We start from the raw sequence: 265,895 nt of genomic DNA, 5'->3' as shown, positions 1-265,895 counted from the left end.
TGCGCCACTGGGCCAGCCCAAGGCTTTATTTAAAAAACTATTTTACTAAGGTCATATTGGCTTATGACATTGTATACATTTCAGGTGTACATTATTATATATCAGTTTCTGTATAGACTGCCTTGTGTTCATCACCAATAGTCTGGTCTTTCTCTGTCACCATACATGTGTGCCCCTTTACCCCTTTTGCCCTCCCCTCACTCCCTTCCCCTCCGGTAACCACTAACCTGTTCTTGTCCATGCATTTGTTTATCTTCCACATATGAGTGAAATCATGCGGTATTTGTCTTTGTCTGACTTATTTCACTTAGCATAATACCTTCAAGGTGCTTCCATGTTGTTGCAAATGGCACGCTTTTGTCTTTTTTTATGGATGAGTAGTGTTCCATTGTGTATATATACCACATCTTCTTTGTCCGTTCATCTGTTGATGGGCATTTGGGCCGCTTCCACATCTTGGCTATTGTGAATAATGCTGCGATGAACATAGGGGTGCATAAATCTCTTTGAATGTTGATTTCATCTTCTTTGGATGAATACCCAGAAGTGGTCTAGCTGGATCATATGGTAGTTCCATTTTTAATTTTTTGAGACATCTCAATACTGTTTTCCCTCGTGGCTGCACCAGTTTGCATTCCCACCAGCAGTGTAATTTTCTTCCCAAAACCTAGCAGGTCGGTGATGGGGAGAATCCGACCCAAGAGCACCGTCTCCACAGGGAATAGTGATTTGACTGTTGTTCAGGGAGGCACATAACATCTTACAACTGGAAAGGGCTCTGAATGTTGTTTTATCATTTTGGGCAGAGATAAAAATTACAAGAGAATTTGCAAAGGTTTTATGTTGCAGTCTCAGGTTCCTTGGATCTATTTAGTAAACACATTTTGAGCACACCGCCATATGTAAAACATTACATCTCAGTGATGGTTTTAAAAATATATCCACAAATGATTTGGCACTTCCTTCAAAAGCTGGAACCTAATTCACCTCTTTTTGAATTTGGGCTGGACTTAGTGACCCACTTCTGGTGAAAAAAATAAAGTGAAAGAGATGACATGCAACTTCCAAGCTTAGGTTAAAGAAAAATATTGTGGCTTCTGCCTTAATTCTCACCCTCTTGGCTCTGGGAGAAGCCAGCTGCCATGTCCTGAGCAGCCCTGTGGAAAGACGGTGAGGACCTGAGGCCTCTTCTTGCCACCAGCCATGTGAATGAGCCACCGTCGACGTGGAACCTCCAGCCCCAGCCACATTTCAGATTGTACTTCAGCCCCAGCTGACATCTTGACCTAAGCCCAACCATCTAGTTTAGCCGCTCCTGAATTCTTAACAGATAATAACTATTGTTTTAAGCCAACTGTGTATTGGGGTAATTTGCTATGCCTCTATAGATAACTAATATAGTCCTTGAACCTATTCATATTTGAGGAACTTTGAGAGCCTGACAACAACAAATGTATTTACTTAGTGTCTCTTATATCCATAGTACTGTGCTAGGCATGTGGTGGCAGTAGCAGGTGTCAGTTAACTGAAAAGGCATTGCCCTTTCCTCTGGATCTTAATTGGCAAGATCGGGAGACAGAAAGATACAAAGACAGCTTGAATGGTAACTACTGACTGTTGACACTCTATTGAGCCAAGTGCTTTAGCAACATCATCTCTGACAACAATACTGTAAGGTTATGTAACCCAGATGCCAACTGGGGTCTCCTTACGTTTCAGCCCTGGATAAGATGGCCAGAACCCCGATTCCACTTCCTCCTGAACACAGTGTCCTCCCCAAGATTTCTGTGAATTGTGGGAAGTTAAGGGCAAGATTCACATTTTTATGGTCACCTCTCTCACTGATCTCCTTCTACTGTCACAGTTCAGTTCATAGGTGGTCTTACTCTTGCATTTCTCACATTTGGGTTATGCTACAATGCAAGGTAAATACAAGGAGAGAATGCATTTAATGCACCTAGCCAGTGCCTGGCACTCGGGAGGTGCTTAGTATTTCCCAAAGTTCTGGGAGGCAGATCCACACGCAGACAGCAAGTGCAGCCTCTACTGTGCCCAGCAAACGTAGAATCAGTTCTTTCCTTGACTTCCTCAAAACAAAGAAGAACAAAACACTCTCACCGTGTGTTTTAGTGGGTAGCGTATTTTACTGAACGTTTGGGAAGACAGAGAGGGGGTTTACATTACGAAAACTCAAAACGTCTTCGAACACAATAAGCTGATATTCCCTTGATTTACAAATCTTTTATCTCCTCCACATCGTGTAGTTTAGGCATCTCCCTCCTCTCTGGTTTTCCATACCTCCTCCAAATTTCTATTAATTTCTAATGCAAATCAGATTAACTATCTTTCTCTTGTCTTTTCTTTTAAGGGTTGATACTTCCCTCACTGAAAACATTTTCCGTTACTATTAACCAGCTCCGGGAGGTGAGCGTGTGGGGAAGAGAGCAGTGTCCCACGTTGACTTCGCTTGTAACCAGTGGGATGACTTAGCCAAAAGCAGTCTGCTCTTAAATATCTTGACTGCCCTCTAAGCTGTTGAAAGAAAGGTCAGCATTTGGAGGGGAATAACAACATTAGTAATAACAGTAACAATAATGTGTGAAAATCAGGTAGTGATAGAGTAATAATAATAATATCAATAATCACAAGATGAATAACAAGAGAATGAAACTGTTAACAACGATAATAATACCTTGCATTTAAGAAGTTATTATGACGTTAAAACGCTTCCAAATATGTCATCTGTTTTCACAGATAACCCTCACAACAGCCTTGTGTGGGAGGTAGGTATTATTATCCTCATTTTACTGATGAGGAAACTAAGGCACACCAAGGTCAAATGACTTGCCCAAGGTTGTACAAGTAGTTGAGTCAAGAAGGAAACCCTGAGGGCCGGCCCTGTGGCTGAGTAGTTAAGTTCTCATGCTCCACTTCAGCAGCCCCGGGTTTCGCCGGTTCGAATCCTGGGCGCGGACATGGCACTGCTCATCAGGCCATGCTGAGGCGGCGTCCCACATGCCACAACTAGAAGGACCCACAACTAAAAATTCACAATTATGTACTGGGGGGGTATTGGGGAGAAAAAGGAAAAATAAAATCTTTAAAAAGAAAAAAAGAAAAGAAAAAGCCCTGGTCCCCTGACTCTCAGACCTGTGCTTTTTCCATACAAACACCATTCTGCCTCTATATCTAAACCAAAGCCAAGAAGTGCTGTACGATGAGTCATTGTACAAAAGGGGTTTCCATAAGAGGGACTGGACGTGCCCTACATTCTTTCATTTGGAGGGACAAGTTGTATTGGGCCATCCAATCTCTGCTTAAGTCTATTGGGTCACAAAGGCTCCATATTTGGGGTAAAGTTTGTGGCCATGAGTAAAGCTGCCCTCTGTGTGAAGTAAGCTGAAATCAGTTCACAGTTCACTGTGACCATGGTTTATTACCAAGATTTTTTTTTTTTTTTTTTTTTGAGGAAGATCAGCCCTGAGCTAACTACTGCCAATCCTCCTCTTTTTGCTGAGGAAGACTGGCCCTGAGCTAACATCCATGCCCATCTTCCTCCACTTTATATGTGGGGCGCCTACCACAGCGTGGCGTGCCAAGCGGTGCCATGTCTGCACCCAGGATCCGAACCCGAGAACCCTGGGCTGCTGAAGCAGAATGTGCGAACTTAACAGCTGTGCCACCAGGCCAGCCCCCAAGGTTGTTTTTTAATTGCCCTTCAGAAGTTTTATATCAATTTTTACTAGTAAATACTGTTTAAGAAACTGCCTCTGAGTTAAAAATTACCCCTTAGAGAATATATTAGGCCTATCAAAATTTAATTACAGAAAACAAAGTTAGACAATAGGTATTAGTATTAATTAATTATATAATTAATGATTAACATTAATCATGCTAATGGTATTATGAGATATTGTATTTTTTGAATACTGTTTTATTTGTTACATAAAGCATTATTACAATTAAGTCTCACCGTGGATCACAATTTTTATCAATAAAAAATAACTTTGCTCTCCTAAGTGCTTTTTTTCTTGAATTCTACATTTATAGTAACATTTCTCCCTTCATTTCTTTTCGTTTGAGTGTATTTGCTATATTTTCTCATCACTTCCCTTTATTAAAACTTTCTCTTTTTTTTGTTTTTTAAGGAAGATTAGCCCTGAGCTAACATCTGCCACCAATCCTCCTCTTTTTGCTGAGGAAGACTGGTCCTGAGCTAACATCTGTGCCCACCTTCCTCTACTTTCTATGTGGGACACCTGCCACAGCATGGCTTGACAAGCAATGCATAGGTCCGTACCCAGGTTCCAAACCAGCGAACCCTGGGCCGTTGAAGCAGAACATACGAACTTTGCTGCGCCACCGGACTGGCCCCCAACCTTGTACTAGTTCTAACAGAAAGTACATGGAGGATGGGTATTATGTAATCCCCTTTAACCTGATGGGGATTATTCCAATGCAAGCATAGTAACTCAGAGTGCCTCTAGCCCTTTCAACCTGGCACATGCTTGCCGTTGTTGAGTCCAGAAGTAAAATAAAGATTCTGCTGTTTTGGGTGGGGTGGGGGTGTGGCTGACCACAGTTTCTCCGATTGCTCAGCCCTTCTGAGAAGACCCTTGGCCTGCCTTGGAGTAGGAGGCTAAGGCTGGTGGGAAATTGGTGGGAGGGCAGGTTGCCATCCTGAGAAGTCAAGGGGACGGCTTTGGAGACTTGGATGATGTGGTTGAACTTGAAACGATTGGTAAACGAGTATAATCTGTCCATCAAGCAAAATACAGCATGCTCTTAACTCTCCCCACTTTTAAGGTCTCTGAGGAAATCGGTAGATTAGAAATGAAACCGATTCTGTGGAAGTTTACAGTTCTTGTTAGTGATAACACCAGAGTCCATATTCTATAATTGGATCCAGGAGGATTTGATTCCTCTTCAGTTCCAGTTTACTTTGTAGGGAAGGAAAGTGTCCAGATGCCTTGTGTTTGCAATGCTTCCTAGTAGAGTAAACACCGTATAAACATTTCTCTGGGCTTTTTTTCTTTTTCTTTTTTGGCACAACAGAAATGTTCTAACCATATCTCTGTAAACATTTTTTATCATTTCGGGCAGTTTTCCACTTAGATTTTTTTTTTTTCCTTTAAAAAATTTAGCTAGCTAGCAAGATGTTGAATATGGTTTTTGTTTTCTTTTTTTCTAGATTCTCTTTAAATTTAAGATGAGAATTCACCTGTTTCTTGAGTATGTCCTTAGGGGGACAGGCATTATGGACTGAATGTTTCTGTCCCCCCCCAAATTCATATTTTGAAATCCTAACCCCTAATGTAGTGGTATTAGGTGGTGGAGACTTTGAGAGGTAATTAAGTCATGAGACTGGAGCTGTCATGGGTGGGATTAGTGGCCTTATAAGATGAGACATGAGAGCTTTCCCTCTCTGCTCTCCGCCATATGAGGATACAAGGAGAAGATGGCCACCTGCCAATCAGGAAGGGGGCCCTCATCAGATACCGGATCTGCCGGCACCTTCATCTTGTACTTCCTGGTCTCAGGAACTGCGAGAAATATTTACTGTTTAAGCCACTCGGTCTGTGGTAGTTTGTTACAGCAGCCCAAGTGACTAGGAGAACAGGTCTGATAACACAGTGACTCCCAGCCTGGGGTGGGAGTGGTCTGTAGAGTGAGGAAGGCATTCCTCCAGGGGAAAACGAAAACTTGGAAATCTCTCCCCCTACTTTGCAGTGGACATACTCTTCATAGTTGATGTCTCCTCCACTCTGGAGACCAAGGTCTTTTCTTCCCTAGCTGCTCGTCAGCCAATTTTCCACTTAGTGCAATCTGGCAGTTCAAGAGTTGTGTCCTCTTGGCTCCCATTTCCTGTTTGCTTTTTGAATTCCAGTACACTTTTTAGATGATCAGATAGATTCCAGGGACCATGGAAGAGACAAGACAAAAAGGAAAAGTGCTTATCTGCTGTATTGTGGACTGGTGAATTTATCCTATTTTATACAGTTGGGTCAGTAGCTATTTTCATTCCCATGTATTTGGGAAGCCTCTGATTATTTTAGCTATAGCTTCCTCTGAGCTAATAACCCAGTCTCTCTCTTTTCTCTCTCTCATAGTTAGATTACCTTAATCTGTACCAAGGAGTTCTAGAAGAGTTAATGCCTTGAGCTGCCTTCATTATGTGAGCAGCTAATAGGAACAGTAATCTAGTTAAGTAATTTCAGAGTAAAGACATTAAAGAAGACTCTAGAATGAGAACCACTTAGTCAAACATTGATTGATAACACAAATAAGTAGACACCCTTCATAAACTATAATTTTTCCCTGCACTCAATTTTTAGGCATAAGAGGCAAATCATAAGAGAGTATGACCATTTCGGAATCCTGGAATTCATAATCACAGGGCGGGAATGGAACCTAGAGATTATGTCAGTTAGCTCTCTCGTTCTGCACGTGAGAAAACTGAATTCAGAGGCACTAGGTGACTTACACAAGGACACAGCTAAATAATAGAGAAGCTGGAACGAGAATAGTTTTCTTGACTCCCTGTTCCAGCATGCTACCTTCCATATGATATTGCCTCTTATAAAATTTGGTGGGGAAAGCATTTCCAGGGTCTATCATGAGGATCTGATAGGTAGTCCAAATCTCTACACCATGGAAACCGGTGTTCCAAATTGAGTTGTCTATCTGTCTTAACGTGTCTCAGATACACAGACATTGCCCCAGCCCTGAACTCACCACCCTACTGGGACCTTCCATCTGCATCCGTTTCTCCCCACCCTGAACCCCCACTAGTGCAGTGTCCGTATCTCCAGTGGAGATGCCTTTCCCACCCACTTCTTTGACCTCATTTCTCCCCTTCACTTTATTAGTCCTAGTGTCAGCATCTCTGTGGAAATTCTACCTCCCCACACCTTGTGAGGTCCCCTGACCGGAGGAGCCCAAGCCCACTCGCTGGCTAACTTTGTCACTGAGAGTTTCCCTGGCTGGCCGGTTGGCTATTAGAATTCTCCCCGCTCCCTCACTCTCCCTCCCTCTTCCACCCCTCCAATGTCATTCCCTTCTTGAGGATCTCGCCTCTGCTGGAGGCTAGACTGACAGAGACTCAAGCTCCTTCTCATGTCTAAGGACGTTTAGCTCGCTCTACCCACAGCTGGGCTCCTTCTTTGAGGTCAGGGTCTACTTCTGCCCTTGCCTTGGTTCCAGTGACTTATTTGAAGGATTAGGTCAATGTTCTCCAAACGTTTTGATGTGTGCAGCCCTATCAAAAAAAAAAAAAAATTGGAACATGCACTCTCAATATATTTACTTATAACTTATACACATGTACTACTATAAATCCATAAATCAAATGTACATAAAGCTTTGTTTCTCTCCCATATTTTTAGATAAAAAGAAATATAAATAGAAGTTGTAATAGGTTCTCCTTGTATGTCCTCTCTTGTCCTGCCACTCCCCTAAATTGCTGAATTGGGCAGTGGATCATCTGGGAGCCACACATGAGATAAGTCTGTGTTCAGCAATAGTAATAATAATTGCTGCCACTTTTTGAGCACTTACTGTATGCCGGTGGCGGTCTAGGGGTTAAGATTTGGCACTCTCACCCCCATGGCCCAGGTTCATTTTCCAGTCAGGGAACCACACCACCTGTCTGTGGGTTGTCATACTGTGGCTGAGTGTTGCTGTGATGCTGAAAGCTATGCCACTGGTATTTCAAGTACCAGCAGGGTCACTTATGGTGGACAGGTTTCAGCAGAGCTTCCAGACTAAGACAGACTAGGAATAAGGACCTGGCCACCCACTTCCAAAAACGTTGGCCATGAAAACCTTATGAATAATAGTGGAGCATTTTTTGGTATAGCCTGGAAAGTGCGACAATAGCACAAAAAGACCAGGCAGGGTTCCTCTCTGCTGTACACAAGGCCAATGGGAATTGGAATCGATGGGACAGAACTAACAACAACGAACTGTGTGCCAGGTATGGTACCGAGACTTTACAGAAAATGTTGCATTGAGTTTTTGTAGGAGCGCCATGTGGTAGGCACTACTGAGTCTCATTTTATTGTTGAACAAACTGAGGCTTAGAGATGCTGAGCTTTGCCCACTGTTGTCGCTAGAGCAGGTTGTTGCAAGAGCAGGGCAGAATCAAAGCTAGTTCTCTCTGACTTGAAGCCCGTCTTAGTCTCTGTGCCCTGCTGCTTCAGGGACCCACAGCAAACATTTGTTGAGTGCTAGGCACTGTGCTGAGGCCCAGACATACACAGGGCTCAGGGATGCAGACCCTGTCCTCTTCAAGCTGCCACCTTCATGGGCTCTGACATCCTCAGGGCTCCCTAGATCTGACGAAAAGGGTTGGATAGTGTTGAGTATATTTTATGAGGCTTTAAGAAAAAGAATCTGTGAATGGAATTGGTTATGGGAATTGTTTTTAAACCTTAAAATGTATAACTATGGAGTATTCTAGCACATTTGGAATTCTATTGGCTTTGTGTCTTGGAATCTTATTATTGTTTACAGCATTATCTCAATGGGAAAATGCATTTTAAGTTTCAAATACTCAACTTTAAATTAACTTTTCATGATCTTTTCAAGAATTTGGATTTCCTGAATGACTTACTAAGGCAAGAAAGTTACTACAGCGTTTTGGAAAGATTTTCAACAGGAAGCATTGAGGAAATTTTCAAATAATTAGAGTACCATGTTCTTTGAATATCCTGGTTAATTGAGATTATTATTTCAAAATGCTCTGAGGTGAATATGTTCACAGGAAAACAAATCATTGTTCCAAATTCCTTAACGAAATGAATAACTTAAAGCCCAATGGTGTATTCTTTCCTCAGCTGGAGTTTGCATTAGGATCCCTTACTCACAAAGCTCTGGCTCTCATCAAAGTAAAGAACTAGAAGTTGAATGTATTTCTTTTCTTGTCTACCACTGTCACAGATGGCGACTGACTTAGCATCCCCAAACGGAAATTACAAATGTCACAAAAATTAATTGTAAACACCTGTGTTCAGAGACTATGTTTTTGCATAATATTGACAAAATATGTTGCTTTTGTAGTTTACAAGTCCTTTTCTATCTACAGTTTCTTTTTGATCGTCATAGTCATCTTTTTTATCTAATGTTCTGATTATCTATTACTGTATAATAAACTATGTCTCATGATTTTGTGGGTCAGAAATTTGGGCAGAACCTGGCTGGGCAATCCTTCTGTTCCATGACTTTGGCACTGACGGGGGTCATTGCTGGCATGTGGATGGTAGCTGTGCTGGACCAGAGGGTACAAGCTGGCTTTACTTACATGGCAGTGCCCAATGAGGATGGCTGGAAGGATGGATTCAGCTGAGCACCTTAGCTATTTTCTCCATGTTGTTGGGTTGTTGGACTTTATATATGGCAGCTCAGAGCTCCCAAAATGAATATTCCAGGAGGGAGAAAACGGAAGCTTCCAGAAGAGTAAGGCCTAGGCTCATAAATTGGAATAATGTCACTTCTACTATATCCTATTCACCAAAGGAGTTGCTCAATCCAAGGATAGGGAACCATGACCCCACCTCTCAATAGGAGAGGTGTCAGAAAGTGTGTGGCCATTTTTAATCTGCCACAGCTAGATTTCAGGAGGTGTTATTTGCATTTTCCAGATGAGGAAACTAATACTCAGACTAATTGAGTTGACTTGTCCAGAATGGCACATCTAGTAAGTAGGGGAAGGTGGGACATACCCCAGGACTGCTGGTTCCAAGGCCAGCATATAGATCTTGTTGGACTCAAAGAAATATCTTTTGAACAACATAATATGCTAACACTGCTTCTTGTTGCTCCTCCTCTTTTAAAAGTTATTGGGAGAGTGGGGCTGGCCCGGTGGTATAGTGGTTAAGTTCACGTGCTCTGCTTCGGTAGCCCAGGTTTGTGGGTTTGGACCTATACATCGCTCATCAAGCCATGCTATGGCAGTGACCCACATACAAAATAGAGGAAGATGGGCACAGACGTTAGCTCAACGACAATCTTCCTCAAGCAAAAAGAGGAAGACTGGCAACAGATGTTAGCTCAGGGTCAACCTTCCCTACACACACACACACACACACACACACACACACAAGTTATTGGGGGCATCCAAGGCATCTGAGGTCCCAGAAGGGCCCTTAAGTGTTTGTGTTTCTGATGGTACGTGTTCCCAGTGTCTCTATTTTCCAATTTGACCTATTTCCTTTCTGAGGCAGGAATGAGATGAGGTGCAAGATAGAAAGGGTGGAAGACTTTCCATAAGATTTAGATAGATAATTGCAGTAGCTTCAGATGCTGCCCTTAGTGTATGCTGCTGGATTAATATTAGCTTGAGTTCTGAGCAAGCAAGGGGCTTAACCTGTGGAAGAAGCACCATTTATATGAAATTGATGGGGATGGAAAACTAGTCAGGAAATATATACCTATGGGGCAAAGAAATAAGTACGAGCCATTTTGTTGACCAATATAAATCAGTCCTTTGGAATCTGGCTTTAAATGGAGACATTATCCAACAAAAGCCGAGCGTGTTTCACAGCAGTTTTCCTGTACACTATAAATGGCTTTTTGAAAAGCACCTCCCAGTACATGACATTTGCTCTATCGCTCAGATTTGGTCACAGGAAATCCTGAGGTTATCTCTGGTAGAAGGCGCTTTGTCTTGACTAATAAGCTGTGCTTCCACTTTCCTTTATCAGCATTTCAAAAGATGCTTCTTTTCTCTTCCAGTGAAGCAATGGCCGTATTAACCCTCTCCTTTTCTCTTATTACAGTTGAGCCTTTTGCTACATTATATAATATTATTTTATATTATAATATTATTAATTATATGTTATTTTACTTATATATATTTATACTGCTGTAATAGCCTATTGCTATTGCTACTATAGCCTATTTCTATAGTGTCCTTTAGATTTAAATTTATGCGCTGAGTCTTTCAAACACTGCGTCTCTCCTCTTTCAAAGTGCTGGGATATGTTTCATTGACTGCATATAAACCTGCTCCATTTTTCACCAAACAGTAAAAGCACTGAAGAAATCTACAAAAGGACCTGGAAATCTACATCATATGTGAGCAGGGAAAAATTCCCTTCTAAGTGCTTCTGAATGTAATCATGCTGAACAGCATGTCGCTTACGCAGAGCCAGGACTTCAAAGTAACAGCAAAATTAAAGTTCAATCAAAGCATCGTTCACTCGGAACATTTTTGCTTTGTGGATATCAAGTACCACGTCTACTTGCAGTGGCTAGAATTTCCATAAAAGGAACAACAGGAGTGCTAGATTGCATTTCCTAAAAGTGATGGTAGCTGTTAACACAAAGGGAAAGGAATTAAAGCAGAGGAGAGATGATAGGAGTAGAGCCAGAGGAAAATGAAAGGCAGAGTGCACTTGAGCACTATGGGGGAACATTAGTGGGACTGTGAGCTGCGCTCATCTGATGTGTCCCTTTATTATCTCCTTTATACCCAATTTCTGCTGTTTGGGAGATTTCTGTGATTGATGAAGTGCCACCTAGCTTTCCTCTCTGGAAATGAAAGCCAGCGTGGCTCAGCGTAGTGCCGTGGTTTCCAAAATGGGGTTTTTTTTTTAATCGTGGGGCTGTATGAGACAATTATTTGGGGTGCAGGAAAAGTATGAATTAGAATGACTATTTAGTTCCATAGTATTTTAGTGTTTTAAATTTCTATTGTGGGGTTATGCTTATTGCAATGCTATTGAGGGTGAGGTCCATCACAGACAGCATCCGTGTCACCTGGGAACCGGTTAGAAATGCAAATTCTTGAGTCCTGTCTCAAACATACTGAATCTCTGAGCTCTAGCGGTGGGGCCCGATGATCTGTGCTTGAACAACTCTCCAAGTGATTCTGATTCCCCCTAAAGTTTGAAGAGCTGACTGGTTTCTAACGTATATAACATATTTATAAATAAATATACACATATGGAGATGCACTCAGAAGTTTTTACTGATGGGGTGCTCAAATCAAAAAGTTTGAAGATGATGCTGTGGTAGAAATGTGCTGCCTCAAAAACCACAGATTCTCTTCTCCCCTTTTGTTTCTATTTTGCTAATTAACCTTGGGGTGGGGAGGGTCATTCAGATTCTTTTACTTCCTGGGCGAGCTTAAGCAAGTTACCTAATCACTCTGGAAAATGAGAATAAAATGTGATGTCACTCTCTCGCGGGACTGTTCTGAGAGTTCAATGAGCTCATGTACCTGGAAGCACGTAGTTAGCCTTGAGCACAACATGGATGCTCGGTTCCTCTTTTTCCCTATGGGCTGTGGACCCTAGAGCACAGCAGTTTAAGTTCTTCTGCCTATTAAGGGTAGATCTATTAGTCTCCAGACAATCAGTATGTTATATGTATGGAAGCCAAAAAAATCTCTTACAATCTACAGACTATAACCTGATGTATTACACTTTGTGAAGCCTTGACATATGAAAGGTAAAGGGGGCAGCAAATGAGTTTATTCAAAATATTTACCCTTTCCAAGAGTTGCATGTAATTTTCCATCAAAATCCAAGCTGCAGAGAATAGCAGCGTCGGTGATGCTGTAGACTGTAGCAGCTCAGCATCACACTGCTGTGAGGAACAGCTAGGAAAACCACGTTACTGATTATCCTGACAGAGCCAGTAGCCTCTGCCTTAAGCTGTGCATGCTTCAGCCTGGCAAGTGGACACAGTTGAGTTAGTTCATGGGAGATGATGAAAAGTGTTGGCCAAAGCTTTCCCTAAGAGACCTGGGAAGTGCTCCTAACCTTTAGTGTTTGTAAGAATCACCTGGACAGCTTATGAAATCGGCACATTTCTGGGCCTCACCCCCAGAGAGTTTTGTTCTATTGGTATGAAGGGGGCCTAGGAATCTGCTTTGTTAACAAGTTTCCCAGGTGATTCTTCTGCGAGTGGTTCACGCAGAAGAGAATTTATATGCCCTGAATCGCAGATGTTTTTGAGCTGATAATCACTTTAGAGCTCATTTGGTGTACAATTTCTTAACCTTTTTCCCTTCGTAAGAGCCAAGACAATTACCATTAAGATAAATGCATGACGCTTTCTCATTAATCTATTCACATTTGACAAAACCACAAGTGTTGGGAAGGACTAAAAAATGCCACAACTATTAGCAGCAGTAATTCACGACAGACTAAGCATCAATAAGATTACGTTTTACTCATTTCCCTACTGTTGAACTTAACACCACCTCTCAAGAAAACTTCTCAGAATACAAGGCAGAGACAGTAAGTGTTAACACAGGGATGACCTGGAATTCATTCACGTTTTTAAAATAATTCATTAGTAATCTTGAGTACTTTATTAGTAATAGATTTCCTGGTGATACAAATCACAATGAGACATACCATTATGGCAGAGCCTGCTAGCTGTCACCTAGAATTTATTTTTCTCTGATCTCTGTAAGAATCTCCAAATGTTAGTGGGGCACATGGACACCCAGAAAAAAAGATTACGTTTTCCAGCCTCTCTTGCAGCTTGGAGTGATCATGTTCTTGACAACAGCATATAAGAAGAAGTAGTGTGTAAGACTGCCAGGCAGTGTCCTTAAAGGGAGGGCCATGCCTTTTCTCCTTTCTGTGGCTGGAATGTGGGGGTGAAAGCTAGAGCAGCCATCTTGGACCATGATGGAGAAAGCATGTGTGGAGGGTGGCAGAGGAAAGAACCAAATAGAAGAAGCCTGGATCCCTGCAGATGCTGGAGTTGTCATGGGAGTCTTGGGCTGCCTATGTTATGTGTGAGAGAATTGTGTTTCTATCTTGTTTAAGCTATTGTTATTTCTGGCCTTTTGTCACACATTGCAGCCCCAAGTTTGAGAGCCCCTAATCTGGCCAACTCGCTTATTTTTTACATGAGAGCACGAAACCCAGGGGAGGTGAGTGGCTTGATGGAAATTGCATAGCTAGTGAGGCACAGACCTGGAAGTAGAACCTAGGTCTCTTGGTTTCTGGATCAGTTCCCTTTTCACCACCCTAGGCTTTCTCAAGTACACTGTTAGAAGCCATGCCTAGAATTGAGATCATAGTTCTGCAGTTGAATCAAGATGATAGACTAAACCCACGTGCCTACCCGCCTCCCGTCCAAAGTCTCATTGAAAAGGCACAGAAAACATTTCTTAAAAGAATAAATCCATAATAGTACGGGAATACAAGAAATGGTATTATTAGCAGATCAGAGATTTTTAGCTTTCCTGGGAATATTACTGAGAAGTTTATGAAAGGTAGAAAATAGATGGGATTGGAACAATGGATGTAGCAGCTTGCTACCTGCGTCCACATCCCCTTGCCTATCTCTGATTTCAGTACCACTCAAGTACGCTCTGCATGTCTCTCCACTTTTCTGCCTCAAGGTTTTCCCAGAAGCAGTGAGAGCTTGAGCAATTCTCCTGGAGGAGTAGGAATGATGGCACTCTTGGAGACCCTTTTCCAACTGAGGCAGGAGCCAATGGATAAGTCCCCAGCCTTATGTCTTTTGGTTCCAGCAGAGTTGAGCCCCTGATGCCCACGGTAGCCTTGATATTGCACTCTTTATTGGCTTTTCCTCTCTGCTTGTGTCATTTTTCACTACTCTCTTCTCCTTCTTCCTCAGATTGCCTCCTGAATAAACTACCTGCCACAAATCCTTGTCTCCTGCTCTGCTTTTGTGGGAACTCAAAGTATGACAATGAAGAATCAAGGCCAGAGAAACCACAGCCTGAAACACACGTAGGAGAAAATTACTAAAGAGGTAAGCAGCTTTCCAGGGGTCAAGAGGCACAAAGAACAAAAGGGGGCCTTGAGAACTTATCGGGGTAATTAATTAAAGTTCTTTATTCAGAATACGTGGCTCCATTCAGACTCCCCCTTATATTGAACTTCTAAGTGACTTTTCTCCAGACGAAAGTCTCCCAAAGTACTTTCTAATCAAAGTGAATGTCTATCTGATGTGAGCTCCTAGTATGGGGGCTGGGGAGAGAGAGCAGGGCAGGAAAAGCAAAGCCAGTGCATCACAAACCAGGGCAACAGAGGAACAAATGGAAGGGGAGCAGCTGACTTGGTCATTTAGGTCCAAGATTGCTCAGTTTTCAATAATCCCACAGTGGCTTTTGTTCCACCAGGTGCAGCTCCACCTACCCCCTCAAGCTCAGATGCTTGGTACCCTCAGGCAAGTGAGCGTAGCATCTGAGCCACAGGAGCAGGCAGGGGCCACAAGTCCCACAGGCGACAGGAGAAGGATGGGGCAGAAGGTGGCACTGGTGTCCTGAGAGTCCACCATGCGGATAAACATATGCTGGACAGGGGTCCTTGAAGTTGAAGGCTCTTTGGCCACCAGGCTGCAGAGGGGTAGAATTAAAATCCAAGGAGAGTGACAGGTCCTGACATACATATGACAAGGCTGAGATGGGCAAGGGGTTAGAGCAGAAAGCTGTAGGGTAAAGAAAGGAAGGTAAGTTCTCTATGTCTATTGCTTGCAATGCTAAGAAATCCAGGCACTGGCCTTGCGTGCCACCTCCCAGTGTGGTGTTGAAGGAGGGGCTGGGTCCAGGTGAAGCTATGACTGCAGCCTGCAATGATGCACTGAGGCTGATTCAGGACAGAATGCAGCGAGGAGCCTTTACCCCCTATCTCGGTCTACTCAGGCTGCCAAGACAAAATACCACAGACTGGCTCAAGCAACAGACATTTATTTCTCACAGTTCTGGAGGTTAGAAGTCCAAGATCAGGGTGCTGGCAGATTTGGTTCCTGGTGAGAGCCCTCTTCCTGGCTTGCAGACGGCTGCCTTCTCGCTGTGTCCTTGCATGATGGAGAGAGAGGAGGCTCTTCCTCTTCTTATAAGGACACCAATTGCATCATGGCGGCTCCACCTTCATGATGTCATCTAAACCTAATTATCTTCCCAAGGCTCCACCTCCAACTACCATATCACCAGGGGTTAGAGCTTCAACAAATGAATTTTAGGGGGACATAAACGTTACATCCATAGTGACTCCCCATGCCAGAATCTGACTCAGGGAAATTTGAGAAGATATTATATCCATAAAACAAGGGGAGAAAACCCTTCACCAATGAGTTATTAAATAGCACACAGCTGAAGATTAAATTAGTGAGCTGGAAGATCAAGCCCAGAGATTTGCCCAGAACTCAATAGAAATGATTAAAGAGAGCGAACGAGGGGAGAAAAACTTAAGACACATGGTGGATAGATCCAGAAGTTTATGCATTCGTGTAGAAGTAAATAATGAAGAGAATGGAGGGGAGGAAATAATGAAAGGAATAACAGAAGAAAGATTTCCAGGTCTGAAAACAGAGGAACTTTCTGATTGAACATATCCTCCAAATCCTGAATAGGATGAAGGAGACTAAACCCACATCAAGAGACACCTTGGCAACATTTCAGAAATCACAGCCCTTGTTGCCACAGGATCCAGAGAGATTTCAAATTGCTTCAGACTGTGGGGTTGGTATTGCTTCAGTGCCTTGACTCCTGAAATAACTCTCCTGTACTCTGTTCTTAAGGCATAGAACAAGCAGCCAATGAATGTGTCTTGATGGGTGTGCCTCAAGAGCAATATGCCCAGAAACATTATAAATTTAGATTCTAGCAATAGCGTCACATATAACAACGCAAAACAACAGTAAAGGAGATAAACAGTAATTCATAGAAGAAAATAACTATTTTATATCTATGCCTGCTGTTGAAGCCCCACACACATCTCATCAGGGAAACATGCAGCTTATGCAAGTTGAGTTTATTGAAATTGCTGAGCGAGAAAAAACATGACCTTGACAGAGTCTCGAAGGGCCTCCAAAGAGGGAAATCAGGGAAGGATGTTTATAGAGTTGGGAGGACTGGAGTTAGTCAGAGGGTGGTGGTTTAGGTCAAGGATTGATAGAATTTGTAAATCTGGCAGCTTGCTAGAACTGTCCGTGATCTTTGGAACACGTAAATCCATGTGGAGGTATCGTTACTATGGTCTTATCGTGGAATGCATGGGTCTGAACAAGCTGGTGTTAAAATAATTTGAGTTGAGACAGTTTATGTTGCACGTTATGGTTTGGTATAGTTAATCTATTTTGCAAATCACAATACAGTTTTTTTTTTTTTTTTGCAAACTGTGGTTTCCACTTCTTTTCTCAGTGTGGTATCTAGCATAGTGCCTGGATAGGCACTCAATAAGCGTTTGGTTGAACAAATTAGTAAATTAGTTATTAAAGAGGAATCAAAGACAAAAGGAATGGCCTCAAATGTCTATACACTAAAGTATATGGCAATGGTGCTTAATAAAAATGCAGATTCCTAGGGTCACCCCCCAGATAGTTTGAATCAGTGGGTCTGGATTTGGGACTGGTGATTTTGAGGCAAGAGGTCCACAGATTTCACTTTTGAGAAACACTAGCATAGTGGCATGGTGCCAAACAAAGTGGGCTTGAGATGCTAACATGTGGAAGGAAATAAGACCTTATAGGTATCTTTGAGACCCGGTAAAATAGGATTGATAATTGAACTAAAGAAATAAAAAAAAAAGTCCGCTTCAAAATAAGCCAGCTGATAGAAAAGGAAGCAGAATGAATTGTTTATCTACAAGTACAGACCTACCTGACAATCTATGCATCCTAATGTGATACACAGTGCAAGTGTGACCACTTCGTTGAGAATTAAAGAAAAATAGAAGCAATATCGTTATGATAAAGAACTTTAGATTACAGTGTCTTAACAGTTTGAGATGTGTTAATTGGTGATTTCTTATTAACAATAAAATGCCCTACATTTAAATACTTTGTTTTTTTAGTGAGATGAAATTAACATGGCATCAGATAAACCGTTTTAGAGTGAACAATTCGGTGGCATTTAGAACATTCACAATGTTGTGCAACCACTACCTCTATCTAATTCCAAAATGTTTTCATCACCCTACACTAAAACCCTGTACCCATTAAGCAGTTACTCCTCACTTCCTCCTCCCCTCAGCTCTTGGCCACCACAGATCTACACTGTCTCTATAGATTTATCCATTCTGGATGTTTCATGTAAATGGAATCATGCAATATGCGACCTTTAGTAAAAGTGTACCTTTTTCGTGTAGCAAAATGTTTCCAAGGTTCATCCATATTTTAGCATGTATCAGTACTTCATTCCCTTTTATGGCTAATAAAATTCCATTGTATGCACGTACCACAATTTGTTTATTCATTCATACATCCATGGACATTTGGGTTGTTTCCACCTTTTGGCTACTGTAAATAGTGCTGCTGTTTGTGTACAAGTATATACCTAGGAGTGTGTACTTTTATATGTATACCTAGGAGTGCAATTGCTGGATCCTATGATAATTGCATGTTTCGCTTCTTAAGGAACTGCCAAACTATTTTCTGCAATGACTGAACCATTTAACATCCCTACCAGAAATGGATGAGGGTTCCAATTTCTCTACATCCTCACCCATGCTTGTTATTTATTTGTTTTTATGTACTTATATTTTATATCTATTTACATATATAATATATATGTTATAAATATTTTATATAAATATTTTATATATTTTATGTATTATATATAATATATAAATATGCTATAGCTATAAATAGATATATTTAAAATATTTAAATATTTGCATTTCCTTATGATTAATGATGTTGTGCATCTTTTCATTTGCTTGTTGGTCATTTGTAAAACTTATTTGGAAAAATATCTATTCAAGTCCTTTGCCTGTTTTAAAATTTGGTTGTTTGTCTTTTTGTTGTTGAGTTATAAGAGTTCTTTATATATTCTGGATACCAGGCCCTCATCAGATATATGGTTAGAAAATATTTTCCCTAATTCTGTAGATTGTATTGCGTTTTTTAAAAAAATTAATTGAATAAATTCAAAATTATCTTTATACTGACATCCGTTTCATTCCCTTGCATTCTAATATGCTTTCTTAAGTGGAAGACCTAGTTAGGGCCATGAATACATACAAACCCATGGTATACATTGCCTCACTCCTAATCTTAATAAGTTTGTGGGAACAAGTTGTTCATGGGAATATATTTTTCAGGTGTATCACGGCAAGAAAAAAGACTGAGAATCACTTTTCTGGACCAAGTGTCCAGATTCAAGAACAGGATGACGTATTCCTGATTCTTGCATGTCAAAAACTGGTACAAAGGTATGAAATAATAGCAGGAGGAACACCAACTAACCTGACGTATAGGAAGTCTCCTCGGCCACATAGACTTTGCTGGTCCTCAACCCTTGGCTCTCGAGATACAATGAAGAAAAGCGACCTAATTCTGTAATTCTTTATCCCAAATGTTGGCTTATTCAGCAGCCTCCATTGGACAGTCTACATCTCAAGCCAATAGAGTTTGGCTTATTAAAAGGGGACATGAGTCTCACAAAGCCTCAAATACCAGGTTTTTAAACAAAACTAACAGCAGCCGCATGAGATGTAGCATGAAGCCAAAATTCTTCAGGCTCTGGAGTTGGAGAAGAAGGATGTGCCTGGGAGAGTGATTGCCCTTAATCTGGGAAAAATACAAAGATCAATGGGAAAGCAGACTTCCTGGCTGACAAAACCTCAGAGGCTTTCAAGTGTCCTGACAGCCCTAGACAGAGCCCTAAGTAGATATTGAGCACAGAGTGAAAACCGTCTGTAACATTCAGCTATAGGCTTTCAGATCTGGAAAGTGCTTCATCTTAAAGCTGGCCCACTGGCATGCAGCTCACAGAGACAGAATAAAAGCTGCAAACTCTTCCTTATGAAATCAATCCCACTAGCTATTCTCAACCAAACTCTAGACAAATTAAAGTCATCTATTTGTATAAGTATAAGCTGGAGACTGCATACCCTCAGAACCAGTGGAACCATGGATGAACGTGTGGATGCTGAGAGAAGGACAGAAAAGCCACTCTGTCCTCTAATACTTCACCACTTCTTCCGGACATGGTAGACAAAAAGACCACCAGCAGAGAGTTAATCAACTCTTGATTCATGAAATGTTTACTGAGTTTCTGTTACATGCTGGAGACAGTGCCAGATCATCAAAGACAGCTCCTGCTCTGAAGGTGAGGTGGCCATACAGAGGAGCGGTCTCTAACGTGGGGCCTGGTAGAATGGGGTGGCCCCCTGAATTTGGAAGGAAGGAGAGCTGAACCAGCTTCACTCTATGAGCCAGGACTTTCCTGGTTGCAAGTGACAGAAAACTAATTTGAAGTACAAAGAGGGAATGTATTGTCATGAAACCAATCCTCTGGAAGGATCAGCTAGTCTTCAGAACTGACTGGAACCAGAGACTAGATTGCCATCAAGACAAGGCCACTGCATGGGCTGTTTCATGTCCAGGAAGCTCTTCTCTCCACTTAGTTTATCTGCTACTCATTATTCATGTTTCTCCAGTCACCTCCTCGGGGGAGACTCCCTCTTCCCCCACTCATCTCCCTAACTGGATCACACCCAGAGTCCTGGCTGGTCTAGCCAAGCCTTAGGGGCAAATTACAAAAAGGCGACTCTTTAGGGTGGACAGTGCCAGTGTGTGAAGAACAAGGTGCCCCTTCTTCTGGGCAAATACAGCTTCACGCCAGACCTCATGGATTGGTGAACAGATTGTAAGTGGGATTTCAGCCCACTTACCCCCTCAGCTGTGCTTCTTTGTGCAGTGCACAAATTGTACAACTGTACAGAGTAGGTGAGCCAGATTCCCCATTACACGTACTCAGAAGACTGTGTACCTTTTCTCCTCACTACTTGTCAAAATAGTAGTTTTACTTTACTTGCATGATTATTTAAAAAATCTCTCCCTGCAAGCTCATAAGCCTCACAAGGGCAGCAATTGGGTCTCAACATGTTATTCCTGGAGCCCAGCAGTGTCTGGCACATGGAAGGCCCTTGAAAAATAATGGTTGTTTCATGAATAAATGAATGAGCAAGCAAATGAATGTTCATTTCTTTATTTCTCTTGGACTGGCTTTTTCTATGAGGTGGCAGCCATGCTTGCTGGCAGCTTCTGAGCCCACAGACAGAGAAGGCTGAGTCTCCTTAATTCTGATTTTTAAAATTCCAGAGAAGGATGCTAATTGGTCCAGCTGAGATCACATGCTCACTGGGAGTGGAAGGCATGCCGATTGGCAACCCCTCTCAAAGCTCTGTTTGATGAATGATGGGGTGAGCAGTTCCCCAAAAGAAGGGGGGCTCTTCCTAGTGGAAGAGGGGAAGCCTGGGCAGAGACAACTCCAGACGGTCCCTATCCTGCCATTGACTTGCCAATGGGTCAGGTGTTCAGGTCACTTCTGTGTCTTTGTTTCCTCACCTGGGAAAAGGGGGAATATGCTGAGTTCATCTCTGAGATGGTCCAGCTCAACATTCTATTCCCTTTGTTCTGGTTCTGGTTCTGATTCTGGTTCTCCCTGCTAAGTTCTGTTCTAGTGCTCCAGGTGCTCAGTGGAAAAAGACATGACCGAGAGCAGCCTGAGTCAAGGAAGGCTTAATGGAGGTGAGCTTTAATCTGAGTCGAAAGCTGAGGAGAAGTTGTAATGGAGAAAGGAAGGAGGAGAGAAGACCTCCCACGTCTAAGGGTAGGGGGTTGGCTGGGGGAAGTGTGTTAGGTATTGGTGTTGAGCCATCTGTTTGTCAAGAGTCTTTTTTTTCTTAATGTAAATATCTTTGTAAGGAGTACTATGTTAACTCGTCTACATTTTCCCCTGACTTAGTTTATCCAAGAACAGCAAGCCGGTCATCCACAACGATCTGAGGGAATGAGACATTGGACAGGTAAGTTTTGATAATCCAAATAGGTCCTGAGTACAAGCCTCTCTAGGGTGCATGAATTAGGCTGGTCACCTCGGGGTCTACACTTTGCGTGTGTGCTGCAGGGGAGCGGGGGTAGTTTTGCTCCAATAGTGGGAGAGTGACTCAGGGAGGCAGAGCAGGAAGTAAGTGTCTCCATTCCACGATGTTAAAATGTCATGAGGCTCTTACACCCACCATTGTCCCTGAACCCTTCCCAGGGTCAAGCACAATAACCTCTTGGTGCCTGTCTGTTCCCCTTCCAATCCTCAGCCCAGCCCTCTGTAGCTTTCCTCAGGGATGTTCTTTAAGCTCACTTCAATCTTCTTCCTATGGGGAGCAGTGAAGTTTGCCTTCACTAGCTAAGGATGGGCCTCATCCTGAAAATGGGGGCGGTCTGTCCAGGAGATCGTCCACCAGGCACCACCATGGGAGCCCTGGGCACCTGGAAGGGGAGCTGGAAAAGGGAGAGAAACTTCACCAAAGGGAAGTGGGAGGAGGGGACAAGTGGTGCAGTTTTGACCCAGGTACACTGGCAATCCTTTAAAGCCGCATTGCCTGTAACAACACTGCTCCTTTGGGCCCTACTCTTACTTACCCCAACATGGAGTCCTGTTGCCAGATCCCCGAATCTGTTTAACAAGGAAGAGAATGAAGTTCCATGCTCTGGAAATGGGGAAACAGTATTTCATGTTACCACTAATGATGGACAGAAAGAACACAGGACATTTACCCTGGCCCCCTAGAGCTGTGCGAGGTGTGCCTGCCTACTGGTGCTAGAAAAATAGGTACAGCTTCCACATTAAAGGACTTGGAGTGTGTGTCAGGGGAGAGGGAAGGGTGGGCAAGCAGCCCTGTGTAAAATGCTACCCAAAGAAGCAATATAGCCTAGCGAATAAAAATACAGATCTGGGGGCTGGCCCTGCGGCCAAGTGGTTGGGTTCGCGCACTCCGCTGCAGGCAGCCCAGTGTTTCATTTGTTTGGGTCCTGGGCGCAGACATGGCACTGCTCATCAAGCCATGCTGAGGCAGCATCCTACATGCCACAGCTGGAAGGGCCCACAATGAAGAATGTACAACTATGTACCAGGGGGACTTTGGGGAGAAAAAGGAAAAAAATAAAATCTTAAAAAAAAAAAAATACAAATCTGAAGCCAGTCTGCTTGAGTTTAATTCTCCCAGTTCTGCCTCTTACTAGCTGTATGACTTTGGCTAAGTTACTTCACCTATATGTGCCTTAGTCTCACCTGTAAAATGGGTTTAACAAAAGCTTCTACCTCTTGGGATCGTTGGGAGGATTAAATGAGTTAACACCAGCACTAGAACAGTACCTGGTGCCAAGTGAGTGGTACTTTACTGTTGGCTAATATTGATATTCCCCAGTCTATTGGCTGTGAATTTGAAATGTTTCCCAAAGCTAAAGTTACATAAAATTTGAATGGCGACTTAAACAGACTAAGGTTGTGGGGATGGAGCTTCAAAGCCAGAAAAAGTGATTGAGAGATAGAAGGCTGAAGAATAAAACAGAAGCAGGTGTAGAGGCTCAAGGTGGGACCCTCAGGATAAACTGACCAGACTTGGGGGGGGTGCAGGCAGGATGGCTGGGAGGCCTAGAGCGCAGTGGGAGCTGATCAGGGCCTTGGGTGGGGGGATGAGAGGGTGAAGCAATTAGATAAGAGAGAAGGCAAAGGGCAACTGTGGGCAGAGTAGAACTCAGAGTCTAGGTGTGGGTGGTTGCAGAAAAAGCAATTTTGACTACAACCCAGTTTGGAATTGGAGGTGAGCAAAATTTGGAAGGAGATGAAGTTTATTTTTGGCATCTCCTCTCCAAAGAGCGCTGCTCCTGTCTTGCTCTTTGTCCAATGCCTCTATCCTGCCTTGGAAATTCTGCACCACCCCCCCCCCCTCCCCCGCAAGCTGAGCCTCCCCTCCTCTCCCACTGCTCCACAGCCTGGAACTGCTCACCTCACCCACCAGTTCCCTAACAAAATTCCCCTTATGAGCATAGGCTCAGATGTCAGAGGAAAGCTAACAGAGTAGAACTCATCTCTCACTAACAAAATTACTGACAGGCACTGGCTAGTCCCTAGTGCACCTGGATTTTGAAAAGGAAATCTTTGTAAACTCAAATGAATGCCTAATCTAAGAATTCTTAATTTAGGGGTGATGGGGTGGGTATAGGTGCATTTCAGGCGGTTGACAGTCATCATTTTCAATGATTCTTAAAGGGGCTTGTGACTCCCAAAATGTTCAGGGCATTTGCTTTAACTTATTTTGGCTAAGACAGTGTAACAAAGAAAAAGGTAAGCATTCAGGTGAGTTGGAAGAAAATATTTTTCAATTGTGTAAATTAGTGATGTGTGTGTCTCTCCAAATTCTTTTCTCTTTCTATTTTGGAACTATAGTTTGTTTTTTAATAGTTGGATTCATAGCTTTCCTCCCACCAACGTGGCTCCTGTAGTAGCTTCAATTGGGGGTTCAAGTGTGAGTGTCGGGAGTCGTAGGGTAGCTGAGGTAGGTGTAACCAGGTTACAGGAGCTGAAATCTGCTTAGTCATAGGTTTTTCACAGCCTACATCCTCTTCCTTTCTAGAACAGGAAGTTCTTACTTCCATAACATGTTCTCATCACCAAGGAAGTGAGCATATATTTTCCACAGCTCCCGTCCTCCTCTTCCCTCCCCCACTTCCTATTGCTGTCTGCTGTCTCCATCCACTCTCCCAGAATGCTTCACTTTGCCATAATGAGATGCTCGGCTGCTGTGCAGCCACCGACGTCTGGAGATGGATGGGGCCTCCTGTACTGCCCTGAGAGGGATGTTAAAAAGACATTGTATTCATGGAAGCAGGCTAGAAAAGGCGAGGAGAAATGAAGAGCCTGACAACACACAGAAGCCACTGTCCAAGTAAAATGGTTATTCTTTCTGTCCATCCCCTGCTAGCTGGAATAACTGAAGCAATGCTATATTTATGAAAGTCACTATAAAGGTCACGCATTGTTTACATTCAATTGGAAAATTATACCTTCTGAGATCGAATTTAATGGCAACATCATTAAGACTTGATTAGCTCAATGCGAATAAGGTGAAAATACCCAATTCAGAGAAGCACATATGGTAATGAATGAATACATTTTTATTCAAATACTGTTAAATCCCTAGGCAGGTGTGATTTTGTAAAACAAAAGACCCTGAGTGAAAAAGAAAAGCGTCAGTTTAAACATCCTATAGTTGTGCTGGAGAAAAAGATCAGCAAAAAAAGGCTTCTTAATGCTGCCCTCTTAGTCATGTGTCAAGAAATCTTGGAAATTAGAAATAGTTTTAAAAATAAATGAAATTTCCTCTGCATCTAGGAGAGGCAAAAAAAATTCATTGCTAAATGAAATTTAAATTGAAACACTGATGTCAAATCTCAGTATAATTGGAAAATTCTTAGCTTTTCTGAGAGATCTCTAATATGGCTGCTTCATAAAGAGAAAGAGCAGGATTTTTAGAAATTTAGAAATACAGACTCCTTTTTTCTTGAAAGCATGAAAGTTAGCCAACTTACCTCACAAGATTGCAGTAGGTTCATAAGGAAATATGTGGCAGCATCACATTGGTGCTCACGCGTTCATTCCTGCTTCCCTTTCCTGCGTCTATAATGGTTTTACATATTTTATTTAGCCCTTATTTATCCCTTGAAGGTATTGATGCGGGGTCGGTGAGCCGAGGAGTCAAAAGAAAGATTTGGCAGTAGTGCTCTTTTATTTAGAGAATAGTGTGGAATAGCATGGGGACAGGACCCATGGGCAGTCAGAGCTTCTGCTGCCCTGAGTTGAGGGTTAGGGCTAATTTTATAAGGCATGGGTACGTGACTTATTTTTACTGGAAAAAAAGAAAAGATGATGTAAAAAGTCATTAAATGATTTCAGTGCAGATGGGGTCTGGTTATTGTGCGGTCATATAACTTTAGATACGAATCTGGCCATATAGATCGGCATGCAGGTGAGGATGCCCCGGGCTTCTCTCCCTGGGGCAGTCCTAATTCATACCATAAAAAAAGTCCACTGGGTCACATAGTTTGGCATGTAGGCCAGGTCACCTTGGGCTTCTCTGGCTGGGGCAGCCTTAATCCACATCAGTATTACTCCTATTTTTATAGATAAAGGAACTGAAGCCCAGATAATTTTAATGCCCGTTCAAGGGTTTAAATAGTGGGATTTGAGTCTTAATCTAGGCTGGCCCAAGGGCAATATTTAAAGACATTTTTGCCTTTGCCTCTGGTATACCAGATTAAAAATCTTTTATATCAGTGGCTGTGGCTCTCAGGGAAAAGTAATATTACTTCAAAGTACAAAGAAGAGAAATTATTCATTATGGGAACACAATATATGTCCGTATTCCTGTAGAATCCCCCGTAATTTTTTACAATCTTTTACAGTCAAGTTTACTTGTTTAGGATGCCTTCTTTCTACATTCACAGGAATTTCCTATGTCCATGTGAACGTCCAGTCTCAATCAACTTTCATTGAACTAGTTTTAAGCTAGCACAAACTCCCACTGGAGTTTGAACATCGAGGTATTGCTATTGGGTGCTCATTTTTTTCTTTATTGTGTAAAGTCTCACATTTAGTTCCAAACTAGGCTGATCTCACACTGGTGGCACGTCCTGCAGAAGGAGGCTTTTGTATCCTAACTCAATGTTCACCAGAGAACTCTAGAAGGGAGGGAGGAAGCCAGGTTCATAAAACACAGTGACTGTGGAGTCAGGGACTGGTTTAGCGGAAAAGACAGATTTGGGATGACCAGCCGGATGTGAGGGGAAGAGTTTATTGAAGAATGTGATGACTACTGGAGAGCGTCATGACAACACCAGTAGCTAACGTTTATTGAGCCTCACTGTGTGCCAGGTACTTTTAAGTCCTTTACTTGTATTTATTCATTCATTTATTCCTCACAACATAGCTATGAGGAAGGTGCTCTTATTTTCACTATTTTGCAGATGAGGAAACCAAGACACAGAGGCATGAAGTAATTCATCTTCTTAAGTGGTGGAGCCAATGGGATTTTAATCCGGGCCATCTGGCTCCAGAAAGCCTAAATTCTGCTTCAGAAAAATTGGCGAAAGTGCTCCCAAGGCTAAAATACCCAGTGTAGAGTTGGTTCCAGAAAATTCCATCTGTTAAGGTTTTTTATATTGGGTTACACATTATAGACCCAATGGAGGCTGATGAAAAAATAGAAGTCTCTTGAATATGCATTATAAGCCCATGGGACAGGAGCATATCAATTCTGTGAAGTAACCTGTAGTGATTATAAAGAGGTTACTTGCTCATGTTTAACAGTGCTCTGACCTCTAGCATAGGACCGGCAGGGGAAAAGGAAGCTGAAATGTCTACTTCTATGCTTTTTCCATTAACCTGATAACTGGGACCTGACTGTATGCAGGTATTGCAAAACGAAACCAACATTTTTATTACCCTAGTAGCATCTGGCAAGTGACTATTTGCAAAACTGTTCTGTGTATGTATGTGAAAAGCAACACATGTTACAGTGACATTCTTATGTAAATAAAAGCTTAAGCGCGGAAACTGCTTCCCAATAACACAGGCCTCAATGGTTAAAAGGTTAATTCCAGCAGGCTGAAGAGGCTGCCCGCTCTCACTGACAGATCAGAGCGGAGAACTTACTGGATTCAGCAGAGCCTCATTAGATACTCTGGATAAACAGTGTCATTAATAATATACCATAAAGCGAATAGTTGCTGTTGAAATAGGACCAAAAGGATAAAATAAATAAGAAAGCTGCGGTAACCTGGAAATAATCTTTCATATTTTTCATAATATATATCTACAAAGACAGACTGAGTTATTCAACCTGAGCCTAGATATTCAAGTCTAGAAAGAGGTCAGTTTTCAGTTTCTATCTTTTAAAAGCACATTCACATCCAAATTATTGTATCCTTATAAATAAATCTCTCGGGTATGTGGGGCATATATTAACCTGATTAAAAAGAGAGGGAACTGAAGCCCGGCATGGGAACGTTATAACAGGGAGTTTAGCTACTTCAGGGCACTATTACTTACTCGCTGAGTGGCAAATTACTGGAGCGCTATAAGCCTGAGCTAATTTATCTGTAAAGTGGGAATAACAGTAGCGCCCCTTTGGAGTGGTATGATGTTAGGTGGAATAATTTGCAGGCAAAGCACTGTAAGAGTAGTGCCTATCACAATAGAAGCACTGGAAAAAGTTGTCATCATTTGGGTCAGCAAACTGTCAGCTGGTTATGAGTTTGAAGAAAGAAACTATCCTGACCTCTATGGATATATTTACTTTTTGTTTGTTTGTTTGTTTCCATATCTTGGAAACCCACTTAGCTTGACTTTTTGTAACCAGTGGAGTTCTACATACTCTCTCACTGTAATCTGAGGCTGAATTAACTCCTCCCTGCTATGTGTTCTTTCTCGTTCTCTTCAGATCTTACCAGGAGCACATTTCTCTATTTGTCCGAGCAGGCTCCACTTTATTTCTTGAGGACTACGCCGTTCTCCATTCTGTATTCCCAACCCCAACACACGTAGTAAAAGCGTGCTATAGGGGGGTCTGTGGAATTTGGGGAAAAGTTTTAAAATCTGATTAAAGAGCTCTGCTGTTCTTTCTCTCACTAGATTTTTCCACATCAAATTTTAATCTAGGCTTAGGGTATTTAACAATATGTGTGATTAAAATTAATATTGTACAACTAATGAAACAGAAATATTCCAATTCAATTAAGTATCAGTGGACACAAGGTAACTTGCTTTAATATTACTTTAATACAGTAACCAGGTGAAGCAAAATGACATAGAGACTGCATTCCCAAATATCTCTAGCCATCACAGTCCCAAGACAATTATCAACTTGTTTCTCCAATGATTCGAATATAAATGCACAGAGCGTAATATTATTATGGCAGCAAACATCCCCATAGGGATGAAGTTATTTGGGAATGCTACCAATGAGAAAAAATAGAAATGTATTATATATTGAAAAAACTCTTTACTGAATTTCATAAAAAAGAAGGCAAGATTCCAGCTATGAAGTATAGAATTTGTATTAGATTGATATAGTGACGTTCAAATGGGAAGAGAGAGTGGTTCACCCATCTTCGGAATTTGAATCTTTGATATTGGACAGTGTGGTTCAGGGGAAAAGACCTGGTCTAGGAGTTGGGAAACTTGAGATTAATTAATGCTTTGTTATTAACTAGCTGAGTGACTTGGACTAGACATTTAACCCTTTTGGACCTCAAGTCTCATACTCTTAAAATGAAGAGGTTGGATTTGATCATCTCCAAGGATCTTTCTCGACCTAAAATTTCACCCTACAGTCAACATTCGGTTCACTTTAAGGAACAGTAGACTAGTATGTACTATTTGAAAGCACGGTACTAGGTGTGAGGAACATAAAGATGAATATAACAACTTTCCTGCCCTCAAAGGTTTATAATCTTGTGGATTATTAAAATGACCTGTTAATATTTGCAGAAGATTATATAGTCATTTAATTATACCTGTTTTGTTATTCATAAAACATGTGGGACAGTGAGGCTTAGCAGACCAAGAATGGGCTTTGCCTCTCAATCTCCAGCCTGTAGCTGATCCACTACAAGGATCTCTGTAAATTACTCTCCATTTTTCATTTGAAAATAATCATACTAACCCAACTGAAACTGATGCTGAGAAATAACAAAGGTTGTACATTCTATAAATTTTTATGGACAGCATGTGCCAGCAGAGTCCTGGGTGCTAAAGGCAGAGCAGCTAGCAGGTCCCTCATGTAGCTTAACCATGACATACATTATTACAAAGTTTGCCGCAAATCAACATAGCAAATGGCTACCTAAAACAAATTAATTGTGGGCTTATTTTAATTTAGAGGTGTCAAGAAGCAAGCCCATTTCTGTGCAAAATAACGTGTCTCAGCCCTTGAAGTACCATGATAAGCAAAACACAAGTACAAACATTATATATATGAAATGTTATGAACTTGTATCAACTATATAAAATTTATTATTTCCTAAAGGTAGAATAGGTTGAAAACATAAATGGGATAAAGAATGTAGGAGCAGCTTTTCTGCTCAGAGTAAGGACTGACATTCTCACAGATCTGTCCATCAAGGAATGGCCTATCTCAGAGTCCAGAGGTACCTACCCATCTCCGTGGGGGCCTAGCTGATGCTCGGTGAGGTGACAGGTCACCAATATGGATGAGATTCTTCTCTTCAGAAGGAACCTTAAGTGGAAAAATTCAGGTTCAATTCTGAGATTCTGTGATTAGGTGAAGTGATTCATAAATGTTTGAATGACAGAAATACAATAGATATAAAATTATAAAGATGCAATTTATTAATGAGACATTAGGGATTAACAGGCTTGGAGCATATTACAACTGGAGTGGTGTGGGACAGAGGAACTGGTTTAATCCCATTCTTTCAAATATCTTATTTTTGACATAACATTTACGCCCAGGTTTGAAACCTAAATTTCAGAACCCTGAAACAAAAGTCTTGGTTGCAGAAATCTAAAACCAAAACGACTGATGTTTTGTTACCAGTTGTTTGTGGTGTCATCCATTCTCTGAGGCAGGATCTGTATAATGCTCTTGCTGACGGCTGGGGCAGGGCCTTGGGATACAGGGAAGCGGTATTACATGTGCTGTGGTTGGGGTAGGAGGAGGCAATCCTCTATTAAATAATCTCAAAATAGTACTCTGCTGCAATAATCTGGAGAGTGTGATAAGTTGGTTTGAAACCACTGAAAAAACTGGTCGGAACTCATGAAAATGGTTCGAATTCTTGATTTAGAAAATTCAGTGGTCAGAATTCACCTAAATTAACGCCTTCCTCTGCCAAATAACAATGTTGTTTTCTGGACGGCCTCTCAGCATCAATGACTTAGGTTCTCTTAGCTTACGCTTCGTTGTCGACAACTTCTAGGGCTGGTGACCCGACCCCTAGGCTTGCCGACGTGTCAGTCTGAGCCCCAATCTCAGAGCATGGCACTGGGTTTCCTGTATGCAGTCTGAGGCGTACAGATGTTTGTATGACGGACAATGCCTGCAGCATTCGAAGCCTTTAGAACAGCCCATTTCTGATGAAGGGACAAGAAGTGTGTTGATTCTGAAAAAGTGCATTTCGAAATCAGGGAGAGGATGGACTGTTGTACAAAAAACGGGAATTTGTTCTTCACCAGAGGATTTGCTGGAAATGAAGACGCAGCAATTCTTTATCCAGTTTCCAGCTGGAGGAAACAGCTAGCAAGAGAAGTCCCAGTCCAAGTTCGGCGCCGACTGGGCTCCTGCAGAAAGCCGCTGTGAGCGGGCGAGACAAGTGGGAAACCCGGACGCGCCGCCACGGGCTGACTCCCCTACTCCGTGCAGCGGGATCCAAGCTGCCCCAACGGCGCTTCCTCTTCTCGGTTCTTCAGGGAACACTTCGCGTGCTTTGTTTCAGACGCCGACCCATCTTTCTCGGTTGGTTTGCAGCTCCACCAATCCTGCCCGCGACGGGGCGGGGCTTGAGGGTCAAGGTGGGCCAATTCCCCAGCCTCGCCTCTACACGCGCTTTCGGACCCCCGAGGATGAGTGACAGCAGCCGGGTCCAACCAGCTACTCGAGAGCGTGGCCTCCGCCAGGGGCGTTACGGGGACGAGGGGCCGGGACCAATCGCATTAGACCTCAGGGGGCGGGGCCCCTTTGCCAGCTCCAGACCGGCGCTCTCCGCACTCCTTTAGTCAAATGAGAGTCGCGGAGGGGCGGTCCCTCAACCGAGGTTCAGCCAATGGAGGAGGCGAGGTGGGCGGGCCGGGGGTGCCTGGCGGCGAGTCCTCAGCTCCCAGCCGAGGTGCGGCGAGCCGGTGGGGGGACCGCGAGGCGAGCGCGGGAGCCTGGGCGGCGAGCGGGGTGTGAGCTGCCCGAAAATGCACTCGGATGCCGCCGCTGTCAGTGAGTAACAGAGAGCGAGCGGGCCGGGGCCGGGCGGCTGCCAACACTCTCCACTGGGCTCCCGCAGTCCCCGCCCCGCGCCTCCTGTCCCAAAACGCGCCGGGAGCCCCTGCCCGGGAGCCACCCCTTCCCCTCCCGGGGCCGGGGCGGGCGGTGACGCTGCGGGCGGCGCGGGGCGGGGGCGGGCCGTGGGGGAGGGGGCCGGCCTGCCGGGGGAGGGCGGAGGTGAGGGGGGTGGGGACTGGCTCCATTTCAGTGTTGGGGGCAGGGGAGGCGGGACGTGCGATGAAGGGCCGGGACCGGAGTGTCTGGGGTGAATGGAGGTGGAGGCGGCGGCGGGCGGCTGGCTAGCGGGCAGGGCCGGGGGGGGCGGTGGCACCGGCACGGAGGAGAGAAGCAGGGAGCGAGCGAGCGGGGCGCAGGGGTGAGGATTTCCTAGGGGCTGAGTGGTGCGGGCGGCTCGGTGAGAAAGGCGGGTGAGTGCGAGGGGAGCGCGGGGGCGGGGACAATGGGAAGAAGGGCTGGATGGCGGGGGTGGGGGGAACAATGAGGTGGGGGAATGGGGGCAGCGGCCGAGCGGGGCAGGAGGGCAGGCAAGGAGATGAGGGCTGATGTAACGGGAGAGCGAGATGGTGGGAGGGATTGGGGTGTGATGGGATAGTTGGGGAGTCCGGCGGGCGGGAGGGGCTTGGGCAGGGTGGTGGGGTAACTGGGAGCGGTGAGAGGGGGCAGACGTCGGGGTAATAGGATGGAGCAGGTGTTGGGAAGATAGGGTAATTGGGAGTAAGAGGAGAGGGAGGAGGGGAGGGTTTGGGGTGACAGGATGGGGGCAGGGGTAGAGGAGGTGCGGTGCGGGTGAAGAGCTAGTTGGAGGAAGGGGAGGTTGGGAGGGGCTGGGGCAGAGGGAGAACTGTCATGTCCAGATTCGGTCAGCGCGGGGCTGGCGGGGAAGGTGTCAGACTATGTGTTTCTGGGAGGTGTGGCCCCCTCCCCGATCAAGGCAGGGTCCCTGGAGCGGGGAGCCCTGAGCTTCGGGATGCGGGGAGAGGAGTGGGCGGGGCTGAGCTGGAGAGGGGGAGGTGCCCCGAGGTTGGCGCTGGCCGCGGTTCCCCCCGAGCGGCGGGAAGCGAGGTTAGCACTGGCGCGGGCTCTGGCTGCGGGGCTGGGAGGCGGGGCAGGAGCGCGGGTTGCCGCGGCGGGAGCCGGAGGGGTCGGGCCCTGGAGGCCAGGTCGGGGGCTTTGCGCAGGGGAGGTGTCGGGGTCCCTGGCGGTCCGTGGGTTTGGCAGTCTGTGACGCAGTTGTCTAATTTCTGGTCGTCAGGTGTGGAGGCTGGTGCCTCGGGACCCGCTTCCCTGCAGGGAACACCGGGCGGGAGCCCCAGCGCAGCGCCTGGTGGGGCACGACTTCTCCCAGGCGTGCAGGAAGGGTGCTTTAGGGGTATCCTTTAGGGTCTGGCTCCAGTCGCCGGGTGTGAAGGGGAAAGGTAGTCCCGCGGATTTCTGGGACTTGTAGTCCGGGCCGCGGTTGGGTTGGGTGCACGTGGGTAACTGTGGAAACGAGTCCCAGAATGCAGCGCGGCGCTCGGAGCCTCCCTGCTCTGCTGCCTCGTGCTTTATTCCCGGCAGACTGGAGCGCGCTCTCGGGAGGCGCTCCTGTACCTTGGGATCGGAGAGGTTTAGTAGACCACCTTGTGTCAACGGGAGGGGGAGAACCAAGCCAAGTGCAGTCCTTTCACACTAGAGTTCTTGAACCCCTAATTGATTATTTCCCCCTGCATTTGGTGGCCTTATTTGTAGGGTAAATGCTTAGTCTTGAACCATCTAGCACATAGTTTGTGGGAAAAACATTCAAGATGTCCACAATCTAAAGCAGCATTTAGAATAGTGTATTTATTGTGGCATCTAGTGTATGTAAACCCTAGGTTAAAAGGTTCGGTTTTATAGAAATCAGGGAACGCAGTGGAGACACATGTAACCCTTGTGAAGGTAATATAAATTATGTTTGTATTTCTTGGACTGTTTGGATTGCCCAAGAGTAAGGGGACTTTTTGAAGAAAGATGGTCTTGAAATGAATTGAGTGATGGAGACAGCTTAATGACTTTTAGGTGGAAATGGTTTCATTCACCAAGCCAGTATGAAGATGTGAAGATGAGTAAAGGTGATATATGATGTCCCGTTTTCAAAGAAGCATGCAAAGCAAATGAGACTAGAGGAGCGTAAACTCAGTGGAGGACCTTTAGAGGTTTTCGTGTGTTTTTGTATTTTGTTTTTAGCTGCGGCCTATAGTTTTTTCTCTCTGCCTCTTTAATGTTAGAGACGGTCCTCTCGGTCTGTAGAGTCCCCAGTGTGACATCCTTTGCTGGTTCCCTTTACCATTTGTATGTGATGACTCCCAAATCTGTAAGGTAGAGGGCCATAAGACTAGCTCAGAGATGACAGATTATTTTTCTGTGATGTGTAAGGGATTATGAAACTATAGATAGCATAGTCATTAGAAGAATATTATAATGATCCTAATGGTAAAAATTTTACCAGAAAGCCCTAAGATTTGGAAACCTTGTGGTATGGTTACAAGTATACTGAATTTGCTTACCTGATTGAATGATGATTCTCTTCTTAATAGCTGAGAAATTGAGCAATGTGTGTTTTTTTCGGGAAATGATCAGTCTTCTATTTTACTTAAGCTTGTGGTGAAATATCCAGGAAACCCTTTGTGATATGTAAATATGTGCTATGAACATGTTTTTTTAAAATGTGCCTTTAATCCTGGAATTTGCTCTTGTGAAGGGTAGTGTATGAGGTTGAAAAAAAGAGTTGTAATCATCTTTAGGCTGCTGTTTTTAAGGAAAGTATTAGGCTAGTCATTTCTTTCCCTTTTTCTTTTTTCTGTTACATCCCCAAAGGACTCTTTACACATACACAGCCCCCACCCCCAGCTTCCCAAACCCTAGTTTTCTATATATCATCACCTTACACTTTCTGCTCTGGTATTTAGGTTCCTCTTTGATTTTTGGCCTCTGGGGAAGTCCTTTATTTTCTTGTGAACTTAGCTATGCATTGAAACAGATGTTTCTTACACTTTACCTAGAATTTTTTGACTCTTATATTGGGAAGGATTTTTAGGTTATCTTGGCTATAACATTGTCAGAAAAGAAAGTCTCCCTCATTTTCTCCACCTTAGAGGACTTCTGTACATTTGCTCTTTTCTTCTATTCATGCCTCCAAGAGTGACTCTTCTAACACTTGATCACATTTTTGCAAATGTTATTTATTATATCCTTTCCTGTTGTCATCATTACCTGCTCCCAGCAGCTCTTATTAGCTTATTGCTTTCTTCCTGACTACTAATACATGTTTGCATTATTTTCATCTCAGTAATAATAGTCTTGTTAACTCAGCACTGTAAAAATCAACCTGTCAGAAGCTGACCTCATGATGACCTCTGTTGTATCAGGATGCCTCTGAAAAGTAAAAATACTCAACAAATGGCTTAAGTAATAGAGCTTATGATTGTCTAGTAATAAGAAATCTAGAGATAGATGGTTCCAAGGTTGATTCAGTGTCTTAATGATGTCTTTTAAGAATCCAGACTCTTTGCATCCCTTTCTTTCTCTATTCTTAGTATTTTGGCTCATCAAAAGCCTCAGGCTCATTGCCTCCTGTTTGCAATATGGTTGCTGCAGCACCAGACATCATGCCTGTGTAAGAAGGGCAGGGAAGAATGTTTCCTTACAACTCCCCCTTAACAGAGAGGAGTCTTTTCCACAAGGTCACCTTGGACACTTCCCCTTCTCTCTCATTGGGTAGAACTGATCTCATGCTAGTACTAGTTGTGAGGGAGGCTGAGAAAGTGAAAGTCTGACATTTTTTAGCTTCTCTTGTGGAATGTGGCCTTTACTAGGGTGGAAGAAGGGTAAGGAGAATGAATGCTCTGGGCTGGCAGCCTACAGGTTATCTCTCTGAAGCAGCTACTTTGTTCAGCTGTCTCTGGCCTGGTCTCAATCTTTTTATCTGTTGATTTATTTTCTGCTTCATTCTAAAATAATTGGAGGTGACTACATATAGATAAAATCCTTTCAAGAGAAGCAAAATAAACTATGGATTTATAGGCTGCACATAAGTGCTTGCCATATGTTAGAAATAGGCCATATATTTGGTTCTGAGCTTCCTAGGAGCCAAAACAAAGAGGAAAACAAGACCAATTAATTTTATTCATTTGGTTAATGAAACTGCAGTTCATTTAGTAACCCAAGCTGGAAGCCTAGACATTTCTCATGCTCTCCTTCTCTGGTGGGGAGTGAGAGTCCATCTCTTCCCAGGCCTATCCTCTCTTTCCCATACCTGTTGCCATTGCCCTAGGTCTGATCCATTCTTTCTTACATTCTAATCACCAGTAATCCTTTTACCAGGCTCAGCCTCCTGTAACTTGATCTTCTCTGTCACCAGTTGAATTATCTTTGTCCTTATGATTTCCCTACCCAGAAACCTCCAGGACTCCCAGTTGCTTACTGAAATGCAGACTCCTCAGAACCAGGGGTTGAACCACCTTCTGTAATGTGAGCTCAGTCTCCTTCCTGTGGACTGCGCCTCCTCGCCCATCGCCTTCACTGCAGCTTCCGTGGAACTTTTCTTTATTGAGTTCCCATTCCCTCTCGAGTGGACCCTCTCTCCCACCATTGAATCTCCAAAGCACTGTTCACTTCTCGTCTCAGTTTTATCTTACGTAGCGATACGTGCTTGTTTACTTATTTATCCCCTCCCCAATTTTGGATTGTTACCCCCTTGACATCTGGCACTGTGCCTTACTTAGTATCCACTTCATGGTCTGGCATGATGCCTTGCTTAGGTCCTCAAGTATATATTGAATTGGACTTAAATGGTCAACTCTTGAATATTTAGTGAATTATCTGGAAAATTTCAATTCTTCCTCCTTCTATCCAGCATGCTTTTCTGAGTTGTCTTTCATTATTTTGTCTAGATTTTTCTTCAGCAAATGCAAACTTTCCCTTATTCATTTTCTGCTTTTTTTGACAAAGTCAGCTATATGCAAACCAATCTAAATAATATTTCTTTTTAAATACATGCAGATACCAGTTTTGAAAAATGTGTATGGCATGGAGAAATTCTCAAGGAGAGAGTAAAATGCTGGCGATGTGCTGTGGGACCAGGAGTCTGTGTGAAAGTGCATGTGTCCGTTTCAGATCTGGAGTGTAACAGTCCTATGTGGAGAAGGCTTGACAGCTCTGACCTTGAGGGGCCTGGAGTATTTCTGTTTCTCTCCTCTTTTTGTTTTATGACTAGATTCTGGTCCTAAGGGTTTATTTCTTAATATTAACAATACATTGAGATCGCTGAAAAGCGTTCTTTATTTAGAAAGTAAGCTCTGTTAGTTGGAGGTGAATTTTCTGAGAATCTGACATTAACGCTGATGTCTTTTTGTAGTTGGTCAGCATGAATTAGTGTTGCTAGCTTTTCACAGCTTGTTCTTTCTTATTCTGATATTCGGTTTAAAAGAAGTACCTCTTGAGAATTCTTGTAAGCAGAACATACATTTAAAAATATGTTTTAAGTACAAAAGGTCTTGGAGTATGTTTTAAATAGAATCATGTACTTTAACAATCATCGCAGGACTGTTTCAGATGTAAGCATCTTTTTTCCATAGTGTCCAGTATTCTAGCAGACCGGGTATCTGCTGCTTCAGATTTGAATTCTTTTTCTTTTAAATGGAAAATGCTGTTGAGTTATTTTCAATCTAGGAAGGTAGGCTTGTAGTTTTTGAAATTAATTAATATACTGAGTAAAACACTAAGTTAGATGAAAAAGACCTGCACCCTCGCCAAACAGCATTACCTCTGGGTATGATTCTTTTTAGTTCCATCTTTGAGGATTTTTTCCTGTGAATATTTTTTTGGGAAAACCTTTTGTTCCTTGCTGGCCTGTATCAGTGGTATTCACAGAGGTGTGTCATCCATTCATGTCTGCGGTTGGTGCCATCAGTCTTCAGGGCCCTGGCTCTTCCTCTCGTTGGGGAATTGCTGCCTTAGTGGGCAGAGCTGCGCAGACACACCCACCTCAGAGTGTGAATCTGAAGCTGGGGGCCAGTGATGGGAAGAAGCCGAAAGTGCCTAGAGGCCGTTTGGAGGGGATGAACAGTAGTGGCAGCTGTTTCTAGAGGCTGTGGAGGCTGCCACACTCCCAAGGGCCAGGCTGGTTCTGGCTGTGTCTGTGCATTGTACCCTGCTGTGTGCCCTTAGGCATTGTTTTGGTGATGTAGCCAATACATTTGTTTCTCTGGATTTCTTAAGAGATTCTATGCATTTTCCAATAGCCCTTTTAAAAAAAATCGCTATTCTGGGCCAGCCCTGGTAGCCTAGTAAATAAGTTGGGCATGTTCCGCTTTGGCAGCCCAGGTTTGGTTCCTGGGCGCAGACTACACCACTTGTCTCTCTGTGGCCATGCTGTGGCAGTGGCTCACATACAAAAAGAGGAAGATTGGCAACAGATGTTAGCTCGGGGCAAATCTTCCTCAGCAAAAAGCAAAAAAAAAAAAAAAAGTCACTATTCTGTTTAAATTAGCTAGTTGGTCTCTGATGCTTGCAGTTAAGAATTCTGACAGATTCGATATCCAGACCCATCACTGGTCAATGGGTGGCAGAGGCCCTTGTGGAGAAGAGCAGTGATCTGCCGTTGCACCCTGGCTGGACTCTGTTCAGAGTCCAAGTGTCCTGTGTCCTGGCCAGAGATGGACCAAAGAGCTGAAGGAGCGCACAGGTCATGTCAGTTGTGGGAGCTCCCTTTGCTGGTGGTCAGGCAGGACTCTGAGCCACCCCGCTGGATCTCACATGGGGCTCTTTACTGCTGTCTTTTCCTAATTACCTGTTTGTCCCCAAAAGAAAAAAAATCGAGAGCCGTGACGTTCAGGAGCTAGTGCTTGACTTCTTGTGTATCTTTTTGGATCTTACTTGAGGATATTAGCTATGGAAATAATATTTGTAGCTTTTTTTTGGTGGAATATTTGTTCAGCCAAAGTTCGTATCTGATAGTCCTAATTGCTTTTTAGTCAATTTTATTGAATATAATTTACATACTATAAAATTGTTCCTATTTTAAGCGTACAGTTTGATGAATTTTGATAAATATCAAACTGGTGTAACCACTACTAAAATTAAGATATAGAACATTTTTGTTACTCCAAAAAGTTCCCCTGTGCCCCCTCACTGTGCTTCTCTACCTCCCACCGTAGTTTTTGGCTTTTAATGTGTATCTTCTTTGGTTTCCTCCATGTTAGTTGATGATTTGTTGGTTTGCTGTTCATGGAGATAGTACAGTGTAAAAGGTATGATCAATCTCTCTCTCTCTCACCGAACTATTAAATCCAAAGAAAAGCTATCAGTGCTGTATAAATTATAAATCTGATAATTAGTACTTTACCACGGGGAACTGTCTAGAGTTAGATTTGTTCTCTTGAAAGGTTTTCCCCTGGATGGCTTTTCTTGCTTCTCTGTGGTCCAAAGACATACAATGCTGGGATTTGCTCCGTGGATGTGGTGATGTCTCTTATTTGTTATCTGGGACAGGTCGGGAGGCAGGAAACCATAGCAGTGAAGTGTGGTCAAAATATCTAGAGTCAAAATATCTGGGTTCAGATCCTTGCTCTGCCGTCTGTTAGCTGTGTGACCATGGATAAGTTACTCCACTTCTGTGTGTGCTTCAGAGTCCTCATGTAGAAGAACCTCCTGCAGGGTGTGAGTTGTTCAGGCAACAGTATTTATTAAGCACCTGCTGTATACCAGTCCCTGTTCCTCATCTTTTGTGAAGTTTTCATTCTAGTATGGGGGAGGAAGCAAATAGTAAACAGGTGAATCATGTGGAATGTCAGGTGCTGATAAGTTCTGTAGAGAAAAATAAAGCAGGGAAGGGGGAGAGGGAGTGGGAGCAGAGGATGTTGTAATTTTATGGCCTGATGAGCGGTGCCACGTCCGTGCCCAGGATCCGAACCAGCAAAACCCTGGCCCCGAAAGGGAGCGTGGGGACTTAACCACTGGGCCCCGGGCCAGCCTCGGGTGTTGTAATTTTAAACAGCATAGTCAGGGAAGGCCTCACTAAGAAGGTTTTACGCTAAGACCTGAGGGAGGTGAGGAGGCAGTCAATGCAGAGGGAACACAAATGCAGAGGCTCCGAGGGGGAGCAGGCCTGTATGTGAGGAACAGCAAAGACGCTGGTGTGCCTGGAGTGGAGGTGGGGGTTGCGCAGAGAGAAAGAAGTAGGCAAGAGCAGAAGTGATCCTGAGGATTAAATGAGATAGAACACATAAAGTGTTTAGGGAAGTGTTTGCCACTTTTCTGTTTTGTTGCTAATGATTACTGTGTAATGACAGTCTCCTCATTAGGCTTTAAAAGGAGACCCTCGAGTGGAAAAGAGGTTATAAGAAAGAAAACAACCAAGTGAGGCTTTCCCTCACTCAGCCATTCAGCAAACATTTGAGGTTTTTCTTGTTGCCAGGCACTGCTGTAACAAACATGACTCAGTGGGGGGCCTTGTGTTTAAGGACTTCCTTCCAGCAGCTTTAGTGGTGGAGGCCCACAAGTAACGGATGTCCAGGCGTGCTTTGGGAACAAATGGGGAGTCATCAAAATTAGACTTCAGGGAGGGGTTAGCAATTCCCATGTGGGTTCAGCTTTTGAAATTTTATTATGTGAAGAAGAGGGTCTGAGTGTGCTTGAGGGGTGCTTTCCAGGCAGAGGGACCAGCCTGGGTGAGAAGACAGGGCTGTGGCCGTAGAATGGCAGTTTGGGAGGCCAGAGGGGAGGGGGAGGGGCAGCCACATGGGGAAGGGCTGAAGAGAGGCACCAGGGAGAGGCACCGTGAGTGGGAAGAAATGAGAAGGAAAGAGAGAAGTCTGAGAAAGTGGGGTGCAGGGAGAGAGGAGGGGCTGACACACAAACAGTGATTATTCTGGGACTGCTCCAACTGCTTTGCCTGCAGTAACTCATTTACTCCTCACAATCGCCCTCTGAAGTAGGTTATAGCTACTGTTATCATCCCCATTTTACAGATAAGGAAGCTGAGGTGCAGAAAGGTTAACTAACCTTCTCAAGGTCACACAGCTTGTGAGTGATGAATTGAGATTCTAAGTCCAGGGTCTAAGTGCCCCGCCATTGCCCGTGAAATAATCTTCAGCATTTTATTTATGCTTTTCATTTAATCCTTTTGGTAACCCTGCAGGTATATTGGAATTGCATATGTTGTCACTGGCCTATGAATGATGATGCGAGTGCCAGTTGATAGGATTATCTGCATTTTGCTTTTGGTTCCTTTCTTCTTGGAATTGGTCCCAGGGGATCGGGATCTAGGATGACTCTCTCCTTTCCCACCCCTCTTCTTACCCTCATTTCTGCCATCTTACAATGACAGTGGGCATTTAGAGACAGATTCCAACTGGGCAACTGATGGTGGCAAAGAAAAGTATTTCCATACTTTTTCTTAACTCACTAGTGACATAGTCATTTTTAGTCTTCTTAGATTTATTTTAAATAGACATGTATATTAAATGCTTTTTTTTTTCTCCCTAAAGCCCAAGTACATAGTGGTATATCCTACATGTACGTCATTCTAGCTCTTCTATGTGGGTTGCCACCACAGCATGGCCTGATGAGCTGTGTGTAGGTCTGCACCCAGGATCTGAACCAGGGAACCCTGGCCGCTGAAGCAGAGCACGTGAACTTAACCACTCGGCCATGAGGTGGCCCCTTAAATGCTTTTTAAACACACATTTTTAATATTATTTTTTAAGTATAGGAGAGCTCAAACAACTTTGCAGAAAAACCAGAAAACATAAAACTTGCCTTTTAGTTGAGCTCCTAATGTAGTTTTTATGTAACATCTTTGAAATTGTTTTCTTGTCTTTTTCTGTAGTTGAGGGTGAGTCTTTTTCCCCTTTCTGCAGATGCCATTCCCACGGACCAAAATTAGATCAAGGATTATTTGTTCTTAATTAAACAGGAAGCTGAGGATAGTTGTACGTTCAAGTCCAGGCAACTGGCTACTGGAGTCAGTTTTAAAGACCTGACACCTTGTCATCCCTTCTGCTGTCTTTACTTTTTGATCTTCCCGGTTCAGTCTGTCCTAGTGTCTTCTTCGTTCTGATGATAATAGGCATTAGAATAATGATCCCTTATTGGTGCATCGTTGGGGCCAACTCTGTGCTCGGCGCTTAGCATCCCCATTTTACTTAATCCTCACAGTAGCCTTGTGAAAAGGGGCCTGCTACTTGGCTGTGCAGATGAGGACACTGAGGCTGGGTGAGGGTGGGTAACGGGCAGGGCCACTCAGCTGGGACGCCACAGAGCTGGGACTCTGACCCAGGGCTTTCTGATGCCAGAGCTGCACTCTTTAACCCAAATCTGGGCTCTTGTAACATTAGTGAGATTAAAGGATGATTTTACTCTGAACTGCCGAGTGGATCTGTGTTCTTCAGTGGGTAGGGTGGGGTGAAGGGAATGAATCTAGGGCCCTTTGTACCTTGTCACAGTTGGAGTGCAGCCTGCCCCGGTGTCCTGAAGTGGCTGACTCCTTTGAGATGGCACCCGCAGCCCCAGCAGTGCGGTGGATGATGGGTGCTAGGTGGCACGCCGGCTCTCTTGGGTTTCTCCTCCCAGCCTCTTTTATGCGTCCTGTGCGAGTTAGGAGGAAAAAGCCAGCAGCCATATGCTTGGATGGCTTTAACTTTGGATCTCGTGCTCGGTGAACGGTGAAAACGCTGAGTCACCTGCAGTGACCTGCTTCCCACCCCTTATCAGTTTTCCCTTTTCTGCCTCACCTTTTTGGCTTTTGTGCCTTGTAAATAGCAAGTATTTACAGATGGGGAGAATGATGTTAACACCTTCCTTCCTCCCTGCTACTTTGTTTCTTTTCATTTTTGCCTGGCTTCTCTGCCTTGAAAAGCCTGGCTCTGGGTCTTTTTCTCACGTGCTGATGGAGTACTGGTGAGTGCGTCGGATTCCTGTCTGCTCTGTGCTGAGGTTCTTCCAGGAGAGGCTTGGGGGCACAGGATGGGCATTGAGTCAGGGTGGGAATGGGACTCCCCTGTCTGGTTGCACATTAGGAGCATCTGGGCTGCTTGAGAAAAGCTCGACTACCCCCATTTTCATTTGATTGATCTGGATTGGTGCCCTGGCACTGGCATTTTTTCAGGCTCCTCAGGTGACTCTGATGTGCAGCCACTGGATTAGTTTTAAATAGGTTAATTTGTGAGCTGGGTTCAGTTAGGCTGTTGGGGAAGAGGGCTCAAAAGACGCAGCAGCTCTTCTATGGGCCCTGCGCTCAGCGAATAGCACAGACTGTTCCTGCTCACCGCGTCACGTCCTAGCCAGCGCTCAGGTTGTGCTTACTCGGGCGAGGCACTGTTCTAAGCACGTTGCAGCATCAACTCATTTAATCCTCACAGTATCCTTATGAGACAAGCACTGTTGTTACTCATTTTATAGAGAAAGAGATTCCTGCTTCTGACAGTGAGGGGCATGTAGTATGTATGAAGCTGACCTACAATCCTAGCTTTTGGTTTCTCCTAGTTTTGTGGTGTAGAAAACTCATTTCAAACATTTGTGTTTTAATAATTTGGCCTTAAATGTGAATATATTTGTTTTTACAGATGAGAAATATACCTGTGCTATCTCATAAGTAAATGACTGTCAACTGGTATGCATAGGTGTAAACTGGTATTGTAGATCATTTAAAGCACTGCTGCTTTTTTTTGGTGAGGAAGATTGGCTCTGAGCTAACACCTGTAGCCAGTCTTTTTGCTTGAGGAAGGTTGTTGCTGAGCTAGTATCTGTGCCAATCTTCCTCTGTTTTGTATGTGTGATGCCACCACAGCATGGCTTGACGAGCGGTATGTAGGTCCATGCCCGGGATCTGTCCTGGTGAACCCCGGGCTGCCAAAGTGGAGTGCGTGAATTTAATGACTACACCACTGGGCCAGCCCGTAAAACACTACTTTTTATGATGTCAAAAAAAGTTCACTTCACTTTATGGTAGATTTTATATTTCAAGTCATTTTGAGATAGAATTCATTTTTAATCACTTTTTTATTTAAAATTGCATTTCCTACTTTTCTTTTAAAATCACATGTACTGTGTATGTTTGAGCTCATATGTAGATCTATACTGACTTGTGGTCCGACCTGCTCTTTACACTCTGGCTACTGTAACCTTCCAGGATACTCAGCACATCTAGTATCAGCATTTTACACGTGCTCAAGTCTCATCATCATGAACCCTAAACTGGACATTCCCTCAACCCCAGGTGCACTTCTAGTCCCCCCATTCCAGTCAGACTTCTCGGACAAGTTGCTTTAGCTTGACTCAGCCTGTTCCCTCATCTCCTGCTGTATCCTTAGCTCGCTTCATTCTGACCTCAGTCCTGGCATCTCAGTCTTCGCCAAGGTTACGGAGTAACCTCCAGGATGCTAAATCTAGTGAGGACTTTTGAAGCATTCTGTCCCACGTTCGCCGGTCCCTGTCGTGTGTTAGGCTTGTGCTCTTCTAGGTGTTAGGATACGGTGGTGAACAAAGCAAAAGACGGTCCCTGTCCTCCTGGAGCTTGGGCTCTAGGAAGAGTGACAAAGGACAAAGATGTAAATATATAAAATACAATGTCAGCATCACAAAAGACCTCATGTTGTATGATTCCGTTGCTATAAAATGCCTAGAATAGGCAAATCTGTAGAGACAGAAAGTGGGTTAGTGGTTGCCTAGTGCTAAAGAGGCGAGGGGAGAAGTGGGGAGGTACACCTAATGGGGTGATAAAAATACTTTAAGATTAGGCTCTGGTGATGGTTGCACAGCTCTGTGACTTTACTAAAAACCGTTGAATTGTGCACTTTAAATGGGTGTATTGTATGGTATGTGAATTATATCTCAAGAAAGCTGTTAAAGAATGTCAGAAAGTGACGAGTACTATGCAAAAGTCTAAACTGTGTGGGGATGGAGGTGCTGCTTTGGATAGGGAAGTCGGAAGAGACCTCTGACGAGGTGACATTTGAGTAGATATTTCAGTGGAGTCAACTGTCAGGCCTTGGGAACATCAGAGGTCATCAAGGCAGAAGGTATATTAAATGCAGAAGCCCTGAGGTAGGAATTCACTTGAGTATTCAAGGAAGAGTGTGGCTGGAATGGAGTGAGCAAGGATAATGGAATGAGATGACTTAGGTCAGATCATGTAGGGCCTTGTAAGGACTTGCTGAAGACTCAGATGTTTTTCTTTTATGCTGCAGTAACAAATCCAGAATCTGAGTGATTTGAAATCAAAAGTTGTGACATGCCCTCTGCAGGTTGGCAAGGGTCTCTGCTTGACGTCATTGACACGCTCACCCTCAGTCTATCTGAAACCCGTAGGAAAGAGGCCTCCTGTTTCTAGAAGGAAGGAGACAAGGCAAACCTAAAAAATGGCTCTCAACTACAGTACACTGTTGGCTTTAACAACAACACGTTTTTCTTTTTCCGTGTCACTGAATAAAGTTGGTGTTTCAGGATGGGCCGTGTAAGCCGTGGCTTAGAGAACCCCAAGTGTTCCATGCTGAATCCCACTGGAGAGGCCAGCCCTGCTCCACTGGATCCTGTTCTTGTTCTCTCCCAGAAGCATTTACGATGAACGCTGATATTGATAACCTTTAGTTTTGTCCAATTTTCTTTCACCCTTTTGGCACTAACGTGGTCATTATTCTGTACCACCCTGCCAAGAGCCTTCACTGGTTTAGTTTATCATTCTCATTGTCATCAAAAAGTGTTTATGAAGTGCATGTCTGTGCATAGTGCTGCATTAAAACTTTTGTACCTGAGAGCATTGTTCACTGACTGGCCAACTGGGGTTCAGCTAATAATGAAATACTTTTATGACTCTTTAGTGAACAGAAGAAAGAAGTGTGCTTGCAATAGACATTGTGTTATTGATGGTATCTGTTCTGCACATCTTTTTTCTTTAAAAAAATTGGTAAATTGTTTTAGATTTAGCTAGTTTTATTAACTTAAAAAAATATTACTCTTAAGTTTGTGTGCTTGATTATTAACAGCTTTGGGTGGGAAATGCTGTTTTTTCCCTTTATGGAACAGGAAGATAGATCAGTTTTTGCTCTGATCAGAAATAAGCTACAATGGAGGATGGACTTTGGATTGGGAACGAGAAGATGTGACTTGTTCCCAGCTTGGCCCCAGCTAGCTGTCTGGTCCTGCTTGAGCTAATAAAACGAGGAGAATTGGACGAAAGGACCTGAAATGTTGAACTCCACTCTCTCATCTCCGGAAGGCAATCTTCGTGGTTTTTCCTTATAGCATAAGCACATATATTTTATATAGAAGTTAGTTCTAAAGTCCATATGTAAGGTGAAAATCACCTATATTAAAAATAGCACTGGAGGGGCCGGCCCGGTGGGGCAGTGGTTAGTTCACACGTTCTGCTTCTTGGCGGCCTGGGATTTGCCGGTTTGGATCCTGGGTGTGGACTTGGCACTGCTTGGCAAAAGCCATGCTGTGGTAGGCATCCCAGGTATAAAGTAGGGGAAGATGGGCATGGATGTTAGCTCAGGGCCAGTCTTCCTCAGCAAAAAGAGGAGGATTGGCAGTAGTTAGCTCAGGGCTAATCTTCCTCAAAAAAAGCACTGGAAATACGTTCAGGAGGTGCCCGTTGGAGATGGTCTTGCATAAAACCAGCACAGGCAACTCTTCCTCCCATAGTTGGAACCGATCTCTGGCTCTGGAGCTGAGCACCAGTTGAAGCAGCTGGTATGCATTTGGGGACCCTGTTTTATGAAAAATACGTCTTTAAATACTAGACTTACACAGTGTTGTGTGAGATACACAAAATGTGATTGGCACATGGAAGCTGAGACGGACCGAGTGACTGTGGGATTCATGTTGCCCGCCTCCTGCTCATTGAGTAGAAGGGAAGGCAGTCCAGGACGTTTGAAATTTCTTTTCTTCTCTCTCTCTCTCTTTTTTTTTTTTGCCGAGTGAGTGAAGTTGAATTTGTGTGAGTTAAAAGTGAGTATTCTACGATCCTGCTGTACTAGGATTTCTCCTCTCTGCTTTTATTGCCACAGTCTAACTTAAGGCCCTAATCACTTCCCAGTTGAGTCACTTCCAGTAATCTTCATGAAGGGCCCCTCTAAATCCAGGCCACCCATTGTCTACGCCACACATTTGCCATAGAGGGATCTTTCTAAAAAACTGATGTACACACTTCCGTGGCCCCCAGAGTCACAGCAGTGCTTCTTGAACCTCTCCCAGCACTCTGCTGTGGCCGAGGGTGAGTGTGTTAGCTACTCTCAGGGTCCTGGAGCATAGTTGGGTGTGGTGAGCTTTCTTTAAAGTCTTGTACTATAACCATGTTTTTGTTTTTATGTAAAATTGTTGTAGGTGAATTACCATTGAGTAAAATTGGTGCTGCCTGAATTTGCCCTGTCTGTTTGTTGCATTTGCATGCCCTTGGGTGGCTCAACTGGAAATACAAGTCCTTAGGAGATTAAATCTCAACTCTTAAACAGGGTTCACAGATCCTTCATTTTCTGACCTTTGCCTTCTGTTTGCGTCTCCTCTTTTATCATGCTGCTTCTCACATTTGAAGATCTAATGGTGTGGATGCACTTGAAAAGCCTGAGTATGTCAAATTTAAGACTTGTGTCTTTGTACTTGCATTCATTCATTCATTGTGGTGTTTACTGAGCACCTAATATGTGCCAGGCGTTGTTCCAGGTACTAGGGATATAGCAGTGGACAAGACCAAGTCCTGGCCTTCGTGAAACTTACATTCTAATGGGAGAGGAAGATGACAAACAAATAAATAAAGAAAGGTAAAAGAAAAAGAAAGGTAAAGCAGGTGATAAAAAGTGAAGAGGAAGTTTTTGTTTGTTAGCGAGGTTCTATAAGAAGGTGATATTGTCATGACAACCTGATGAAGTGTGAGAACAAGCCATGTTACCATGTTATTATTGGAAGGAAGAGGGCTCAACACAAAGACAACAGCATGTGCAAAGGCCCTGAGGTAGGAGTGTGCTTGGAGTGTTCACAGAACAGCAGGAAGTTCAGTGTGACTTACAAGAGTGAGTGAGGGGAAAATGAGTTGGAGATAAGATTGGATAGATGGGTAGAGGCAGAAGAGTGCAGGACCCTGAGTCTATAAGGACTTTTCTTTTGCCTTGAATGCCTTCCCCTTTCATCACTTTTGGGTGAGGTTGGAATTAATTTTAATTTGTTCACGTGCTTTCTAGTTTGCTTCTCTGTTTACTAAATAATTCTCTTCCTCATTGATTTGAAAGGTCATTTTATCATATATTAGTTGTATGTGTGTTTAGACGTACATATATTCATGCATGCATACATATGTTTATCAGCTCTCTTCTATTGATTTGTCTTCTTGTACACATACCATACTGTTAAAATTCCTGTACCTTTATCTCAGGCATTGGTGGACTATAGCCCAGGGACCAAATCTGTCCCACCACCTAGTTTTCATAAATAAAGTTTTATTGGAACAAAGCTATGCTCAGTTGTTTCCGTATTACTATGGCTGCTTTTGAGTTACAATGGCAAAGTAGTTAGAACAGAGATGGGATGGCCCACAAAGCCTAAAATATTTACGATCTGGCCCTGTGCAGAGTTTACCAACCTCTGCTTGATGCTGTGTATTGATATCTGATAGGGCACGTTCTTCCTCATTCTTCTTTTTCAACAATTTCTTGGCAAGTCTGGCATGTTTGTTCTTTCGCATGAACTTTAGAATCAATCTGCCAAGCTTGCTCGACTCCCTTCCTTTTCCCCACCTCTTTTTTTGGAGGGTGGGGGATCTTGGAGGCAGAGAGAATAGGAATTTGATTGCATTTAATTTGTAGTTCGTAAAGGGAGAAGCCATCTCTTTACGATACTAGGTGTTTCCGTTCCAGGAATATACTGTCTCTACATTTCTGTCTTTCAGTAAACTTTTATTGTTTCTTCATTGTGTGTTGTGTGTTTGAGTTTATTCCTGTAAGTATTATTGCTTTTTGTTGCTATTGTAATTGAGATCACCTCCCAGCTGTGTTTAACAAGTGACTATTTATGGTATAAAGGAAAGGTTTGATTTTTATGTATTTCAATAGTTCTGACCCTTTTACACAGGAAACTGTTTAGGACGGTTGATTTTTTAAGTTTGATTCTTTTGGTTGACAGACATTGTCTGAACTTACGATAATTTGTTCCTTTCCTAATGTGTGTGTCTCCGTCTATACGGTGGGATTCTGTGCCCAGGGTAATTTAGGGGAGTGGACGTGGACCCTCTCGGTGGCATTCCTTTTCTTTCTTTTATGTTATGTAGGTCACTGCAAATGGTAGTTACAAGAAAAAAACCCCAAATCAGAAAAATTTATGCCCAGTCCACATTTGTTGCTAGTTTTAAGAATACTTGGAAGATAATTTAGGCGAGCTGTTTATCGAGCAGGCTGTGCCTTTTTGCAGAGCCATTCGTGGCCTTTAATACAGGATATAGGGTTTGCATGTCATACTGAACACGCACACCCTTGTGACATGCACGGGTTTATTGCTTTTCTGTGGAGAGCCATTTGATCATAGAATGAAGTTGACTTAACCTAGCATTTATCCACTGGAATTGAAACGTGAGCAGAAGGAGACTTCTATGAATAACTTAGTGCTTTCCTAAATACATTCTCTGTAAAGCATTGGATCTTTACCCTTAATATCCATTCCTTAAGGATGTGAAATCTGTTGTAGATTTCAAGGTCTGTTACTTGCCCTGAGCACTGAACAGATGAACCATAAATTCAATAGATGTTAACCTTTGTGGATTTATCTTTTAAGGCCATTTTTGTCTTTTCTCCCTGAATTTGTGTCTCTGCCTTAGATTCTTATTGAAACTAAAGATAAATTACTCGTGTTGCTTGTTCCTTTTGTTTTTCCTTTTTTCTTTTTGGTGAAGTGATGATGGGGTGGTGATGGTAGTAGACATTGGGTATGGAAACGGAGAACTGCTGATGTATGTGATTTGTGAAATGTACTGTGTTACTCTCATTGCCTGTAAAGTGAAGCTTCATATTTAGAACCTGGTCCTAAATGCTCCTGTGTATTGTCTCCACCGTGTTGTGATCCGTTTCAACCATCATTATGAACATCACCTGGTGGTGTATGAATGTGCAGTCTGTAGAGATGTATCAGGTGGCATGCCTCCATCAGAGAGGGAGCTCCAACTTGGGGATTTTTGATGTGGGGCTTGACTTGGACTTCCAGAAGTTAGAGACCATTTAGATAGCTGTGGGGTATGGAAAATACTATAAGTGAATATAGTGGTAATTGATTTCTTTTATTGAGCGCTTATTATGGTCCAGGCATTGTAATGGATGTCTGCCACATCTAGGCATTGTAGTCTCCCTTTACAGATGAGGACATGAAGATTTAGGTGAAGTAACCGTTAGACCTGAGATTCAAACCAGCTGTCAGACTCCGGAGTCGGGTTGTAAAGCACAGCGGTATTTTGGCAGGAACTGTGTATGTGTGGAAGGATTTTGCGGTTTTAATTCATTTAGATTTTCTTATGTGAATTTTGACGATTGAGTTGACATCGAGGTGGTGAAAAAAGCATAGCATGTCGGGGTTTAGAGACCTCATTGCTTGAATGATCTTTGGCAAGCCACTTTCTTCTCTCCCATGTGGCCTCGGTGAAAAGAGAATCTAGATCCTTAAGTTTTCTCAGTTTTGTTTTTGTTTTTGGCGGGGCTCAGGAGTTTAATTTTTATTTCGAGATCATAATGGATTTCAATTGAGAGTGCAAAGACAGGGGTTATGGCTTGGTAGGAGACGCATGGAAGGGCCGATGTCTGTGGGAGCTCCCCGTTGCCTCTTGCAGGTCAGGAGAGGATGGCGCTTCTGGCTTTAGAGACCTCATCCATGTTTATTAAATACAAACATGAGTAAATAAATACACACATACATACAGTCACACACCCCAAATGCTTTTTAAGCCTTTTCCATGCAGTTGCACTAATTAAGATGAAAAATAGGGTTTTGTGCCACATTCTCATCATTTACCTTAAATGTGGCTAAACCATTCAGATGCCAAACAGTTAACACTTATCTGTATTCAAGGCCCATTTGGAGCCTGAGACCCTGCTCTGGTTGTCTCTCAGCCAAAAACTCTTGTTCTTTGGACCATTCTTGTCTGTGACGGTGGTGTCAGGCTGCTGGCTGCCGCTGGGTGGGCCAGAGCAGTGCATGTGTACTTGGACATGTATGGCCTGCTGCTCCTGACAGTGTCGGGGCTCTGCTGCCTGTCTGCCCTTTTGCCCTGCAGATCAGCCCAGAACTGGATTGCTGCGCGATTTAGAAAAGAAAGTACATAGTGCTTTCTAAATACTGGCAGGGAAGTCACCCTGCTTTCCAGATTCGGAACAGTAGCCCAGAGCACAGCCCCTGCACAGACAACTTGTACTGTAGCGGCTGCTCTTTGCATCTGATACATGTCCCAAATAAAATATTCCAGTGCAGGGCCGATTTTTTTTTTCTTTTTTATCAGAATGGCATAACTTGGAGAGTTACAGTGTCTTTTCAAGGTTACATTCAGACTAACCTTTATGATAGTAAAGAAAAGGAACTAATGTAAATCCTGATATTTTATTAAAATACTTCTGTTGATGCTTGTTCAAATATGAAATTATTCATAGACTTTTAACTTGTATTTGCATAGCCTAATATGTATGTAAGCATACTTAACTTTCCAAAAAAACATTTGAAATTGGAGATTCGAAAGCCTAACAGTTTAAAGTTTTATGTTGTGCAGGATTCTAAGGTGGAGCAACTTAATTCATGTGGTGTGTGTGATTTAGTGTGTAAGGCTGAAATCATCAGAGGTGATGCGTGGTGCATTCTTGGATCTGGACATGTTTCTCCGGGAGTGTGACTTCTGCTCTGTGTGTCTGTTCTGTGGAACATTTTAATGTTGTAGTGCAGATGACTGTGGGCTCCATCACAGGGCTCTGGCCTTAGGCACGGAGCTTGCAGCCTAAATAGTTCTTTGATTTGTCTGTATTTGTGTAACAGGAGAGGGAGGGGCTTAGATTCCATTTTTTGCTCTCTCTGTTGTAGAAGAGCCAACAAAATAAATACATTGTAAGAAATGCCGAATGGTTGCCATGCTTTCCTATTATTTTCTTGCCAGAAGCTTGATATTGTACTAGTAATTCTGGGGAAGAGAAAGGGAAAGAGAAAGCGAACATGTTTCATTTGAGATCTGTCTTCTATTTGTGTGACTTCTTTAATTTGTTAACATTATTGATATTTTTCTCTTAAGTTCAAGTTCATTACTGGTAGGATTTTACAACTACGGAAGTATTTTTGTTTTACCTTAACAATTCAAATGGAAATTTCATCAACTTTAACATGTGGTTGGGAATTTAACTTTATTGTTAGACTCTACTTCTAGGGGATAGGTCATTAGTTGCATCTTGTATTTTATTTAATAAATATCAAATTAATGGACATCATATTCAGTTGTATCAAAACATTTGTTTGTCTTCACTTCTGAGCCTTCTTTTTTTACATTCTTTTTGCAGTGTGGGAAATAAATAACACTGAATTTTCCCCTTTTTCTTTTAAAGACTTTCAGCTGAACTCTCATCTCTCAACACTGGCAAATATTCATAAGATCTACCACACCCTTAATAAGCTAGTAAGTCAATCTTTTAAAGACAGAAGTACCAACTATTTAAAGTAATTGTTCTAAGTGTATTTGATAAAAATTTAGATAATGGATGTTAAGATAGCTATTTATGAAACTATTGAATTTTAAAACTTGCTGTATGGTTTGTGATTCCTTGGTAATAATGAACATATTTCTTGCAGAATCTAACAGAAGACGTTGGCCAAGACGATCACCAAACAGGTATCTGTAAATGCTTACACCCTTAATTTTAAACAAGCTTTGTAATTGAAAGTTAGGAAGGAGAGATTCTAGCTGAGAATGGTCTACATTGTTGTCATCCCCTCCAATAACAAGATGTTACTTTGTCGAGGATGTTTTTCAGAGTGTTCGAGGCTGCCATGGTACAGCTGCTTCCCGGGAGGTGATCTGTTCCGGGCCTCTGGTTGACGACAGAGCACTTCAGTCCCTTTAAAGGGGCTGGGGATTCTCCCCAGTAGTTTCAAGATATTGTTTCTCTACTGAACTGTTTTAGTTTATACTAAAAAGTTACTGCGGTAATGCAGTTTGAAAGGTATTCCATAAATGTTTGTTGAATTGAGATAAAAATGACTTGATAGCTAGGTAGGGATGTGTGTGTGTTATATAGGTCCTGAGGATTTATGAATGGGAAAATTGAAAATTAGTGTAAATGATTCTCTAGCCCTGTGGTTCTCAAACTTTAGCTAGCATTATAATCACCTGGGGAGAGCTTGTTACAACAGATTACCAGGCTCCACCCCCAGGGTTTCCAATTCTGTAGGTTTGGGGTGGGGCCCCAGAGTTTGCATTTCTAACAAGCTCCCAGATGATGCTGATGAGGCTGTTCTGGAGACCACACTTTGAGAACCACTTCTCTAAACTGCTGATTCAATTATAAAGTTCAGAAACTTGGATTTGATCTATAGTTATTAAAACTTTCAAGAAAAATTATTAAAATATATTTTAAATTATTTTGAAAGTCACCATAGTGATATATGAATATATGCTTGTTGGAGAATTTTGAATAGCGCAAAAGTAAGTGTCCTCTGTCTCTCAGTCTAGCCGTTCTGTCTCCTCCAATACGCTGTTTAATTTTATTCTTTCAGCCATTTTTTTTTAAACTTTTTTTTTTTTAAAGATTTTATTTTTTCCTTTTTCTCCCCAAAGCCCCCCGGTACATAGGTACATAGTTGTATATTCTTCGTTGTGGGTCCTTCTAGTTGTGGCATGTGGGATGCTGCCTCAGGGTGGCTTGACAAGCAGTGCCATGTCCACGCCCAGGATTCGAACCAACGAAATACTGGGCTGCCCGCAGTGGAGCGCGTGAACCCAACCACTTGGCCACGGGCCCAGCCCTCTTTCAGCCATTTTTATTCATGCATATGTTTTTATAGTACTGTCTTTTTATTTAGCATCAATGAGATCACACTGTACATACTATACAGCATCTTTCTTTTTTCATTTAATGGTATGTCTTGGAGGGTTTTGGGATTTAGAACCCTCCCCAGCCTCCCCTCCAAATGGGTTCAGAATGAATTGAAAATTAGGCAGAATATGGAGGTTGAAGTAACAGTTTTGTTGGAAAACACAGTTTAGATGTGCAGCAAGAATGCAGAGGCTTTTCAGTGTTTCACCTGAATTAGAAGCCTCACACCCAATCACTGTCACACCTGCATAAGCACAGGCCAGCACACCCGCTGTCCCCCCTCTCACCCGCGACTAAGACAGTGGCACGGTCTGAGCTTCTGCTGACAGGTGGTTCTGAAAGGGAGTTTGGAATGGGCTGGGCCCCTCTGCTTGGTTCTTTCTCCCTGGGTCATGAGTTAAATCAGACACTCCTGCCGGAGGAAGGAGTGAGAGAAGTGGGCAGGGACTCTGCCAGAGTGTTCTAGAAGACGAGGCCACAGCGGCTCCCTTCACCTGACCTTTCTGTGTCAGTAAATATAGATCAACTCAAGGGCAGTCAAAAACAGATTCCTTAATGATTTTAAAAGCAATGTGTGCACATGGTTTTAAAAGAAGTGTTGAAAAGGTATGAAACAAAAAGTGGAGGTTTCTATTTCATTTTATTACCTCTAGGTCCCTCCTATCGCCCACTAGTACTCCGCATTTGACTCTCCAGAAGTAACTTTTATATTCTTTTGTTTCCCAAATGATGATGGTGGTGGTGATGATGAAGATATTTTTTTCCCCCAATACAGTATGTATACATTTGTATGTGCTTCTTGTTTTTGTCACTCAGTGTTTCTTGGAGATCTTTTCATAGTAGAACATTTATAAAGCATCTGCTTTATATTTTAACGTCTGCACAATTTTCTAATTCCTGGATATATCATAGTATGTTTCTCCAGCCTTCTATTGATATACATTTAAGTGTGTTTAACTTTTAGCTACTACCAACAATGCTGAAATAAAATTTTCAGGGCCAGTTTTGATAGGTAAGAAATAAACTACAGTTCTCTCCTATTCTGGAACAATATCTTGGCGAGCTTTGAGCATTCTTTAAACTTAAGAGTTAATGTAGTTTTGATTTTTAAAGCTGAATTTTGTATTTGTAAAGCCTTTTTAGGTCGTCTTTCCCTTAGCTGAGGTGACAAAACCTCTAAGTTCTGAATCTTGTACATTATGTGGTTAACTTTAAACTTCGGATTTAAATCAATATTGTTACTATAGTAATTTCACATCTAAATATTTAACCTGAATGTGGCAATTTAATAACTGTAAGCTATAATTAAGGAAAACGAAAGTGGAAAGTGTATTTGGCCTTATGCCTCCTCTTTCGCCCTTGGGGACAGCGGCTGTGTCTGATGTTTGGAGTGTAACATGCTGGTGCCGGGTGCCTTGTAAGTGCTAGTCAGTGTCAATTAGCATTAGTAATTTCGTAGAGTAGTCCATTTCATTACCATTTTCCAATTTGATTATAGCATCACTTGTGATTACCATACCTGACAGAGTGTACTTTAAAAATTAAACAACGTAAAGTCTATAATGTTTGGAGATCTGAGAAAGTTAATCACTGTAGTGCTGCTTCGAATCTTTTAGCCCACAGTAGTCTGAGCAGTATCTGTGACAAACTGTCTACGGAAGAGCCACAACTAAGTGCAAGGGAGGTCAGTGTCTTCTTGCTCTGTCTCCTCCAACACTTTTCTTTGATGCTCTCAATCTTCCTCCCACCAGAAAAAAAGAGAGAGACAGAGTTAACTTTGGAGAAATAGCCCAAAATACACCATACATGTAGGGAGTGAATAAAAATTGCCAAACAGAGAGGACAAAAAAATGAGCAAAGAAGAAGATGGTAGATGTTGGAAGTCAGTATTATTTGGAGGGAAAGGAAAGGAATTTTTTTTTTCTTAAATAGTAGGATAAAAATTGTACATTTAGACTCTAATAGTTTCAAGGAAGTAGTTCAATGATCTGTTCAAGAAAATGAAATAAAATATTAGTTACTGGTAAGATGTCTTAAAATGGAATCTATCAAATTACTCTATGTTGTGACATGGTTCAGTGTAAAGTGAGGTGAAATAGCTGTATAAAAAGTATTGAAGTGGCAGAATGAACTGTGTAAAATGTTATTAAGTGAAACAAGGTTATGATACAGCGAACTCAATAAAATGAAAAATTAGTGAGATTTTTGTATTGGAACATGCATTTATACTAAGTTTGGAAAAGTCAGAAAATTTCTCTAATTTTATAAACCTCTTGTTTGGGGGTGACTAGAAATTGGGCACACAATTTAATGTCTTACAGAAAATGAACCCTGAACAGGATTTTTCTAACTTGAGGCCCACAAGCGAAAAGATTTACCAAAAAAAAGAGGCAGTGGAGCGCCTACTTAGATACTATTTATTAAGAATAACATGCTTAGTTAAATTATTATGAAAACAAGCTGGATAGACGTCAAAGGACCTTTGGTCTGATCCAGGTGAACTCAAGTTGCTCTTTAAAATTGATTTTCTGAGGCCAAATATTAGAATAAACTTGTTGAAAAATGTTGGCAGTATTTCTCGTTGTTTAATATGGGAAGAATGGCTATATTCATTGACTACCCAATTTATTTGAAAATGCGGTCGGTCAGTTAGTAGAATATTTCATTTGTTCTCTTTAAACACTGAACCAAGAAGAAATGAACCTGAACTCAAATCTTAACCCTTGCGTAAAAAATATATAGACAATTTTGGGGGCTGGCCCCGTGGCCCAGTGGTTAAGTTCCCGCGCTCCACTGCAGGCGGCCCAGTGTTTCGTTGGTTCGAATCCTGGGCGCGGACGGGGCACCGCTCATCAAACCACGGTGAGGCATCGTCCCACATACCACAACTAGAAGGACCCACAACTAAGAATATACAACTATGTACTGGGGGGCTTTGGGGAGAAAAAGGAAAAAATAAAATCTTAAAAAAATATATATATAGACAATTTTTATTGCCTTCCTAATGATCGTGTTAAACACCCCAGCATCAAAGAAGAGCTTGTAGTGATGGGAGAGTTGGGAGGGTTGATTTCAGACTCACTGTCCATCTGTGTAGACAGACCGAACACCAGATTGTCAATCATGGTAATGTTACGGAGCACGGATTATAGTTTAGGATTACTAGTTGAGATTTTTCTCCTCCTCTTCTTCCCTGTTTGTTATTATTATAAAAAGGCTTTTCTTCTTTCATATGTACTTGCCAAATATTTCTAACAAGATTTAAGATGGATCCCTAAAATCTTTTTCATCCCTGCTTTTTCTTGGATGATTGGCAAAGAATGCAAACTTGCAGCTCTGATCATTTCAAATAAATTACTGGATTTCTTACAGTTCATTAGGAAGTCAGTTTTATTTGTTAAGTATTTTTTGATCTAGGAACTTTTAGGGGCTCAACTTTATGGGTCAGTTTCTTATCCGAAGAATTGGGATGGTAATCACAACCCCTTAAATTTGCGAAGATAACTTTGAAAGTGCTCTGTAGTTATTATTTAAAACATCAACCTTAATCTTTTGCATCTACCTGTAATGTCAGATAGCTCATTCTTTGAAGGAGATAAACATTTTGTAACATTCTTGTTAATATTATTTACCCCCTAAATTTTTTTTGAGTTTAAAGATAAAGTGTTTAATTGAAGTAGATTAAGTGATACAAGGTCTGAGTCAAGTCTAAATTTAACAATATGAATAAATACAAGTTTGTAAAACATATTCATTCAGTTTAAGTATTTTTATTATAAAACCACTTATCACAGTTATTTTAAGAAGCAAACATTCTCAAATATTTGTGTGTAAACACATTTCTACCTGCCGGGAAACAGAGTCGGGTGCTTGTTTTCCTGAGAACTGGGGGAAATTCGGTGGCGTATTATCTATTCATGGAAGTTTTAAGTCTCTGGAAAGGTACTGAGTTTTCAGCAAACTTTGGTTTACACATGTGCTAGGAACACATTTATTCAACAAATACTTATGGAGAGTCCACTGTAGGACTCACAATAATGTCTATACCTTATCATTAGTGTACTATGATACTGTGCATGCACAGGCGGACCCAGCAGGCCCTGCAAACCAAGGTGTCCCTTTGCACGTGCACTTAAAAACCCTGGTTGTTTCTCTTGCTCAGGTCTGTCCCCGGAGCCGTGATGGGTACGGGGGAGCAGGTTTGGGGCAAACAAGCCTTGAGTTGTGTGTTCTCTGTATTTTGTTGATTTGGTTCATATTGTCAAATTATCTTAAGTAAACTTGTTTTCCTCAGCATTAAAAAGTTGCTTGTTACGTAGGCCGAAACTTTTCACTGTCACCATGGGTTCTAGGGTTCTATCTGTGGAGCTGCGACGTGTAGTCGTTGGTAACCTCACTGGGTGAGTTTGACTCGTCCTTCCTGTGAGGCGGGAGTGAGAGGGCGGTGAGCTGGTGAAGGCCCGAGCTGTACTGGACAGCAGGGAGCTGAACAGATGTCGCTTCTTTGTGAAAGATGGCCCCATAGCATCGCTTATGCCGGTGATTGGATGGAGAGAGCTACACAAAGCCATGGTTCTTAGCTAGAAGTTAGAAGTTTTGAATAAATGAAAGAATAAAATGCCAATTTTGGGGTGATTTGGGGCCCAAAGATGAATGTTTTACACAAACATGAGAAAAAGTGGTTTGTGAAACTTTTTAACAAAGCATTCATCAGTAAGGAAAAAAATAAAAAGTTGGAAAAGTTGGTTAACTTATGTTAGTATGTTTACCAAAAACGTGATACTTTTAACAAGTAGAATTCAGTGAAAGCCAGGCATTATATGTTTCTATGAAGAAGCAGATAATGGAAGAGCTGGCAGATTAACCTTTATTGGTGAATATTGGTGAGGACACTATTTTAAATAGTGTTCATCATCCCACAAACTGCAGAGATAAGTGCATTTTCCTCTGTGTTCTGCAAAAACTGGTGGAAGGGAGAGGTTACTGCCAGACCAGATGCTTGGAACCAAACCATGAGCCGTACTGGAAGAAAATGTCTTCTCTTCACACATACACATCCAAGAAGGGAGAAGCAAGCCCCAGGTTTAAGACATTGTTATTTTTGAGCAGTGTGGCAGGCTTTCTACCTAGGAGGGTGTACTTTTTCATTCTGCAGGCCTCACCCCAAGGCATTAATGGACATGAATTAATCTTTTTCTTGTATGTTGGCCGTCTGCAAAAGCTTGGGTCACTCTGCAACTCTTTGGAACTTTTTGTATGCTTTAGTGTTGTTTGTAAACAGGATCACCATTTTATATGGAAGATGAATGGGGTGTCTGTGTGCTGGGCAGCGCCTTCTCTGGCTCTTTCTCTTCCAGTTCTTGCTGCTGTTGTGGGGAGTGAGATATGGATGTGTGTGGTGTCTCTGAAGAACTCTCCTTCCACTCTGGGGAGGACAGGGCCTGTTTGGGCCCCTTGGAAAGGTGGCTGACGGTCGTCCGGTTAGTCCTGTGGGGTCTGCTTCTGTGCTAAAGGAATAGGCAGGATCCTTAGGCTCATGCAGTGTGCGGTACCTGGCACCGAGCAGACGCCTCATTTGGGCTGTAGTCCTGGTTTATAACAGAAAAGGTGCTTTCGTCTGGTATGGTCCTGAAGTGTATCACCCTGGAAACTTAGTAAAATGCTGGAAGCCTAACTGGGAGCCAGGATTTAGGTTCCAGTCCTGATCATTGCTCTTACCAGGGTTGTGACTATTAGCTACTGACAACTGTCTCCCTGCCTTCAGAGCAGGTTTCTTGAAAGAGTTGTCCATGATCATGTGTTCACTCCCTCACCCCACGTCCTTCCCACCCCGTTGCAGTCTAGCTTCCACCCTCACCAGCCCATTGCTGCCGTACTTCATTGCTCAATCCATCGTGTGCCTTCGCTCCTTCCTGAGCCGTCCTCTGTGTGCACACTCTCCACCTCTGGCTTCTAGAACATTACAGTCTCTTAGATTTTTCTCACAACCCAGGTTTTTACCTTCTTTTCCTAGTCCCTTAAATATCCACACTCCCCAGGGCTCTGTCCTTACTTCTCTGCTTCTCAGTCTCTGCTTTGATGACCTAGTAGAGGCAGCAGGAAATAGTCGCTGAGAGCTTGGGCTTTGTTGCTGGGCTGCTTGGATTCGATCATCGATTTCACTTATGCTTTCCAGCTGTTACTTAATCTCTCTGCTTCAGTTTCTTCATTTGTAAAAATGGAGCTGCTGACAATACCTACATCCAAGGGTTGTTGTAAGGATTCACTTGCGAGGTCCAGCCTGAGCACTGCCTGCAAACCTCTGTTAGGGCCCTCGGAAAGTGTATATCCCTATCATCTACCTACACACAATGCTTGGCACCTAAAAACTTACTCAGTGGATGTTTTTTCCTCATAAAAATCCTGAGAGGTAGATATCACAGTTCTCATTCTTCAAATGATGAACCAGAATAGGTCAGTGATTGACCAAGCCATGTGGTTAGGTGAGGAGCTGGAACTCAGTGGATGCAGATCACTGGAACCCCAGCACCCCTGTGCTTGCTCCTGTCGTGGTGACTCATTGAGAGCCCAGGGCCTACCAAAGGACCAGTGGAAGAAGAGACGTGGAGTCCAGAATGCACCGCTTAACACTTCTGAGATCTTGGAAAGAAACTCGAATGCCTGAGCCTTAGCTTTTCTCATCTGTCAACTAGAGATAATTATCTCTGCCCTGCCTGTCATTCAGGGTTATTGTGGGAACCAAGCGACATAATATATATGATAGCACTTGTGCCAAGATGGGGTATTTTAATTATATTATAATTGTTTTGTAATTTATAATAGTTTAAGACGGTCTGAAGCAAGACCGTCTGGATTTAAAGCCCAACTCTGCCTCTGTTTTCTCATCTGCATTGGCAGTAATGATGGTTCTCTGTTCATAAGCTTGTTGTGAGGTTGACTCAATACTGGTAAGTGTTGAGAACAGGGCCTGGCTCACAGTAAGGTCTCAGTAAGTGTTCCACGTTGTTATTGTCTGTTGTTATTACATTTTACTATCTTTTACCAAATGAAAGTTTACTTCTGAAAACTGTGACTGAAAGTGGCAGAAACAAACTAAAAATTATTAGGAAATTTTGCTCGAGATTATGTTAGGCTTCTGCCCCAAAAGTCCCAATTCTGGTTTTTTAAAATCAGATATCCCTTGAAGCTTAAGAGTATTGGGACTGATGTGCTTGTGTTATTTTAGATGGAAGGTTACCGGTTGAGCTGGCCTTGCCTAATGAAGGACGTAAATGAGGTGGCGGTGCAGTTCCTTCTGAGGGAACACGGCCGTGTAAAAGGAGCTGAAAGCTCGGGGGTTTATATTAGTATTTGGGGGGAGTAAATTGAAGTGGTGATAACTTCCATTTCTGGTGTGGTTTTAGGGGGAAAGTGTTAACTTATTTGTGTCATTGAGAAGTTTATTTCTTGACTATAACGTTTTCTCAAAAGAGGAGGTAAAAGCTATTTTTTCACTTATAGCATTTACAATAGCATCTAAACCCTTTACAGTGCAAAGCAGGGAAGTTTTAATTTGCTGGTGATATTCTTCGGACGTGTCATGACGTGGCATTCCTTAACGTGGCACTCTTGCCTCTGTGTTTTGTAGGAAGTCTGCGGTCTTGCAGTTCTTCGGACTGCTTTAGCAAAGTGATGCCGCCAAGGAAAAAGAGAAGACCTGCCTCTGGAGATGATTTATCTGCCAAGAAAAGTAGACACGATAGGTATGTTGCAGAGACAGGAGATCAAAATGGATGACACACGTGTCGAACAGGCACATTTCTACCTAATCCAGTGTGGGTCTTCTAAGTGTGCAGATGGCAACTGGAAAATTGCTTTGGGTTCTGTCAGGAGAACTTTCAAAGTGTAGTTATTTAGTGATACTTTACATGTGGGTTTATAAAACAAAAACAAATTAGGTAATTTGAGTTCTTAGAAATTAAAGTTTTATCTTAGTCCATTGGTCCACCAAAACTGGTGTAGAGTTTCTTTCTTTCCTTTTAAGGGCTTGCCATCTGTGCCTGTTGGGGACCACAGGATTGGTATGTATCTGTTCCCTAAGAGGGTCTCACTCACTAAATACATCACAGTAGTCCCGTCCTTGTCTTTGCAAGGGCCTTGGGCTGGGCGGTCAGAGAGGGCTGCCTGTACTGAACACTCGGAGGCTGCCTGGAGTACTAGCTGAGCTGAGGTTTATTCTCAGAAGAGTGAGAATTTGTTAGAAACTGTGAAAAACAAGAAGACTATTTAAACCACTTCTCTTTTACACAAGTGAACTGTTAAATGTGGTAACTCCAGAGCTCTTTTAGACTTGTTTATTTCGGGCATCTTTATTGTTTCCCTCTGATTTTAGTAAGTCATTTTTCCTTCTTGTTCTTTTTTTTAAACAATGAACAACAAGCATCATAGTTTTAATTTTTTCTACCTTTGTCCTTCTTCCTCCATTCTAGCTCTGCAGGTCACTTCACTGATAGGCCTGAGTTCCACGTCTATAAATCCGGGGGATTAGATGAGATTGTTCTGTTTCTTTCTTGCTGTCATACTTCATATGCTACAAGTCAGTTGGAGGGTTAGAGATGGACTCTGAAAATGTGAAAATAATATCACTATTCATATCCCAGATGAGTAGAAGATATCATCTAAAAGAAGATAGCAGTGATTTAGAAGATAATCACTGAAGATGATGTTTAGACTGATGGTTTTCAGCTTTGGGAAGCCATGTTATTTGATACTTCTTTGGTGGTATTATCAGGGAATTGTTAAATTCTAATAATCACATACCATTTTGTGACTATATATAACACTGATTTTCCCACCATACTCTAATACAATTTAGTACAATAAAGCCAGTTTAAAAACTGGTCGTTGAGTTGCAAAAGGCTGTGAGGTACCTTAGTGATAGCATTTCAATGTCACCAGAGGCAAAGGGATCTCTAGCATTATCTGAGTTTCATTCTTGGTCTTTTTTGTTTTAAACAGCTGTATTTACCTACTGTAACGTTCATCCATTTTAAGTGTACAATTCAGTGATTTCTTACTAAGTTATTAGAGTTGTGCAACTACCACTACACATCAGTTTTAGGAAATTTCCATCACTCCGATTAGATCCTGATGCCCATTCACAGTCACTTCTTCTTCCCACCCCAGTCCTAGGCAACCTTGAATCTACTTTCTGTCTCTACAGATTTGCCTTTTCTGGATATTTCATATAAATGGTCTTTTTGTATCTTGCTTCTTTCACTTAGCATAATGTTTTTGAGGCTCATCCATGTAATAACATGTATCAGTATTTTGTTTCTTTTATTTGCTGAATAGTATTCCATTGTCCTTTTTTATGTAGAGTGTTTTTAGTAATTCAAATATTACAGTGTCTTATATAGGCCTTCAGGTTATTGACCATTACAGACTTTGAGCTGAGATAGGCATATCCAAGCCCAGGACTGGAGCATATCTGTTCGAACCCTTAGCCAGTATCTGCCTCTATTTCCAGGAAGTATGAATACCTTTTATAGAAGAAATACAGAAGTGGTGGTTTGCAGTTTCAGGATCTTAACACCCTGTAACTCTATTCTTTTTTGGTATTAAAACCCACAGTCTCTAATCAGAGGTATATACAGATAGTCTGGTGAATGTCTAGGCATGAATAAATGCTCATCAAAAAAGAATTATATATGATTTTTACATTATATACAATGCAAATAAAAATCTATTCATGGGGGCTGGCCCTGTGGCTGAGTGGTTAAGTTCGCATGCTCCGCTTCCTGGGCTCGGGGTTCATGGGTTAGGATCCTGGGCGTGGGCCTACAGACCACTCATCAAGCCGTGCTGTGATGGCATCCCACAAAGAAGAACTAGAATGACTTAGAACTAGGATATACGACTATGTACTGGGGCTTTGGGGAGGAAAAAAAAAGAGGAGGATTGGCAACAGATGTTAGCTCAGGGCCAATCTTCCTCACCAAAAAGCATGCCTTAAAAAGGAAAATAAAGGGCCAGCCCCGGGACACAGGAGTTAAGTTCACATGTTCTGCTTCAGCAGCCAGGGGTTCGCTGGTTCAGAACCCAGGTGTGGACCTGCGCACCATTTGTCAAGCTGTGCTGTGGCAGGTGTCCCACATATAAAGTGGAGGAAGATGGGCACGGATGTTAGCTCAGGGCCAGTCTTCCTCAGTAAAAAGAGGAGGATTGGCAGCAGATGTTAGCTCAGGGCTGATCGTCCTTAAAAAAAAAAAAAAAGGAAAAAAAAGCCTGTTCTTGAAAAAAAGAAAAACTATATTCATAAGTGTTTATAACTATTTAGGCAATTTTTACATAAAGAATGGATAAAAAAAGTATATACGCATTTTTTCTAGTGAAATCACTATTTTAAAGGTAGTGCCGGAGCTGGCCCTGTGGCCCAGTGGTTAAGTTCACATGCTGCACTTTGGCGGCCCAGGGTTTTGCTGGTTTGGATCCTGGGTGCGGACATGGCACCACTCGTCAGGCCACGCTGAGGTGGTGTCCCACATACCACAACTAGAAGGACCCACAACTGAAATATACAACTGTGTCCTGGGGGGATTTGAGGAGAGAAAAAAAAAAAGTAGTGCCTCCTCCCCTCCCTGTGTAAGGAATGTCTTGGTTCTGAGCCCCAGGTCAACATGAAATAAGGAATTCCTGCAGGAGGTTGCAGTGTTGCAGGAGGAGGATGTGTATTTTCTGGTTCAGTTCTCCAGTTTATGCTGGCTATTTCCACAGTACTTGGAGATTATACAAGAATGGCAGAAGCCTGGGTTTCTCTGTGCTTTTCTCTCCTGAGGTTTTTTTTCCTGGAGGCTTGAACATAATTTGATGTTTCTTTTTATTTGCTTAATGTTCCCTTGAGGTGTCTGATATTGACAGGTTCTTCCTTAGACTGTGCTCTGTGCCCAGCCTGGCTTGTAAGACACAGAGGTCAGGAGAACTTAATGTGGAGACATGAGTGAGTTCTGGGGTCAGCAATTGAAGAAAACACTTTAGACGTTTCTTGCTGTATCTCACTACCAGTTTGTAGTTAGCTCTGGCTGGTGAGGTAGAAGGGAGAATATCAAATACCCATCCTATTCAGTTCTTACTGATTATTTGTTGATCAGAGAAAAACCTGTATTAAATGCTTATCATTTAATTCTATCTTGGGTGTGACTGTGTTTAAAACTATAGTTATAAAAGCTGAAGGTTCTGAGTGCAGGAAGTAAAATGTTTAAAGTATACTTGAAATACTGATTGAATAGATGTCTGGTTTGAGTAAAATAATAAAAACTATCTGCTACTTAAAAAGAACTCCGTATGTTTACTTTAAATAACTTGAAACTGCTTTCTCAATTTCTAGCATGTATAGAAAATATGATTCAACTAGAATAAAGACTGAAGAAGAAGCGTTTTCAAGTAAGAGGTGCTTAGAGTGGTTCTATGAATATGCAGGTAGGTAATCAGATCATCTAAGACTGGTCCTCATGAAAATGAGGGGTACCATAGAGGAGATTAAAGAATTAAAAATGTGTCCTTTTTGAATTTGGTGTGTATGTGTCTCCCTGTTTGAGGAAGGGAGCATAGTTGAAACAAATCACCAATGTCCTATTTATAGCCAGCAGCTAAGCCAAAGAATTCAGAACACTGGAAGGGAGCTGAAAAGATGAAATGCACTTGGGAGGAATACTTCAGATTGCTAGGAAACCTATTTTGAATGCTGGTAATGGGTGATTATTTGGTTTACGCATGAAAGTTAAAATAAGCTTTGCTGCTTTGAACCTTTATGTAGTGCAGTGGAATTTCTTCTATTAAGTGTCTCTATTCTGCAAGATTTTTTTGGCAGAAAATGTTTGTTTTGTCTTAAATGTCTTAAATTCAGTCCCATTTTTGCAACTTATTATAATTGGTTAGGTAATGTAATATTGAAACCTAGGGGTTTTTGTTACTGTGGCTGTGTATGGTGTAAAAAGAGAAAAAGAAAATTCTTCAGACCAGTTTGAGGGGAAGGCTCTTGACCTTTCCTCTCCTCCATCTTCATTTCCGGCCCTCTCATAACCTATCAGCTTGATTATTCCAGCAACCTTCACACCAGTTTTCCTGTCGTCAGTCTCTGTTCCCAACCAGGTTCCATGTGCCTCCTGTTGTCATATTTAAAAAAAAATAAACAATAAATCATACATGTCATTTCCTAGCAATCCACTCTACCCTCGGCCCCCGCTTAAAAACCCCTGCCACCACAGGGTAAAAGACAACCATCTTGGTGCCGTCCCCTTGCCTGGCGTGTTTTTCTCCATTTTTCCATCTGACAAGCTGCTATCCATCTTTTAAGGCCCCTGAATAGCCTTCTTTGTACTTGCACAGGACATTTTTCATAAGTAGTTTTAATACCCTTTTATAAAGTGACGATTCCTCCTGTGGCCTGATCTTGCTGTTTTTCTCTCTACCAATACCTTTTTTCTGATCAGAGCCTTGCTCTTTTGGCCACAGAGGTTGTTCCAGGGGGCTGGCAGGTAACCCAGGCAGGGCCAGTCAGATGAAGTTTCCTGGGATTTTCACATTGAAGCCAGGAGAAGAGCGTCCTTCTTTCCTAGTGCGCACTTGAAAGGAGGCGCTCCTGATTCCACTAGTTCTGTGTACTTTGTGAGCTACCCCAATATCTTTCTAGTGAATTCTCCTTTGCTGCTTGAACTAGTTTGAGCTGGATTTGTTTGCAGGGCATGAACCCTAATATAGACACTTACATAATATTAGAATTATCTGTTTTCATGTGTAGATCATGAGAACATGAGTCTCTTGGAGACGTTTTTTATTAGTAAAGTGGTGGCACCTTCTAGGTTTTCATTACAAGATGATGAATGAATGAAGAGTCTTCTCGTAATGGTATCACTTTGATTATGAAGATTTTTTTGCTTGCCTATGTTGGGTCACATTTATTTTTATGAAAGTATATTATAAAAAGGAAGTTTTAAACAGAAAAAGTACACTTAATCCCACCATCGTAGCACAGCTATTTTGATTTTTTTGTGTGTCTTCCTTTACAAGCAAATAGAAATTTTTCCATAGTATAAGCCACACTTCTCTTTTCTTTGAAGAGAGAGCGGGCTATAATTTTCCTTCTTGTTTGCTTTTCTCTGGCTGCAGAAAGGTGGCATTTGGGATAAAGATTAAGCCACATTCTTTGGGTTCCTTGAGATCCCTGCTGGGTAGTTCCTTGGTTTCAGCCAGGCAAGAAGCTTCTGTGGGAGTGGCTATCCCTATTTTTACACCCCTCTCTGTTTTTTTTGGCCTCTTTTCCTATATCTTATCAGTAGGGAAAATGGCTTGAAATGGGAATAATTAAAAGCCCCAACTGGCACCTGCTTTCACTTAATATCCCACCTGCATGAATAAAAGCTATAGGTCAGTATTATTCAAGAAAAACTAGTGAGCAGAGCCAGGCTGACTGACAGGTTGTGCTGTAGGATGAGTTTGGGAGCAGGCTGTGAGGCCACAGGCCCCCCGAGATGCTGGAAGGAGGAAGGCGTTACCCCCCGGGTGTGTTCCTTTTCCCTAGGAGAGAGCCAGCTGGCTTTGCCGACTCCCCGCACTTTAATGCAGAGTGGAGTGGAGGGGCCGGAGGGGCCTCTGGGGGTGCAGTTGTTCCCTAAGGGTGGACCTTTAGTTCTTCCATGTTTAATTCTACAGGTCAATCGATAAATTTAGTGTAAATACAACCATAAGCCCAATGAATAATGTGATTACAACTAGATCTAAATGTGGATGTGGGAAACAAGAAAAAAGGAAAAGTTGTTTTAGGTAGCTGGATTATGGGTAGCTTGTAAATAATGTTGATTGACTAACTGTATTTTAATATTTTTAGAATAAAATATTATTTTTGGTAGAGTCATGCCATTGCAAATAGTACTGTTGAAAACTTGCTCTTTTAAAACACACAGAGGCAAGTGTGTACAAGTAATACAATAATGGCATTGCATAAAATGTGGAAAAAAGAAAAAAGCGTGGATAACTTAACATTACCATTGCACAGTATACCTCAGCAAACCTTTAAGGGCTTGCTACATGCCAGGCCCAGGGGTGCGGTCAGCAGAAACACTGCCCAGAGCTCATTTTGTAGTGTGACAAACAGACAGACAAATTGAGAAGCATCGCCTTTGTAATGAGTATTGACAGAGGAGGTGGTAGCCGGGTTGGAGGGTATGAGAGTGGGAGAGCAAGCTGGGAGACACCAGGCCTGTGCATAGGCACGGGAAATGCAGGTGGCTTGCTGGGCTCAAGAAGAGATTGCAGCAAAGGAGCTTTTTAGATCAAGAAGAATAGAAACCAATGGGGCTGACCCAGTGGCGCAGAGGTTAAGTTCGCATGTTCAACTTCAGCGGCCCAGGGTTCCCTGGTTCAGATCCTGGGTGTGGACCCATGCACCACTTGGCAAGCCAGGCTGTGGCAAGTGTCCCACATAAAATACAGGAAGATGGGGACGAATGTTAACTCAAGGCCAGTCTTCTTCAGCAGAAAGAGGAGGATTGGTGGCCCATGTTAGCTCAGGGCTAATCTTCCTCAAAAAAAAAAAAGAATAGAAACCAAAGACAGAGGAATTTTAAAAGATTATAAAGCAACTTCTTTTTTCTCAGCTCTGTGCAACCACCTCCCAAAGAGTCTTATCAGTAGATACCAAAAAAGCATCTGTTCCTAAAAACAAACCTCCTAGCAAAATCGGAATAGATGGATATTTCCATATGAGAATAATTCTTTAATCTCACAGCCTGAGTACTTTACAGTAATGGAATGATGAAAAGAACTATGAATCATGGAGAGACACACACGTATTCACATACTATGGAGTAACAGAAAATGTGACCGCTAACAAGGATAAAGTAGATGTATAGGGACTCTCACAGGAACATTATCAGGCACATTCAGTGAAAAAAGCAAGGTGTAGAATTTATAGGTACAGCATGTGCCTATGTGTGTAAATAAATTTACCACTATGTTTCACTGTATTTTTGCCCATATAAATACATAGCAGAAAGGTCTGGGAGGATAGGAAAGGGAGAAGGCAGCCTTTCTCTTTGCCTCTATTTTACTGGGACTTTGTCTAGTTGAACATTTTACGTGTGAATGTAATAATATGTCGTTTGTGTAATAAATACATGAGTGTGCCCATGTGGGTAAGTGTTCTCTCAGACCCAAAGCTAGTAACTAATCACATGATAAAGTGCTAAATGCATTCCCGTGTGAGTCAGCAGTGAAATAAGGATGCCCACTCTCTTATTCTTATTCGCTGTTGTTTGGGAAGTTGTTAGCCAGTGTTGGTAGATAAGAGAAAGAAAGAAGGGGCATAAATATAGGAAAAGAGGAGGCAAAAATGATCATTCACTGAAGATGAAATGATTAAATTATTGTATACCTGGAAAGCCAAGGAGAATTGCCTGGACAAAGTTAGAAACACTAAGTAAATATGTATATTTTCCTTGCATATAGAATTATATAAAATGGCTTCCCCTTAGGGGAAGATTCTTAAAGAAGCTCTTTAGTAAATGATTGTCTTTGCGGAGTAGGGAAACTTAGAGGGGAAACTTTCGCTTTTTAAACATTCTTTCACTTTCACTTTTTTTTTTGGTGAGGAAGATTGGCCCTGAGCTAACATCTGTTGCCAATCTTCCTCTGTTTTTGCTTGAGGAAGATTAGCCCTGAGCTAACATCTGTGCCAGTCTTCCTCTATTTTGTATGTGAGTCACCGCCACAGCATGGCTGATGAGTGGTGTGGGTCCTCGCCCAGGATCCAAACCCACAAACCCTGGGCCACCGAAGCAGAGTGCACAAACTTAACAACTAAGCTATGGGGCCGGCCTCTTCACTTTCACTTTTAAGTGAAATTTTTGTATCATATTCATGTATTAATATAGCCCGAAAAACCTAAATTAAAAATTAACTTTTATTTGATTTTTTGCTAATAATCAAGATTAAAAAATTTAAGAATACATAGAAAAACATGTAAAATAAAAGGAGAAAAAAAGGAAATCTCAGAAAAAGGTAACAGATTTGAATATATGAAACAAACCGTTTTGTAACAAAATAGCACATTTATGATTAAAAGGGAAATAACAGGGCACAGAAAAAGTATTTGCTCTGGCCAGATGATGAGGAAGAGCCTGAGTCTGGACTTTAGGAGGAGCCAAGGATTTGAAGCAGAGAAGTGTTCGTCCTTTGTTGAGAACAACCACCTTATACTTTTACTGTAGTCTAGTTGTTACTTTGTATTGAAATTTCTCTCCCACTTTGTCTCTCTTCCTGGAGGACAGGGACCATGATTTATTCATCTTTGGCAGCTTCTACAGTGCATAGTTCCAGGACATGTCCGGAAAATGCTATCTGAATGAAACTGAGACATGTTAAGATAGTAGATTCTGCTGGACTTGGAAACTTGCTAGTTCTAGAGGCTGTGAGAAGATTGTAGAGTGATTCCTGTGTTCCGGTATTCATTCAGTAAACTTTATTGAGCAACTGTTCCATGCTGGGTGGTATGCTGAGGTTATAAAAAGAATAAAATAGCTCTTACTCTCAAGGAACTTAGAGAGAAAGACAGATGAGCTGGGACATAAGGCACATGTGCTAAATGTGGAAAAGTGTTCTTAGCAGTGCATGGGGTCGCAGAGGACTGCCTGACCCGGCCTCTGCTGGGAATGGGCGATTCGTAGGACTGCCCGCCTGGGTTGGTCTTAAAGACTGAGTAAGTTAGCCAGGTAGGGTGGGGAGGGGAGGGGAAGATGGGTTGCAGCCGCAAAGAGCAGTGTGGTGTTGGGTGTGCGTCAGGATGTGTGTGCAGAGCGAGCCACAGGTAAGAGTTTCTGGATCTTAATTTTTATTCATTCAGCAATATTTATTGATTCATTTATTTCCAAGAAACTTGATTTGAAGGTGGAAAGTGTTGAGGCTGAAGAGGAAGGGAGGCCCTAGATCATAGGGAACCTTATTTAATACGCCAGAGACATGGGACTTCAGGTAGTTGGGAGCCATTGAAGGATTTTAAGCCAGCATGGGGTTTATGTATGAGGTGGACCCTTTAGATAACCATGTGCAGGGGTCAGCAGGGGACGAGGCTCTGGAATTGGGGAGATCCTGAGGAGACTCCTGGGGTAATGTCAGTGAGAAGAAAGCCTGGACAGGTTAGTGCAGAACAGGTGCAGTGAAGAAATATTTGGAAGGTAAAATTGGCAGAACATGTGATAGTTGATTGGATGTGGAGAGTGTAGGAGAAGGGAGGAATCCAGGAGACTCCCAGGCTTCTGTTTCCAATGGCGCCACCAGTTGAGAGAGAATACAGGAGGGTAAGCAGGCTTGCCCTCCTGTGAGGATAAGGGAGAGATGATTGGCTCACTGAGGTGGTGGCTGAAAATCTGAAAGGCAGGAGGAAGAGATTTGAGGCAGAATGTAAGTTTAGTTGTGGCAGTTAAACAGGAGGTGGGGTAGCTGGACGGTGGTGTGGTAGACAGTTCAAAGTAAGGGCAAAGCCTGGGCTGGAGAGAGATCTGGGTAGTACCTGAAGCCTTGAGCATGGCTGACATTTCCTAGGGAGACTGGATAGAATGGACTAGAAGAGGTTTGAGCACGGAGCTCTGCACATCAAATGTAACAAGTTGAGAGAAGCAGAGGAGCCCGTAAAGAAGCCAAAAGAGAGCCAGGAGGAAAACCAGATGAGAGGGGTGCTTCCAGAAGCTGTGGGGGGAGACAACGGTTTTGTGAAGAAAGAACTGCTTCAGACTTTCAGATATCACAGAAAGGTCAAATAAAATAACGGTTGACTGCGTCTGTTAGATTTGGTGATTGGGGGGTTATTGGTGACCTTGGGAAGAAGAGGGTCAGTGGAGAGAGAGGAGCAGAAACCAAATTGCAGAGGTTGAAGAATGAATGGGAGATGAAGTAGAGGTGGGACATGTGGACAGTTCTTTAAGGAAAAACGACTAAAGCTAGACTGGGAAGGAGGAGGCTCTATTGCCTTATCCAGAACAAAACGACTACTTGGTTTTTTTCTGTGTAGAAGAAACAATTATGTTATTTCCCAATTAATTTTATAAAGAATATTATGTAGTTCTTTTGTGTCTCCAAAAATTATTGTATGTATTGAAATTACTACCAAAATAAGAATAGAGGTTTAAGCCACTTTAAAGAGCAGGAATTGAACTCATGTTAGCCTTGTCTTTCAACACACGATATCTGTACATATGTCCATCGGTTGAAGGACATGGTGATAAATTAACTTAAATGATTGTGCAGGCCAGAATACTTTAAAGACATAACTGAAATTCCAGAATACTTTTCGCTTTATACTTTGATGATTTCTTTCTTTGGAAAGGAGTTATGGCTTTTAAATGTTACTTGATTTTAGTTTACTTTAATAATGAATATTTTGACAGTATAATACTATTACAGTGGTAGTAGTGTACATGGTTAGATTTAACTTATATAAAATTGCATTTCACCACAGGTACTGATGATGTTGTAGGTCCTGAAGGCATGGAGAAATTTTGTGAAGACATTGGTGTTGAACCAGAAAATGTAAGTCTAACTTACTAAGTTGGGTCAATCACTTGATTATTTTTCTTAAATCTTGTGTCCCTTAACAAATAAAGCAACGATAAGGAATGGCATGTTAGTATTTACGAGGCAATATAAAAAATTAGTTCCAATTCTAATTTTATTTGTAAGCAAAATTTTTTGTTGTAATTGCTATGGTGTAACTACAGTCAGTTATTTTTTTTCTCTCATTACATTTCTTAGATCTAAAAGGTACAGTAACAAAAAGTAATTAAACTAGATGTTTAGCAAGTGGTGTGGGCATGTGTATGGCAGATCAACTAGGGGACCAAATCACCGTGCATTGTGTACCTTAGTCCCCCTCCGTAGTTGTTCCAGACTAATGTAGTTTTTCCAGGACTTGGAATAATTAATTATTCATGAGGATTTTGGGTAGGTTGTAATTTTCAAGAATTTTTCACAGGTCTTGTACTTCCTATTAAATTTAGCTCAGAAAGTGATAGCTTTTTAATGTAAAGGCCTTAAGTATTTCCTTTAAAAAATTTAATTAGAAGTTATAGTGTATGCTTAATATTTTTCTCTAATTCTTATCATCATGTTATTGTTGAATATTTTTTCCTGTTTCCATATCTTCTCTCTTACATTAAAATGAAAAATTTTGCTCATACAAGTGTTCTGGCTCATTAACTGTGCAGTTTAACATTACATTAGCCTCCAGTTTAATGAAAATGTCTTAGATGCTAAGTGAATTTATGATCTGGAAGAGATCTCAAGAGATCATCCCCTTCATTCAGACTGTTTGCAGGATTTCTGGTGCCCATGCATGTATGTCATGCTCCTAAAGAAAACTAGGAGTTGAAAGTTCACACTTTTTTACCCTTAGAATTTCTATGCCTCCACCCCCGGGCCCTCCACCTCCCCGCAATAATACTTCAAATTTTCTAGAGAGCCTTTGGAATCTCTTTAACTCATTGTTACATGGGTTTTTTCCTTGTATATTTTTATTTTAATGTGATGTAGTTCAGGTATCTTGATAAATTATTCAACTTGGGGACAATGGGTCAGTTGAATTTTGCCTGGTCTAGCCTGTGGACTAGTCGTAGACATAGAAAAGACCATTTCACTGACTTTCAGAAGGGAGTTTTCTGCTGGGAGCTGAGCCAGCTTGGCAGAGTGCCTTCTGAACAGTATCATAAGAGGCCAGAGTGAGTTGAGCCTGAGAGGGGATGCAGAGTTTCCCCCTAGAGGACAGTGATGAGCACGTGATCAGAGGAGTGGGCAGCAGGGCCCCACAGTGAGGAGACTGGGCAGCAAACGTCAGGCAGCAGGTGTTCGAGGATTAGGTGAGCATTGTACTCGGAGGCACAAAGGTCTGTCAGGGGAGGGAATGCTGATGTTGATTCTATCTGAAAAAAAAGGGAGGCACAGCCCTTCCAAGTTCCTCACCCCCAAATACCAGTACTCAGTAAAAGGGAGATGGTATTCCTCTCCTTTAGTTCTCTATTTCTGTAGGAATAGAAATAGTCTTGAAATGTTGAACTCTGTTGAAGACTAAAAGACCAAAGTCAGAATATTACTCCAAAATATTTATTACTGTACTTCAATTCTGAGACACCACCAGTAGAAGTTGTATTATTCTATATCATCACTAAAAAGGAAAAAATGTTGCTATAATAAACTCTGATATGTCATGATTGTGGATTCATCCCAATTTCAGAGACATTTGAAAAACAGCATTAGAAAAACAAGTGGTAAAATAGTGTTTTAAAGCCCTATCTGCGTTGATGAGTAAGCACTTTGAAGTATTTAAAACTCACACCTTGCCCAATATTTATAGCTTATGAAATTTAAGCAGGCTTGTAAAATTCAAGTCTGCTTTCATTTACTAAAGTAATAGCAAATTCTTTATTTAAGTAGCTATCTTAATGAAAGGTCCATTTTGTGTAAGGAAATACCCATTGTGAATATCTGCTTTGTCTGTTTAGCCATATTTCATGCATATTTGTATGTGTGTTCCTGTGCCCTAACCATTTTTTTTAACTTAAATGGTTATGTGGAATTTTAAATCTTTCTAATGAGGACTGAGTATAGATATAGTTTGAGAATATACCAAGCTTGAATTAAAAAATGTGGGTTAGTTCACCCAGGTAAATTGAGATACAGGAGTCAGAATTCCAAGAAAAGCTGAAGGATGAGGAGAAAATCCACTAACGTGTGAATAGTTTGAAGAACATGGAACCTCTTCTTTTTGGGAGATTCTTCTGAATAGCCCATTGGTCTCTTTTAAGTTCCCATTTTTTAACTTATTTAACAATTGTATTTTGTGACAATGCACATAATATGTGGAAACATTGGTTTACTAATCAGTCCTAGTAATCTACCTAATAATCTAGATTTTTAAAATCTAAAAAACCTAGTAACTTTTAAAAAGTTGATATGTACTGATTTAATTAATATTTGATGAAAGATCCTAGAGATTTAGTGGGTTCTCACTGATATTTTTTTCCAAAATGGAAAACCATAAAGTCAGCATTAAGAGGGAGCTTTTCATCTTGTGGTTATAAATTAGACAGAGCTGGAGGTTTTTGGTGCACAAACTAGCTTTTTGGCAAACAAATAAAAGGACAGACCTTCTGAACCTCCTAAATACCATTGTTCTGGGGCTCTTAATGTACATGTTGGCTCTTGGAGGCTAATTAAATCCTCTAAAGGGATTTCTAACTGACTACCTACCTCGTTATTTCATGTTAGATCATCCTGACTCCTCATCACCACCCCATCTGACCCAGTTGGGCACATGGACGATGAGTCTGATGGTTTGGGACAGTTCTAGTTGGAATGAAGCCTTAGGTCCCGTGTAAAGAAACCAAATTAACTGCCAAATGTGGAGTAGGCTAATCCCTGGCCAACTTATTACAGAAGCATCTGTTTTCTTCCCATTGCCTTTTTTTGTTAGAACAAATGGAGATAGCCTATCATCAGTGTATATGCGATCCCCACTTTAGGGCTTGGGTGTCCCTTATGTATGAATGACTGTGCAGAGATCGCCAGCCCTGCAGAGTGGCAGGATGCTCCTAAGAAGGCCCTGTCCCTCTTCTTTACCTCTCTAGGACTGACATACTTTCTTCTTTAGTTACTTCTCATCTTATCTTGGGTCTTGGAGGTAGATCAGACGGGAAGGCTTCCTCCTCTTCCGCAATCACAGATGGCCTCAGCTCTGTCCCTGTGAAGAGCCCTGGATAGCTTGACGGTGGATGCACTTTTGAAATGTAATTTTGTCTTTACACCTCCAGGTGTTTATTAAACTCACCATCAGAATCTCTGGGCCGTCTTTTCTTTAAAGCAGCCAATTAAACGAGTGTAAGCAGTGCCATAAACTAGAGTTGTGGCAGCTCCTGACACCTGCAGAATGTCAGAAGATTCCCTAAAGCAGGCGTGGTGCCCAGAGAAGTGATTGGGCCGCACCCCTCGTCCTGTGCTCAGTCCAGGCACGGTACTATTTAAGTGGAATGTTGGCCTACTTTAAAGTAATTTCCCCTAGTGTATATAGATGAGTTCACAAACATTAATGTAATTGTCATACAACTTCACTGCATATGTCCCATCATCTACCTTTTTATTTTATTTTTATTCTTATTTTTATTAGCCACATAGGTATTTTTATTGAAGAAAGATGAATATGCCTCACCCCTTTTGGCACAAAAATAATTTTGAGTAAAAGGTTAAAACCTTCATGTTGTATCAGTGAGAACCGTTCCATTATTCCAAGAATGATTGATGGGAAAATACTTCACTTACAGGAAAATCACAGTGATACAACACAATACAATATAAGTACAATCCACTTTTTTCCCCCCACCTTTTTATTTTTTAACACTGTTCTGCACCTTGTTCTTTTCACTTAAATCTTTGAGGCTGTTCCCTCAGTACCTATAGCTCTGCTTCATTTGTCTTAATGGTGGCATAGTATTCCTGGTACGGGATGTATTCAGCAAAGAAGTATTTAACTAATTCCTCCTAAATAGATGTTTGGTTGTTTCTAATCTTTTACTACTACAAATAGTCCTGCAGTAAATCTTGTTAAATACACATCTTCGTGTGCATGTGCAGGTATGTCTACAAGATAACTTGCCATAGGTGGAATTGTGGAGTCAAGAACTCGTTCTGATTTTGATAGATATTGCAAAATTGCCTTCTGTAGAGGTTCATCACTTTATACTTCCTCCATCGTGCGTCATAAGAATTCTTGTTTCTCCAGACCTTTGTCAACGGACTGAATTATCAAACTTTTAGATGTTTACCAAACTAGAACTCATTTTTGAGGTAACCCTGTTCATACTTCAGTGACCAAACCACCGTGAACAGAAAGCATTTGGCCAGATGTTAATGTTTCAATCCTGAGATCTGTGATTCTGATTTGACTGTCTTTCTGGTTTTTTTTTTAATTATTTTATAAACAGGTAGTTATGCTTGTCCTAGCTTGGAAATTGGATGCACAGAACATGGGTTATTTTACTCTACAGGAATGGTTAAAAGGAATGACTTCTCTACAGTAAGTCCTGAGGCTGCACTGGGCGGTCGAGGGTGGGGGGGCGCGGTCCCTGCTCTCCCCAGCTGGCTGCCTCCTCCCTGAATCTCAGCAAGCCTGCAGTGGATGGCTGGAGGAAAGCCAGCTGATGGGCAGGCTTCACCTGTGGTGGCCATAGGTATAAAGACCAGGCCTTGTTTTTATATGATGAGGAGGGCTATTGTGGATGAATTTTAGCAATTAAAGTTTTTATGTAATGTATGTTGTTTTATTTTACTGTTCTAGAGCACCTCTGCTCAATAGAAATAGACCAACCATTTCTCATATATGTGGGCCACATATGTAATGTGAAATTTTCTAATAGCCACATTAAAAACAGTAAAAAGAAACAGCTAAAATTAATTTTATTATATTTAACCAAAAATTCTATCATTCCAACATGTAATCAGTATTTTTAAAATCAGTGAACTATTTCACATTCTTTTTTCATATTAAATCTTCAAAATCTGGTGTATATTTTACATTTATGGTGCATCTCAATTTGCATTAGCTGCATTTCAAGTGCTCAGTAGCCACGTGTATCTAGTGGCTACTGTATTGGAAAGCACAGGATTAGAGCTTAAAAAGCAAAGGCTTATTAGCATCTGGTATATAGTTAGTGAGAAAAAATTGAATAAAGTATAACTTGTAAGTGAAAATATTTGATATCTTCTATTTTATATATTCTGATTTTAGCTTTGTACAAAATTGAAACTTCATTACTCTAGTGTTCAAAAAAAAAAAATAATAATAATGAGGGGCCAGCCTGGCAGTATAGTGGTTGGGTTCGTGTGCTCTACTTCGGCAGCCTGGGGTTTGTGGGTTCAGATCCTGGGTGCAGACCTACACATCACTCATCAAGCCATGCTGTGGTGGCATCCCACATATAAAATAGAGGAGGATTGGCACAGATGTTAGCTCGGGGCAGTCTTCCTCACCAAAAAAAAAAATAATAATAATGATGATGATAATAATAAAAATTCTGTTCGTATTACCTGGCCCAGAATAAGAAAAAAAAAGTGGTTTTATGTGTTCACTTTGTGCTTGCATACGTGTGTGTGTGTGTATGTGTGTGTTTGCTAAGAGTTTCATGCAAGAAAACATACGCTGTTATTCTATGTTATGCATTGAAGGACACAGTTGAGGTGGACGACCGAACATTTCAAATGCTACTGGAAGACGAAGTGCTGATTCTTAACTTTGATCTTAAGTACTTGGAGTGACTTCTCTTTTTCTTTTCATTTTAACTAGGAATAATAAACTTTGATTTTTACTGGATTAAAATTAGAGTTGACAAGGTTTTATGGTTTTGTTTAAGTAATTTTGGAATTTGTCAGCTCTTAGTACCATTGTCTGTTTTTGTTATTGGCAATAATGCTTTATTTGCATTTTGCTTTGGTAGTGTGTACAGCCTGTTCACTGTTCTCCCATTTGAGCCTTGCGGCTACCTTGTAAGGAGGACAGATCGGGCTTTATCCTGCACGTTTTACAAATGAGGAAACTGAGGCTCAGAGGGGATGTGTGGTTTGTGAAAGTAACTGGCAGAGATGGGAAGAAAACTCGAGGCTTCTGGTTCTTAAGTCACATTCTTCCTCTAACAACTATTGTCTGATGGCAAATGTTTTGGGGAAAAGCCAAGTCACCCTTTTACAAATGCACTTTCCTTGCAGCGTGCTCTAGAATTTTAGGGTTGAGTCTCTGAAATCTCTTTAAGATTGTGTTTCTCATGTTGGGGAACATCTTATGATTTTAAGCGTCTTAATTCTTTCATTGTTTTCCTCTCTACCTTTCTTTGTTGCTTTCCAAATAAAGCACATGATGGCTGCTCTTTTTAAGCGTCCTTTTAATGATGAATGCGATATCAAAATTTTATTTCAAGGCTTTGGAAGAGGCACCGTTAATATTTTTTCAGGCGTATTTTTATTTGCCTTAACAGAGTATAATGTCCAGTTTTGTATACTTCTAGACTCTTTTTACATTTGTCTTTACAAAAGAATGTCGCATGATGCCAGGCCTTGCCCATGTGTTTTGAGGGCCATATCTCTTGGGAAGTGAAATATGTGGTTTCCTGGGAGAGGTCCACGTCTCATTCTGGGCGGGGGGAGGGTGACACACTCTGCAGGCTCTGTGTTGAGAACTCTGCTTGCCACTTTGTGTGACACAGGTGGTGGCAGGTGAGTTCCAATAGAATGCTGCCACTTGGTCCTTGGTCCTTGATTCAGGCTGTAGTGACAAGCCGGATCCACTGGAAAGGCGTTGAGGAATCTGCTTTCTTTTTGTAATATAAAGTTCTAAGATTGGTTCCCTCCTCCATGAGGTGGAGATAATTACTCAGAATAACCTTCAAGGTTCTTTGTAGTTTAAAAATAGTCCAACTTCAAATTTTAAGAACCTCTGGCCCCCTCTCCTTTCAGCCTCCCTCGATTCGTCATTTGTTCAGCAAATATTTGAATGGCAATGATGTATTCTAGGTCCTGGGAAACAAAACCCACAAATAAGATAAAGTCTTGTTTGGGTCAGGGGCTTGGAAGCAATGTTCAGGCAAAAGATCCCAAAGTAATAAGGTCAGTTCTCTTTAGCTCCTTGAATTGACTAAATAGGTACTGTATTTGTAAGGTACATGCACCCAATAAATAAGAATACTCAAGAGGCTGATTATTTATATGCTCTAAAGATGGAAAGTAGTCCATCTTCTGAATTATCTGTTTTGTCTTCTATTTTGTTTTTGCTCATTTTTGGTTTTATTAAACCTGCCCAGTGAAATGGACCCAAATTACAGATAAAATGTATGTGACAAAACCTGTACTTGTATATTTTAGTACATTTGATTAAAATGTTAAGTTTTGGGACTGGCACCATGGCATAGTGGTTAAGTTTGGCATGCCCCACTTCAGTGGCCCAGGTTTGGTTCCCGGGCATGGACCTACACCACTTGTTGGTAACCATGCTATGGCAGTGACCCACATACAAAATAGAGGTGGACTGGTGACAGATGTTAACTCAGGGTGAACCTTCCTCAGCAAAAGAAAAAGTTAAAAAAAAAAAAAGTTACAATCCAATGGGAGTGTGCTAGAAATGGAGAGCCCATGGGTTTTGGAACCAGACTTTTGAATCAGTTCTGCCACTTCCTGGGTGTCTTTGGTAGTGTCTCTAAAACCAGGAAGGTGAAGTGGTGAAATGTGGCTTACACCTGGGCACTCAGAGCTCACTCTCCTTGACACTGTCTATAGGAGCTGTGTGCATGGCCTGTCCAAGGCTGGTGTTTGTGAGCATGTTGGAGAAGTGACAGCAGCTGGTAGGGAACGTCCATCCCCAAGCTCCCTAGACCATTCTCAGTCAGAGAAGGCACAGCTCGTTTTTGTTGTTGTTGTTTATTTTGTTTGCTGAGGAAGATTAGCCCTGAGCTAACATCTGTGCCAGTCTTGCTCTACTTTATATGAGGGTTGCTGCCACAGCACAGCTGACAAGTGGTGTAGGTCCATGCCTGGGATCCAAACCCACACACCCAGGCTGCTGAAGTGGAGCGCGCCAAACTTAACCACTAGACCACGGGGCCACCCCAAACCCAGCTCTTGTTTTCATTGACTATTTGGTTTATTGCCTCATTCCAGCATGTGAATTTAAGTTTATGTCTGATGAATTAAGCTTATAAGGAAGTTTAAGCTAAAGAAAGCAAAACAAGTGTCTTTAGAGTTATAGCTAACTGCATACAACCGATGATGGGCTGGAAAAATATGTTTGGGCTGATTAAGTGAGGAAAGGAGGGTCCCCTGGGTAATGGGGGAGAACTGCCTCTCATCTGACTTGATCTGGTTTGAGGACTATTGCCCTGATTTCTCTTGCATCTAAATCTGTTAGAGCAGCAGAACTCTAATAAGAAATGATCCCACACTATGAGCTCATTTTGTTTTGGGAAGTGATGCTCCTTAGCGGTGTGGCACTGTCACTGTACGACTTCTGTGAGTTTCCTCATATATGGTACACAGAAAAGCAGGGGGAAGCAGGGGAAGATGTGGCTGCTTTCTGAAAAGTCAGGCTGCTCACCTAAACTTCTCCAGCCTGTTTCTTCCCGGGCGCTTTGTTAGAACCGAGTCCCTCTGCAGATGTTCTTGTGGAGTGGCCACTAGATGGCAGCATATGGTTCAGACTGGGTGACTCAGAGGCCTGTTTCCCTAATGGGGGTTAGTCCAGGGCCCCTTTTAAAGCAGATCAAACTCTTTATTGACAATATTAGCTCTAACCCATGTAACCATCCTTAGTAGATACAGGAAGTGAACTGTTACTTTGTGCATTTTATGCTTAAAACATTGAGAACTGTTAGTTTCCTACACTCCAGATGAGATCTCTGAGCGTCTTTCAAACACAGGCACATCTTTTGCCAGGATGGCTGGACTCACTCCCAGGCGTGCTGTAGAACTTCACATTTTCCCTTGCAGCTCTACCCAAAGACTTGCAGCTACTTTATTTTCTTTTAGCTCTGTAGTGGTTATCTAAATGAGTGGTTCCTGCTCTTGAGTCTGCTGAAACGAACAGCTGCTCTTCTTCCTCTCATTGGGCAGGGCTAAACTGGACCGCTGGCCAAAATCTGGCCAATTCCTGTCACTTTGGCCCTTGACCTTCCTTTCCAGTGAAGATCAGGGACCTGGGCCTTATATGGTTTTGAGTTAGCTGATTTCCCTCCTCTTTGACCCTCCCCCATATTATTTTTAATAAATTATTATTAGTTTTATACATGGTAAAAAAAAAAAATCAAACCATACAGCAGAGTGCCCAATGCAAAGTAAGCGGGGCTCTCACTCCTGTGCCCCGACTCCCACTTACTGTCTTCCTGTGTATTTTTCTACCCTCCATCACCCTTCATTTGGATTTAAGCCCTAGATTTCTAACTAGGCTTCAGTATCTCTTTTTTTCCTTCCCCAAACCCCTCTCCAGGGAGATCCAAAACGAGCTTTTCAAGATGCAAGCCTGATTGTGGTCTCTTCCCTGGTAAAAGGTGGCTTTCATTGTTTCTAAGATTCAGTGAAAAAGCAAAACACTGTGGGCCACAAAAACCCTTTATGGTCTGGCCCCACCTCCATTTCAGCCTCATCTTGTACCACTTCCCCTCTTATTCTACCCAGTCTAGTCTTAGGGGTTTTGTTTTAGTGTTTGGACTTGCCATGCTCCCTTCTGCCACTGGGCCTTTGCCCATGCTGTTCCTTTTATCTGGAAAGCCCTCCCCTCCAAAAACATGTAGTTTCTGCTTATCTTTCAGCTCTCAGCTTACATGTCAGTCCCTTAAAGAAGGCTTTTCTGACTTCTAAAATAGTCTAATTTTAATCTTTTTTTTTTTTCTTTTTCACTGAGGAATATTAGCCCTGAGCTAACATCTGTTGCCAATCTTCCCCTTTTTAACTTTGCTTGAAAAGATTATCTCTGAGCAAACATCTGTGCCAGTCTTCCTGCACTTTAGATGTGGGTCACCGCCACAGCACGGCTGACAAGTGATGTAGGTCCACCCCTGAGATCCAGGTCCTCCAACCCGGGCTGCCGAACTGGAGTGTGCTGAACTTGACCACTACACCACGGGGCCGGCCCCTAATTTTAATCTGTTTTAGTTTTCAAACATCAGGAAGAAATAAAGGACATTCTAAATTGTTATAGACTCATAGAAATGAATCATTTACTCTAATTTTGGCTTTTAGATATTTTATCATCTCACTAGATCATGGGGACTATTTTGTAGTTAGCTACAAAAAAGAAGCTTTTGCAAATTTATTGCTAAAAATAGATCAATGTGCTCTATTTTGAATCATATTTTAGTTTATAAAGTATGTAAAATATTTATGTTGATAATACTTGTAATATATATTATTTATACTTAGTAGTAGGTAAAAGCTCTCCAGAGAAATATAAGGAAACACATCCAACATTGAGAAGCTTTAATATTGCTGGCAAAAATGGTAACTCTTGGTTCTCATTTTTAAGGACTAGATATTAAGAATGAAAAATCAGTTTGTAAAAATAACCAATTAGTGGGCCAGCCAAGGTGGCCTAGTGGTTAAGTTCGGCATGCTCTGCTTCGGTGGCCCAGGTTCGGTTCCCAGGTGCAGACCTACACCACTCATCTGTCAGTGGTCATGCTGTGGTGGTGGCTCACATACAAAAAGAGGAAGATTGGCAACAGATGTTAGCTCAGGGCAAATCTTCTTCAGCAAAGGAAAAAAAAAACCCAGTTAGTCTACTTTCTTAGGAAAAATAAACAGTGTGTCACTTACTTCTAAAAATAGGTTATCATCAGAGACCGGCCTGGTGGTGTAGCGTTTAAGTTCGTGTGCTCTCCTTCAGTGGCCTGGGGGTTCACTGGTTCAGATCCTGGGCATGGACTTATACCCTGCTTATCAAGCCATGCTGAGGCAGGCATCCCACATATAAAGTAGAGGAAGATGGACATAGGTGTTAGCTCAGGGCCAATCTTCCTCAGTGAAAAAGAGGAGGATTGGCAGTGGATGTTAGCTCAGGGCTAATCTTCCTCAAAAAAAAAAAAAAAAAAAGTAGGTTATCATCAGCAGGACTCCCTGGAGAAATAGCTGATTTCAAGTCTAGGGTAGGGTGAGTACAAGGTGAGCTGGAGTATCTTGTGCCAGAAGCAAGGACATGCTCAAAGACCGATGGGGACATGTCACAAGGACACTGGAGTCAGCCTGAAGGATCCACTGCCCAAATGAGGACAATTTTTACATCAAAAAGAATAAATACAGTAGCATTATAACATGGAATAAAAAGCAAAACTCCTTCAGTCCAGAAAATAATAAAGATAGTTAGTACAGCTCTTGTTTATAGAAGAATTCAGCCAATAAATTTAAAAGGCATGATAGAGTTAGAAAAACCACCGTTGTGCATCTTCAAATGTAAAGTCGGTTCAGGCAGGTATCATCAATGGATGCTAAAACCACTGGCTGAAGGTTATTGAGGAACAGGATAGTTGCAGTCTCAAGATTATGTACTGTTTCAAAGGGGGAAAAGTACCTTTAGCTGGAGAATCTGGTGGACACTGCCTTAATCAAGTGAATCAACTTAATATCACCAATAATGGGACGGACTGATGTTATGAGCCTCCTCGTCGGGGCCACTGAGAAAGCACATCACGTGTAGCATTCCTGTCAAAAATATTTAACCTAAATAGAATTATAGGGAAATTATCTGACAAATTGAGATTCAAAATTGACATTGTCAAGAGAGACAGAAAAAAGATGGGACACCCTTCTTGAGACTAAGGAGACATCTCAACTAAGAGCAATGCATGAGTCTTGGTTGGATCCTGGATTGAAAAAAAACAGCAGCCATAAGGAAAATTGGGGAAACAATTGAGATATTTGCATGTAAGTTGTATATTAGCTAAGAAAGTTAACGTTGATACAGTATTAAGAATGATAATGGTATTAAGTGTTTTGGGGTGAAGGGTCACTGTATTTGCAACTTACTTTGAAATGGTACACGGAAAAAGCACACCTACGTGAAAGAGCACAATGTGGGAAGGTTCCTTATGAATGGAGGGGTGGGTATTTGGATGCTTATTTACTATTCTTTCAACTTTTGTGTACATTGGCAATTTTTTAAAATAAAAAGTGTAGGAAAAAATAGGTCATTGTGGCCTCAGGGTTTTATTCTGTCTTTTGGTGTTGTGTGTCCAATTAAGGAAAAAACTCAGGTTATAATTTACCTTTATTCTGTTTTTCTAGATGTGATACAACAGAAAAACTCAGAAATACTTTGGATTACTTAAGATCATTATTAAATGATTCTACAAACTTTAAACTTATTTACAGATATGCGTTTGACTTTGCACGGGTGAGTTCTCTGGAGCCTATCCAGATGTGTCCCTGCCCCCCCTCCCCTTCTTTACTGCCATTTGAGGTTGGTTTTTACATGGTACAGCCAAAGAAGTTGAATAAGTTACTCCCAGGATGCTAGTTAGAATTTCTTTGTATACATGTACGCTTTCTCAGCTAACTCTGATTCTGGGCAAAAATGTAGTATGTTAAGCAAAAAAGTGTAGTGGCAGACCTTTAATAGCTCTTGGGATTGGCTCAGAAGTAATTTGTAAATAGGCATGTCGTAGGCAGTGTTCTAAATGTCTCTTAGATAAGCCTGGGAAAGCTTTTCCTTCTCACAAAACAACAGACCTTCACCCGTTGAGTTTATTGGAATAAGCTAATCAGATCTAATCCGGTTTCACTTTGGGTGCTATACCGCATTTGGAAATCATTTTCAAACCTAAGCTAATTTCAGTGAACATTATTCAAACAGGTTCTAATCATCATTTTGAAAGGTGATCATCTTGTTTGTCACGTAGTGAGCAGGGTCCAAATATGTGACAGTGGTTCTCTTGGAGTGAAATACAGTCTTTTCAGCCTGGTCACCATAGGTAGTGAATTGGAAGGCACCCGTTGGCATTGCTTCCTTCCCACACAGTCCACAGCCCCGCAGCTGCACTTTATTCAGGAATGGGCTTCTCATGTTTGTGTGTTTGGTGGACTCAGGTGACTAGGTTTTCTTGATTGATTGCATTTTTTAGTGATTTTTTTTTTTTTAAGCAGAGACCTCAGTGACAAATGATTTTTTTTGTCTACCACCATGCTGATGTTTTTCACTTTTTACCTGCTTTGGCTCTGCTAGTTCAGCAAAGGTTTATTCGGTGGTGAATTCTGCTGCATCTCCAACAACATTAGTAGTTCTCTGTGCTGTCCTCATTCGTGACTTTTTGCCTTGTCACAACCTTCAGATAAAATCACAACTTGCATGAGAATTTATAGATGTTAGAAATGATATGGTGAAATTCAGATACAGTGTTTTACTAAATGGCATTTGTGTAATTGTATATAGAAGTTATTTGCCAGATGCTTTTAGAATAGATCTGTAGTCTCTAGGATAAATACTTTATTACATGAGATTTTTTCCTCTCACAGTCAGCTATTTCTTATTGTATGGGTGAAAGTTAGTTTAGAAGCATTATACCTTTTCACCAAAAAGAGCCCTATTTTCTAACTTCCCTGTTTGGAGGTCAAATTTCCCCTGTAACTGCTGCGTTGGAGCCAGGTTCCATTTTCCTTGCCCATGGCTTTCCATCCCCTTGTTGGTCAGCCACCATCTTGCAAGGGCTCCTTTGGTCCTTTCTTTCTTGGTGCTTTCACCACAGCCGTGCCTTCTCAAGGCCCTTTTTGCCTCCTGAGTCCCCTGCTATGGTAGCCTTCTTTCCACATCCATTCGCTTCTCATCCAGCGTTCCCATTGGTGGGGCATCGTTCACCTGCCTTCAGCCCCAGGATCACTCGGCCACCTTCAAGCTCACGAAGCCTCCAGTCCCACTTCCTTCATATTAACATAGTGCTCTATCATGTGGACGGTACGACTGTTCCCACCACAACTGTGAGTGACAGACAGGGACCGTTTCAGTCTGCTTCACAGAGCAGGAAAGTGAGCCTCTGAGAAGTGGAGAAATTGGACCATGGTCACATTGTTAATTAACAGGAGATCCAGGACTCAAACCCAGGTTCTGGCGCCGCGTCCAGTCTGCAGGTCACTCCAGACCCTCGCGTCGAGTCCCAAGCTTCCTCTCCCACCCGATGCCTGTACGGTGGTGAAGTCAGATTAGCTGTTGACTGAGCCTGCCGCCTGCCTTTTGTCGTGCTGGACCTCTCCCTGGAGCCCTGTTTGTACTCCCACAGCTCTCTCCAGCGTCAGGCTTCTGGGCCCAAGCCACATGCTCCCACTTTTCACACAGTCTCCCGGTTCCTCCTGTCCCAGAGGACACTCTTACATAGCCCTCACGTCCCCTCTAGCTTGCCTTTGGAGTTTGGCACAGGCCTTAATTTTTTGTAACAGATTAAGGGACTACGTGTTTTCTTTCTTCATATCCCTAGTAGCAGCCAGCAGAGTTCTTTGCTTTTAAGGAGAGTATCAACAAGTACCAGTGAATTAAGCCCTTTTATGTAAGGATGAATAACCACCCACAGTTAATCACTGCCGCATAGATTCAGTTCAGCTGAGATATGCTCTAAGGTGAATTTATGACTGAATCCTTTGTTTTGTTTAGCTGTATCCCACAAGTTTTGAGATGTTGTGTTCATTTGGATTCAGTTCAAAATATCTTCCAGTTTCCCTCGTGATTTCTTTTTTGACCGATTTGTCATTTAGAAATGTGTTGTTTGTGTTATTTTCCAAGTATTTAGGATTTTCCAAGTAATCTTCTATTATTGATACCTAGTATAATTCCATTGTGGTCAGAGAACGTACCGTGTATAATTTCAGTCCCCTTAAATGTGTAGAGTCTTGATTCATGGTCCAGGCTATGGCCTGCTGTGATGGACATTTTATGCGTACCTGCGAAGAGTGAGTGTTCTGCTGCTGTTCAGTGGAGTGTTTTATAATGTCAGTCACATCAGGTTGGTTGTTCTCCTCTGTCCTTACTGATTTCTGCCCACTGTTCTCCCAGTTACTGAGAGAGGAATGTGGAACTCTCCAACTATAATTGTTTCTCCTGTCACTTCTGTCATTTTTTTTGTTTCATGTATTTTTGAAGCATGGATATTTGGATTTAGATACACTTACCATTGTTATGTCCTCTTGAAGAATTGACCCTTTAGCGTTATGAAACGTCTTTATCTCTGGTAGTGTTCCTTGTTTTGAAGTCTACTTTGTCTGATACAAATATAGCCATTCCTACTTTCTTTTGATTGAGTCTGCATATGTCTTTTTCCATCCTTTTATTTTAAAACTACTTGTGTCTTTATATTTGAAGTGGGTTTCTTATAGAGAGCATATAGTTGGGTCTCACAGTATCTATCTTAATTGGGCTGCTTAAACTGTTTACTTTTAATGTAACTATTGGTATTGTTAAGTTTAATCTCCTATTTTGCTATTTTTTCCCGTTTGTCCCATCTGTTTTTGTTCCTCTTTTCTTCTTTTTATGACTTCTTTTGGATTGAGTTTTTTTAAATGATTCCATTTTAATCATTCCATTCCTCTGTTGCCTTATTAGCAGTTTAATTTTCTTGTGGTTCTCTAGGCTTTCCAGTATACATCTTTAAATATCACAGTCTGTCTGCAAATAATCTTATACTGCTTCACGTACAATGCAAGAACCTTTACAACAGTGTACTTTCATTTTGCCCTCCCATACTTTTTGCTTGTTGTCGTATATTTTACTTACATATTTGCTATAAATTTCACAATATATTGTCTTAGTCTATTCAGGCTGCTGTAACAAAATACCAGAGTCTATGTAGCTCATAATTAACAGAAATTTATTTCTCACGGTTCTGGAGGCTGGGAAGTCCAAGATCCAGGTGCCAGCAGATTAGGTGTGTGGTGAGGGCTCCCTTCCCAGCTGGCTGTCTTTTCGGTGTGGCCTCACATGGCAGAGGGAGGAGAGCTCTTTATAAGGGCGCTAATCCATAATCATGAGGGCTCTGCCCTCATGGCCTGATCACCTTCTAAAGGCCCCACCTCCTAATGCCGTCACCTTGCGGGGTAGGATTTCTACATCTGAATTTTAGGCGGACACAAACATTCAGACTGTAGCATATATTATCATTTTTGCTTTAAATAGGCAAAAATATCTTTTATATTTACCCAAATATATACCATTTCTTTTTCTTTATTCCTTTTGTGCCGATCCGGATTTCTGTCTGTATCCTTTGCCTTCTGGCTAAAAAATTTCCTTTAATTTTTCTCGTAGTACAGAGAACTGTATTGGTGATGAATTCTCTAAGCTTTTATTTTGCCTTCAATTTAGAAGATACTTCTCTGGATAAAAGATTCTAGAATGACCATTTATTCTTTCAGTACTTAAATGGTAGCTGTTGTCTTCTGTCGTGTGTGGTTTCTGACAATAAGTCTGGTGTTCATTATTCCTCTGGATAGTGTCTTGTTTTGTTTTGTAACTGCTTTTATTCTCTTTTCACTGCTTTTCAGCAAGTCGATTATGATATACCTTGACAGAATTTTCCTTATCTTTATTCTGGTGGGGGTTTGTTGAGTTTTTTAGATCTGTGGACTTATAGTTTGTATTAAGTTGGGAAGATTTTCAGCTGTTATTTCTTCTAATATTTTTTTCTACTCTCCCTCTGCCCTCCTTCTGACACTACAGACGTACTTATGTTAGGTGCTTGATGTTGTCCTACAGGCCACTGATGATGCCATGTTCAATTTTTTGTATTTTTTCCTCCTTTCTGTTTCCCTTTGGATAATATTTATTACTATGTCTTCTAATACTAATATTTTCTTCTGCAGTGTCAAATCTGCTGTTAATCTTAGTGTATTTTTCATTTCAAATACTGTATTTTTCATCTCTAGAAGTTTCATTTGAGTCTTTTTAATATCCGTTTCTCTCCTCATCATGATACTATTTTCTTTTACCTTCATGAACATCTAGAACATTTGTATAACAGGTTTTTTAACAATTTTGTCTTCTGGTTCCATCATCTCTGTCATTTCTGGGTCTAGTCTATTGATTAATTTGGTTTTTGTTTTTTGTGAAGAAGATTGGCCCTGACCTAGCATCTGTGCCAATCTTCCTCTATTTTATGTGGTATGCTGCCACAGCGTGGCTTGATGAGTTGTACTAGGTCTGTGCAATAGAAGTGGTTGTGTGGAGGCAGCAGACACGGGTCTGGCGGGGTGGGGGTGGGTGGGTGAGGCCTCGTGCTGAGAGGCGGTCATGTGAGGGTGAGTCTGTTACGAGCCAGTCCTCCCCACCTGTGCCTTGATTGGCTCACTCTTCCAGCAGTAGGTGCCACTGCTTTTACTTGCCACCTCTGAGGAGGTGTTTCAGGAAGACGTAGGAGGTCACACAGGTGAACGCTGAGGCATCGTCTTCCCTCTGAGTAAAGCAGCAGCTGAGTCATGTCCATTTAAAGTGGAAGTGTTAGGGATGTCACTCACAGAACTCGCTGAGGAGGGTTTTGCTGGGTCTTGTGTTCAACAGCCCCTGTTAACAGAGGATTCTGCCCGATTCCAGCCTACATCTGTCATGACCGTCTGAGTCCCTTCCTCTTCTGGCTTGACTCGGTTTCTCACTTCGTAACCAATGTATCTGTCTAGTTTCCCTCTCCACACCGCCCCCCAACACACACCCCTCTCTACTTTTTCTCATATTTTCACTGTAAATTATGAAGAAAACAGAAGGTGGGCCTGGGTGAGGACAAAAGTAGGAAGAATATATAGTCGTCTAATCACAAGTCCATTATCCTGAAAATCTTGTCAGTTTTGTCCGTAAGATTACTCTTCAGTTACTGCGGAGTCACACGGATTTGCTCAGCAGTTATTTATAACGCTAATTGGACGATATGTCTCTTAATATTTAAATCTTGCTTCCTCATTACTTCTCAGGGAAGTGATGTATGGTCCACACTCAGGCTTGGGGTCTGACTTCCTTGTTCAAGTCCCAGCTCTGCCACTTGTTGACTGTCATTTCACTCCCTATGCCTCAGTTTCCTTATTTATAAATTGGGGATTCTAATAATGGTTATCCTAACAGAGTTGTTGTATTAAATGAGTTTAAGGATAAGGCACTTAGAACAATTTCTGGCTCTGATTAGGTTGTCGATAAAAGTTACCCATAGAATTAGCAATAGTTTTTCAAATATCCTTCACTGTTATTACTTAGGTGTCTACAAATGTCAACTTTCAAATAATGCCTTTTTTTCCCCGTTAAGTAGTACTTAACAGTAATAGAATCTGTGCCAAATAAAATGACAGGGAAAGGCTGTGCCTGTTGGCAGATTTTTTTCTTTTGTTTTAAAGGAAATGTCAGTAGTTGAGCTTAATTGCCTTGTAAACATTGTCGTCTGTAAACTAATGCTGGGTAAGTTCTAAGAGCACACTTACTTAGTTTCGTTTTTCCCAATGGGAGGACAATCTTGAGTTTTATGACTTTTTGCTTGTTTTTAATGTGTATTAAAAAAAAAAAAACAGCTCCTGTTCAAAAACCTGATTGTCTATGCATATTTTCAGTTTTGTAAACTGAACCACATTAGGATTCGAGTCCCTGGGTGCTATTTTTACTTATGTTTGCTTACCTAGGTAGCTGTGTTAAGGAGGACTGCATTTTCTTTATTTTTTGTGATCCCTATGGTCTCAAATGAGAATTCTGTGATGTGTATTGTAGGTCTTCAGTTCGGGCCTTTTGGTTTCACCTACCAATTTCTGACTCAATTGTCACCATTTATGTTTGTGAATCATGGTCACTTATGTACTATTTCTTGAGTTCAACTAGTTGCTCTCAAAAATCTTAGGGATTTTTTTCCTGCTGTTGGAGGTCTTTTTCCTTTATACTTTTAATAATTCAATGTTTCCCTTTTCACGTACAAGTCTTAAGCTATTAAAACTTGGTGAAAATTGGAAATAGATCATCTGAAATCATTGGGGGCCTCTGATAGAGCATCTGGGAACCTAGATGTTTAAAGATTCATTTTTGTAGTTATGTTTACAATTAACTCTTTAACTGCTCTGTTTCAGTTACTGTTTCTGAAGTCACTTGTGACATTTAAGGAAAAAAGGGCTTGATTTTCACATCTTACAGGAAGACCTATACTGGAACAGTCTTAGGGACTGGGTTTTTTTTTCATATTAGAACTTCAAATCATACCTTAATAAAACTTCATTATTCTCTGCTCTACATTAGCTGTTATTAGTCTTTAGCTTGAGAAGGGCATTTATTCCATATGCGGACATAACTTGTTGGAATATTTGGGGTAGGACCCTTTGGTTTTACAGCTGTACCACTAAGAGGCCTGGTCTCATCTGTGACTGCTTTTAAAATCTGTGTTTAAGAAAGATAACCAGGCAGAATCTAGTTGTGTTTTGTAGGAGGTTAGTACATCTTTGGTGTATAGAACCTATTTAGCTTCTATTATTATTTGAAAAATAAAATTGTTTTTAATTTCTTATTTTAGAAAATGAAAGTTTATGAAATGCATATCTATGCATCTTGGGGCAAGAGGTGGGCAGGGAGAAAAGTCTCATTTCTTCTCCTTTAACCTGATGGGCCTTCTGGGGACGCTGAGTGACTCTTGACTGTCTCAAGGTACTTTCTGCTTAGATTCTAACCTTGGGATGCAGAAACCTGCCCCTTGCTCCTTGGTGCTTCATGAGCAGAGGATCACAGGGTCAGTGTTGACAGTGTACTATTTTAATTTCTTGCGAGGAGCTTCTGGATGTCTTTGCTGTACTCCTTGAATTTGTTAAGGTAATTTTTTTTTTATGCCCATTATGATGATGGCTGCTTCATAGCATCCTGGGAGATTCATTTCACTTTTAATTGAGAACCTTTTGCAGAGAATGCCATTAGGATCATTGTCAGACAACCCCCTGGACGTGTCTCCATTTTGCTGTTTAGTAGATGTTTGCTGTGGGATCTCTCAACTGTGCTGTTCCCAGGAATTTTGAGTGTTTGTAGTTATGGTCATTTGCACTTGGCCTCAAATCCACCCACAGGCAATGTTGGTTATCAGTGAGATGCCACTGTTAAGATCGTGAGTGCATCCATAATATCTTTCTCTTATTTGCTAGGCAGAAGATGGTGTTAGTGATTGCGAGCTGCTGGCTGGCACCCTTGCAGAGCAGGAGTAAGTGAGTGCTGTTCAGCTTTCCGGTCCTGTGAGTCTGATGCCTTTCCTCCATGTTTTGGCATCACTGCCAAACACATGCATTGAAATCCTTCATGATCATCAGTTTGTCAGATGATTATATTGTTGCAAAGAGTCTGTCCAGGTCCTTGTATCTTTTTTTTTTGTCACTTTAGTGTATGTCCATTGTGATGGGGACAGAGGCATTGATGATGTTGAAAGAAGGCATAATATGTATCAAGGCAAGACTAGCGATTTTAGGTTTAGTGAAGCATTATAAACTCCTCAAAGGGAAAGCTTTTCCAGAGTGCCCATGCCATCAGCCCAGTGCTGCATGAGCTGTTGTTCCACAGATGAACTTGGGCCCAGTCCTGTGGTGCCACATGTGTTTTCAACAGTTTACTCATTTTTCTTGTGGATTTCTTCATAGTGTGGTTTGCTGTTGCCGTCTGCCACACCTATGTTACAGGGTAAAAGGAAGTTTTCCATTTGCTTGCACAGTGCATCCCAGAAGTATGAGCCCATGAAATGCAACAAACCAATGAGGCTTGGTTGGCAAAGAGTGGGCAATCTCTAGAGCACCTTTTCTGCTGTCCTTCTCTCCATGGGAGTGAGTACTGCAGCCCTGGGCAGGACGGTCTGCATGGCCAAGGGACAGGCAGAGAACCCTGTGGAAATTCGGAAGCCCCACCTGTTTGCCTTGACCTGTGGAACTGGGATACTTCCGCCATCATCAGACTTAAGTTGTGTGGCCTGCAACAGAGAAGGGTGACTCGGAGCCATCTGACCTGGTCTATTCATGAATAGTCGTTAAGCTTTACGACTGTGACCAAAAGACAGACCTTTCGCACATCTTCCTGTATCTTCATCTACCTTGTTTGCTGTTGTTGAGTGAGGCCCTTACATTTGCTGTATTGTTTAAGTCCTTCACTTTTAAAATCAGTGTCATGGCCAGAAATGCTCTGTGTACTAAAGAACACTTCACTGTTAGAGTCCTCGAGGTCATAATTTATTTTGTCGGGAGGTACGTGTGGGCTACGTATGTGGCTGACAGTGGTGGTCAAAACATCATCCCTTAATTTGGTGAACATTTAGATTCCACCCCACAGGGCATAGCCGGGCACTTTCTCCCTTCATAGGAAAGTACTTTTGTAAATTTCCACTGTAGTTGATACCACGAGGAGGCTAGCTTTGCATATGTGATTTCTTTTCTGGTTTCCTTGTGAAATGTTGTCTTTCACTTGGCTACTAGTTAGGGGTAGTCTGCTAGGAGATTTCACATCTAACAAATCCAAGGTAAGAAGGACTGTAATAGGTGGACAGACTACTTTCCCCCAGAGTGGGTGGATGAATTCTTACTGGGAGAGAATCTCCAAAGCCCCAACAGTTTATTGTGAGCTGAATTTAATTCCAACATTTGTAGGCACAAGAAAAACATTTACCAGTGAAATAAAATTGTTGGGAAAATGATTTTTATTAAGAAAACCTGATTCCTAAGCATGGAAATCAAAACCTTTAACTTTAGTTAGTTAAGTTATGGGCTTTGGGGTCAACCATTATGATTTTGATAATTATCATAAATGTCAAACAGCAAATGATTGAGTTATAGATTTTTATTTATCCCGTGAAATAATAATAGATATTTTTACTACGTCATTAATTGATTTTGCATTAGAGTGATCATTCGATTGACATGAATCTTTCTCACAGTAAATTTATACAATACTGAAACCATTAAGCCTTCCGTGGTGTTTGACTACTCGCCCTCTCCCACCTTAGTGTTGATTCAGGGTTTTTATGGTGTATGATAAATGAGCTGTTTACTAATTTCTTGTTGAAGTGAAATAGAAATTTGGATTATTGGAATTTATTATTTGGGGGCATCTGGCTCATCCTTGTTTTTGTTTGTTAAACAGGAAAAGGACCAGCGCAGCCTAGACATAAACACTGCCAAATGCATGTTGGGACTGTTATTAGGAAAAATCTGGCCCCTTTTTCCAGTTTTTCACCAATTCTTAGAGGTACCAAATTGTTATTTTATGGAATGTATGTTTGCTTGCTTAGAACTACCAAGTATACTGTAACAATTTTATGTAAATTTCTGTTTGTTGTGCTTTTCTGCCCATAGGAATAATGGTGACGTCATTGCTGTTTTCCCCGTGTTTGCATTTACTGTTTTGCTGCATAACCCCTGTACGAACATGTCAGACACAGCTGCAGCTCTGTCCCTTCCTTTCTCGTCCCCACTTTAAAAGCTTGACTTTGGTTTAGACTTCCTACTCTCTCTAACAGTAGTAAAACAGAATTTACTTTGTTTTGTGGCTGTAGGTGAATTTCCACTTTTATTAAGCAAAAGTTAAAAAACAGCCATCTGCCTTCTTACTAAACTTAGTTTCTAATGTATCCTTATGTACTCTTATCTCCAAGTGACTTGGGGACCTAGATCAATCTAAGTGTTAGGCACCTGACGGTATCTCCTTCAGTTTAAACTTTCTTTGTATTTGTATTAGGAATAATCCAGCACTTTACGCCATCATTGTTGTTTGTTTGCTTTAAGTATTAATGATCAAACATTTGAGCCGCTGGTTATGAGGAGCTGGTTCTGATGCGCTGTGACGCTGGGGGCCTGAAGCGTGTGAGCTCTAAGTTTGACTTACTTGGGTTGTCATATCTGGCATCCTTCTTGCCCTCCAGCCCCAAAGCCCTTAAAAAATGCCCTTTGCTTGAAGGGATAAGGGTGTCGGGTCTTTGAGAAAATCCTGGGCCTTAGCCCGACTCCAGCTTCACTCTTGAAATAGTCTTTCTTCCAACTTACTTTATGTAATGGTCCAGAAAAACTTCCAACTGATATGTGAATCTTTGAGGACTGCTATTAAAAATTACTTGTAACATTCCTAACTGGAACTCCTGAAGAGAGATATAAAAACTAGTTTTCATGAAAGAAATATTTGTTTACATGACAATCCATATCTACACGTGATCTGTTGTGATTTCTCTGACAACCCCATGAAATGTTAGCTTTATTTGGAAAATAAGTAGAAATAAGTTCTTGTTCTCAGAGAGTTTAGCAGAATTTGAGCCCGAGTGTCATGGATTCTTGAGCTGAAAGACCTTGCCAAAAGCAAATTTTACTACACAATTCCAGAAGCATCATCAACTGTTTCAATGACTGGTTTTTGCTTTTAGTTGCTTAGAAAGTTAAACGTGTAGTTTGTGCTTTGTTCTCTCTTTATATCGGTTTGCATTTTTCTTTTAAAAGGGCACAGTAATCCTTTCATTTGGGCTTTTCTTATGTTTGCATCCTTAAAACCGCTGGCTCAACTCTTTGCTTTTTAGGTACTTGTATTATTTTCCAATGTTCCTGATTTTAGTGGTTAGGATTTAAAATTGGTGGATCTAGGTTTTATTTTTAAATCTTTATACAGGAATACTGTATTTTAAAATATACACCTGGCATATTTCTTGTCTAAGAGAAATACAAAAAATACCTCATGGCACTTCTGATTTCTTTTATGTTCCAATTCAAATTCTGAATTATTAGAACAGTGCTTTTCGTCAGTGGCCAGAACAGCTGGTTCAGAGAGTGCTTACGGCACTTAGGAGGTTCTCGTCGTGTCACCCACTGCTGCACGTACCCTCAGCTGACGACGGACAGTGAGCGTGCTGATCGTTTCAGGGACGGTTAATGGGAGCTGCTCTTCATTAGCACTTACTTTGAGCCAAGCACTGAATGAAGTGCTTTGGATAAATTATGTGAATTCTCTCTTTGAATCCTTGCAGCATCTCTATGAAGAAGGTATTCTCCCCATTTTATATAAAAGGGCTTTTGCAGTCTAGAAATTTCACTTCCAGGGATATAAAATTGTTTTTCTTTTATGTGCGTGTCATTTTGTGTTGAGCCCCTATAATATTTTTGTAATGAAAATTGTCATCGTAAGTTCTACTCTTGCTCTCCCTCACCCTTCTCCTAGATTGGTGCTTAACACCCCTCAAATGGAAAGAGTCAACCTTCATGAACTTTCTCAAGTTGATTCATGCAGCAGTTGAAACCATACCGTTTGTTGATCATGTCAGTAATTCATATTACTTTTCCCTCCATCAGCAATCAAAATATAAAGTTATTAACAAAGACCAGTGGTGCAATGTGCTAGAATTTAGCAGAACAATTAATCTTGACCTCAGCAACTATGATGAAGACGGAGCATGTAAGTACTGGTCCTGGGTGTTCGCTCACTCTTCCCCTCGCTGTACATTTTGCACAGCTTCCTCCTGTGAGAAGCCTCACAGCCCTGTTGTTCTCTCTCTCTCTCTCTTTCTCTCCAGGGCCGGTTTTGTTGGATGAGTTTGTGGAGTGGTATAAAGACAAACAGATGTCCTAGGACTTTATGCATAGCAGCGAGAGAGTCACTGTTACCACAGTTATGTCAACCATTAGCCATAAATTGCTGTTTGTATCCAAGCGCATGCTGCTTTTCTTGCACTGTCTCCCTTTTGCAGGGACGTTTTGGTGTTTGCGATTGAATGGGCCGGCTCTGCCTCCTGTGTAGCATTGTTCTCTTGGAAGGCTGCTTTGCAGTTTGTATTTACACTACAGATTGGTGAATTTGCCAACGTCCTCACTGTGATTATGTGTATATTGCTGTTTAAATTTTGTATATGTGTATAAAAAGAAAAAGCTTCACCTAGAGATTATTTCTGCAAAAATGTATTGTAAAAATAATTTTTGTGGCATATTTCTAGTCCCTTTTTTCAAATGAACCAATTATGCTTTATTTGGTCTCAAATGTAGCATTTCAGAAAACAAGACAACTGTTACCATAAGCAAATGTTGCCAGAATTTACCTTATTGTTTAAGAGGCCAACTTGTGGAAGGGGGTGGGGTCTTAACTTTTCAGAGGCATATGCCAAATATAATTTGGTCTACTTAAATGTTAGCATTTTTAAATGAGGAAAGTTATAATTACTTGAACTTATAGACATGTACCATGCCACAAATCATTTCCACCATGCAGGGTATAGGTTTTTATTTTCTAATGTTAACGCTGTAGTAGTTTGAATATAGGTACAAATGAACAAAGTAAAATTGCACCTTTTTTAAAATGAGTTTTAAACTCTTATAAACTTTCTTTAGTGTTTTTTTTTCTTTTGCATTCTTCTAGTCAGTGTTTGGTCTGCTGATGCTTTCTCCGCCATTCTAAGTAAAATTTATTTTGCCTCCTCTCTGAAAACCTAATGGTTTGCTGGCAATTTATAACTGCAGAGCACTTTTAGTTGTGGCTTGAATTTTGAGTTAAGCTTTCATGGTGTCTAGTTTTCTAGTTTTTTGGAAAAAGAACTATACTATAAATGAGAGGTGTTTTGTTTTGTTTTGTTTTCCTTTTTTGTTTCTTTCACGCTAGGCTTTTCCTGGCAGCATGTCCACTGCAGGCAGTGGACACGAAACCACCAGCAGCGAGCTAACTCTGTTACATGCTAGGACCTTTCCTGGAGGGCCGCTCGTCATCACCTGAGTAATTTGTACAGAAAGGTGATAGCCATTATTTATGTGGATGAGGAAGCGAGAGTAAGCAAGATGGTATTTTTAGGTTTGTATTTTATGTCTTTTTTTTTTTTTTCCTTGCCTTACCCTTCTTGAGGAAATGTATAGATAACATGTTTTCCCCTCAACTATCTGGTGCTATTGAATGACTAATTTAGTCCCTAAAGTTTTGTGAAAACACAAAAGTCTAATGATTTAAACCAAGTAAAAAAGTTAATGGTGCATTTGAACAAGTGAATGCTATAGTTGTCAGCAAGATTCATGATTGAACATAGAATGATTGGAAGAGGTTTGGATTATTTCAAAATATGGCCAAAAAAAACTTTTGGATTAAATGTGAACCTTTAAAAGGCATGAGATGAGTAAAGCACACAGACAATGCTACTCGTGACCACTATTTCACAGTTTCTTTGCTAACAGTGTTCAGATTTTCTTTATTTTTTCCCCTAACTGAACCACCAAAGACAGAAATTTCCTATGTATATACAGTGTGTGTGCATATACAAAATCATGATATGGTAGAATGAAATTACTTCCTTTTTCTACTAAATAGAAAAGTTTGGTTTGCTGTGAAATAAATCAGAAGTTTGAAAAACTCTGTAGTAATTAAGCATACTTAATCATTCCTTCTTTAGGAATTGTAGGCTCACTTCCACCTTACACATTCATACCAGTTTGCACAAATCAATATCTGAAAAGAATAGAAGATGTTGATGGCAAGCACAGCACTTGAGACCGATGTGTTGAAAGGGGTTCCGTTCCGACAGATGCCTGTGGCTTCCAAGGGCGATTGGCCATAGGCAGGTTCAAATCTGTGGAGAACTTGATTCGTTTTCAGAAGTATCCCATAAAGTTAAAGAATCACACTTTAAAGGCAACAGTTCCTAAATTTGATCTATAGTTTTGTTGAAAGCAAATATAAATCATAGTGAAATTATTTTAAAAGTTATTGTTAGAAACTGGAGAATTTTTTAACCACTAAGCACAGTGCATCCTAAAATAAAAGGATTGTTACGGGGGTACTGCTGCGTTTCATCTGCAGTGACCGTTTCTATCATGGGAGGACAATCCGAGTAAAACTAGTTTATGATGCACAATATGAAAGTAAGGGTTCCAAAGGGATAAATGTGCATGTTTGGAAAACTCCAAATAATCTTTCAACTCTCTTGAAAAATAAACCTCTGTGGCTGCAGAGTGCTTGCCCTTGGTTTTCTTGATTTTATGCATTTATTTTTAAGAGGAGAAAAAAGGGGTCAGACAGAGTAATAAGATACTTTTTCTTAAAAAATTCCTAAGTTACCTACAGCTGAGTGATCATTAAGCACTGGTTTACTGGCTACTGTTAAAGAAATTAGGGTGCCTTCCTCTGGTTTTTATTACCTGAGTCTACACCCCCTCTCTCTTTCCCTTGTGTTTTGAACTCACATTGCAATACTCTGTCATATTGGAATACAACTTTTGATGTTTACTGCTTTGGTAGGTCAGAAATTTCATTATTTGATTTGCCATAAACACCCACTGTAATGTTACGTGCAGCTTTTTTGAAGCATGAACTCTGAATTAAGTTTTTATAAATCTGACTAGATAAACCCCTAGATTCTGGTTTAACAACAGATTTCTGTTGCCTCTCAGTATCCGTTTTAACAGTGCTTTTGAAGTTTATACAGAAAGCTTTAAAAGTTAGTTTGTGCCCTTGGTTTTTATTCTTACAACTGCTAAAATACCTCTGTAAGCCTTATCTTTTACTCTTTCATATGTTGTATAATAAATGTATAGAATTCATTGACCAACTAAAATGTTGGGTGTCTGTAAATGAGATCAAAACGTGGGTTGCTTTTTTTCATAAAATAATTTCTCTTGGAGGTTACTGTTAAATGAACAGCAGCTAACCTGTAACTGTGAATGCTTCGTGTCGTCAGTATTTGCATTACATTCATAAACGTGTGCAAGTCCTGTGACTCCCAGCTTAACTAAAATACTGTTATGCCACCTAACTTGAGTACAGCAAACTGGTTTTAGGTTTTAATGGAATTGATGTAAAATGATATCCCATAAATAAAAAGTATTTGTGTTTGGTTTCAGAACTGATTTGTGAATTCATTCTTCTCTTCTCTGGCTTTTTCTTTGACAACCACTTAAAGTGGCTCCAAAGCTACAGAGCAACATGCAGGAACAGTGTAAGGAACACCCATATGCCTGTCACCTAGGTTCTCCAGTTGTTAATGTTTTGCCATGTTTTCTGTGCCCCTCAGAGTGTGTGTGTGTGTGTACTTTTCTCTGTAGATAGGTAGACTTTTTTCTGAACCATCTGAGAGTAAATTACATTATGATACTTCGCACCTAATCTTTTGAAACAAGGACATTCTTAAAACCACAATACTGTGTGATCACACTCAAGAGGTTTAAAATTGATCTAATACTATTACCTAATATGGGGCCAGATTAAAATCTCCCCATTTGTACCAATAATGTCCTTGATAGCTATTTTATTTTTAATCCAGGGACAAGCATAGCATTTAGTCATCGTGCTACTTTTGTCTCTTTTAATCCAGAACATTTCCAGATACAGTATTTTAATGATTAAAGACAGTACAAACACTCCTCAACAAAAAAAAGAAAATTAAAAATTTACTATCCTATGTTAATATATTTCTAAACATTGAGCTAATAATTGAGTACTTACTGTGTACCTGGATCCAGGCAGAAATGACCATTTTTACTACCTCCAGGGCTGCCCCCAGTTAGTCCGTAGGTGTGTGTGAGCCCTGGTTACCACGGTCTGAAATGGTCCTTCATAGATGTCAGCTCCCTGATGGCAGGACCGCTGGTGGACAAGTGGATGCCCAGGTAGCATACATGGACGGAAGCAAGAGACAGAGTTCCCGTTTGGCAAAGAATTGTCAAGACCTGAGAAACCTCATGTAAAGATCAGAGAATCCAGGAAAGACTGATACCAACTTAAAGATTTTTAGAAGCTTGAAAGCAGGAAAGGAGGTAAAAAAAAACAGAATCCAGGTGCACATTGTTTAAATTGGTGATATAGGTGGTTCTTTCAACTATAATTTGGGCCAAAAGCTGAGGATCAAACCCAGAGAATCTCTGGTCTTCCAGACACCCACAAAGATTGGGAATGGATGGTGGGTGGAGATAAAGGAAAAAGCTGGGGCCAGCCCGTGGCTAAGTGGTTAAGTTTGCGTGCTCTGCTTCGGCACCCAGGGTTTTGCTGATTCAGATCCTGGGCATGGACATGGCACCACTCATCAGGCCACGCTGAGGTGGCATCCCACATGCCACAACTAGAAGGACCCACAACTAAAAATATAAAACTATGTACTGGAGGGATTTGGGGAGAAGAAGAAGAAGGAAAAAAGAGATTGGCAATAGATGTTAGCTCAGGTGCCAATCTTTAAAAAAGGAAAAAGCTTAATCCTAAATTGACAGAAAGGAGTGGGAGGTGACAAACCTTAGGACAGGGAATTCTTAACCCGGGCTATGACAAACAGAAAGTCATGAGGCACATTATCCAGTAGAAGAAAACAGGAATGTGAGATGTATTCTCCAGGCAGGACTTGTAGTCCACATAAAAATTCACAGGAATTAAAAGTTCTCCAGCAATGTAATTGGAACAAGATAGACTGGAGAGAGGTCAAGTCACTAACACCTGCTCTGGACAATGCAGCTGACATCCCCAAGGGGACAACAAGAAAGATTGCTCCAAAGGAAAGGCATTTTTTTTTTTTTTTTATTAATGTTATGATGGATTACAAGCTTGTGAAATTTCAGTTGTACATTTTTGTTAGTCATGTTGTGGGTACACCACTTCCCCCTCCGTACCCTCCCCCCACCCCCCCTTTTCCCTGGTAACCACCGATCAGATCTCCTTCTCAATATACTAATTTCCACCTATGAGTGGGGTCATATAGAGTTCGTCCAAAGGAAAGGCATTTTTAAAGATAGCTTTTTGAAATAATGGGATGAAGAGGAAAGTGAACTAAAAAGTGAAAAACATTACCCGCAGAGAAAAATGGAAGATCATTGGGTCAGCCCCAGGGCTAAAGAAATGAGGAGGGAGGGGCCTGCCCTGTGGCCTAGTGGTTAAGTTCAGCGTTCTCTGCTTTGGCAGTCTGGGTTCAGTTCCCAGGAGTGGACCTACACCACTCGTCAGCAGCCCTGCTATGGCAGTGACTCACAAACAAAATAGAAGAAGACTGGCACAGATGTTAACTCAGCAAATCTTCCTCAGCAAGCAAAAAAAGTGAGGAGGAAAATTAGCTACTTCTGGAGAGCAACTTTTCTGGATTTGTTTGAACCTACAGGAAGGCAGGGCATTTTTTCCGTGGTGCTATAACGTGTGTGACATCATACTGAAATGAGTCATTTGAACGTTGTCCTCAAATCCTGGTGTGATGAACAACTTTTAGGCAGAAGGTGAGAGAAAAGCTTTTATGATTCCTTTAGAAAAGAATTGCCTTTGGAGCTTCGTTATAGCTAGAAAAGAAAAAAACTATCACGTGAGGAAATAATACATCGAACTTTGTGACCCTGTCTGCTTAGCTAAGCTTGTAGGGCAGAAGACATTCCCGGATAGGGCCCGCTCACCACTTCTTTTGGCACATTCAGCAGAAAATCATTTGGCGTTTCTCTCTCTGGAATTTGTTCTTAACATTTATGTTCAGTTGCCTGAACAAAATAAAATCATCCCGTGTACAGAAGTACCTGCTTAGAAATCATGGTGAGTAAGTAGGTTATGCTGAGAATAATAATTGGAAACTGAAAAACAAAAATCGACCATAGTAATTAAATGGAAATTTTTAAAAACATCATTTGAAATGTAAATCTCTTCTGAAGAAATGTATTCAGTCCTTTGAAAGAGATTCCTTTGCAATCACTCTCTGAAGAGTGTGGATTGTGAAGAACCCTGGCAAGGAGAAAGTAAGCTGAAGAGGGTTTGTTTCTTCCTCTGACACTTTCCAGTAGCAACGTCTCAGAAATGCCTAAATTTGAATATCTGAAATTCAAACTAGTGTTCTCTAGAAATCTTAGGATAAATGTGTGATGATAAAGGGAGCTGCAGCTGTACTCATTACCAGTGAACTAAGTCACCAAAAAGTTTTGAGCCAACTTTGAATAGTCTGCTGAAAGCCACTGCATTTTGTCTCAACTTGCTGCTTATTTATTTTGGCTTCATCGCTTGTAGTAGCTCCTACATACTCCATCTTGAGGACTGGACTTGGACAAAAGTTGTGATCCTGTCACAGATATTCCCAAAATCGTTGAATAAAATCATAGGTGCCTTTTAGCGACTACTTTGCATGTCGCAAAGTGCTCATAAATCCTTCAAGTCTTTATTCCTCGTACATCTAGGTTGATTTTCAGATTCTCAGTATAATCATTGTGTCAACAAACTTTAATTGTATGTTAGGCAGAATTCCTGTGTGAAATTGGAAACACAAGCATTAAAATTTATAAGTGTGTGGAGAGAGGGGACTGGGGTAAATAGAAAATCAACAGACTGAAGAATTAGCAAGGACCTCTGGATGGAAGGTCTTATGCCCATTGGGTATAAGTGGCATCAACTGCTTATAAATAGTAGACCAGAAAGACACCGACTCAGTTGGAGCTGGGAGTTCCTTTTGGAGAGTGCAACATTATAGGGGGAAGGGGGGTTTCAGCACAGGACTCTCCTTAGGGCGGTCTGCAGTGTACACAAACATGGCAATAGAGGCAGCAGAGGAGTTAGGCTTCTCAGGACAGAAGAGTTGGTGGTTGTCAGCAAGAAATAGCAACATAATTGATGAAAAGATGCCAACAGAAGAAATATTCTTGATGATGAAGGATATGGAATGTACTGAGGCAGCTACGTAGAGCAGGAGATGGTAATGCATGTTCCCTGGTGGAGGAGATGCTTTTCAGATCCCTTAAGTTCACTATGAGGATGTCCAACCATAGTTGAAAACCCCCACACAGTGTGAGGATTCTACCAGGCCTGAAATACACCATTTACCTCCTCACAAGGGATTTAACTCTGCCGTCCTCTGGAGACTGGCCATAAGCCTGCCCGCTCACCACACGGAAGTAACTGGTGCAGAACACCCCAGCACGTTCCCCGAAGGATGGGGGATCGGAAGGTCAGTTTTCCAGGAGCATCCCTCCCCAGGCCCAGCCTCCCCTCCTTTTCTAGAGGGGAGGAGATACCCATGGGAAGAAGATGCCAAGATTCTGGGAGGGACCTGGGAAGCCCCATGCTGGGAGGTGAGAATGGTCAGAGAGTATGGACCAGAGATTTGGTGGAGGGGAACCTCAGGGGGAAGACAGGGAGCAAGCTGGGCTTGAGGTGTGGATGAGACTGGGAAGACAGGGCTGGGAGAGCAGGAAGCTCACCTGTAACAAATTGCAGAGACCCCAAGCTCATACTATGTTTGGATTGACGACAAATAAGAGGCATAAACTGCAAGAGAAGCAAAAAATTCATCTGGGGTCTCAGAATTGCAATTCACGGAGCAAAGATTTCAGGTAGAAACTCAAAACGTGTCCTGCCAGGGAGTAAAGTCAGAGGCTTTTAAAGGTAAAGAAAGGAGGTTGTATTGCAAAGAATTTTAGTCAGAGTTGGAGGCAGAGAGCTGGTCTTGGCTAAACGTTGACTGACTATTGATTCTATCTTCAGAAAGTCCTCAGTCTTTGTGACCAGGATGTCCATTCTCCTGCTGACTTGTCAAACAATTGCTTGTAAAACAATTGCCATTTTGGCCCAGTCCAAAGGGTTGGCCCAGCTCAAGGTTCAAGACAGGAAAGCAGTTTCTCTGGGAAGGCAGCTCTGACTCCACTTAAAATGGCTCCACTATTGTTAGTTTTGATGGGCTCAAATCTCCCGGGGAGGCATTGGCTGCCAGCCTTCAGTTCAGTCACGGGGAGAGTGCAGGCTAGCGGAGACCCCGTGCACTCTCCTCTTCATCAGAATTGACGCAGTTTTCCCACAGCCTCTGTTTTTCTGGGCAGTTGGATTGTCAAAATGTTTGCTACTAAGCAGTTGCATTGCTTAGGTCTCCCCCTGTCCCTACCCCATCCCCTGCCCCAACCCCAAAATAGCAGGGTTATGTTTTTAATCCTGCTAAAAGAATAGGTTGCTAAAAGGCACCTGCAACCATCTGCCTCTTGCGCCAGCATGGAAATTTGAAGATAAGAGAGCAGACTTTTGTGGGTCTTTTAGGCGGAGTACTTTTTGAATTCTGACCGTTATGAGATGACAGACTCAGGATACTGAACAAGAAAAAAATTAGACTTTTTATCTTTCTGGTTCAACACGGTCATATTCATGACTTTAGCACTGATGTCACGTGCGCATGCACACATGTTGTTTTGAGAGTTGGTTGCCAGCAAAACGTAATGGGTTTGAGGGATGTAGTCAGAAAGGCCAGCTGGCGGCTTACTGACACCATTTAGCTCCTTTCAGAAGAGAAGGCGGCCAGCCAGGCAATGTGCTTACCCTGGTCTTGAACACCTTTTGACAATCTTGGGAAGTGTGTGGAGGAAACTGAGCTTCAGAGCATTCAAATAACCTCGTAAGTCACATAGCTGGAAGGGGGGACTGAGGTTCACACTCGGCTCGATGTCTCCACCCCAGCAATTTGCTGAGGAGGCCACATGGTGTAGAGAAAAGTTTGCCAAGAGTAGGAGAGTGAGGCAAGTCAGCTGTCTGTGTGCTGCTTGGTTCTCTGATGGACTTACTGCCCGTCTCCTGCTAATTCATAGAGAGTTTGTGAGAAACACAGCTCAGGGATTGGCCAGTTTTTCAGAAGTGGGAATGTTTAGAGATTGCTTGAGCTTCAGCCCAGGAACTGAGCTCACTGGAGAGAGGCGATGGCTGATTGGCCACCTCTCTCAAGTGTGGGGCTCCCGCAGGTTAAGGGCTCAGTCCACAGACTACCCCCCCCATGCCAATCACAAGTCCAGGTTGTCACCTGTGCTTCTCACCAACTGGCTGTAAGTTAGAGGTTCTCACATTCCTTCCTCAAGTTTGATTAATTTGCTGGAATGGCTCATAGAACTCATAGAAACATTTACTTACGTTTATCAGTTTGTTATAAAAGGATATGACTCAGGAACAGCCAGATGAAAGAGATGCACAGGGCAAGGTATGTGGGAAGGGGCACGGAGCTTCCATGCTCCCTGAGGGTGCCACTCTCCCCAAATCTCCATGTGTTCACCTACCTGGAAGCTCTCTGAACCCCATCCGTTGGGGTTTTTATGGCGGCTTCATTACATAGGCATGCTTGATGACATCATTGGCCATTGGCGATTGAGCTCAATCTCTAGCCCCTCTATGGGGGTGGAGGGTGGGGTGTGGAATGGAATGTTCCAACCTTCTAATCACATGGTTGGTTCTCCTGGCAATCAGCCCCCATCCTTGAGTGACCTAGGGGTTTTCCAAAAGTCACCTCATTAATATAAGAAAAGACACCTTAATCACTCTCATCAGTTAGGATATTCCAAGAGTTTTAGGAGCTCTGTGCCGGGAACAGGATGAAAAATCACAACATCGCACATAAGTACTTGATACATAGCTGTCATTGATCAACTGGGACAAGTTTAAAACCAGTTCTAGTGGTTACCTGTTACCATGGCCAGTGAATAGTCAGATTTACCCCTCCCCCCCTTTTCTTGAATTTGGAGTATAAGAACTTTTCATTCTCAAAGGGGAGAGAGGAGATGATGGATGGAATGAAGGACTGAAGGAAACAGGAGGAAGGACTCCAAAGCACAGCTGGAGGGGCCAGTTTTCCTCTGTGATAAGCAGAAGGCAGGAGATGTTTGTCAACGGATAGGAGGTAGTTGAGAGTCCTCACCCCACGGCCTTGATTTTCTCAGGGACTGATTCGAAGATTTCTGCTGAGAGGGAGAAAGGAGAAGTAGGAGGTTCAAGGAGAGAGATGGAAGTTTGGAAGAGCCCCTGAAGGGAGTGAGAAAAGATGACTAAGGAATAGGTCTTGGGGCCGGCCCAGTGGCGCAGCAGTTAAGTTTGCACATTCTGCTTAGGTGGCCTGGGGTTCGCCAGTTCGGATCCCGGGTACGGACGTGGCACCGCTTGGCAAACCATGCTGTGGCAGGCGTCCCATGTATTAAGTAGAGGAAGATGGGCATGGATGTTAGCTCAGGACCAATCTTCCTCAGCAAAAAGAAGACGATTGGCAGCAGATGTTAGCTCAGGGCTAATCTTCCTCAAAAAAAAAAAAAAAAAAAGAATAGGTCTCATTGCCCTAAGATAAATAAAAGGTAAAAATAAGACTAGGCTGTGTAACTGTGGCACAGCAAGAAGTTATGGATTGCAGACGTCGCCATTAGATCCAGGTGATATGGCTGACAGCCGACAGCCTAAATGGGTGTAAAAGATAGCAGGATTTGGGCTCTGGGCTCCTCTGACCTGGGAGAGTCCTCTCTCTTTGCAGACTGCTGAGACCACCCACCTCTGGGTGTATCTTCTGAAAAATAAAGGAGATTCAGTGAAGCCATGTCCGCTGGCTTTAACGATCATGTATCCTTGAATGCTTGCATATACTTTGCATTGTTTTCTAGATAAAAGGATGGTAAAACAAAGTGGAGTTGCCATTCTTATCAGTCTTCAAATGTAGACCAGCCCTGTGGTCAGCCTGTCCTGTGGAATGGTCAACAGAATTGGGCAGAATGACCTCGTGTAAGAAGGTATCAAGGAAAGACAGGCAAGCATGAGAACACTCCTAAATTACTGGAGTGGTATAATCCATCCAGAGGCTTTCTGTGGCTTTTAAGCTGCAAGCATAATGAAAGATGGGCGTCTGTGGCATTATTCTGGGGTGTTAGAGGGTATCACCTGCTGGGTTAAAAAGAAAAAGTGGGACAGGACAAGGGGCAAGCTGTGTCTCAGAATTACAATACCAGGAATACCAGACTACTCCTTACTAATTTGGAACAAACATAGAAGAGGTGAAAATCTTCCAAGGTTATAGTTAAGCCCTTAGCAGGGAGAAGGATGCTAAGGTGGAAGGACAGTTTATGACCACTTAGGTTAAGAGTACTCACCCAGTGGTGCTCCAGTTTCCTCCTGTGGGCCATCCTTAGGCCTGGATCCCTGCCTGGCATATAGGAGATCCTGAAGGATGTTCTGGAGGGTGGAAGTGTAGGAGACTGAGAGTCTAACTAGGTAGGAGACAAGCCGTCCTTCGGGGAGCAATCTAGAAATACAACTGATGGTGAGTGAAACTGAAGAGCGGGTCTGGTGGCCTTACCCCAGGACTATAACATCATCATAGGCATTGCCACACATTTAAGACGGAGAGAGGAGCTGGCCCCGTGGCCGAGTTGTTGGGTTCGTGCACTCCGCTTCGGTGGCCCAGGGTTTCACTGGTTCGGATCCTGGGCGTGGACATGGCACTGCTCATCAAACCACGCTGGGGCAGCATCCCACATGCCACACTAGAAGGACCCACAACTAAGAATATACAACTGTGTACCGGGGGGCTTTGGGGAGAAAAAGGAAAAAAATAAAATCTTAAAAAAAAAAAGTAAAATAAAATAAAATAAAGAAGTTAACAACAGCAAAACCTTCCTACAAAACAAAATAAAGCAAAACTTCAAGCCTAGGTGGCTCCACCCATGAATTCTTCCAGATATTTAAGGAAGAGATAACACTAACATATTGAATTTTGTTTTATCATGTCAGTGTAACCTAAGAACTTTAGGAGAAAGAATGTTGTAGGCCACTTTCTTTTATGACATAGGTGCAAAAATCTTAAACAAAATATCAAATTGAAATGAGTAAAAACTTAAAGATCATCAAATCGGGTTTATTCCAGGAATAAAAGTTTATTTTAACTTTTGGAAATCAATCAGTGCAATCTACTGTATTTGTAAAATAAAGAAAAAAATAATCTCAATAGAGACCAAAAAAAAATTTCATGCAATTGGGCAGCTGAGATTCATTAATTAAGCATCTGGTGATTCATACAGTTAATCATCTGAGAAATGCAAATCAGAATCCCATTCTGGCTAAAATTAAAAGTAAAATGACTGACAATACCTGGTTTTGGTGAGGATGTGGAGCAACTGAAACTCTTATACGTGGCCAGCATGAGTATACCTTGGTACAAATACTGTGGAAAAGTGTTTGGCGTTATCTACAAAAGTTGAACATACACACACCCTGGGATTCATCATTTCCCCTCTAGGTATGTGGTCATTGGAAATGCTTACGTAAGTGTACCAAATGACCTAGAAATGAATGTTCACAGCTAACCACCCCTCCATGCGACAGCATAGGTGATTATTACAGTTCTAATATCAAATGAAAGAAGGAAGATGCAATTCTTTCTTTGTAATTCCATTTATATAAGGTTCAAAAATGGGAAAACTAATTCATAGGGTAGAAGTCAGGGCAGTGGTTCCCTCTGAGGAAGAGGGAAAGTCATCCTTTGGAGAGACAGTGGATGGTGGGGTGAAGTTCTAAGGTTCTGGGAGTGACTTTGTCTTAGGATGACGGTTGCATAGGTGTCTTCACTTTGTGATAACTCATGGAGCTGTACACTTAAAATCTGTGCTGGGAATACGTATTCTACTTCAATAAAATAATGTATATTATTAACATGATAGCATAGGAAATTGTCCATTTCACTGAAATTCTAAATCTTTGAATTGCTATACAAATACTGTCCAATAGTTCTTGTTCTGAAAGGCAGCAACAGTTCATCCTATGAATCCATGCAAGAGTCAGGCCAACGAGCACAGTGCAGAGCTTTAGATGTGGTATGTGGAGCAGCCGGATCCCTGGGCTGTCACACTGGAACTACGGAGGTGCCGGGGACCTCGAAGACCAGAGGATATTTAGGAAAATCTTTTGTGAAGCAGGGGCTTCAAAGAAGGCTCCGTTAACACATCCCTTGTGGGAACTCAGATGCTCGTCCTCCACTGACTGGTAGAGGACTCCTCATGGATCACGAGCAACTGGGACATGAATAGTTTGCCACCAAAATCATCAGAGGTAACATCTGCCGAGTGTTTTTTATGACCCAGGTCCTGTTCTCAGCTCTTTGCTGGCAATAACTTACTTAGTCCTCACTATAACCTTATTATTCTCACCACACAGGTGAAAATATCAGAGGCAGGTATAGCAGTTTCCTTAAGGTCATAGATAAGAAGTGAAGAGGCAAGATTTGAACCTGGGCCATCTGGCCACAGAGCACATGCTCAACTTCTATTCACACCGCTCCTCCTGGCTAATTAGCAGCTTTACAAACTGCTCGTGCATACATGCTCAGTAATGGTATGGAAGGAAGACAATTTTCTATGCACTGGAGGAATGTTCTTCCCTCCCAAAGAAAATATTATTTTTATCTCCGCTAGCTGTGGTTAAAACTCATCTGTGTGAAAAGCTTTTGCTTTTCCACATGGCAGCTTTTCAACAGAAAACTTGTTGTGCTGTCTAGTCAAAGGGGAAAGTTGGAATTAGGGGAGGCTGCTGACCAACAAGAAGATTCCATGACAACTAGACATCTTGAGTTTGGCTGTGGCAGTGAGTAACTCTACTCATTTCTGGAAGCAGTAGGAGCACTCTCTTTACAAAGTCCTGTTCTGTTCAAGACCTTGTCCTGTTCAAACCCTAATTCCTTAGGAAGAAGGGAGATTATAGACTGCGTGTCATTTTGCAACATCAGACTTTTCTCAGTGGGAGTTGCTGATGAGCAACTGGGCCAACGTGGGAGCCAGCGACCCAGATTTTGGCACTTCTCCCCTCCTTTAAGCTATTAAGAACATGCTGCATTTCCAAAGTTTCAAATTTCTGCTTGGTCTGATCTCATCTTATCGCAAATGAAAGCTAGTTATTTCTTCAAATTAAGTTCTAAGCAACCGAATGGGAAATGTCCAAGGAATTCACTAACAGCTAAAATGTTACACATATCACTGTGACTCATTTCTTTCTGTAAATGTGTTTCTGGAAATGCTTGATTAAAGAAAGTGATTCAAGGGAAGACAAGTAGAACCCTGATGTGGCTCAGATGGTTCAGGGGTGCCGGGCTGTCTGGGAACTCTATGATTCCAACCCAGGTAACTGTTGGGTGTCAGCAGATGGCAAAGTGTTTGTTTGCTGGAATGAAATGCGACTGAGGCCAACATGAATTGTTGTAACTGATGCGATGTTTCTGCTTGTCCAGGCAGTGATCTCAACACGTGAGATCTGCTACGCATTGCTGATCTCACACACTTTAATTATATGAATCCTAATTTTAAGGATACTCTTAGACGCCAACTTGGTGCCACAAGCGACTCAAATGTTTTTAGTCATCGAATAGATAAAAAAGAGACACAGAAACGCCAAGTTCATAATGAGCCAGCACTTCCTGGCCTTCTAATTTCTGTTTCTTGGAGAGGAACCGATTTAAATTCTCTCAATGGGACAGATTTGGTTCTGTTGTTTTCATGTTATGTCCTCAAACTGCAGAGCAACCAACAACGCATGGGTTGGATTCTTTGCCTATTGCTCTGACTTAGTGATCAGTAAGAATTTTTGTCCTTTCATAATTTTAAAAGATTTTAATCAAAGGAGTGTATGAACATGGTTATGAATTATATAATTCAGAAAGGATTCTAATGAAAACCAAGTCATCTGTCCACTCATTCCCAGCTCAGTTCACTCCTTATCATGTTTTTATATCCAAGAGGTTTCTCTTGTTGGTTGATAGTTTGTTCTTCAGTTTATCTGTTTACTATGGAATCATTTTGTTCAGTTGGTTTATCACGGACTTTCTCTTTAATGTTTTAGGCCTTAACTAAATAAGTGATGATCTGCCAAAAAAAATCCACAAATTCACAACTTTTCTTGAACCTATCAGAGAGCTGAGGTTGCAGGTCAACCAACTAACTTGAAATCTAAGGACAGACAGGCACCTCCAAAGAGGAATGGGCTGGGAGCACTCGCTTGGTCAGGGCACACGCTGCTAGATGCGTACAAGCTGGTAAGAAGAATCCAGCTAAGATTTTTAATGAATTGCTGAAGGCAGAGTGTGGCTCGGGTAAGAATACAGAACCCCTTGGAGCTACAGGATGTGCACAGAGTGTGTACAGAATTGGCAGGTTCTTCACTGGGCCTGACCAGGGGCTCACAGGACACGCTGGGCAAAGGGCGAGAATGGTTTGTGTCATGGCCAAAGAACACTGAGCTGAGGGAGTCACCTCTTTCATAGCAAGCCTGCTCTTTGTCTGGGAGATGTTACCTCATCCCTCAGGCTGCTCCCTGTCAACAAAACCCTGAGAAGTGGCCAGGGGAAGGGGTGAGAGCCTTGCATTCTTGGCACACCCAGTAAGAACCTGCAGGGACCCACACAGCAGATCGCCTCTCCTAACAAGGTCAAGAACCAGTCTCAGAGGACCTGCCCAGGGATTTCTTCCATTGAATGGGGAAGATCCCTTTTCTGCCCAGCATGCTAGGCCAGAGCTTGCTGTTGAGGACAGGGGATAGGAAATAGTAGAAGTGAAAAGTTGCCCTTTCTGGTCTTGAGGGATTGTAGGAGGTGATAAGGGAGGAAGTAGGAGAAGAGGAGTGAGAAGAGCTTCTTCAGTATGCAGGGAGGGACTTGGACTGGATGAGACCAGGAAAATGCTGAGGGCATCAGTTGGGACTCTGGGAGGGAGGTCATCTCAGGTACCCATACACCCCAACCTGGGGCCATCAGAGCCAAGCAGACTCAGCTGTGCATCAGGTTAGGAGATGGGGGGCGGGAAGTTAGCTTTCCAGCTGCTCTTTGCACCCTTGTGGGGCGGCTCAGACCCAAACAATCCCACCATGACCCAGGGGGTGTGCTGGACCTAATTTCTGTGCCTCCCCAGATTCCTTTGGTCAAGTGCTCCTAGGCCCAGTCATGGGGCTGCTGCCAGCCACACTGGACCCTTTCCGTCCTCTGCCACTTTTTTCTTATTGTAGGCAGCTTGGGCCAGGTACGGTGGCCATTTGTCCAGCTCAGCCTGCAGTGACATGGCCTGAGCATGCACCCGGCCCTGGGCTGTGCTATTGACCTCACTCTCTAACTGTCCGAAATGTGGGCCCTATGGGAGCCATTGCAGCTAAAGCCAGAGCTCCTCCATTTTCAAGTTCAGTTGCAGCACAATTTGACAAGGATTTGGTTTCTCTCAGTGCTGCATGGAGGGCCCGGGAACACAGCCCAGAAGTGCAGTATAGTTCTGACTTGTGGGATGAAGTTTGAACAGGGAGAGACAGGAACTGGGAAGGAGCCAGTGGACACATTCCTGGCCCTTCCTCCTCTCCCCTTTACCCCATATCCCCCTCCCATGGCCTATGCCAAGACTCATGCAGCCTTTCCAGAGACGTCCATGTACTGAGAACCCAGTTGTGGGTCCCTGTGCATGTTCTGGTGCAGTAGTCTCCTCTTACCGGCAGGGGATACATTCCAAGACCTCCAGTGGATGCCTGAAATGTTCTGGATGGACATAGTGCTGAACCCCATGTATACTATGTTTTTTCCTATACATTCTTACCTTTGATAAAGTTTAATTTATAAATTAGGCACAGTAAGAAACTGACAGCAATAACTTCTCTTTGGCATATCTGAATTGCCAGCATCACCACTCTTGCGCTTTGGGGCCATTATTAAGTAAAATAAGGGTTACTTGAACACAAGCACTGTGATACGGTGACAGTCAATCTGATAACAGAGACAGCTACTAAGTGACTAGCGGACAGGTAGTACACAGTATGGATACGCTGGACAAAGGGATGCTTCACATCCTGGGCAGGACAAAGTGGACAGTGTGAGATTCAGAACAGTGTGCGATTTAAAACTTATGAATTATTTCTGGAATTTTCCATTTAATATTTTCAGACTGCAGTTGACCAGTAACTGAAACCATGGAAAGCAAAACCGCCGATAAGAGAGGACCACTGTATTTGCAGTCCCTTGTCCCCTGTTTTAGTTATCTTTTCCTCTCACTCTGGCTTCCCTGGGATTGCTCCCTGTCCCATCCCTCCCTGCCAATAATGCACTGGGTTTTAGGTTTTACTGCAGACTCTTTTCCTGGGGACCCGAGGCTCAGGCAGCATGTCTGGAGGTGAGTTAAGGGTTTGCCTGGGGACCTTGCGGAAGAAGATCAGAGACGGGGCGGGGTGGCCCTCAGTGTAGGGCTTTAGAGATGGATGTGCAGGGGAGTTAGTCAGACCTCAGTGTCTGTGAAGGCCTGGGGGGGGGGGACAGTGAGGGACAGACCTGGACAAAGCCAAGACAAGTGAGAGCCAGAGAATGACAACAAGATGAGCAGCCATTGGGCAGTCCAGGGGCCCCTCCCGCGAAGCCTAATTTGAGAACCCTTTCTCTCCAACGCCTCAGAGACAGAGTGTGGCCCTCATGTACCCAGACACTAACCTGAGGAAAAGAATGGAGAGGAGACGAAAACCAGAGAGATGAAATCGTGCCGACGAGACTGCTTAAACCAGTCCTGAGACGAAGTTCAATTACTTTTCACCAAACTGAAGTTCCTAACAGAGAGAAGACAATTTAGATTGGAAGAGAGAGAAATACTTTTCACCGGCAAGTCTAAGTTGTTTCTGCTCTCCGAGAAGGATATCAGTTCTGGGTGAAAGGAAGAAATTCCATTTGCTCTGCGAGTCTGCGTGCCCTGTGAGTGATTTTGTGGCCCTGGACGGGCAGCCAGCCAGCGAGCTGTTAACTGACTTTGTGATTGGGAAGTAATTCTTTATCTTGAAATGTGGCTGTCTGGCCGGATCTGTGATTCTAAGGCAGGGGTCGCAGACTGCAAATGCCCACTGGGGCCAGGCAGGTAATGTAAGTGGGTGAAGAGGACTTGACGGGAACCGTGTCAAATTGGGGCGTTTCCTCCATATAAACCGGCCAGCTACTGCTCGACTCCTGCAGTGTTCCCAGATAATAGCTTACCTTTATTGAGGCAAATAGATGATCTCATTTTAAGCTCACAATTACCTTATGCGGGAGGCTCTATTATCATCCCTATTTTTCAGATGAAGAAAATAACTTGAGTTACTTTGAGTCCTGAGGCACGGAGGTTAAATAACTTTAAGGTCAAACAAGTAGAAAGTGGCAGAGCTGGGATTCAGACTCAGGCAGTACAAGAATAGCATAATTCTGCTGATTTTTCATGATTAGTCAGGAATTGAGGGTTTTTTTCTTAGTTTAAATCGCTGGATTTAAATATTCAGGGTATTTGAAAAAAAACTCTGCAGGGGCTGGCCCCGTGGCTGAGTGGTTAAGTTCGCGTACTCTGCTTTGGCGGCCCGGTGTTTCGCTCGTTGGGATCCTGGGTGTGGACATGGCATCACTCATCAGGCCATGCTGAGGTGGCATCCCACATGCCACAACTAGAAGGACCCACAACTAAAAATATACAACTATGTACCGGGGCACTTTGGGGAGAAAAAGGAAAAATAAAATCTTAAAAAAAAACTACTCTGCAAACCAAAGAAAACCAAAGTGTGGGCCAAGTTCTGGCCTGTGGGTTGCCAGCCTGTGTTTGGCGCTCCAAGAGAGTAAGTCACGAGGCATCCTTGGAAAGCCTGTTTTTGTTTTTGGGTTTTTTCCCCCAAATATTCATAGCAGAGTTTGAACTTGTAGATTTTCCTTCAGAGTAGTCAAGTTGGGCACCTACACACTTTTACCGATAATGCTCTGGTTGCTCAAAATATTTCCACAATTCCTCTTTTGGAATTGCCTTCAGAAAAGTTTACAAATCAGCTATATTATTTTGTAGCTATATCTCCTTTTTTTGATGAAACTAGCATTTCCTTGAGTGATTCCAATCATCTTCACCAGATGTGGCTCGGAATCACTGTTAGTTATTTCCAGAATCATGTCCATTCTGAGTGCATGGCGGTTTACTGCCCGGGGAGTCATTCAAAAGAATGTGTTCCCAAAATCATTAAAATACGCTTATAGCCTTTAAGATAACGAGGTTTAAAAGGACACATCAGTTCACCTCTTTACGTTCTTATTGGTTAAAAAACCAGGGACTTATGTTAGATTTCATCTCATTTATATTACCTGGGTTGGATATTCTGAGCGATGCTGTGATATTAACCCTTGTAAATTCTGTCTTGTGATATCAATTGTCTCTCTCTCTCTCTTTGGTGCTAAGAATTATGAACAAGGGACAGAAACTTGAATGGTTTTAGGTCTATGATAGGATATCATCTAGAATCTTGAAAAGCTAACAGTGTGCATTACATTATTTTTTCTAGAATTCTGCCATGTATGAGGCAGCTCTGCGTAGCATAGCCTTTCTAAATACACCTGTTCTGTGCAGTTTTCCCTTAGTTCCTGTGTTCTGAGACAAATTCCAGTGTAGCTGTTAGCTACATTGGCTATAAGTTACTTAAACGGGAAAAATTCTGAAGAGGAATATGAAATAAAAAAATATAAAATATGACCAGTTGAATAGATGATTCTGTGTCTGTTGCCTCCATTCTCAACTCGCAGCCTCACTGGAAGTGGGGTGGGTAAGACAGGGTGCTACTCTGTGCCCTCTGATATCCATCCATCTGCTCTCCCTCCTAGATTAGAGTTAGTGGGACTGGCTTTGAGCTAGCCGATCTATTATTCTGTGTCTATTACACCTATGATAGAATCAATTTCTTTTTTTTTTAAACACATTCTGTTCTTACCCCTAAGCAAGTGTTAGTGTACTTACTGCTCTTTCCTGTCCAGTAGATTTCTAGTCTTGGATTTCATGACCTGAAATTTTTCTTTTAACTGCAGAGACTGACATAGCAATGTCAACTTTTAATTTTTCCATGTCAGGATATTTTTAAAAAAATATCGTCTACGATTGCCATCATTTGGTGAACGAAAGGAGATTTTAACCTTCAAAAAAGTAAGAAAAGACAAATCCTAGAATAAAGGATGATGGAATAAATTTATCTTTTCACACCCTACATGATCACACCCATTAGAATGGCTACTATCAAAAAAAGAGAAAATAACAAGTGTTGGCGATGATATGGAGATCCTAGAACTTTTGTGCGCTGTTGGTGGGAATGTAAAATGGTGCAGCTGCTATGAAAAACAATACAGTGGTTCCTCAAAAAATTGAAAATAGAATTACCATATGATCCAGCTGTTCTGCTTCTGGGTATTTACCCCAAAGAATTGAAAGCAAGGTCTTGAAGAGATGGCTATACACCCACATTCATAGCGGTATTATTTATTTATTTATTTATTTATTTATTTATTTATTTATTTGGTGAGGAAGATTGGTTCTGAGCTGACATCTGTGCCAATCTTCCTCTATTTTTTTTTTTTGTATGCAGTGTGCCACCACAGCATGACTTGATGAGTCGTATGTAGGTCTGCACCCGGGATCCAAACCCATGAACCCCAGGCTGCCGAAGTAGAGCATGTGACCTTAACCACTATGCACTGGGCCGGCCCCCACAGCAGCATTATTCACAATGGCCAAAAGATGGAAGCAACCTAAATGTCCATTGACAGATAAATGGATAAAAAAATGTGGTATATACATACCACATCATATACATATAAAAAGGAATGAAATTCTGACACATGCTACAATGTAAGTAACCTTGAGGACCTTATTCTAACTGAAATAAGCCAGTCACAAAAAGGACAAGTACTGTGTGATTCCACTTATATGAGGTCCCTAGAGTAGTCAAACTCAGAGACAGGTGTAGAATGGTGGCTGCCAAAGGCTGGGGGTGGGGGTTACGGGGAGTTGTTGTTTAACGGGTACAGAGTTTCAGTTTCACACAATGAAAAAGTTCTGGAGATGTGTTGCACAGCAATGTGTATATACTTAACACTGCACTGTACACTTAATAGTGGTTAAGATGGAAAGTTTTATGTTATATGTATTTCACTACAATAAAATATAAAATAAAATAAAATAAATGAAGCCATCATTCTCCTCTTCCAAACAAAACCAAACCAAACCCACCCTACATGAGTGTGTCTCTTGCATCACTCACATCTCAGCAGGCTGGTAAACCTCCATCACAGATGGCCCTGATCCTCAGTGACTGTTTGGGAATCCCTGGGCCAGGAGGCCTCATGCTTCTAGGAGGGAGCCCAGGTTCTAGGCTACAAACAGCGAAGGAGAAGTGAAGTGTCCTTGGCCTCAACCAAGGGAGTTAGTTTCCCTGGGACAGGGCAGCTCCGTAGGAGGATCCTGCCGGTCTCTGGCCACTCTTAACTTCAGATGAGGAATGTGAGCCACAGAATGTATAATCTTATTTATTCCCCTTAGCGTGGGGTAATATTCAACTGTTATGACAAGCACTAATCAGTTGAGTGGATGCTTGCTGAGCGTTAGGCAGGGATCTAGAGCTCCCCATGCTGCTAGCAGGTGCTCTGCCTTTGGTGGGGGGCCTTCACAGGGCTTGGGGAAGCTGGTACAGAAGTGTTTCAATCTTTTCCCCCAGCTTTATTGAGGTGTCATTGACAAATAAAAATTATATATATTTACAGTGTACAATGCAATGTTTTGGTATATGTATTTATTGGAAAATGATAACCAAATCGACTCAATTAACATATCCATCCTCTCACATAGTTATCATTTGTGTGTATATGTGTGGTGAGAACATTTAAGATTTACTCTCTTAGCAAAATTCAAGTACACAATACAGTATTATTACCTATAGTCACCAGACTGTACGTTAGATCTCTAGAATTTGTTCATCCTTAAGTGAAACTTTGCACCCTTTGACCAACATCACCTCATTTCTCCCCCACCCAACCCCTGACAACCACCATTCTACTTTCTGCTTCTGAGGTTGACTTTTTTAGATTTCACATATAAGTGAGATCATGCAGTTTCTGTCTTTCTGTGCCTTGCTTATTTCACTTAGCATAGTGTCCTCAAGGTTCATTCAGTTGTTGCACATGACAGGATTTCTTTCTTTTTAAGGCTGAATAATATTCCAGTGTGTGTGTGTGTGTGTGTATACACACTACATTTTCTTTATCCATTCATGCATTGGTGGACATTTAGGTTGATTGCATATCTTGGCTATTGTGAATAATACTGCAATGAACATGGGAGTGCAGATATCTCTCCAAGATCCTGATTTCATTTCCTTTGGATATATACCCAGAAGTGGGATTTGAGGATCATATGGTAGCTCTATTTTTAATTTTTTGGAGGACTCTCCATACTGTTTTCCATAGTGGCTGCACCAATTTACATTCCCACCAACAGTGCACAAGGGTTCCCTTTTCTCCATATCCAACACTTACCTTTTGTCTTTTTGATAATAGCCATTCTACAGGTGTGAGGTGACGTCTCATTGTGGTTTTGGTTTGTGTTTCCCTAATGATTAATGATGTTGAGTATTTTCCATATATGTCTTCCCTTGAGAAATGTGTATTTAGCTCTTTTGCCTGCTTTTTAATAGAATTATTTGTCTTCTTGCTATTGAGTTGTTTGAGTTCCTTATGTACGTTGAATATTAACCCCTTATCAGATGTATAGTTTGCAAATATTTTCTCCTGTTACAAGGATTGTCTCTTCACTCTGTTGATTATTTCCTTTGCTATGCAGAAGCTTTTTAGTTTGATGCAATTCCATTTGTCTATTTTTGGTTTGTTGCCTGTGATTTTGGGGTCATATTCAAAAAATCATTGCCCAGACCAATGTCAAGAAGCTTTTCCCCCATGTTTTCTTCCAGTAGTTTTACAGTCTCAGGTCTTATGTTTAAGTGTGTAATCTATTTTGAGGTGATTTTTGTATATGGCGTGAGATAAGGATCTAATTTCATTCTTTTGCATGTGGACATCCAGCTTTCCCAACACATTATTGAAGAGACTGTCCTTTTCTTATTGTGTGTTCTGGGACCTTCATCAAAGATCAGTTGACTGTAAATGCATGGATTTATTTCTAGACTCTCTATTCTATTCCATACATCTGTTTTTATGCCAGTATCATACCGTTTTGATAACTTTGTCTATATTTTGAAATCAGGAAGTGTGATAACCTCCATCTTTGTTCCTTTTGTTCAAGATTGATTTGACTATTTGGGCTTTTTGTGGTTCCATGTGAATTTTAGGATTTTTTTTTTCCTATTTCTGTGAAAAATGCCACTGGGATTTTGATAGTGATTGCATTGAACCTGTAGATTGCTTTGGATAGTATAGATATTTTAATCATATTAGTTCTTCTAATCTGTCAACACGGGGTATTTTTCCATTTATTTGTGTCTTTCTCAATTCCTTTCATCAATGTTTTATAGTTTCAAGTGTACATATATTTCACCTCCTTGGTTAAATTGATTCCTAAGTATTTTATCCTTTTTGATGCTATCATAAATGGGATTGTTTTCTTAATTTCTTTTTCGGATAGTTTGTTGTTAGTGTATAGAAATGCTACTGATTTTTGTATGTTGATTTTGCATCCTTCAACTTTACTGAATTTATTTGTTATTTCGAACAGTTTTTTGGTGGAATCTTCAGGGTTTTCTACATACAAAATCACATCATTTGCAAAATTTCAATATCTTTATAACCAGTAGGATTATACTGGTGAATACTAGCTCCATACTAGCTTGCCCTTTAGGATCTACAAACTCTGCTGCCCTGGACTGAGGGAGGAGATTTGTCTGTACCTGGAGCAAGTTAGCTGGGGAGGACAGAGTGGCCTAGATCAGGTTGATGGGTTTAGGGGAATCAGGAGGAGGGTTTGTGAGCAGTTGACCCGCTGGAACATCAGGAATAGCCAGCTAAGCTGTGGTAAGGATGTGGGCAGAAAGGAGAAGGTGGAAAGAGTAAGTGGAGAAGGCCTCCCCCCGCCTCCCTCAAGGGAGTGTGCAGAACCCTCGCAGAAATAATGAACCTTGCGAACTTTAGAAGTAAGGACAGTTCATAGTTTCATCTTCCTCCCACCGCTCTGTAGGAGCTCATAGCAAATCACAAAGCAGATTTCCTGAAGCCAGCAAGCCAAATAAATAGCTGGTTCATTCAGCAAGAGTTCGCTTTTGTACACATGCCGGCTCATAGCCTTTTGACATCTCGTGGGCACAATCTCAGTATAACCTCCTTTCCCTTCTTCCATCACGAGATGATGATATTGACAGACAAGAACAGCTGAAAGCCAAACAGGAAGTAGACGAGGCAGCAAAGGGCCTGGAGGGCATCCAGGAAGAACTGAGTGGTGGACAGCACCTTCCGTGGGACAAGCTTTGACCATCACAGTTTAAACCTGAGAATCCTCCCCACACTGCTGGTGGCGTGTGTGTGTGAGTGCACTTGTGTTCATACACACACACAGGTGCAGCTGCTCCTGTTTTGCTGATGCATAAACAGAGGCATGTAGAGAATGTCACATTTCCAGGACAACAAAGAATCAGTGGAGGAGCCAGGAATAAAGTCCAGTCCATGAGGTGGTGAAGCAGTTCTTCACAGCCCCATTTGCTCGATATTTCCCTTCCTCTCCTTCACATCCCCTTTCCTCCTCTCCCCTCATTCACAGAATCTATGATCCCGAATAGGTCCACAGTAGAGTTGGGTTTGGGAAAATTATTATAGACAGTAGGAAAGTATGGGAAAATTGATGTAGGGAGATCTACCTGGAGCATGGCAGGGCTGAATATAATGTTTGATGAATGAATGAATGATAGGTTAGAATGGAAATAGCTTGGAGGTACTGGACTAGTTAGGAGGGACGAAATAATAGCAATGACATTGAGCACTCTATGCCAGGTGCTTCCTGGGTACCTTACGTACATTATCTTTTAACTTGCACAGCAACCCTACGGGGTAAATACTGTTATCATCCCCATTACCTGGAAGAAGAAACTAAGGCTTACAGGCAGAAGTGTGCTGGTAGGTGTTTAATAGCTTGGCGAGGGAGGGGGATGCTAACTTGTAGTGTTTGCCAATGTCCATGATGTAAAACATCAGCATGACCAATTTCAGTCTGCCATCAGGAAGCCATTGAACACAGAGTTAGGAAAAGATGCACAAAATTTGCTCCCGTTTGCCGGCTCGAGCCTGCTCTAGCACGTCTCTGCTTAGAGGAGTCAAGCAACTTCCCCCAAAGCATTTCTCTGCACACTGATGTCAGAGTGAGGTTCAAAACCAGGCCTCACCCTTTTAACCAATGCTCTATAGCGCCTCTGTGTTAAATCAGCCCGGATGTAAAAAGGGTCCACCTTGGGGAGGAGGCAGTGGCAAGCGCAGGAAAGGATGGATGAGAGACTTTTTGGAGAAAGCACTCTAAAAGACATGCTTTTCGTTCCTCTCAGTGCAGCAGTCTGAAAAAGCAGAGTTCAAAGGCCAATGACTAATTAATATCCTGCTGCCTAGAGAGAACAGTGCTTTGACCTTAGCAGAAAGTTACATAGTCTCTCCCTAGGCAAGAGTCTTCTCAGGGAGAATTAAGAGGTGACACAGAGTTCGTTTGGGATGAACTAGAGAAACTTTCTATTTAATCTCTAGAATTCCATTCGAAGCTGTGGTGGGTGGAGCACAGAGGCAGACCTCGGTGACAGCTCCTGACCTTCTGGAATCAAAGACTCTAATACGTGTTCTTTCATATCTTCTGTAGCTGTTCCAAAGCCAAAGACAGTGGGATGGTGGTGGTGGTGGAGGTACTTTCCAGATCTTCCATTAAGCTTCTGTGTTGCCTTCTGGACCCAAGCTCCATTGTTGCAGTAAAGACGCAGGCCTGATCAGGGCCACTGGCACGTGGTGCTTTATTTGATAAGCACGGAGCACACTGCGGCATGTCAGAAAGAGCTCTGGGCTGGATTCTAGTCCCAGCCCTGCCATGATGGGCTGGCTGACCTTGGCAATGCTACTCTGAGCCTGTTTTTGTCATTTAGATCACAAAAGGATTGGACTAGCTTAATTTTAAAAAATTCTTTCCTGGGGCCAGCCCTGTGGCCAAGTGGTTAAGTTCGCATGCTCCGCTTTGCTGGCCAGGGTTTTGCCAGTTCAGATCCTGGGCGCGGATATGGCACTGCTCGTCAAGCCATGCTGAGGCGGCGTCCCACATGCCACAACTAGAAGGACCCACAACTAAAATATACAATTATGTCCTGGGGGGATTTGGGGGGAAAAAGAAAAATAAAATCTTTAAAAAAAAATTCATTCCAGCTCTAAAAGGCTATGATTCCGTGACATTTAAATATTTTCATTTCTTAAGGGCTGTGCTTCACAAAGAAACTTTGATGAAAGGAATCTAACTTGGAAAGAGAATAACAATAAACATTTACACAGTGCTTATTATTGCCAGGCACTGTTTTAAGTGCTTTACATATGTTAAATCATTTAATCCTTACAGCATTCATTTGAAATATGTAATATTATGTGAGATGATGGATGTTAACTAAACTTATTGTGGTAATCATTTCCCAATATATGTAAGTCAAAACGGTATACTGTATACTTTAAATTTATACAGTGCTGTATGTTAATTATATCTCATTAAACTGGAAAAAAAGAAATAGGTACTATTATTTTCTTCCTTTTGCAGATGAGGAAACTGAGGCACAAAGTGGTTACGTCAGCCTATGGGAAGGGTGCTATTCTTATCCCTATTACAGGGATGAAGAAACTAAGGCTTACAGGCAGTGATGTGCTGCTAGCTTGTGGCAGAGAAGGGAAAGCGTCCAGCGTGGCTGGTAGCAGCCCCGTGACTGGGCCCGGAAGTACAAGGCCAAAGGAATCTGGGAAGGCACGGAAATTAGGTCCAGTACACGCCCTGGGTCATGGTGGGATTGTTTGGGTCTGAGCCACCCCACAAGGGTACAAAGAGCAGCTCTGGAAAGCTAATTTCCTGTCCCCCATGGTCCTAACCTGCTGCACAGTTGAGTCGGCTTGGCTCTCATGGCCCTGGGTCACTGGGGTGGGGGGTGTGGGTGTCTGAGATGACCCTCTCCCAGACTCTTTTTTTTTTTTTGGAGAAAGATTAGCCCTGAGCTAACTACTGCCAATCCTTCCTCTTTTTGCTGAGGAAGACTGGCCCTGAGCTAACATCCATGCCCATCTTCCTCTACTTTATATGTGGGATGCCTACCATAGCATGGCTTCTGCCCAGCGGTGCCATGTCCGCACCTGGGATCCGAACCGGCAAACCTCGGGCCAGCAAGAACTTAACCGCTGTGCCACCAGGCTGGGCCCCCTCCCAGAGTCTTAACTGACGCCCTCAGCATTTTCCTGGTCTCATCCAACCCAAGTCCCTCCCCCCATATTGAGGATGCGCATCTCACTCCTGCTCTCCTACTTCCTCTCTTATTACCTCCTACAATCCCTCAAGACCAGAAGGGGCACCTTCCAACCTTTCACTTCTACCATTTCATGTCCTCCTGTCCTCAGTCGCAAGCTCTAGCCTAGCGTGCTGGGCAGAAAAGGGATCTTCCCCATTCAGTGGAAGGACTCCCCGGGCAGGTCCTCTGAGACTGGTTCTTGACCTTGTTGGGAGAGTCTGTCCGCCATGTGGGTCCCAGCAGGTTCTTACTGGGTGTCCCAAGAATGCAAGGCTCTCACCTCTTCCCCTAGCCACTTCTCAGGGTTTTGTTGACAGGGAGCAGCCTGAGGGATGAGGTAACATCTTCCCCTAGACAAAAGGCAGGTTTGCTATGAAAGAGATGACTCCCTCAACTTGTTACTGGACCAAACACGAGTCCCCTTCTTGGTGAGTTAATCAAACTGCAGCAGAAGTAGTTGTTTCCCAAAGCAGAAATTTTATTTGCGGCATGCAGCAAAGAAAATGGAGACCATAAGGGATAATTTCACAAAGCTAGGGCTCCCTGAGCACGGAGAGGTGGGTACCTTTATTTGGGGTAGGGAATGAGTATTCGAGTGGGAAGTTTTCTCATTGCATGTAGAGGTGGGCATAAGCTTGCACACGTGTGATTTGAAATCACGCTTTACATACATTACATGATGTAAAAATGGCTGCTTCGCCCCTCCCAGAGGAGGAGAATTTACGATGTTTATGAGGGCAGGTTGCTTTGGTCTAACTCTGCCTGTCTGCGCAGGGGTCATTTTTGTGGTTGCCGTCTGGGCTGGTCTGGCCGGGTTCAGAGTGGTTGGGTCCAGAATGGTTGTCCTTAGAGCTTCTTCGTGGAACAGCTGAAACTGCATAAACTTAAGCCCCCAAAGTTGTTAGAGAAAGGAACATCTGAACCTTTTGACAAGACAAGAGAATTAGGTCAAACAAGACGAGAGAAAAAAAGATAGAGTTTAGGCAAGACAAGAGAAGCAAGTTAGAGTCCATGCTGATGAGAAACTCCGTGTTCCCTGGCTGTGACACAAACCATTCCCGCCCTTTCCCTGGTGTTTCTTGTGAGCACCTGGTCAGGTCCAGTGAAGAATTTGGAGGTGAGGGGGCTTATTTGTAGCAGTTGCCTCTTTTCTCACCATGGCAGCTTGAATCAGCGGCTGCCATGGAACCTGAACATGTACAAAGCCAGGTGGTTAACTGTTTCCAGAAAACAACCAGCTATTTGTTGGCTTCCTGGCTCCAGATAACCGGATCTGTGATTTGACATAAGCTCCAACAGAGCAGGGAGGAAAATGAAATTATTAGCATGTCCTTATTTTTAAAGTTTTCAAGATTATTTATTTATGACAGGGTTGTGCACACTCCCTTTAAAAGACTTTTCAAGATAGCAAGAGAGATGGAAGATCACACAATTAGACCAGGGAGGGAGGCCCTCGGGGGGCTGGCGGTCCCCACCAGCCCAGTTTTGTAGACTGAGCTGTTGTACTAAGAGGATTATATGAAAGTGCTCCTTGCCCTTGAGGAGTGCTAAAACTCAAGCCATGCTCGCTGGTGAGACCAAGGGAAGATTATAATAAAAGGCTTCCACTGACTGAATCAAAGCCTTCCATTGATGACTGTGCACTTAGGCACATGAGTCATATGGAAATCAAGGTCGTGTCCTGCTATGGGTGAAAAGCCAGGGCGAGTACAGGACTTTGGTTAAAGCGCTGAAAGAGACCGAGGAAGGTATGTCAGACTCAAGAGACGAAAGGCGAGGGTGGATACCACTGGCGGCCTAGAAATCCCGGGAATCCTTACCCAACCGCTTGAAAAATACACTTACAGGTGTGTTTCCTTTCACCAAAGCGTATAAAAATTGGGTCAAAGCAGCTGTCTTCCAAGGGTGAAAATTGTCAGAGAGCTAGTACTTGGTAGCCCTATCTATTGGAATTTTATGAAAATGTTTTCAGTGAAGAAAAGTTAGACTGAAAGTCAGGAATAGTAAGCATCCTTCTCCTAATTTTTAAGTTTTCTAGAACATGGGGATTCTTCCCAATAAATCAAATACAGTTATTATTAGAGGAGATTGAATGATTTTTCTTTAGTTGTTTCTGAAAGTGAACAGTCTGGGACCTGGTTCCTGTCATTGATATGTGTGCCCTTTCTAATATAAGTATATTGAAAAGCACTGTTTCTGGTTTATCTGGAGTTGAAATTTATTTATTCAATCAAAAAGTGTTTGCTGAGCATCTACCCTGTGCCAGGCACTGTCCTTCGCTCTAGTGATGCCATAGTGACCAAGATAATAAGATTTTTGCCCTTATTGGGAAGACAGACAATAAGACAAAGAAACACTTAAACAAACAAGATTTTTACAGATAATTTTAGGAAGTATGAAGACAGCACCAAAATGTGATAAAGAATGCTTTGCGTGGGGTGTGCTACTTTAGATGGAATAAGATGGAAAGGCCTGTCTGTGCAGGTGAGAGTTGAGCTGAGATCTTTATTACAGTAAGAAACCATGGTGCGAACTACAAGCAACACATTCCATGCAGAGGAAACAGTAAACCAAAAAGGCCCTGTAGTGGCACCAAGCTTGGCGTAGTCCGGGAGCAGAGAGGAGCCACTGTGGCCAAAGTGGTGAAACAGGGAGAAGAGCAGGTGGTGACGTTGGTGAGGAGGTGGGCGTGCGGGTGACCCGGGGGTGCTGTGGGCCAAGGATCGAACCGAGCTGGAAGATTTTCTACCGGACAGTGGCATGGTCTGGCTGCTGAGTGGAAACTGTGTTCCAGCTGTGTTTTCACAGAGAATTCCAAAAGAGCAATCTGTACATTCACTTCCGGGTCAGGATTCACATGTTTTTAAAAGAAACGTTTTATGTTTTGTTTAGTGAGAATCTTATTCACACAAATAGTTCTTTTGAATTCAATTTAACATCTATTCTTTCGATATGTGGTCTAAATAATGCACTGACACTCTTTGTGCACATATCCTTAAATTACTCTACAATATGGACAAAAGTCTAGCGTGCATATGTCCCCTCTCCCTAGCTTCCCATTCGCACCGCCCCCCCGCCTCCACCCCTCCCTTCCCAGACATGGGATTGATTTCTCTGGACAGCCGTGTTGGCACTTCTGGTGCGGGAAGATTATCTTTGTGAGTCTTTCCCTCTGGATGCTCAGCGCACCGAGGGTAGGACTGCGTTGGTCCAGCCCCGCTCTCATCCTCCCTCACACCTCATACTCCGTCCTCACTGGGGGACTTGCACAGCACTTTGCACATTAGAGGCATTCAATTGAATTGTGTGGTAAATACAAGTGTCTCTGTGCATATGTGTGTACAATTTAGCAAGCCAAAGTAGTGCTTACGGTATTTTTAAATGCGCCACCGAGTTAACTGAAAGTCATTCATTCCAGGCTGCTGAGTCAGCCAAAGGAAAGGCCAGTGCCTTTTGAAGCCATGAAGTGGGGCGAAGATGGAATATGTGTGTGAGTGGTGTGACCACTAGTGGCAGAATTCACAGAATGGCAGGACCTCAGGAAGGCTGTCCTTTTGGAATATCAAGCTTTTGCGTAATCCACTCTCCCTACAAGTAACTCTTTGCTTCTGTGAAAGGAAACACTTTTGCAACTGTTTGGTTTTGCCACTGGTTTATTTTGTTTTTTGCTTGGCAACTGCAGGCAAGACACGGTGTTCTGGGTTTTCCCTCCCCTGGATTTGGGTGTGAGTGAATTTCCATTTTTACTGCTTTGTAAATCATTGCCCAGGCTCTGAGGAGGAAGTGTCTGCGGCCTGCATGTGCTGCATGCCTCATGAAGAACATACCAGACAGCGAATCACTTCTTTGCTGCAGCAGACATAACTCCCGATGTTCGCTTTCCTCCACCCCTGCTGCAACTGCAGGCTCTTTCCTACCTTGCCTGGAAGATTTTTCAGTTCATTTTATTTGAGTATTAAAATAGTGTTGCCAGGTAAAATACAGGTCACTCAGTTGAATCTGAATTTTAGATAAGCATCGAATAAATTTTAGTCTAAACAGGTCCCAAATATTGCACGGGACATACTAGGAAAGTATGTGGTGTTTACCTGAAAGGCAAACTCAGCGGGGTGTCCTGTGTTTTTATTTGCTCAATCTGGCAGCCCTAATTGCAATCACACTGGCAGCCAGCGCTGCTGGCTCGTGTGCTCCCTCAGTAAACGGGGAGACGTGGACTGGGCCCTTTCTCTTTTTTCCAGGTCTTCGGTGGCGCCCGGTGTTTCCTGTCCCAGTGAGGGGGAGCCAGGCCCGGGGTGCAGCCGCCAGCCGGTGCTGGGACGAGGCAGGGAGGCTGATGCCAGAGCGAACGGGGGCTGCTGCCGGCTGGGTCGGGCTGTCTTCTGTAGCAGCAGCGACTCCACAGCAAACACACTCCAGCTGCTGAAATTTTTGAGAAGGTTGGGTGGGGAGCAATTGGGTGGTGTAGACGTCACCGCTCTTGCGAGCATAGAGGTTTCCTGCTGACCTGGGACTGTGTGCGCCCGGCCACGGAGGGGAAGGAACTGGAGGGGAAGGCATTGCGGGCTCGGGCTCGGGAGAGCCGCAGGGCTCCCTGGGATCCCGAGGGAGCGATGGAGAGCGAGAAATCCTGACCGTCGGAGCCCATCTTCCATGGCACGACGGTGAAGTTCAGACCGGAACTGTGAAAAGCACAGCGCCACATCAAACCGCTGGGTACCACCCCTGTCCCGGTGAGTGAGGCGTTTGCTGCAGCAGGCGGCGGGGTTTCTTGGGAAGGAGCGGCTGGAAGATGCTGTGACATCCTGGAAAGAATGTTTTCTAAATCTCCCGGGCGGCAGGGCCTCGCTATCAAGCAAACCAGCCAAGCCAGGAGGCAAGCAGCAGAGTGGTGGAGGAAAGAAGAATTGTCCTCACCGTGGGGGAATTCTGGTTGGAAACAAGCACTAGCTGGGTGACCTTGGCACATAAATTGACTACCCTGTGCTTCTGTTTCCTCATCTACGGAATGAGGTTGGAATAACTGGTGGCCTCTTCCAGATTTGATCTCATTATTGACCTGGAAACTGCTCCAAATTCCACGGTTTAGTAGCCTACACCATCTATAGGAAAGAACAGAATGACAAATTTAGGAAAGAAAAAGGAAGGGAAGGGAATTGCTATTTCCTGCATAATTGTCAACATTATTTCCATCGTCCAGCATAAAAAATTCATTCCCCTTGCTGAAGGGTGTGTGGATGGCATTCAGGGAATGTGAAGCATTAATAAATTAATCCTGAGGCAACAATGTTTCTATAGTGATTTTGGTATCTACAACGTGTCACAGAATCTGAAAACATAGATAATACTGTTTGCTTTTTGTCAGATTGAAGGTATTTGTGACAATATTATGTATATTTACCTGTGTTTCTGGATTTTATGTACTCTGAATATATATATCTCATATGTATTATATATATATAATCTCAGAGAGAAAGCAAATATGGCAAAAATTTTAGTTAGTGAATCTGAAAATAGTCAAGGAAGATGTATGTAACTCTAGGTTTTTCACAGGTATATTGGTGTAACTGCTATTTAAACAAAGCATTGCATTTGATGGAAGGTGAGCTTTTAAATCAATGAGATATAAGAATTAGCCCCAATATTTACACTAGTTATTAAGGGCATTAAGTACAGAGAAAGAATTGACTTAACATGAATGCAAAGAATTTATGGGAAATATCCAGTATTGATAAAATGTTCTGTTTTCCAAAAATAGACAGTGAGGGATTATTTTTTATTTTTGTTCACTTTGGAACTTTACATTTGATTTGAATAGCATTTCTAACTTCTACAGCAGGTCCTAGGCAAAAATTGCAGGAACCCATGGTTCACCCCTTCCAGTTACATCGGCTATTGAATGGGTTACAATAGTTGACCCAGAATTGCTAATTCTTTTTGTTTATTACTATACCTAACTACTTTTCATTAAAACTGAAGAGTCAATTCTTTATTTACTTTATTTTGATGAAATAATTCACCAAATAAGGATTATTTGGAATTTGACTTTTCCTTAAGTTCTGTTCACTATTTGATCCTGGAATGTAGGGCAGTGGGTGTTATGTATAAACATGATCCTTGCTCTCAACGGGCTTACAGTCCAGATGCTACAGGACACAGACTGTGTTAGGACTGACTTTCCAGTTCTGGGCATGGAATTGGAGGCACGTTCTTTTTTCTCTAAAGGAGTGGATCTTTATGCAGCCCCACGAGGTATGGGTAAAAACCCCAGGAAGCTTCAAGGCCATCTGCAGCCTTCTTGGGTAGAACCTAGAGTGTTGTTAGAGAAGAGAAGGAAGAAGGAGTTGTTCTGACAGCCTGGAGTCCCCAAGAGGTACCCGGTGCATCACCCAGTGCACATCCTTGTGCTTTGGGCTACCCTGCAGAGAAAGTCAGAGGGCGCTCTCTTTTTATGGGGTCAATGGTGTAGTCCTGACCCATATCAAGAGAGGCCAGCTTTAAGGGCCTGGGCTGCGCTGGCATGATAACCCACCAATCCCATAAAAATATATGGCAAAAAGTCACACACTTACATTTAAAACATAACATTGGGGCCTAAATCTAAGCTGTCATTTAGCAATCAAATTTCCTGAGTGAGCTTTTTATCTCACTAAATTTGGGGGACAGCTGATGACTAAAGGAAGCAAGTCTAAGGTCCTGTTGTCACATGATGTTTTGAGGGAAGCTCCCAAAGGGGATTATCCAGGGACCTCTTCCAAGACACAGCTGTGTCAGAAAAATAATGGCGTGTAAGGCAGGATGGAATAAAGTCTATCTGGAATGATAAGGTATGCATTTGGAGAGGAATGAAGAAGACTGATTCTGGAACAACGCGGAGAGGCTCCATAAAGAGGGGAGCAGCCTCTTCGAGCTGGGTCCTGAAGGGTGGGTGGGATAGTCACAGGTAGGTAATGGAGAAACATGATTCTTGGGCGCAGGCGCAGCAAGAATTCCAAATACTCGGTGGGATAAAATACTAGGAGGAAGCAAATGGCCAAATACAGAATGTGGGTCACCCTGCGGGACAATTTATCCTGTTTTTCTAAGCAAGTCAATGGCGTGGAAAGAGGTGGTGGTGGAACGAGAATTAGTCTAGATTTAGAAAGACCTGCTGCACCTCATTGTAGCAGAATTGCCTTCCCGCTTCATTTCTTCGTTTATGTGGCTGATGCATGTCTATCCTGCACTCACTATGTGACAAGCCCTGGGTTAGTTCGTTGACACTGTGGATCCTGCGTGTAGACCGTCTCTCCAGGTGGCCCTTTCATTTCTGCCTCTCCTCCCCTCTTCGTTAACTAAGGCCCAGATCCTGTCAGCAGTCTCCATGGTGATCCCACTCCCTCCACTCTCGTAGCTTTTCCACAATCTGTAAAGCTAATGGAAGAGTTGTTCTGGAATCAACAAATCCCACAGAGCCTGGACAGAAGCCACCCAGAAGGGTCCTGTGTAGGAGGCCTGCACAGTTGAAGGCCTGTATGGGACTCCACGGAAGGGGTTCCGTGGAAGACAGGTCACAGACGAGAACTATGAGATATGTGGTGAAGTCACATGGCAAGAAGACAAATACAAGATTACACACTCCAGAGAAATATAAGCCACTTTTTGAGAAAAATAAGAAACAGAAAAAAATTTCAGTCTCTTTAAGAAAGGAATATGTCTTGGGGCTGGCCCCGTGGCTGAGTGGTTGAGTTCACACACTCCGCTGCAGGCGGCCCAGTGTTTCGTTGGTTCGAATCCTGGGTGCGGACATGGCACTGCTCATCAAACTATGCTGAGGCAGCGTCCCACATACCACAACTAGAAGGACCAACAATGAAGAATATACAACTATGTACTGGGGGGCTTTGGGGAGAAAAAGGAAAAAAATAAAATCTTAAAATAATAAAAAAAAAAAAAGAAAGGAATATGTCTTAATTAAAAGGCACTATAAATGGGGGCCAGCCCGGTGGTGTAGTGGTTAAGTTCACACCTATTGCTTTGGCAGTCCGGGGTTTGGGGGTTTGGATCCCGGGTGCAGACCTGTGCACCACTCATCAAGCCGTGCTTTGGCAGCATCCCACAGAAAAATAAGAGGAAGATTGGCACAGATGTTAGCTCAGCAATGATCTTCCTCAAGCAAAAAGAGGAAGATTGGCAACAGATGTTAGCTCAGGGCCAATCTTCCTCACCAAAAAAAAAAAGAAAGGAACTATAAGCAAACTCTCTTGCACTTCACTGTACATTTGTTTAATTGGGCATTTTATGTACATAATATCTCTTTGAGGAAGAGAGAAGGTGCTGTAACTAAGTGCATATTTGCTAAGTAATAGGGTTGAGATAAAGTCTCAGGTTGGGGAGACTGCCCTGTCCCTGGTGACAATTCTCTCTAGCTGTTTCCCGGCCTTTCAGTGTAAAGTCGTCAGAATGCTCTTGTTAGCAAATTGGTTTATGATCAAAGTTTCCTTCTACTCACGTGAAATGTTTGTTTGTTTGTCAATAATCATGAAACATTCTAGAGAAGTTTAAAAAGTCACAAAACACAGCTAAGGTAAGAGATATAGATGATAAATGTAAATAAACTTGAAACAAGTTATGTTTTCTCTTTTCTCTACTAAAAGGTATTTCTGGTTTTACCAATACCTTAGAAAGCACGTTATAATTTCTGGTATTTGAAATAGCAGCAGTGGTAAAAATAAGTCTTTCAAGCAATCTCAACCTCAACACAACAGGAAGCTGTGTTTATGTTTGTACTCCAGTAAATCAAAACACAGGACTTTGAGTAGCGATCAGTGATAGCATATTTCCAAATGTGGCACCAAACACTGCAACGCTAAATCTTATTGTTCATCCAGTCGCTTTAATGTCTGTGTTAATATTAACACTTTTTACTTTGGACTTATTTTGTGTAGAAGGACAAAACGAATACTTACATTATTTTATTTTAAGTTATAAATAATTCTATGGCTTGGTAAATTATGAAAGAAAAGAAGTTAAAATTAAAGTTTGGAATAGGAACTAAAATTGTTAGTAGTTATGTCCTAGAGCAAAACCAAAACTAACCTAAAAGTATTAGTGTGAACTCATGTACACAAAGATCTTTTCTTGCTCTGCCCCTAAATAGCCCAGCAACAGTTACCCAACACTCCACTCCACGCAAATCACCTGTTCTGCATTCTCGTGCCTAATTTTTATACGCTGGTACAGTATATTCCTCTATGTCCTGGTTAACTATGTATAAACAAACCACCCTGAAATTTAGTGGCTTAAAACAATTTACTGTTATTTCTCACAGTTCTGGAGGTTGACAGTGTCGACCTTAAAAATAGAACAGCCAGTTATTTTACCAACAAAATGGGTGTAGCTGTAAATGGCAGAAGAATTGCAATTTGGGACATGCAGTCTATGGCTAAACCATAGACAAGTCTGACAAACAAAGGAGAGAAATTTTGCTTTATGGAGAAAAAAGGAGGAAGTTGGGAGGGGCTGTGCTGAATGAACATCCATTGGAGGACAGTGAGAGTTCAGGGTGGGGACTCTTTGTCATTGGCTGAGTTGTGATATTTTCTCATTGGCTGAGCTTGTTGCTGGGCAAGGAGAAAGTCTTCCTTTTTCCTGCTGGAATAGCAAAGTAAGCTCCTTCCTGTTGAAGATGCAAGGTACAATCTCTTCCTGTTTGGGGTCTGCAGACAGAAACAAGTGGTAGTGGGTGAGAACGCCCCCTACAGGGCTTCCTGACTCCTTTTTTTTTTTTTTTTTTTTGGTGAGGAAGATTGGCCCTGTGCTAACATCTTTCTCTTTTTTTTTCTCCCCAAAGACTCAGTACATAGTGGTATAGCCTAGTTGTAAGTCCTTCTAATTCTTCTGCCACAGCATGGCTTGATGAGTAGTGTGTAGGTCCGCACCTAAGATCCGAACCTGTGAATCCTGGGCTGCTGAAGTGTAGCATGTGAACTTAACCATTATGCCACTGGACCGGCCCCACTCACTGCATTTTTGATGAGTCTTCCTTTATTAATTTTCACACCAGTTCAGCTGAGTTGTTCTTGCTTTGAGTCTTACAGGGTCGTAGTCAGGGGGTGACTGTGGTAGAAGTCATCATCTTTATTTCAGTGTCTGGCATTTGGGCTGGGATATCTAAACACTTGGGAGCTGGTTGCGCATCTCTCTCTCCGTACGGGCTTCCTTACAGTATAGCGGTCGTAGGTGATTAGACTTCTTACATGGTGGCTCCCTTTGTCCAGAGCAAGCCTTCCAAGACACCCTGGCAGAATCTGCAAAACTCGTGACAATCTTAGAAGTCCTGCAGTGTCACTCCCGCTGCTGTCTGTTGGTTAAAGCAGTCTCAAGTCAGCTCAGATTCCAGGCGGTGGCAGAGAGCCCTCACCTCCCAATGTGCCCCGCGTGTGCAAAGAGGGATGAAATCGATGGTTTCACAAAGCATGCTTCTGCAATGTGAATTAGTTCACATGTGATTAGAGAATCATGTCAGTCTCACCTAGAAGTCAAGTTCAATCATATCGGAGTTTTTCTAGGCAAGGGGAGCCAGAAGAGCAAGAATAGAATTAGAACCTTCAGCAGGAAAGAAAAAAAAAAATCCCGCAACTCAGTGGCTGTACCCAGAGCAGAATTCCTTTAGCTGTGTTTTAAGAAAATTGAAAATGAGCTGCTGCGCCAGGTTCTCTGGGGAGGCCCAGGATGGTACGTCCAGGCTTGTGCCACTCTTGGCTGCTGTGGCCGGGAAGCTCCTGGCTCTGAGCCCTTCAGTCTGCGTTGTCCCAGTGCCCCCAGCTCTGCTCTAAGTACACTGTGGCCAATGTCTCTACTCAAGGGTCCTTGTGAATTTTCAGTATCTACTGTTGTAGCTTCTAGCCGTGCCGACCTGCCTGCCTGGGCCGTCCAAGGTGATTTCCAAGGCACCGATGATTGTTTTCCTTGGTGCTCTGGTTCAAGGTTGCCTATCTTTTGAGTGGTCTCCCCAGCTTTATTTATCCCATGAGCCCATGGCTTTTATGTGTGATTTTACAGAATGTGAGCTTTTTCAGTAATGCAAATTTCACATTATACTGGAAAAACCTGAACAATTTATTCTCCGCTAAAAGAAAGCAAGCTTCTTGGAGAGAAGCTTATTCCATTCTTGAGGTAATGTGCTAGACTGGCTTGGAACATTTATTGCCAGAAAGCAATGATGCTTTAGAAATTTTGGAGAAGGACACAGAAACCAGCTTAAAGAGGAATCTATTGGCCAAGTTGCAGCAATTTGAGTATCAAAAAATAAAACAAAAAATTATGGTTACGTAAAATATTTTGATTAATGAAAAGCCAGAATCAATAATGATATTCAAGGAAAACGAATGAGAATTTTCTTTTCAAATAACAAGTATTATATTTGGGTTGTATTTATTCAAATGAGCAAAGATATTATTCATGTTTAATCATACTTCAGGATTGCTTCAGGATTGTAGATACGTAGACACACCAAGGGGGACGAAATACGTGTCAACAAAAGACTGAAAAAATTTCACGCCCAGGTTTGAGACATCCTTGTCCTTTACAGTGACAAAGGGACATTTGTCATATGCTAAATTATAGAGATTCCAAAGCTTTAAAATTTAGTAACACTTTCATTGCCCATATCACCTAGAATTTTCAGATAGTAGTAAAATGTTAAAGCGGGAATTTGAAAAACATAAGCTGGCTAAAGTGTGTGCAGAAACTAGATTCAGACGGCCAGAGTCTTGTCCTCAAGCTCCCATGAACACAGGATTTTCAGGCAGCAGAAACACAGCACTCTCGCCCCTTACTTCTTAGTGGACGAGCTTGTGAGTCCTCCTGCTGTAAGTCCACAGCTGCCACCGACAGTTATTTGATCACTTATTAATCTGGTATAAACGATGAATGAAATTCATCAAAGCTGTTCGTTCAATAGCTAAAGAACCCCTTCTCCCTCTCCCACCTCCATCTCCCTTGGGTCTGAAGACACTTCAAAGAAAACGTGTAGCCTTGAGTGGAGTAGATTTGTCTTTTGAATAGACTAGAAATGTGGAGACATCTGCTTGCTTGTGTTCATTTGCTGTTTGGTGGTTCTAACAGCTGCTCCTCATTGCTCGCTTGATTTTCCCCCTGCCCTGCATGGCCACTGAAAAGAACTGGAGGAGAGAGAGGGAGGCCAAAGACCCCACATTTTGGAATGTTCTAGAGGGTAAGAGGAGAAGTTTTGTCAATCTGATCAAAAATGAGTTTATTGAAGCTGAAGGTTTGTAGGAGGTAACATTAAAAAGACAGTTCAGAGCCTGCCCTGTGGCCTTGTGGTTAAAATTTGGTGCTGTCACCACTTCGGCAGCCCAAGTTCATTTCCAGGTTGTGGAACCACACCACCTGTCTGTCAGTTGCCGTGTTGTGGGGGCAGCTCACATAGACAAACTAGAAGGACTTACAACTAGGATGTGTGGCACTGGGGCTTTGGGAGGAGGAACAAAGAGACAGAGGGAAAGATTGGCGATAGATGTTAGCTTAGGGCCAATCTTTCCCTGGAAAAAAAACAAACAAAAACCAAAAACTACTTTTAGTAGTAGGAAAAAAAAAAAGAATTCATTTATGGTACTAGTTCCTCTTCAAAAAGAATAAGATTTTTTTCCAGTTTTATTGAGGCTTAATTGACATGCAACACTGTGTAAGTTTAAGGTATACGGCATAATGACTTGTCTTAAAGAAGAAGTTTTTAATGTTTCATATATTGGGTTTGCCACCTTGGTCCAAGATGTACCTAATAGTTTTAGAAACATGTAAAGGTAAATTATACCAGGGATTTTTCAAATGTTTCTTAGATAAAAATGTGCTATTATGGAATTGTTAGGCTGATAAAAATTTGAGTCACTCTGCTAAAGAAATGCAAAAAGACTTATCTTAATGAAAAGTAAGATAAGTTTTAAAGATCATTTATGTAATAATAAAACTAGAGAAATAATCAAAATAAGTGAAACTAAGAGGGAAGAACTGGGGTGAGGGGCGCTATGGAGCTCAGCTGGTTTAACGGGAGGCAGTTTGCGGGCAGACCCCAAAGCCCAGATGCTTGGGCCCCTGGAAGTGCAGGCTCAGATCTCGCTCCCCGCCAGGCACCGTTAGCCAAGCTGACAGCCGGCATGTTGAGAGGGGTTTTAAATTTTGCTTTTACAAGCGCTTGCTGGGAAAGGGAGCTACTTAACTGCAATGCCCATGAGGTTTATGCCCCATTACCAGAAGCTTTTTTTCCCAGAAGTGTGAATAAAAACAAACAAAGTAGTCAAAATTGTATATACTTTTTTCTTGGTGCTGCTGGAATAGAAAGCGATTTTTCACTTTATATAATAGCTGCCACCTCTGAGATGATTTTCATCTTCAGGGACTCTATGTCAGAACTGGATTTCACCCAACGGTTGGAAGTTGGCCGACAGAAGAGTCTCTGGTAGAACTCAGCCAAGCCGTGTGAAGCCTTGTTTCTGCCACAACACACAACGGTGCAGTGGGAGCCAAGGGACAAAGGGAGTGGTCCGTTCTCCTTGGGTGGAATGAGGCGAGAAAGGCTCCTGGAGGAGGTGACCCTTCAATAGTGTCTTGAAAGAAGAGTAGACATGTACCAGGCAGGTGAGGCAGGGCTTGGTGGGGAGGCCAGACGTGCACCCCAGAAAGCGGGAGCACGTGGGCTATGGCGTGTGGGGTGCCGTAGTCCAGTATGGTCGTAACTTTGAGGTCAGGAATGAGGTAGGGCACAATGAAACACATACTAGATGCAAAGCAGGGCCAGATCATGGACATCCTTGCATATTGTACTGAAGAGTTTGTTTTCATTCATTTATTTGATAAATCCATGTATTGAGAACCTACTAAATGCCAGGCCTTGGGGAGACAAGACACATTTTTTTGTTCTCATGGAGGTTATAGTATAAAAGGGGCAGGCAGACATTAAATCAATAATCACACAAATAATGATTTAATTTTACTTGTAATAAGCTCTCCTCTGTGAAGGACAATGTAATGGAAGAGTTTCTAGTAGGGAAGTCTGCCTTTGTCTGGGGGTCCACGAAGGCCTCTCTGAGGAAGTGGCAACTCACCTGAGAACCAAGTAGGAGCTCCTGAGCTTAAGGAGGGCTTGTTTGGGTGAGGTTGTTGGGGGCGGTGTTGGGGAGGTTGGAAAGACCATTTCAGGCAGATGCCACACACGCAAAGGCCTGGAGATGGGGAGTTATGTGGAGCTTTAGAGAAATAGGAGAGCCTGTAGCCTATGGATGGACTCTAATCAGGGGAGCCACATGGTCATATTTACATTTTAGAAACCACCTCTGGCTGTAGTGTGGGAATAATAAAGGCACGTAGGACGGGAGATAAAGAAACTAGTTTGTGTGCTGTTATCATAGATCCGGTGTCGGAGTGTCAGCCAAGGTGAGAGCTGGAGCTGCGACACTGTGGACAGAGAAGAGGGAATGGATTTGACAGATATTTAGGGGCTAGAATTGGCTGTACTTAATGACCAATGAATTTGATGTGGGGAGTGAGGAGAGGGAAGTCAAATGAGTGACTCCGGGTTTCTGAATGGAGCACTGGTGCAGTTTTTGTTTATTTGGGATTTTTTTTGAGGAAGATTAGCCCTTAGCTAACCTCTGCTGCCAACCCTCCTCTTTTTGCTGAGGAAGACTGGCCCTGAGCTAACATCTGTGCCCATCTTCCTCCACTTTATATGTGGGACACCTGCCACAGCATGGCTTGCCAAGCTGTGCCATGTCTGCACCCGGGATCTGAACCAGTGAACCCCGGGGTGCCGAAGTGGAATGTGTGAACCTAACCACTCCGCCACCGGGCTGCCCCCCGCCCCCTGCCCCCTGCCCCGTGCACTTTTTTAGGGAGCTGCCGGTGGTGTCTTCTTCCTTGGATTTTGGTGTGGAAGGGACTGGAGCGTGCTTATAGCCTGCGGGAAGCAGCCATTAGGTGGAGAAGGCTGAGAAGCGCCAGAACGGGAAACGTGAACGGGTCCATGCCGGGACTGCAGCAAGAGCAGCGGCAGGGGGGAACAGTGCCCGCGGAATGCTGGTTTCTTCTTAGATTGGAGGAAAGTAGTGAGTGTAGATTTAAATGTAAAAGTGCTTACTGCTGTGGGGCAGGGGAGTGAGGGAGGTATTTCCTAATAGCTGAAATTTTCTCAGTGAAAGTTTAAGGACAAGGAATTTCAAAATAGCCCTTGTGCACAAGGAGGGAGAAACTGATCAGGGACTAGGGAAGGCCTCAGGTCTGCTGAAATAAATGATGGCTGTAAACGCTGTAAAGCAGAATATAGAATGTGTGGTGCAGTGCCAACGTCATGAGATGAAGTTGGAAAGGGAGGATGTGTTTAGATTATGGAACTTGGTCTTTATCTAGGCAATGGGGAGTTATTAAAGGTTTTTGCATAGTAGAGAGATGCACAGGATATAAGATCATTTGGGAGTGAGCAGGGTCAAGGAAAAGTACTACAGGTCACAAAGAGGCCTTAAAATAATCTAGGTGCTAGCCAAGGACGTGCCTTCTTTGGGGGTTGAGAGCAGAGAGTACAAAGTCAAGAGTTGCTGAGGAGCTAGATCCCTCACAGGACTAGTGCTAATGCCAACAGTTGGATCCTTCGGGTCCTTCCCAAAACTCACAATCACCTTCCGTCTTAGTCTACCCTCAATAAATGTACCCTCTAAGTAAAAACAGGGTGCTGTCTACGCAAACACTGGTTTCCCACAAATTGCCTAGCCCCCATCCAGACTGTCATACTTAAACATCTCACTGTATAGATCGACACACAGACACTTCCACTGCCTAGAGCTTAGAGGCCACTCAGATTTAGGAAATGAAAGAGAAGGAGTCAGAGATAACTCAGAAGTTTTAACCGGCTTTACTGGGTGGATATCATGACACTATTGACCAAGAAAGAGAACGTGGGAGATCACATTGGTGAGGAAAAGGAGGAATTTTAGGTCCCAGAAGGCTCTATGTGGATTTGGACAACTGGGTTGGAGAAGGTGAGTCTGGAGCTTGGGAAGGACATTGGTCTTGTCATGCAGACCTGGGCCTCATGTACAGAGCTGCTCATGAGGCAGTGGGGTCCAAGGAGAGAGGTAAAGGGATGCAAAGGAAGACTGGGAATAGACCTTTGAGGAATGCTCTTTAAGAGGGCAAGCAGGAGGCGCTGGCCTGGTGGTACAGTGGTTAGTTTGCACGCTCTGCTTCGGTAGTCTGGAGTTTGCTTGTTTGGATCCCGGCCATGGACCTACACACTGCTCATCAATCAATGCTGTGGAGGTGTCCCATATATGAAATAGAGGAAGATCGGCATGGATGTTAGCTCAGAGACAATCTTCCTCACCAAGGAAAAAAAAAAAGGCAAGCAGAGGAGGAGTGTCAGGAAGGAAAAGGAGAAAATGTTAGAGAAGCAGGAGGATAAACAGGAGAACACAGCTCATGAGAGCCCAAATTGGAGAGTCACACCGAGGAAAGGTTAGTCAAGGATAATGGTAGAGTACCTTTTTCTTTGACAAAAAACTTCACTTCTCTTCTTGAAAATTGATTTTTAATTTACATTTAGTTCTAGAAAATGGTCCCTCTTTTAACATAACTTATTAAAAAATATTTAGGATTGTTCTGAATCCTTCCAATTTTGCAGTTTCACAATAAACCTCCAAAAAGTTGTGCTGTTCTTTGTGCAGACTTTGTAAAAATCTGTCCAGCAGTTCCATCTAAGTGCTTCAATCTGTACTAAAAATGTTATTTGAATTCCCTTTGACTTTCAAGTTGAACATCCTTGTCTTCGTCATAGTAACATTGGTCCTCAAGTAGATCGTCAACTCCCATCGAGTTGCTCTGGGTCTGCATATGAGTATAAAGATTAGAATCATCTTTTTCTGACTGCAACAGATTCTCCTGTGAGTATTTACCCCAGTCTCTATCACTGAAGGGCTCCTGTGATCTTAGTGAACTGGCGTCATTTGCAAGCTCTGGTAATAATGGTATCTGGCTCTTGGAACCATCTTCAAAATATTCGCCCCCTCCTCTTTCACCCTGAACAGCAGATTCATCACCACAGAATTGGAACAATTGTGTTTGGCTTATAACTCTTCTGGAATCATGGTCCTCGGGAGGACATACAAACCTCTCATTTGCATCAGTTTCCATTAGGTTGGAATTCACGTTGGCCTCTTCAAAATCTTGTTGTGAAGGTCTTAAGTTTTCCCCAGTAGTGATCTTGAAGGGACTATGGTTTCGAGCTGTGTCTGTTTCCTGAATGAAAGTTTCATCCTTACAAGTGTTTGAGTCTCTTTCACGACAGGCACTCTTACTAGGATCTGAGGGAACTTCGTCAGAACGAGGTGGTGTTTGTGGTAAAATATCCACATATGAAAATTCTAAGTCTTTAAGTGAGTAAAGCCACTCTCCCACCTCAGGTTGAAGAGCTGTGACCCAATCATGACTGAACTCCTCTGGGGTCTCATCAGTGAAAGGACTATTGCCCAGTGACTCGGGCAAGGTCAATGGATCCTCAAATTTATTGGTGTTAGAGGCACTTTCCAGATGAGTTTCACACCAACCAGAGTCTGGACCAGAAGTTAGAGGTTTCTCAAAATGATCTTCTTGATTCTCACATTTCCCCAGAACCTTCTGGAAGGTGATGTCATTGTCAAGACTCTCTAATGACATAACATTGTCCTTGCTCATTCCTGAGTCCTGGTCCTCTGGGGCCTCACTGGCTCTACGGCTCTCCTCACCATGTGCCTCTTCTTCAGTCATATTTCTTGCATCCTCTGAACTTATTGAACTTAGAGTAAATAAAGACCCCTCATCAGAATCGTAGTCGGTGTCCAACTCGTACTGAGTGTCAGGAGGGTGTTCCTGCCCTGGTTCCTTGTTAGCAGGAGTGACATGCAGGTCCCTCCCCCATCCTGGAGGGAAGACGGGTGGGGATGGGTCTGTATCTTCTGGGTCACTGAGTGTGACTGCACTGTAGTAGGTGGAAAGCTCTTCCTCAGCACTGGACCCCTTGAGCCTTTGCTGCTGTGCGCTCAGCAAATTAACGTAAGTGCTTGCTTGCATTTCTTTAGAGAACTCTGAGGGTAATTGTTCAGTGCCCCCTCTTCCCTCATGCTCTCCAGTCCTCTGTGCTTTCGGATGTGTTAGCATTTGTGAGAGAGAAGCCGTTGTTTCTCTCAACAGTGGTGGGTCTAATTCACTGGAATCATTATGGATTGAGCTAGAGACAGTTTGCGACCTGCCCACTACTGCAGGGACGCCCACTGACAGCTCACTGAGAGGATCTTCCTGGGCTACAGTTTCATAATTTATTTCTCCAAGAATAGCATTGCTGTAGATGTGGTCCTGTGCAGCTGAAGATCGTGCATTCTGATCAGCATTTGGCTGTCCGCGGAGAAGGGCCCCGGCTGCACTGTCACTTGGAAGCATGTAATCCTTGCTACTTCCTGCCCCGTTGTTGTCGTCGAGTTGTTCCCTGCTCTGCCGACTGTCAGGCTCCTTTCTGCTCGTGTTCAGGGTTCTATCAGGAATGATGGCGGCATGTGGGCTGGCTCCTGTCACCAAGAAAGAGTCTTGGTTCTCATAGAGCTTTAGATCACAGCAAGGTTGGTGCTGACCTACCCTTGGGTGCTGCGTGTTCTCTGCAGCTTCCACGTCATCGCAGAAGCCCTCGTTTGAATACGCAGTATCGGAACCAGGGCCTTTCTTCCGGCATCTCTGTTGCCACAGCCTGTCAACATAAGGCCTTGCAAAAGCCCCCAGGCAGAAAGCCACAAAGAATGTGATGAAAACCGCCAGACAGACGGCCAGGGCAAGGTCCTGGGAAGCGTCTTGCTTTCTATCAGGAGTTTGCACATCATCCCCGTCTCTCCTGACCCGTCTTGGCAGCTGTCTCTGCATGGCATCGTCCTTCCTCCCCAGTGGGGAAAAGTGCGTGTACTGCCCTTCCCGGGGCCTCTCGGCTTTGCTCAGCACGAGACTTCTCATAGGATTCAATTCAGTGTGAGGAAGGTGAGTCTCCCTGGAAATTCTCCTTTTGGGAGTCCACCAATATACCTTCTCAGTCCCTGAAAATAGGGGATAAAAAACACATACTGAGTGGGCATTGAAATAAGATTCCAGTGGTTTTAAAAGCTTCCATGGGTCCTGCTCAGTCCTGATCTGGCTGTATTTAAGCTCTTTATTACATGATGATAAGCAGCTTTACTGATGGATTGGCTAATGCCAATAATATGTACATGCTCGGTGTGTGTTTACACACGGCCATCAGGCTCGGGTCTGCTGCTCATGGGCCTAGGAGGCCGTATGTTCCTTAGGCTTCTTGCCTCACTGCTGCCCATGGAAGGAGAAACCCAGAATGGAGGGGCAGCCACACCACTTCTCCTTCCTCCACAACCTCACCTACTGCACGTTTGCAACAACATTCCATCAACCCTCTGCAAAGTCTGCCTCAGCCCTACTCATGTTTGCAATATCATTTCCTCACCATTCTCCAGTGTCGGTAAGCAGCAAACATATTCAGGTTTCTCTACTGGTTCCTGACCTTCTGTCCTCCACACTCAGAAGGCTAGTTATGGCTTTTAGAGAGGATGAAATAAGTGTGGCTGACAATATTCTCTATGATCTTCACGGATTTCTACTAAACCTGGTAAGCAGGGCTGTGTTTCTCCTTTGAGGCCAGTCCTGAATAGAACAGAGGCCAGGACTCATTTAAAAAAAAAAACAATCTGACTGTCTCCCCCACAGTTAGTTCTGAGATTTAGCCGAGAGAGTTAACAGTGAAAAAAGCTTCCAGAATGTTCAACTCCATAACATATTCTAGCTCTCCGGGAGAGTGGCAGAGAACAAATCAAAGAAAAATATGCTTTTGAAATATGTGTGTTTTGTGTATGTACACGATTACACTTTCAGAGGGTTCGCAAGCATTTTAAATAACCGTGGCTCAAGTTTTAAAAGTTCTCTCTTTGATTGATTATTTGTTAAGAATTAGGATAAAAACATGACCTTTTGAGGCTTTAGGGAAAAATTCTCTCCTTGTGAGATTTCTGTTTTTGACCGAATCCAGTGGTTTCGGAGCTATCTGAACTAGGTTTCTTGGACCACGTGAGGAAAGTCATCCATGAACAGAGGACAACAGGTAGGTACCAGTGACTGCTCTGCGATGCAGCCCAGGGCTGGCTAAGGAACGCCAGGGATCAGCACCCTTGCTTTCAGGGGCCCTGTCATTGTTTCAAATGAGACTAAATTTTTCATGTGCTTGTTTCAGTTTAAATGGAACCATTTCAGAGAGAAGAGGCACCACTGACTGACCTATAGACTGGTTGCAAATTTCATTCCACTTTTTCCTCCAGGATTCAGAAATGAAATTTTGGAAGACTGCCACGTTATAGTCACACTCCCACTGGTTATCAGCCAAGTCAACCTCCAGATGGGGAAATTCTAGAGCAATGATCATCATCGGAAGGATGGTGGTCAGAGCATTGTTGCTGAGGTCCACAACCTGTTTGAGAAGAAACAAATTTAGGACAGTCTGTGAATAAGGACATTTAGAGACAAAATAAATGGGTTACAGATATTGCTTACACCTCAGTGGATGCAATATGAAGTTGGCATGCATTTGAGTGTCGGAGAATATTGGGTTTAAATCTCTGCTCTGCCCCTAATAACTCTGTGAGCCTCAGCAAACTGTTTATTTTCTCTGAGCCTGCCTCCCAGGGTTTTTGTAAGAATTAAATATATGTGAAAGCTTTAAGAGTGGTGCCTATCTTACATACCCAATCATTTCCCCTTCCTTCTCTCCTATGAGTTATAATTTGTACTGTGAGATAAAACCTAGGCTCCCTGTTGTTATCAAGGTCTAGATTAAATACCAGCGCTGGAATGTCTAGAAACTCTGTGATCTTGGAATTGACAGAAGATACTGGATGATGAGGACAAAGAACACCAAAGAACTGTGGTTGACCAGAAGTAGGAAAGGGAAATCTTTGCATCAAGTATTATCTCAAGGGTAGCAGTACATTTATCTCCCTCCATGTCTACTCAGTATATACAACATGACTAATTTTTCTAGTCTAATCAGAAATGAAGGGGAAACCAGGGAACAAAAAGGATTCAGTGGCTCTGGAAACGCAGAGCAGGACCTGTTGAAGGTGGGTATAGCAGTTGCCTGACACGACAGGGAAAGCATAGTTAGGTGTAGCTCCAGTTACCTTTTGCAGAGCACTGCTGTGGACCAGGCATTCTACTGGGTATCTTACATACGTTATGGCTAATCCTCCCGACAATGTCCTCATTTTCCCATTTACAGGAGGAAACTGGGCTGGGTCTCACAGTATATCCCACACAGCCCCTATGACTAGGGCCTGGGACAGAGCAGGTGCTCAGTAAATAATGGAGAAAGGAATGAATTAATGAAATTGCAGAGTTGAGATCTGACCAGGCTTCACAGCTGTGTGCCCTCCACTCCGGAATATACCCTCCGGAGCCTGGGCTCCCGCTGCACTGGAGCGAGGAGCTGGGGGGAAGAGGCCGGAGCAGGAGGCACCAGGGTCAGGTAATGGGGTTTGGAGAGGGGCAGGTGGTTAGTAGAAGAAGAGAAAATCATAAAACAGAGCACACAAACCTTCTTGGGGGAAAAAAAGGAAAAGAGAGCCATGGATGAAAACCAAAAGGCCGTATGTTATCAAGGCCAGGTGTTTTAGAAACATCTGTGAGAAAGCAGCATTGACATCTTAGATTACATAAATTCCTAAGAAGAGCTGATTCAAACAAGCAATCAAACAGCACCGTAACCCAGACCATTACATGTAGCGGCAGAATTCTCCCTGAATTTAGGTCGGGAGAGTGACCTTTCCAGTGTTGAGTAACCAAGCAGTCTCGACTCTTCTGATTCTAGTACCAATTCCGACATGTAGACTTTGTCCCCACACATTAGGCAATTCCTAGACACCGGCTGAGTGTCCTACAATTCAACCCGCTTCTGGCGCTATCTCCCTGGAAATAGCGTTACATCTCACAAATTAAGGGCTCAGTCCCACAAAACTGCCCCTTTACCCCGATACTTTAGATGCCAATCACAAGTTCAGGTTATCACCTCTGCTTCTGACCTACCGACTATAGATCCGAGGTCCCAACGATATCCTCCTTGGGTTCAAGCAATTTGCTAGAGTGGTTCACAGAACTCAGAGAAAGATTTTACTCACTAGATTAGCAGTTTATTATAAAAAAGATATAACTCAGGAACAGCTGGGTGGGTGAGATGCACAAGGCAAGATACAGGGAAAGGGTGTGGAGCTTCCATGCCCTCTCTGAGCCTGCCACTTTCCCCACATTTCCACGTGTTCACCAACCTGGAAGGTCTCCAACCCATTCTTTTGGGTTTTTATGGAGGCTTCATTACATAGGCAAGATTGATTACTTCATTAGCCATTGGTGGTTGACTCAACTTCCAGCGCCTTTCCCCTCCCTGGAGGTCAGGGGGGCGGGACAGAAAGGCTTTCTAATCCAGGGCTAGCCCCGCTGGCAATCAGCCCCCCTACTTAAGTGCTTTTCCAAAGTCACTTTCTTAACATAACAAAAGACACTTTTATGGCTCTCATCATTTGGGAAATGTCAAGGGTTTTAGGAGCTCTGTGCCTGAAAAGGTGACAGAGACCAAATATATATTTCTTATTGTAAATCACAATATCACAACTCCCAAAGGAAAGGTGCCAAAAATAGGAACTAGGTGACTGGGATTGGGAAGGAAAAAACCTTTGTTTTGGCCTGGTTTGGCCTAGGATCAATAGCTTTCTTATTTACCCTTCCTCAACAAGAAAGTAAAATATTGTAACGTTTTTCAGGTAGTTGAAACCTGCAGAGAGTTAGCCATTGGTGATTAAGCAGCTAGGAACTAAAGGTTTTTTCCTTTTTGCAATTACTGATTATGGCCTTTAGCTGTTTACCTGCCCATTGTTAACTGTGCTGCTTAGGAAATATGCTCTCTGACTCCCACTAGGCTCCTATAGATAACATCTCCCTGGAGCCTGGGTCACCATGGTAATGGGTGTGTGAGCTGTGCTTCAGGAATTAGAACCCCTTTGTCCACTCCAGGCCAGCTGAGACTGATGAGGATTACTTTGGGCTGGTTACTTTTAAAAACTGAAGACAGGAGGGAAACTGAAAAGTAGAATTTGCTTGCCCTTTGTTAAGAGACATTTACATTTGTAAAGAAAATCTCCATCTGTGAGGGTGTCTCCCTCTCTGCACCAGGAGGAAGGGGGGATGACCTTATCTCTAGAAACTCTTAATGGGGAGGCAAGGACTGAAATCTGCATAATAATCTTGCTCTTGTTTGCTGTACTTGTCTGGTAACCTCATGTAACTGACTCCCCCCCCCCCAACATCCTCCTTTGTCTTTAGCTGAAGATGATATTTAAGGTGGTGGCTTTAACCATTTACTTAATCCGATCTGATTCTTATCTAAAGTTATAGGACCACCCAATAACCAGACCCCACCTGCACTGATACCATTTTAATGACTTTTTTCTTTAACATATTCTTTCCTTTGTCTTGTAAGGAGATAACTCACATACCTATGCCTTAAATTAGCCCGACCCTCAACCCATGTTTTTGCAGCTCTTCCTGCCCATGGGTCCTGTCCCCATGCTACTCCATGCTATTCTCTGAATAAAAGAGCACTACTGCCAGGCCTTGAGAGTCCAAGAAATCTTTCTTTCAACTCCTCGACTCACTGAGCCAGCACTAGAGACCACTAACTCATCAACTGGGCCCAAGCAGATGTTGGATTGGGGACCTTTTGATGTCAAGAGGCTAAAAATTCTACCCTCTGATCATGCTAATACTGCCATTTTGTGAACACGCATCCTATGAAGAGGCATGAAGTCTGACTATGCTTGTGCAGATCATCAATTACCTCACCTCTCCTCACCTCCAATAACTTCTCTCCACATTTCAGACCATCTTGCCCCCATCCCATTAATATCTCTTGAGTCCCTATTTTTGGAGAAGCAGATTTGAGACTCATGCTCTTGCTTCCACACATGGCTATGGAGTATTAAAGTGTGGCTAGTCCAAATGGGATGTGTGGTAAGTGTAAAATACACACCAGGTTTGAAGGCTTAGTAGGAAAAAGTGAAGGTAAACTATCTCAGTAATAATTTTTATATTAATTACATGTGTACAAGATGATATTTGGGTATTTTGGGTTAAAAATATATTACTGAGTGAAATTCACCTGCTTAATTTTACTTTCTGAATCTACTTACTAGAATATCTAAAATAGCATATGTGGCTCACATCATGTTTTTATTGAAAGATACCAGCCTACATAAAGAATGGAGTTCAGGGGGTCAACTTGGTGGTGTAGTGGTTAAGTTTGTGTGGTCCGCTTTGGTGGCCCAGGGTTTGTGGGTTCGGATTGTAGGGGAGGGAGACATTTCCTCTACCCTCTCTGGGTTCATCTGGCCAGAGAATGAATTAAATTCACACGAGACAGAATAGCAGGAGAAAATTAAACAAAGCTTTATAACATGTATACATGGGAGAGGCTCAGGCAAGCTGAGCAACTTGCCAAAATGGCTGAAGCCCTCACCTTAAATATCATATCCAGCTAAAGACAAAGGAGGATATTGGGGGTGGGGGGAATCAGTTACAGGAGGTTACCAGAAACAGGAATAAGATTATTATGCAGATTTAAGTCCTTGCCTTTGGTATTGATTAAGAGTTTCTAGAGATAAAGTCATCCCCCTCTTCTTCCTGGTACAGAGAGGGAGGGACGTTTACAGATGGATATTTCCTTTACAATGTAAATGTCTCTTAACAAAAGGCAAGCAAGTTCCACTCCTCAGAGCCTCCTTCCCTGTCCCAGTTTATCAAAAGCAACCAGCCCCAAATAATCCTCATGCCAAAGAGACATATCTTGGCATGGCCAAGACCAGACCCCCACAGGATCTTGGGTATGGACCTACACACCGCTCAACTCATCATCATGTTGTGATGGTGTCCCACATACAAAATAGAGGAAGATTGGCACAGATGTTAGCTCAGGGCCAATCTTTATCACCAAAAAACCCCCAAAATAAACAAAAGAATGGAGTTCAATTTCATTTTTCTGCATGTATTTCTCCAGTTTTCCCAGCACCATTTGTTGAAGAGACTATCCTTTCCCCCTTGGGTGCTCTTGGCTCTCTTGTAGAATATTAATTGACTATAAATGCTAGGATTTAATTCTGGGCTCTCTATTCTGTTCCAGTGGTCTACATGTCTATTTTTGTACCAGTACCATACTGTTTTTACTACTGTGGCTTGTGGTATAATTTGAACTTGGGAAGTGTGATACCTCCAGCTTTATTCTTTTTTCTCAGTATTGCTTTGGCTATTCGGGGTCTTTTGTGGTTCTACACAAATTTTAGGATTGTTTCCTCTATTTCTGTGAATAATGTTTTTGGTATTTTGATGGAGGCTGCTTTGAATCTGTGGATGAGACAGCATTGGGTAATAGGGTCATTTTAATAATATTTATTCTTCCGATCCATGAACACAGAATGTCTTTTATTTGTTTGTGTCTGCTTTGATTTCTTTCAGCAAAGTCTTATTGTTTTTCATTGTACAGATCTTTCACTTCCTTGGTTAAATTTATTCCTAAGTACTTTATTGTCTTTTATGCTACTGTGAATTGGATAGTTTTCTTTCTTTCTTTTTCTGATGTTTCATCGTTGGTGTAAAGGAATGCCAGTGATTTCTGTAAGTTGATTTTGTAACTTGTCACTTTACTGAAATCACTGATTCATTTCAACTGTTTTTTGATTGACTCTGGGATTTTCTGTATATAAGATCAGCACATTATGCTAAGCGAGATAAGTCAGACAGAGAAAGATAAGTACTGTATGATATCACTTATATGTGGAATCTTAAAAAAAAAAAAAGTCAAACCTATAAAATGACAGAGAGTAAAATGGTGGTTCCCAGGGGATGGGGGTTGGGAGGATGAGACTGATAGTGTTTAAGGGTGCAAACTTGTAATAAGTAGTAAGCCATAAGATCTAATAAGCCACAGAGATCTAAAGCACATGAATATAGTCAATAATACTGTACTATAATGATGTTATGTGATATTGTTTCAATGGCAATCATATTACAATATATAAATGTATCAAAGTAATGCTGTACACCTTAAATTTACAAATTGTAATGTGTCCAATTGATTAAATGAAAAAATAAATTAATTTAGTTCACCAAGCCAAAAAAAAAAAAAAGAATCGGGGTGTGTGATGGAGGTTAGGGGGAGGGGACTAAATCTTCTCCTCAGCTGTCTCTAGGTGCCACACTGGAGGCCACCTGGGTGTTTCTGAGGGAGCCCTGAGGGGAGATTTTACAGTATCCCCTCAAAGAGGAGGTGGGTGGAGAAAATAGCTTGGAGAAGGGGCGGCAGCTGCCAAGACTGGAGCCGGGCTGTGGGGGTTCCCCATCCTCACAGCTGTCAAGACTGCAGTGAGATTAACTGCAAGGTGCCTGGGAGACGGGCCCTACGGCTCCAAAGGGTGACCTGGGTGCCCCCAACATGGGTCTGACATTTACAACAGTGGGTGGTATGGGGTGAGTGCTCTACAAGAATGAGCTCTTAGCGTTGTCATTTGTGTTCTGTACCCAATTGTGGTATGGAAGCAACAGGTCATTGGCCTTCAGAGGCCCATACAGTCCTGGGTTGTTGACATCTCAGCATCAACCATGTGTTCCAGATTGCGTAAGACCCCAGGAACCTCTGACTGACCTTGCGGCTCTGTGATGGGGCCTCACTAATAACTAAGATTTAATTTCTTCATAACTGGTAAGTGGAAACTTGGAGTTAGGTTTAATTTGATTGAGAAGAATAATGTGCCAATTCTTGCTGTGGAGTATTATATTCGAGTAAAATTCATGTCCATTACAGAGGCTTTTGATTTTTGAGGCAAGTGAGAGACTTCAGCGATTTTAGGGGAATCTTAAAATAGACTTCTGTTTTTTGATTAATAGCCAGTACTGCTGGGTGTGAAGAAATTCTTTCATGGAAATATTCATCTAACGTAATTGCCCATATATCTGCATATTTGAAATATTATTAAAATTATTTTATAACCTGTAATTTTCTGAGGTCCTTGAAGGCTTCTGGATGAATTCTGAATATCCTGTTGCTCTGTAAGTTGAGGTTCTCCAGTCGCAGGCAGTTATGAAAATCAGATGAACCAATTTGCAATATCTTATTGAATGACAGATCCAAACTCTGTAATGACTTCAGCTTCCACAGTCCTGTTTAAATTAAAAAGCAAACTAAAATATAAACTGATGATATTTACTGCAGCATTGTTTGTAATGGTGAAAAATTGGAGACAACCTAAGTGGTTCTCAACAGAGAAATGGTTAAACAAAGCATGGTATATTAATACTACAAAATACTATACAGTTTTAAAAGAGAATGAGGCTGATTGACATGAACTGATGGAACAGGAAGGAAAATGTTAAGTTGCAGAATAGTATTGAGTATGATTCCAATGTATTTTGAAAAACAGACCCATATGCAAACATACGCATATATTTTGAGTGAGCAGAGAAGAGGGCGTGGCAGGAGATGAACTAAGTAGGCTATCAGTAACAGTTACAATTAGGAGTAGGATGGTGGGGGGAGGTGGGGTGGGATAAAGAGGGAAATTTTGTTCTTATTTTATACACTTTTGAATTCTTTCAATGAGCATGTGCTAATTTCTTTCTTTCTTTCTTTGGTGAGGAAGATTGGCCCTGAGATAACACCTGTTGCCAATCCTCCTCTTTTTGCTTGGGGAAGATTGTCTTGAGCTAACATCTGTGCCAGTCTTCCACTGTTTTGTATGTGGGATGCCGCCACAGCATGCCTTGATGAGTGGTGTGTACGTCCGTGCCAGGGTTTCAAAACCTGCAAACCCCAGGCTACTGAAGCAAAGTGCTCTGAACTTAACCACTGTGTCACTGGGCCAGACCAAGCATATGCTAATTTTATAATGAAAGCATCAATTAAAAAAATCTAAATTTTATTGAAGGAGGTGATGAGTAAACATTTGTTTATTTGATTGAGCTATGGGTAAAACTGAATACCGTTTTGATGATTTATTTATATGGATGAGCTCTTTGAGTTTTAAAATGTTCTTATTCTATTTTATAGATATATTCTTTCTTATTGTTGATATTATAACTATTTCCTGGGCATTCTTGTATTTTTCAAAGGTAATAAGTTGTAGCTAGGTTTGTTTTCCAGCAAAATAATCTAATTGAGTTTTGGTCTCTGCCTTTGTGTTTCGCTCAGTTCCAGAGAGAAACCATTTGGCACTGAAAATAAAGATTGAGAAAGAGGTGCCAGTCATAGCAGTCTTCCAAATTTGATTTCCCATGTGAGTCTTGCAAGGAAGCTCTGCATTTTTACATTTCCTTCTGCTCTGTTCTCACATGTAGCCTGTGTCTTTGACCAACCACTACATAACAGATCAGGTTGGTTCATTTCCAGAAGGGTTTATTCCTTGCCTACTGTCTGCAAAGTATTTATCGTAAGACTGATTATGCAGAGATCATGACTTAATTGAAATGGCTGTACGTCTATGTCTCATGTTCATTTCAGTTGCACAGACTAAGCAAGAGATCTTTGGGACAACAGGTCAATTAAAACATTGTGAGCAGGCACTTGGTGCTGAGGACAAATAAGCATAGACTCCTTGTGTCTGATTGAGCAGTAAGACATACACATAAGAAAAATTACTGGTTATACAAAGCAGTTATACCCCACCATCCGACTATAAAATTAACTGTTGTTTGTCTGTCAGATTCTCCATCAGATGGTTAGTCCCTTCAGGGCAGAATTCACATCTTTGTGAACTCCTGCAATGCCCAGAGTATAAAATGCATTCAATAAGCCAGAGGTCACGGTGTTTGGCCTGTACAGATTTAAAAATTATTGAGCCAACAATAGAGATTCAATACAAAAGTTTGTATTTCCAGCTTCTCTTGAAAAATTGGAAGTTCCAGCTGGCGCAAGACGTTTGGCTGGAGCTGAATGAGGGCTGCCTGCTTTAGACAACACACGTGAAATATGATTTCTTTGTGCTCATATCTCTATCAAAAATAGGAAAACAAAGGATAGGCCAAGAAACCTGCATGTTTAAACAAGTGGGAGAGAACCAAGGCTGATATTCAGCTAGCATAAGCTAGTAAGAAATTCTTCCATATTGATTTGGGAATAGCCATTGCCGAGCCCCGTGTGCTGCCCCACTGCCTGAGGCATCTCAGTGTATCCCCCGTCCACTTCCCGCCCCCAGCAAGATTCTGTTCTATCACTACAGCCAGGAAGCATCCAACTGTGGCGTCCAGGCGACAGGCCAATTGTTAAATACTTTGAACATAACCCCTGGAGAAAATGTATTTCTTTGTGGAGCAAAGAATATTCCTACAGGGGCTGGCTCCGTGGCCGAATGCTTAAGTTCGTGCACTCTGCTGCGGCGGCCCAGGGTTTGGATCCTGGGCGTGGACATGGCACCGCTCGTCAGGCCATGTTGAGGTGGCATCCCACATCCCACAACTAGAAGGACCTGCAACTAAGATATACAGCTATATACGGGGAGGTTGGGTAGATAAAGCAGAAAAAAAAAAAAGAAGAATATTCGTACATGTTTTAATATGTAAACATATAGGTTTGTGAGAAAAAGATGCAAGACAAGACATCAATATGAAAGAAGCCATAGGTTCCTTAACGTTTTCCTGATGTCTGCCTGGTGGCCTACATAAGAATGTGAACTTATGGTTCCTGCAATTTCTTAGTGCTTAATTGAATACATACTCTACGAGTTCAGAGGAGGGGGAGATCATGCCTAGCTTTTGAGTGAAGGGAAGAAAATAGTTTAAAACTCCTAGTTAATTGTGTACTCTTTTATGCTCTAAACATTTCACAGGCATCTCCTTTTAATCCTCACAAATCCCTGGGCGTTATTACCAGTTTGCAAATGACAAAACCTTGGTGCAGTGAAGTTAATTAAGAACTTGCCCAATGTCGTGAGGGGTAGAGCTGTGGAGCTGGGACTGAAACTTAGATCTCTTAACCATTATCCTTTATCCATGCACATTTTGTACAGAAGAAGAAGGAAAAGATGAGGAAGGAGAAGGAGGAGAAGGAGAAGGAGAAGAAGGGGAGGAAGAAGAAGGGGAGGAGGAGAAGAGGGGGAGGAGAAGAGGGGGAAGGAGGGGGAGGGTGGGGAGGAGGAGGGGGAGGAGGAGGAGAAGAATAAGAAGAAGAAATACATGAGCAAGGCCGTGAAAGATTACTTGAATTTAGAAAGAGGAAAAGGAGGCTGAGGGGCAGGGCTCTAGGCATAAGAATGGTATGGACCGTAGAATACATGAAATTGCCAAATATATATTGGGAGTTGTTTAGTGATTCTACTTGTCATGTAGTTAATAGGGTCCCAGAGAGGGACTTAAGATAGTGAGTTTGTTCCAGCTCTATTTGTGACTTTTGACGGGAATCAGGGAGTATCGCTTGAGGTCTCCATGCCTCATTGTTTCTTGCAGGTGGAATTGGGATCTGTCTTTGTCTATGATCTTCAAGTATTCTGAGCTCAGTGAAGCCCAGGTGTAGTAGTTTAGATTATTGCTCGGCAAATATTCACTCTCCTGTGGGCACAGTATACTTCCTCATCCCATTGAGTTGAGTTTGGCCGTGTGACTTGCTTTGGCCAATGAAATGTTAGCAGACATGATGTGAACAAAGATTTAAAATGTGCTAATGTGGTGGGGCTTGCTCTCTTGGCTTCTTGCAGGAATGCTGTGATGCAAAGAACATGCCCTGACTAGCCTGCTGATCCAAAGACAATGAGATATATGTGGAGCAGACTTGGACCCAACACGTGGCTCTGGAGAAATAGGTACAATTCCTTGAGGAATAAAAACTAACTGTATAAGAGTAAGGTTGGAGCTGCTCTTGGCTGCTGAAATATTTGTCTTATTTATAGAATCAAAGCCCTTGAGTGAGAACTGGCACATGAGTGCTACCAGCCTCAGATGACTGTGTGTGGATTATGCTGGACTAAATTTTGTAAATGCGGACATACTGTCTTGTGATACTGAGATGAAGATGAGACAGAAGCTGTTGATGGGCTAGCATCAAATATAGCTTACCAATTCTGGTCTGTGGAAAACCCAGGACATGATATCCAGCTGGTCCTGACTGAGTGGGTCTGGGGTGCTCTGAGGACAAGGTTTCAGGAGAAGAGCTCCTGATAAAGTAGTCTGATCTGGATGAATTCCAGAGATCAACTGCAGATGACATTCTGATCCCCACACAACAAAATAAATTCCAGCTGGATTAAAAGTATAGTCTGCTTGAAAAATTTTCTCAGACAATATTGCTGTCCGTGGGGTGTGAAGCACATGTAAATAAGAACATGGTGGAGTTGAACTTGAGGGGAAGCTGTTTTTGAGAATAAAAGCAAAGGAAGAAATTATAAAGAAAAATATTAATAAATTTGACTGCAAAAAATTAAATTGAATGTAGGTCAAGAATATCATAAAAGGAACACAGATAAGGATGACAGTAGATTTCTTACTGGAAACAATGCAAATTGAAGACAATGGAGCAAAATTTAAAAAAATACTAAAACAATTTTTCCAAACTAGAACTCTTTACTGAGTGACAAAATATTTTTAAAATAAAGGCAAATAAAGAATTTTCAGATATACAAGATCTGAAAGAATTCATCACCAGCAAACCCACACTAGAAGAAATGTTAAAGGATGTCTTTCAACTAGAAGAAAAACGAAATCAGATGGAAGTCTGGATCTCCACAAAAGAACAAAGAGCTCTAGAAATGGTAATTATGTGGGTTAATATAAATATTTTTTTCTCATCTATATCTCTTTAAAAGGTAACAAACTCTTTAAAGCAAAAATAGTATAAAAATGTACTGTGGGATTTATAACATATGTAGGAGTAAAATGTATGACAGTACTAGTACAAAGCCTAGGAGAGGAGACTAATGTGCTAAGTTTCTTGTGTTATAGGCAAGCAGTTTAATACTACATAAAAATAATCCGTGAGGGGCTGGCCCCATGGCCAAGTGGTTAAGTTCACATGCTCCACTTTGGTGGTTTGGGGTTCGCTGGTTCAGATCCTAGGCATGGACCTACACACCGCTCATCAAGCCATGCTGTGGCGGCATCCCACATAGAAGGAGTAGAATGACCTACAGCTAGGATACACAACTACGTACTGGGGCTTTGGGGAGGAACAAAACAAAACAAAAAGGAGGAAGATTAGCAACAGATGTTAGCTCAGGGCCAATCTACCTCACCCCACTCCAAAAAATAAGAAAATAAAAAGATGAATAGGATACATGTAAACGGATGGAAAAAACAGCCTTTTCAACAAATGGTGCTGGAACAATTGGATATCCATATACAACAAAAAAAGGGCGGGGGGGGGGGAACTTGGATCCATACCTCACATTACATCCTCACAAAAATTAACTCAGAATGAATCATAGATGTAAATGCAATACCTAAAACTATGATACTTCTAGAAGAAAACATAAAATATTTGTGACCTTGAGTTAGGCAAAAAAAATTTGAGATATGACACCAAAACACAACCCATCAAAGAACAAATGGACAAATTTAACTCCATCAAAATTGAAAACTTCTGCTCTTCAAAAGACACTATTAACAGAATAAAAAGACAAGCCACAGACTGGGAGAAAAATTTTTGCCAAGGATGTATCTTGCATCCAGGATACATTTTTTAAAACTCTCAAAACTCAATAAGAAAGCAAACAATCCAATTTTTTTTTTCTTTCAAGGAAGATCAGCCCTGAGCTGACATCTGCTGCCAATCCTCCTCTTTTTGCTGAGGAAGACTGGCCCTGAGCTAACATCTGTGCCCATCTTCCTCTACTTTCTGTGTGGGACACCTACCACAGCATGGCTTTTGCCAAGCGATGCCATGTCCTCATCTGGGATCCGAACCAGCGAACCCCAGGCCGCCCAAAGCAAAACGTGTGCACTTAACTGCTGAGCCACCGGGCCAGCCTGAGACCATATTTTTAAAAGAGTTCAAGACACGTAAAATATGTTCTTGGGCCAGGATGGCATTAAATTAGAAATCAATAACAGAAAGATCTCTGGGAAACCCTAGTTATTGGAAACTAATAACACTTCTAAATAACCCACAGAGAAGAAATCCAAAGGGAAATAAAGTATCTAACTACTCTTTTTTATTTTTTTATTTACTTTTGTTGTGAAAGACACAAACTACCACTACACTCACTCAAGAAGAAATAGATAATCTGAATACTCCTATATTATTAAAGAAAAAACTACACTTGTAGTTAAATACTTTCCCACAAAGAAAACTCCAGGTTCTGATGGCTCCACTGAAGAACTATACCAAACGTTTATGGAAGATATAAAACCAATTCTAAACAAATTTTTTCAGAAAATTGAAGAGGAAGTATTTCTCAACTCCTTTTATGAGATCCGCATTGCTGTGAGAGCAAAACTAGACACTGACATTACAAGGAAGAAAACTACAATCCAATATCCCTCATGAACATAGACGCAAAAATTCTTAAAATTTTAGCAAACTGAATCCAACAATATGTAAAAAAAAAAATATAATACGTCATGACTTAGTGGAATTCAGCCCAGGAAGGCCAGTTTGATTTAACATTAGAAAATTTATATAATTCTCCATATTAACAGACTAAAAGTCATCTTGATTGATCCAGAAAAAACATTTGACAAAATCTAACATCTGTTCCTGATAAAAACTCTCAGCAAACTAGGAATAGAAAGAATTTCTTCATCCCAACACAGAGCATCCATAAAAAACCTATAGCCAACATCATACTTAACAGTGAAAGACTGAATGTTTTCCCCCATATATCAGGAAGAAGACAGGGGTATACACTGTAACTGCTTCCATTCAGCATTGTAGTGGAGGTTCTAGTCAGTACAATAGGCAAGAAAAAAAGCCATCCTGAATGCAAAGAAGTACACCGTCTTTATTTACAGATGTCCTGATTGTCTTTGTAGAAAATCCTGTGGAATCTACCAAAAAAAAAAAAAAAAAAAAGAAAAAAAGACAGAAAAACAACAAGAACTGAAAAGTGAGTTTGGTAAGGTTGCAAGATAAAAGATAAATATATAGAAGGCAACTGTATTTCTACATACTAGGAATAAATAATCTGAAATTGAAATTTTAAAAATAATTTCATTTGAAACAGCATAAGAAATCTGAAATACATAGGGATAAATCTGACTAAATATGTGCAAGACATGTCTAGTGAAAACTACAGGACATTGTTGAAACTGGAGACCTCAATAAAAGGAGAGATGTACTATGTTCATGTATCAGAAGACCAACTATTGTTAAAATGTCAGTTTTCCCCAAATTGATCTATAGATTCAACACAGACCCAATAGAAATTCCAGCAGGATTTTCAGTAGAAATTGACAAGCTGACTCTAAAATTCATATGTAAATGAAAACAACCTAGTATAGTCAAAATAACTTTGAAAAAGAAGAAGGTTGGAGGACTTACATTGTCTGACTTTATTACAAAGCTACAGAAATCAAGATACTGTTGTATTGGTGTCAAACTAGACAAAGAGATCATTGGAAGAGAATAGGTTCAGAAATAGTCCCACTCATATTGATCTTTGACACGAGTGAAAAGCAATTCAGCGGAGAAAGAATCTTTTCAACAAATGGTCCTGGGACAATTGCATATCTTTAAAACTTCTATATGTTACTCACAACACACACAAAAATGAAGTCAATGGATAATAAACCTAAATGTAAAACCTAAGTTTAAAACTAAATGTATTTAGATCATAAACCTAAAATGTAAAATGTAAAAAAAGTAAAGTTATAAAACTTCCAGAAGAAATTAGAGGAGAAAAATCTTGGTGATTTTCAGTTAGGCAAAGACTTTTTAGATATGACAATAAAACATGATCTGTACACTAACAAATTGGTGAATTGCACTTCATAAAAATTAAAAACTTCTGCTCTTTGAAAGATGTCATTAAGGTAAGGAATACCAAAGCCACAGATTGGGAGAAAATATCTGCAAATCACATATCGGTTAAAGGACTTGTATGCAGGATATATAAAGAAGTCTCAAAACTCAATAATTTTTTAAAAATTTAAAAATTGGCCAAAGATTTGTACATATCACCAAAGATATAGAGATGGCAAATAAGCACATAGAAAGATATTCAATATCATTAGTTATTAGGGAAATTCAAATTAAAACCACAATGATATACCACTATACATCCGTTGTATGCCTAAAATTAAAAAGATTGACCATACTTGGTGTGGGTAAGGATGTAGGACAACTGAACTTCTTCTACAGTGCTGATGGGAATTTCAAATGTTACAATGACTTCGCAAAGCATTTTGGCGATTTCTTCAAAAGTTAAACATATACTTAACATCCAACTCAGCCATTCTATTCCTACATTATTTACCCAAGAGAAATGAAAGCATATGTTGCCACAAAGACTTTGTTTCATCATTCTTTTAACGTCAATGGGAACAGTAGTGAAGATCCCTCTTTCATCTCTGTATTGGCAATTTGTGTCTTCTCTTTTCTTGGTTAGTTTGGCTGAGGAATTATCAATTTTATCTTTTCAAAGAACCAGATTTTGGGTTTGTGGAGTTTCTCTATGTTTTCCTGTTTTAAATTTCAAGGATTCTACTGTAATTTTTATTATTTCTTTTCTTCTACTTCCTTTAGGCTTCCAAGCTCATCTTCTTAAATTTCCTACGGTTGAAGCTTATGTTATTGATTTTAGATTTTTCTTCTTTCCTACTGTATTCTTTTAATGCTATAAATTTTCCTCTAACCGTTGCTTTTGCTGCATCCCACAAATTTTAATAAGTTGCATTTTCATTTTAATTTAGCTCAAAATATTTTAAAATTCCTCTTGAGACTTCTTCTTTGATACATGCGTTATTTAGTTTCTAAAGATTTGAGGAGTTTGCAGCTTTCTGTTATCGATTTCTACTTTAATTCTGTTGTAATCTGAGAACATACTTTGTATGATTTCTATTCTTTCAAGTTTGTTAAGATGTATTTTATGGCCCAGAATGTGGCCTATCTTGGTAAATGTTTCATGTAAGCTTGAGAAAAATGTGTATTCTTCTGTTGTTGGAGGGAGTATTCTATACCTGTCAATTAGATCAAGTTGATTGATAGTGCTATTCAGCTACATCCTTATTGATTACCCGCCTGCTTGATCTGTCAATTGACAGGGGGATGTTGGTGTCTCCAACTATAATAGTGGATTTGTTTATTTCTCTTTTCAGGTCTGTCAGCTTCTCCCTCACATATTTTAATGCTCTGTTGTTAGGTGCATTCACGTTTAGAATTATTATGTCTTCTTCAAAAATTGACCCTTTTATCATTATGTAGTACCCTTCCTTATCCCACATAATTTTTCTTATTCTGAAGTCTGCTTTGTCTGAAATTAATACAGCTACTACACCTTTCTCTCGGCTAGTGTTTATCTAGTGGTTTATCTTTCTCCACCCTTTTAACTAGCAGCTTTATTCGTAACAGCCAAAAAAGATAGTCTACGTGTCCATTGACAGGTAAATGCCAAGTAGAAATCCACACAATGGAATTCTACTTGGCAATAAAAAGGAATGAACTATTAATACATACAACAACATGGAAGAATCTCAAAATGATTATGCTGAATAAAAGAAGCTACACCAAAAATAAAAGGAGGTATTGTATAATTGCATTTATGTAAAATGATAGAAAATGCAAACAAATCTATAGTGACAGAAAGGAGATCAGTGGTTACTTGGGCAGGGGCGTGGGGATGGGTGGGAAAGACAGATTACAAAGGGGGATGAGGGAACTTTTGGGGGTAATGGATAGTTCATAATCTTGCCAATGGTGATGGTCTCATGGGTCAGTGTGGTTCAGAGAGTCAGAGGACAGATCAGAGTGTGCTCAGAACATGGAGGAGCAGGGGACTCCAACATTGTACACACCTATAGAAGTATGAACAGCGGTAACAAGATTGTTGATGAAAATTCTGAACTTCATAGAAACTCTGAACATTTGCAGAAAGAGAATGAAAATCACCTTCAGTTTACCCATTGTACTTGAAATCAAGGAAATGACCATTATGTCAAAGACTGGGATGGGAAACAGAATTAGAGACTCAGGATGATCCAAAGGCTAACGGGATACTAACCTTTTTTGAGCACCTGTTACATACCAGGAACTGTGAGAGATGTTTTGCATATATCATCACTCTGTGCGTTCCAGTTTTACAAACACTATCTCTAATCCTCACATCAACCCTGAATATATCATGATCTCTAGTTAAACATAAGGACCAGGAGGCTTTTATAGGTTAAGTGACTTCCTTGAGGTCAATAAACAAGTGAATAGAGTAACATAAAAGTTCTAAGAGTATAGAAGGAGAAGTATAAAAGTAAATAAGAGGACTGGGACCAGAACATGCCCAAGCATGGGGGAGGTTTTGAATGCACAGAGTTACAAGGGTATCCTATTATTCAACTCCCTTCATAATATCAAGCTAAGACCCTCAAGAACAAGGTAGACTTCTTCTGCAGATGGGAAGTAAGACTGTTACGTTCAGTTACTCTGCCCACATGAAGATTTTCCCTCTACCTCCAGTTTTAGAGAGTTGATTTTATTAAGAGAACTGGTGGAGTGCTACGAGACTTTGTTTGTTTAGGGTCTCTCAGGATAAGTTGGGAAATTTGAGTAAACTCTTCCATGAGACTTGGCTGCATTTCTCAATGGGGGAAAATGTGTTCTTCTAAAAATTTTGCATGGTAAATCATTGTTGAGGGGGTACTCAGGTGAGTGAAAGAGGTCAGGAGGTGCATTAACAGCTGGGGTTTGGACATCAGAGGGTAGATTCCATGTCTCCAGAGAGGAGAGTTGAATGTTGGGAGGAAAATATGGAGGCATTTTTGTGGAGACGGAATTAGTTATTGAACTGCTTTCTGATGATCACATAGGCCACGGGAGGCAGGAATTTGATTAGCTTTTGCATTTAAGCGGCCAGAGGCAGTTTTATTATTTCCAAGAAATTATCTCAGTGTCTATTAGAATAAACCCACAGAGGGTATGCCCAGACATTACACGACCTTAGAAATATTCCTTTGGACTATGAACTTCTTAAATGCTCTCCTAAGTGTGATGACCTGATAACATAAGTGATATTCAAGGGTTATGGCTTTAAGTTCAAAGAGTATTAAGAATTGGTTGGGGCTGGCCTGGTGGCACAGTGGTTAAGTTTGCATGTTCCGCTTCAGTGGCCCGGGGTTTGCCCATTTGGATCCCGGGTGCAGACATGGCACTGGTTGGCAAGCCATGCTGTGGTAGGTGTCCCACACAGAAAGTAGAGGAAGATGGGCATGGATGTTAGCTCAGGGCCAGTCTTCCTCAGCAAAAAGAGGAGGATTGGCAGCAGATGTTAACTCAGGGCTAATCTTCCTCAAAAAAAAAAAAAAGCTAACTAAAAAAAAAAGAATTGGAATAGAGTCTGGAATGGTCCTAGATAAGATATTTGATTCATAAGGTCAGCCCTTAATGTTGTCAAATTTATACAGGTGAGCCAAAGACCTTGCCCTCTTAGCTTAGTGACAGACATTCACTTTGTTATTTTAGAAGCTGAATTGGCTTTGAGAACACTGGTTATTGGTATTTCCATAATCCAGTAGCAATCAGGATGAAATGTTTAATTCCCTACAAGTGAAAAGAATACATTTGTTTTTACAATATATCGATTATGTTCTCCTTACTTCACCAGTTTCAAAAGTCAGGTATTATTTCATCTTGTTTCTAACAAATTTATCTCTTGGGTTCTGGAATTTAGTGTGTTAATGTCAGGCTGTCACATCTGGTCTGTCACCCTAACTGGAATCCCAACAAAATGTTGGTCCTGAGATATTTCCAGGTACTCTGTGAGCACTCCGAAAATACTGCTTGATGAGGGTGGGATAGTCTAACTGGAGACCCATCCCATTGCTTTACATTTTTTAAAACTGATTTTTCTGTTATTAACGTTGCACTACAAAAGCATGGGAGGAAAGAGGAATGATTGTTAAGGTTAAATTCATGGCTAGCTTCTGTTTTGTAAATTGAATTGGCCGGCACCTCCTCTGGGTGTTTCCCCAATATGGAGCGCATTGGTGACGTCACAGCTGATTCTGAAGACAGGGGATCAGCTGTCTTTGGGTTAGTCAATGTGATATTTCACCCTTACCAAAAGTGGGCTTTCCTGAGTGAACGCAACTGTTTGTTGGCTCTGTAAACTGTCACCATTTTAAGACATGTGGGATGTGATTTATAAAGGCACACTTGTGCTACAAGGCCAGTTGCTTGGTGGCTGCTTTCTGAAATATCTCTAATTTATTACTATTTTAGATGAGAATAAACACCTGTATAAACAGTTAGACACAACTGATTCTCTGCTCGTGAATTATAGTGGGCTCGGAGTCTCATCTACTGTAACAGTTATTTAACATTTTAAAAGATAACTTGAGATTCAGACAAAAGCAAATTTATTTGTTTCTAACTAGACTGCTATTCTCAATTTGTGCCAAGAGAATAATAATAATGAATATTTGCAAACTACTTTACAAGCTTACGAAGTACTTTTCATATATTTTAATAGCTACCATTTATTATGCCAAATACTGTGTTAAGAAGTGAGGCTCCTGAGGTACATTTTTCCTTTAATCCTCACAACAATTCTATGAGTCAATATTACATTACCCAGATGTTACCTTTAAAGAGGCTTAGAATAAAGGAAGCAAAAGAACAAAGGAAAGGTCAGAGATAGCCTGACACTCCAGGCAGCACCCTTCTCTTCCCAGCTTCCTCCCTCCAAAGTGGGATTTCAAAGTCAGAGTTACCCAGTCACAGAGTCATAAAAGGGGAAGGCATGTTAAAAGGAGACTCAGCTTAGTAAAAATGGAAATGTATGATGATTACAGGAGAATAATTCAAATCACAAAATGCTATGGATAAAAGAACTCGGAGTTATATCCAATTCCATTGGACTTCCATCACCTATCTGTTTCATCCATCTCTCTATGGTTTCATTTGCTAGAATTCGAATAGAATTTCAGATACAAGATTTGCTCATTTCACTTCCTTTTTTTTTTTTTTTTCTCCTTTGCAAGTTTAACATTTCTCCTGATATTCTGGGAGGCAGAAGTTTAACTTGGAAAAGGAAAGTGGGGCTATATCTACATTTTATAGGGATATTTGGTCCTCAAATGGAATTGCAGTTGCCCTAATCTCCAATTAGCTCTGGGGAATTCATCTGTCTTAAGGAGATATGCTCAGCATTTCTCTATTTGCTCTTGTGGTGGGATAGTATTTTGACATTGAATATTTTACTTCTATTTTCCTCGTTCCCTTTTTCTCAATTCAAGCTGAAAGTAGGCTCTGTGTTGATTGTCCCGGGGGAGGCATATTGCAAGGCAGAAAGCAGAGGAGTCTACTAGTCTTTCTGGCTTTTGTTTCCAAAGGCCTAAATCTTTAGAGGAAAGGAATTTCTAGAACTAGACACAGGGTTTTGAAGAAACAAAAAGGGGCAAGAATTTTCTCCAAACTGAAAAGACTGAAAAGAAATATTCTCTGGCTAGCAGGGGTAAGGGATACAAACACACACACACACACACACACACACACACACACACAGACTTTGATGCTTTGTCAGGGTATATGATTCTAGCGCTGTGGTACTAATCTGGGAAGAGTTAGAGGAGAGTCCATGAAAGATTGATTGAAAGTACCCCTACACCCCACTCACAACTGACCCTAGTAGAATGGGTGCTCAGAAGCAGAAATGATGTTGAGTTATAGACAATAGAAGGTTAGATCTCTAGTACACTTGAATTTGTGGGTTGAGATTCACCCCTACCATACTAGTTAAAAATATGTTATATCATATGGATATGTGTAGCTATAATGATGTTCATTAAAGAATTATAGCAAACAAAATGGAAATAATCTAAATGTTGTTTAAGCCAATCATAATATATGTATATATGAAAACTATTCAACTATTTAAAACATTATTTATGAGATTGCTTAATTATATAAAGATGTTCAAAATAGTCTGTTATGAAAACATATTATGAAGTAGTGTGGAAAGTATGATCCAATTTTGGAAGAAATATATACATAGGCATAAAGAATAAACTTGGAGAATATATATATTACATGGGGGACCTTTTTCTTTTTTGCTTTTTCTCCCCAATCCCCCAAGTACATAGTTATATATTTTAGTTGTGGGTCCTTCTAGTTGTGGCATGTGGGACACCGCCTCAACATGGCCTGATGAGCGGCACCATGTCCACGCCTAGTATCTGAACCAGTGAAACCCTGGGCTGCCAAAGCAGAGCGCACGAACTTAACTGCCACGGGCCGGCCCCCTACCTGAGGGACTATAATTTTTCCTTTAGATTTTTCTTTAATTTCTAATGTTCTACAAATAACAGGTACTCCTTTTATAATAAGAACAATACCATAAAAATTATAAAATCCAATTAGTTTACACTCTACCCTGAAAATACTACACACTGCTTTTCTGGAAAAGGTCAGGGAGAGAAGACTTCTCTCCTTCTCACACAATTCTGCTAATATGGTGACTGGGATAGTCATTCCTTCACCTGCCAGTCTATTATTGTCAAAATGATGCTTAAAACAAGACCAGAAGCTGGAGAAAGAGCAAAAAAATAAAAATGTGAAAGAACTGGAAAATGAGAAAAACTAAATATACATAATTTGGGATGGAGAAAAATGACAATATCCTTACACTTTCTTTTTTAGCATAGTGTCTTACATAAAGTACTTAGCAATTAGTGACCAAGACTAAAAACAAAGAAAGGAAATTGTCTAGCACTCCTGAATATAAGAAGGGCAAAGGAAGCTCTGGCTTATGAACCTGATACATTTTCTAAATAAAACATTGGTGGGGGCCAACCCCGTGGCTGAGAGGTTAAGTTCACATACTCTGCTTTGGCAGCCCAGGGTTTCACCGGTTCGGATCTTGGGCGTGGACATGGCACCACTCATTAGGCCATGCTAATGAGAAAAGGCAGAAAAAAAAAAAAAAGACTGGCAACAGTTTTTAGCTCAGGTGCCAATTTTTAAAACAAATAAATAAAAAATAAATAAATAAAACATTGGTGGATTAGTTAAGGAACTCCAACATTTAGATTATTGAATGTCAGAATGAATGAGAATTTATTATAATAGGAGGATATGTGGAAGATCCTGTTAGAAACCAGGATAAGGAATTCTGATTTTGACTTGATAAGAAGAAAGTTTACATACTAATATATAATATTAGCATAGTATTTCTAGTCTACATTTGGAGGACAACTAGATAAGTAGATGCAAAATGTATTCTAAGAAAACAGAAACCATAAATACATTAACATTTAATATGAATTGTGTTACATATTAAAAGTATCTGAATTAGTTATTTCTTAGTGCTTTTCTATACTTAGTAACAAATATATGATAAAAGTGGGTAATTTAAAATCATGCATTATTATTTAGCACTTAAATACGTCCTAGAGTCTATCGACAAATCCATGTAACATTAATGTAAGTGATAGTAATGGGAGATTAAATTGCATTGACTATAAATTCCACATATTATAACTTCAAATTCCATTAAGAAACTCCTTTTATTATATTGCCCTCATCAAATTGTTTTACTTTCAGCTGTTTTCTTGAAACTGAAAACAAACATGGAATGCTTACTGACATTAAACATTAACTCTCCACATGCTCATTGTTTCTTGGTCTAGTCCATCTTTTAAAATCGTACTTACCCTTGGGAATGTCACTGAGTTTATTTCTTTGAAGAATTAGCAACTTTAGAAATGGAAGCCCATTTCTGAAGCCGCCTCTGTGCCGTTTCACCCATGAGGACTTAAGACTGGGTAGATCCAATGAGATGGAGCAGATGGCATTGTTGCTCAGGTTTAATGTTTCCAAAGCATGGACAGGAGCAAGAGGGCTTAAGGTTATTTTTGATATGAGGTTGTTACTGAGGTCCAGATGTTTTATATTCCATTCTTCTTTTTTTGTGTGAGACTGTAAGAGAGCCCTAAAGAAACTGGAACTTGCATCCACTGTAGCTGCTGTCTGTGATATGTCCACAGGTATCTCATGCTTTTGAGTAAAAGAACAGTTTGTCAGAAGATATCCATTCCACTGGCATTTAGAATTGAATAAAATATTACTTTTTCTTGATGAGTTTGTCATTGTTTGAGTAACATAAAGACCTATAACTATGGTAACGATTCGGAAACACGGGTTTTTCATAATGCCTGGAGAAAGGAAAATGAATTGACTTATTCAAAATAACATGTAAAAACAACAGCAAATAAGCAGAAAATTTAATTTTCAATTTAAGATTTAGGAAAGTTATCTTGCCTTGATTGCCAATTTAAGTAAATGTTTTATTTCTTAGAATTTAGGACATCAAAATGTAGCTACCAAAATGGTATAGCTACAGTATAAAATTACATCTATATCGTATTTTAAAGGAAGAACTCGTCTCATTTTTCAGAAAATACATATTCACTTGGCCTCACCTCTGTGTCTGCTTTTCCAGGATCATTCGCCCAGCAGTCTGCTTTGGAGTGAGGCAAACCTACCAAGATTAGATTAAAGACTTCTCTGCTTCCTTGTTGGTCATGAGTACTGAGCAAAGTCTATTCTGCTTATCTACAACACCCTAATCAGCCATGTGATTCATTACGTGAATGACAAGCCATCCAGTTACACTAAACTGTGGAACTGTATGGGTGAAAAGTTCAACTCACAAGAGACTTAATTCTTTTAAAAGACTAGAAGAACTACAAGCTTTGTCTTTGTGACTTTTCAAATCCTTTTGAAATCATTTAGATATATACAACATAAAAGGGGTTATAAAAAGGATGCTCTGCCTCAGAACCATGAAGATGTAAAAAGATATAGAGACATCAAGTATCTTTTTCAGAAAGATTCTTGAGAAACAATTCAGTTTCAAAACAAATATCTACAAATCACAATGGCTAAATGTATACAAAAAAACTTTAATTAAACTAAATTCCATTAAAAAAACCAGTGTGTGTACATTATTCAGTAGATAGATTTACAACAAATCATCCCTCCATTCTGTTCTAATGGCACCAGTCTAGTTCTCATCTGAAATCCTAGTTAACCTGGCTTAACTATTTTTCCTGCCACTGCCTCCTGATTTTCCTTTTTCTTGATTCATCCTACAAGATTCCAAAGGGTTGTTTCCCCACAGTACTGTTTTCCTCATGTCATTCCCTCATTCAAAATCCTCTAAGGGCTCCTTAGTGCCTGTAGTCCACATCCCTCAGGTTGGCATTCAAGGCTTTGAAAGCTAACCTCATGAACTTGTCTGATAAGTACATGTGGAGCAACCACAAGATGTGGCTTGTGCACAGCAGTACCTATGCACATCTCATGCTAAAATTAGCTCTTAGCTCATTCCCAATTCCAAGCTCAATGCCTTTTCCTCTCCTCAGTCCAAATCCTACATATCCTTCCAGACCCATCTCAAATCCTATGGCTCGAAGACCCTTTTTCCTGCTTTAGCCTCTATTTTGTCTTTATGTTTTCAGAAATCTTTCAGGAGATATTTATTGAGTGAGTGAATGAATGCACATTAGTAACATTCAGTTTGACAGAATATCAATACTATCCTGTGTTGCTATTGCTTTATGTCTGTTTTACACTCCCCAAAAGATAAGCTTCAGAAGGGCCATGTTTTCCATGCAAGATAAATTTATATGTATATACTTTGTCCCCATGTTTTATACTTTTAATAGTCTGCAGTCTGTCACAGGGCTATGCTCTGTTTGGACGAATGAATGCACAGAGTGAATGAAACTTACCATGTAACTTTTTAAACTCAGGTTTCATACAAGGTCAATTCTCCCATATTTTGAAGGGCATCTAAATTCAGGTACACGTGCCTGTGAACTGCAAAGGTGCCCTTGCAGCATGGAGGAGTGATTTATTTTTGTAGTGTGCCTCTTATGCAATACCAGACATTGAATTAATTTGTACAGTCAGACAGATATTTGTTTCTATACAGTCATGTGTTGCATAATGAGGTCTTGGTTAATGACAGACCACACATATGATGGTGATCCCATAAGATTAGTACCGTAGAGCCTAGGTGTGTTATGGGCCATACTATCCAGGTTTGTTTAAATATACCATATGATGTCCGCACAATGACAAAATGACCTAACAATGCATTTCTCAGAATGCATCCCCATCGTTAAGTGATGCATGGATTGTATTCAAAGCTGCAATCATTAAATATACAATTGTATACCAAGCTAATGTAACAATATCAGCAATGTCGTAGCCCTATGACAAATTGCAGACTATTAAAAATATAAAACATGGGGGGAAAATATATATCACATGGAAAACATGGCCTTTACCCTCTGGTAGTTTACAATCTTTTGGGGAGTTTAAAACAGACACAGATTGATTCAGATACCATTCACAGGTACATTACTTTGCAGTATTGAAGAGAAACATGGTTGAAAAATACTTAAGAGGACATAAGTTAAAGATTTTCACTGACCTGGTTCTTTCTAAGTTAAAGAGATTTATACATTAACTAATAGATTTGAGTTCAAAACAGCTAGATAAGTATAATCTTACATTTTAAAGTGAAAAGTAGTAATTTGTAGAGAAAAATTATACATACCACATACAAACTTATATGTATTAGGTAAGAAACCCTCAAGAACTCCAGAAACATTTTCTGAGGAAACTGGAAACAATTAGGTAACATGCAAATCTTTAAATGGACATATTCAAGCTGAAGTATGAGGAAGCTCTTAGAAATATTGGGAGTGAGCATACGTGTCAGAGAATAAGAGAGCTAGGGAGAAGGCAGTAGAAAAAGCAGAAAGGAAATAAAGAGTCCATTCTTATATAAAAGAAAGAGAAGTTAAAACAACTAGAAGAAAAAAAGCAGAAGAGGCTCTTTTTGATCAGATGTGGAAAGAACACAACAGTCACACTGTTTCTGAGGCATACCTTCCGATCCTTAGATAGTTTTCAAATGGGTCTCTATCTGGATCAAGCCAGGTGGGCATTTGAGAGCTGAGCTTTTGAGGCTCCACCCATGTGCCCATGGAGCATGTGCTGTGGTAAACCTTCAACCCTTTCCTCTCCGGGCTCTGGCCTCTTGCCTCAGTGACAGCCCTGGGACAAGGGGGGAAGAGCCACTGGAGAGAGGCCTCCTGCAGTGCACAGAGAGGAGGACCATCCAGACCCCGACTGCACCACTTCTGACTTTGAACTCCAGCATTCCAGAGAGATCACTTAAATACTGTATCCCAGTCTCAGGCTGTATTTAAATTCATCATGTTTCTATGATTAAGTAGTAACCTGCTAATATTTTAATCATTGAAAAATTAACAGCAAACAATTTAGAGAATCTTTATTGTAAACAGAGTTCATTAATAGGTATTACAAACTGAATTAACCAAAACTCAAATTAGTAACCTGAAACAGATTTATAGGTTTATTTTTGCATGGCATAATTTGCAATCTTTGCCCCCTCAACACTTTAAAAAAGATTACTAAAATTATCAACATTTTAACGGTCTCTTTTTTGTCAAGTTTAGCACCATAACATTCTCACCCTCTTAAAAAAAACGCATTCAAAACTAGGTAGAACTTCCACCTTTCATCATCAAAACTATCACACAAAATTTATTTTTTCATAACACAAAATAATACAAATAAGTATATTTTTAAATACTGCAGACCATATATAGGCAGTCCTCACTTTGTGGTGTTTGGCATTTTTCCTATCTGCTCATTTCTAAAATATCCTGTTTTCATTTAATCTGTCCCCTGTCACTGCAATTCACCTCTAAGGTATTGCAGTTATTTAAACAAGCACATATCCGCCCTACTCTCCTGGGATCCTGTCTGTCATCTACCTCCCCAAAGTCTGCTGCTTGTCATATCAGTGCTCAACACACAGGAGAAATAACCAGCAGAAAGAGGCAAAGTTAACATTTCAGTTTGTAGAAAAACACCATCTGGTGGTGAGAATGAGTAGCTGATGCTTTACTGTTATGTAAAATAGGTCACAGGTAAAATGGACTGTTTGTTCTTGTACTGCTTTCCAGGTCTACAAGTCAGTGAAAAGGCCAGGGCTGCCTGTAAACTGTCCTAAAATCCTGTACCTGTTACCTTAACGATCAGTTCTATAAAAACATCAAAATAGCCTCTCATGTCAAAAGCACTTAATGGAAATGTATCAAAAACAAATATTTCTCAAAGAGGAGTAAAAATAGATTATTTCATGAATTACATTCAATAAATAATACTTTGAACATAGTGTTCTGTGGTTTTTGTAAAAATACGTATCAAAGAAACCTTCAAAACAAATCTAAATAGCACAAACAAGTAATGAATACAAAATTTAAAAATATACTCAGTATCTGAATGAAAATTCCAACAGATTTTTTCTGAATATCATTCAGATATTAAATAATACTGAATATATTCAAATAGATTCTGATATCACTACAACTAATAACACTCAGAGGTCATACATTTCACTTTTTTTTCCTTCATTTAAAAACTGTACTCAGTATTATATAGTAAGTCAATCTATTTTGGTATACTTTAATGACTATTCCTAATGTCCAAGCATTTGGTTTTTATGTCAGGGAGAACTGTGACAATACTGAATACAAATTTGTCTTGTACTGATTTTCTCATCTACACAGTTCAAAGTGACCATGACAGAACACGATACACTTGGATGCAGAGTGGGGCCTATGATTTATCCCTACTGCCTACTTTACAGCAAGGTACTTTGAAGTCTCTGTCCCTGATGTGTGTGTCTTAATGATACCAGAGAGTTCCTTTCAAGTCAAATATAAAATACATTAAAAATCAACTGGCTTGAGGGTCATAAATCATTACAATGGGATAGTGATATTAGCAGCAGAGATCAATTCTCATACTTAAACATTACTTGTATTATTTCCTGCATTAGCACCCTTTAGTCCAGTGCTTCCCAACTTTTTTCAAGGCATGGCACACATCAGAAAGGGTAATATTTGCATGGCACACTGGGGGGAACCCACCAGGCCATTCCTGGCCAGCAGGACTTACCTGGGGCCATGGCCTCCCCACTTCCCACTGTGTTGCCCTGAAGACTGAGAGTATATCTTGGCAACCCTTTCACCCAGTCAGGTACTCCAAGGTGCCAAAGCCCACCTGTTGGGAAACCAGGGTAACCCACAACTAGGGTAATTTGATCTCTCAATAGTACCATATGTTGGAATTGGCTTAAGATAGTTTAAAATCTGACAGTGATTGGTCATATTTTTTTGACATGAGATTGATTTAGTATTATTTTTTAACTAGACTAAGCATACCTGTTTTGTTTGATTCTTATTTGCTTAGGCAAGTTTGAATTAGTCTTTCTTCATCTTTCTAGAGTTTCATATAATTAAAACTTCAGTGCAGATAGTGAAAAGAACATGGTATTTGCAAGCAGGTACATATAGGTTTGAACCACACCTGAATTCCAATCCCAACCCTGCTTTTCCTGTGTGACATTAGGCAAATTTCTTAACTTCTCTGATCCTCAGTTTCCTAACAGGTAAAACTGGGATAAGACCTACTTACAGAGTTGTGGTGAGAATTAGAGACATCACACATGTAATGCCTAGGACAATGCCTCGGATGTATAAGATGCTCAATAAATGACAGCTAGCATCATTATTTAGAAGTTAAAGCTGAGATGGTGTTTTAATTTCTACCACATTGTGAACACTTAATATTTATCAATATTTAACGAGTAAACATCCTGTTACAGAGTGTTTTCCTCCTAGTGCAAACCTAAGGAACCATAGTTTCTTACTATCTCACATACGTGAAGTCTTTAATGATTTCACTTGCGTGTGAGAATTGGGCTGAAAGTTAACACACTAAAAATCTATCTTTCCTGAGCCAGCATCGATGGCCTAGCAGTTAAAGTTTGGTGCATTCCTCTTTGGGAGCCTGGGCCTGCTTCCCAGGTGAACCACACCACCTGTCTATGAGGAGCCATACTGTGGAGGTGGCTCACATAGAAGAATTAGAAGCACTTAGAACTAGAATATACAACTATGTACTGGGGCTTTGGCAGGGGGAAAAAAAAGAGAGGAAGATTAGCAACAGATGTTAGCTCAGGGCAAATCCTTCTCAGCAAAAAAAAAAAAAAAAAAGGAAAGTAATATTATATATATATAAAAAAAATCTGTCTTTCCTCTCAGAAACCAGGAGACAGAGCATGTAACATTTACTAACAGTGTACCTTTTAAAAATCTTCAGTGGGTCTATCCCCATTAGTTACCAAAAACTTGCTTATAGTGAGTCTGAACAGTTGCTTCAGCCCTCCATCCTTTAGACAAGGAATAGTGGAATTTAAAAAACCACTTCTTTAAATATTAATTTAGATTTTATTCACTTCTGATAATTATTTTAGAGACTATAATTTGAAGTTCAGTGCAACTTAATGAAATGTATTAGAATTTAGGATCTCTGAGAATATTTTAAATATGGAGATTATATAACAGACACAGCAGTGCTCTGCAGATAAAATAATTATGAGTTATCACAAACTCTGTAAAAATATGATTTGCATGCATATCCTTTAAAAAAAAAGTCAAGTCAAGATAGGAACACATTGATAACCTCTCGGGTTCTTCTAATGAGTGTTTCCACAGGGGTTGTCTGAGATCTGGCAGCCCATGTTCTGGCCTGTTACTGGTACTTTGAAGAGAGTTCCATCAGCACACACACAGAGCTTGTAGCGCACCCAGTCGCCAGAACCAAACTGGTCTCCACTGGAGGAACTGGGGAGGCGAGTTGTGTTAACCATCACAGTTCCATTTAGGATGATGCTGTTTTCCTATTAGGAGAACAACAATATGATTTATTTACCTCCACAAGTGGGAATTGAACAAAGTTAATAAAGAAAACTTACTGGAATATTAACAAGAAAAGAAAGAGTAAAGTCATGACCAAGACAACAAAGAAAACAAAACCAATGTCAAGATTCAACTAGTGATCTCTTAGTAATAGTTTACTATGTATATCAATACACTTGTGACACAATTTATCTCTCAATTAGTTAAAATTACATCAAAATTCCTAAGTGCACAATAAGACTTATGTTGATAAAGTCTCAGATCATTTTCACTTGTTACTTCCTAGGAGAGTTCTAATAAAGTTACTGATTGATGAGTTTTGGACAATGAGAAGAAAAAGACTTTTTCTCTCAGAGAAAATCAATTTTAACCTCCAATGTTTTTGCAACACTACAAATGAAGATTTGAGCCATATAATTTTGAAGACCAGGCATTCAAAGGAAACTGCCTGGAGGCTCTCTTCTTCAAGCCCACTGTTCCCAGAACATTCTTGTATTGTAGGCCTGTTCTTTTTAGGAAGGCCTAAACCTCTCTCTCCTTTCCTCCCTCCTTCTTAGCTTTTCTTCTTCTCATTCATTCAACAAATACCATTAAATGTCTACTATGTGTTAGGTACTATTCTAGGTGCTGAGGATACAGCAGACAGCAGACAACAGACAAGCAAAGTCCAAGTTCTCACCGTTGATATTTTAATGGGGAGGGATAGGCCACGAACTCATGAACAGGTAACAAAATAGGACATCATCTGAGAGGAAGAAGTCAGGGTAAATAGACAGAGGGTGACCAGGCAGGAGTTCTACTTTACACAGGGTGGTCAGAGAAGGCCTTGCTGATAAGGTTACAGGCTAACGGAAACTGGATGATGCGAACAAGTAAGCCATGTGGGTAACCTGGGACAGGCACTCCAGGGAGAGGACATAATACACAAAGGCCCCAAGGCGAAGATGTGCCTGGTGTTCCAGGAGCAGACAGGAGGGCAGCATGGCTGAAGCAGAGAGGGAGGGGGTGGACTGGTAGGAGACAAATCAAAGAAATAACTAGGGCCAGATGTAAGGCCAGGAAATGGACTCTGGGTTTTGTTTGGAATTAGATGGAGAGACATTTGGAGGGTTCTGAAGAGGGAAGTGACGTGATCTTTCATAAAGGATCACTCTGGCTGCTGTAGAGAACTGACCACAGGGGTGAAAGAAGCAGCAGGGAGACCACTTAGGAGGCTGTTCCAACAGTGCAGGCAGGAAATGACGGTGCTTTATACCACAGTGGTGGTGGCGGTGGTGCTGGAAGTGCTGAGGAGCAGCCAGATTCTGTGCATCTTCTGAAGGGAGAGCCAGAAGGCTTTGCTAATGGACTGATGGGTGCCATTTAACAAGACTGGGACACTGAGAGAAATGCATGTTTGAAGAAGGAGGGAGGATATGAAGATTTTAGACATTTAGTTTGAGATGCCTATGAGATAATGAAGGGGAGAAGGTAAGAAGGCAGTTGTGTATGTGAATCTTAGTTCAGAGAAGATTAAAGCAGGAGTTCCAAACTTGAGAGTCATCAACTTACAGAGGGTATTTAAAGCAATGAGAGAAAGTTGGTTATGAAGTCATGGAAATGGCTAATGGACTATGTAGTGATAGTATATGGAATAACTATCATTCCTGTGATGAATTTTCGAATTTTGTTCCAATGCTGCCATCTTGTGGTCATTTAATTTTACTCTCTTTTTTCTTAAAAGCAGTTTAATTGATAAAATTCTAATGATTAGCTGTGGACTTAAAAACTAACCGCTGATATTAACTGAATTATAAAGCTAACTATCTTTTCAATACTGGCTTCTTTTTCTTTAACCGTGGAGAAATTGGTATATGTGTATGTGTATTTCAAAGTATTTTAATATTTGTCATATTAATGACAGGTAGAATTTTCAGGTGGAAAAAATAAAAGATTTAGGTAACTCGCTAATGGCTATATAAATATCTAACACATCTTTTGCTTCTTTGAGTTTCTAGTGCAGAGAACAACAGTCCCACCATAACATTCTCCAACACTATGCTTAGAGGAATGGCTTCTTACTACAATACAGCTAAAAAACACTCAGTATTACTATTGAGTTTCTGGCAAGAATCACGTTTTATCTTCATCTTTATTATTTAGAGATTGGAAGATGTGCTTTGGGGAGGAAAAGCTGTTTATAAAAGTGAAAGAATTTAATTTTTTAAACTTTATTTTTTCTAAGAACTATGAAATTGAATTTTAAAAAAAGGAAAAAATTATTTTGTAAGTCCTTAGGTTTAAGTTCACTTTTGCTATTTACTGCTTGATAAAACAAATTTAATTAGCTTTAGTTAAGTAGTACATAGCTGGTACCCAAAGACATTCTGAATAAATGTGCTTTGACCAGAATTGTGAGCAGGTAAAATGTTTCTGGACTTATGGCTCCCTTATAAGAAATATTTTATCTATTAAAGTTCAGATATAATCTGTGAAGCACAAAGAAAATTTCACTTTTTAACAGCTACAATAAAGGCAAAATCTTTTCCCTTTACAATTAATAATAGATGTATAAATAAAAATACATTTTATACCTTTGCTAATTGATTTTCACATTACTGGATATAACATCCAGGAAGGGATATGAAAATATTTAACTGAAAAAAGACCCAACAACTTCAGGGAATGGATACCTACTTTCATCTTCCAGAATTCTCTTTTGGAAGGTTTTTGTTTTTTTGCTTTTTAAAATAATACAGATATCATTATGCAAAAAAGAAAAAGAATTTTTTAGAAACTAACAGGCAAGCAAAAATAAAAAAATTAAAATCATTTGTTATCCTACTACCCATAGCCAGCCATTGTTGACATTTTGACATACCCTTCCAGGTGTTTATAAACATACAAATATTCTGAAAACTAAAAATGAGACATTTCACAAGTTGTTTTGTAACTTTCTTTCACTTCACAATCCATTTTGAACATCTTTCCATGTCAAAAATTATACAACTACATTACCATTTTTAATAATTCCATACTATTCCATATATGGATTTATATACCCAAGAATCTAATAATTCTCTTAAACTCTTAAAAAATACTCACTGCCTTTAATTCCATGTTACCACCCATGTGAAATTCAATGGTTTTTCCCATAATGAATACTCCTTCGTTTCCACGCACAATAGCACGTCCATCAACTTTTATATTTAAATCACTAGTAGCATTGCTGGTAATCTGAAAATAAAAAAAAAAGCGGTGAAAATAGTTTCTAAATTAAAGTGAGAATTATTATTAGAGCTAGAGGAATAGGAGTTTCAACCAGGAAATATGAAAGGAAAGTGTCTTCAATTACATTTTATAGATGTTGAGGTCAAGAGAGATGCCTTGATAATGATCACATAAGGTAGTAGTTAATGACAAATCTAGAAGTAATCTTTTCCACTGTTCTGAAATTTATTCTTGCATACCACTATAAATCAGTAAAACTCCTCTCTCCCTTTGTAACTTTAGACAACAATTCTCTTCCATTAATAAAACAAAGAAAATAAATCATACCCTTTCAGTAGATGCTTTTTGAACATTCAAACTCTTCACTCCACTCGGCAAATGAAACTCATGAGTTTCATAGTCTGTGCTGAATAAGATATTTTGAGTCCTTGGGTCGAAAAACTGCATACCAATGTCACTTGTAATAGAAGTTTTGTTCTTTTCTACACTGAGCTTTGTTGTCCCTTGCTGAAAAACAATCTTCAGAGAAACATTTTATGAATATGTTTTCAAAGAAGACAGCATCCAAAATTGATCAAGAACATTATAAAAAACACTCTATAACAATAGACTAACTTCAAATAATTTTAACTGTGTCTGTCTGTCCTTCCTCCACCCACTTTGGAAAACGAAGGCTCATTTGCTTATTTGCTTATACTGCTCTGCACAAGGACAAGGGTCACAGGACACATGGACCTAGGCCTAAGATGGGCAGGCGGCAGTAATACCTCCTTGAGGTTCTAGTCAGTTGAAAACCTAAGTCACAGCAGCTGCTAGGCATGAGCTCCCAACACTAGATTGGCATATTCTCCTCCAGACTCCCAGAAAGTAGAGGGTATTCTAACCCGGGAAGGTGCTTTTTTAAATGGTCTCCTCATATGGAGGAGAAAAGAGTAAACTATGTATTCTTATAGTAATTTTATCTATCACAGAAAATGCTACCATGGAACAAGATCCAGAATATTAAGAAAGCATCTAATATTAATAGATTATAATACCAACAATATTATTAAATATACTTATGAATTTTCTCTAAAGGAAAATATCCATTTCCAATAATCAACTTTAGGTTTTATCAAAGAATTTTTCTCTAATGTTCCTCAATTAATGTGGTAACTTACAGGCTGGTTATTGCCAGTGATGACCAAATTCTCATTTCGCCTTCCTCCTACTGTGCTCTTATAAAGAGGACGTATAACTCCCATGTCAGATACTTGTTTAAAGCGAAGTAGACCAGTTTCATGAAACTCCATGCTGTCACAGCCATTTGGTCCAATGCGAATCACAGCCCAGATAACAAGCGTTATCTAAAAAAGAAAACAAGCCCACTGTTAATAGGTAGCATACATGTAACATCATTGGAAAACAAATAGAAAAGATAATTCCCAAAGAATTAAACCTCTTAAATGCTTCATCAGTGAGATGGACATATCAGTTGTTTTTCTACTTGTAAACAAAATCAATTTTATTTTTATCAAGGTATGCAACTAGCTAAAAGTCAAAAAGTGCTAAAAGGTCTACAATAAAAAGAAGAGCAGTTTCTTATTTCTTTTACTCCCACCATTTTTCATCCAGGGAAAACCACTTTCAAAACTTCTAGCTTATTTTGTCCAGAATTTATCTCCATATTTCCAAATATGTGTATATATTTCTTCACTCATGAATTTTAGGTTTTATCTATTAAATTTCTATTTTAGCAGATGACAATTTTAGCTCATTTATACTTCTTCACCCCAACTCCAATCTCAAGTTTTGGTTAAATCCATGTGCCGTATTTTCATTATTATGACCATATAAATATTGGTCACTGCTAAGCCAAATACCGCACTATGACGGCAGTTCCTTTCCTGTACTTTGTGTCTTTTGGAGTTTACTATTTGTCTGTCTTTCATTTGCTTAGTTTCTTTGGAAATCTGACTAAATCTTTTCAAACCTTCCAACATTTCTATCAAATGTCTCTTAATAAAGTGTTTTAAAAATCCAAGCCTCTCAGATAATTTATTAGTTCTACTTTTCTCTCCCAGGAAATCTTTCTGGAACTCCTCTCTTTTTACGCCATCTGGACTGCTACACAGCTGTAATCATGAACTCCTCCTTCACGTCCACGCTGGAACTTCCTTTTGTCGTTCTCCCACACTAGATACCCAGTTTCCTGTATCCTTATCTTCAACTTTCTTGGCTCAGTACCTTCCTTTGGTAGAGCACATCCTCCAGTGGCTTCCTTAGAAAGCATGTATGTGAAGTAGATTTTTTTGAGAGTGTACATGGCTAAAAAGTGTCTTTATACCTCTCACATTTGACTGATAGTCTATCTTGGTACACATTTCTAGACTTGAAATTACTTTTTCTGTGAATTTGGAGGCCCTTGCTTTCTTGTCTTCTGATTTCCAGTGCTGCTTTTGAGAGGTCCGATGCCACTGATTTTGTACCCTTTATGCATAACCTTTTTTCCCTCTCTGGAAGATTTTAGGGTCTTTGCTTTATCCCCAGTTTTCCTAAATTTCACAGTAACGGCCTTGGTGTGAGTTTGTATGCATTACACTGGACCCAGAATGGTAGTTTTCAATTTGTTCTAGGCAGTTTTCTTGATTTATATTATTTGATAACTTTCTTCCCAGAATGAGAGAACTCTCTTCTCTCTTTCTGAAACTCCTCTTAACAGAATGTTACAATTCCTCGATTGATTCTTTAATTCTGTTGAACTTTCTGGAGGAGTTCCTTTTTTGTTATCTTCCAATATCTATCTTTCTATCATCCTATCTATCTATCTACCCATCATTCCTGTGCTTGTATTTCCATAAGTTCTTCCTTATTCTTGAATAGCTCCTTTTTACTGGCATGTTATCCTTGTTTCATGGATGCAATATCCTTTTATTTCTCTGAAGATATCGATTTAAAAATTTTTTTTTAAGTTTTCTGTCATTCGTTGCATTTTCTCTATCTCCCTGAATTCCTACTTCCACCATGGTTTGGGTATTTTGGGTCTCTATCATTTTTCAATTCTTGGAGCTCTCCAAAAAAAAAAAAAATCTATTGATCCCTGGCAGCTCATATTTAACAGTGAGTTTGTAAAAAGTCCATAGAAAGTACTCTGTGTGGGGTGGGGCTTGTGACTGACAGGCTTCACAGTAGGAAGATTAGGTGGCTTTTTCACTGGGACCAGCCAAGTGTCAGTATCTTCAGGTCTTTTCTCTAGGTGCTTCAGTTTCTCCAGAGAAGGCTATTTTCTCTCTTGCCTGGAGGATATAAGCCTCGTGCCAGGAAGCTAGAGGTGGAGGATGAGGATAGGGAGACTGCGAAAGGGGGTCTCAGCGCTCAGGATGCAGACTTCTCTGCTTTCAGTGTGGAAGCCCATCCCTACCCTCCTCTGTGCAATACCCTCAGGCAGAAGGAATCCCCTATGGGTCAGTGTGTCCAGAGGCACACTAGTTTTGTGCAGGGTTAGAGGGGTAGCTGCTTAACTGCTGGCTGGAAGGGAGAGGAAGGCTACGGATCCCATGGCTCCTTCTACAGACTCTTCGAACAAGCTCTCTGTTTTCAGTTCCCGCCTCACTCCTGCTTTTCAAGGTACTGTACTTCCAACTTCTGAGGCTTTTCAGGATTCTGCAAGGACTTTCACCAACACCTTCTGCAACCCCGTCCCCAACACACACAAGCACTTTCTCTTCTCTGATAAGTTATTTGCCACTCCTCCTCCTACTTTTCGTCTTCATATATTAGGGTTCAGGATTTTGGTTGCCTCTCACTTTCTCCCAAAGTATATCTGTTTCTTGACATTGTGATCTTGGGATGAGCTTTTTAAGAGAAAATGTTTTTATTATGTCATCTTAACCAAAAGTTTCTAATAAAATAAATTTATAAAATAAATTCAGAACACGTTTTCCTAGTAAAGTTATTTATAGAATTCTTTTCAATTTAAGTGAAGAATTAGACACAAATGTTTTGGATGTACATAAAATGCAAAGGACTGGCTTGAGAGTATTAGAAGTCAAAAATAAAGTAAATGGAATCACTTGAGAACCACTGTAGTCCATGGTCACGATCAGTCTTAGGTACACCGATAATCACTCACTGAAATAACAACCCCCACATGCCAGATAGTTTCATATTTAACCCCCAGATAGTCAGAACCTTGGATGAAAAGTCTTCTTCTTTAAAAAAGCAAATATCTTTGGAAAAGGCAACATACCAGGTCGTCAGTCCTTAATGTAAACCAGCTCACCCCATCCTTTCATTCTGTAACAAGAGAGATTTAACACTACAAAATGTAGCCCTCACTGCCATCTGAGGCTTTACAATTTTAAAATCCAGCTGAAGAGGGAAGACTAATGCACAAAAAGTTGAATGAAAACAGAAAGGACTATATTTTTTAGGAGAGGTGAAGGCAATAAAATCATCTTGGCAAAGGTCTCTTCTATTGAGTTGACTTTACCCTTTTTAAAGTTAAGTCCTTTAAAGGGAAGAATCCATGAACATTTTTTTTCTAAATAAAATTAATACATGGCAATATTGGCATACTAGGTTTTTTCACATATAAAATATTAAATCTCAGTAAAGAGATGAAACATGAATAGAAGAACAAAAAGAGGGTGCCAAAAGAAATTATAGAAACAAAGTCCATGATTTCACTGAAAAACAGATGAAAAATTCCCCATGGTAAATAAAAAACAAATATTCTGTACTGTATACTCACAATTAAATTGATAACCGCCAGGATGAACAAGAGGATAATCACACAGATGGCTAAGTTGCCTTTTCTCCCCCTCAGCCCCGTTTTATGGAGGCGCTCTTCATCAATCGGAATATATCCGGCTTTGAAGTTACTATTGTGCTCTTTATTGACATTCCTTCTCTCAACAGCCTTCTCACGCATGGACTTCTTTACAGGTCCATTGGAACTTGGCTAAAAACAAAATACAACACAATGGAACAGCTATACCCTCTCTTTTTGATGCATTTATTTATTAAGTGCAAATTCCTAACTAAAGAAAGTTGAACTGGTTAGTGATATATTTTCCAAAATAAACCTCATGTTTTGTTGCAGGCTGCGAATAAGGATATTAACGTGCTTAGAGGCAGAGTAGGGACGAACCTTCACTGTGACTATTTGATAATGTATTTCTACTCTCCGCTTTGAACAGTCCTAGTGTCAGTAAAGCGTACAGCTAGCTCATTTGCGGGAAGAGTTGATAGATACATTCTATGGTGGGAAATCTTTTCATTAACGATTTATAATGATTTAATTATATATATTTTTTCAATTATATGAAAAGAATTTGGACAGGCTGACACACTTAGTTATTTATCACTCCAACAAGACCAGGAGTTTCAAAGTATGGACTGGAGAGTCCTGGAGGGGCCCCTTGAAACCTTTCAGGGGTCCGGAGGGTAAAAAATATTTTCAAAATAACACTAAGATGTTATTTTCTTTTTTTACTCTCCTTCTTTCATGAAGGTACAGTGGAGTTTTCTGAGGCTACATGACTATACGCTATGACATCACTGCTTTAATAGCAAATGAAATGTGCGCTTGTGTATTCTTGTGTTTAAAAAATTTCTCAGTTTTAATTTCTAATATGGTAAATATCAATAGCTACAACCCACATAAACCAAAGCTCTTTGGGATCCTCAGTAATTTTTAAGAGTATAAAGAGAACCCGAGACCAAAAAGTTTGAGAACCTCTGACTTAGACTATGGTTGAATGACATTTTAGGTAATAATCTGGTACATCACAAACAACAAAAGGAATGGGTAGAAATGGATACTGCCCAACTTACATATTTTTCAGAGCTCTGAGAAAATTCATTTATTGAATGAACCTAATTTTATGCATAAACACTAATACTATAAATAGAAATACAAAAGAAATATAGGACAGGATCCTTATCCTTTAGAAAATACAAAATGTGATTTGGGTACATGAAATAGTTAACAATGCAATCAAGTACTCTGTATGTTCAGGTGCCAAAATCAATAGTATAGACAATACAAGCTGTGGAGTTCAAGGGGAGGAGAGACAAGATGGCTTGGAGTTGTCAGGGAAACCAGAAGGAGTAGGTGGGTCAGATCTGCAATGCAGGGAGAATAAAGTTGCAAAAGTACGGCAGGTTGCGAAAGTTCTTAGACAGCTAGGTACAAATTCTAGTTTTTATGTCTGTTTCATTGGAAGTCCCTGGAGGTTTCTGAATATGAATGACATATGTCTCAGAATGCTAAATGTGTGGGCATTTGTAGGAGAGACAGCAAAGAGGAATATAGGTTTCCCCGCTATCTGAAAGTAGAGTGCTCCCATGAAACCTTTCATAAGCCAAAATGGTGTAAAGCGAGGAAGCAATTACCATTAATTTATATGGGAAAAATTTTTGAGCATTCCCTGCCCCAAAAAATAACCTACCAAAATAAACTGAGATAAAGCACAGATGCTCACAGGCACCGTTCAAACGTATCAAACGTACGGTGGCTTGATGCTGAGATGCTGAGTGTAGTTCCTAGGGACGGAGCTTGACAGTGCCACTTTTGCTCCTCGGGGTGCGCGCTCCCTCTATAAGGGCTCACTGCAAAATAAATGCTGAACACTATTTTCACTTTTAACCTTTTCTCATAAAAGTGAAAATCCTCTTTGAATTTCTTTTGGTTAGCAAAAACAGGTACCAATGTAGGTCTTTTGTAAAAGCAAAGTGGTGTAAAGTGAATTTTCGGATAGTAGGGGAAATCTGTACCCGTAAGTAGGCTGTTAGGGATGCTGTAGTAAAGGAGGTTTGAGGTAACGAGGGCCTAAACTAAGGTGGGATGAAAAAGGATAAATTAAAAAGATACTTCAGGAAAAGAGTTAACCGAATTTGTTGCCAGGTTCAAAAAGAGGATCTCATGTTTACTGAATGGTGACTAGTTAAACATGGGGAATGAAGAAGGGAGAGAATTCTACATAGGTTGCATTTGAAATGAATGTGAAATAACCACATGCCTCAAAGGCAACGGGAAGGATGTGATGGGATGTTAGGTCAGTCAGGACTAGAAATACAGATTGAGAGTCCTCAACCTCGGGGTAAGTCAAATCTATGAGACCGCATCAGTTCACTGTGAAAAACAGTACAGAGGGAAGAGAACAAAGAGCCAAGGATATGGTCTTGAGAAACTTTAAATGTGCAGGGACAATGGAAAATGAGAAATACAATGAATGGTAAAAAAAAAACAAGGATGTGCAGTGTTGCTGAACTTGATTTGTCAAGAAGTTCCCCCATAACCTTCAAAGATGACCTCTGAGTAGCAAATTGGTAAGCAGGAAACAGTCCCAAAGAGATGCCAGCATGTATACATCTATTTTCGAGTCCAGAAGGTGAAAAGAGGAAAGAGAGAAGACTGTAGCTAAAGAATTATATACTGTCAGAGGAAAATTGTGCTTTTTGTTGTTGTTATTCTCTCTCCCCACTCCCTCCATTTGGGGGAAGACTTGTATGTTCGATGGCAGAGGAAAAGATACCAAGAGGAGATGCCAAAGATCTCAGAGCAGGGCAGGATCATGTGGGAAATGAGATCCTTTAGGAGGCAGGAAAGAAAGCGATATGGAATACAGGAGAAAAGAATAGTCTTAAGGGGTGGGCTCCCATTTCACTGAAATGGTTCACACCGAGACAAAGTTTTCTTCTTTTTCCTAGGGATGTAAAAGGCAAAGTTACCTGCCAAGAAAGAGTGGAGAGGGCTATTAGAATCTTATCATGGTGGCAGGGATAGCAGGCTGGTTGAGGGTTTATGGAAAATGGAAAAAGACAGGAATAATCATTGTGAGTTATGTGGCAGATAAAAACTGTAAAATTCCACAAAGCAGTAAGGAAGGCTCTGTAAAAGACAATTCAATCTACTCAACAGATTTGATCACAAAACAGGTTGCTGAAGACAGTTGCGTAGGTTGTGTACCTGCATGAGGTGCAATATCTAGGAGGGTGCACTGACACTGCAGATATTTTAGTGTTGAATATGGATTTTAAAAGTTTTCTTGCTGAAGGCAGTAAAACACCTTAAGGGAGGTGGGCTTTCTTTTAATTTTCATGGACTAATATGGGCTTGTGGCAGCGCTGATAGATGGGCAATTGAAAAGTCTTGGCCAGAGTTTGAATACAGGTCTACATAAAAGAGAGACAGGGCAGAATTCATCCCTCCTGGGATGCATTCTCTACTCTTCTCTGCTAATTCATGTACACTATTACATTCAATTTGATGCTTTTATCATTTATTGAAGAGTTAATATAAGCCAGGTGCTCCAGACTACCAAGATGAGCGAGACACAGCACCTATCGTCAAGGAACTTACTGACCGGCCAGTAGATTAGACAGACAGGGTCACTAACAATTGCAGTTCAACACGGCAAATGCCATAGCAGAGCAATACACACAATACTGAAAGGGTACAGAGGAGGAATGCAACTCCACTCAGTAAACAAGGGTATCAGCTGAAGGCTTTTAAGAAAAGTTGAGATTTTGGTCGAATCTTGAAGGATAAACAGGAGTTAGTCAGGCAAAAGCACAGAGAAAGCCACTCCAGGCAGAGGGAATAGCATCATTTGTGGGGTCTGGAGCGCAAAAGAAAATACGGAGCCCTTTGTTCAAATATCAAGCCTGGGACAGCAGAGCATTAAACCAAGTGTGGGTCCCTTCTGAGCTCCCTTAAGTGGGCCTTGCTCCCAAGTTTCTGGCTAGATTAACCAAGTGAATGGATGGTGCTGTAGCCCTTTTAATGGTGAATATGACACAATCCAGTTTTGAACCTTTTAGAGTTTGGAGTGCCTGTGGACAATTCAGTTAAGTTCAGGCTGGAGATGTAAATGCCTAACTCTGAAGCAGAGACTGAGGAATGGATCAGATTGTCCGGTTTATGTGTAAAGCAAGAAAAGAATCTTGGTGGAATCTCAAGAGCATCAATAGGTGATGTAGATGAAAAAAGAAACGCCTAGAACAGGAGCTGATTAATCAGGAAAGCCAAGGAACAATTCTATTCTCAACAACTCCAAGAAGCTTTGTCTCCTTTCACTTCCTCTCATTCCTTTAGATTTTATTTTACTGTGATGATCTGTAGCTTACCTGTTGTCTTTAGCTGATTTTTCTGCATTTATTTGGCATTGGACTTTAAGCTCCTTGAAGGCAGACTTCATGTCTTCTATCTTTCATGCCCCTTAAAATGACTGTTCCAGCGATATATATAACAAGTCTCTAAAAGCAGTTAATTACCTAAGAAAATCTTTCCAGAAAAGATATTCTGGAAACAGAATGTTGGCAACTTCCTCAGATTTGTTTTTTCAACAATGTTGAAGAATGAGACTTTTTCAAAAGAAACTATCATATAGTTTTGTTTTTTTTTTTAAAAAAAGGGAAATAATAGTTAAGGGAAAAAATGACTATGAAACTTATTTTTATGATAACAAATCACCCTAGTAGCTATAGGTATGTATAGGTATATATGTGTGCGTGCGCCTATGTTTATGTACGCGCATGGATAGCTTGCTTTTGGGGGAAAATCGCCTTTTAAACTATTCTAAGTTACAAGTTTACAATGCACATCAGGAAATACTGATACAGCACTTTTAAAAAAATGACTGTAAATCAAGTGGACAGGAGACAGTTTTATACTGGTGACTAAATCTCCAAAGACCAAAGCGGGAGGAGAAACCGGGATGTCTGCACATCGGGGATGGCAGAAACCAGAAGGGGCCGCAAGCTGACACCCAGGCAACAGCTGACGGTTTCGTGGCTGCTGTCAGGGGAGCTCATGGCTGGGGAATGAGGTTATTTTTACCCGCATCTTCGCCGGCCGCCGAGCCGGGCGCGCCTCCAGCACGTCCTGGCGCAGACTCCGGGCTGCCACGGTCGCCGCCCGCCCCTCAGGACAACGACCCCTCCTCACCCCGACCCGGGGACCGCCAGGCCAGGCCGAGGGTCGCAGCTGGTTCCCCGTTCTCGGCGCAGGAGCCCCCGCCCGGGGTCCTGCCCGGCCTCTGCCAGCATCCCGGGCTGCGGACAGCTCCTCCCGCCCCGCCCCGCGAGGCCTGGCCCCGGCCGGCCCGCGAGCCCCGGCCCCCAGCCGTCGGCCCTACGGTAGACCCCACGGCAGGACTCCGGCCTCCCCTGGTCACCCGGTCCTCCGCCGCGGTGGGGCTCACAGACCTGCTCAGCCGCAGCCGCCGCCGCCGCCGCCGCCATCTTCCCGCGCCAGCCGCCGCGCTCGCCGGGGCTGCACCCGCGCGCCTGCGCCTGCGCCCTGGCGGCAGGGGTGGGAGGGGGCCCTGCGGCTCCCGGCCCTCCTAACCCTCGCGGGAGTGGGGCTCCGAGCTGCGGGGCTACGGGCGTCGGCTCCCCAGCCGTATGAGTGCAGAGCTGTGGCCTCGGGCCGCTTTTTCCCGCGCAGGCGGATTCCACGCTACCTCGGGCCGCCTTTGCGTTCTCCCGAAAGGGCGCCCTCGATATACAGGGGACGCCTCGCCCTTTCCCCTCCAGTCCTCATCACGGAAGGTGGGTGCTTTCCGGAGCTGTGACATCCTCCGTGCTTCAGGGGCCGGGGTCTCCCTGGCTAGGGTGGGAAAGGGCGCTTTTGAGAGTACACGTGGACCAGGACTGGAGTGGTGACAGTGTGGACAGAGGTTAACAAGTTGCCAGTTAGCCAGCTAAAATCTTGAAAACTGAGAGTCCTCCAGGAGGCCATAAAATCAGTTCAGGGATGCTTCTTAACTTTGGGGGGGCCTGTGAGGTCTGATACTTTTTTCTGTGGTATGGGGGTGGATTTTCCATTTAGTAGGTATTGGAGATAGTGCTGTCGATGTCTATCTTGAGGAACCTAATTTAACGGATATTTACTGCACGCCAAGAAGCCACCCAATGTACAAGTAACTTGAGTAGTACGCACTCCTTGGTCCCTGGCGTCAGTATAATCCAGTAACCGTTTTAGTCAACAAAACGCAGTGAAGGCAAGAGCGACCAAGAAGCAAGAACTGTTCCTTAGGTAGCTGAAACCACTTCTAGTAAGTACCTTTGGGTTCTAGGGCTGCCCAACTCAGCAAGAACCACCAAAGAGAGCAGCTGGCAAAAGCCATCTTTCTTCAGCAGCTAGGTCAGTTTTGCTTTTTGATGACTGGAGCCATTGTTTCACTGCTCTGCATACTTGACATCAGAGAATTGCTGTGAAGTTTAAGTGAGATAATCTGTTGCCTAATGAATCTCATAAACTTTTTCCCTTCTTGCACTTGATTTTAGCTAATGTCAGTAGCAGCTGGTCATCAGTCTCTGTATATCTTCTTTCCCAAATGCTGGAACCACTTGACTCACAGCTCTAGGCTCACGGCTGCCCAGATCTCTAGGACAAATCTGCGTCTTAGGAAGGCTGTAAGTTACAGCCCAATGCTTCGGGAGTTGGCCATAAGCCTCTGTTAATAGTCTGACTGTGGTCGCATTTATCAATTCAGATAATTGGGCTTTTGACTGATGCTGTGTTCCTCTGTCCAGTTTTGGTACTGTAGTCCTTACTTCTTATGCTTTGCCTCTTTTTCCTCTGCTTGGAAACTTCTCCTTTTCTCTGGCAAGCACACTCTTATTCATCCTCCAAGAACCCATTCAAGTGTCACATTCTCTATAAAGCCTTCCCAGGCTCCCATAGGCAGTTTTTGCTGGTCTGTCCCTTCACTCTGCTCCTAGTCTTTGGAGCACTTCATGTTGCATTGTATTTTATCTTGTTTATCTGTCTGACATCATCTGAAAGACAGAGAGGGGCTGGCCCGGTGGCCGAGGGTTAAGTTCGCCTGCTCCACTTCTGCAGCCATGGTTTCGCTGGTTTGAATCCAGGGCGCAGACCTAGCACTGCTTGTCAGGCCGTGTTGAGGCAGCATCCCACATAGCACAACCAGAAGGATCTACAACTAGAATATACAACTATGTACTGGGGGGCTTTGGGGAGAAGAAAAAAAAGATGGAGAGCTCTATCTGGAAGGCCCCTGTCTTACTCATCCTTTTATCTCCGATGCGTAGCATAGTAATGAAATTTAATAAATGTTTTAGAACCTGCCTGATATCCCAGTTTCTAAGACAAGAAGCCCTGCCTTGATTTTGCCAGCTTCTCTCCCACTCAGGTGGTGGGATACCTAATAACTGATTTTCCTCTGGTTATCTGGAAAGTCACCTTCTAGTTGCTGATCCCCATCTCTCTGACAGGACACTTCACTGTTCTCCTTGATGCCAATTTTATAGTCTTTAAAGAGATCCAATACACTCACATGACCACATCTTTAATGTGGGTCATTCCCAAATGTATTATCTTCAAGATTTTTTTCTAAAACAATAATATTTAGATAGAACTGTGTGCCTGGCAATGTCTCTTTAATTCTCCCAACAGTCTTATGAGATAGGTCATTTTATCTCCATTTTACAAATTAAGAAATCAAGGCTCATAAATGGCTAACGAAGTTTTCAACAATAAAGAGCCAGGATTGAACCTAGGTCCATCCGACTAAAGTCTTTGCTCTTTCTACCGTATGAAACAGCCTTTAATTCTGCGTTTTCTTTTGCCTGTTGCATGTTATTAGCATTTAGAAGTGCAAAATAGAGCTCCCCATGGCTAGAGTACTAGTCAGATTATGAAAACATTCACTTTGTAATCGATGGAATAGCGTCCCTCAAAAAGATATATCCAAGTCCTAATCCCCAGGACCTGTGAACGTGACATGACAGTTTTGCGTTGCTTAATGACAGGGATAGGTTCTGATGAATGTATCATTAGGCGATTTTGTCATTGTGCGAACATCATGGAGTGTACTTACACAATCCTACATGCTATAGCCTACTACACACCTAGGCTACGTGGTACTAATCTTATGGGACCAGCATTGTATATGCAGTCCGTCATGGACTGAAACTTCGTTACATGGCACATGACTGTATTTGGAAGTAAGGTGTTTGCAGATGTAATTAAGAATCTCAAGATGAAATCACCCTGGATTTAGGGTGGGCCCTAAAAGTGACTGGTGTCCTTATATGAGGACAGAGACACACACTGAGGAGTGAAGACAGAGGCAGAGAGAGGTTGGAGCTATGTGTCTACAAGGCAAGGAGTGCCAACACTTGCCACCAGTCACCAGAAGTTAGGAGAGAGGCATGGAGCAGATTCTCCCTCAGGGCCTCCAGAAGGAACCAACCCTGCTGATTTCTGACTTCTGGGCTCCAGAACTGCGAGAAAATAAATTTCTGTTGTGTGAAGCCACCAAGTTTGTGGTAATTTGTTATGGTATCCCTTAGGAAAATAATATGCACTTCAAGCTCAACACATCCAAAACTGAACTCAAAATCTTTCCTCGCAATCTGCTCTTCCTGTGTTCCCTTAGTGAATGACACCACCATCCAGTCAGAAACCTCAAAGACATCCTATACAATTTCTAGTATGTTCTTTCTAAAGTACAAACCCCATCGTGTCACTCCGCACTCTGAAATTTAAAATCCTCTGATACCTTCCATGATAAAATTTAAACTCCTTATATTAGCACAGACGGTCCTTTACTTTCTGGTTCCTGTCTACCTCTTTTAAGCTCCTTTCCTGGTCCTTCCACCAACTCATCCTTCTCTCCAGCCATGTGCAATATTTACAGTTCTCAGCCATTTGCCTGATCTCATCAAGTTCTTAATGTCTCTGTGCCTTTTCATATGTGGGTAATTCTCTTTTTTTTACCTACCTATTCTTCTACATGTTCACTAAAACTCAACTCAAGCAATATGTCTTCTGGGAAGCCTTTCTTAATCTTTCTCCCATTGCAAATTTCTGATTCCTGTGCCCCTTTCTGCGATCTTCAAGCATGCCTCTATTGTCACATTTATCCCACTACACTGAAATTTATTTGCTTGCCCATCTGTCTTGTCTGTGAATTCATACATCTCCAAATTCCACCCCTCTTTAAGGATCAACCTCAGTTCCACCTTCTCCTGACAATTAAAGCCAATCATGATTGCTCTCTCTTTTTAACCGTTACTGCACCAATTTCTTATGGCACCCATTTGATACTTAATGACACAATATCTTGTATTATTTTACTTTTCGTGCACATATAGTTTGCTCCCGAGCAGACTGTAAGCTCATTACAAAGCAGGGGCAATGTGTTACTACTTCTGTGTTGCTCCAAATCCTGAATACATTAGGAACCAAGTACATACATAATATCTACTTCGTAACTTTGATGAGTGAATATTGGGTCAATTTTTTCCTATCGGGGTAAAAAATATTACTGGCACCTAAGTGTCTCCTACGTATGTCACTTTAATCCTCACCGTGCATTACCCCAAAGAAAAACCTCGTTAACTCTCATCTCTGTGTCTCCTAAGCACCCTCCCTGGGTCCAGTCCTGCCCTCTCCTGACTTAACCTCTAGGAGCTCCAAGGTGATATGAAAAAGAGACCAGAACATACCATTTTTCTGTTTACAGCCCTTTGCTGCTTCCCCATTACTTACACAATACAGGTCACTTTCTTTAGCCTGATATAGAAGACTCATTGTAGCTGAACTCAGGACTACCTTTCTGGTCTTGTCCCCGATCCCCTGACTACTCGATCATCACCCTGGACTAGCGTTCATCATTCCCTGCCTCTCCAGGCAATTTCATGCCTCTTTGCTGCTGTCTGACCTGTTCCATTGTCTCTTCTCTTCCCGGTGAACTCCCCTCCACCCTTCCAGAGCTGGCTGTAAATGTCACTTTCTTCTATAACTTCTCCCGATCCTTTCTTTAGGAGGATGGAGGAGGGGAGGGAAGGTCAGTGTTTCCGTTTTGTATTTACTCTATTGTAACTTGTCACATTGAACTATGGTTGTGTATCTCTCACCTGAATAGATTCTGAGGTGCTAGGAGCTGGGAGTGGATCTAATTTTGCCTTATGATTAAGGCAGACATTTCTGTCACACCAGAAATTTAGTAATGTTTATCAAATGTGCCGAAAAGATCTATTTCAGCATCCTCCATCGTAGGGACTGCCCTCATGCTGTCCCATGTCCCGCTCCTGGGATGCTTAAGGGTATCTTACAATGTAGATCATACCCACTGGGTCTTTGCAACAGCTTAATGTGTCCTCAACTCATTCCCTCAATGGCCGTTTTCACAGTGCCAAGCATTTGCCGCTGCATTTAGCTAGCAGAGCTGCAAAGATTGAGGGCAAAGATGCTTCAGTCTTCCATTATCATAATGATGGAAATCTGGGTTTAGTTATCTTGTGGCCCTCAAAAATCACACTAAATCTCTTTTTTTTCTTCTAATCTGTATTTGCAACATATGCTGTATAGTTTATTTAGGTGCTAAGGTGATGCAGTTGTGAGGTAACATTTTCCTCTTGTTTTTGTAGTTTAACCAATTGTGGGCATGAAATAATTTTACAGAACAATTCTGAGCTGTTGCTCTGAGCAGGGAATGCTTATTGGTACGACAAGGAAAACAACATCCCTGCTTCTGTGCAGTGGGGGGAACTGCCTTCGGATCCCAACCTATTAGTTCTTTCTCTAATGGGTGGTGTTTTGTTTGTTTTTTTAAAAGTCTTTTCCTTTCCTTAAGTGTGAAGAGAACAAAAAGGACCAAATGAAGCTGATAAAATGAGAACGCAGGGCATTCAGAGAACACTGAGTAAATGGACAAATTAGGGTTTTTGTTACCTGCCAGTGGAGACAAAGTGCCTTAGCATTACCACCAATAAAAACTGGATTTAAAGACAGCTTCATGCAAGTAGGTCAGGGAAGACTAATGGATTTTCTTTAGACAGTAATACAGGCCCTGACCCAAAGAAGCATGAGCCTAACACAGACAGCTGTGGGACAAGAATAGCATGGCACACACAGAAGAGGATCAGGGCACCTGAAAAAACGTCCAGGCCAGAGCAGAGCAGAGCAGATTATTCTGTTAGGCACACTGGCTAAGGGTTTGCAACTGTCCTTAGTGAGGAAGAACTGCAAATGATGATGAGGAGTCCACCATATATCCTTGTAGCTTACTGCACATATATATATATATTTAGTATAGCATGAAACTACACACACAGCTCTCATGACCCTCAAAGGATTCAGTTCATCTTTTGTTGGCTTCTTAAAATCCCAAATTAAAAATCTCTCTGGTTGACTGATGTAGGTAAAATTCAAGGTGGACAAAATTAAGGACTTTCAGGAAGCCTGTTCCATCCACATGTTTGAGACATGACAGTTAGCTAGAACAAGTGGCTCCTGGCCGGCTGGTAGAATTTTGATGCCATAAGAACCACCAGCTGGCTATTAAGTTTGCTTTCTTTCACTTCAATGGGATTATGACATCAGATATAAAGCAGCCAATCACCTCCTTGCTTCTTTCTTGCCTTGCTTGCTTATTTTCTTTCACTTCTTTCTCTTTTTGTTAACAATTCAATTTAACAAACTTTTATAGAGAGCCTAGAATGTGACAGCTGCTGTGCTGAGGATATAAAGCTAAGTAAGCCTCTATCCTTTTCTTCAAGAAGCTCACAAGCTTATATAAGAGACAGACAAATAAGTATAATATAGTGTGATGATTACAACAGTATCAACATGTTCAAAAGTTGAAGAGAGAAAGCATAAAGAAGACAGCGATGAGCTCTGAGGCGGTGGGGGAGTCAGGAGATTTTTGTCAGTTTGAGCTGGGTTTAAATTTATTAAAAGTGCAACTACAGAGAAACCCCTTGTTTATTTCCTGGAAGTTAGGTATATTAGTTATTCTAGCAAGCCTCCAGAATAAACTGTACTCAAGACAGACTAATGTTCTCAGAATCAAGGCTTGACCCAAACTGAACTGTGAACCAAAAATTGAAACAAAGGGCAAGATTTGCTCAACCTGAACCACAACCAGTATGTTAAAAATAAACAAAAACAAGCAGCATAAGAGAATGTCAGAACTGCAAGAGATCTTAGAGTTCATCTAGTCCATGTTTTCATTATATAGATGGGAAAAATGAGGCTCAGAGTGATTAAAGACATATAAAGTTATGAGAAACCACTAACTGGCCGAGTGTGAGATAAAGCAAGAGTGTCCACGTTCAAGTTTATTATTGCTTCACTTCTGATAGGGTACTGCAAAAGAAAGGTTTGATTTTTATCTTTTCTTTCCAAATAATTGTCTAGTAGAAAATATCCTAAAATAATAAAATTGGGACAAAATTAGTGCATCAAAATATTCTCCAGTAGAACATTTGTTTATCTTTTTCTTTCACATATTTAAAAAGGAAGGCTTATCAACTTTTTAAATAGAATCTCAACCTTGTTGACTGCATGCTTGTAATTTGAAGCATATGGATTCTTCTTTAATTAGCAACATAGACTATTTGCACTCCAGGCTCTAGCTTTCTCTTAAATTGATTGCTATCCAGCACCCATCAAAACCTCTGCAAAGAACATCGTCATTAAGGGCACTTATGAGGATGTCCATTTATTCCTACAGGTATGGAATTTCTAAGCTTGTATCAGATAACATCACTAAAGAACTAAGAAATTGGAAGTCAATTGCTTGGCCCTCTCTTTGCTGATGTGTGTTCTAGTGTTACTCCCTTGGCAGTGATCAAAGATGACTACAAGAAACAATCATATCAAGATTTTACCTTGGGGGCCGGCCCCCAAGAGGTTAAGTTTGCCCGCTCCGCCTCAGCGGCCCAGGCTTTCACCGGTTTGGATCCTGAGCACAGACATGGCACCACTCATCAGGCCATGCTGAGGCGGCATCCCACATGCCACAACTAGAAGGACCCACAACTAAAATATGCAACTATGTACTGGGGGGATTTGGGGGGAAAAAGCAGAAAAAATAAAAAGAATATTGGCAACAGTTGTTAGCTCAGGTGCCAATCTTCAAAAAAAAAAGTTCTTCCTATATTTTCTAAAAAAAAAGATGGAAGTTATTAAAGATACCTTCATTTGAGTTGTTCTATACTCTTTGGAAAAGGATAAACATACTTTACAGTTGGTACCAGAAAAATGCATTTCCATTTAAAGAACTGGTGGGTGTACTTTTAAAATAAAAAAACGATAATCATAAAACTCATTTTCCTTTCTGCCTTGGCTTCCACAAAGTCCAGAAATAAATGTTAAATGAGCTCAATCTTAGTACATAAACTTAAATTTTAGGCTTATTTGCTTTTTTCTATTAAAAAAGTATTTTTTATTTAACAACGATATTTCCTATGTGTCTTTCACTGTAAGCCATCTCAGATCCTTTTTTGGAAGTAGTGGGGAGGAAATAATGAATAAATATGTAAAGCATTTCATTTGTTTTGAGTCATTGAGGGCTAGGCTTCTTTGTTACTAATAAACACAAATTTCCTGCTATGCACAATACATGCTCCAGAGTTCTAGGAAACCAAGAGGTATGTGAAATGATTTAAGGCCTTAAGGATCTTGAATCTAGTTGTGAGGCTACAGCATTGTACAGATAAATGACATCAGTAGCATATTCTAAGGTGATTCGAAGATCTATTAGGTCCTAAGACTCTGTAAGTCTAATTATTAAATTAGTAATATGGATATTTGGTCAAAGTGTATTCTGTTCTGAGTCAGCTTAAACATTGATGTTTTGGCTAACATTTTTCTGAGGGCAGTAAAGTTTTTGAGTAACTTTGTTTCTGAATTAAGTTTTCACAAAAGCAATTCATGTTCACGGTAGAAATCTGGAGAATCAGAAAACTATAAAGGAACAAATTAAAATCATAACTTGGGTTCATATTAGAGAATATAACACGATATATATAATTTAGTGTCCTGCTTTTATCACTTCATGTTAGATGGTGAGAATTCCTAGATAACAGATATCCTTCAATAACAAGATTTCTATTGTGCAACATTTCATTGAATGATTTGCTCAACCATTACCCTATTGTTGGAGGTTTAGATGGTTTCCAACCTAGTTTTCTCTATTAAATAAAGTAATGGTGATCACAGCATTATCAAGCACTTACTAGAGTTTACGCCAAACACCATGCTGAGTACTTTACATGAATTCTTATTGAGTCTCATAACACTGCTACGAAGTAAGAACAATTGTGTCTCTTTTACAGATGATGAAACCAGGGATTAGAGGCTCATTAAGGTGCCCACAGCAACGAAGAGGATTTAACCCCTAATCTAACATAAACAAATATTCCAACTTGTTTTTGTTATGAATAAGTAAATAGTACTGTTTAAAGATTCCAATTGCCTATTGAAATAGGCAATTATTGACTCCAAATTAAGAAATCTGTGACGTTTTTCTCCATGCTCTTCTTTCTTCTTTATATTTTTTAAAGGACAAAAGTGTCTAATGAATACTTAGTGGATTTTTTTGGGTATATGTCTTTTTACTTTAGTAATTTTTATTCTACTATGATAAAATAACATGTGTATGTACTCTTATAGTCCTTACTTTTTCCTTTCTTTTTATTGAGATATAATGGGCGTATAACATTATCTTTGTTTCAGGTGTACAACATAATGATTCGATATTTGTATATATTGTGAAATGACCACTACGATAAGTGTATTAACATCTACCACCACACATAGTTACAACTCTTTTCTTTCTTGTGATGAAAAGAGTCTTTATTTTGTGGTCTACAGAAAATAGTAGGAACACAGTCTTCAGAAATGAGCCTATCATTTTTATTAGAGGACAGTAAAACCACTGTAATTAAGAGAAATAAAAACGAGGTGGTGAAAATTCTCAAGTGTACAGTACTTGAATGTATGTGGTAGTCGTATATTTTTAAGTACCTAAAGAAGTGGAACTGAATTAAACTAGTTAACTAGCTAAGGCCCTGCTCCACCCCTAGTGTTTTAGTGAATAGATAAGGATGATTTGCAATCGGCATGTCATTTGATGGTACATAAAATAAGGGCTTCTAAGGTGTTTAATGATGGTTTAAATGGCTTCATTTCTTAAGTAGTTCAAACTATCACTGTGGCTTAATACACCCCTCTGAAATAATGCCAAACCGGGTTTGAACTTTCACAAAGTCTCAATTAAAGAATTCCGAATTAAACGAAAGTTTATAGTGCTCAATGATTCTAGAAATATACCAAAGCTTGCCTAAACCTGAGGGGTTAACTTTAATCTATGAACATCCTGGAGCTAAAATCTATTAATTTAGGCACTCACCCAGACGGCCAAGGAAGAAAGCAAAAGATAGAAGCAGGAAGAATTGAAATTTAGTTATTGTAAATTTCATCCAGGTAAGCCCTAGGTATTACAAATGTGCAGAATTAACGTCCTGAGAAGTGAAATTAAGGAAGGAGCCAAACAAGTGCTTTCCTAGGAGCCTAACCAAAAACGTCTATGCAGAAATACCCTTTGCTTTTTTAGGCGAGAAGCCTCCAGCAGGCCCCCATCCCACACTGCGGGCGGGTCTCGGTGCATCAAGGGATCACGCGGCCGCCATCTGCAATCTTGGCGTCCTCGAGCTCCCGAGGTCCTGGGTCTCATTGGCATAGGGCGCCCTCCTCCAAAGCCACTAGCAGCAGCAGTAGCAACAGCAGCAGGAGGAAGAGCAGCAGCAGCAGGAGCAGCGACATGGCGCGCCCTGGCAGGTGCCCAGGACAACTGCAGGCGGCGGCTGGGACCAAAGTGGGTGGAGGGCGCAGTGGGGGCTGGGCGGGGACGCGGGTGTTGCCAAGTTGCTGGCTGCGCGCGTCCTTAGCATCCGCCCGCCCACGTCAAAGTTTGTTTAACAATCGCCCGGGTATTTATGGCTGGGGCTCTGGGCGGCCGCGGGGGAGCCAGGAGACCGCGCTGGGCAGCGGATGAGGTGGGGAGGCTGTGGCCCAGGGCACCTCCCCCCCGGCTTCCCTAACCCTGCCCGGTCCCACCCGAGGGGGAGGATGGAAACACCAGCCGCGCTCTGAGACCCTCAGGAAGATAACACCTTTCCCGCCTTATCACCCCGCGGTCCTGCGGAGACCACTGCCTGGTCCCTTCCACGTCTCCATCTCCCACAGAGGGGCCGAGCAGAAAAACGAGCAATGGCGGAAATTCTGAGGAAACTGGTCTCCAACGAAGCTTTACGATCGATGCAGGACAAGCTAGAGTCCTGGCTGAGGGAGTACAACGTGAGTTAGGGTGGGAGACCCCCGGGCCCGCCCTCCCTCTAGTTCCTGGCACACACAGCTGTCGGAGGGGGTATCTTAGGGCTGGCGTCGGGGTGGCCGCCTTGCAAAGTCCCAGCGGTTGTGATTCCTAACGGAGACCCAGCCTCAAACCGGGATCGCAGGGGAGGAAAGACACACGCATGCGTGTGCCTGTGTTTCCCCGCGGCGCGAGGCGGCGCTGGGGCTCCGCGGCGGGCGGAGCGCGGGCCTCAGAATCCAGGACGAGAGAGCGCCTTCCATCCAGCGGTAACCAAGGACGCTGGCGGCCCTAGCAACGGGAAAGACCTCCGATCCGCCACGGTTCTGGTCCAGCCTGCCACTCTCCCTCACATCCCCTCCGCCAGCAATCTACCCCTTCACCCCCAATTCGAGGTTTTTTTTTTTTGCTACACCCCTCCTCCTGCCTTTCGCAAATCTCCCACTTTGAGGATACCCAGTGGTTGCATCAGAATGGATTTTTGTAAAAATGCATCCAGGAGTTAGTACCTAGATGTCAGTGAAACGGATGCTTGTTAACGTTGCGGGTTTCGCTTGTGTGCTGTTTAGCATGGTAAATAGTTTCAACACCAACGCAGATTTCAGAAGGCCCGTTGCCAAGGCATTTGTAAGAAGCCAATATTCTGTCATCAAATCCGTAACCGCTCTTGAAGTCTCATTAATCCCTACCTCACTCTGGTTGCGTCCGCCTTTAATAGGAGAGTCCCACTCTTACACAGCAAGTAGAACAGTGAGGCAGGCAGAGCTGAGGACTGGGAATCAGCCCCTCTGTGTTCTAGGTCTAGCACTGCACAGAACCAGCTGAACAACCTGGGGCAGCACCTCGTCTGTTAAATGGGAGAGCCTGGACTAGATGATAGGCAAAGCTCCTTTTCGGATCTCAGTTTTTTGAGTCTAGATCAACTTGTTTCTGAATTTCTACCCGGAAAAATGCAACTGGCTGCTGTCCTTGGGCTTTCCCCTTCACCCTTTACACGGGGCTCCTGTGGTGCAGGGGAGCTCAGAGGACAGCTCCAGTTTTCTCCTTAGCCTTCTTTTCTAGAGTTTATCCCATTTGCCCACTTTTAAGGCACTGACTATTCCTTCTCTATCAAGATTGCAGGAAAATTAAAAATTACCTCTTTATCACAAAAGACTTGGGTCCTCTTCCCCTTTAAAAGTGACTACTTGCTGCTTAGTCTCAGAAGGTTGAGAATAACAGATTCTAACACATGTATTCATCCTTCTTAAAACTACCTCTTACAAAAAAGTTTTTTATTGCCCTTTGGCATAAACTCTGAATTTTAAAGAGTATACTCAGTTTGTCACAAGACAACGTTTAACACAAATGACACCAGTATTTGGCAATCAAATTAAATGATTGTTTTAGAAACTACCTATAAGTACTGAGAAATGCCAAAGTTTATTACACTTTCCCTTCTTGGTGACAGTGGTCCAGCCCATTCCTCTCTTCTCACTGAAACCATTTCTATCTACCTTCTCTCCTGCCATTCCCCCAGCATAGTAGAGACTGCATCGTCAGAGACCAATCCTTTCCAAGTTTTGCGGCCATTTCCTGGGCACCATCATTTCTCTTTAGCTATCTAGCATCTCTCTTGTATTTGGCTGTTGATACCGGCAATCTTCTAAGGCTCTGATGATCTGTTCTTCATCTTCTTGCCTTACCCACTTCCCTCTTGTGGCTGTTCTTCAAGGACCAGACTGTAGGAAACTTCTCTTCAACCTCCATTTCTGCCTCATCTCTGTCACGTATGCTGATGAATCTCATACTCATATTCACGTTCAGGGCCTGTTCTCAACTGAGCTCTGATTTCTCCAATTGCCCATCGGAGATTTTTAGTTGTGCTATTGCCGTCTCAAGGTCAAATCCATCTAAAACCAACCTTAGCCTCTCCTGTGTCCCAACCGGTGACCTCTTTCCTTTCTTGTCTTTGTTATGTCTCCGCATCCTTTTCATCAGCATGATCTGTTGGTACCAGGTTCTAAATTCACGCAGAACCTCAGCACTTCTCACCACCTCCACTGCTGTCACTCTTGTCCACCTTCGGTCATCTTTTATCTGGATTATTACAAAAATAAGGACCCAAAGTGATTCTCTAAAGTCAAGTCAGATCAAGTTACTCCTCTGGCAAAACCCTCCAAACCTCCTATCTCAGAATAGAAGACAAAGTTCCTACAATGGCCATCAAACTCCTACACGATTGTGCTCCTTTAAACTATGACCTCATCTATAATTCTCTCTCTTGCTCAACCCACTCTAGCAATACTGGCCTTGTTCCTTCTAGAGCAAAGCTGTCCAGTAGAACTTTCTTTGATGATGGATATGCTCTGTATCTGCACTGTCCAATATGGTGGCTTATTGGGAGTTTGAAATGTGGCAAATGCAAACTAAGGAACTGAATTTTTAATTTCATTTCTGTTTTGTTGATTTAAATTCAAATAGTCACATATGGCTAGTGGTGACGGTAGTGGACAGAACGGTTCTAAAGCATGCCAGCCACGTTCCAGCTTCAGGACATTTTGTACTTGCTGTTCCCCTCTGCCTAGAAAGTTTCACCTGTTGACATTTCAGCAAGATGGCAACACCCTCACTTCCTCAGCTCTTTCAAGTTTTCGCTTAAATGTCACCTTCTCAGGAGAGACCATCCTGTTTTCAATTGCAATCTGTCACCCTCACCTCTGGCACTCACTGTCTCCCTTCTCTGCTTTATTTCTTCCCTAATATCTACACCTTCTAATTTTTACTTATTTACTCTTTTATTTTGTTTGTTTTCAGTCTTCCCTCCCTGCTCCTCTCACTAACATGTGAGCTCCAAAGAGGAGAGATTTCTCCTTTTTTCTGCTCATCACTCTATTCCCAGCACCTTGGCTTCTAGTAGTTGCTCAATAAATAATGATTGACTGAATGCCACCACCATTCTCCCAGATACCCAGTTTCGTAGACTCATTTCTCTTCTTAAAACTTCATATCCAGTATAGAATTTAAAATGATCTCCAAGTGTCTTTAATTCAGCCTTTATTAAAATTGAATTGAAACCAGACGCCACGATTTACAATCAGGGTCACAAACGAGATAGTGCAAGTGTTTTTAACAGTTTTCTGTGAAGCAAAGGAGAGAGGAAGAGAAAATGTCTATTCACTGCCTACCCAAATTTAGGTTGCATCTAAACTTATTCCATATCTTGTCATCTACAGTTTGAGTTTGGTCAATTGCTAAGAGCTTTCCTCTTAGCAATGGTTGTTTTATTAGTTCCAAGGACTTTTGATTTGAAACCTTAAGACAAAGAATATTCATTGTAGCAAATGACATTTGTTAAAATGTTGGTCTCAGAGAACTATGTTCATTAAAAGCTGTAAGTCATGTTTGCTATGGAAGGTTGACTTTGCTGACTGTGACCATATTGATTTAGTTCTAACTAACTCAAGCAAAAGAAAGGCCATACACACTTTTAGAATTAGCTATGTGATTAAAGCTACTCCCCTAGGAAAAAGTTATTTTCAGGTAAAATAGATAAATGACCTGAACAGATTGATTCTAAAACAGAATGCAAAATTTTGATTTTCCTCCAGACTAGATGTTATTTGGATTAACAGATCTTATTTAGTTTTCTTCTAAGTTTTTCTCTTATAATTTCCTTCTTATTCCTTCCCATCTCCTCTGCCTTAATCTGGCCATCACCACCATCTCATGCACGGCCTGTTTCATTGTATCCTACATATGTTGTCAGAGACCGTAAATTCTTTAAAAACATAATTTTCTGCCGCAAAGCCTTTGCTTTTTGATTATTTGTTGGCTTGTTTTTTTTTTTTTAAAGATTTTATTTTTTCCTTTTTCTCCCCAAAGCCCCCCGGTACATAGTTGTGTATTCTTCGTTGTGGGTTCTTCTAGTTGTGGCATGTGGGACGCTGCCTCAGCGTGGTCTGATGAGCAGTGCCATGTCCGCGCCCAGGATTCGAACTAACGAAACACTGGCCGCCTGCAGCGGAGCGTGCGAACTTAACCACTGGGCCACGGGGCCAGCCCCTGTTGGCTTGTTTTTAATCTTAACAACATCTAGCAATCTTCTAGGTCCCAAGTAAAACTACTTCTGGCTTGATTTTTTTTTTTTTTTTTTTTTTTGGGAAGATTAGCCCTGGGCTAAAATCTTCCTCCAATCCCTCCTTTTTGTGTTGGGGAAGTCGGGCTCTGAGCTAACGTCTGTGCCTATCTTCCTTTACTTTATATGTGGGACGCCTACCACAGCATGGCTTGCCAAGCGGTGCCATGTCCGCTCTTGGGATCTGAACCGACAAACCCCGGCTGCCGAAGCGGAACGTGCGCATTTAACCGCTGTGCCACCAGGTTGGCCCCATGGCTTGATTTTTAAATAATTTATTTACTTAAAATTTATTTATTTAAAAAATTCTAAGAAGGGACATTTTTCAAAACCCCCCTAGACAAACAAATCATAAAAACGACAGCAAACATGGCTGACTCATTTTGTTTTCGTTATTAAAGAGATGCTGAATTATTGCATTACTTGGCCTTTAAAACTTGGATCCCACCGGAAGTTCAGGGACAGCTTGGAGTGAATACTTAACTTTCAGAAATTGTTTTCCTCCTTTGCAGTTATTAAGAATGCTGGTGAAAGAGCCATAGAGAATCCCTTCTTGTTCAACCCAAAACTGAGCCAATTATTAAGAGCTTAATAATTCATTCAACAAATGGCTACTTAGCTTCTACTATGGCTAAAACTTTGGGTTAGACACTCTATATTTACCATTTTTGCAGTGTACATTTATTCATTAATTTATTCATTCAACAAGTATTTTTTCAGAGCTTACGATGCCCCTGTCTGTCCTGGGTGCTGGGAATAGAAATGTCAGCTGCATCTCAATAATGAACTTCCAGTTGGAGAAGAGAATGAAGGATAGAGGAAACAGCATGTGCGAAAAGCAGGGAGGCATGAAAAATCTGGCATATTGGGGATATTTGTGAATAGTTCAAGTCAGGGAGTGGACATGAGATGAAGCTGAGGAGGTGGGGCGGTAACACTAGATGGTGAAAGCCTTGCGGGGTGTGTTAAGGAGTTTGGACTTTATCCTGAGGGCAATGGGGAGAAACTAAAAGCATTATGCAGGGAGGAGATATGTTTAGATTATGTTTTAGAAAGTTTGCTCTAGCTGTTGCATGATGGGAAACTCTCGGGAGAACCGACTGGGCTGAGCGATACTTTAGGCAAGAGATTATATGAATCAGCCTCTTGTAAACTACGCTGGCACATTTAGTAAACAAGGTCAAAGACTCTGAGAATGGTCCTTAAAGTTCATGTAAGAGTATGCTGCCCCCAAAGCCCCTAGTTTATCATGCACCATCTGTATGTTTTTATTGGTCAGCTCTGTAAAAAGGTCGAATAACCACCTATGCAAAACTGGATTCTGACTACCTAGTCACTCCATGGAGATGTTAAGATGAGAAGAGAAATCAACCTCCTTACGATGTTAGCAGTACCCAGAGAAGGTCAACTCTGGGCTGAAACTCTCCTCTCTCTGAGATGCTTTTGTTTCCACCTAGAGTCCTGTGGAGTAGGGAGTTAAACTTTGGTCAGAGGCTCTGAGATTTATTACTTTTAAAAGTGTACTCTATGTAATTACAGTAGCAAATGGTAAGAACTTGCTATACCCTTGATAACCTTATCTCTAAGATAGGGTAAGATTACATTTCTTAAAGTAAAATAATAGACACCAGGCCATTACAAACTGGAAACTTTTTTTTTTTTGGTGAGGAAGATTGGTCCTGAGATAACATCTGTGCCAATATTTCTCTGTTTTGTATGTGGGATGCTACCACAGCATGGCTTGATGAGCGGTGTGTAGGTCTGCCCCCAGGATCCGAACCAGCAAACCCCAGGCCACCTAAGTGGAGCATGAGAACTTAACCACTACCCATCAGGCCAGCCCCACAATCTGGAGACTTTTGATCACTTGATGTATGAGTGGGGATGGTAGGGAGGGCTGGTGATGCTCCTCTTGCATTACTCTCCTCTTGTGTGACAGACGTCTACACTAATAAGTGAAAACAGCATATTAAATATCAGCACATAAAAGGGAGATCTTAAAGAGATGTCTCCTCTGTTTGTTTCAGAACAGTCTTCATGGTTGGAATAGAGGCTGCCTCTGCTAAAATATGGCTGGCTCTTAGTACAAAAGGTCGTTCTAGTTGCTATGATGTGTTCAAACAGACTCCCTGGCCACCTTCACCCCTCCCCCTTAGTTAACATACTTCTACATTCTTGAGGATTTAATCTAATTAGTAAATTTATAGAGAACATTTTTCTTCCCTTCAGGATCTTTATCTCTTTACTAGCCAGACTCTGCTGCAGTAATGAATAAAACACCAAATCTTAGCGTCTCAACATAACAGAGATTTATTTCTCATTCATACAAAGTCTGATGGCAGCTCTCCTCTGTCATTGGCTCAGTTTCAGGCTCCCTCCATCTGGTGGAGCGGCCATCTCATCGCCAGACTTCAAAGGTTGCAGGGCAAAAGATAGCGAAGAACTTGTGCTGCTCTTACATTATACCCGTCACTTCCACTCCTCATCCCTTGACCAGCATTAGTGATGTGGCTCCAACCCAATTGTAAGGGAGCCTGAGAAATGTGGAATATTTAATTGGGGCTACCATTTCTGCCACAATTACTGATGAATTCATGGCTCCAAAAGAAATTGACAAATGATTAAAGATTTTATTTTTAACAGAGAGGCTATCAACTCTTATTTGACTTTTCTTATTTTCATCTTGGACAAACTGATTAATGTAAACATCATCACTGTTTAAATTTTAAGGAGAATAAATAATGAAAGAAGTCCAATAGGAATATTAACCATGGGCAAGACACTAAAATCCAGTGGAGAAGCCTAAACAGAACTTTTGCTAAGTTGATGGGGTATACATAAGCCTACTTTTTCTTATAGCTAAAATTCAGTGTTTCAGTTTTAGAACTTTGTTGTGGGGGTGATGGTGTTGTGACAAGGTCAGCCATGAAGTAGAATAGAGGGTTGACTTGGGGAACAGAGCTATTTGCAAGGCTGCCCATATAAGAGACTGCACTTCCCAACGAACAGTTAAAACCAGCGCAGAACCAGCCCTTGAAAACTTTCAAAACACTGTTCACACATTATTGCCTTTAAACTTTATAAGAACGTATGAAATAGCGGGTTTTATCTTCTACATTTTACAGATGAGAAAACCAAACGTCAGGAGGGCAGCTCACCTGCCCAAGGTCAGTCCACTAGCAGAAAGGGTGGAAGTTGGATTTGAAAGTAGGTCTGTTGCTTGCCAAGTCCATTCTCTTATCTCCTACAGAGGAAGGGAAGATAGAAGGAAATTCCACGTACTTGCAGCGACCATTTCCTGCCATCCTTCTCTCACTCTCCCATCCCCCAGCATGCATACCCTGGGCAGTGGGAAAAAAAGAAGGTAGAAATTAGGGCTTTTGTTTTCCATGTGTGAATTTCTATGGCCAGCTGCAAGGAGCTGCACAATGCTGCCCCTCAGAGTAGTCTCCACATACTTAGCGCTGATTGTCTCTTTTCCTTGCTCACCTCTAAATTCTCTAATTGGCAGGTTTGGAATGGTATTCTTGTTGTATCTAAAAATCAGGTTTTTTTAAAAAAAAGCATTTTAAAAATTAAAAAAGGTAAGTCATTTAATGTTGTAATAGCATCCATATTTTAAAGGAATATTGCCATGAATCCTTTGTACTATTTAATTCTTATCTAATATATATAAAGCATATTTTGTGTGTGTGAGACTGAAGTTTGTTAAAATGGAAGTAACTGTATTTTGTACTGAAATTGATGGATTTAAATAGCTTTTCAAACCAAAGTTTTCAAGTTGATTACAAGTATTTAGTGATACGTTTGATTAATTCAGTGATGAGGATTTTTCTCTCTTTTTCATGTTGTGGAGGTGATTCAGGGTTAGGAATAGAACAGTAGGTCTGAGAGAACCATTGGTAGGGGCGTGGATGATCCATCAGGCTCTCATGAAGGGAATGTTAATAAGGTCAAGTCTGCTCAGAAGTAACGGAAGTGAAAGGGATCCAAGGATTGTGGTCGTTCTGGTGCACACATAATGTGTGCAATGGCAAAGCAGGACAGCAGCTGGAGTGCAGAGCCGCCGGAGGGAAGGAAGGCTGGGTAAGTCGTGTGGAGGCATATGATGAAGGACCTGGGAAATTAGGCAACATTTAGGCTTGATGGGTGAGGAGCTTTTGTTTGGCAAGAGAGTGGTGACATCGAAGGGATGGGAACAAAGCCACTATCCTGTTGCTCTCCTTCCCCGTACTATGAAACTTCTTGAAAGCGTAATCTGCCGTCATTGCCTTTGCTTCTTCAACTCCCATTTGTTCCTCAACCTGGCACAATATGGAAGTACATCAAGTACCCCCTACATCATTCTGCTATAACTGCTCTCATAACAGTCACCAGAGGCCCCCTGATGGTCAGTCAAGTCCAGTCTCTTTCTTCCCTAGTCCTTATCTCCTTGCTTTCTCTGCAGCAAGTGACACATTTTATCAAATTTCATGGATTTAGCTACTTCCCAGATGCTGGTAACTCTCAAATCTAGCTCCAGTTTGGGCCTTTCTCCAGAGCTCCTGACCTGAATGGCCACTTGCCTTCCAGACAGCGCCATGTGGCTGCTCCACATTCTCTAACCCGACACGAACCAAGAGGACTAGTTTTCCTCTCTCCAGTTTTGCTGGTTTTCTGCTTGTGGCCTCTGGTTGGGCAATGGCATCACAATCCCCTCTGTGGCCCAAGTCGGAAACCTGGGCCCCCTCGCTCTCCAGCATGCCTCACCGATGGGTTCATTAAGCCCTGAGGATTCTACCTCTTAAGTAGAACTCAAATGTCACCCACCTTTCCCCCTCTAGCTTCCATTGCTTTCCTTCAAGCTCCCATCATTTCTTACACGTGTGGGAAAACCAGCTTCTAGGGTATGTTTAGGGCAGATCTTAAGTGAACTTTGTTGCAAAAAAACCTGCAACTGCAGGGAGAAGACTCACAGGTGTAGTAGCTTCACTCTGTCTGGAGAATCTGCCCCTAACAGAACCCACGGTGCTTTCACAGCTGTCATGGTTACAAAATGAGGCTAGCAGCACATCTCTGTTGCACAGGGGTTGGTAGCCTTAAAAGAACACGTTTTCTTTATGTTAATAGTGCTGATGCTTATATTCCTGAATATTCTACTTGTTTCTTTACATCTTGCTTTCCCATCTGTGTGAAGCCACTAGAATAAGTTTGAGGGTTACTTGTTTAAGTTCCATGCCTATAACATGGGACAAAATTCCTACTGATTTCCCTACCTTCATCCACGCCCACCTCCAATCCAACTTGCATACAGCTGTTTGAGGGATTTTTTTTTTTTTTGAGGAAGATTAGGCCTGAGCTAACATCCGCCACCAACCCTCTTCTTTTGGCTGAGGAAGATTAGCCCTGAGCTAACATCTGTGCCCATCTTCCTCTACTTTATATGTGGGATGCCTGCCACAGCATGGCTTGACAAGCAGTGTGTAGGTCCCTGCCTGGGATCTGAACCCGCAAACCCTGGGCTGCTGAAGTGGAGTGTGCGAACTTAACCACTAGGCCACTGGGCTGGCCCCCTGAGGGATTATTCATTGCCCATATCAGTGATTCTCAACATGGGTAAAGCAGTGTCCCCAAGAGCAGTGTTTTTAAAACTTACCCACGGAAATCAATGCATTTTACTTCACAACATAGCACACGTACCCCCTGATGCATATGTAACTGAAGCAAAAGTTTCACGAATAGCTCATCTTTAGTAATTATGAGGTACTCTTTCTCTCTCATTAATTTTTTTAGAGGGGGCTGGTTGAGACTAAATTCATCTCATTTCCCACTAGTGCCGTGGTTCTCAATTTTGGTTTCACATAAAAATCATCCAGAAAGCTTTAAAAAAATTTCAATAACCCAACGCCTCACACTAGAGCAATTAGAATTTCTTGGAGGAGGAGCTCAGAAAGCTCCTCAGGTGAAGGCTTTTTTGAAGCTTCTCAGCTTCTTCCCACTTCCTCCTTCGGGCCTCATCTCTGAAATCTGGACCTACTGTTATTATAGCAAGTAGTACATGGTTTAGCATTTATTTGCATGTTTATTTTGGACTGTAAAATCCCTGAGGGCCAAAGACTATCTCATTCAGCATTGTGTCCCTAGCATCCGGCACATAGTAGCCGCCTCCGTAAAGATTTGTGAGAGCATAAATGCACGAGTGAAGCAGAGAATAAGCCATGCCCTTCTGCTTCTTGAAACCATCTCCTCTGGCTTCCTGCTTCTTCTTCATCTTTCCTCCCGGTTGTCCCCTTATCTCTTACTGCTCTTGTTCTGTTTTCATTCACTGGCCCTTTTTCCTCAGCCCTCTGCCGAAATAGCAAAATTGCCCGCTGCCCTGCCTTCAGCCCTCTCCGCACTCTATACTCTTTCTGGTGATCTCATCTTTGCACCTGGCTGCCACTCTTTCCATCTGCTGAAGGCTTGCAAAGCCACACCTCCGACCCCTACCTCTCTTCTGAGATCCAGATTATTTTCCAACTGCTTGTGGTAAAGCATCACGATTGAGAGCTCAACTGCAGTGCCAGAAGCTTCAGGAATGGGTTTGGTTTCCAACTTAACCACTGTCTCTTCAAGATCTTCGTTTTCGTCATTGGTGAATTTGAAATGGTGGCTGGTATCCAGTTTGTAGGGTTGTTTTGAGGATTAAATGAAGCAGTGTATTTAAAGCTCTTAGCACAGTGTCAGCCTGGCATAAAGCAGCTGCTCAATAATTGTTAGGTACATCTCTATATGAAGGTCCTGCAGAACCCCTAAACTGCTCAAAAACGGTATTCTCCCTCTCACACCTCTTCCCTGTTCCCAAACCTTCTGATTTCCTCTTGAAATAATGCTAGAATCAGTGGGACCTTGGCTGACACGGATGTTATTTGGGGCTGCCAAGGGGACCCTTGGCATCTCCACAGCCCTCAGCATCTCTCACCCAGATGATTACAACTGCCTACCTTCCCACCAGACTTGCTCTCTAATGCAAACTCTATCTGGTCGGCTCCTGCCAGAGTGATTTCTGTAAAATGCAAAGCAAATCTGACCATGTCCTACCCATCCTCCTCTACGTGCCCCATTAAATCTTTCAGTGATGGGATAAAGCCCAGATCTCTTCATGTGGCAAATAAAGTCCTTCATTTCTTCGTGTCTGGATCCCACATTCCACTTCGCCCGTAATATGCCTTGCTGCTTCTTGCCTTGGTACCTGCTGTTCCTCCTCTTGGAATGTCCTTCCCTCTTTCCTCTCACCCCTCACTGGAGCGTGTTTTGCTCCTTCTACAGCTCACTATCCACCTAGGGCACCTAATAAACTCTAAGGTAATCATTTATCCCCCGTACATTTCCCATTCACCAGCCCACTTCCCCAGCTGGCGAGCTCGTTGACAGCAGGCAACTTTTGACATTTTTTAAAATGTAGCTTTGTTTCCTGAGCTGCCGAGCCCAAGGCCTTACAAATAATAGGAACTCAGTGATTTACGAATGAACACACTTTGGGAGTCTGCGCTTTAGAATTAGGAGACAGTATAATCAGTTTACATCTTTGCTCTATTGATCTTGCGTGAGTGGTTGTTTGGTAGAATAATGTGACTCCATTGCAACTTGACTATCTTGTGCAATCCTTTGTGTTAGAAGTTGCAGCATGTTGTGACATGTCTTGGGAACAGGAACTGTCTGACATAGTATAGTTTCTTCTGTTATTTAAGTTGTGTGTACAAACTCATTTCACAAACGTTCCTTTGGGCACCTACTTTGTACCAGGCCCTGGGCAAGGCATAGCAGCATAGAGTAATAATACTACAATAACACTCTAATTATGTACCTCCTTTACTCTGCACCTAAGTTAGCTCATGAGATCAACCACCTTTTAAATATGAGTAAACAAGGCTCATATTTAAAATGTCTTTTCTAAAGGAATATAGCCAGTAAGTGGAGAACCAGATTTGAACCAAGGTCTGCCTTATTCCTGAGCCCACTTCTACTTTCAATACCATATACCACCTTGTGGGTACCAATTATTGGACACCTTCTGTCTCTGAGGTGCTGGATATGCATTATTTTGATTTGATTTTCCTAACACTCTGCAAGGCATTATCCCCATTTTCCTAGAGAGGAAATGGGCTCAGAGAGGTTGAGTGCCTGTGCAGGATCACACAGAACTGTGGCAAGCGGCAGAGTTGAGATATTCACTCGGGTTGGCTTGCCTCCCAAGCCCTTTCTCTGTCCACTTAGCATATGGCGTGATCTAGCCAGAGGGCAAAAGTCTGTAAGAGGGGAATTGAAGTTCCCTGTGGTAAGTGCAGGAGTAAAACAGCAAGGGCAAGGAGCTGCTGGTTCAAAGAGGAAGAAATGGAGATAGCTGTTCAGGCTGTGGGTTCCAAATGTTCTGATCATGCCAATATTATGCTAAGTCATTCATTCATTCGTTTGTTCATTCATTCGTCAAATACTGTTTGGCCCTTCAATTTGCTATGGATGTTAGTGGCAATTGATATAAACATGAGCAAGATAGTCATTTTTAAAAAGAATTCATGATCTTTTAGGGGGAAGGGGATAGACAGATGAGACAGAAAAACATGGCTGCAACAGAAATAAGTACTGCAACAGAGCTAGTCACCGGGTACTGTTTACCAGGCATGGGAGGTAAACCAGCAGGTCCTCCAGGTCATGAGTAGTCCGTTCCATCCAGGCTCCTCACCAGGCCTGCACAGCCTTCCAGGATCTGTCCTGCCAGCCTCTCTGACCATTTGAGCTTCTGCCACGTGCACCAAGGTTGTCAAACTCCTTCCTGCCATAGGGCCTTTGCCCTTGCTGTTCCCACAGCCCGGCGTGCTCTCTCTCCAGTGCTCTACATCCAGGACTTAGATCAAACATGTCCTGCTCAGAGAGGCCTTCCCTGACTGCCCTCCCCATTCACTCTTTGTCACATCATCCAGTCTTCCATCTATTCCAGCACTACTTGCCATCTACAAGTCAGTATAGTTTATTTTTTTATTCGTATTTTTTTTGAGGAAGATTAGCTCTGAGCTAACTGCTGCCAATCCTCCTCTGTTTGCCGAGGAGGAATGGCCCTCAGCTAACATCCGTGCCCATCTTCCTCTGCTTTATATGTGGGATGCCTGCCACAGCATGCGGTGCCATGTCCGCACCCAGGATCCGAACCGGTGAACCCCAGGCCGCCGAAGTGGAACGTGCATGCTTAACCACTGCGCCACTGAGTAGGCCCGAGTCAGTAGTTTAGTGGTTAACAGCGTGGGCTCTGAGCCAAGCTACTTGGGTTCCAATCTCAGTTCTGACATTTTTCTAGCTAAATAAACGTGGGCAAATTATTTAACCTTTCTGTATCTCAGTTCTCTCATCTGAAAATGGGAATGGTAACAATGGTACTCCTGTCTCACAGTGTACTATTGGGGATTAACTGAGTTACATATGTAAAGCATTAATAGTGTCTGGCATGTAGGAAGTGTGTAATAAGTATGAAGTGAGTGAATCGTCTCGTTTTTTCATCCATCCAATACATATTGAGTTTGAATATTTAGAGACTATCGAATTATTTTGATTTAATTTTCCTAACACTCTGCAAGGCATTTTTCCTGCAGAAGAAATGGACTCAGAGAGGTTGAGTGCCTGTGCAGGTTCACACAGAACTGTGATAAGCCATTTCCCTTGTTGACACAGATATGCATTTTACGTGTAAACTTTTGCCCAGAGGTCATCCAAACTTCATCTCTTCATTCTAATTTCTATCCTCCTTGAACCCCACTTTCTGTCTCGGTTTTCATAGCGCCCAGGAGGCATCCACGGCTAGTGCCTTATTATGGCTTGAAATGACACGTAAATCTATGCATTTTTCCACTCACATGATTTGTTTGTTGCTTGTAGCTGTGTTCCTTCCTTTAGAGTTAGAATCAATTAGAGGTTTGGCTAATGAGGAAATGGTAAAAGCTCACCAAACAGATGATGAAAGCAGAATACTAGATAGAAGGCCCACCTCTTGGCTTCTTCATGTTCTGTTCTTGTTGCGTAGAATATTCTGTAACCACTTGAACCAACCACTCCTTTCCCCATTTTGCCTAATTGCCTCTCTACCTGGATTTCTCTTCCTCTTAGAAGACTTCCCTGACTTTCTGAGACAGTGGGCTCTTGAGTAAACCTTGTCCTCACCCCTCTATAAGACTTATTATTCCCCTGCAGGGTACCTGTCTGCTTTGCTGTCTCCCCTACTAGTCTGCATTGCCATCTGGCCTGGGCCATCATTTTTGTCTTATTCTCCATTGTATCCTCAACCAAGCAATAACTTCTTACTATTAATAATTAGTGTTCTTTATGTACATATTGAACTCAGATAGAGGACAAGAACCAATAAAGCAGGTAAATTGGGAGATGGTGATTTGTATTGTGTTACAAAAGATCTATTCACTTTATTAGGATTTTTTGCAGGGTTCCTTTGAGTAGGGAGTCAGGGTTATTGCTATTAAAACAACCCCAAATCTCAGTAGCTTAACACACACAAACTTTCTTGATTTTATCATAGTTCAATGCAAGTATTCAGTTAAGAGCCTTCCAAATCCTGTGGCTCCACCATCCTTTATGCCCTTGGAGTCCTCTGCTGGGTCCTCTGCATTTTCTGGTAGATGCGGAAAGATAAAGAAGAGACTCACTCAAGAGGTTTTTCTTCTGGGTCACACCTGGAAGTGGCATATATCACTTCCCATCCTGGGGACCAGAACTCAGTTATGTGGCTGCACAAACTGCTAGGGAAGCTGGGGAAAGTGGTCTAGCTGTGTGCCCAGAAGGAAAGGGAAGTATGTTTTGGTGAATACACAGCAGTCTCTGCCCCCATCCCAGAGCCAGAAGGCCGTCATATAAAGTGAGGCCCCTGTCTACCTGCAGTGGGTCCCAGAATAAAGGAATTGCACTGATGTCTACTGTTTTGGCTTTGCAGACAAACTCATGTGATCAAAATCTAAATCAATGCCTTGAACTCATTGAACAAGTTGCCAAAGTGCAGGGACAACTCTTTGGGATCCTCACGACCACAGCCCAGGAAGGTAAGAGTGGCCTGTGCTTTCCCACCACCTCTCCCTCCTTTTCTGCCTTTTCTCTCTCTTTCTCTGTGCTCCCCGCCTGAGCTGGTGTGGCTGGATTTCTCTTGCTGACCTGACTTGTGGATTCTTCTAGGAGGACATTACGATGGTGTGGAAATAATCAAATCGCGCCTTTTGCCTTGGCTGGAGGCCTCCTTTACTGCTGCTTCCCTGGGAAAACCTGTTGACAGCAGGGTCCCCTCTCTACAGGTAAGGATGCTAAAGGATCACCCTTGGCTTTCAGCACCCTGATCAGGCTCTGGGCACTGAGACATAAGTAAGATATGGTTTTTACCTAGTGAGGGGCTCAACTCTGCCTGGGGAATTGGGACAAAGCTATAAAGGTGAGTTTCTATTTACAGTAATATGCAGCATAATGGATTGAGTTTTTTCTTGAGACAGACCTACATTCAAATCTCAGCTTTGCCTACTTACTAGTGGTGTGACTTCAGGCAAATCAACGAGCCTTTGTTTCCTCAGCTATAAAAAGGACCCCATGGGGGCCTGGCCCAGCGGCCCAGTGGTTAAGTTTGCACGCTCTGCTTCTGTGGCCTGGGGTTTGCCGGTTCGGATCCCAGGTGTGGACCTACGCATTGCTTGTTGAGCCATGCTGTGGCAGGTGTCCCACATATAAAGCAGGGGAAGATGGGCACGGATGTTAGTTCAGGACCAGTCTTCCTCGGCAAAAAGAGGAGGATTGGCAGCAGATGTTAGCTCAGGGCTAATCTTCCTCAAAAAAAAAAAAAAGGACCTGAGGATGGTCTAATCTGGGACATTGCTTGCCCACACTGGGCATTAAATAGCAACTTTTAAATGACAAATGTCACCCAGACAGTTAGGGTACCGCAGGGGCTCAGAAGAGAAAGAGATCATCAAATGGGGGAAAGCTTGGTATTCTGAAATATTGAAATTAATTGGAAACTTCCAAGATAAGAAAAAAAACTCAATTCTGGTAGACTGACAAAGAGTCTTATAATTTGTGGTTGATGTCGGTGGTTTCCATGGAACAGTGTCAGTGTTTTAACATTTGAAGACTAGACTGGAAAGAGAACATATACCTTGCTTTAGGCCTTGGCATCCTTATATCTGACTAAGCAAAGCATTGGTAACCTTGATTTTAAATGTTTACATAGATTTACATAAATTCCTTTCTAAAATTAAAGCATTTAGAGCAGGCTGTCCTAAGGAAGAGGGCCTTATCACATAGTGGCTGAAGGGTTCCTACTTGGAGACACTGGACAGAATTCTAGTCTATCTTCTATGGTCCTGGGTGGGTTGTCTAACCTGTATATCTCAGTTTCCCCATTTGTTGAATGGGGACAGTGCTTTTACTGACTTAATAAGATTGTGAGAATTAAATGTGATAAGCATGTGAAACAGCTTGCATGTGGTGAGTACTCTATAGATTCAGTTGTCATTAAGCAGATTTTTCCCTGGGGATTTATGTATGCTTCTTAGATTTTTACCCCCTGTGAGTGTTCTAGATATAGAGATATAGGATGATATTTCAATGTCTTTTTAAAAAATTGAGGTATAATTTACCTACAGTGAAATCTATAGGTTGAGGAATTTTGACAAAGGCACATATCTGTGTAACTTATACCCTATTTTGACATAAAACATTTCCATCATTTCAGAGCTACTTCCCTGTCACCTCCCTCCACCCTCAGGGCAGCCACTCTCCTGGTTTTCATTGTGCTAGATTAATTTTGCCTGCACTAGAACTTTATGTAATTGGAACCATACATTACATGCTCTTTTATGCTTGCCTTCTTTTGCTCAGCATAATGTTTTTGCAATCTGTCCATGTTGTTTCATGTATTCAGACTAGTTTTTGATTTGTGTATCATTCCAGGACACGTTTGATAAGGAGAGACAGAAAGAGTCTGGTGTTCGGGAGCGGGACATACAACAATTAGACTTTGAGTTGAACTCAACTCGTAATCAACTCAACCAGGTTCAAGACGAGTAAGAGGAATGCAAGTTATCTTTTTCCAAAAAGAATTGCTTGTTCTTAATTTAATTTTTAAGCTTGAAAAGAGAATAATGGCTCGTAAAAGTGTAGACACTTACAAATAAGTAATATGGGTGTGTGTGTGTGTGTCGGGAGTCAGTGTCTCTGAATTTGGGGACAGGATATCTAGATTATGTTATCATCCCTAAGACCCTGATGCTCTCAGCTCCATTCCTGGAGCCCCCGCTTCTCCATAGAACCATTATCAGCCCATATTTATAAGTAGGGGAAGATTGTTACATGGAAATCTATCTTTTTGGAGGAAAATAAAAGATGCCGAAGGGGAAGGGTTAAAGGGAGTGAAAGAACAGGTAAAGAGAAACATGAAGATAAAGAGAGTGAAAGTAAGATGCATCGGGCTGCATTTGTCTGTCAGTTGTAGTCATTTAGGGGTATATTTGCGTGACTGAGAGAGCAGACCCTTTTAAGAATGAACAATTTAAGATTTTGGAATAACTATTAGATACAAAAAATGTATTTAAAAAAGTTAAGCAATGCCAGGCAGCAACAGATATCGGATGTCTGCTATGTGCAAAGCCAGGCTGGCAAGCTTAGGGAATCACTGAAAGAAAATTGCAAACTTCGCATTTGTACTTGAGAAGATAGACAAATGTGTATGAAGCTGCACTCAACACACCTGACAAAAATCCATCAAGAAGGCGTTTCTCCTACCACCGCATTGCTCCACTGCTGACATGTACAGGATAGCACGGAATTCTTTTTTCACTAGTTAAGACGTGTGATGGAATAGGGTGTGGCATTCTGCCCTTTTCTCTGATGAGCTTTCCTTCTAAGGAAAACATCTCGACTGATTTAGTTTTGCTTGATTAAGAAAGTAATGCAAATTTCCTTCTCAAAATGCACACACAGATAAAAGTATAATGATGAAAATCACCTCTTATCTTCTCCCCGTTAACATTTTGAAATATTTTGCCCCAGACGTTTTTCTTGGTGTGTGCTTGCAAGCATACACATAGTTACCTCCACACACCCCCATCTTGAATGAGCAGTTTTATAGCTGCCGAAGTCAAAATTTACAAAAGTAATGTGCAAAAAGCATAATTCCTCTGAATTTCTGCAACTTAAATTTCAACGAATGTCAGCTGATTTGGAGTGGAGTGAGGAGAATCCTTAAATTTGTCACTTTTTTTTCTGGTTTATTGTAGTCCCTTTTGTGTAAATACTCAGTTAATTCCAAGTTCAGACTTTTGCGAAGGGCTGCGTTTGCCCTCTCGAGGGGTCTCATTGCTCCCCCTTCCTTACGTTGGTATCTAGGGGCGGAGGGATGCTTGCATGCTCTCCTGGTCCTGGAGGAGAGGGGCTTTGGGTCTTGCACTGCCCTCTGGGTTCGTGCTGCCTTGTTTCCACCCGGGCACTAGAGTCTTGTGCTGAGGAGTGCTAAGTTGTGACTTGTCTGGTTTCCTGGGGCACTGGCTGCCACTGCTGCTGATGGCCAGGCTCCTCCATTTGCCTCTAGTTGTGAGGCAGGGCTTTGAGATTTTGCTGGTTCTTAACTTTTATCAGCACCAGTAGGAGCCAGGAATTCCTATCTCCCTCTCTTATCACTCTGGCTCTGTAGTTTCCTATAAGGAGCACCATGGGATAAGAAGAGACTATGACTACATGATTTTTTTTTTTAAAGTTAATTTTTATTGAGTGTATGATAGTTTACAATCTTGTGAAATTTCAGTTGTACATTGTTGTTTGTCAGTTGTGTTGTAGGTGCACCCCTTTGCCCTTTGTGCCCACCCGCAACCCCACCTTTCCCCTGGTAGCCTCTAATCTGTTCTCTTTGTCTACATTTTTAAATTCCTCATATGAGTGGAGTCATACAGAGATTGTCCTTCTTTGTCTGGCTTATTTCACTTAACATAATTCCCTCAAGCTCCATCCATGTTGTTGTGAATGGGATGATTTTATTCTTTTTTATGGCTGAGTAGTATTCCATTGTATATATATACCATATCTTCTTTATCCAATCATTGGTTGATGGGCACTTAGGTTGCTTCCACATCTTGGCTATTGTAAATAAGGCTGCAATGAACATAGGGGTGCATGGGAGTTTTGGAATTACTGACCTTCAAGCTCTTTGGATAGATACCCAGTAGTGGGTGGGTCATATGGTATTTCTATATTTAATTTTTTGAGAAATCTCCATACTGTTTTCCATAGTGGCTGTACCAGTTTGCATTCCCACCAGCAGTATATGAGGGTTCCTTTTTCTCCACAACCTCTGCAACATTTGTTACTTTTTGTTTTGGTTATTTTTGCCATTCTAATGGGTGCAAGGTGATATCTTAGCGTAGCCTTGATTTTCATTTCCCTGATGATCAGTGATGATGAGCATCTTTTCATGTGTCTATTTGCCATCCGTATATCTTCTTTGGAGAAATGTCTATTTATGTCTCCTGCCCCTTTTTTGATCGGGTTGTTTGATTTTTTTGTTGTTGAGTTGTGTGAGTTCTTTATATATTATGGAGATTAACCCTTTGTTGGATATATGACTTGCAAATATTTTTTTCCCAATTAGTGGGTTGTTTTTTATTTCAATTCTGTTTTCCCTTGCCTTGAAGAAGCTCTTTAGTCTGATGAAGTCCCATTTGTTTATTCTTTCGATTTTTTCCTTTGTCTGAGAAGACATGGTGTCCAAAAAGATCCTTTTAATACTGATGTCAAAGAGTGTACTGCCTATATTTTCTTCTAGAAGTCTGATGGTTTCAGGTCTTACCTTTAGGTCTTTGATCCATTTAGAGTTTATTTTTGTGAATGGTGAAAAAGAATGGTCAATTTTCATTCTTTTACATGTGGCTTTCCAGTTTTTCCAGCACCATTTGTTGAAGAGACTTTCTTTTCTCTATTGTATGCCCTGAGTTCCTTTGTTGAAGATTAGCTGTCCACAGATGTGTGGTTTTATTTCTGGGCTTTCAATTATGTTCCATTGATCTGTGCACTTGTTTTTGTACCAGTACCATGCTGTTTTGATTACTGTAGCTTTGTAGTATGTTTGAAGTCAGGGATTGTGATGCCTCCCGTTTTGTTCTTTTTTCTCAGGATTGCTTTAGCAATTCGGGGTCTTTTGTTGCCCCACATGAATTTGAGGATTCTTTGTTCTATTTCTGTAAAGAATGTCATTGGGATTCTGATTGGGATAGCGTTGAATCTGTAGATTGCTTTAGGTAGTATGGACATTTTAACCGTGTTTATTTTTCCAATCCATGTACATGGAATGTCTTTCCATCTCTTTATGTCATCATCCATTTCTTTCAGAAAAGCCTTGTAGTTTTCATTGTATAGGTCTTTCACTTCCTTAGTTAAATTTACCCTGAGGTATTTTGTTGTTGTTGTTGTGATTGTGAATGGTATTGTGTTCTTGAGTTCTTTTTCTGTTAGTTCATTATTAGAGTATAGAAATGCTACTGATTTATGTAAGTTGGTTTTATACCCTGCCACTTTGCTGTAGTTGTTGGTTATTTCTAACAGTTTTCCAATGGATTCTTTGGGGTTTTCTATATATAAGATCATGTCGTCTGCAAACTGCAAGAGTTTCACTTCTTCCCTCCCTTTTGGATTCCTTTTATTCCTTTCTCTTGCCTAACTGCTTTGGCCAAAACCTCCAGTACTATGTTGAATAAGAGTGGTGATAGAGGGCATCCTTGTCTCGTTCCTGTTTTCAGGGGGGTGGCGCTCAGTTTTTGCCCATTGAGTATGATGTTGGCTGTGGGTTTGTCATATGTGGCCTTTATTATGTTGAGGTAATTTCCTTCTATCCCAATTTTGTTCAGAATTTTTATCATAAATGGCTGTTGGATCTTGTCAAATGCTTTCTCTGCATCTATTGAGATGATCATGTGGTTTTTACTCCTCAGTTTGTTGATGTGGTGTATCACATTGATTGATTTGCAGATGTTGAACCATCCTTGTGTCCCCGGTATGAATCCCACTTGATCATGATGTATGATCCTTTTGATGTATTGCTGAATTTGAGTTGTGAAAATTTTATTGAGAATTTTTGCATCTATGTTCATCAGTGATATTGGCCTGTAGTTCTCCTTTTTTGTGCTGTCCTTGTCAGGCTTTGGTATCAGTGTGATGTTGGCTTCGCAGAATGTGTTAGGAAGTGTTCCATCCTCTCTAATTTTTTGGAATAGCTTAAAAAGTATAGGTATTAAATCCTCTTTGAAAGTTTTGTAGAATTCCTGAGGAAAGCCATCTGGTCCTGGGGTTTTATTCTTTGGGATGCTTTTGATTGCTGTTTCAATCTCCTTCCTTGTGACTGGTCTGTTCAGATTGTCTGCTTATTCTTGACTTAGCTTTGGGAGATTGTAAGAGTCTAAGAATTTATCCATTTCCTCTAGGTTATCCATTTTGTTGGCATATAGTTTTTTTGTACTATTCTGTTATAATCCGTTGTATTTCTGTGGAGTCTGTTGTTATTTCTCCTCTTTCATTTCTGATTTTGTTTATTTGAGCTTTCTCTTTTTCTTTGTAAGTCTGGCTAGGGGTTTATCAATTTTATTTATCTTCTCAAAGAACCAGCTCTTTGTTTCATTGATGCTTTCTACTACCTTTTTTGTTTCAATAGCATTCATTTCTGCTCTATTTTTACTATTTCTCTCCTTCTGCTGACTTTGGGCTTTGTTTGTTCTTCTTTCTCTAATTCAGTTAGGTGTAGTTTAAGATTGCTGATTTGGGATTTTTCTTGTTTGTTAAGGTGTGCTTCTATTGCGATGAATTTGCCCCTTAATACAGCTTTTGCTGTATCCCATATGAGTTGTTATGGCATGTTATCGTTTTCATTTGTCTCCAGATATTTTCCAATTTCTTCTTTAATTCCTTCAATGACCCATTGCTTGTTCAATAGCATATTGTTTAGTTTCCAAATCTTTGTCCCTTTCTCAGCTTTTTTCTTGTAATTAATTTCTAGATTTATAGCATTATGATTAGAGAAGATGCTTGTTATTATTTAAATTTCTTAAAATTTATAGAAGCTTGCCTTGTTTCCCAACATATGGTCTATCCTTGAGAATGTTCCATGTGCACTTGAGAAGAATGTGTATTCTGCTGTTTTTGGATGAAGTGTGCTATATATGTTTATTAAGTCCAACTGTTTTAGCTTTTCATTTAATTCCACTGTTTCCTTGTTGATTTTCTGTCTGGATGATCTGTCCAATGATATGAGTGGGGTGTTGAGGTCCCCTACTATTATTGTCTTATTTTCGATATCTTCCTTTAGGTTTTCTAATAGTTGCTTAACAAAGTTTGGTGCTCCTGTGTTGGGTGCATAGATATTTATAAGCATTATTTCTTCTTGATGTAGTGTCCCTTTGCTCATTATATCCTGACCCTCTATGTCTCTCTTTACCTGCCTTATCTTGAAATCTACTTTGTCTGATATAAATATTGTGACACCTGCTTTCTTTTGCTTGCCATTAGCTTGGATTATTGTCTTCCACGCCTTCACTCTGAGCCTGTACTTGTCACTGGAGCTGAGGTGTGTTTCCTGGAGGCAACAGATTGTTGGATCTTGTTCTTTAATCCATCTTGCCACTCTGTGTCTTTTTATTAGACAGTTCAATCCGTTTACATTGAGGGTGATTATTGATGCATGAGGGCTTAATGCTGTTATTCTGTCATTTGTTTTCTGGTTTTCCTGGATTTCCTTTGTTTCTCATCCTGTGTGTTTTGGCCTACCCATTGACTTCTGCAGTTTCTTGTGCTGCGTTTCTTAGCTTTTTCCTTATTTATTTTTTGTGTCTCTGTTTTGTTTTTTAGTTTAGTGTCTACCCTGAAGTTTGTATTCAGAATCTCATGCATAACATAGTCCATTTTCTGATGGCCTCTTATTTCCTTAGCCTAAACTGATTTAGTCCCTTTCCTCCTCCCCTCCTAAGTTATTCTTGTCATCTCTTATTCCAACTTGTGTTGTGAGTTTGTGGTTAAAGTGACAAGATTGTCTTTGTTTTTGGTGTTTTCCTTCCCTTTATCCTAATGCTATAGCTGTATATTTGCTATCCTATTCTGATTCTATCTGTCTCCTTACTCTGTGTTTTGTGACCCCTTTCTCCCTTTTTTCTTTTTTCAGGTATGAGAGCCTTCTTGAGGATTTCTTGTAGAGGAGGTCTTGTGGCTACGAAGTCCCTTAGCTTTTGTTTGTCTGGGAAAGATTTAATTTCTCCCTCATATCTGAAGGATATTTTTGCTGGATAGAGTATTCTTGGCTGAAGATTTTTATCTTTTAAAGTTTTGAATATGTCATTCCAATCTCTCCTAACTTGTAAGGTTTCTGCAGAGAAATCCATTGAAAGTCTGATAGGGGTTCCTTTGTAGGTTATTCTCTTCTACCTTGCTGCCCTGAGTATTCTTTCTTTGTCATTCACTTTTGCCAGTTTTACTACTATATGCCTTGTAGTACCTCTTTTTACATTGGCATATCTAGGAGACCTGAAAGCTTCCTCCACATACATTTCTCTCTCATTCCCTATATTTGGGAAGTTCTCTCCTATTATTTCTTTGAGCATGCTTTCTGCTCCATTCTCCTTTTCTTTGCCCTCGGGGATACCTATAATTCTCATATTGCATTTCCTCATTGAGTTGGCTATTTCTTGGAGATTTTCTTCATTTCTTTTTAGTCTTAGTTCTCTCTCTTCCTCTGGCTGGAGCCATTCAACCTATCTTGGATTGTGCTGATTTGCTCCTCTATGGCGTTCACACGGGCATTCAGGGAATCCATATTATGTTTTATTTCTTCCATTGTATTTTTCATCTCTAGCATTTCTGATTGATTATCCTTTATAGTTTCAATCTCTTTTGTGAAGTAACTCCAGAACTCGTTGACTTGTTTCTCTATATTTTCCTTTACCTCACTGAGTTTTTTGATGATAGCTATTCTGAATTAATTGTCATTTAGTTTACTTATTTCTGAGTCCTCAGGACATAATTCTGGGTGCTTGTTTTCCCTCTGGTCTGGAGATTTGATGGACTGATGGATGCTGGAAGATGGACGGGTCTTCCCCATTGTGATAGGTTGCAGTTACAACCTGTCATCACTAGGAGGGGGTTGAGAGCTGCATATTCTGAGGCCTCTGCCTTCAGCCAAGATGACGCAGCGCAGCACAGGTTGCGACGGGGGTGCTGTCTCTTGCGTGCAGACCCGGGATTCCCAATCAGCTCTTGTTATCTGCTTTCCTGGGGTCTTGGCTTGATGAGGTCACCCCATATGAAAACTTTCACCCCGTTAGAGGGCTTCCATCTGGGCTGCAAGGGCCCTGAGGAGTCCTGGGTGATCCTGCTGATGCATGGCCCCTCCCTGACTCCTTCCCTTGAAGAGCCTCCTGCAGCATCAATCCCAGTCTCTAGGGGAGGGAGCGAAGTTCTCTCTTATGCCATTCTAGCTCCTCCGAGGGGGGCTCCAGCCTCTCCACACTCTGTCGTTTGGCTGCTGTGGGTTTCCGAGGATTCCTGTGCTATTAGGATATTTTTTGTTGGAATATCGTTGCTCCTTTTTGTTGTATGTTGGAGAGGAGAGAGTCCTGGGCACGCTCACTCCACCATGATGCTGATGTCTCTCCCATGACTGCATGCTTTTAAAAAACATTTTATTTGGAAATTATTTCAAACATAGAAAATTTGCAAGAATAGTACTCAAAACACCCATACAACCTTTCATTTACCTTTTGCCCTGTTTTCTTTACCATTTGTGTGTGCACTCTCTGTCTTTACACACACTGCCCCCCCCCCCCCACATTTGAAAGTTGCACACAGGGAGGTGCTTGCTGCTTTACCCTGGATTTCCTAGAGTTTTGTTTTTAACCCACCTGTGATTCTTATTCTATTTTTTATTCAAGGCATCACAGATAACGGAGGCTGTTCCTCACTTTCTATGGTAGTCAGCTCTCCTCTCCTTACCCTGCCTACTTGTCTCTAAGGCCAGGGTGCTACCTGTTGTGGAATAGGTGGCCCATCCAGGAAGCTTCACAATGTCTAACCTGGTGGAGACTGGTTTGTTGTGACTCATTTCCAAAGGTGAAAACTCCAGTGCAGTGCTGAATGGGGACAGGTCTGCCCAGGTTTGATGAACCCTAGACGAGGGAAGACCACTAGATTTTACGCCTGGACTCTGGTTGGGAATCTCACCTGTCCTCATTTCTATATCCAATCTATTAGACTATCCTGTTAAATCTATCTCCTAAACATCTCTTACACTGGTCCCTTTCTTCTATTCTTCTACCATTGCCCTTGATACCTGTTGCCTCAACCAGTTGCCTTCCAACTGGCTACTCTGCTTTCATTCTTGTGCTTTCATTCTCTGCTACAATCCATTTTACACACAGCAAATATTCAAAGCCACCCTCCTGCTGAAAAGCTGTTAGTAACCTCCTTTTACACTTCGGAGAAAATTCTGAACTCCTTCTCAGGGCTCTCACAGCCCTCCCTCTTCTCATACCAGGCTCCCCTCATCTAGTCTACTGTCTACTTCCTCACCGTAAGGCTTTGCTTTTTCAGAAAAATGGAAATCTTCCACTGGCTTTTTGCATGGCTGGCTCTTTATTATGCTTGAGGTCTCAGCTTAAATGTGACATCTCAGAGTCTGTGACCACCATACATTGAAAGATCTTTCTTCTCTTCTTTCTTTAATTCTCTTTCACAATGATCTAGGAATAGCACTTAACCTCAATTTGGAATTTTAAAAAATTTGTTTGCATGTTTATAATCCACTAGACTGGAAGCTCCAAGGGGTCACTGTCTTGTATCATTATTTTGACCTGTTGTGTCCCCAGCACCCAGCATCATGGCTGGCACATAGTAAGTTCTCAATAATTTGCTTAATGAATGAATACATCTGTAACAAAAAATTTAAATATGTTAACCTGCTTAAAACAAATGCTTGGCACATGAATGTACCTCCCTTTCTTCTCTCTGTATGTCACCCATGGGTGCCAAATTAGCACATATGTTTGCTTATATGTATATGTGCTCACTTATATATGCCATGTCTTGAGAGAGAAAAAAACTACTTTATCCTTGTTCATACTCTCCTTCCTTTCTTGGTTCTATTTTCTTCTTTTAATTTTCTACAATTTCTCTTGATAAAAATGTTCATTTTTCCCAAGTATACTTCTTAAAACTATAGCATATTCACATTTGAGTTAAATCTCAGCAATTCCCTTTCAACCGCTGGTAGCCTTATGTGAAGTTATAGATACTTTGGATTTGTGTTAGATTTTAGATGTTTAGTTTATTCATTCTTCTTTTTTTTTAATATTTACTATGTGACAAGCATTGTTTTAGGCACTTGGGATAAAGAGATGAATAACACAAAGTCCTTTTCCTCAAGTAGTTCCCAGTGTGTTTGTAATGAGATCATAAATGTGACCTAAGCATTGGAGGAGCTCAGGAGAGGGGGAGACAAACTTTGCTTGAGAGAGTAAGCCACGGCACTTGGAGTGGCCCTCGAAGGGAGAGGAAGACGGGTGTGAGTTTAGATAGTGGTGGCCCTCTCTTAACCTCAGGACCACTATGATGAAAGAGCCTGGATGTTCCAGGAAAGTAGGGTCAGAGAAGACAAGAAGCCTTTGCCAACCCATGATCCCTCACTGTACTAGAACATCTTAATTGGGAACCATTGGTTTTCATCTAATGTCATCCATCACACCCCCATTTCTTTTTAAATTTTGATAGACCTAAAGAAATTATTATTTGTCTACAATGAAGAGAGTCCTTGAAACTAATAATGACTGAGTTATGTTGAAAACTCAGGAAAATCACGCTCCATAAGTGGTGGAAGTGAGAGGCAGGAAGACATGAAATACTTGGTAGTCAAGTGTTACTGTGGAGGACTTCATGGGTGGGCAAATAATTTTTTTTTCATATTTAGGAAGTCTGGGAAAATTAAGTCAAATGCAGCTCTATAGTGCAAAATAATGAGAATAGGTGTTAGTATAGTGCAGAAAAATGGAGATTTTATAGAGAGGGGCAACGTGGGGATTTGGTGTAATCAGAGCAGTTGAATTAGGAGAGTGAGAAGAAGGAATTCAACAAATTCCATTGTCCTTTACATTCTAATTTTCATAATTATTACATAGTCTTGTAGGAATTGTAGCTCTGTTATTTCTTTTTGTTTGACATTGAGAAAGGATCCTAGCATGTTTTTGCATACAAGTGCACCATAATATTTGCAATATCATCTGATTGAATGCAGATGTCTTATAATTTGATCTTGTTTAAGTTGAATTTATATCATATGCCAAAATTTCCCAAGAGAACCTATGCCTTGATTTAGAAAGTCTGCCAATTTTGGAAAATCTGTCTTTAGTTACTGATTTCTCTTACAGTCTGGGTGCAACTGAAAAGACTCTTGAAGAAACCAAGAACAGATCGGCCATATCCCTTTTGGCTGCAGAGGAGGAAATAAATCAGCTAAAAAAGCAGTAAGAAAAAAATGACAGGATTATTGCAGCCTGCTGATTAATCTTTGAATTTAGCTTTTTTGGTGCTCCATTACAATATGAAAGAATCTGTTTACAATCGAAAAGGAAAGGCAGCAATATTTTTATTAATGTTTTATGTATTTTTCTTACTACAAAAACATTACCTATCTACCATAGACGATTTTCAAAGTACAACATAGCATAAAGGATCCTAAAAACCCTTTCATAATTCTAGAGCCAGTTACTATTACCATTTGCTATTTCTTCCAATTAAACATTAAAAGTAGAGTTAAGACTATAAAATAAGCATAAGTATGCAAGTTTGGACCCTATTTTTTCACTTAATGTTGTTTTTCTTTATTACTAAGAAAAAATACTGCATAACTCAGTTTTAAATAGGTGCATCACATTCCATCATTTGGATATTTTCCTAATATTGAATATTTACTTTGATACTAATTTCCAACATTGGAAATAACATTGTGGTAATTTTTGTGGCAAATCTTAATTTAAATTTCAGATTATTCTCTAGAGATAAATTTCTAGAAGGGAATTTCTAGAAGGAAAATTTGTAGAAAATAAACACTGATCCTTTAAGGTTATATTTTCCTGAATCTTAATTTTGATTTTTTACCCAAAAAAGAGCAAATGGGAGTTGTATTAAGATACATATGTATATGAATATCTTTCTATGACCTTCGCACATGTTCCAATTGTTCTGATTTCCTCAGGAACACCCATAACTTTTAGCTTGGAGTGCTGTTCTATTTCCTACTTCTATCTCCTCTCTCATCATCATTTTCATCTGTTAGTTCCTATTTGATAAAACTTCTCACACGCATTGGTCATATTGCTCAGTGCTTTCCTATAGCACCGATTTTGTTCTTTACTGTTTCTAGTGCAGCTTTTAATTCTGCTATTGCATTTTTACTTTCTCCACATCCTTCTTAATCTTACCCCTACCTTTTCATCTTACACCATCATCATTTTCATCACAGCTTGTTCTCATCTTATGGCTTTTCCTCCTGTTTTATAATGGCCATGCCTCTCTGTATCTTAATGAGGATGCCAATCTTACTGTTGAAACTTTGTTTCTGTAATACATTATTTTCACAGGTCCACACTTCCATGTAGTATTGTGGAGGTTATTCAATTTCCATGGTAGTTTTTCCCCATATTCCATCTGTTCTGAGAATTGAAAAGCTAGTGAGGATAGAAGAATATATCTTTGACCAGCTTCTTGATAGGTTTTGGAAGTCAAAGGCTTCAGGAGATTTGCACAGTTAAAATCAGTATAGAAAAGTATGGCTAGAAGCCCACTCTGCTTTTGCTAGAGGATGTGAATGTGTATCCTTTCTTCAGGAGCCTTTTTCCATGCAAGCTGCAGACATGGAGTAGCGCCCTGATCCTGGCATTCTGCGCTTTGCTAATTTGTGTTTCTTCCTATGTATTTCCATCAGAGTTTTCTGATGCAATAATGGCATACTAAGTAGATTAGCTTCTGTTGTTAATTATACCAATTGTTGCTTATTATCTTTCTTGCATCCCTTCCTTCCTCTCTTTTCTTTCTTTCTTTTCAAATAAAAATTGTTTTTTTCTTTTCAGGCTTAAATCTCTTCAAGCCCAGGAGGACGCCCGCCATAGAAACTCACAGCATAGGAGCTCAGAGCACAGGCGCTCGGAGCAGAGGAAATCGGAGCCAAGGGGCTCGGAGCCGAGGGGTGCTGAAAAGCGGAGCAAAGACCCGCGGAGTATGGAAGTGATATCCGATTATGAGAAACAGCTCCGAACGCTGAAGGACGAGATAGCCGCTCTGTCTGCGGAAAAATCTGCACTCCAAGGAAGGTCTGACAAATTCTCACAGATCTTCCCATTTAAGCTTCTTTTGTTGAGTTAGTAATAAAAGCCTGGCTTGGAAAAAAAAGTAAAATGACACCCCGAACCCCAAACCTAACAATATGGGAAGTCTTGAATTGTAAATTGTTGGTTTTCTCTAACTGCACCCTTCCAGACAGAGAAAACCCCTCCTGGATTGCCAGTACTTGGGCGCTAATTGATTTTGGGCTAACAGTGAAACTTAAGGAATGAAACAGACACACAAAAGGAAAATTCTTTAGCTTAAAACCAGATTTGAGTGGGCCAATAATGCAAGAGGTGGCACCATGTCAAAAGAATGTTCCATAATATGAGGGTCCTGTTCTCTGAGGCCTAGGAGTCCTCTCTTCAGCGATGCCCAGCTGTCACGGTACTGTAGGGCATTTCTGTTTTGTAGCTCACTTTGTTTGATGGAGTATGCAGATGTTCTTGTGAAATCCCTGTCTACTGATGCACAGAACATTAAGACGGGTCATTCTGACAGCGTTAAGTGAGGACAAAGGAGGATGTTCCTTTCTGGAATCTCTCCATTTTCCTTGTTCTTTCTAACAACTCCCTCCTACCCTCAACATGCCCTGATTCAGAGGATCAAAGCCACCCCCACCTTTGGTCCCCATTCCCCTAAATGTCACCTTAACCTTTCATTTTTTGGAAGTACTCCACCAGTGTTGTGCTGGTGCCAGCTTGTACTGCCTCCCAAGAACCGATTCTGGGTATTTCTGCCTAACTCCGAGTTCAAGGACGTCACATTGATAGCTTGAAATTGGCTATGGTGGGAGTATAAATTTGTTGCACCATGGAAATTGGCAAACACTGGAAATGAGGGCTTTTTTTTTACCCCTTTAGAGAGTCTGCTTTGCACTACCTTTTTTTTTTTTAAAAAGATTTTATTTTTTTTCCTTTTTCTCCCCAAAGCCCCCCGGTACATAGTTGTGTATTCTTCGTTGTGGGTTCTTCTAGTTGTGGCATGTGGGACTCTGCCTCAGCGTGGTCTGATGAGCAGTGCCATGTCCGCGCCCAGGATTCGAACTAACGAAACACTGGGCTGCCAGCAGCGGAGCGCGCAAACTTAACCACTCGGCCACGGGGCCAGCCCCAGCTTTGCACTACCTTTTGCCCTATAGTTTCTACTACAAAACTTCCCTTTTTGGGGCCCCATTTCCTTTAGTCTAGCTAGTCTGATAATTCACTCTGTGCTTGGTAGCAGCATACGTTTCACTGATATAGCCCTATACAATTCACAAGTACATCACATGTATTAGCTCACTTGATCTTCCAGCCCCCGCCCCCACCCCAACATAGGCAAAAATTATGTAGGTGGAAACTGAGGCTCTGGAGAGGAGAAATGGTTTCAAATGTTCCCATTGCTATGACTTGGTGGAGCTGGGGCGAGAACACAGATCTTCTTCCTCATTGTTCCACCAGTGTTCATCTCATTTTATACCATAAGGCTCATGTGATGTGAGGTTGGGGTGAGAAACAGAGAAAATCTGACTTCTTTCGCTCTGGATCTTCCTAGCTGTGTTTCTCTGGGATAGCTCTATTAACTTTTCTGATCTTTAAATTCCTTGTCTGTAAACTGGTGAACGATCAATGCTGGCCTCACCCAGCTGCTTAAAGGATAAATTGAGGTGCTGAGTGACTGCAAGTGCTTTATAAATTCGAATTCACCATGCAAATGTAGGGTATTGTTTCTTGGTTGTGGTCATATTTGAGGCCTGGTGGAGACACTGCCTCGATCAGGCCTAGCGGGGAGGTCCTGGAAGTGGCCTCTGTCACGGCCTACAGGGGCCCATGGCTCCTGGGTAGTATTTGCAGTTTCCGTGGGGAGAAGAAGCAGAGTCCAGGAACGAGAGAGAAGTGAAGCAGAGCGCTTCCCTGATGCTTGGTTCTTGCTTCCCAACAGGTCCACCAGGAGCCGGTCTCCTAGCCCTGCCCCGCACAGCCGCAGCCAGAGCCGTAGTCAGAGCCGCAGTCAGAGCCGCAGCCAGAGCCGCAGTCAGAGCCGCAGCCGCAGCCGCTCCGCCAGCCCCTCCACCGCGGTCGCGAAGATCAGGAGCCCGTCCCCAAATCGCGCCAAACTGTCCAGCGTTGCGCGCAAGGCTGCCCTCCTGTCCCGCTTCAGTGACGCCTATTCCCAGGCCCGCCTGGATGCGCAGTGCTTGCTGCGGCGCTGCGTCGACAAAGCCGAGACCGTGCAGCGCATCATCTACATCGCCACCGTGGTACGTGACGCTCCCGCGGCTGCGCTGCAGGCGAACGTGGGCGCCGCGGCGAGAGAGCGGTTTGGTAAACTGAGCAGTACAGCTTAAAAAGACTGGTAGATCCTGAGGTCACTGAGGAGGGTGGGATTTCCACCTGTCCTTTCCATGTCCTTCTCTCCCTCTTTCCTCTTGTCCCTTCCTTCTTTCCTTCCTTCCTTCCTTTCATTACAGATATTTGGGATGAATCATCTTCACAATCAGTAACTTCATGTATATTAATATTTATGTTGAAGTACCCATAAATGCAGGTCTATCTCAAATGGGTATATATACAAAGTTGATTCGCACTGAATCTCCTATATGGGCCATACACAGTGGATATACTATTGTAGTCATTTGTTTCCTTCTGTTCTTAGAAAAATCAGAAGACTGTTTTTGTGTTAACTCTTTGTTTAACTAAGTGCAGTTCCTAAAACTGCTAACTTGAGCAGCTGCTTGAGTATGGCAGATTAAAAAATGCTCATATACAATCCTTGATTCCCAAAGCAAATGCATTTATTCAGTGGGAACCATATTGAGATACTGAGTCCATTATAAGGACAGTTAATATAAAAAAACAAGACAGAACATGGTATGAGAGCAGAATTATCAGAATCTCCTGAACTTTGTCCTGTATTTATTCATTTATATCAAGGATCAGCAAACTGACCTGTGAGCCATACCTGGCCCAGGCCTGTATTTCTAAGAGAAATATCACTGAAGAACTAAGACTATAAGAATGGTTTTACATTTTTAAATGGTTGTAAAAACAAAGTGACAGAGACAGTATGTGACGTACAAAACCAAAAATAGTTACTCTCTGGCTCTTTACAGGAAAATGTTTGCCAACCTCTGGTTTATATAACTAAGAGTTAATTACTGAATTGGTTAAAGTTCTGTCAGTACAGAGCACGTTTTTCATGCATAACTGAGTTTTCCCAGTGTCTACTATATAACAGGCATTTAATAAATATTTGTTGAATTAATATATTCCAGGAAACATGCCAGACACTTGATATGTGTCTATGTATGACAAAACACTAGATTGATAATTTTCTCTTATTTCTCCACCAGTAATATGATATTGCTGTGTGATCATAGCATCAACTGGCACTTTTCAAGTATTTAGGTAACCACAGATGATTTATTTCCTAAACCTCTGTGCTGTCCTGTTTCCTACACTCAGGATTGCTAGAACAATGGTCAAGTGTTTTGAAATTAGTGAATGTGGATAGTCATATATGTATTTACATACTTTTCAAAATTTAGATAAGTATTTTCTCCCAGATTAAAAATAGTTTTGACCACTGTGTTTAGTTATCAGAAGACCGATATGATGTTGAACTTTTGGTGGGCATTCTTTCGTCATTCCTTGCTTTGGACTTCATTACCCCCCTCCTCCCACCAAATAAATTTCCTGCTTTTTTGATGTGCAGGAGGCATTCCATGTAGCTAAAATGGCATTCAGACATTTCAAGATCCGTGTGAGAAAATCACTGACACCATCTTATGTGGAGTCAAATGACTTTGAGGATGCTGTCTCGGATTATATCATTTGTCATCTTGATCTATATGATTCCCAAAGCAGTGTTAACGTAAGTGTTCGGTCTCTTATTGGGTCTGGTTTGCTGCTGCTGTTGTTACATTGAATACTAATAATTCAGAAATCCATCCAGTGCTTAGAATTGCTTCTATGTAATGGAAGAGTAGAAGTGAGCAGCATCCAATTTACTTTGTAGAACCAGTCATGATTGGCTGTTTCTTTCTTAGGCCTTTTATGGGGGAAAACGTTCTGAGCTTTATAGTTCTAGTCTTTAGATGGGCCCTTAAGATTGGAAGATAGGATACACTAGTGCTTAAGAGCCTTGGGAAAGATAGATGTGAATTTGCTTCCTGGCTCTGCCACTTACTAGCTGTGAGACTTTGCACATTTACTTAACCTCTCTCTGCTTTAATTTTCTAATTTTTAAATGAGAGCAACAATGGTCATGACCTCCTAGAGTTCTTGAGAGGATTAAATGAAAGAAAGCAGGTAATTTGCTTAGCACAAGATTTGGTGCCTAGTAAACTCTCAATAAAAGCAAGCTATTATAATTGTTATTATTATATATGATGAACAAGTCAGGGTTCTTTTTGGCACATCGTATAACTTGCCCAGAATAGAACAATAAAGAAATAATAAATAAAAGCTACTGAGGGTTTTTTCTTTAGTTGTTTTTTGGGGGGGGCTTTAGTGTGTCATTTGTACTCTTATCTTTTCTCCTTCCCTATTAATGAGCCTTTCTCCTTTTGGTACATGCGCTCTTTTTTTGCTTAACTGTTGTCACTCACAGACTCTTTTCCCACCTCACATCAGTCATAATGTCCTTAGGATTGTCAGAGTTTCTTGTCACAGGTTGGTAACAAGGTGATGCCATCTTTTTGTTTTTCAGGATGTGATCCGAGCCATGAATGTCAATCCCAAGATTTCATTCCCTCCTGAAGCTGACTTTTGCCTCCTCAGTAACTTCATCCAGGAGATATGTTGCATTGCTTTTGCAATGCAGACTTTAGAACCACCCCTAGATATTGCATTTGGGGCCGATGGAGAAGTTTTTAACGATTGCAAGTAAGAGATACAGGAGCAGAACCTAAGAGATTCTTTATAAATAAATGATCTTATCTGTCTTCCCTGGGAACAATTTAGGGAAAAGAACTCTGGGGGGGGGGGGGGGCGGTGCCGGAGGGCAGTCAGCAAACACTGCCTGATCTCCGGGCCCTGCCATCTCCTTCTCTGTGCTACAGGGCAGGGCCCTCTCCTGGTCATTTTCCTTCTCACTCAAATGTGATCTGGAGATGATTTTATGATTTCCATGGAACATAGTGATCTTGGGGAGAACTAGTGAGTACCTGGAGCCTGCCCAGAACATTTTAAAAGAAAGGTGCTATATAAATACAAACATGTACTACTTTTTATTGTTAAAAAAATTCTTTTTATTGAGATATAATTGACATGTAACATATTAGTTTCAGGTGTACAACATAATGATTCTATGATTCAATGATTCAAGTCTAGTTAACATCTGTTTTTTTTCTTGTGATGAGAGCTTTTAAGATCTGCTTTCTTAGCAACTTTCAAATATGCAACACAGTATTATTAATTGTAATCATCATGCTGTATATTACATCCCTGACTTATTTATTTTATAAGTGGAAGTTTGTACCTTTTGACCTCCTTAACCCATTTTGCCCACCTCCCATCCCCACCTCTGGCAACCACCAATCTGTGTTCTGAATCTATGAGCTTGGTTTTTGTTTGTTTCTTTGTTTTTTTTTAGTTTTCACAGATAAATAGGATCATATGGTATTTGTCTTTCTCTGTTTGACTTAATTCACTTAGCGTAATGCCCTCAAGGTCCATCCATGTTGTGGCAACTGGCAAGATTTCATTTCTTTTTATGGCTAATATTCCATTGTATGTGTATACCGCAACTTCTTTATCCGTTCCTCCATTGATGGACACTGAGGTTGTTTCCATATCTTGGCTATTGTAAATAATGCTGCAGTGAACATGGAATGCATGTATCTTTTCCAATTAATGCTTTTGTTTTCTTCGGATAAATTCCCAGAATAGGAATTGCTGGATCATACGGTAGCTCTATTTTTAATTTTTTGAGGCAGCTGCCTTCTGTTTTCTGTAGTGGCTGCACTGCTTTACATTCCCGCCAACAGTGCATGAGGGTTCCCTGTGATATCCTGACCAGCACTTGTTGTCTCGTCTTTTTGATAGTAGCCATTCTAACAGGTATGAGGTGATAGCTCCTTGTGGTTGTGATTTGCATTTCCCTGATGATTAGTGATGCTGAGCATCTTTTCATGTACCTGTTGGCTGTCTGTATGTCTTCACTGGAAAAATGTCTATTCAAATCCTCTGCCCATTTTTTATTTGGATTGTTTGGTTTTTTAGTTTTTTTGCTTTTATTGGTTTTTATTGCCTTATTTAGGCCAGGTTTCTCAAAGTGTGGGGTATGGATCACTTGCATTAGAATTACTCAAGATATTTGTTAAAAAATGCAGATTTCCGGATCACATGCCATGATATTTTATGTGGTAGGTCTGGAGTGGGGCTCAGGAATCTGCAATTGAACAAGCACTCAGGTGTTTCTCATGCACACTAACATTTGAGAGTGACTGCTCTAGATTCTTTTATCGAGGACCATTCAATTTCTACCAACTTTTACGTGGTAAATATTTCCTTTATAAATTAGAAGAAATTAAATTAATTTAGAACATTTTACTGAAACTTTATGAGATCTTATGATGTAGTTGGAGATCATCTGGGAGGAGGCCAAGGTAGTGGCTAAGAATGGAGGCTCTGGTGTCAAGCTGCCAGGGTTCAAATCCCGGCTCCACCACCAATTAGCTGTACCATCTTGGGCATGTTACGTAACTTTTCTGTTCCTTAGTTTCTTCTCTGTCAAAAGAGGGAAATAATGGTACCTACCTCCTGGGGCTGTAGAAGGTTAGTTGAGATCATTCAGATAAAGCGGTTAGGATGCTCCCTGGCATGTAGTGAGAATCCAGGAAATGTTAGCTCTGTCTGGGTCTTTCTTCAGGCTGTACAGCTATGGGTTGGTGATAGCCCATTATCCCTGTGAGCTTGTTGATGACAGAGGCCACATACCTTTCTTTGCTTATGAAATCACAATGATGGCATTTCCAATTGCCTTATAAAATATCATATTTTCTTGCCATTTCCATGTCTAGTTTTCTTCAGATCACTGCTCCCAGCGTGCATCCACTCATGGAAGAGCTGGATATTAGAACATTACACTGCAGTTGGGTCTTTTTTATTCTCTCACAGAACATATCATCTTCACCCCTCTTCTTTTATTCCTTTTCCTTTACAAGATGCATCGTACCCCTCAGAAATATTCACCCATTTTAGTTTATGGAATCTGCACATTTCACAGACCTCTGGTGGGCCTCCTGCTGACCTGCCTTTAGTCAGAGGATCATGCCGCCTCTTGGGGGCACTGTACTCCTGGATGACTGGAGCTGAAACTGGAGTTCCTAATAGTGATTGCATTTGCTTGGCAGCCTTTCACACATTTGAGAGCAATTACTCAAATCTTCTTTCCGGCCTTCTGGCTTCGGGTTTTTTTCCATATGACGGGGGTTTGAGACTTCTTGACAAATAGACTGGTTTCCTTGGCCTGTGCTCCATGGTCTTCTGAGTATTCCTTTTTGGAAAGTGTCCACCCTGACTGTAGTCCCGTACTGTGAACTGACTAGCCTAGAGGCACTGACACCCCTTCTATTCTTGTTCTCTATTTTCAGCTAATTTGTAGGAGATTTTCTTTGTCTTATTCAGCTATATAACACTGGTGATTCATTTTGAGGTCAACTAAAATCTATTATATTTGTACTTGTGCTGTGATTAAGCCATTTATCACCTCTATCTGTGCAATTAAATGCTTTTTAGAGTCAACTGCAGGGCCTCATATGTGTCCACATTATATAGTATCTTATTAGATTCAGCTTATTGTTCCAGCCTATTGAGCTAGTTTTTGATACTGTCCTCTGTTTTTTTTTTTTTCCTACCCACTCCCCACCTTTGAACATTTTTTTCTACATTTCATGCAAGTTATTGATGAACATGTTGATTTCTCACAGGATTGAGAGAGAGACCTTCACACCTTCATTCAGGTTCTCATTGACCCATTAATCACCCCTCTTTGGATATGATCATTGAACCAGTTTCTGATTCACCTACTTAAGTTAATCATCCACCTATATTTCTCTTGTTTTGTCCACAAATATAGCACGAGAAATCTTGTAGGAAGCCTATGGGACTTCAGATCGTCTTCATCTCTAGCATTTCCCTGAATTGCACCTCTTGTAATCCTGAGAAGAGCAGGAACAAGATTAGCTTGACGTGACTTGTTCTTAGTGAGTCCATGCTGGGTCCTTGTTATCACTGGTTGCTATTCTAAGAGCTCACAACTGTCTCTTTAATAACAGAATCAGGATCCATATTTATTTAGATCTGAGAATAATCAGAAGTGAAAATTTACACTGACGTCCTCCCCTTCGCCAGTAATGCTGCATAATTGCTTAATTTGTCTTTCTTGTTCTTTTGTGTGTTTAAAATAGGTACCGTCGCAGCTATGACTCCGATTTCACTGCTCCCTTGGTCTTGTATCACATCTGGCCTGCTCTCATGGAGAATGACAATGTCATTATGAAGGGAGAAGCTGTCACCAAGAGAGGGGCTTTTGTACGGTGGCCTTGCATAGTGACAATTCATCCCAAGTGTTTGATTCACAAGTTCGAGAACGTTTATAAACCCAAAGATTCTATAAAAGAAGTTCATGAAGGGTTGTTTGCTAAAACTTCATACAAAGGAGAGAAAAGGGAGTGGCTGGAAAAGAACAGATTCTCTTCTCTGATTCTTCCACAGTTCTTCTTAATTTCCAGGCAGTAATTTCTTTGTCGCTTTATTTATAAGGTGGAACTGGTCATATTTGCCACCTCCATCTTAGAAATATTGTGCTATTATAAGGGCAAACCATTTGTGCTCACCTTATTGGAGACACTCTGTAACTCTAAACGTTTAAAAGTGAGTCACTTTCAGGAAACAGTCTGACAAATTTTTACTGACAGTTCTCCATTTTGGGAAATGATGAATGTGCCCTGTTTTTCTCTCCTTGGTATGATGTGTAGGGAGGGGCGGGATGGAGAAAAAGAGGGCAGAAGAGGTGAGGGGAGAGGAGCCGATAAGTTTTGGATGGTTGCTTCCCATAGACATTGGTTGTAGAATGTTTTGAACTCGTTAAACAATTGGGCAGCCTTCCAAGTGGAGTCTTAGGGGTGGGTGTGTGTGTTGTGGTGGGGATGGGGTATGGGAACTGGGGGCCACGGGTGCTTGGCTGTTCTGTATAGTTATGCAGTTTTTAGACGTCCTAGAAAGAGCTAAGTAAATTCTGAAGTGAAGCTCCTCAGTCCAGAGCAAAGCCATTATCTGAATGATCTCTCTTCCTTCTCTCTTTGAACTGCAGAATAGGGGAAGTGCTTCATGGCAGCTTTTCACACATATAGTGGAGAAGGGGAGTAGTGTATTTTAAAGGAACTTAAGAAAAGAGTTTTTGCACCATAAACATCCCACTATAGCTAATAGTATCTCTATAAATTATTGTATGCTATGAAAGTTGAGCCAATAGAAACTGGGTTCTGTTGATCTGACAAACATACATGTTCTACAGTGAATGAGCTCATAAAACATGCTCCTTGCCACTACAATAATCACCTTCTGTTAAGAAACTCTTACTGTAGGCTGTCTGCAGTGCAATTTGGAAGGGAGGGAGAGAAAACAGTCAACTATTCTTATGTTCTACAAAAAATAGCAATTGTCTTTTAATTTCTCTCTCTCCCATCAAGCATATCGCCAACATTTGCCCAAGCTTAAACTCCTGAAACAAAACGAGAATACCCTAAAAGGAAGAACTTGGAAAAAGAAAGAGTTGAATGAAGGGAAATTTGTAAGAAGGCTTTTATAGTGAAATCTCATTATAATGAATATAGTTTTCTTCTTATTCATTCATTTAGTTAGAGAGTAGATGGGCAGCAGTGGTGACTCACTCATTCGTTAACTCAGTACATTCAATAATATTTACTTATTCAGTAGTTATTTATGAGCCCAGCACTGTGTTTAGGTGCTGCAGGTTCAGCAATGAACAAAACACACAAATCCCTGCCCACCACGGGGAGCTTGCATTCACCAACACTTGCAAATTTGAATGTAATTTCTAACGGCTTACTCATCAAAACAAATTTCTACTAGCACCAAGAATTTGAATATCCCATGGTTCATTGAAATGGGATTTTATTTGAGAAGTACCCTGAAGTTATTGTCAAATATTGGGGAGCTATGGGAAGTGACAGGAGTGTATGTTGTGCTGATGACCAGTAATGGGCGAGTGTAATCATATCAGCAAAACCTCTGGTTCTATGGGATGTGCATATTGTTTTGAGCCATGTGACCTTTCACAAACTATGGACTATTTTTCTCTCTCTCTTTTCAGTGGAATTCAGTGCGATCTGTAAGTCGGTGTCGCAGCAGGAGTCTAAGTCCCATCTGCCCCCGTAGCCATGTTGGTTTAAGCACGGTATGTATCTGTCTAATCATCTTTACATAAAATCATCCTACAGTCAATATTTTTCTCTTCTAGAGTTGCCTATAAAAGAGGTGATCACAAGTCTATGGGCAGAAAGGGAATCTGTTTCAATAACCCCAAACTGATTTTTATACCACCTTAGGCGAAGGGATTTATCATTTTTGAAAGAAAGAAGTAGAAATAGTTTTTTCTTAGTTGAAAGAATACTAGACTTGTTTCATAGTTTTATCTTTGAATCAAAATGACTGTGAGATATCAGTTAGTCTTCTGAATGGAGACGGGACCCTTAGTCAATGGATCTCTGCACAGGTCCCTGGTTCCTCCAGGACTTATTGTTGGAGAAATCGCTCAAATGGTCTGGACTTCAATAGTATATAAAGGGCATTGCAGGCATTAATTTTCTTCCAAACTTCAAAGTAGGAAGAATAAGATTAATCTCTTTGTGTGTTAGTTCTTAAGAGGATTACTAACACTTCTGTCAAAGAAAAAAAATAAGAACAAAAACATCTCTGAAAATGATGGAGATAACATCCCTAAAAACATTATTATGATTTACCACTGTTCACTTATTCCACAAATAATATTTAGTCAATGCCTTTGAATACAGGGCTGGACCAAGACATGGGGACACCAGATAGGCTTACAATTTGTTGTTCCTTTGCACAAAAATTCTTTAAATGTTTGTTCAACCTAGTTTCAGGGAGAGTAGTGGAGAAGGAGAACCACATCTGGCAATGCTCCACTTCTCTGAAATCACCTGTAGTAATGCAACTCTACTCTAAATTTCTAAAACCCCCTCAGCAAGACAAAACCGAAGACAAAAATAAAAATCTCTGCAGTTAATAAGATCCACCTTTCTTCCTGAGCTTAGCAAGCATCTATCGTTACTCCACCTACTCAAGTAGGTGTTGGTACACCTACTTGATAATGTCCTTATAAAGCATTCCATCTGTATCTGATGAATGTGAGATTTCGGGGAGGGGGCACAAAAATCACTAAAACATGGTCTCTTCCCTGAATGGGTTTCAATATAAGAAGATCAATATGATTTAAACCACGTAACTGAATGTGGTATACGATGCAGTCCACAAAAGAGGCCCAAAGGGCTAGAGCTATCGGAGGAGGCAGAGATGCCTTCTGGATTTGGTGGTGAGGAAGGCGTTCATGGGGACACTGGTTTTTGATCTAACAGAATTTCAATGGGCTGGGAAATTGGGCAGGGATAATCAGGTGGAGGAAATGACCTGAGAATGGAAAAGGCATGTATCTCACACAGTTCTTTTGCTCTTGGAGGTTTTAATATAACTTAATTATCCTTTTTCATGAATAAATAATTACAGTAGGTAAAAGTGAAAGGATAGCACATTTAGTGGACAGATCAATAAAAAGGAAATCTTGAGAGTTTTTTTTAAGGTATGCTTTTTGGTAAGGAAGACAGGCCCTGAACTAACATCTGTTGCCAATCTTCCTCTTGCTTTTTTTCCCCCTCTCCAAAGCCTCAGTGCATAGTTGTATATATCCTAGTTGTAGGTCATTCTAGTCCCTCCATGTGGGATGCTGCCACACCATAGCCTGATGAGTGGTGCCTAGATCTGCTCCCGGGATCTAAACCAGCAAACCCCGGGCCACCGAATCGGAACATGCGAACTTAACCGCTTGGCTGCGGGGCCGACCCCAGCTTCCATGTTTATTAGTGTCTATTTATCTAAAGTGTTTAAAAGCTCAGAGCAAGAATGATGCTTATAGTCAGTTATTTCTGAGCTGTGACAGATTTTTAGGTATAGGTGGTGGCTTTTGCTTAGTGAAAGCAAAGGTGAGATTTGAAAAATGATTCTTTTCTGGTTGTCCTAATAGGGCAGCATTTTGGACACATAAAATAATTCAGATAAACAATTTGCCAGAGAGTATTTGATCACTTTAGCTTTAATTAGCTAATAATAATAATAATAATAATTTTTATTTTCTAGAAAGCATTGAATTCAATATGGCCACTGAGCATCCAATCTCAAAGTCATTAGCAACCACTAAAAAACAACAAAAAGCAACAAAAAACTAGGTCATCGAGGCCAGCTTTTAATTAATAATATAATTTAAATTGAATGCCCATTTCCTTCAGGAAGTATGAAAGTAATTGCAGTGCTCAACCTTAGGGGAGAAAAATCATAGTTCTAAAGTGCCTCATAGCAACTATTTAGCTGGTTTTAGGGAAAAAAAGGTCAAGAGGATTCATTCTCTGAGCTCCACCTACTGTGTAATTCACATTACACTTTTCTGTTTTCCAGATTTCTCGCAGCCGGAGCCCTTCTCCAATAAGATGCGTATTGCCCAGTAAGTGGGATGGTTTAGATGGAACAAGTTTTCTGCTTTTTAATGCTCTTTTTAGTACTCAGCATTGTGCAGCAAAATGAATGTTTTGCTCCCTAGGGAATATCTTTTGCCTCCACCTCACTCTTCATTTCTGGGCTTTCTCACTGATGGTACTTGAGCAGGTCCCATGGGTGACATGGGAGCAGCCTCCCACTGAGAGATCTTATTGACATAAACCCAGATTAACCACCCTGCTTTCGTTTCGGTCCTCCCAGAAGAAATTCTGAGAAAATGACCATAATAATGAACTCTTTATTTTTCTCCCTAGGGTTTTAAAACCATCAGCCGTGTTCCTTTGCCACAGTACATCTGCAACAGTCAGCTTCCCCAGTGCCTCCATCTGCCTGCTGTGTCTGCCTCCGACCTCATTTAAGATAATGTGAAAGGCAATTCTGTGTATCACTCCACACAGAGAGTTAAATGTTTTGGCTTAGCATGTTTGTAACTTCAGATATATTGCATTTTATTTTATTTTATAGGTACAAATTCCATTAATTTGATAAAAAACAATTGCATAGGTGTTTAGGATCATATTCATTCGAAGCAGAGTCTATTACACAGGTTCAGGATTTTCATCCTGAAATACCAGGCCTTTTATGGCAACTATGTGAACAAAAGTGGAAAATCTTTACCATGCTGAGTCCAAAAGACAAGATGAGTCATTTTAGCTTATAAGTTGATCACGAATATTATAATGGCTGGTATTAGCTTTAACATGAAAACAATATTGTTGTTTTAATCTTCCTTTAAGGTTTGGAAGACAGCCCTAATCTCAGGTTGGTGGACTCGTAGCTGTAGCTGTGACTTCAGGCTAAATGTAGATGATGATTTAAGAGAATACAGTTTGTTGGCTTGCTTCTCTTTTCCTACTTTGAGAGTGCCCTGTATGACTTAGTTGAGTACTATCTGTTGAAGCTACTGACTTGAGAGAATTTTCTTGCTTCATAAATGTGGAGCAGTGATGTGGCTAGAAGCCAGCTTTGAGATAAATGCTAATTACCTTGTGTTTATCTTCTGGGAAGGTCTCATACTGTTTTAATGTTTTAATAAAAGCCACTGGGACATGCCCTTTATCCATTCCACCTAGTAGTTCACGACTTCAGACCTCCTATGAACTCCATCTGACTAGAATACCTAAACTCAAGCCCTAGAACTGGGGCACCATTTATTGATTTAAATTGAGTGTATATCCCTTAGTTTCTTCAGCCTAAAGTACTGTTGAAAGTTCAAGATAATAATGGAATATGGCTTTCTCAAGATAATGGTCTTTCTGCTTTTTTTTCACTTTAAAGCCGACCTTAAACAGATGCCTTACGAGTGCCTTCTTTCGCCGTGTGCCTTTTAGAGACAAGCTCTGAATTGGCCAGAGCTCAGTTTGCATAAGCTCAGTACAAAAACCAGCGTGTGAGGATTTTAAGGTGAAAAAAATCCCAACTTCTCTAAAGCATCTTGTCCCTTGTGCTGGGAGGGAGAGACGACGGACAGACCACCTCAGTCCCTGCCCCTTGGGTCTAATGGTCATCAGCTCATTCTGAAAGGTGCGATTCATTCTCCTCCCTCTGTGCATTTCTGTGGGCATCACTTGGAGGCAACGCAGTGTGCTCTAAGGAGAACTCCGTGTCCAGTTTGGTCCTCACCTTGCTTTGTGGTCTTGAGCACGTTACTTCACCTCTCTGAACCTTAGTTTCGTTGTAGAGTAAGAAGGCTGGATGAGATTATGGTTTTCTCAACCCTCCAAGACTCAGTGTCCCCTTTTATAAAAAATATTTTTATCTGGTTATTCTGAAAGGAAATTCAAAGTTAACATGATCTGCATTGTGTATATACTTTTAAACAATGAATATAGTACTCTGCCTGTAATATAAAGCGGAAAAAAAAGAAAGCAGTTTTTAATAAAATAAAATGTATTTCAGTAAAAAGCTTGGGTGTAACCATCCTAGAAGATAAAATCAAGTTATCAGATGCTTGCACCTGTGTGTGGAACACCCTATCTGCTACAAATGCAGATCATTACATTGGCAACATCGCTAACAGTGTTGTCATTAGATATGATTTTCTGAAATGGGGGACAACTCCTGGTAGTTTTGAACAAAAATCTTACAGTTGTGCCTTGATTATCACAGTAAATGCATTCCTAGAAAAATCAGTGTACACTAAAACCATGTAACAATTCCTTTGTGTTATATGTTAAACGTCTTTTCTAAAATCTCACTAAGTAATGAGAATGCCTAAATATCAGAATTTTTGTTGTATGTAGGAATGTATGCCCTGATTTGGAAAAAGGTCACATGTAGCTCAGTTTATTTGATTTCTACCCTGTCTGGCCAATTGCCATTTCTCAAGTTTCTGATTTGAACTTCAACCACACAGGGAATGGTGAATAGTCTAGAATAATTTTTGGAAAGGATTCACAAAACAAAGGAGAGTGACCTATACTCATTTATCTGGGCATATACCTTAACCTTAGTAACTTTGAAAAATGAAAAGCTCTTACTTTTGTACCTAAGTGTCAATTTCTGTATTATCGGTTTAACATCTACTAGTAAAATCAAGAAAAAGAATGCTTCTGTATCTGGAGGTTCTGTGCCATGACATGCTTTCTGTCCAGATTCCCAAGTTCAGCTATGGCCTTCACCCATCTCCATTCTGTGAGGCCTGAACCAGGGCCACAAATTCGTTCAGTAAATATCGACTGCACCCCTGCTCTGGGGTTGACTCTGTGATTGCTGCAATTCAATAAAGTAATTGCCAGCTCTAGTCTGTTTTACTCACAATGTGATGTCATCATATTCAAGACACTCTCTCTGAGTAATGCTTAAGCATTTTCATGGAGCTTTCCCATACCTTCTTTCAGTTACTTCCCACAGCAAATCCAGGCATATCTTCAATGTTTTCAGTAAGGAACCTCTTCATCCAATACGCCATGCAGTCTTCTTTCAAGGCCTTTTATTTTAGAAGGATAGTCTATCCTATTTTCTTTTGTTCTGCCGTGGCTTGTAGCACCAATTCTTTTGTTTACTGGTTTGCTCATTCATTCATACACTCAAGAAAGCTTATTCAGTAAGTGATACCTCCTGTGTGCTAGATACAGCACATCTTGCTAGGGATATAGTGGTGGACAGGATTCTGGCCCTTATGGAATTTCATGTCATGTCCAGTTGGATTCCTTGGTGATTTTCCTGTCATGGAGAGAATATATGATGGAAGGAAGAAAAAAATTGAGTCAGAACAGCAAATTTAAAAGAAAGAATGCCACATATCAGTTGAAGAATTCAAATACCTTAATTTGGGGGACAAATACCTATACATCAGAAAGTTATGCAAGGCAATAGAAAAGTGCGATGACTTACAGAAGAGAATGTAACAGCGTAACTTGGCTATGTTATCCACAGGTGTAACACAGTCTTTTAACAAATGTCTACTAAACCTATGATCCTAGAATCATCAATAATAAAATAAACGTGGGGAGGAGGAGCTCATAAGATCAGTTCCAACACGTCCCATGACCACAGCTGTGTGTTCCACCTGCTGTATTCCTGAGTAACCGGGCAATTAGGAGATCATTTTAATTCACTTTTAGGCGCCCCACAAATCCTTCATGAGGCAGATTGCTGCTAGTAGCATTCTATAAAGTTTAGGTTGAGTGAAAGATTTCTTAATAGTGTGACTTTGAATAACATCGTACCATAATTAAGGGTAAAGTATGGAGCTTTTAAGAAACTGGTATTACAAACTGCATTAAGTCATTGAAGTGTGAGCCCAGGAGCCGTATGGGTAAGTGACGTTCAGTATATGCCATTTAAATCCCAAAGCAGTGAAGTTTGCTGGCCTTAATACACTGAGTGAACAGGGGCCTTGAAAATGAGGTATGAACTAATTTTCTTATTTCAAAATGAGATTTGATGAGACAATTTCACATTTAAAAAGCTGCCCACTGGGTGCCAGCATGAACATTATACTTTCCATAGTATCACTGGCAATTAGTATATCAAAACTGGGCAGCTAACTCTATTTTCTATTGGATGAGCAACAAAAGAATATGATAAATGGGTAATTATAGCTTTATTTCAATACAGTTTAAGCCATAGTTTTAGTGATACAACCAAAATAATGTGTTGAAATGTGATGTGAAATATATTTTAGAAAAGGTCTTTAGTAATTGGACAATTGCCAGAAGATCTTGAGTGACAGTTGATGAGTCAGACCCTTTTGCAATTGATTTCTGGTGTTGGGATGCTGGGGATGGGGAATTACCCTCCTACCTTCTTAGATCAGGGAACATGTTTCATAGCCATGTCTTCAGAATAACAGACTTCAGAATCGGCCCAGCTCTACGCATCACAAATTGAAGTGAGAATGGAAAAAGTTATTTGCTCAATAATCGTTCATTCAGGAGGCATTTGCTAGTGCTTGCTAAATGAAGTTCCAGGCACTGCATTAGGCCTTGGGGATGCAATGGTGAACAAGGCTTTACATTGTGGAGAGAAAGCGCTCAGCACTCCTTGGCAGGGTGTACCTCTAGAGTGGGTCTGTGATCTCTCTGAAAGGTAGCGAGGTGACTCGGAATGATGTCTTGTTTGGGAGATAATCTTAAACCCGTTATGTTGATGGTGGGTTGAATCAGTCTTCCATGGCACAGTCACATGGAAGCCCAGACAGCACCGAGTGATAACTCACTCAGGGAGGTTTCCCAGCTTAATGTAACATGGTGAGAACGATCTGAGAAAATACATTTGCAGCTTAAATAATGTACTGTAAATGGCAAGTAGGGCACAAAGGACTTTGTACTCACCCTTAGAAAGGAGGCATTAATTAGAACAAAGGAAGATATTTCATCAAGGTTGGAAAGTAGATTCTTCCCACAGGAGTAATTTTAGGAGCCCTCCCAGGGAGGCCTCCCTACCCACTTACACTTTAATAGCAAATTCTTGACATTTCACTTGTAGAGCTTTACTCAGACTTGAGACTTTGTAGGATGTTAGAATGCAAATGCATATCACATGCAGCAGTAACTCATAGTATGAATGAGGTTTTAGATTCTTTCCTGAAGGTCAAATGGATAGAGGGAGAGATGAAGGACTGTTAGGGCCCTTATAGGATGATTAGGGTTTGCAGGGTATGTAACAGAAATGTTTTTCCCTTTAACTGGGATGGTCAAGGGCATGAAAATCAGGTTTTGCCCATTCTACTGTCGTGTTTGGCGTTAGCACAGTCTTATTGGCCAGTGAGAGTTTTGTCTTTCCAAAAGGCATTTTCATCTTAGGAATGATTGCTATAGACTAGATATTTGTGTCCCTCCCCCAATTCTTGTGTTGAAACCTAATGCTCGATGTGATGGTATTTGGAGGTGGCGCCTTTGGGAGGTCATGAGGGTGGAGCCCTCAAGAATAGGATTAGTGCCTTTATAGAAGAGAGCCCAGAGAGCTCCCTCCCGCCTTGTGTCATGTAAGCACACAGCAAGAAGACGGCTGTCTATGAAGGAGGAAGTGGGTCCTCACCAGACGTCAATTTCCTGGTACCTTGATCTTGGACTTCACAGCCTCCAAAACTGTGAGGGATAAGTGTTTGTTATCTAAATCACCACCCTATGGTATTTTTGTTATAGCAGCCTGAACAGACTAAGACAATGGTTATCTTTGATTCAAGACCCATTTGTATCCATACTACATCTTGTTGCTTATGACACCTCTTTGCTGCAAATCACTGGCCTTGGTGTGATGTAATTGACTTCTGACCTTTCTTGATTTAAAACTGCCTAACTGAAAAGCAAAAGGTAGGGGGAGGAAAAATAAAAGAAAAACTTTCAGGTTTTCTTTGATTGGAAAAATGAATTTTTTTTGGATGTTATGAGTGATGGCATAATTTAATACATATATGTTATATTGATAACTTGACAGAAAACTTAAGACCTTAAGTTTCCCAGAACATCCTCTGTAGAAGACTAATAACTAGTACTTAATCCAATATTTAGTATACGCCAGACTTTGTGAAGAGCACTTTATATTATCAAACCCATTTTACAGATGGAGAAGCTAAGGCTCCAGGTCATTATTAAGTAACGTACCCCAGGTCACGAAGCTAGTAAATGTCGAAACAAAAGTTCAAACCCGGGTTTTCTTATGTTGAGCCCACCATTTTTTCACTGATTCTACAGGATGTTTATAAGACGTGGAATTAAAAAAAGTATCCTGTGACCATATAGGCTTGGAAAATAATGAGTTAAAAAGTGAGTTGAACAGATCTTCTGCGCAGGACTCTGCAGAGCCCTTAATCTTCTGCTGTTGGGGAAGCTTCAAGGACGATGTCATGCGCAGTGCTCTTCACATTTGTTTCACCATGGAACCCTTTCTTCATGGAGTACTGTTCTAGAAGAACTATTGAAGGAAATGCAGGAAAACCTATTTATTTTTTTAGAGTTACAGATGCTGCTGACCGTGGGAGTTAGGTTTTATCAACTTTTACAACAAATGAAGAAACCTGATTTTATTGCCTGATAAGACTAATAAATTAGTTACTAAAGAGAAGGCCCCAAATGAAGATCTCTTATTTATTTCTGGTCTTTATATCTCTGCTTATCTTTTCCTTTAGTCTTATTTTCCCCCTTCTATCAATTGTATCGTAAAATAAAATTCCCTTGAGCCCAATATTTGTGTGAGTGTTGTTTTTCCAGGGTTCATGTTTTTCCTTACCTCTCTCGCCTTGTTATACCTTTCCATCTTCGCTTCTCTTTTCTCTCTCTAGTTCTCTTCTACTTTCCCTCTTTTTCAGGGTTTCAGTTTTCCTGTTTAATCTCTCTAATGCACATCCATTTACACTTCTTAAAAACAGGCACCTACACTTTGATATAAATTATAAATCAATGAAAGCGACAAATGGATAGTATTCAAAATCAGAACACGTTGAATAGCATTCCATATAAAGATGCATTTATATCCTGATTCACATAATGTATTTGATGGAAATTTCAAATGTATTTTTGAAACATTAAAAATTTCAAACAAAATTTTGAGTATTTGAGTTATTAAAAAATGACAATTCTTAAAATTATCTTAAACTTTCAGTAAGTCTGAGCTGTGATTATATTTAAATCTTAAGTCACGTCAATAAAAATGTTGACTAGCATGTCCCAAATTTGTTTGATGATGAAAATCACTCGGCATGCTTATCAGAGAGAGATTCTTGGACTCCACTCCAAGCGTATTGAATCAGAATCTCCAGCAGCATCTATATTTTTAACATCAGCAGACAAGTTTGAAAAGCACTAGTGTCGGGCTTTAATGACCCACAAGCAAAATGCTGCAGAAATAATTTGTTGTGCATATTTTGCTGCCCTTAACTTTCTAAATGGAAAATAATGTATTAATTTAAAAGCCTCTCAGAATATTAAATTACTCGCTTCATTCCAGTAATAGGTAAATTACTGAAAGTTTAGTATATGTATTCTTTATTTGCATGCATACATATAAAAATATGGCTAATTATGTGCTATACAATTAGATTTTCCATGAAAGAAAGAGAAGGATGAAAAAGAATATCAATTTTTTTTCTTCCCTAGAGATTAAAATTTTCCTCTCGTATTTTGTATTTGGACAGCTTCTTTGTTGAGCTGTCAGAATACGTATTTCTTACTAAATCGTCAGTCATTTCCTTCCACCCTGTAGATCTGTGTCCTCTGTGTATAAGTGAGAGTTAGAGTCATTGAATAATGAGCCCCCATCGGCCATCGTTTGCCTAGTCATGATTGTCTGGCAAATAGAGGTAGTCACCTGGATGGTTCAGACTTAGGAACATCTTTATGATTATTCATATGTGTCTCTAGAGAAAAATCTAAATAGAGTGGAAGCAATATCCAAATATTAGACCTCACACGTGGTCTACCTCAAGTGCAATTTTCCTGAATATTGAATAGAGGAGAGAAATTTGTCTTTTTCTGTTTACTCTGCAAACTACCAAATGTCCCAAAGAGAAGATTGGAGAGAAACCTCTTTCAATTTCCACTCATGAAAACTGAAGCACTTTTTCTTTTTAGAGCCCAGTAGAATCTCTCATTGTTACAGCGTCTAAGTGGAACAGCAGGTTCTAAAAAGCTCCCGGAAAGAAATATTGATAGCGGCCAAATGTAACCCCAATTTGAATGTGCCAGGATTTGAAATACGTGGGCTAATAGTTCTAATGGAGATGCTTTGGTGGAAATGATCATAGATTTTTTTCTTAATGTTTTCCTTGTCTGAAGTCAGCTTTTCTTCACTGAATAGCCAAAGGTGGTAACGTAAGACAAAACAACATTGAATATTAGAAACCAAAGTTGTAAAGTTTCTTGAGATGACCTCTCCCTCCCTAACCAAGTTGATTCACAGTTGTAGGAAAATCTGGGGACATAGATCAGCTCCAATCGTAGGTGCTGTCAGGGCCTCTTTAGTTCATTTAGGCCTGGAGTTTCTCTGGGAAACATACGGACTTAGCCACGAGATGGCAATGTTGCTCAAGAAATGAGAGGATACTCACAGTACTAGGACTCAAACTGGGAAATAAATAGCAATTCCTCAGATAGAATCTATAACTTAATTACTAGTTTTATAGCTCTCCGTAAATTTGGAGAGCAGCTTAAATTTATGGAGGCTGGCCAGGCATTAAATACAAAGAGTATGGTAAAAATGTGAGGTGATAAATAACTATATCATTATACCTAATAAAGGATTTATGCATTTGATCCCCAAGGCTCGGGAAGTGATTCCTCTCCTAGAACAAAATTTTTTGTGTGTTAATCTTAAAATCCCCTTATGCAGCCTAAAACCGTCACTGTGTCAACTTAGAGTTCTTATTGAGACAGAATTCGGTTTGTCAGTAAAGATTTTGAAAATAGCTCTTTGCTCTTAAACATGGAAGATGAGAAGCTGGTGGTTTCTTTAGTGGTCTTCTAAGATTTCCAACATTTTTCAAATTGCTAGCATTTTACACGGTCCAAACTCCCCAGGTCCGAGGCAGGGAGCTCAGTTTCAGAAACCCTTAGAGTTATCCCAAGCAAACATTTCAGTTTTCCTCTGGAAGGTGCAATAATAGTGCTAAGAAACTCTCTAAGAAATTTCAGGGACTCGCCAGAATACTATTGCTAGAGTATTTGAAAAAGCCACAATTCTGTATGAAAGGAAGAAAAATTTATAGCATTAATAAAAACTATTTTCTTTCTTTTTTAAAAAAATTGCTACAGAAGCAGAAATATTTCCTGTCAAAAATGTAGATTTCCATTTTGGCTTCTCTAGGTATTTTTTTTTTTGTACTTTATTTTTTAACAACATAATTTTTCAGAGAACGTTGATCTTAAAATTTATATCTTTACAGTTAGTGAATAATATCAGTTAAACATGCCTTCTGCCAATGACCACATACCTAAGTTTCAGTTGAAATCCTAGTCTCCAACAAAATTTTACAAAGGACTTTCTATTCCCCCTCCTTCACCGAGGCTTCATCCCAGTTCTTTAGGCTCCAGACCATCTGGGTCAGACTTTTAGAAAGGGGCTTACTCTTTAACTTTTCTGGCATCCTCAGAGAATATAACAGTTTTAGGATATTGTTGCTGATGGCTGAAGGAAAGGAAACTTTCTTGTTGTGGGTTTATTAATAGCAAGGAAGCTGTGAACTGATATTGTAAACCCAGCAAGCCTAGAGCTTATCTGTATTTAATTTTAACGAATAGACATTGTGCACGGTATCAGGAGTACAGAAATCATTCTGAGTAAGGTACCTATCTCTCTTAACCAGAAGAGTGTAGTAGAACGTTTGCCTCATAGCCAATCCAGGAAAAGCAAGGGAAAAGTTTCCAATGTTAAAGATGTAAGGAAAGGGGGTGAGGATTAAAGGAGAGGGTGAAAGGGGTTGTTTTCAAAGCATTTCTTTGCTGGTTTTGCTACTGTGGGGTGTGTCTAGCAAGAAGGTAAGGAGAGGTGAAAACAGGACGTCCACGTTCAGTTGTGCAGATTTTGCTTTTCGCAGCCCCGGGGAGCACCTCTCGTTTGGATCACTGCTACTCAAAGTGCCAGTCTACGAGGAGCTTGGACCAGAATGTGAATTGATGCACTGCTTCCTTCATGGAGAAAGTCTTGCTCTGAAAAAAAAAACAAGCTTCACTAAACAGCATGCTTAGGGACATAACTGATTTAAATTTTGATGCAAGCTCCTTATTTAATGGTGGACCTAAAACTAACAGCTCGTGGACTGACAGTAACACTGACTAGACTATGACGAGAACATTGTCCCCTAGAATTGGGCATTGCCCAACAACGGGCAGGGGCCTGGGTGAGAGGAGGAGGCGGCTTTAGTATTGGTTTAATGGCATCTTCAAAGTTCTTGGAAAGCCACATATGAGAGATTTTCAGAACTATTTTTGCTTTTCCCCTGCTGAGGGAATAGAAACCATATTCTTCAAACAGGGCTTCTGCCTTTCTTCTGAGATTCTTTAGGAGGAGAAATATGCACCAGAATCTGGACTAGGGTGCAGTGAATAATGCGGTTGTATTGGGTACAAAACGCTCAGTAATAACATTTTTAGGCAATATTAAAACAAATCAAAGTTGAAAAAAAATCCATGATGAAAAAAGTGTCAGCATTTTAAATAAAGACAGGATGATACTGATAATACATTCTCCTGGATTCTGAATGCATACACTGAGTTGTCTGCAAACTAGCTCGATTTGGCCAGTATCACTGGGCTTTGATGAGAGAGTCTCCTTGTGAACTGCGTTTTTTCAGTAAATCAGATTGGAAATGAAACAACACCCATGGTAGCAAGTTTCTTGTATCAGATGAAATTGCATCTATCAGCAATTTTTCTCTATAGCCATGAAATGAAAAGTGCTAGATCTAAGAAATAATGAGAACTTGCCCAATTTCAGTTTCTGTTCACATCAACTGTGTTACAGGACTCTGATCAATACGCTTCTTTTTTATTCCCTGGAGTGTTTCAGACCGATATGGACTATGGGATAGAATTGCCAGTTTGATGTGTGAACATTAGTATTGGCAGACCTAAAAGGTATTTCTAATCAAGGGTACAGTGAATAAAAATTTAAAGAGATTCAACAACACAGGAAGTGTTTTGAGAAAAACATCATCTCTGACATTCACCCTGAAAGAGAACATCTTATGTCAGTAAGAAAGACATTTCCTTGGGAAAGCCTGAGATAATGGGGGCTTGTTAATTACTGGATGTGATTCCATTGTGCATTCCTTTACAGAACTTTCTGAAGTATGTTTCTTGTTTGGTTTTCGTCTCTGTATGCTGAGTTGCCTTAGGAAGAGTATTCTAGTAATTGCAGGATGGTGCAGTGGACACTAGCAGTTGAGCAATCTCTGCTTTGAAGAACAATGAGAACTTTACAAAGAAACTTCAGAAAGACTTTCCATTTGGAGACAATCCTGATGCTCCAGTGAGCCTCCTCTTTTGGAACACCCCTTTTTAAGAGCAGTAAATACATGAAAATGATTAAATTAATTTCTAATTATTTCTAAAGATTCTTAATTGTGGTAATAGAGTTATTGAAAACAAAAGAAGGCTTATTTTTCCCTTCTTCCCGTGAACCTGCAGATCGATGTATGCTTGTAACCCAGAGGACCAGCAGCAATGCTCTGTTTTGACTTTTACAATTGGAAAAAGAAGACCAGGACCAACCCTGGGCTGCTACCGTCAGACTTAACATGAACTAGGGCATCAGTAAAGCCAGGTCACTCCCCAAATCAAGCAATTTAGTGTCTGTTATTTTCAAAAGTACTATAAGTAGCTTTAGGAGAAAACAGAATTTTGTTGGACTTCCTTAAGCTTTTAGACTGTGTAAAAAAACTGAATTATAAGTGGGTGTGGGGGGCGCACCATAATTTCATCAAGGCTCAAGGTCTTTGAAGGCAAAATAGTACGAACAGTGGCAAAACAGGAAGCCAGTCTGTCGACTGAGACCTTTAGAGAAAATGAGAAGTATGCACGGTCCCCACAGCCTCTTGCGCTCATCTCCCTTAAGGACTTCCCATGAATTAGGGAACTGCTTTTTATCACCAGAAACTCTGACTAGAAAAGAGGTCCTTGGTGTCTTGAGAATTCCCTTTGCTCCTGCTCCTTATGGCCCATGTGCAATGATAACTCCAGCTGACATCAGAAGTCCTCTCCACAGTGGCCCTCGAAGTGTCCTAACTTCAGTGACAGCCCCAACTCTACCACATTTGTCTGGTGGGGGCATTCTAGCCACAGGGGCAGCTTGGAGCATGGTGTCTCAGAACCATGAAGGAGCCAGACCAAAGAATGTGGAAACTGACCAGAGTGTGGTGTGGTGCTCCTTTCATAAATAGAATAGTTCTCTGGATTTTATAGAGAGGAGAGTGTTGCCTTATGGACTTCATCCCTTTTCCTCTGGCTAAGCTTTGAGAGCAGTGGACTATGGAGGTTCCGTGCAAAATGCAGGGCTAGAGTTAACGAGGGAGGTTGGGAGGTCCCGATGACACGAAGACATTGCTTTTTCATTGGGCTGCTTCCCCTTCCAATTTATGACCAATAGACAGGCCTTCCAGAACCAGCCTGAGTGAGAGATTGTCCATTCCACACGAGCACACAGACGCACATTCTGTACCACATACAAGGATATACTGATAAAGGCTGGAGACTTGGTTGTGGGCAACTTTTCTTTGAATATGTAAAGTCTGCCAGCTGGAAATCTGCCTCAGAGAGGGAGGGTCCAGAGAAAATCTACCCAAGCCGATTCTTTGAAAAAAATCACTCATGCCTCATGAAATAAAATATTTGCTCTTTCTTAGAGTAGTGTTAGAATTGAGTTGATGCCAGTTTTTTTTTTTTTAAAGATTTTATTTTTCCTTTTTTTCCCCAAAGCCCCCTGGTACATAGTTGTATACCTTTAGTTGCGTGTCCTTCTAGTTGTGGCATGCGGGACACCACCTCAGCATGGCCCGATGAGTTGTGCCATGTCAGCGCCCAGGATCCGAACCAGCAAAACCCTGGGCCACTGAAGCAGAGTGCGCGAACTCAACGACTCGGACACGGGGCTAGCCCCTGATGCCAGTTTTAAAATAACCCTCAGTCCAGAAACTTCAGAAGTGGGCTGCAATGATTCCTGTGAGAGAAAAAAATCTCCCCCAGGGTTCACCTGTTTGATGTCAAATGAAGTGTTGGGAGATGTTCTAGCTTTCCGAGGGGTGACTTGATGGTTCTCTTCCTCCCAGACAGATAGGAGAACTGAGACTCGCCTCACACGCCTGCCAGTACAAATTTGCTCAGGGGCTGTTTTTCACTCAGGCAGCCCTGTACAGAACTTGAGGGGTTTCTGACAGGTTTCTGTGGCCCCACATCTCAGGGAGGTGGTGGGAGACTTCACCCCAAGCCCCTGAATGTCAACTCCAGAGACATTCAGTGGATGAGAGCACCACCATTACTGGGTTAGAGGAAAGCTTCATCCACAGGGCTATTCCTCCATTTGTGTTGGGGGTAGAGGAGCATCTTTAGCAAGGGCGCTGCAGGGCCTGGTTCCTGTAGAGGGACCTTGTGGGACCTTGTAGGAAAACTTGTGTCAGGAACAAGAGGGTACAAAAGGAAGACCGGAAGTGACTCTCTGACCCCTATTGACCGCTGTTGAGGCACTTTCTTGAAGATAATGTGGCATAAGTCTGGGTTCCTTATTGTTTCTCCTCTTCTTTCTCCCTTCCTCTCTTTTGCCTGGGATTTCACCTAACCAGGAAGAATCCCTTGCTGGGACCAGGCTATCCTACCGGCAGGTAGGAGTTCCCTTTGGGCACTAGGAGGAAGGAGAAAGTGATTTGGGCGGGTGAAAGAGGTGTATTTGAAAGGAGGTGGTGTGAGAGAGACAGAAAGAGATAGATATTTGGAGGAGTAAAAATAGGTGGCTAAAAGGGGTGGCAGATAACTGGGTAGGCCTGGGGGTCTCACCATTTGCTTCTGCCTCTGAGGTGGCAGCCAAACTGTCCACTTCCTCTCATCCCCCCTGCTCCGCCCCCCACCCAAACTGCTGAGCCCTGCATAGCTCCATCACTCCAGGGGAACCAAATCTTGACTCTCACGGCAGCATTCGGTCTGTGGAACTAATGCCCAGGGCTTGGCTTCAGGACTTTGGGGTAGGAATCCCTTCTCTGCCTGTAGTTTCTTTTGTGAACTTGGGCAAGTCACTTAACTTCCCAGAGACCCACTTTCCTGATGGGCGAAATGCGATGTTTATGAGAACTGAATTGGAAACAACACAGAACAGGCACTAAATAAATATGTTGAGAACTCAAGTCTCTATAGAATATCAAAGAAGCAGCTGGAAAAGTTACACTGTCTCTTGCTGAAAATGCTGAGCATCTCATCTCTCTGCACACCCCCTCCACCCCTATCCCTTTCTCCCCAGGTGCGGTGGCTCCTTTCCCAGACTCCCAAGCTCAGATTTCTGGCCTTCAGTTCCCGGGCATGGGCCGTCACAGGTACTTCCAGGAATCCTGGGGTTTTACTTGGGAAAAGCTGCCAGTGAGGGCAGGAGACTGTTAGCCAAGGAAAACCCACGGTAGCGTGTACAGGTTACCAGGTCAAACCCGGGTCTCCTACAGGCTGTGGCGAAAACACATCCCTGCTGTTTCTTTAGCAAGAACTGGTAATTTTGAAGAGTAGTAGTTAAGAATTGTGCATAAGAGAAAGGACTGAATAGCACATTGTTTTAGCAGGAAAAGAAGCAGACATCTTTTTTTTTTAATTTAAGATTTTGTCTTTTCCTTTTTCTCCCCAAAGCCCCCCAGTACATAGTTGTATATTCTTAGTCGTGGGTCCTTCTAGTTGTGGCATGTGGGATGCCACCTCAGCATGGCTCAATGAGCAGTGCCATGTCTGCGCCCAGGATTCAAATGGACGAAACACTGGGCCGCCTGCAGCGGAGCATGCAAACTTAACCACTTGGCCACGGGGCCAGCCCAGAAGCAGACATCTTAAAAAACAGGAGCACACTACTGTGACACTATCATTCTATTTTGAAATATTCTACACTATGATAACAAAAAAGCAAACAATGTATGAAGTCAGGGAACTTTACCTCTACAGCTTTTCTCCTACAGCATAAAGAGTTCATGAGCATTTAGGACAACACCTGAGCACTGATTCTTTCTATAATGAGACCTCTCTGCAAAGACTCTCCCCCTGCCTGGAGAAGTAACCATTGTAATTTCTGGTCTGGCCTGGAGCTCTGACGACAGGAAGAGAGGCTCCATTTCCTCTTTATATGGCTGGTTCTTGCAGGAGATGGAAGTGTTTCCTAGGAGAAGTGTTTTGTCTCGTCCTAATGGAATACAAAAGCTAAAAGCATTATCCCTTTCATTTTGCAGATGCAAAAGCTTAGGAAAAGGCGAATGGTCTCAGTGTCACCCTCTCCTTTTCTATTAAAATATATGACTACAAATAGTCTCCATGTTCGTAGTGCTAGGGGGACTTGGGAGAAAATGTGCCTCAATGATGTGTTATTTTAATACTTAGTTCACTAAATCCCTTGCCTGGCTGGACTTACTTTTAATAATTAAAAACTCAATTAACTCAAACACATAAACACAGGGAATGTGCAAGCTCGTGTTTCATTGGGAGCCCGGCTTCAGCTCATGGCAGACAGTTTATGGGCCCTGACTTTCTTCGGTGTGAACCTGCAGGGGCTTATTACCCCACGTCTGCATCTCTGACTGCCATATGCTTTTTTCCCTGCAACTTTAATCAAGACCAGACTTAGGCTGATGTGAAATAAGATCTGAAGGCCCTGAGAAGTCATCCTCATGAAACTTGAGCAGCTGGAGCCCACAGACTGAGAGAATCTGATTTAGAAGCGTCATTTCAATGCTAGATTTCCCGTCCATCTTAAAGGGAACACAGCTCAAATCTTTGGAACCTGGAAAAGTTGTATGAGATCTTGGGGCTTCCTGTGGACCTGAACCTGGCTATGTAACTATTTTAGGAAATGAGAAGTGAATTTTTGGATGGTCATATGGTTGTGTCTGCAGTTAGTTGGGTTCACGAGTTTATGTAGGGTTTTCCTGTAAGTTAGCAAGGAAAAACAATGGACGTTGTTACAAGTCAAGTCCTGTATGTGAGTTTTTTCAAGACTTGATTTTAATTAAATCCGATCAACAGGGCTATAGTGAGGCCTTGTGGGAGTTGGGAAAGCTGCAAATAGATTGTCCTTGGCACAAAATGAAATGAGAAATGGCGTCTGGAGCTCTAACAGGGTTTTGTGGATGCTTGGGGAGAACAGAACACTGAGACAGAAGGCAGTTGGGTTGTTTGTTCCAGACCTTGGTGTGTGGGGCCTTCTCTGTCCAAAGACGTGCTATTTAACTGGAGTGAGAAACCTCAGTATGTCTAGAAGCAGTGCCCACGATGTGTCCATTGTCCTGGAAAAGCTATTTTTCCAGTCTTTGGTGGCGAATCTGGAGCCTTTCATGCTCATTTGCTCAGTGGAAAGAGAACTAGCTGGAGAAATTGGATCATTTCCTCCAGTCTTGCCACTTCCTAGTTTATGACCCACGTCCTTTATCTTTTGTTATTCGTGTAATGGAGGTAATAACATCTCCAGACCTACCTCAAGTGAGACTTGCATGAGACTAGTTATAGAAGGAAGCAGAACATTTCTACCCTTAGTTATTAAAGGGTTTAGCAATTCTGGTGAAGTCACAAATGGCCTCTCCTTAATCCAATATATGAACAAAATTCTCATATTTATATATAACTGATAAGCTCTGCCTCAAGAACTCCTCTCGTCCTCAATTCCTTTGGGGAGTCGGGGGGCGGGCTCAGTGGGAAATGATTTAGCCAATCTGATTTAAAACTTGGTCTGATTTCATGATTTAAGGTTATTCATGTTTAATCCAGTGTCTCAGGGAGTAATTTCCTAGTATTTCAGATTTCTTCCTTCTTTCTCCTATTCTTTACCAAGATAGTGTCCAAGTACGTGGGGGACGGGCTTCCACTACCTCATGGTCTTGTAGGAAAGGGGTCTGTGACCTAGTGCTGGACTTTTGGTAGGCAGAGCTTGTGCCCTCGGAGTTATAACTGGCCTAGCCCTGTCCTTGAATGTTCTGCTGGCATCTCTGCTGCTATTTGTGGGTTCTACATGTGTGATCTAGTCTTTCTCAGACAGATCAGGGTCTAGAGGTTTTTTCCTGCCTTCCTCCCCATCCTCTTTTGAGAGTCCTTGCCCTGTGTCCATCCAGTTCCTGGTCCAGGCTGTCTAATCTATAGTAGTGGCTGTGGGTATACTTGTTTCCCCCACGAAAGCAGGCACCGTACAGGCCAGCTTGTTTCAACCCAGCATTCATGAAACATTGGAAAGTAAGGTGGCGCAGGAGGTCAAACTGAATCCTCTCTTTGCCTGAGCATTCCAAGCTGTTGTCTTCCAGGCACCAGGGTTACCTTCCACAGCACTCTCTAGCTGGTCCCAAACAGCCCATAAGACAAGAGTTCCACCTCACTTGGCCACTGCACCTTCTCCCCAGTCAGGAGGAGGGAGACAGGCACACATCTGACCTTTGGTCTCCCCAACCATTGTCTCACCGGCCTCACCTCATAACCCTTCCTGATGGGGCAGCTTTTCTGTTTACTTCCCCACCTGTCTGCTTGGGCTCCCTTGTGTCAAACTCCTTCTGTGAGTCCCTCCTGTAGTCTTCTCTCTCCTTCTCTAAGGTTCTCTGTTACCAAAGTACTCTCTATTTTCTCCCAGACTAGCTAGGAAGTAAATATAAAATACACTAAGCTTTTTATGGAAGGACACACAAGCAATGTTTAATAGTGGTTACCTCTGAGGAGAGCAATAGAGGTGAGAATTTTTATGTTAATTTTGTACACTCTGGCCTGTTTGAAGTTCCAAGTCATGTGAAATATTATTTTTACTCTTTCTGCAAGATCAATAGGGGTAGAATACAATTTTTTGAGATAATTTACTAGTGCAATATTTGATACTAAAAATGTAACTTTGGTAGAAATAATGTACACCAAAGAAATCTCACAATGGCAAGTAATAGAACTTATGTTGGTAAAATTCGATATGGACTAAAGTATAAGAATGAATGAAATCTTCTTTGTAAATTTTAAATAAAAAGGAATTAATACTAATTAGATAATATCAGTAAAATAAAAAACAAGGAAAAAAATAGTAGTTTCAAACCGTGCCAAATAGAAAATTAATCAAGAAATGAAAGTGGTGCGCTTAGATTGAAGGTTGCCTTTCAAATCTGTTTTCTCCACTTTCTCAGGGGCACCCAGGGCAAGGAGTCCTGCTGAAAACTACATTTCCCAGTCTTCCTTGCTGTTAGGTTTACCCATGTGTCTGTGATCTGGCCAATGGTGTATAAGCAGAGCTGGTGGGTGGGATTTCTGAGGAGGCTGTTAAGAAGAGAAAACACGTTCTTCCTTTTCCTTTTTCCTCCTGTTGTAGCTGGATTTCCAGCAGCCTTCAGACTCGCATGGGCCCTTAAAGATGGAAGTCACAGGCTGAGGATGGAGGAGCAGGATGGTAAATTCATGGAATCATATTATCAACCCTGGAGAGCCTATCTTCAGACTTCTTTAACATAAGAGTTTATTCTTATTATTATTGTGTGACCAATATACTATTTTTTATCAGGTCTCAGTTAACTCACAGCTGAATATAATTCCTAACTGACTTGCTGGCTTAGTTATAATTTCTCTGAAAAATGAAAATTTTATGAAAATTCATCAATATTGATATCATTCTGATTAAAACGTATAGTGAAATTGTCCTTAGTGTCAAGAGCTTGAGATCAAAATTTCCATCAGGTCAAGATGGCAAAATGTCCTGCACTCTGAAGACACACTTTTAAAAGTCAAAGATTGATGCAAGTTCAGTATTTATGTTATTCATACCTCATCTGGAAACCTCAAACAGATTCCATCTTCTCTCAAACAACCACTTATGCAAATCTTCAATTACAAACTTCTCTAATTGCAGAGGCTGTTGGGAAAACACATGCATCACAGCCCACACATTTACTCTGTCTGGACATCCTGTCCCCCAACTAGGGTCAAATACCTGTGGTTTGCATTTGCCCGGGGCAAGGTGAATGGAACCAGCTGGGAGATTTCAGTGGGAAGTTCTTGATTAAACACAATAACTGTGTAACTTGGATATCATTTGGGGTCTCCTGGACCCTTATGATCTAGAGAGGTCCCCAAATAAAGAACTTAAATAAAGTTCAATGTCCACTCAAGATTCTGAAATTCATTGTCACCTCTGGCTCTGATTTCCTGTGTCCTCAGAAGTCTTGTTTTGCATTCTATATGTTAGTGCTGTTTCAGTTTTCTCTGCTCCATATAACTCCAAACTTAGGGTCCTCTTGATCTCTCTCCCCAAAACAATTGTGAATACACAACTGTGGACTATAGTAGAACTTTTACTAAAGATCTGTGGATTAGTGTGGGGGAGATTCATACCACTACACTGCACAGAAATCAGCGTTAAATTATATGTTAAACAGTTTTATTATTTTTTAACTTTACTGAGGTATAATTGGTATACAAGAAATTGCACACATTTAGTGTATACATCTTGATGGATTTGGACATATGCATACACCCGTGATATCATCACCACAACCAAGGTATTAAACATATCCATCACCTCCAAAAATTTCCTTGTGTTCTTTTGTGTATTTTTGGTAAGAACACTTAACATGAGATCTATTCTATTAACATATTTTAAAGTGCACAATACTGTATTGTTAACTATAGGTACTATGTTGTATAGCAGATCTCTAGAAAGTATTCAACTTGCGTAACAGAAACTTTATACCCATTGAGAAACACTTCTCCATTTCCTCCTCCCCCAGCCTATGGCAACTACCACTGTATTTTCTGCTTCTATGAGTTTGACAATTTTTAGATACCTTATACAAGTGGTATCACACAGTATTTGTCCTGTGACTGGTTTATTTCACTTAGCATAATGTCCTCTAGGTTCATCCATGTTGTTGCAAATGGTGAGATTTTCTTCTTTCCTTTAAGGCTGAATAATATTCCATTGCATGTATATACCACATTTTCTTTATCCATTCATCTGTCTATAGATCTTTTGGTTGTCTCTATATCTTGGTTATTGTGAGTAATACAGCAACGAACATGGGAGTGTAGACATCTCTTCGAGATCCTGATTTCAATTCTTTGGGATACACATCCAAAAGTGGGATCGCTGGATCATATGGTAGTTTTATTTTCAATTTTCTGAGAACCTCCATATTATTTTCCACAGTGGCTACACCATTCAATGTTCCCACCAGCAGTGTGCAAGTTTTCCAATTTCTCCACATCCTTGCCAACACTAGTTGTTAGATGTTGTTTGAAGTCACTTCTCAGCACCTGTGTCTCTCACAATCTCCGCCTCAGGCTTCTTGCCACTTTGCTAGCTCTTCTTCTCTCTCGATTTTCTTTCTTTCTCCTTCACACACACATCTCCTGAATTGCTCCTAGGGACTCCATGCTCGCCTAGCTCAGTCCTCTTCAGCTCTATCCAGAACCCAGAATCCAGGTCTGAATCCATGAAGGTGTTTGGCTGAGTGAAAGCGTCATTTCTTTAGCTAGACCATCCTCCTACAAGGCAGCTGAGGATTGTTAAAAGCATTTCTTTTTTCGAGTGTACCTAAAAGAGGTCACAGATAATAGCCATTCCTAAGGAATCAGGAATGAAGCCAATTAACATTCCCTTTTTCAAAACCAACAGCAATTAGAGACTGATGGGTCATTATCCCAGGAAGCCTGAGTACAATCGACTTGACCACTGAATATTAGAAAAGGCAGCGGAAGTGATGAAAGTGATGCAACCCTTGAATACTGGAGTATGTTCTGAAGCAAAACTAAGAAAATTACTTCCCAAGAGGTTTTTAACAAGAAAATACTTTTACTGCAGGGAATGGCTTAGGAGAGGTAGATGGCTCATTATGAGGTGAGCTACTCAGAGACCAGAGCTTGGCCATGCGGGCCCCTTGGCCCCATCATTAGGTCAGAGTCAAGGTGTCCTGGTGGTCCTGTTGATGGTTAGAGTAAAGATGCCCCTACGAACCCACACCTGTTTGGAAGCAGTTTTCAGGCCAAAAAGCATCAAGCTGGTGGCCTGCCTAGTTTAAGTTTCTCTTTATTTATTTATATTTAAAAAATTATTTTTTAAGACTATTTTTTTAGAGCAGATTTAGATTTACAGCAAAATTGAGAGGGAGGTACAGAGATTTCCCATATACTCCCTATCCCCACACATGCATAGCCTCCCCCATTATCAGTATCACTCACCAGAATGGTACATTTTTTACCAAGGATGAAGCTACACTGACATATCATAATCACCCAAAGTCCATAGTTTACCTTAGAGTTCACTCTTACTGTTGTACATTCTATATGTTTGGACAAATGTATAATGACATATAGCCATCCTTATAATATCATACGGAATATTTTCACTCCCCTAAAAATCCTCTGTGCCTTGCCTATTCATCTTTCCATCTCCTACCCTTGGCAACCACTCATCTTTTTCTTATTTTCAGAGTTTTGTCTTTTCCAGAATGTCGTATGGTTGGAATCACACAGTAGGCAGCCTTTTTCGATTGGTTTCTTTCACTTAGTCATATGCATGTAAGTTTCCTCCATATCTTTTCATGGCTTCATAGCTCATTTCTTTTAAGCATTGAGTAATAATCCATTATCTGTATGTACCACAGTTGATTTATCCATTTCCCTACTGAGGACATCTTGGTTTTTTCTAAGTTTTGGCAATTTTGAATAAAGCTGCTATAAACATCCATGTGCAGATTTTTGTGTGGACATAAATTTTCAACTCCTTTAGGTAAATACCAAGGAGCACAATTGCCATATCATGTGGTAAGAGTGTGTTTAGTTCTGTAAGAAATCACCAAACTGTCTTCCAAAGTGGCTGTACTAATTTGCATTCCCAGCAGCAGTGAATGAGAGTTCCCGTTGCTCCACATCCTCACCAGCATTTGGTGTTGTCAGTGTTCTGGATTTCAGCCATTCTGATAGGTGTGTAGTGATATCTCATTGTTGTTTTAATTTGCATTTCCATGATAATTTATGATGTGGAGCATCTTTTCACGTGCTCATTTGCCATCTGTATATCTTCTTTGGTGAGGGGTCTGTTAAGGTCTTTGCCCCATTTTATAAATTGAGTTGTTTGTCTTCTTATTCTTCAGTGTTAAGAGTCCTTCATATATTTTGGATAACAGTCCTTTCCCAGATGTGTCTTTGGAAATATTTTCTCCCAGTCTGTGGCTTGGCTTCTCATTCCTTTGATATTATCTTTCACAGTGTAGAAGTTTTTAATTTTAATAAAGTCTAGCTTATCAATTATTTAATTTAAAGTTTTCCATGCTCCAGAGGAGGACTTCCCATCTGTGCAGGACTGTCTGGAGGCAGCAAGATATTTCAGTCACTGTTTTATTCCAAGACCCAGACAAGCTGCTTTGTATTTACTGCTGAACTTTATTTTTGCCCTGCAAGACTCCCAGCCAGGGCCAATGGCATCTCTGGGGGAGAGTACAGTGAAAACTCAAATAGTACTGGGCCAGAGAAATAACGTAAACAAGTGAATAGGACCAGGTCCAATGCCATGGGGAGTGGGAAGACCCTGGAGAAGAAGTAAAATTCCATGCCCCAATGGGGCAGCTGTTGGGTTTAGCAAGCCATTGCTGGAGGGGACTGAATGTTTGTGTCTCCTCCAAAGTCATTTGTTGAAGCTCTAACCTCCAATGAGATGATATTTGGAGGTGGGGCCTCCAGGAGGCGATTACTTTTAGATGAGGTCCTGAGAGTGAGGCCCCCAAATGTGATTAGTGTCCTTATAAGAAGAGGAGAAGAGACCAGAGCTCCCTCTCTTGGCCACGTGAGGACCAGTGAGAAGGTGGCCGGCCATCTGCAAGCCAGGATGAAAGCTCTCAATAAAAACCGAATCTGCTGGCCCCTTGATCTTGGACTTCCAGCCTCCAGAACTGTGGGAGACAAATGTCTGCTGTTTAAACCACCCAGGAGATGGCATTTCGTTATAGCAGCCTGAGCTGACTGCTGACTAAGACCATCGCCGTGTGAGAATGCAGGCCTACAGTGGGCACACTTTACAATTTTTAAAAGAAAAGGTGAAATTTTCCGGTGTTTAAAACAATAGGTGAGCCAAATGAAATAAAGCTGTAGGCTGACAGTGGCCTCCGAGTTGCTATGTTGCAACTTTTCCTGTGGTGGTGAAGGGTTCTGGCTCTAAAGTCAGAAAGGCCTGAGTTTCTCAAGTCTCAGCACTTATTAGCTGTGTGTCCTTGGGCCAATTAACTTATCTTCTCTGAGTTCAGTTCTCTCATCTGTAAACTAAATATAATAATAGCAGCCTATAGGGTTAAATGAGATAATTTAGGGAAAGTAGCACAGTGCTAGACAAATGGAAAATGTTGAAATGAGCCAATCAGAAAAGGCTACGTGCTGTATGATTCCAGCAACATGTCATTCTGGAAAAGGCAAAACTATGGAGACGGTAAAAATGTCAGTGGTCTCCAGAGGTTCGGCAGGAGGGAAGGAGGGATGAATAGGTAGAACACAAGGGAGTTTTAAAGCCATGAAATTGCTCTGTATGATACCATAACAGTGGATGCATGCCATCATACATTCACCAAAACCCTTAGAATGTACAATACAGTGAACCCGAATATAACTGTGAACTTTAGTTATTAATACTGGATCAGTATAAACTCACTTATAACAAATGCACCACATTAATGCAAGATGTTAATAATAGGGGAAACTTGGGGTCAGGTGAGAGGGTATACGGAAAAAAATGTTAAAATGAATGATGGTTATTGGTGATGGAGATGACTATGGTGATTATGCTTGTATCAGTTAGTTATTGCTGCATATCAAGCCACCCCAAACCTTCGTGGTTTAAGACAACAACTACATATTATTGCTCACAAGTCAATGGGGCAGCTGGGTGGTTCTGATGATGTGGGCCAGGGTTGGCTAATCTCAGCTGGGCTTGCTCAGGCTTCTATAGTTGGCTGAAGATAAACAAGCTCATCTTGGCTAGACTTTGTCACATGGAGCTCTTGGACCAGGTACCACATGTACCACAGGTACCATTTGGGGTCACAGCTGATACAATAGGACTGACTGAGCACGAGCCACGTGTTCTTTTATTCTCCAACAGGCTAGCCCAGGTTGTTCACGTGGTGGACGCAAGGGCCAAGGAGAGGGGAAGTGTGCAAGGTCTCGTTCACTGTCACTTCTATATTCTATTGGCCAAAGCAAGTTACAAGTCCAGCCAAGATCCAAGGACTGGGGAAACAGGCTGCATGTCTTGACGGTGGAGCTACAACATCACATTGCAAACGGCATCGATGCAGGGAGAAGAATAATTGAAATTATTTTGTTTTCCAGACAATCTACCAAAGTGATGATAATGGAGGTCTTCGTCTTACCCATCCCTGTGAGGTCACTCCTCATTCATGGCCCTTAGGCCCTTTTTCCAGATGTGGTGACCATATCACTAGCACATTTTCTTTTATCTAGTTGGAAGCTTGGACTGGAAAGTTGAAATTGACCAGAGCATAGGATTTTAATCCAGAGAGACCAAGAGAATACAAAAATCACTCAAGTTGGCACTCAAGCCTACACCAGAAAAACACAGACCTTAAAATATGGGAGATCTTGTGAAAGGGGCCTATAAATCTATCACATGCCCCGTGAGCACATGTCAACAACTCTAATTTTGTGTTATCCAGAGTAATGATTTTTGTTGATCAATTACATTGGAAAAAGAAAATTTGACTCTATTTACCACAATTTGCAAAGCC

The 265,895-nt window shown here is 41.4% G+C and overlaps 4 protein-coding genes and 1 long non-coding RNA gene across 11 annotated transcripts; 3 read left to right on the top strand and 2 right to left on the bottom strand.

Moving 5' to 3' along the window:
- Positions 1-31,363: 31,363 nt before the first annotated feature.
- Positions 31,364-100,174, top strand: LOC124236836 (DCN1-like protein 4). The gene is made up of 12 exons (XM_046655775.1): positions 31,364-31,450; positions 31,517-31,727; positions 52,361-52,431; positions 52,605-52,644; positions 61,476-61,590; positions 65,214-65,305; positions 72,336-72,406; positions 76,846-76,937; positions 84,674-84,782; positions 94,476-94,580; positions 96,662-96,764; positions 97,959-100,174. The coding sequence occupies exons 1-12, from the start codon at positions 31,364-31,366 to the stop codon at positions 98,033-98,035; spliced, it is 1,173 nt and encodes a 390-aa protein (XP_046511731.1). The 3' UTR covers positions 98,036-100,174.
- Positions 100,175-128,783: 28,609 nt separating this feature from the next.
- Positions 128,784-168,176, top strand: LOC124237401 (uncharacterized). Its single transcript, XR_006887997.1, has 3 exons — positions 128,784-129,052; positions 155,162-155,266; positions 168,044-168,176. It is a non-coding gene; the product is annotated as an uncharacterized LOC124237401 (long non-coding RNA).
- Positions 140,710-172,168, bottom strand: LOC124237400 (leucine-rich repeat-containing protein 66-like). Of its 3 annotated transcripts, none has more exons than XM_046656974.1 (5): positions 170,506-172,168; positions 167,256-167,756; positions 151,468-151,637; positions 144,663-144,852; positions 140,710-143,419 (listed from the first exon to the last, which is right to left on the bottom strand). In XM_046656974.1, the coding sequence occupies exons 2-5, from the start codon at positions 167,749-167,751 to the stop codon at positions 141,093-141,095; spliced, it is 3,183 nt and encodes a 1,060-aa protein (XP_046512930.1). In that variant the 5' UTR covers positions 167,752-167,756; positions 170,506-172,168; the 3' UTR covers positions 140,710-141,092. The 3 variants fall into 3 exon arrangements, with proteins under 3 accessions (XP_046512930.1, XP_046512929.1, XP_046512932.1); XM_046656973.1 differs by lacking the exon at positions 170,506-172,168 and adding an exon at positions 168,024-168,082; XM_046656976.1 differs by lacking the exon at positions 170,506-172,168 and adding an exon at positions 155,520-155,811 and having other exon boundaries at positions 167,256-167,390.
- A 13-nt stretch (positions 172,169-172,181) lies between these two features.
- On the bottom strand, positions 172,182-187,870 carry LOC124237399 (beta-sarcoglycan). 3 transcript variants are annotated; one of them, XM_046656970.1, is made up of 6 exons: positions 187,818-187,870; positions 182,356-182,565; positions 178,784-178,969; positions 177,951-178,142; positions 177,498-177,629; positions 172,182-174,394 (listed from the first exon to the last, which is right to left on the bottom strand). In XM_046656970.1, exons 1-6 carry the CDS (start codon positions 187,851-187,853, stop codon positions 174,191-174,193), a joined length of 960 nt encoding a protein of 319 aa, XP_046512926.1. In that variant the 5' UTR covers positions 187,854-187,870; the 3' UTR covers positions 172,182-174,190. The 3 variants fall into 3 exon arrangements, with proteins under 3 accessions (XP_046512926.1, XP_046512928.1, XP_046512927.1); XM_046656972.1 differs by lacking the exon at positions 187,818-187,870 and adding an exon at positions 186,738-186,814; XM_046656971.1 differs by lacking the exon at positions 187,818-187,870 and adding an exon at positions 184,058-184,234.
- A 10,527-nt stretch (positions 187,871-198,397) lies between these two features.
- LOC124236877 (mitochondria-eating protein-like) lies at positions 198,398-241,394 on the top strand. Of its 3 annotated transcripts, none has more exons than XR_006887867.1 (13): positions 198,398-198,729; positions 213,811-213,916; positions 214,047-214,162; positions 215,808-215,920; positions 226,298-226,393; positions 227,999-228,238; positions 230,175-230,493; positions 231,948-232,106; positions 232,944-233,119; positions 236,647-236,820; positions 238,575-238,658; positions 240,950-240,995; positions 241,303-241,394. XR_006887867.1 is itself a non-coding variant. In XM_046655822.1 (13 exons), exons 1-13 carry the CDS (start codon positions 198,643-198,645, stop codon positions 241,308-241,310), a joined length of 1,674 nt encoding a protein of 557 aa, XP_046511778.1. In that variant the 5' UTR covers positions 198,398-198,642; the 3' UTR covers positions 241,311-241,394. The 3 variants fall into 3 exon arrangements, 2 of the variants coding, with proteins under 2 accessions (XP_046511778.1, XP_046511779.1); XM_046655822.1 differs by having other exon boundaries at positions 236,647-236,770; XM_046655823.1 differs by lacking the exon at positions 226,298-226,393 and having other exon boundaries at positions 236,647-236,770.
- The last annotated feature ends 24,501 nt before the right edge of the window (positions 241,395-265,895 follow it).

The sequence above is a fragment of the Equus quagga genome, chromosome 3 (assembly GCF_021613505.1).
Source record: "Equus quagga isolate Etosha38 chromosome 3, UCLA_HA_Equagga_1.0, whole genome shotgun sequence".
Taxonomy (NCBI): domain Eukaryota; kingdom Metazoa; phylum Chordata; class Mammalia; order Perissodactyla; family Equidae; genus Equus; species Equus quagga.
The sequence above is the reverse complement of the archived record's forward strand: the minus strand, read 5'-3'. Positions and strand labels throughout refer to the sequence as shown.

Bases quoted from the DNA above. Each gene is read 5' to 3' on its own strand.
- LOC124236836 (XM_046655775.1), top strand. From the start codon at position 31,364: ATGAGTGACAGCAGCCGGGTCCAACCAGCTACTCGAGAGCGTGGCCTC. The intron at 31,728-52,360 runs GTGAGTAACAGA...TTTCTTTTAAAG, and splicing joins CTCGGATGCCGCCGCTGTCA to ACTTTCAGCTGAACTCTCAT. The intron at 94,581-96,661 runs GTACCAAATTGT...TCCCTCCATCAG, and splicing joins TTTTTCACCAATTCTTAGAG to CAATCAAAATATAAAGTTAT.
- LOC124237400 (XM_046656974.1), bottom strand. From the start codon at position 167,751: ATGAAAAACCCGTGTTTCCGAATCGTTACCATAGTTATAGGTCTTTAT. The intron at 151,638-167,255 runs GTAAGTACGATT...TAATTTAAACAG, and splicing joins ACTCAGTGACATTCCCAAGG to GACTGTGGAAGCTGAAGTCA. The intron at 144,853-151,467 runs GTTATAAAATAA...CTTCTCAAACAG, and splicing joins AGGACCTCAGAAAATTACAG to GTTGTGGACCTCAGCAACAA.
- LOC124237399 (XM_046656970.1), bottom strand. From the start codon at position 187,853: ATGGCGGCGGCGGCGGCGGCGGCTGCGGCTGAGCAG. The intron at 182,566-187,817 runs GTCTGTGAGCCC...TTTTGTTTTTAG, and splicing joins CGGCGGCTGCGGCTGAGCAG to CCAAGTTCCAATGGACCTGT. The intron at 178,970-182,355 runs GTGAGTATACAG...TTTCTTTTTTAG, and splicing joins TGGCGGTTATCAATTTAATT to ATAACGCTTGTTATCTGGGC.
- LOC124236877 (XM_046655822.1), top strand. From the start codon at position 198,643: ATGGCGGAAATTCTGAGGAAACTGGTCTCCAACGAAGCTTTACGATCG. The intron at 228,239-230,174 runs GTCTGACAAATT...GCTTCCCAACAG, and splicing joins AAATCTGCACTCCAAGGAAG to GTCCACCAGGAGCCGGTCTC. The intron at 232,107-232,943 runs GTAAGTGTTCGG...TTTGTTTTTCAG, and splicing joins ATTCCCAAAGCAGTGTTAAC to GATGTGATCCGAGCCATGAA.